The following is a 247500-nucleotide window of genomic DNA, read 5'->3' as shown; positions in this document are numbered from 1 at the left end:
TTTCTATTCTGTGGTTTTGATTCCTTTATTTTCTCTCTCCTGCTCTTACTCCACCTCCATCCTCTCTCTTCTCACAGAAACTACACAAGTATGGAGAGACACAAAAAGAACATGTTTTCTCCCACTTCTCTCCACCAGTGAACCTGTGATGTGACGATGGAGATGATTCTGACCGACGGGTTCTGAGCAACACGCTGAACTCCACACGCCTCCAAACCTCCAAACCTTTCTGATGAGCAGGTTGGTGCCTTGCTTCTGCACTCTGTGTGTGTGTGTGTGTGTGTGTGTGTGTGTGTGTGTGTGTGTGTGTGTGTGTGTGTGTGTGTGTGTGTGTGAATGTAACACACGTTGTAAAGCACGTTGAGGTGATAAATAAATGAACCATTTACAGCGCTTTCACACACAGTTCTGTTCATTGTGTGTCTGCAGACGCACGAGCACATTCAAGAGCAACAGGCTGTACAATACCAGTGGCGTGCACAGACATTTTGAGGGGCAGGTGCTCAAGTAAATTATACTTATTTTTGTTGACTTGGTCTGCTCTTTTTTCCCTCTACACCTATACCTCTTTGCCAAAAATAGCCGATCTACAAGCCCACAACGCCTCGCAGCGCGAGGCGTTGTGAGCTTGTAGACAGACAAGCTTAGACAGACAAACGGCAAATAAAAGTTAAAGGACGACTTCACCCATACTGTCATATAATTGGTCACTAATGCTCATTATTTGGCACCATTTCTGTCTACTCACTCAGTGTCTCAGAGGAGGGCTGTGGACAGTTCAGATACCCTTCTACCAGTGACATCATAGCTGGGGAATCCAAGCCAATAGAAATTGCTGGAGTTGTAATTCCTGGGAAGTTAGCATAGTATAACGAAAGCTATATTGTTCTCACGTAAAAAATAAAAAAACAGGGAAAAAACATGCCTAACGATGATGTCACTGGTAGAAGGAGAAAATGGTACCATGTTATAATGAACATTAGTGAGGAACAAATGAAGATATGTTGAAAATGGGTGAAGTCGTCCTTTAAGGCCATTTAGCCGCCAGCGGGCCTGACGAGGCCGTGCTGATGACATCACAACGAGCAGTGAGGTCACACAGTGAGGTCACACAGTGAGGTCACTTCCTAATGGACTCACAGACACACATTTACACCGAGCAGCACTTTAACTGTTAATGCTGATGATAAGAACTCACATGTACACACTGCTGACTACACACTAACCAAGCAACGTGTGTGTGTGTGTGTGTGTGTGTGTGTGTGTGTGTGTGTGTGTGTGTGTGTGTGTGTGTGTGTGTGTGTGTGTGTGTGTGTGTGTGTGTGTGTGTGTGTGTGTGTGTGTGTGTGTGTGCGTGTAACTCTAAGTGGGTCACATCATATAGTGTAGTTTGCAGTAAAGGTCACATACAGGCCAGTGCTGTGTGTGCATCTTTGTTTAACGTGAAACACACACACCTGACCTCCAGTGTGTGTGTGTGTGTGTGTGTGTGTGTGTGTGATGTTCTATGTAGATGCTAATGGGGACCGCCCGCTACACAAGTGCTGCGGGACGCTAACGTACACACACACACACACACACACACACACACACACACACACACACACACACACACACACACACACACACACACACACACACACACACACACACACTCTTTTTTTATATAAGTAAAAATATCAAGGTCACAATGTAGAAATACTCAGTTACAAGTAAAAGGTATGTTTTGCATTAAATCTACAAAGTACAAAATAAATAAATCCATACTGTCTCTGAGATGTAGTGGAGTAGAACTATAACACATTGAAACATGGACACTCAAATACCTGAAACTCAAACTGTAGTACCGTACTTGAGAACATGGTAGCCTGGGTTGCCAGATCTGCTTACCATAATTTCCCCGCAAGATTTTATTTGAAAATAGCAGATCTACAAGCCCACAACGCGTCGCACGCGACGCGTTGTGGGCTTGTAGATCTGCTATTTTCAAATAGCTGATTGTACATGTTAAAGTGCTCATGTGGCTCGCATAGTCGCTTCTTTTGGGCTGGTTTTCCTAGACCTGGTTGCTTGTTTCTCTCACAGAATCTGGCAACACTGATGGATGCAGAATATATTCTGATGCAGCTTTTATCTGAAGTGCTTCTCTGGTCTACACTGTGTTAGGGTGAGGGGGGGTAATAGGGTTCTCATGTTGCATTGTGGGAGATTGATTGATTCTGTAGTCGGATTGAACGCAGTGTCTTGCCTGGTGGGGGGGCGGGGGGGGGGGCAGACAGACATTGGTTGATTGAATACTTAATTAACATGATTGTTAAAGGACGACTTCACCCATGTTCAACCTATCTTCATATAATAGGTCCTCACTAATACTCATGATAAAATGATTTGAAATAAAACTCTACTTTGGTCTGTGTCTCATAGGAGGGCTGTGGACAGTCCAGAAACCCGTCTACCAGTGACATCATCGTTAGGCAGGATTTATTTTTTCAAAAAGATTACAATTTTCTTATTCTGATTTTTATTAAGGCAACAATGAACAATGGGATCTATTATTGCATTGCAACTTTCCAGGAATACAAAGCCTGCAGTTTCTATTAGCTTGGTTTCCCCATCGATGATGTCACTGGTAGACGGGTTTCTGAACTGTCTACAGCGCTCCTCTGAGACACAGACTGATTAGAATTTTGTTTTATCATTATATCATGAGCATTAGTGAGGACCTATTATATGAAGATAGGTTGAAATGGGTGAAGTCGTCCTTTAACAGTACAGGTAGTAGATAGACCCTCCAGATAAAATGTGATTATGCGATCGCACAATTCGTCGCATAATCAGCCAAATGGCGCAGATTATGCGGAGCTAATTCTTTATTCAAAAAGGGAGCATAATCGCATATTATGTCCGTGCAAACTTTACGCATATTTCAAAACTTTACGCATATTTTGTGTATTTCTGAACTTCGCATATTTCCGCATATTTGGCAATTTCCTGCATCTTTTGCAATTCCACTGCATAAAATCACATAAAAACCTTGCATATTGTATCGCGAAATCAACGTTTTTAGCCCATAAAATCAAGGATTTTAGCCCGCATTTATCTGGAGGGTGTCAAAGGTTATGCAAAAATTATGGTTTCCATCGTGGTCCATTGTACTTAATTCATCAGCAATGCACATAATACGATACGTAATGGAATAATGTTTTAATATGACAGACAGACAGACAGGATGATGTCATCCGCTGATGACATACGTGTCCCTGTTCTTGGCAGTGGCCGTGGTCTCTGCAGCCCACCAATCACCTAATGAGCATATTGAATAATTAACATGTTCATAATGAATAATTGACATGATGATGGTCTCACGCTAAACCATGCATTAAGGACTGCATGGCTGGACCACACCATGGCTTGTGAATGCTTTGTGTGCGTGTGCACGGCTTTGTGTGTGTGTGTGTGTGTGTGTGTGCATGGCTACTGGCTGTAAAACACAATGATGGTGTTGATTTATTCATGTTGGAACAACTAAAGTGTTTCACCAAGTTGATCTGGAGCTGAAACTGACCTCATTGATGACCGCTGCTATAGTGACTGACCTGAACGGATCCACAGTCAGTGTTGCCAAGTCCACTTATATTATAACTAGTGGTGGAAAGAAAGTACTGACAGTTTTTTACTTAAGTAAAAGTATCAATACTGCAATGTAGATCTGCTATTATCAAAATATTTTATACGCTTGAAAACTCTAAACGGAACATTTTGCATAATGAATACTTTTACTTTTGGTACTTTGAGTGCATTTCCATGCCAGTACTTTTGTTCTTACTGTGATTGGACGGGATATGTTTCTTCTTACTGTGATTGGACGGGACATGTTTCTTCTTACTGTGCTGTGATTGGACGGGACATGTTTCTTCTTACTGTGATTGGACGGGACATGTTTCTTCTTACTGTGATTGGACGGGACATGTTTCTTCTTACTGTGATTGGACGGGACATGTTTCTTCTTACTGTGATTGGACGGGACATGTCTCTTCTTACTGTGATTGGACGGGACATGTTTCTTCTTACTGTGATTGGACGGGATATATCTGGGCTCATCTGGCTGTTTTTGAAAAGCACACATAGATATTGAGCCGTGTGTACATTACACCTGTGTGTGTGTGTGTGTGTGTGTGTGTGTGTGTGTGTGTGTGTGTGTGTGTGTGTGTGTGTGTGTGTGTGTGTGTGTGTGTGTGTGTGTGTGTGTGTGTGTGTGTGTGTGTGTGTGCGTGCGTGCGTGCGTGCGTGCGTGCGTGCGTGCGTGCGTGCGCGCGTTCGTCCCTGCGTGTGTGTGTGTGTGCGCCGCGTGTGCACGTGTCCATTGTATAATGCATTAATGGGCATGTGCCTATTGTATACAAAGTACATTAAAACGCGTGTACACGCAACACAGGCAAGCCATGCAGCGTCCTATACAGTACATGCACACACTTGTCTGCATGTATGTTGGTAAGGACGCAGAGGGCGTTTTAGAGCCGAGGGGAACGCATTACTTTTTGGGTGTTTTTCTTACCTTAATTTGGTTAATTTGTTTAATTTGTTGAATTCGGTACAACAAATGTGCTCCATGAAGTGTAGATGTCTGAGTTTTTTCTTTTTTCTTCATCACATAGATCCCAATGGAACTATGTATGTTCAAACCCCCCCCCCCCACCCTCCTGCGTCCCCTGTATATTGGTGTGTGTGTGTGTGTGTGTGCGCATGTGTGTGTGTGTGTGTGTGTGTGTGTGTGTGTTTTTTTTTTTTAATGTATATTTTGTTTGTGTGTCTCCGTGCCCCCAGGACGGGATGAATGACCTATAAACCCCCCCCCCCCCACACACACACACACACGCACGCACGCACGCACGCACGCACGCACGCACGCACGCACGCACGCACGCACACACACGCACACGCACACACACACACAGAGAGATAGAGAGAACACTAACATTATGTAAAAACAACACAAATATCAGGGGGACAATTCTCTGCAAAATGTGAGATAAATAAATGGCCCTGAATTGTACGTACAGTGTGACAGGAAAGCAGAGAAATGTCTCATACTTCTGCGTCTGGAAGAATGTTGTTTTATTTTACTTATTTAATTTGCACACGTTGTTCCATGTTTTTAGTCGTAATTGTAATTGTGCTTTGGCAACACGTGTCAAATAATTGTCATGGCACCTGTTAGAGTGAGAAAGAGAGAACCAGAACCATTGTCTGGTATGGTCTGTCTGAAGCGATCCCTTAATGCTGATTGGTTAATAGGCTTAATTAATATGGTAATAGTGGGCATTGTAAAACAATGTGTTGTGTGTTTGACGACCCTCACAGTTACACCAGGATAAATGAACACTGTGTTCAATGATCTGTGTGTCTGACCGCTAATAGACACAGTGCTACGCCACGTCAATTGTGTGCGTATAGATATAGAAAATGTGTGCATGCGTGTGTGTGTGTGTGGATAGATATATGTGTGTGTGTGTGTGTGTGTGTGTGTGTGTGTGTGTAGCTGAGGCGATATTGTTTGACTTTAAGGAGAGCTGACATTTCACCTCTTCAACTCATGGCTTAAAAAAAAAAACACTCATCTCGTACGTTACACTAAGGGCCCAATCCTTCAGTGTGTGTGTGTGTGTGTGTGTGTGTGTGTGTGTGTGTGTGTGTGTGTGTGTGTGTGTGTGTGTGTGTGTGTGTGTGTGTGTGTGTGTGTGTGTGTGTGTGTGTGTGTGTGTGTGTGTGTGTGTGTGTGTGTGCCTGTGCCCATGATGTGTCACCATGCGACACATTGTGTATAAATCAGGCTACATGGTCTAATAGTCTCACATACAGTAATACAGTATCTCTCTCTCTCTCTGTGTGTGTGTGTCTCTCTCTCTCTCTCTCTCTCTCTCTCTCTCTCTCTCTCTCTCTCTCTCTCTCTCTCTCTCTGTGTCTCTCTCTGTGTGTGTGTGTGTGTGTGTGTGTGTGTGTGTGTGTGTGTGTGTGTGTGTGTGTGTGTGTGTGTGTGTGTGTGTGTGTGTGTGTGTGTGTCTCTCTCTCTCTCCCTCTAAAAACAAGTGACATGTTTTCATGTTTTTAAAGGTCTTAGGTGTTAATTTTCCATTGGTTCAATATTTATAAAACACACACACACACACACACACACACACACACACACACACACACACACACACACACACACACACACACACACTCAAACACTTTCACTTCAAATTAACGACGCACTGTGTGATCTTGTAGATCTACAGTTTTTGCCACTTTTTGTGTAACACGTACCGACACACAACGTTTCTGCCCGACGATACGTAGCCTCACCACCTCTCTGTCTACCACGTCATGATGTCACACTAAGCTAACAGGAGGCGACAACGTGAGTCACCACGTCATGGTCCTAAAGTTCAACCTCGTAGGGGATGTGTGTGTGTGTGTGTGTGTGTGTGTGTGTGTGTGTGTGTGTGTGTGTGTGTGTGTGCGTGTGTGTGTGTGTGTGTGTGTGTGTGTGTGTGTGTGTGTGTGTGTGTGTGTGTGTGTGTGTGTGTTCTATAGAGGCCGATGGTATAGAATATGAGCTCTATGGTGTGATGGAGAGGACAGCTGCATTAACGCACAGGAAAATGTGTGTGTACTGTATGTGTGTGTGTGTGTGTGTGTTTGTGTACTGTATGTGTGTGTGCACATACACACACACACACACACACACACACACACACACACACACACACACACACACACACACACACACACACACACACACACACACACAGTCAAACAGAGGAACATGTCACTAGTACCATGTCATGCGTAAGAATAGCAGACCCTCAGGCAGCAGCGTCACATCGTTCACATACAGTATGGTGCTGTTTGAACACACTCTGAACTAATGACTGCAGCCCCCTTCCTTTACTGTTTAAAGATACACTTCAGGACTTAATAAACAGCTTTATATTAACCACTCTGTATGGTAGAGTATATATACCACATATAACTAGTATATGTGCAGTGGTTAGAGGTGGTCTATACTCTTCCATTGAGACATTTAGAGCCTGGTGTCTGGTAGTAGTACTGTCTGTAGCTCATAAGGGTTACCCGCCCCCCCGTAAGGCAATGGTCCTCAAACGTTTTCATGGACCCCCAAATTGACACTTATTTAGCCCGTGGACCCCCATTTGAAAAGATATGCCTCAGGGACCCCCATAAGAGAAGATTTCTACGGCTCTAGCAGTGATTCTCAACCATTTAAATTTCAAGGACCCCCCAGTTTAACATGCATTATTAGGCTACGGACCCCCATTTAATGGCATTTCTATCTCTGGTACCCCAATTTATGTTGTAAAATCAATGTTAATGTAACTCTGAGAGTGTACAAATGGAACCAATAAGGGTCCATTTGGATCCATGTGTGCACTCTCAGAGTTACAGACCCGTAAGGGTCGAATAATTGGTTCCTAACTATCCATCATTTAGCTTTAGGGGACCCCCTGGAACTCCCTCAAGGACCCCTGGTTCACTCTGAGAACCAATAGCGTATAAGGAACTGTAAGGATGTGAAACTTACCTTGAGATCGGGTACGTTTCCTGTAAGGTTTGAACCCTCTTTACCTGCTGTCCTGTATGTGTCATGGTCATCATGGCTGAAGGTATAGTCTCTGTGCTGATACAGTGGTACCTGCATCATGCTATACGTAGGTCCATAGGGTCTCATAACGCTGAGCGGGCACATGTTAGGATGTTACGGCACAGATTGTGCCGCCTCAGCTTTACTGCTGGCCTACAACTGTCACCCGGCTGTTCCTTCCTCTACGAGTCTTTCCACCTCTCACTCCATCATCACCTGGCTGATGGGCTGATGCATAGACCCGGGGTGCCATTGACGTCTATGTGACGTCATTTAACCCATTATGACCTGAGGCGATTCTTTAAAAAAAATCTACATTTTTTTAGTTTTTGAAAAAAATATAAAAAAAACATTTTTCACGATTTTTCAAAAATAGCAGATCTACAAGCTCGTAGCGCGGCACTCGGTGCCGCGCTATGAGCTTGAAGATCTGCTATTTTTGAATAGCCAAATAAATCTAAAGTGACACAGATGCGGTCCAGGTCTTAATGGGTACTTAATGGGTAAATACAACGCTTAATTTTATTCATTCATTATTTTATTTTTTTGGGTGAAAAGCTACATTCAAACTGCCAATAACTAAAGAACGGGACATCGCGGTGACACACTTCTCGTCCCCGATTAAAGTAGAGACTCTCGTCTTTCTTTTGAGATATTTGGTGTTTCCGTCGTCATAGAGCAACATATTCTGTGGGTCTTGAAAGATTAGTAGAAACGCTCAAAAACTTTGGCAGTGTGGGCAGACAGTGTGGGCAGAAACTCTGGCACTAAATGAGTCACACTTTTTCATAGGTTTCAAAGATAACTTCTTAGACTAGTGTAAATCTTTTACACGTGATTCTATTAATATGTTGGATTGATGTGTATTTTCCAGACATTTAACCACTTAAATCCTCAATAGGCTACTTTGTAAACTTGACCTTTGGCTCTGTACTTGGTCTGTTCTTTTTTTCCCCCTCTGCACCAAACCTCTTCGCCAAAAATAACTGATCTACAAGCTCACAATGCGTCGCATCGCGACACATTGTGAGCTTGCAGATCTGCTATTTTCCAACGTTTTTTTTATACATTTTGAACTTGTGAAACAGGACATTCTGCCTAACTTTTTTGGTCCATTTTGATACCAATGCTTTTGTACTTTTACTCAAGTAAATGTTTTATTCCGGACTTTTACTTGTTACAGAGTATTTCTACATTGCGGTATTGATACTTTTACTTTCCACCACTGACAGTGACAAATATCACCCTCCTCCTCCCCTCCCCCCCCTGAACACGGCTCACTTGTGTTTGTAAAGACGATTTGGCAAAGCGGGATGCACCACCACGGTTCCCCGGTGGATTCGAACCCACAACCCTCTCCGCGGTGGTGGTGGGGCAGGCACCACCCGAGCGTCAATAAAAGAGGCTCTACTGTATTGTGTTCAACCAGAGGAATGAGACGGAGGCCAGGGCGGGCGGTCAGGCGGCTGGATAATGCGATGTCTCTCAGTCGGCTGGGCAGAGCGTCGTTACAGCGCTCAGTGCACTCACACACACACTGATAGAGATCTGATGAGAACGCTTTTATTTTGTTTTGTATCTCCGCTTTACGTTAGAGCGCAGTGTTGATTTCCTCGACTAAAACTATGACGAAAAAATTTGGTCGACTCCCTTTTTTTCACTGACGAAAACTAAATAAAAACTAAATAAAAACTAAATAAAACTAAATAAAACTAAATAAAAACTAAATAAAACTAAATAAAAACTAAATAAAAACTAAATAAAACTAAATAAAAACTAAGCTACGACGACTAAAACTAAGACTAAATATTTTGACAATGTTAGTTAAAAAACTAAATAAAAACTAAATAAAACTAAATAAAACTAAATAAAAACTAAATAAAACTAAATAAAAACTAAATAAAAACTAAATAAAACTAAATAAAAACTAAGCTACGACGACTAAAACTAAGACTAAATATTTTGACAATGTTAGTTAGTTAGTTTCATTTATTGTCCACGTGTGGAAATGTGTCTTCGGTCTCAACAACAGTAAAAAAAAAAAAACAGTTACAACATCAGCAACAACACATTTTTCTCATGGCAAAAAAAAAAAGTGCAGGACAACAGTGGCAAATACAAAGGAAATAACAACAAATCTAGCGAGACATTGTATCATTTAGTGCCTTAATGGCATTACGGATGAAGGAATTTAAAAAAATGTTACGATTAGTTTTTGGTACTTTGTACCGTCTACCAGAGGGAAGTAGTTCAAACTCCCTGCAGAGTGGATGAGAGGGGTCGTTCGCTATCATGACAGCTTTTTTACGAAGTACCTCCTTATAGGTACAGCTTAAATGTTTCTGTCTCTTCCCAATGATTTGTGAGGCTAAGTTAACTATTCGCTGCAGCTTGCCTCTACCTTTTACATTTGGTCAACAAATAAAAACAAGACTAAAATGTTATTGAGGGACTAGTGGAGAAGAGATCCAGTAGAATTAAAAGACAATTCATTTCATGTTTGGTTGCACTCTGAAAATAGCAGATCTACAAGCTCACAACGCATACTTGTAGATCTGCTATTTTCAGCATGCAACCAAGTGAAAAATCAGCCATTGCGATGCCATCAAGATCCGCCACAATACATTTTAGTCGACTAAATCAACTGTAGATTTAGCAGACTATAATCTTATGATATTTAGTCGACTAAAACTAGACAAAAACTAAAACATTTCAGATGACTGAAATATGACTAAGACTAAATAGAATTTCATTCAAAAGACTATGACTAAAACTAAATGTCAAAATCAACACTGCTTGTGTTTATTTTGGATACATTTCAAAAACAAATATTGTACTTTTGAGACTTCAGTACTATTTCTAGGAAGTACACTGTGAATTGACCACTTACTGTAAGCGCTATTTCAAATAGTGAAAGTAGTAGATCAACAAGTGTGATATTTTTTTTTAAATGTCTGGAAAATCTTTAAATATTTGGGGTAATGTCTGCTATATTTCGATACAGCAAGGCAGTGATATATCAAAGAAAATGTTTTATTATGTTTTTGACACTAATGTACAGTAAACTTATGTTTTCTCATACAAATAACGCTACTTTAAATTGAATTGATATTAAACCGAAAACATACTTTGTAATTTGCACTTTTTGAATACTTCACTATGTTTTAAAAGCATAACAAATTTTGAATGCATACATCATTATTTTAAAGCCAATACTCCAGTACTTTAACCACAAGTACAACATTTGACAGAGCAACTTTCACTTGTTAGCAGAATAAATATTCAACTAGTATGTCGAGTAGAGTACTTTGTATCCACCACTGATACATTTTACTATGCATGCACCGTACATACATAGTAAACTGTACATTGTAGAGGACAGTACTTTGTATCCATGCTGATACATTTTACTATGCATGCACCGTACATACATAGTAAACTGTACATTGTAGAGGACAGTACTTTGTATCCATGCTGATACATTTTACTATGCATGCACGAGCTAACACAACCTGACATCCAGTTGATGTGTTGTGCTGCCCCGCCCGGCTTTAGAAGAGATATGAAGAGAGAGAGAGAAGGGGGGAGGGAGGGAGAGAGAGAGGGGGGTGAGGGCGAGAGAGAGAAAGAGAGAGAGGGGAGAGAGAGAGAGAGAGAGAGAGAGAGAGAGAGAGAGAGAGAGAGAGAGAGAGAGAGAGAGAGAGAGAGAGAGAGAGAGAGAGAGAGAGAGAGAGAGAGAGAGAGAGAGAGAGAGAGAGAGAGAGAGAGAGAGAGAGAGAGAGAGAGAGAGAGAGAGAGAGAGAGAGAGAGAGAGAGAGAGAGAGAGAGAGAGAGAGAGGGAGGGAGGGAGGGAGGGAGGGATAGGGGAGGGAGAGAGAAAGAGGGAGATGGAGCTAGAGAGAGAGAGAGAGAGAGAGAGAGAGAGAGGGAGATGGATAGAGAGAGGGAGATGGATAGGGGGAGGGAGAGAGAGGGAGATGGATAGAGAGCGAGAGAGAGAGAGAGAGAGAGAGAGGTAAGGATCTATTTTAGTATGGTGATGGTGATGTTAATTTGCTCCGTGTTAGCGCTGGGTTCAGGGCTCGGTCAGCCCTCTCTGATATTATGTGCTGTGGTGCTTACAGTAAAGGTTGTGCCGTCACACTGCGTTACGCTCCGCCCGCCACTGAACCGTGAATGAACCGCGCGCTGGGACCTCTGCTAGCCTAGCCGTGCAGCGCTAACCCTACTGTAAATATATATATATATATATAAAAAACCTCCCCGGCTCGTAGAGAACACCGTTTCTTTTACTGGTTACGGCTTCAAAAGAAGGGTTATAGTCGACCTGAATCTCGAAAACCTTGTATGTCCAAATTATGATTTTAAAAACTATTTAAAATAGTGAAAATAGCAGATCTACAAGCTCAAGGTTGTAGATCTGCTGTTTTCAGTATTTTGTGTGACACTCTTGTATGATGCAGTTAAGGTGTTAATTTACGAGAAAAAAAAATCATAACAAAGTAGAAATCTTTAGATACAGGTTTCAAATCATAAGTGTTAATTTAACTCAGAGTGTGAAAAATGGAACCTTACGGGTTGAATAAATACTCAGGATTTATTTTACAGTGTGTGTACAGTATTTTCTACTGAAAAAAAGAAGGCAAAATAAATCGGAAAATGTAATTTCTAATTATCTTTATTATTGTCTCCCTTTATTGCATGCGTATGAAATATGGATATATAAATAATATAATGTAATAATACAAATATATAATAAAAACTAATAACATTAAATTCAAATACAACAATACATTACTTTTGCTATTTCTGAAAATGTTAATTTAGTAAGTTACAATGTAATAATTAAAATATGTAATCATAATTGTATTCATATAACAAAAACAATAACATCACATCAGGAAAAAATAAAATAGTCATATTGTAAGTCCTGGGCCACATTTTACACTGCAAAATAAAGCAGTGTGATTATTATTTAGATCTACTATAATAACCATATTTATGCGATATGAAACAAAACAAAAGAAGAAGTATAAAAGGAAATATCTCACCTGGTTTAAATGCAGTAGTAGTAGTGTCCGGCATGCAGAGTCCAGGAGTTAAATGATGTCCCATAGCAAGCTGACCGCAAGCATGTCTCTCTTATTTCAGCCTCACACTAAAAATCCTCAACGAAAATGTAACTCTGAAGGTGTACAAATGTGACCAAATGGACCCTTACGGGTCCATTTGGTCACATTTGTACACTTTCAGAGTGACAAATGGATAAAAAGCAAAGTGGAGTGGAGTGTCTCTCTCTCTGGCTTTTATTCTCTGTGTTTGCAGACATAATCATGAATAATTTACACAAACCAACTGCCTAATTCAGTCATTCTCAACCTCTTTCTTTCAACCAGGTTGATATGCATTAGGCCCCCACGGACCCCCACCATCTGACACCATTACCCTGTATCTCTGGGACCACCCCCTCCCCCAAAAAACTGCACTGTGTTCATTTAACTCAGAGAGGTTGTACACTCTGCCAGTTACAGAGCCCTGCTTGTGTTTTTTGGGTTTTTTTTTTTGGTGACGCAATCACTGCAAACATCAAAAGTCTTTGAGAAGAAAATCACACATTTTTGGTGTCTATATTCCACAATTTTCCTAAATTCCTAAACGTCCTACATTTTATATAGGCGTATTACAGAACACATATTAAACTAGCATTTGATAGAATATAGATTTTTATTTATTTATTAGACTACAGTTAAAAGTATAATAATAATAGGGGTGCTACAATTCAATAGAATTAATCGATTTATTCGATTATTCTTTTATTTATCTAGATTTTTATTTTTTCTTCCAATTTTTCAATAATAGCAAAGAAAGCCGATCTACAAGCTCACATTGAGACATATTGTGAGCTTGTAGGTCCTATATATATATATATATATATATATATATATATATATATATTTTTTTTTTTTTGTGTTCACGTCGGTTCATTTATACCGTATTTTAAGTGAAAAAACAATTATGCTTCGAGATGATTTGATTAAACAAAACAATTATAACTTATTTAACAATGTATATTTGCAGCCCTAAATGGCAACGTTTATGTTTCATAATCCTGTAATCTTTTGCCTATTGAAACATAATAAACAATAAAGAACAATAGTAAACATGTAGTAAACAGCCTAGAGAGAGGTTTTAATGACACGTCTTCATTCTCTCTTCTTCTCTGCTGCTTTAAAAGAGCCTGCGGTCTCACACACACGCACGCACGCACGCACGCACGCACGCACGCACGCACGCACGCACGCACGCACGCACGCACGCACGCACGCACGCACACACACACACACACACACACACACACACACACACACACACACACACACACACACACACACACAGTAATTAGGTCAGTGTGTGTTTTTCATTTGGACATGCTTCATGTGAATACGACAATATGTAGTATGGATATGACACCATAAGGTAGACATTATGTAGTATGGATATGACACCATAAGGTAGACATTATGTAGTATGGATATGGCACCATAAGGTAGACTTTATGTAGTATGGATATGGCACCATAAGGGAGCCTAAGTTTACTAACTGAAGATGAAAACACATTTTTCTAGACATTTCACAACATTTAATATGCAAGGCAAGCAGACTTAGCTCTGCCTGACTTACTGATTTTGTAAAACTAACACGTCTTCCTCAGCGCTGAACAGTACATTCACAGAGAGTAAAACAACCTGCACATTGACTCTGAAACACCTTGAGATGAAGAGTGAACTACAGAGTGAACAGCAGAGTGAACAGCAGAGTGAACAGCAAAGAGTGAACTTAAAAGAGTGAACTGCAGAGTGAACTGCAGAGTGAGATGCAGAGTGAACTGTAGAGTGAACTACAGAGTGAGATGCAGAGTGAACTACAGAGTGAACTTCAGAGTGAACTGCAGAGTGAACTACAGAGTGGACTACAGAGTGAACTAGAGAGTGAACAGCAGAGTGAACTACAGAGTGAACTAGAGAGTGAACAGCAGAGTGAACATCAGAGTGAACTGCAGAGTGAATTGCAGAGTGAACTGCATAGTGAACCTCAGAGTGAACTGCATAGTGAACTTCAGAGTGAACTGCATAGTGAACTTCAGAGTGAACTGCATAGTGAACTTCAGAGTGAACTGCATAGTGAACTTCAGAGTGAACTGCATAGTGAACTTCAGAGTGAACTGCATAGTGAACTTCAGAGTGAACTGCATAGTGAACTTCAGAGTGAACTGCATAGTGAACTTCAGAGTGAACTGCATAGTGAACTTCAGAGTGAACTGCATAGTGAACTTCAGAGTGAACTGCATAGTGAACTTCAGAGTGAACTGCATAGTGAACTTCAGAGTGAACTGCAGAGTGAACTGTAGAGTGAACCTCAGAGTGAACTGCATAGTGAACTTCAGAGTGAACTGCATAGTGAACTTCAGAGTGAACTGCATAGTGAACTTCAGAGTGAACTGCATAGTGAACTGCATAGTGAACCTCAGAGTGAACTGCAGAGTGAACTGCATAGTGAACCTCAGAGTGAACTGCATAGTGAACTTCAGAGTGAACTGCATAGTGAACATCAGAGTGAACTGCATAGTGAACTTCAGAGTGAACTGCAGAGTGAACTGCATAGTGAACCTCAGAGTGAACTGCAGAGTGAACTGCATAGTGAACCTCAGAGTGAACTGCAGAGTGAACTGCATAGTGAACCTCAGAGTGAACTGCAGAGTGAACTGCATAGTGAACCTCAGAGTGAACTGCATAGTGAACTTCAGAGTGAACTGCATAGTGAACTTCAGAGTGAACTGTAGAGTGAACTGTAGAGTGAATTGCAGAGTGAACTGTAGAGTTAACCTCAGAGTGAACTGCATAGTGAACTTCAGAGTGAACTGTAGAGTGAACATCAGAGTGAACATCAGAGTGAACCTCAGAGTGAACTGCATAGTGAACATCAGAGTGAACTGCAGAGTGAACTGCAGAGTGAACTGTAGTGGTGGAAAAAGTACTCAGATATTTTACTTTAAGTAAAAGCATTGAAAATTGGAAATACTCCAGTAAACACTATTACAGCAGGAAAATAATATATATTTTAACCAGTGTCACTTTCTCGTGTCAAATAGCAGATCTACAAACTCAGAACAGGCTGTGAGCTTGTACTGTTAGATCGTAAATGTTCCACTATGTTTGCGCGACACTATCGTATGATGACGTATAGGGAGATCATTTAGAAAAAAGAATAAAAAGTTTAATTATGGAGATAAGAGCTTTTCTGCCTGACGTCAGCCTATGGGGGGCAGACACAGCTAGTTTCCATGGCAACAGCAGCAGATGTGTTGAACTGTTGACCCCTGGCTCTTATAAAGTGGGCCGTAATGGATCTGCTTTTAAGAAGCATTAGTGTGTGTGTGTGTGTGTGTGTGTGTGTGTGTGTGTGTGTGTGTGTGTGTGTGTGTGTGTGTGTGTGTGTGTGTGTGTGTGTGTGTGTGTGTGTGTGTGTGTGTGTGTGTGTGTGTGTGTGTGTGTGTGTGTGTGTGCGTGCGTGCGTGCGTGCGTGCGTGCGCGGGTGTGTCACTGTGTGTGTGTGTGTGTGTGTGTGTGTGTGTGTGTGTGTGTGTGTGCCTGGCATGCCATATGTCACTGTGTGCATTTTTTATGAGACGTAGACCTACTTCCGTACGGGGGTCAAATGATACCGTATATGAGCTTTATCTACGTGTAACACTGTTACATTATCACTCTTTATTTGAAGGTGCCGTCGTTAGCTTTTGTTAATAAAAGGTTTGAGTAGCTACTGTGATAGTTATCATCAGTGTTTGTTCAGTAACAGTGTTAAATAGCTCTATATTGTGATAGTAATCATTACTATAGAGTGTTTGTTCAGTAACAGTGTTAAATAGCTCTATATTGTGATAGTAATCATTACTATAGAGTGTTTGTTCAGTAACAGTGTTAAATAGCTCTATATTGTGATAGTAATCATTACTATAGAGTGTTTGTTCAGTAACAGTGTTAAATAGCTCTATATTGTGATAGTAATCATTACTATAGAGTGTTTGTTCAGTAACAGGAATTTACCTGTCTCTCCAGCTCTTAAGGAACTGAAAATGCAATTGTATCAAACCTATATGAAATCCTATAGACTCATTTTTTAGTTTGTTTTCCAGTTGAGAATTAAAAAAACTCCAGCAGGGTAAAAACATGGCAGGCTGCATAAGGCTGGCCCTATAGTGATGTTAATGTGCATGGACATAAATACAGAATACCCCCATCATCAATAGATGGCCATATACTACATCATGAGATGATACATACGTATAATATTTATATTTATATACAGGCATATCATCGCTGTCAGGCAGACACCACGTATCTCCATATTTCAACTTGGCCACCTTAGATGAGTTGCCCCGCAACAAACAAACAATGTACCGCGACGGAGAGACGACACACAAAAAATAAATAAATTGAGTTCCCTCGCAACAAACAAACATCGTACCTGGGTTCACAAATTAGTGAGGAAAATGGAAGAAAAAATTAAGGAAAGGTTCAGTTGAACCTAGTTGAACCTTTGAGAACCTTTGAGAACCTTCAAGAAGCAGGTTTTGGGGGATTATTTTTATTTCATATTTTATATGAATTGTAATAGATTTGTTTTAATAATCAACTACATTGATTAAACACTTAAATCAACCTTATGTTATACTTTGTTATACAAAGGTGTTGTGCAAAAGTAGCTTTGTAGTAGTTTTGAACTTGTAGAGCTGAAAATAGATTATCCTATCTCAGTTAATTCGTCCAATTAACTGTTACTTGCACCTGGAAAAAAAGAGGACGCTCTACATTTCGGCTTTTTTTTTTTTCTTCACACCGTTTGGTGCCCCCCCCCCAAAGGTTGGTGCCCTGGCCTGTGCTTCAGCACCTCGAGTTGGATAAGCCACCACTGATTGCCTGTGGGCTCTGCTTATGATTCTCTTATGGGGGTCTATTTCATTCCATTCCCTGTGAAATCTACTTGTCAAATCATTTATTATAATTCATGCTTACATGGAGTAAATTAAATGAGACAGAGCCGTGACGCCAAATAAGCTTAAATATTTTATGCTCGAATATAATTATGCTCGATAAATATTTTAGTCAATCCAAGAGTTTGAAATTATTTAAAACAGTTGCAGGGGGGGTCCTTTGGGGAAGTTACAGCAAAAGTTAGTTAACAACCCATTAAGACCTGGAACGCATCTGTGTCACTTTAGATTTCTTTGGCTATTCAAAAATAGCAGATCTACAAGCTCATAGCGCGGCACCGAGTGCCGCGCTATGAGCTTGTAGATCTGCTATTTTTGAAAAATCTTGAAAAAAAAATGTGTTAGATTTTTTTTCAAAAAACTGTTAGGATTTAGAAAAATGTTTAAGAATGGCCTCAGGTCTTAATGAGTTAACACACCATCACAATCATTTTAAGCACTTTATCCCATATATACGTTGGCCGTTCAAAAATAGCAGATCTACAAGCCATGTACATCTGCAATTTTTGAAATGTTTAGAAAGAAAAATGTGTTTTTTAACATTTTGAATAATCTTCTCTTCTGTTTTCCCCAAAGAGTGGCTGTGTGTGTGTTTAATAGATATAGAACCGCAATGAAACATTTTAACAACAGCCTAACTAACTAAATAATAACTACATCGGATCCATTGGAACCCAGGTTCTATTTTATACATCCTGAAAACAAACAGTTTCCTACATACAAGGTTTCTACCTGACAGTAAGGATAAGTACTGTGTGTGTGTGTGTGTGTGTGTGTGTGTGTGTGTGTGTGTGTGTGTGTGTGTGTGTGTGTGTGTGTGTGTGTGTGTGTGTGTGTGTGTGTGTGTGTGTGTGTGTGTGTGTGTGTGTGTGTGTGTGTGTGTGTGTGTGTGTGCGTGCGTGCGTGTGTGTGTACATGACAGCCTTTCTCCTGGAATCACAAGGTCCTCTGAAGTTCAAAGGCGTGGGCGCTCTGTCAATCTGCTCCCACTGTGGAGATTCATAGGTCTTATATAAGTAGGCTCTATAGTGTGTGTGTGTGTGTGTGTGTGTGTGTGTGTGTGTGCGCGTGTGCAGTGGTGGAAAGTAACGTACAAAGTACTTACTTCTAGTCCACTACAGCTCAGAGACAAATATTATACTTTTACTCCATGACAATTATTTGAAAACTTTAGTTACTTTGTAGATTTGGATTATTATTACAAAACACACAGTAACCACTTCAGCCCTATATGCATTTCGGCCATTTGAAAATAGCAGATCTACAAGCTCACAATGCGTCGCGATGCGACACATTGTGAGCTTGTAGATCTGCTATTTTCAAAAGATTTGAATACATTTTATACAATTGGAAACTTGTGAAATGGCACATTCTGCATAATGAGTTATTTCTACTTTTGGTACTTTAAGTACATTTTGATATCAATACTTTTGTACTTTTACTCAAGTACATTTTGAATTCCAGGCTTTTACTTGAGTATTTCTACATTGCAGTATTGATACTTTTACTTAAGTAAAACATTTACTTAGTACTTTTTCCACCACTTTGTGTGTGTGTGTGTGTGTGTGTGTGTGTGTGTGTGTGTGTGTGTGTGTGTGTGTGTGTGTGTGTGTGTGTGTGTGTGTGTGTGTGTGTGTGTGTGTGTGTGTGTGTGTGTGTGTGTGTGTGCGCGCGTGCGTGCACATGTACATATCTGCTGGTCGTTTCATGTAAAACGGTAATAAATAAAACAAAGTATATAAAAAAGACTGAATGATGCAACATGAGAATGAATTGTCCTCCTTGTTGCCAAATGTTCATTTAATGTACGTTCATGTGTTGTATTCCAGTACAACAGTACTCTGCTGGACAGTAACTAAGTACATTTACTTGAGTACTGTAGGCTACGGAAGTACATTTTTTTTTGTTTTTTGGTGTGTTTAGTTTTTTCCAAGCTCCGTTACATTTCAAACGTAAATATTGTACTTTAGCCTCCACTACATTTAAGGGCAGTGGCGTGCACAGACATTTTGAGGGGCAGGTGCTCAAGTAAATTATACTTTTTTTGTTTACTTGGTCTGCTCTTTTTTCCCTCTACACCTATACCTCTTTGCCAAAAATAGCAGATCTACAAGCCCACAACGCCTCGCAGCTCGAGGCGTTGTGAGCTTGTAGATCTGCTATTTTTGGCTAAAGTTCTCCTCAGAAAAGGGATGCTAGGTTTCGAGTGGTTATGGTAAAAAGAAAAATCATATCACATAAAGTTTTGGCGGACCCCCTGTAGTAACTCTGAGGACCCCCTAGGGGTCCCGGAGCCCTTTTGAAGACCCCTGCTGTAAACTGAAAAAAAAGAAGGAAAAAAAAGGGCACTTCTGGTCAAGAGGGCAAAGGGCAGGTGCTCTAGCGCCACCTAGAGTCTATCTGTGCACGTCCCTGTTTAAGGGACAGCTTGGGACTGAATCTAGACCAACAGTCTGACTGTGTAAGCTAAGCCCTATTTCAAATAGACAGGAAAAAATAGGCGATCTACAAGCTCACTGTGAAGCCTTGTAGAGCGTGTAGATCTGCTGTTTTCCACGTCTGTTTTTATCCCTGGGGATGGCCACTAGGGGGCGGTCATCCTATGTGAACTTTTCACCCCTCTGCTGCAGGGCCTGGATGACGCATAATATACATTATGCTATGTCCTTATACACACACACACACACACACACACACACACACACACACACACACACACACACACACACACACACACACACACACACACACACACACACACACACACACACACACACACACACACAGACGTTACAGAGTTAAACCGCTATAGATGCAAACGCACTTAATCATGTGAACTGAACAAGAATGACATTGAAAGAAATGAGGAGAGAGAGAGAGAGAGAGAGAGAGAGAGGGGGGGGCAGGGGGGGGGTTGACGACAGTGATGGAAAAAGTACTCAAATTCTTTACTTAAGTTAAGTAGAAGTACCAATACTGCAATATAAAAATACTTTGTTACAATTAAAAGTCCAGAATTAAAAAATGACTTGAGTAAAAGTACAAAAGTGTTGGCATCAAAATGTACTTAAAGTATCAAAAGTAAAAGTACTAAATATTTGAAAATAGCAGATCTACAAGCTCACAAGCTTGTGAGCTTGTAGATCTGCTATATTTGGCAAAGAGGTATAGAGGTGTAGAGGGGAAAAAGAGCAGACCACGTAAACAAAAGAAAGTTGAATCTGAAACACAATTTTATACAATACAGAGGAGGGGGTCCCTGCTCCATCTCTCTCTCAGCTAGGGGGTCCTTGGCCTGAAAACGTTGAAGACCCCCGTTTTAGAAAGTATTTAATTCTGAGTTCTGGGTTTACAGGGTTAGGAGGACTACTTATCTCCTGAACAGATCCCACGTTAGGTTCTGGGACCTTTGCCTGAAACAGGTTTGTGCATTTTGTACGTAAACAAACGCAGAACTTTGTTTGACTGACTACTGTATTTACATGTTTATTAACAGTACAGAGAGACCTCTACAGTCCAGCGCCATTGGCCGCCATCGGTTTTCTACGTGTCGAGGGGACCGCACGATGTCTGGACGTTGTGTCGAGGGGACCGCACGATGTCTGGACGTTGTGTCGCGGGGAACGCACGATGTCTGGACGTTGTGTCCAGGGGACCGCACGATGTCTGGTGGTTGTGTCGAGGGGACCGCACGATGTCCGGACGTTTCGGAGAGCGTGTCAGAGATCACACCGAGACATCAGCGACAGATTGACGATAAGTGAATTTCTACTCACGCAAAAAACAGAACTAAAATAAATCTCTGTTCACAACTGTCCTGGATGTATATCTCAGGGTTACCACAAGTTTTTAGAATGATGAAAACAGCACTGAGGCTTACAATAACATGTACCTTCTGTTTTGGTAGACAGCACCAAAGCTTGAGCTTGTAGATCAGTTATTTTCGGCGTAGTCTTTCGAAAAGAGAGCAGACGAAGTATAGCGCCAAAGTTCATGTTTATTATGTATTGAGGGTTTAAGTGGTTGAATGTCTGAAAATACACATTTCCACGAAACCAACGTATTAATAAATCTATGAAAAAGTTGAATCTGCGACACAATTCCATACAATATATAGTGGTGTTTTCTGCTTCATGTCTCTCTCTCTGCTAAGGGGTCCTTGACCTGAAAAACGTTGACGACCACCTGGCTTATAGTGAACGAAGAATTCAAATTTGAACACATTAGATGAAGTCATTTTGGGGGGAGAGTGAATTATTCCTTTAACCCTATAAGACCGGGAACGCATCTGTGTCATTTTTAGATTTGAGCAACCAAAAAAAAGCATTATTTTACACTTTGGCTATTCAAAAATAGCAGATCTACAAGCTCGTAAGTGCCGCGCTACGAGCTTGTAGATCTGCTATTTTTGAAAAATTTAGAGAATCTTTGAAAATCTGTAAGTATATATATATTATTTCAAAGCGGACATTTGTAGCTCAGATCTTTGCTTCTGGGTGTTCCATGGAATCATATATTTTGAGATGGGGGGGGTCCGACAATTATGAAAGAGTTTGAGAAGACATTTGTAGAATCCCCCAGAAGCAAAGATTTAAGTTAAAAAATATGTGCTTTAAAAATATATATATATTCAAAGAATTGCAACACATTTTCATGTTTTTAAAAACGTTTGATCTGCTATTTTTTTTGAATAGCCAAAGTATAAAATAATGGTTATATAGCTAAAAGAAAATCTAAAATGCCACAGTACAGCATGTGTTCCCGGATTGAATGAATTAAAGCATTTAGATCATCCAACGTTGTGTGTGGAAACATGTTCCTTCACTCAGGCACTAAAGCAGCCTGTGGGGGAGGCTGTAACCTATTTAACCCATAAAGACCGGGAACGCATCTGTGTCATTTTTTTTAGATTTCTCTGGCTATTCAAAAAAAAATAGCAGATCTACAACCTCATGCTGCGCTATGAGCTTGTAGATCTGCTATTTTTGGAAAAATCGTGGAACGTCTGTGCAAAAAATAAAAAAAACTTTTTTTTTTAAGCAAACATTTTTAACTCATGTTACAACTTCTGGGGGGTCCCTGGAACAACATATTTTGAGATGGGGGTCCGCGGCCAAAATGCATGTCATTTTTAGGGGTCCTTGACATGAAAAAGTTGGAGAACCACTGACATTATATTGTAGCAACATGACAGAAGCAAAGATTTGAGTTACAAATATTTGCCTTAAAAATATGTATATATATTCAAAGATTTGCACAAAATATCGACAATCTTTTCAAAAAATAGCAGATCTACAAGCTCACAGCGCGGCACGCGCTGTGAGCTTGTAGATCTGCTATTTTTTGAAAAGATAGTGGAAATCTAAAAAATGACACCAATTATTTCCCGGTCTTAATGGGTTAAATATCCCCAAAATTCCACTTGACTGTTGCATCATGTTCTGTCCTGCATGGTTCATACTGTATGTGAGCACATTAGAGGCTTTGATATGCACCGCCTTGTGATAGGCCGGGCTGCTTCTTACTGTACGATGATGATGACGCCGACCACGCAGCGGCCAATCGTCTCGTCCCCCTCCCCTTGCCGGCTGGCTCTCTGTGGCCAATGGGATCAGAGGAATTAAGCCCTCCGGGAGGGGGCGTGTCCTCGTTTTTGGTGGATTCCTGGACCTCAGCCACATGATGAAGAGTCTGGAGACATACGTCGTCATCATCATCATCATCATCATCATCATCATCATCATCATCATCACTCTCTCTCTCTCTCTCTCTCACTAACTTTCTGTCTCTCTCTCACTTTCTCTCTCTCGGTCTCTCAGTATCTAAATTCTCTCTCTCTCTCTCTCTCTCTCTCTCTCTCTCTCACTCTCTTTAACAGGTTTACAGGTGAGTGTGACAATGTATCCTCACACACACATCTATAGGCTACACGGTAGCAACAGCATGCAGTGGCGTGCACAGACATTTTGAGGGGCAGGTGCTCAAGTTAATTATACTTTTTTTGTTTACTTGGTCTGCTCTTTTTTCCCTCTACACCTATACCTCTTTGCTAAAAGAGGTATAGCCAAAAATAGTAGATCTACAAGCCCACAACGCCTCGCAGCGCGAGGCGTTGTGAGCTTGTAGATCTGCTATTTTTGGCTAAAGTTCTCCTCAGAAAAGGGATCCTAGGTTTCGAGTGGTTATGGTAAAAAGAAAAATCATATCACATAAAGATTTGGCGGACCCCCTGTAGTAACTCTGAGGACCCCCTGTTGAAGACCCCTGCTGTAAACTGAAAAAAACCCACTTTTTTTCAAAAGGGCATTTCTGGTCAAGAGGGCAAAGGGCAGGTGCTCTAGCGCCACCTAGAGTCTATCTGTGCACGTCCCTGACAGCATGTTGGCTTCAGTAGGGCTGCTGTCAGTAAGTATCCTATCTACACACAACAATGCAGGGGCGTCAATTGGGTATGGCAGGCTATTGCAGCTGCCATACCCTGGCTCCAGGGAAGAAAAAAAAAAGAAGTACTTTTTTGATAATAAATCGGGAAAATCAGGCAAAAATAAGAATTAAATAACATAACCCTAACCTAACCCGAATCCTAACCCTAAAACTTCGCGCGCGCGCGCGGGGTGACCTCATGCATCGCGTGCGCTTTTGCTGAACTGACGCCACTGCAACAATGCCTCAGCCACCGTCCAAGAAGAGAAAGAGAAAGCCTACTCGTTCAAAGCAATCTTTTAGTTTCAGCTCCTATAATTCATGGCATTCCTTGAATTTGTATTAGTTTAAAAAGACTACATCTTTGCTAAAAAAACATTTCCTATACAAACATGTTTCCTACTTTAAGGTAAGATAAAATGCACGCGATGTGCACGTGCGTGCCGTGCGTGTGTGTGACGTCATTAAAATACCGCTCCGCCAAGAAAATACCCCCCTGACCAACGGCATATCATCCTGGTGTTTAAGATACTACACTTCAATAACAATCATGAACAGCCCAAAGTATCTCTATAATGGAAAAAAGGCATTCAAAAAATGACATAGTTAAAGGGATAGTTCACCCACATGGAGACTTGAATTCATGGATATTATATATTTTTTGTCTCATTCCTAAGACAATAATTTGATGACCGGCAGCGGTTCCGGTAGGAGACACAAAGAGTCTCCTTTGTGTCTCCTACCGGTCCACTGGTCATCAAATAATTGGCTTAGGAATGAGACAAAAACAAACAAAAACAATCCATGAATTCCAGTCTTCATGAGGTGACTAATCCATAGAAAACAAGTATTTTTTGGGGGGGTGAACTATCCCTTTAACATTAAATCCTACAGTCAAATTGACAAAGGACCCATATGTCATAAAAGTTGGTATCCTTTAAAGCCACAGTCCACACAGGGTACAAACCGTCTCATGTTAGTACTAACATCTGTACAGGTACTGAACACATCTGGCCATGACAACAATCCGCTGTAAATATTTTGGGTTCAGATGACAGTATAAAGCATGGGGTCTTAGACCTCATGGGGCGGACATGCAGAGCCGCACAGATGTTCCCCCATTTATGCTCCGCGTTGCACCGTTGTTGTGTGCCCAAAACACATTAAAGCCGCACTATCATGTAACTCTTCCTCTTCTACCCCGGATTTGAACCCGGTTTCCTGCTCAAGCGCCGACATTTTTTTGTTTGTTTACCATTTAACTAATAGAGCCGGAATGATTGTGTAAGTTATATTGTATTAACATACTCTACCATACAGATTGTATAAGTTATATTGTATTAACATACTCTACCATACAGATTGTATAAGTTATATTGTATTAACATACTCTACCATACAGATTGAACACAAAAAATGCATTTCATTCAAAAAGTGACATTGTGCCTAATTGTAAGCTTGTAGATCTGCTATTTTCAGGTTGTGACTCCATTTTGATATTGCTTTGCTTATCTGTTGAATTATAACGGTTGAATTTTGCATTAGTTCCTCTCAAAGTTACCTTTTCCTTTGTAGCATTCTGTTCTATTGTTATAGTCCTTTTCATTTGAGACAGACAGACAGACAGACAGACAGACAGACAGACAGACAGACAGTCAGACAGACAGACAGACAGACAGACAGACAGACAATATTATAAGAGCACTTGAATATTAATGGCAGCTATAAAACATAATCACGTTCATTTCTTTCATGTCTGGGGTCAAGTACCTGCAAGGAAAAAAATTAAACGGCTAATTTGTGGAGAGAGAAAAAAACACCATTATTCAAATGAGAACACACACACACACACACACACACACACACACACACACACACACACACACACACACACACACAGGCCTTAATAGAAATTAGTGCCACCATTAAAGTTCTCTTTTAAAGCTACACTCTGTAATCTTTAGGTCCTATACCCGGGGATTTGAACACGTCTCCTGCACGAGAGAGAGACGAAATTCACGGATCGAAGCTTTATGCAAGGTCGGGGCTTTTTCTTTCCACCATCCCTGGCTGCTGTCATCCGTGTAAATAAGCCCCCCCCCCCTCTCAAGAGGAGTCTAGGGGGACCATTTGGGCCCTAAAATGCCCCCCCCCCCCCCCCAAATACATCTGAATTGGTGTTTACTTTGGTGGCTTAATTTACACTCATTTGCTATAATTCCAGCTATGATGAAATAAAACGTGTCCCAAAGTGGTTCCATGTGTCATTGTCTGTGACATTCACAAGGACAACGTGGGCTACACTGACAAATCTGTGGTTTCATTGTAACTCTGAGAGTGTACAAATGGAACCAAATGGACCCTTTCGGGTCCATTTGGTTCCATTTGTACACTCTCAGAGTTACAGACCCGTAAGGGTCCATTTGGTTCCATTTGTACACTCTCAGAGTTAAACAAGACCAGGAGACCTGGGTCTGCCAGACCCAGGCTAAGCCGGACTTCACATGACGTGTCAGCCTGTGTCTATGCCCATGTATGGACGAAAGGGGGACAGACTTTTCTGGCTGGGGCCTAAGGACAAAGGGGGCATGCCCATGTATGGAGAAAACAGGTACAGAGCCTCATGTAAACCCCTTGGGTCTGGCAAATAGCACTTTAGGGAGCATACGTTCACCTCTGAATTGACAGTTGAGCATGTATTCATGAGAGGAGAAAAATAATATAAAAGACCATTTTGTTTTCACGTTCATCAAATCGGTGGGATTATAGATAGAATAAAACGTTTGAATATGTGTTGGTCGTGTACCGCACATTTATAACATTAATAGTGCTCTGCGTGTTTCTCTCTGAAAGGTTCTAAAATGCATATTTTCCTGACATTTTTAATATTATTTGTGTTTATTATATATAACATTTAATTGTTGTAACACACACCTGACAAGACAAGGCAATTTTATTTGTACAACACATTTCAACAACAAGGGCAATTCAATGTGCTTTACGCAGAACCACTAGCATCAGGGACGTGCACAGATAGACTCTAGGTGGCGCTAGAGCACCTGCCCTTTGCCCTCTTGACCAGAAGTGCCCCTTTGAAAAAGTTTACAGCATTCAACAGGGGGTCCTCAGAGTTACTACAGGGGGTTCTGCCAAATCTTTGTGATATGATTTTTCTTTTTACCATAACCACTCGGAACCTAGCATCCCTTTTCTGAGGAGAACTTTAGCCAAAAATAGCCGATCTACAAGCCCACAACGCCTCGCGCTGCGAGGCGTTGTGGGCTTGTAGATCGGCTATTTTTTGGCAAAGAGGTATAGGTGTAGAGGGAATGAAGAGCAGACCAAGTAAACAAAAAAAAAGTATCATTTACTTGAGCACCTGCCCCTCAAAATGTCTGTGCACGCCACTGACTAGCATAGGAAACGCAATTCTAAGATGACATCAGAATGCATAAAACAAAAGAAGTCAAAATGTACAGTTACAGTGCAGAAGTGAAAAGAGAAAAAGAAAGACAACTCAATCAAAGGCACCAGCAAACAGAAAGGTCTTTAGTTGTGTTTTGAAATGATTAAGAGTAACGCGTGATGTAGTGCGTTGCAGTAAAACGGCAAACTATTCACTGCATTAGATCACAGGCTAAAAGAACTGCTGCTGCAAGTTTAAATAGATTCCTTCTTGTAAAACCCTAATCGTCTGCTTGTCATTCGGCGCCCTCTGTCGCTGAAACAGTGGAAGTGCAACAGGATTCACACAAGTTGACATAATTCAACAACTTTAGAATAAAAACATAAAATGTTTAATGTAATGCCTTGTGATCCTACAGGCACATGAGAATAAAATATAATGTTGTTGGTCTCCTCAGACTTTGCCTCTCAGGATGACATGATGTTAATAATAATATGTAATAAAATAAAATAAAAGATAAGCATGAATTGACCTCAAGTGTGAAATTAATTATTTACACACATACAGACAAATGTCATAAAAAAACAATAATCACATTGTCTGGAGGTCAGGAGGTCACGTGATTAGCGGCTCCCCGTAGCAGCTTGCATCCAGTTTAAAACCCTGGTGCTAGCCTATAGGGCAGTGGCAACAAAAAAAAAAGCCATGGGTTTCCGAGGCTAATAGGGCAGTGAAAGGAACAGCTCCTTCTTAACTCCGGGCTATGGTCGATGCCTACACCCCTGCCCGACCACTTCGGTCTGCCACCTCGGGGCGACTGATTGCCTCGTCACTCAAGGGTCCTTCTGTTTGATCGACACGGTCACAACTTTTCTCTGTTCTGGCCCCACAGTGGTGGAATGAACTCCCCACTGATTTCAGGGCAGCAGAGTCACTGCCTATCTTTCACCGCAGGCTGAAAACCCACCTCTTCAAGAAACACTACCCTTCCTCTTTGCCTGGCCTACTTGTTGTTAACTAGTTGTACAAACTCTTGTTTTATTGTGGTACTATTTTATTGGATCTTTTTTAGTCGATACGCTTTTGCTAATTTGATTTTGCTATTTTGTCTCATCTGTTTAAGAAAGTAGGTAGCTGATATATTGCACTTTTACCTTAGCGCTAGGTATACTCTTGGTTGCTTGTTTTTGCAGGAAATGCACTTAGGACTTCTGGTGATTAGTGGTTTCGTTCCCTACCTATGTTGAATGCACTTATTGTAAGTCGCTTTGGATAAAAGCGTCTGCTAAATGACTGTAATGTAATGTAATGATTAAGAACCAGTGGTGGAAGAAGTACTCACATATTTTACTTAAAGGGATATTTGGCTTTCAAAAAAACGTTTGGTTATTTTATCGTCTACTCAGGCTTTTGTTAGCCCCCCAGACAGTTTTTAAGTTGCTCGATTCAATATTTAGATATTTGATATTAATTTTATCAGACACGGCCCCTTCCTATATAAACCCATTGTAACTCCATTTTAACCATGTTAGATTCATCAAAAACACCCGTCCTTGGTTCTGGTGACTCATACCGCCCCCCTAATACGTGAGGGGGCTGTGTTTTTTCAATTACCTTTTTCATTTTTATTTTTTTTTGGGGGGAAAATGAAATAAATAAAATACAATGAAAAAATAAAATAATGAAAAAAGTGAATCTGAAAAACACGGCCCCCTCACGCATTAGGAGGGCAGAGTGAGTCACCACAACCAAGGACAAGTGCTTTTGATGAATTTAACATGGTTAAAATGGAGTTTGAAGTTACAATGGGTTTGTATAGGAAGGGGGCGTGTCTGATAAAATTAATATCAAATATCTAAATACTAAAGACCACTTTGGTAGAGGTTTGGGTTGTGTAGTTTACATTGCCATGATGTAACTCCAAAGGTGGACAAGAAATCTAAAATGATTGCTCCAGTGATTAGAAATTGATAATTAAAAATATGCTCCTCATTGACTTACATCGTACGGTGAAACAGCTCTCAAAGTCACTCTTTTAGCGCATAAACAAACACAAACAAAGTTGATTCAGACAAAATAGAACATCAACAAACCCAGTACTGTTTGTTTTTTTGATACAAAATTTAACTTCCTGCTGATTTTTCTATTTGAAGATACGGATCCGGATCCAAGGATCCAGTCCGGGTTTTCTTCTTAACCATTAAGACCTGGAACTGTGTCATTTTTAGATTTGAGCTTAAAAGCATTATTTTACACTTTGGGCTATTCAAAAATAGCAGATCTACAAGCTCGTAGCGCGGCACTCGTGAAAATGTGTGCAAATCTTTGAATATATATATTTATAAAGCGAACATTTTTAACTCAAATCTTTGCATCTGGGGGGTCCCTGGAACAAGATATTTTGATACGGGTCCGCGGTCAAATACATACAATTTTAGGGGTCCTTGAAATGAAAAAGATTGAGCACCACTGATATAGAAACATACGTTTTTCAGAATACTGTTGAGATTTAGTAGACATGTAGAATCGGCTTCAGGTCTTTAATAAAAATAAGACAATCAACAGGAAGTTAACATTTTTATTGAAAAAAAGAAAACTACTGGGTTTGGTCACAGTAGTTGTGCAAGGGCCGATGCTTACTACATTGTTGTAGAAAAGAATCAATCTTCTCCCTCTCCTCCTCTTTGGTTTTCATGGCTGCCAGTTCCCATCTGATGTCGTGTGGAAGTTCAGACTGCTCCAGACCGTACTGAATAACTGATAGCTTGCATAACGTCTTGAGACTAATGTCTATATCTAAGATGTGCAACTTATCGGCACATTTAAATCTAACGTCTCCTCCAAAGACGACGATACGGTCTCCCACCACACATTAGCACATCCTAAAACTTGTACACGGGACTTTCCCCCTTGGGCTGGATCCTCTTCCAGGAGAAGGTCACCGGATTACATTTCCAGAGTTCTTTTGTGAGGATAGCATCTCACGGATAACATCTCACCAACATGTACAGCTCTCCGTTGTAGGCAACGACGCATTCATACATGCCTGTGTCTGTAAAAGATGCTGTAAAAGATGTACAAGGCGAGCCCAGCCAGCAGTCGAACACATGTAGGGCCTGGTCATTCCGCACAGCTCTCCGTACCCAACTACAAACATCTTTGTCCCGATGATGTTGGCGATGTTGAAAGGTGTACGCATATTGGCTGCTCTAATTCCCTTGAGAAGCTTCAAAAGAATCACCTTAGTTTTATTCACAAACAACTGCACCTGTCCGGAGGTTTACTAGCCTAGCGGTAGGTTCTTGGTTATTTGTATTGGTTGTACACTGTGTGTATTACTATTTCTTGTTTGATTATTGGCTTTTTTCTATTGTGTAAAGTGTATCACTTGGAGTTATCTTATGTATTTGTGATGTATCTTGGATGACTATTTTGTTGTTTGTTTTTGTATTCGTATGTTAAGCTTAGACTGTGTAAATTTAACGCTGCATCTTGGCCAGTTCCCACTTGAAAAAGAGATTGTGTCTCAACGTGTTTTTACTGGTTAAATAAAGGTTAAATAAATAAAATAAAATATCTATAGGAGGTGGTGGCGAGCCTCTGGTGTTAATTAAAGACCAGACCATTGTAGTGGTGTCCAACCTGTAGATTTCATTAGTTTGTCCACTCAGCCAGGCGTACATGACCTTCCCCAAGACACAGGCGGACGCACGTTTGCATCGTGTCACCTCTGGACCATTCCTTGAAACCTCGGGCTTGAACAATCTGTGGGATTCCACGTTGAACGCATAAAGTGTAAAGTTCTGTCTGTCTGTCTGTCTGTCTGTCTGTCTGTCTGTCTGTCTGTCTGTCTGTCTGTCTGTCTGTCTGTCTGTCTGTCTGTCTGTCTGTCTGTCTGTCTGTCTGTCTGTCTGTCTGTCTGTCTGTCCGTCCGTCCGTCCGTCCGTCCGTCCGTCCGTCCGTCCGTCCGTCCGTCCGTCCGTCCGTCCGTCCGTCCGTCCGTCCGTATAATAATAATATATTGTTGTGTGTTGTTCTTTATCAGAATGCAGTTCCAATCATGAAGGCCAATGCCTGTAGGTCTTTCCTTATATTATAAAACAGATCAGCAGACATTGTAATTCAAGCTGCATAGTATCAGTATTATGCAAGGGATAATCAATGGGAAGCAGGTCATTATCTAGAAATAACTAGAAAAAGTGCTCCTCGGAGCACAGGTCTCCACCAGGTCAGGTAGGTAATTGTTGGCCAGAAATGTTCGGAATTTGCCAATCAGGATGGAATATGAAAAAAACGGAAATATCCGACTTGATCACATGACTATATAGATAATGTGTACCAATTCTGATTTGCCACTGGAGTCCACATTAGTGGTGGGTCTCTGGGGACGTTAAAACCATGAACACTCCAAAACCTGAACAAACTAGCACACTAACATGTTCCATGGAAGCTATACATTTTAAGTGTCATGTTACACAATTGTTTTGCAGTCAAAAAATATAATAAATGAATAAAACATCAGAACCATCACACAGCAGTGACACCACCATGCTGCCCCGAGAGTGCCTGCCCTATAATCCCCCCACTGGTGTGGGTTGTACAGTAGTTAGCAGTCTACGACACCTGGAATGCCAAATAAGACATATATACATCAGCTTAGCTCCAGTCGACTTCCAGTTTCCTCCCTCCAGCCTTTATTCATTTATCCCTCCATCCATTATTTGTATTCATTCATCCCTCCATCCTCCTCTCATTCTTCTCTCACTCCATTCCACCCTCCTTCCGTTTAGCCCTCCTCTCTTCCATCATCCCATCATCCATCCTCTGCTCCATCCATCCTCCCTTCCTTAGATCAGCTAAAACATAAAGTCTGTTTGCCCCTTACATAAAAACCCCCTGGCCATCACTTCAAGTGTCCTATACTCTTCTCCCTCCTTGCCCCCAAGCTGTGGAATGACCTCTCCCCTAAGTCCACCCCTCTCTACATTCATCCTCCCATCTCTCCCACTACTACAGTTTTTTGCAGTTATTGCTAGTGCTACCAGGCCTACTAGTACCACTCCTACTGCTGCTGCTACTGCTACTAATACTACTTTACTGTAAATGATGCCACTAATACTACTGATCTGCTTGGGCTAGGGGCTACAAATGCTACTGCTCCCTGAAACACCTCAACCTCCAGCCCAGTGGTCTCCTCTCTGTGCTTGCACTCCTCGTCGTTGCTTTTACATCTGTCTTAACATGGTTGTTTGCAGGTTTCACTTTGGTTCCTGCCGCTTCATTACTCTGGCCTCCAAGTTGTGGAATGACCTCTGACCTCGCCTCTCAGTCAGGACTACAGACTCACTCCCCATTATCCACAACAGTATGAAAACTCACCTCTTCAGACTTCACCTCACCCCACATCATCCCCTTCTGTGCCCATATATGGAGATCTCTGTATCTGTCTGTCTGTCTGTCTGTGGCCCTTTTATGGCCATATATGGAAATCTCTATGTCTGTCCCATTTCTGCCGATATATGGAGAACCCTGATGTTATCAGTATATGCCCATATATGGGCATGGCCATATATGTGCGTATGTGGGGGGTGTTGACAGTTCTGGTCCTTGTGCAGTGGGTCTGTGGAGAATGTGTGCAAACTGACTGTGGAAAGTGGACTGACTAAGTAATCAAATGGCAGGTTTGTGGAATTTGCCAAATCAATCCAACAGCCTACACCAGTGGTGTTCAACCTTTTTCATGCCAAGGACCCCTAAATTGATATACATTTGGCCACGGACCCCCATTTGAAAATGTTTTGTGCCAGGGAACCCCAGAAGCAAAGATCTCAGTTAAATTCCGCTTAAAAAAATATTAATATTCAAAAATTGCACACTTTTTCAATATTTTTCAAAAATAGTAGATCTACAAGCTCATAGCGCGGCACTCGGTACCGCGCTATGAGCTTGTATATCTGCTATTTTTGAATAGCCAAAACTAAGTGGTTAAAAATGAGTGTGATGCTATGTTAACTCATTTCGCTGGGGACCCCCTGGTACTCCCTCAAGGACCACTGGTGGTCCCCGGACCACCGTTTGAAAACCACTGGCCTACACCATTACTCAGACGGGATGGCCTAGCGAGCCAAAGACAGCGATACCTATCGAAGAAAAGAAAGGACAGTAGTTACATCTCGGTGTGAAGGCTGCATCCTGAGCATCTGTATCGTATGTTGAATTTGGCTTGTGGGCCTTTTGTGTTTCAGTGTTAACGGACGCAACTCGTCCCAAAACATGACACGTGACCTCATGCAACTTTCACGTTTCACGCCCGTATATGGAGACCGCTTGAAACCGGATGTTCAGGCCACGAGGATTTCTGAAATATGTGGATCTGTGATGTCAGTCACCTATGACATCATCGATGTAGTTAAAATCATCAACAGTGGCGGGAAAAGTACTCTAATGTTTTACTTATCATGATACAGGTGATGGCCTTGGGCCAGCCTCCAAGCCCCCTTCCCATGGGTCTGTGAGTTCAACCAGAAGGACTGTCTTGCAAGCCTCCGACCACATGACTAGATCTGGTCGGAGCGATGTTTCCACAATCTCCCTGGGGAACTGGAGCTGTTTCCCCAGGTAGACCCTCATGGTTCACTCGTTGCCCGGTGAGAGGAGTCTTGCCGTATCTTTCTGACGGGAGGGTTTGACTCTCTGTCCAGCCCTGGCAAACTGGATGGGATGTCTGCCTGGAGCGGAAGGTCTGCTGTTTGCCTCCTGTCTGCATGCCTCTGTCACCTCTGCCAGCTTTTTCAGCACCAGGTCGTGTCGCCATCTGTAACGGCCTTGGGACAGCGCTATCCTGCAGCCGGACAGGATGTGCTGGAGGCTCGCATTGACGGCGTTGCAAAGGGGACAGGTCTCTTCGGCACCAAACCATTGATGGAGGTTTCGGGGGCAAGGCAAGGTGTCATACGTTGCTCTGATCAGGAAGCTGAGCCTAGCTTGGGGGATCTTCCACACGTCAGACCATGACATGGATCTGTTTGCGAGACCTTCCCATGATGTCCAACAACCTTGCTGGCCCTGGGACACCGCTTTGATGTTAAGCGTTCCTGCTCAGTTCTTGCCACTTCTTCCACCACCATGGCTCTTTGTTCTTTTTTGGAAGCCTTTGACCAGAACAAGGGGGTTTCACCCCTCCCAAGGCCTGCTCGACCCTCCTGGACTCTGCCGACTACCTCGCGGTGCTTCAGCCTGCCGATTGTCAAGTCGACCTCCTCCTGGGCTTTCCACTTTCTTCCAGTTCTTATCTGGGTGCCCGCTGCTCTCACCAGCTGGTCGGTGGATTCCCTGAGCTCCAGCACTAAACAAGCCTTCTCTTGCTTGTATCCCAAGCTGATGGATCGCAGTGGCAGCTGTAGCGTGTTCCTCCCGAAGAGTCCTACTTCTGATAGAAATCTTGGTAGTCCCAGCCACTTTCTGATGAACGAGTTTGCCAGCCCGTCCATCTTGCTTACCACTGAGGAGGGGATTTCGCTCATCTGCGAGCTGCTTCCTCACCGTCTCCCCCACCTGCCTGTCAGAGAGCTCTGCTGTGTAGGTTCGACCCAGGCTGCGGACAGGTTGGCTTGCCAGCAATGGGATGGCCTCACCACCTGCGACAAAGATGGTCTTGTCGCTTCTGACTCCTTTCCTGATAGACAGACTGCGTGATTTAATAATATAATATAATAATAAGTGATGATGCGAGTTTCACTCCTCCGACCATCTTCCTCGCCCCATGAGGATGATCTTGAAGGCTGCAACAAACAGGATGGGAGAGATTGAACATCCCATGGCAATGCCTCCAGCTGTTGCCAGTTGGTTGTAAAGTCCTGATGGGTGCAGCACATCTGGAGGTCTTCGAAGTACTTCGCTATCAGGGCTTTAATGCAAACTGGAATATAGAAGAAGTCCAAGGCGAACTCGATGAGTTGGTGGGGGACTGACCCGTATGCGTTGGCAAGGTCCAGCCACACTAGCCTGGGTGCCAGCCTGCTTTGCTACGTTCGGCGGATTTTTTTTTCTCTCTGCGCTTCTCAGTCTGGAATGCCTCCTATCTCCAGGAGGCGGGACACAGCAGCCAAGGTTCGAAACCTACCGTGGCTTCTGATTGGTCTGTGGTGCGGGGCGGGACAAAAAAAACGGTGTGATCGTTTTGATTCGTCATTCGTTTGAACAACATCCAATCAGCAACGACGTTGCCTAACGTAACATATGTAGTTCCAGTGTAGTTCTACAAGACGAGTCAATCGGGGGCATTCCAGACTGAGAAGCGCAGAGAGAAAAAAAAATCCGCCGAACGTAGCGAAGCAGGCTGGCACCCAGGCTACAGCCACACAACATGCAGGTCACCTCTCTCTCGTTTCGCTCTTTGGATCTGCTCCCATATCACTGCAGAGTGTTCCACACATCCTGGGAAGCCTGGCACACCAGCCTTCTGGCAGCTGGTATTGATGTAGCCATTACTTGTGAGGTAGCTGGTCAACCTCTTGGCCAGGACGGAGAAAAAGATCTTCCCTTCAACATTCAGGAGAGCGATACTCCTGAACTGGCTGATGGTACTGGAGTCCTGTTCCTTCGGGATGAACACTGTGACAGCTCTTTGCCACTCTGAAGGGATGACTTGGTTCTTCCAAGCCACTCTCAGTATGTTCCACAGGTATCTCAGGACCCCGGGGCAGTACTTGTACAGCTTGTAAGGTATCCCATTAGGGCCTGGGGCTGAGGCTGCTCTTGCCCTTCGGACCACATCGGCTACCTCGCTGAGTTTGGGGAGGGCAGCGTCAAACAGGAAGGCTGGGGGAGCTGGGCGAGGAACATATCCAGGGGATCCCAGTGGAGCTGCCTTCTCTGGGTCACTGTACAGCTCACAAGGCGGCGACGCGTTGTGAGCTTGTAGATCTGCTATTTCATGACAAATGTTTTGTTTCTAACTAGTGTTGCCATGTAAACTAATTATAAACGACCTCGTTTTCTGTAAAGTTGCTTGCAAATATTGCTAGTTGCTTTTTATTTGTTATTATTATTTTGTTGTGAGCTTGTAGATCGGCTATTTCCAAATCGTCTATTTTCAAAAAGCCGATGCATATAGGTTTAAAGTGCTCATATAGCCTAATAGTCACTTACATCTTTGGGCTTGTTTTCATTGACCTGGTTGCTTATTTCTCTCTCAAAAATCTGGCAACCGTGTCATAGTTTATACCACCGAAGAAGAAAATGCGGAAGTGATCCTCTTTACAAGCCCCGTGAAATAGACAGTATTATGTTTGCGAAAATATAAAGCCATTATAGCACCATAACATGGTTAATACATTTTATTTTGGGATGTACAATACATGAAAATTACGGGCATAATAGCGCGACTTGCGTCGAGTAATTAATAGCGGACATTACTGCGTTTGGCTAAAAACAGTGTGTTTAGTAACCTCATACAAGCTAATTATTAGCCAAGTTAGGCTAGCGCTCGGAGGACCCACTGTTATTTTCAATTCCACTTCACATTAACTCATTTATTTCATATTTACACGCCGAGTTAAGCTCTGACATTTAAGTGATATGCAGCCTGATATTACCAGATTGCTATAGTGGGTTTAGAATATTTTAGACGTTTTTTTTTTGTTTGTTTTTTCATTTTCTCTTTCAGCTCTGCTGGAAAATCAGCCTATGCGAGAAGACAGTCCCTGGGTCACTGGGGGACACATATGGAGAACCCTGATGTTATCAGTATATGCCCATATATGGGTATGGCCATATATGTGCGTATGTGGGGGGTGTTGACAGTTCTGGTCCTTGTGCAGTGGGTCTGTGGAGAATGTGTGCAAACTGACTGTGGAAAGTGGACTGACTAAGTAATCAAATGGCAGGTGTGTAGATTTGCCAAATCAATCCATAGCCTTTTCTGGTGGTTCTGGACAACCGCCTACCCGACCGACTCGACGCCGGGCACTGCACTCCCTCGGGTTGTCTGTGACGTGTGCCGTGACGTGGATTTTTTGGGAGACAAGAAAGTTGAAAAATGAACCAATTTTTCATTTAGGTTCTGAAACGAAAATCAATAAAATATACTTTTCAGACGTCAATTCCAATTGAATCTCAGATTATACTAAGATAACCTGACCGTTCGAGCCCAACGTTAATTCAATGTCTAAATAACATCAGAGGTTGACGTTAAACCAACGCTGAGTTATGACGTCAATCAGATGTTCATTTTCAACTAAATCCCAACGTCAGAGGCCACTAGTTGGGTATAGGTGAGCAGAATCTTCATTGAAATGAATGGGTGGAAATTTAGCTCTATGCCTCCCACAACATCTACGTCCAAATATGGACATCTGCATCATGACCGTCATGACATCAGCATCAGCACCCGAACGCACTATAAGAACCTGAAACGCTTGTGCTGTGTCCTATGTGCTGTGTGGTCTAACACCTCAAGTGAATTACTCTGAGTTATTCATCTTTATTTTTGGAGATGCCCCACTGGTTGCTCACAGAGGGATACGTCGATCGGAACGACGACCCAAACCTGGTCTATCAGAGTGCTGTTGTTAAAGTGAGACGTCAAGTCTTCTGCTTTGGAGCAAGGTTTAGAGGAAAAGAAGGTCAAATCTCTGTGCATCTGTACAGGACATCGCCAATGTGCTGGATTCCAATAAGACCTTCGATTGGCCAAGATCTCAATCTTGTTCCCCCGATGTGCCAAGGCCACACAGCTGTGCTGATAGGAGAAGTGGTCTACATCTGGGGTGGGAAGACTCGATCCTATAATGTCTTTATGCGTAACGAGGTATCTGGATACAAACCAGACACTAGAAGTTGGATCTCGGTTACAAGTACCAACCCCCCAGAGGGGAGGAACCTACACTCAGCCTGTGACTTTGGAGAGGTCATGTATATCTATGGAGGTCTTAAAATGTCGACTGGCAATTCAACTAATGAATTACTCCAATTTGACACTGGTAGAGGGGCCTGGACAACTATTACGACCTCACCGACTACTTTAATCCGTCACACCGCCACCGTCATCGGGACCAACATGTACTTATTCGGCGGTACTGGTACTCGAACTTTTGGGCCCCACTTCATAGTGTTTGACTTAGTGGCTCAAGAATGGTCGACACCTAACCTTCCATTGGGTCTCCAACGAGTCTGCAGATCCCATAACGCATTTGTGTACAATAAATCCCTCTATATCATTGGAGGGTATAGGGACGTAGCTGCCCTCAATCCACCGCCCTACGCTGACCTATGGAGGTATCAACCAGACGAGGACGCCTGGACACACGTTCATGTCAAGGGAAATAACCCCTTTATTAGCACAGCAACTTCTGACAGAAATCCCATGTGCTGTTGGATTGGGACAGAAGATTTCCTGAGAGATAAGTTGTTCTTTTTGGAGAACCCAGAGGACTGAATATTCTAGACATGAACTCTCGCCTGCAGACTTTATGCAAGCTAGCAGTTATTCACCACGGTCTGGATATTCGAGTTCTGCCCAGCCATTTGACAGTGGAACTGGGACACATTATTAATGCAAATGTCAGGCTAGTGCCAACTCCAATAACCACGCGGGGCATGAAAAGGAGGTGGCAATAGCTGAGTGGTTAGTGAGCCCACCTAGGGAGCCAGAGGCCCTGGTTGCCCCAGGTTCGATTCCAGGCCGGGCCAGCATGTGTCGATGAAATTAAATTTGTCCCTGAGCAAGACTCTTAACCCCTAATTGCTCACAGGTTCTCATTGGAAACAAGACCGCAAGGACCTTCATCAACGACCTGTTAAAAGCAATTATCCTTATCCTTATGAGGTGTCCAAAAAAAGGTTGATCTGTGATGTTAATCATCTTTGACATCATCAATGTCGTATGACTGCATTTTCAAAGTAAATAGTAAAACAGTTAAATAATCCCTGAAAATGGAATCCAAAATTGGAAAAAAATTGTATGGCCGATTTGAAACTAATATATAAAAATAACTAAAATACAATGAGAACATAAAAAAAGGTCCGCTCAGGTGGGGCAGTGGTAAAGTCACTGTCCACCACCACATTGAGGTGGGGTAAGATGCCTAAATCATAGCCATAGCTCTGATCAACAGTCTGTGGCAGGTCTTGGAGGCATGTGGAGTGATCCTGTGCTTGTGAATCCCGGACGAACTTCGAAGCTTTTGTCAATTATATAGTAGTAAGATAGTAAGATAAGATAAGATACTGTAGTATTAAGATAAGATTATATAGTAGCAGTGTTGGGCAAGTTACTTTACTTTTACTTATATATTACTATTACTTATTACCTTCCTTTTAAAGTAATACATTTCGTTACATATTACTGTCTGAGCAACAGTAATATATTAATATTACATATTACTTTTTAGTTACTTAAAAAAAAAAAGCTAAAATTGAACAATTAAATAATCTAGATTTTGTATTATTATTATTGGCCCACAAATTATTTTTGGAAATTGGGACACAGAGATGGCAGATGGGCAGGCATTTAAATTATAAGATATGATTATAAATGACATTAATGAATCAATTTACTTACTTAAATTAATCAATTCATAAATAGACATATAGCTTCTATAATGTAGCCTATAATGACATGACAAGACAAGCCTCTTTCTATACTTTTTTATTAAAGTCCACAGAACAAGGACAAGGCATGAGCAGCATAGAATGCAAATGAAGTTTAAAGTGCTTTCTTCAATATGCCTTGAAAAAGAGGTACATTTTGGTCATATGCATGGAGTTCGGTCATATGGAAAGTAGAAAGACCTAGACATTTGCTATAGGACATGCTAAATAAGTAATGAACAAACACATCATGCTGTGTGTTCTGTAATAATAATCCAAATCTACAAAGTAACTTGTAAAACTAAAGTTTTCTAATAATTGTAGTGGAGTAAAAGTATAATATTTGCGTCTGAGATGTAGTGGAGTAGAAGTAAAAGTAGGCTACTGACATTTGGAAATACTCCAATAAAGTATTAAACACACCTAAACATTGTACTTAAGTACAGTACTTGAGTAAAAGTACTTAGTTACTTTCCAGTTTCCACCATGATCCACGTCTTGCATGCAAATGAGCCATGTGCTTCTATGAGAACGTATACACGCACCAGGTCGTCTGTTACGACTGTCATGGATGAACTTCAACCTGGTGTTGCACTTGCTCACTTTTTGCTCCATAAATCAACATAAACGTTCAGATTTCAAATATAAAGTTCAGGGAATGAACTCTTTCTCATACTATTCATCTAAAATGTGGAATGCCCTACCAAAAGGAGTAAAGGAGTGTAAAACCCTACTCACTTTCAAAAATGCCCTAAAGATACACCTTCAGGAGGCTGCAATTCAAAAATGGCCCCTGTCCAAGTCCTAACCTACCCCATGTCCTAACCTAACCTACCCCCCCCCCCCCTCTCTCTTTCTTTTTTTGTACATATTTCTCACCCTTCATACCAGTAACCTGTAAACTGATTGTATGACATTCTGTATAGTAGTGTGTATATCTGTCTGTCTCTTATATGTCATCATGATTTGTATGCGTGGGGATCTCATCTTAAACAAGCTAAGTGCTTAACTGAGCTATCCAGTTTAGTAGACCTTGTATTGCGAATTTGTACTTCCATGTACTGTTATGTACTGTCATGTACTGTTCTCATGTCTTACTAAATAAAGTACATCAATCAATCAATCAAACCCCATGGCCACGGATGTTACAATTATGTACGGGCCCTCAGAAGTATCCGTATCTTCCGTATTGTTCAATAAAAAGCATTTTAATCAGATTGGTGGCCATTTTCTCATAGTTATAATGTATCAGAGTGCAATACAGCTCCCAACCGATAGGGTCACGTAGTTGAAAGCATATGGAGAAAATACGGGGGAAATGGCCACCAATCGGATTAAAATGCTGTTTATTTAACAATTCAGAATATTCGGGTACTTCTGAGGGAACGTACATAATTGTAACATCCGTGGCCATGAGGTCAGCACTTTATATGTGAAATATGAATGTTTATGTAGATGTACGGACAAAAAGAGAGAAGGTTTAAATACCAGGTTTAAGTTCATCCATGACGGTCACGATATGACAGTCATGTTTCAGGGCTAGCGACTCCACTGTTGACAGAGGCTTCATGTCCTCCACAACGCAGAAAACGAAACGCCCGGGTCCCCAGACTCCCCATTGGCTCATTTTCCTCAATCTCCTCCTCATTGTCCTCAACCAATATGTCATTCTCAGACTCTGCCATTCTACCTGGTGTCAATGTTGTTGTTGTTTGTTGTGGTGTGCTGGACTGGTGCATCACATTCACAATCGCAAAGCGGAAAGCGCGCCGACAGGAAATAATAATGGATCGAACGGGTCAGTGGGTTTTGTAGTTTTCCGGGAATGTAGGCTGCGGCTTTGTGGGTGGATACAAAAACACCTTCACTGGTGGGTAACGTAGTAACGTAGTGTCATCTTACTACTATATTACAGCTTCTCCTTGTAGATAGTAAGTGTGATATAGTAAGATTATATATCGTTGCTGTCCGGCAGGAACCAGCTAATATATGCTTTTTCATTTTTTTCCCCCATAAATCAGTGAGTGAACACCCTTTACGTCTGTGTGTTGGTAAAAAAAAAAAAATTTAACCAATGAAAAGTATTAAAAAGTGCTTCTGACAAAAGCAGCTAACTCCATTGGATCCTCAAACTTTCTGCTAAACCAGTTAACTCCAGCAAAGGGGGGGGTGGAGTTAACTGGTTTTGCTGACTCCAGGCTCCACCCCTTTTGACCTCCAACCTCATTGTGAGCTTGGAGGTCCATTTAGCTGTTCTTACCCAGGTAAAAAAAATAGCATACTAAAAGTATACTTTTTACGAATATATATTAAAGTATATTTTTAGTATGGATGTACTATTTTGGCCGTCTTAAGTTGAACTTAAGTGTACTCAAGTACTAATAAATGACTACTTAAGGTATGCTTGGAGTATACTAAAAGGGCAAATTGTGTGCTAAATACTTTACAAACTTTAAGTATACTTAGTACAGTAGTGAAAAGTATACCCACGAGCGGTCTAAATGCACTTTTAGTGCAATTATATTATATCATTAGTGTGTTGTAAATCTACTTTAAATGGGATTACAGTACATTATCAGTAGTGTAAAAGTATATTATTAAAACAAAATTGTACTAATAAATTACTACTTAAGGTATGCTTGAGTATACTAAAAGTGCAAATTGTGTGCTAAATTCGTTAGCACAGCAGTGAAAAGTATACCAGCAAGCATTCTAAATACACTGATAGCATAATTTGAGTGTGTTGGAAATGAAGAGCAGCAGTGTATTTGAAGTGAATTTTATTACAACTTAAACGGAAAAGTGAATCTTAAATACAACACAGTTATACTACAAGTACTGTAAGCGCTACATAAAAATACAAATGCACTTTAAACTACATTCTGGTAAAATGTTAGTGCCACGGAACGTCTAAAACGTCCCAAAAAAACCCTCTTCCCCAATCCGTGACAACATTTGGGGCTTCTATCATGAAAGAAAACATGAAATCATGCCATCAAAAGTCAGGGCGACCTATAATCAAAAACCTCTTATTTAGAGTTAGAGTTCCCATGATCAGAACAGCTTCTGTCACAGTCAAACATAAACATACTGTGATCACAGCCGCCGTCCACCACGTGATCAAAACAACTTGTGGGAACACACACACACACACACACACACACACACACACACACACACACACACACAGAGAGCGTGGGGAAACAAATCCTTAGGGCTTCTTTGATGAAGGAATCACGTGAGAAAACAACTTATTGGGGCCTCTGTGATCAAACAACTCAGTTTTGAAAAATGTGGACACGGCTGACAAAAGCGCAATTTTTTTTACATGTTCTCCATCACCGTAAGTTTCATTTTGGAAGGGGAGCCACGTCATCAAGATGGCAGAAGGTGGCCATCTTGGATTTCATAGATGGCCACCATGTAATATCTATAAGTGCCAATATCTCAGCTTCCAAGCCACTTAGAAAGTCAGTCTTGGTGTCAAAATATATGTTTTTGGGGTCAAGGAATTCATTAAAGCTATTGAGAATATCAACAAGTGACTATATCTGCCAAGATGTGAACATTTGGTTCATTCTGGCAATATATCTACACAACTTTGTAACGCCTCGGCTAGATTATGCACAACATATTGGTATGATTTGTACTTAGCTTGACATATCTGACTCTTTGTTATTTCCTATTTATTTTCAAAAGAAAGGAAGCAAGTGTTGAACCGCCTTCAATTGTTGCCTTCACTTTGTTTGCTCCAGCAGTCTGCATGTCACTACTGCAGAACTTTGACAGAGTAGCATACGTGGAAACTGTGATAAGAAAGGCTGCAGCAGAATGGTTATCTGAAGGGTTCTGGAGGTGCAGTGGAGCTCACCAAGAATCCCTCAGCAAGTGGATGATCGAAGGGCCCAAACAAGCACAACTCCTAATACAGTTTGAGCAGGAGTATAGCAAAAGGTTACTTATAAACAACAACACCATGAAGAAGTAATGTTTACACAAAAGACATTCAAAGAGTAAGCACTAGTGTTGGTACACACCATCAGTTGGATGGGCAATCTGTTCCTAGATGATACCCACAAGCATGAAATGTGATTGACAAGTCAGTAGTTAACAAAGTCTGCACTGTGGAATCAGTGGGCAGAGATCTGTACAACAATTACCTTAAGACAGTGATCAGGGACCGCAGACACTCCATTCATGAGCCCATCAAAAAGAACTCACTCACTCTCTTCAGATGCCCAACACCCAAGACCAAGCAGACAGGGCAGATCTCAATGTTGAAGGATGACGTGGTGGCACTCTTCTCCGGATTATATATAGCCATGCAACCCAGAGAGGGGGGCATGAGCACCTTCTTTAATCATGAAAACCATCCATGCCCTCCCTCTCTGTCTGACTGAGGGAAACTACGGCTGGGAAATAAGTCAAAAGCTCTTCAATTTATTCTCGGGGAAGATTGCATTGCAACTGCCTGGCCAGAGGGCAAGCTGGTCTTCATCACATCTGGCATCACAGTGGTCGGCACAGACACCAGCCACTCCATGCTGCCATGTAACCACGAAGAGGCCGACACCAGGATAGTGATTCACCTGCTTGATGCCCTGGAACATGGCTGTTCTATCTGCTTGATACGCACTGTGGATACGGATGTTGTCGTTATCCTCATCGGCAAGTTCCATGCCCTGCTCACCAAGTATCCAGCTAAGGACATCTGGGTTGCTTTTGGTACTGGCAAGGATAAGGATAAGGATAATTCCTTTTAACAGGTCGTTCATGAAAGTCCTTGCGGTCTTGTTTCCAATGAGAACCTGTGAGCAATTAGGGGTTAAGAGTCTTGCTCAGGGACAAATTTCATTTCATCGACACATATGCTGGGATGGCCTGGAATCGAACCTGGGGCAACCAGGGCCTCTGGCTCCCTAGGCGGGCTCACTAACCACTCAGCTATGGCCGCCCCATGGTGCATAGAACTAGGTGCAAAAACTACACCTACAGATGTGCCACTTCAAAACTTCACACGTTACTGTTCTTTCCCTGATAGTGCCCTGAAAATGCATTTTTTTCCCTCCCTTTTCTGCCCTTAAAATGCACTGTTTTGCCCCTGAAAAGAAGTTGTCACTACACACCCCCGTTTTTCCCTTCAACAGACATCCATATACATGAGAACAAAAGAATGTGTGTTAAGCAAGGTGTCAGACTCATTATGAGGCGAAAGGTGATTTGACCAGTTGCTCAAATTAATTAGCATCATAAAAGCAGTGATCATCAAAATAATTCAGGATTTTAAATGCCCTTCTTTGTCCCTCTTATTGCCCTGGGAATCCCCTGAAAATGTACTGTCTTGGCGATGGCAGGACATGTGAAGTTTTGAAGTGGCACATCTGTATGTTCATATAAACACCATCTGCCATGCTCTGGGCAAAGACAAGTCCACAGCACTTCCCATCTTCTCTGACACAACATCAGCATTCTGCGGGAAAGGGAAGAAGTCAGCATGGGTGGCGTGGAAGTCCTACCCTGAGGTCACCCAGGCCTTCAACTTCATGGCAGAAAATTCATACACTTCAGTGACCATAGATGCCCAACACTTTCAGCTTCATCATGTATGATAAGACAAGTGATTTGGAATCTGTCAATGAAGCACGGCGAGAGTTGTTCTGCCAGAAGAACAAAACGATGGAACACATTCCACCAATGCAAGATTCACTGTTGCAACACGTGAAGCGAGTTGCCTACCAGTCTGGGATCTGGGCCACGTCTGAACTGGCCCAGCAGCCGACACCCAGTCTAGAAGGATGGGGATGGACATTGGATGACAACAACCAGGTCTGGCTTCCTGTGTGGAGCATTCTACCGATGGCGTCAAAAGCCTGCAATGAACTGGTCAAGTGCGGTTGTAAACGTGGTTGTGGTGCAAGGTGCTCATGCAAGAAGGCACACTGGAATTGCACAGATTTTTGCAGTTGTCAATGTGACAGATAATTTGAATGTCAATTCAATGTGTCTGACTGCTAACCGAGTTGAAAATTATGTAAATATGTTGCTAGAATGTCCATATTTATTTGATCTTGGCACAAATTCATCTAGTGGTATTCTCAATAGCTTTATTGCATTCCTTGACCCAGATAATGTATATTTTGACACCAAGATTGACCTTCTAAGTGGCTTTGAAGCCGAGATATTGGCACTTGGTGGACATCTTCGCCTTCTGCCATCTTGATGACGTGGCTCCCCTTCCAAAATGAAACTTATGGTGATGGAGAGCATGTAGAAAAAATGTGGCGCTTTTGTCAGCCGTGTCCACATTTTTTTGTTAACAGCCCTAACTACAACTTTCACCACTGATCGGTCCAAACCCACTTATAGGAGCGGCTACACCGCTCAAAAATCACTTCACTCCTACCTAACAGGCAGAAGCTATTTTGTCAATCTACCTGCCTTTGATTCAGACAAACACAACATCTTTTTTTGGTATTCCACAGGGCTCAATTCTTGATCCTTTATTGTTTTCCCTGTATATACTGCCGCTGGGAAAACGTATTACCGATCATGGAGTGAATTTACATTTCTATGCTGATGATACCCAGCTATATCTCTCTGTAGTTCCAGACGACACCTGTGCTCTAGACCCGTTGTTGACCTGTCTGTCCAGTATCAAATGCTGGATGAGTGAGAACTTTCTTAAGTATGAGGATAAACAGAAGTTCTCATATGTCTCTAGTGAGCAGAGAGAATCAATAATAAGTAGACTCGGTAACCTCACTGTAGAAAGTAACACCACAGTAAAGAACCTGGGGGCTATTATTGATTCTGAATTTAATTTTACACACATTTATCATGTTACCAAGATTGCCTTCTTTCATCTTAGAAATATTGCGCAAATTAGAGCCTATCTGTCATTGGACGATGCAAAAACAATGATCCACACTTTTGTTTTCTCTCGGCTTGATTACTGCAATGCACTTTTTTTCTGGCCTGCCAAGGAAAACAACTGACAGATTACAACTTGTTCACAATGCGGCAGCCAGAGTTTTAAATAAAACTAAAATGAGAGAACCTATTACTCCAGTTTTAGCTTCACATTGGCTCCCGTTTGTTTTTAGGATTGATTTTAAAATATTTTTTACTTCCAATCCAATCCAAAGCACAGGATCACTCCACATTCCTCCAAGACCTGCCACAGACTGTTGAGCAGAGCTATGGCTATGATTTAGGCATCTTAGCCCACCTCGATCAGTGATCAGACTCTTGGTTTGAGTGATTCACTAATTTGCCTATCAGACCCTCAGCCTGATCTGGCAGGTTGCCATAGCAACCAGATACAGGAAGTTGGACCTCTTTATCACATGACCGAGGTTGGGAGGTTGGGAGGTTATGAGGTTAGGGCCGCAAAGCAAAGCGGGGAGGGAGGAGAGGAGAGGAGAGGAGCCGAGAGGAGAGGAGACGCCAGAGAGGCCGGTCTTCGCATGACGTGTGTGCAGAGCTATGATTATGGCTTTTGTAAGCCGTGCCAAGACCTGCCACAGACTGTTGATCAGAGCTATGGCGATGATTAAGAACCGCCTACATCAAGCAAAAGGAGACAAACTTATTATGAAAGACACATTGACCTTGATTCAAGATGAGATAAAGACAGTCAATCGTTAAGTCCTTTCAAACCGGTGCTGCAAACCCAATTCGGGAACTCAAAATCGTGTTCAAAGCTAAAAGTTCACAGGGGGCAAAGAAATGTCACCTTAACCCTGATGTCCCTGATGTGGTTATTGTGGCACCAGGAGATCAGATAGAACATAGGGACATTGTACTGTACAGAACAACAATTGATGCACCTAAACACAGAGAGAGTACACAGGTTCATGAACTCCACCATATGTATGACCCAGCTGCCTTTCCCTTGATATTACCACATGGAGATGCTGGCTTCAGCCTTGATAATCCCGTCATGAAGGTTAATGCAAACCCAACCACTGACAAAATTACTCTTCAAGAGTTCTTCAGATTCCATATACACCAGAGAACCAACTCCTTCAACACTGTACTGAAATCGGGAAAGCTTTCACAAGAATACTTCTGTGATCAGTACAGCAAAATAGAAAGTGGCTGGACGAAGTACTACAGAAGTAGGGAATTGCAGGACAAGTACAGGGCCTACCAGTATTCAGGTCTGATTGATGTCCTGGCTACTCAGCTAAATCAGCCAGAACATACTGAGGAAACCAGGATTGGTAAACAGATCTTTCTCTCAAACACTATCTTGATGCGCTTGCCATAGCAACCAGATACAGGAAGTTTGACCTCTTTATCACAATTGCGTGAGGCCCTGACAGGACTCAAACATGCCCACATCCTACTGCTCCTACATGAAATATTGACTGTGGATGACTTTGATCAAATAATTCGAGCAGACATACCTGACCCACAGAAGGAGCCGGAGCTGAATGAGCTGGTTTGTCAATCCATGCTACATGGTGTCACGATCTGGTGTGGTGAGGACCCAAAAGCAGGACAGCCAGGCAGGTAGTAGAATATTTGAACCACATCTCTCCTATTAAGTATTGTGTTTTTGATCACTAATTTTAGTATAAAGTTACCAAGTTTGTTTTGCGAAGACATTCAAGTGCTATGCTCCCATATGTTTCTGTAAATCTGGTGGCCTTTCATTCCTTGCAACCTTAGAAACCTTTTGATCCATTGTTTGGAAGGGCACCCTGGGCCTTCTTCACCTGTTATTCAAAGTTGAGTGTTTACAGTAGAACAGTAAAAATAGGGGGTTGAAAGAACCAGAGTCTACAATCACTAACGTATACAGGTTCTTGGATTCATTCAAAAGCTAACAACATGTTGAGTAAGATGGTTTACAAAGTTTCATGTGGAAATATAGTTTAAAGTAGAATACATGTTTATCCCTGTTAATGTAATTCTCTGTAAATGCAAATTGGTTCAACCACTGACTGGGAGTGCTGAGTTTTGGGTTGTCCAGCCTCCAGCTTGGTTGAATGTGACTGGTCAAATGAGAACTAGGGGAGGAGTTGGAAAGTTAGGGATGATCTCTTGACTGAAGAGTATAAATTGTATTGATTGATGTGATTTTGTGTGCTCTGTGTCATTCGATCCAAGGACAGACACCTCGCTGTAATCACTGTCTTGCAAATAAAGACTTACAAAGTATCTTCAACTCTGACTCAAGACTCTCTTCCAAGGCAGGCCTGCGACCTTATCACTGATAATATACGACATGACAGTAGTGTTCAAAAACCCATGGTGGGGTGTTTTAATAAACAGTAAAGGTGAACAGAACAGAAATCACAAACGAACACAGGACATGATGTGACACCAAACAATGACTCAACATGGACAGACTGGGGAACAAGACTTATATACACATGAGGACTGATTACACATTAGAAACACCTGAGGAAGACATAAACATAGAACCATGAAAACTAGAACAAGAACATAACATAGAAATACAAGATCTAGACAAGACAAGCAAAGTCGGTGACTGTGACACATGGACCCTGTGGGACAGCCAACCGTAACAGCCCCTGCATGGTCCATAACACCTGTTCCAAGAACTTCCCTAAAGACTTCTTTGATAGCACTTGACTGCCTCATGATGGCCATGGCTACTCACAGTACAGGCGGCCCAATGACGGTGCCACCACTGAGAAGAAAGGCTTTCTATTTGACAACAGGTGGGTTTTGCCTTACAACCCATGGATCCTTCTCAAATACAAATGCCATATCAATGTTGAATTTGTTGGCTCCTTCCATACCATCAAGTATCTCTTCAAGTATGTCCACAAGGGAGTAGATGTTGGCACTGTCAGCATTGAAGATAAGGATGAGATCTCCAACTTTCATCAATGCCAGAACAATTGATGCTCAAGATGCACACTGGAGAACATAAGATCCAGGACAGATTCCCTGCTGTCATCAATCTTGCTCTATCATCTTCGAAGGCCATGCAGAGGAGGCCCTGACAGCTGTGTGTGTGTGTGTGTGTGTGTGTGTGTGTGTGTGTGTGTGTGTGTGTGTGTGTGTGTGTGTGTGTGTGTGTGTGTGTGTGTGTGTGTCACACCGTGCAGCAGTGTCACTGTGTGTCTGGGTTACCTGCTCTTCCGTGCTGTGGAACCTTTGAATTACAATGTCTTCTGATCTGTTTTATCCTATTAGGAAGACCTAAAAACATTGACCTTCGTGATTGGCCAACACGACCGATGGGCTTCACGGATTGGCTAAGCTTTGTGTGACAGTCTCGCTGTACCAATGAAAGTGTCAGCATGCACAATGGAACTGCATTCTGACCATACACAACAAAATATTGTTATTACTGAGACAAGCAGACAGACAGACAGACAGACAGACAGACAGACCTATTTTGATCCTGCACGGAACCTTCAGTTGCAGGAGGCAGCACAGCAGTTAGAGTTACAGAGGAACAAAGTAGATACCGAAACGAGTAGCAACAGGAAAACTGAGAATCACAGGTGAAGAAACAATATCAGTATCAACAACAGGACAGCATATAGCTGATCAGGCGCGAATCCGTGACAAAAAGAAAAGTTAACATTTTCAGTGACCTAATAGGGGAACCAAACGAGTTCGGTCGTCACATCTGTACGACAAAATGTACCACTGGACTGTTGCTCTGAATGGAGCGCCGGTAGGAGACCACCGTATTGCTGTGGCAGTGGGACATGAGGTGTACTCCATCGGTTGGTTCATTAAGGTTAACGAAAGTATGACGACCGACATACAGGTCTTCAACATAGTGTCTTTGCGCTGGACGAAGTTGCCTCCAGTGTCGACCGCGAGAGGGGAATGTCCTCTAGACGTTGATCTCAGGTACTTTCACGACACGGCCGTGTTGATCAGCGATCTCGTCTACATTTCAGGTGTTTTTAAAAAAAATGACAAATGTTACTTTACACTTTATGCGTTCAACGTGGAATCCCACAGATTGTTCAGGCCAGAGGTTTCAGGGAATGGTCCAGATGTGACACAATGTAAACGTGCTTCCGCCTGTGTCTTGGGGCAGGTCATGTATGTCTGGCTGAGTGGAGGACACACAAATGAAATCTACAAGCTGGACACAAACACTATGGTCTGGTCTTTAATTAACGCCAGAGGCTCGCCACCACCTATCTATCTGCGTTCACCCGCCAACATCGCCAACGTCATCGGGACAAAGATATATGTAGTTGGGTACGGACAGCTGTGCGGAATGAACAGGCACTACATGAACGTGTTCGACATAGAGACCAACCTCTGGCTGGGCTCGCCTTGTGCATCATCTTTTACAGACACAAGCAAGTATGAATGCATCTTTGCCTACAACGGAGAGCTGTACATGTTGGCGACAAGTCATTTGCATGATATGACAAAATATCTGTGGAAGTTAAATCCGGTGACCTTCTCCTGGAAGAGGATCAACCCCAAGGGGAAAGTCCTGCGTACAAGTATTAGGAACTGCTGCTGTGTGGTGGGAGACCGTATCGTCATCTTTGGAGGATACAGCGAACATTTATTAGCTGAATATTCTGATAATGATAAACTTCACATCTTAGATATAAAACCTAGTCTGAAGATGTTATGTAAACTATCAGTTATTCAGTACGGCCTAGAACAGTATGAACTCCCAAACGACATCAGATGGGAACTGGCAGCCATGAAAGCCAAAAGACAATGTTGTGCCAAGCACCGCCCCTTTCACAAATACTGTGAATACATCAACGGGACCTGAACCATCACAACAGTTTACGACCGCATGATACTGATGTATTTTCTGTTTACAAACAGAAGCCATTCTAGTCTGCACAACCGACACCAGGTTCAACATCCCCCATAACAAGCATCACCTTCTCTGGCTTTCCCCTCCCATCTGTCTGGAACAGCCTGCCGGAGGCCCTGCGGGTCACCGAATCAGTTGACATTTTTAAAATAAATATTAAGACACACCTTTTTAGTATAAATAAACTTTGATTGATTGATTGATTGATTGATTGTCGTCACCAACCTGGGTGTAAGACTGGACCCCCACCTCAGCTATAAGGCCCACATCAAACACCTTTGCAAAACCTCCTTCTCCCGCCTTGGGAATAAAGCCAAACTCCGCCCCAACCTCACTCTGCCTGATGCTGACAAGAGAAAGAGAGAGAGAGAGAGAGAGAGAGAGAGAGAGAGAGAGAGAGAGTGAGAGAGAGAGAGAGAGAGAGTGTGTGTGTGTGTGTGTGTGTGTGTGTGTGTGTGTGTGTGTGTGTGTGTGTGTGTGTGTGTGTGTGTGTGTGTGTGTGTGGGGCGTGGTGTGGTGTGTGTGTGTGTGTGTGTGTGTGTGTGTGTGTGTGTGTGTGTGTGTGTGTGTGTGTGTGTGTGTGTGTGTCTGTCACCATGCAGCAGTGTAAGCCACTGTGTGTCAGGGTCACCTGCTCCTCCGTGCTGTGGAACCTTTGAATTACAATGTCTTCTGATCTGTTTTATCCTATTAGGAGGACCTAAAACACATTGACCTTCGTAATTGGCCAACACGACCGATGGGCTTCATGGATTGGCTGAGCTTTGTGTGACAGTCTCGCTGTACCAATGAAAGTGTCAGCAACTGCATTCTAATAAAAAACAACACACAACAATATATTATTATTACTGAGACAGACAAATGGTTAGATAGACAGACAGACAGACAGACACGACAGACAGATAGACCTACCTACAGACAGACAGACAGAAAGACAGACAGACAGACAGACAGACAGACAGATAGACCTACCTACAGACAGACAGACAGACAGACCTATTTTGATCCTGCACGGAACCTTCAGTTGCAGGAGGCAGCACAGCAGTTGGAGTTAAAGTTACAGAGGAACAAAGTAGAAACCAAAACGAGTAGCAACAGGAGAATCACAGGTGAAGAAACAATATCAATCAGTATCAACAACAGGACAGCATATAGCTGATCAGGCGCAAATCTGTGACTTAAAGGAAAGTTAACATTTTCAGTGACCTAATAGGGGAATCAAACGAGTTCGGTCGTCACATCTGTACGACAAAATGTACCACTGGACTGTTGATCTGAACGGAGCGCCGGTAGGAAACCACCGTATTGCTGTGGCAGTGGGACAGGAGGTCTACTCCATCGGAATGTTCGTTAAGGTTAACGACTTTATGACTACCGACATGCAGGTCTTCAACACAGTGTCTTTGCGCTGGACGAAGTTGCCTCCAGTGTCGACCGTGAGAGGAGAATGTCCACTCGATGTTTATCTCAGGTACTTTAACGACACGGCCGTGTTGATCGACAATCTCGTCTACATCTCGGGTTTTTTTAACATACACGACACATTTCACTTTACACTTTATGCGTTCAACGTGGGATCCCACAGATTGTTCAGGCCAGAGGTTTCAGGTAATGGTCCAGAGGTGACACGATGCAACCGTGCGTCCGCCTGTGTCTTAGGGAAGGTCATGTATGTCTGGATGAGTGGAAAAATTAGTGAAATCTACAGGTTGGACACCACTACAATGGTCTGGTGTTTAATTAATGCCGGAGGCACGCCACCACCTCCTACAAGTATGCGTCATTCAATCCCCAACATCGCCAACATCATCGGGACAAAGATGTTTGTAGTTGGGTACGGAGTGTTGCACGGAATGTCCGGGCCCTTCATGAACGTGTTCGACATAGAGACCAACCTTTGGCTGGGCTCGCCCTTTGCAGCATCTTTTACAGACATAGACCATTATGAATGCGTCTTTGCCTACAACGGAGAGCTGTACATGTTGGCAACAAGTCGTTTGCATTATATGACAAAAGATCTGTGGAAGTTAAATCCGGTGACCTTCTCCTGGAAGAGGATCAATCCCAAGGGGAAAGTCAAGCTTACAAATGTTACGATGTGCTGTGTGGTGGGAGACCGTATCGTCATCTTTGGAGGACACAGCGAAAAGATATTTGCTGAATATGCTGATAATCTGCACATCTTAGATATAAAAACTAGTCTGAAGACCTTATGCAAGCTATCAGCTATTCAGTACGGCCTGGAGCAGTCTGAACTTCCACACAACATCAGATGGGAACTGGCAGCCATGAAAAAAACACCCAGAGAAAGACAATGTTGTGCCAAGCACCGCCCCTTTCACAAATACTGTGAATACATCAACGGGACCTGAACCATCACAACAGTTTACGACCGCATGATACTGATGTATTTTCTGTTTACAAACAGAAGCCATTCTAGTCGGCACAACCCACACCAGGTTCAACATCCCCCATAACAAGCATCACCTTCTCTGGCTTTCTCCTCCCATCTGTCTGGAACAGCCTGCCGGAGGCCCTGCGGGTCACCGAATAAGTTGACATTTTTAAAATAAATATTAAGACACCTTTTTAGTATTGCTTTTACCTAGGTGTCTGCATTAATCCATCTTTTGCTTTGTTTTTATTGTTGTTCTTTATTTTCTTGTTTTTCCTAGTCTTATTCTAAATGTTTTCTTTTCTATTTTGCTGTTATCCTCCGGGGTTTTTTTAATCTTTATTTTAAATCTATTCTGAGAAGCACATTGAACTGCACTTGATGTATGAAACGTGCAATACAAATAAACTTTGATTGATTGATTGATTGTCGTCACCAACCTGGGTGTAAGACTGGACCCCCACCTCAGCTATAAGGCCCACATCAAACACCTTTGCAAAGCCTCCTTCTCCCGCCTTGGGAATAAAGCCAAACTCCGCCCCAACCTCACTCTGCCTGATGCCGAAAAGTGAGGCCACGCCTTCGTCTCCTCCAGGCTGGACTACTGTAACGCACTTCTCATCAGGATCCCTATAAAAAGCCTTCACAAGCTCTGATACATCCAGAACAGCTCTGCTAGGATCCTGATGAGAATGCCTAAATACATGAGCACATCACACCCATCCTCCACTCACTGCACTGCCTTCCCATCTCCTCCCAGACAGAATACTGAATACTGTTAACACAGTGTAACACAGTGTAGGAGAGACAGACAGTAGGACAGCTGAGAGAGAGACAGTGTAGGAGAGACAGACAGTAGGACAGCTGAGAGGGAGACAGTGTAGGAGAGACAGACAGTATGACAGCTGAGAGAGAGAGACAGTGTAGGAGAGACAGACAGTAAGACAGCTGAGAGAGAGACAGTGTAGAGACAGACAGACAATAAGACAGCTTAGAGGGAGACAGTGTAGGAGAGACAGACAGTAAGACAACTGAGAGGAGACAATGTAGGAGAGACAGACAGACAAACAGCCAGTAAGACAGCTGAGAGGGAAACAGTCTAGAGAAAGACGGTAAGATGGACAAACAATGTAGGAGAGACAGTCAGTAGGACAGATGAGAGAGTGAGTGTGTGTGTGTGTGTGTGTGTGTGTGTGTGTGTGTGTGCTGTGGAACCTTTGAATTACAATGTCTTCTGATCTGTTTTATCCTATTAGGAAGACCTAAAAACATTGACCTTCGTGATTGGCTAACACGACCGATGGGCTTCACGGATTGGCTGAGCTTTGTGTGACAGTCTGTACCAATGAAAGTGTCAGAAACTGCATTCTGCTAAAAAACAACACACAACAATATATTATTATTACTGAGATAGATACATGGTCAGACAGACAGACAGACAGACAGATAGACCTACCTACAGACAGACAGACAGACCTATTTTGATCCTGCACGGAACCTTCAGTTGCAGGAGGCAGCACAGCAGTTGGAGTTAAAGTTACAGAGGAACAAAGTAGAAACCAAAACGAGTAGCAACAGGAGAATCACAGGTGAAGAAACAATATCAATCAGTATCAACAGGACAGCATATAGCTGATCAGGCGCAAATCTGTGACTAAAAGGAAAGTTAACATTTTCAGTGACCTAATAGGGGAACCAAACGAGTTCGGTTGTCACATCTGTACGACAAAATGTACCACTGGACTGTTGATCTGAATGGAGCGCCGGTAGGAGACCACCGTATTGCTGTGGCAGTGGGACAGGAGGTCTACTCCATCGGAATGTTCGTTAAGGTTAACGACTGTATGACGACCGACATGCAGGTCTTCAACACAGTGTCTTTGCGCTGGACGAAGTTGCCTCCAGTGTCGACCGCGAGAGGAGAATGTCCTCTCGATGTTTATCGCATGTACTTTAACGACACGGCCGTGTTGATCGACAATCTCGTCTACATCTCGGGTTTTTTTAACATACACGACAAATTTCACTTTACACTTTATGCGTTCAACGTGGGATCCCACAGATTGTTCAGGCCAAAGGTTTCAGGTAATGGTCCAGAGGTGACACGATGCAACCGTGCGTCCGCCTGTGTCTTAGAGAAGGTCATGTATGTCTGGATGAGTGGAAAAACTAGTGAAATCTACAGGTTGGACACCACTACAATGGTCTGGTGTTTAATTAATGCCGGAGGCACGCCACCACCTCCTACAAGTAGTATGCGTCTTTCAATCCCCAACATCGCCAGCATCATCGGGACAAAGATGTTTGTAGTTGGGTACGGAGTGTTGCACGGAATGTCGGGGGACTCCGGGCCCTTCATGAACGTGTTCGACATAGAGACCAACCTCTGGCTGGGCTGGCCTTGTGCAGCACCTTTTACAGACACAGGCAGGTATGAATGCGTCTTTGCCTACAACGGAGAGCTGTACATGTTGGCAACAAGTCCTTTGCATGATATGACAAAAGATCTGTGGAAGTTTAATCCGGTGACCTTCTCCTGGAAGAGGATCAATCCCAAGGGGAAAGTCCAGCGTACAAGTATTAGGATGTGCTGCTGTGTGGTGGGAGACCGTATCGTCATCTTTGGAGGACAAAGCGACAGCGAAGTAAAATTTGCTGAATATGCTGATAATCTGCACATCTTAGATATAAAAACTAGTCTGAAGACCTTATGCAAGCTATCGGCTATTCAGTACGGCCTGGAGCAGTCTGAACTTCCACACAACATCAGATGGGAACTGGCAGCCATGAAAAGAACACCCAAAGAACGACAATGTTGTGCCAAGCACCGCCCCTTTCACAAATACTGTGAATACATCAACGGGACCTGAACCATCACAACAGTTTACGACCGCATGATACTGATGTATTTTCTGTTTACAAACAGAAGCCATTCTAGTCTGCACAACCCACACCAGGTTCAATCATCCCCCATAACAAGCATCACCTTCTCTGGCTTTCTCCTCCCATCTGTCTGGAACAGCCTGCCGGAGGCCCTGCGGGTCACCAAATCAGTTGACATTTTTAAAAGAAATATTAAGACACACCTTTTTAGTATTGCTTTTACCTAGGTGTCTGCATTAATCCAGCTTTTGCTTTGTTTTTATTGTTGTTCTTTATTTTCTTGTTTTTCCTAGTCTTATTCTAAATGTTTTCTTTTCTATTTTGCTGTTATCCTACAGGGTTTTTTTTATCTTTATTTTTAAATCTATTCTGAGAAGCACATTGAACTGCACTTGATGTATGAAACGTGCAATACAAATAAACTTTGATTGATTGATTGATTGTCGTCACCAACCTGGGTGTAAGACTGGACCCCCACCTCAACTATAAGGCCCACATCAAACACCTTTGCAAAACCTCCTTCTCCCGCCTCAGGAATAAAGCCAAACTCCGCCCCAACCTCACTCTGCCTGATGCTGAAAAGTGAGGCCACGCCTTCGTCTCCTCCAGGCTGGACTACTGTAACGCACTTCTCATCAGGATCCCTAGAAAAAGCCTTCACAAGCTCTGATACATCCAGAACAGCTCTGCTAGGATCCTGATGAGAATGCCTAAATACATGAGCACATCACACCCATCCTCCACTCACTGCACTGCCTTCCCATCTCCTCCCAGACAGAATACTGTTAACCCACCAATGCAACCATGGTAATACTCTGAGAGAGAGACAGTGTAGGAGAGACAGACAGTAGGACAGCTGAGAGGGAGACAGTGTAGAGAAAGACGGTAAGATGGCTGAGAGACAAACAGTGTAGGAGAGACAGTCAGTAGGACAGATGAGAGAGAGAGAGAGTGTGTGTGTGTGTGCGTGTGTGTGTGTGTGTGTGTGTGTGTGTGTGTGTGTGTTTGTCTGTCACCATGCAGCAGTGTAAGTCACTGTGTGTCAGGGTCACCTGCTCCTCCGTGCTGTGGAACCTTTGAATTACAATGTCTTCTGATCTGTTTTATCCTATTAGGAAGACCTAAACACATTGACCTTCGTGATTGGCCAACACGACCGATGGGCTTCACGGATTGGCTGAGCGTTGTGTGACAGTCTCGCTGTACCAATGAAAGTGTCAGCAACTGAATTCTGCTAAAAAACAACACACAACAATATATTATTATTACTGAGATAGATAAATGGTTAGACAGACAGACAGACAGACAGACAGATAGACCTACCTACAGACAGACATATTTTGATCCTGCACGGAACCTTCAGTTGCAGGAGGCAGCACAGCAGTTGGAGTTAAAGTTACAGAGGAACAAAGTAGAAACCAAAACGAGTAGCAACAGGAGAATCACAGGTGAAGAAACAATATCAATCAGTATCAACAACAGGACAGCATATAGCTGATCAGGCACAAATCTGTGACTAAAAGAAAAGTTTACATTTTCCTTGACCTAATAGGGGAACCAAACGAGTTCGGTCGTCACATCTGTACGACAAAATGTACCACTGGACTGTTGATCTGAACGGAGCGCCGGTAGGAAACCACCGTATTGCTGTGGCAGTGGGACAGGAGGTCTACTCCATCGGAATGTTCGTTAAGGTTAACGACTTTATGACGACCGACATGCAGGTCTTCAACACAGTGTCTTTGCGCTGGACGAAGTTGCCTCCAGTGTCGACCGTGAGAGGAGAATGTCCACTCGATGTTTATCTCAGGTACTTTAACGACACGGCCGTGTTGATCGACAATCTCGTCTACATCTCGGGTTTTTTTAACATACACAACACATTTCACTTTACACTTTATGCGTTCAACGTGGGATCCCACAGATTGTTCAGGCCAGAGGTTTCAGGTAATGGTCCAGAGGTGACACGATGCAACCGTGCGTCCGCCTGTGTCTTAGGGAAGGTCATGTATGTCTGGATGAGTGGAAAAAATGGTGAAATCTACAGGTTGGACACCACTACAATGGTCTGGTGTTTAATTAATGCCGGAGGCACGCCACCACCTCCTACAAGTATGCGTCATTCAATCCCCAACATCGCCAGCATCATCGGGACAAAGATGTTTGTAGTTGGGTACGGAGTGTTGCACGGAATGTCCGGGCCCTTCATGAACGTGTTCGACATAGAGACCAACCTTTGGCTGGGCTCGCCCTTTGCAGCATCTTTTACAGACATAGACCATTATGAATGCGTTTTTTCCTACACCGGAGAGCTGTACATGTTGGCAACAAGTCGTTTGCATTATATGACAAAAGATCTGTGGAAGTTAAATCCGGTGACCTTCTCCTGGAAGAGGATCAATCCCAAGGGGAAAGTCAAGCTTACAAATGTTACGATGTGCTGTGTGGTGGGAGACCGTATCGTCATCTTTGGAGGATACAGCGAAAAGATATTTGCTGAATATGCTGATAATCTGCACATCTTAGATATAAAAACTAGTCTGAAGACCATATGCAAGCTATCAGCTATTCAGTACGGCCTGGAGCAGTCTGAACTTCCACACAACATCAGATGGGAACTGGCAGCCATGAAAAAAATACCCAGAGAAAGACAATGTTGTGCCAAGCACCGCCCCTTTCACAAATACTGTGAATACATCAACGGGACCTGAACCATCACAACAGTTTACGACCGCATGATACTGATGTATTTTCTGTTTACAAACAGAAGTCATTCTAGTCTGCACAACCCACACCAGGTTCAATCATCCCCCATAACAAGCATCACCTTCTCTGGCTTTCCCCTCCCATCTGTCTGGAACAGCCTGCCGGAGGCCCTGCGGGTCACCGAATCAGTTGACATTTTTAAAATAATATTAAGACACACCTTTTTAGTATTGCTTTTACCTAGGTGTCTGCATTAATCCAGCTTTTGCTTTGTTTTTATTGTTTTCTTTATTTTCTTGTTTTTCCTAGTCTTATTCTAAATGTTTTCTTTTCTATTTTGCTGTTATCCTCCGGGGTTTTTTTTATCTTTATTTTAAATCTATTCTGAGAAGCACATTGAACTGCACTTGATGTATGAAACGTGCAATACAAATAAACTTTCATTGAATGATTGATTGTCGTCACCAACCTGGGTGTAAGACTGGACCCCCACCTCAGCTATAAGGCCCACATCAAACACCTTTGCAAAACCTCCTTCTCCCGCCTCAGGAATGAAGCCAAACTCCGCCCCAACCTCACTCTGCCTGATGCAGAAAAGTGAGGCCACGCCTTCGTCTCCTCCAGAATGGACTACTGTAACACACTTCTCATCAGGATCCCTAGAAAGAGCCTTCACAAGCTCTGATACATCCAGAACAGCTCTGCTAGGATCCTGATGAGAATGCCTAAATACATGAGCACATCACACCCATCCTCCACTCACTGCACTGCCTTCCCATCTCCTCCCAGACAGAATACTGTTAACCCACCAATGCAACCATGGTAATACTCTGAGAGAGAGACAGTGTAGGAGAGACAGACAGTAGGACAGCTGAGAGAGAGACAGTGTAGGAGAGACAGACAGTAGAACAGCTGAGAGAGAGACAGTTTAGGAGACAGACAGACAGTAGGACAGCTGAGAGAGAGACAGTTTAGGAGAGACAGACAGTAGAACAGCTGAGAGAGAGACAGTGTAGGAGAGACAGACAGACAGACAGACAGACAGACAGACAGCTGAGAGGGAGACAGTGTAGAGAAAGACGGTAAGATGGCTGAGAAACAAACAGTGTAGGAGAGACAGCCAGTAGGACAGATGAGAGAGAGAGAGAGAGAGAGAGAGAGAGAGAGAGTGTGTGTGTGTGTGTGTGTGTGTGTGTGTGCAGCAGTGTGTGCAGCAGTGTGTGTCACTGTGTGTAAGTCACTGTGTGTGTGTGTGTGTGTGTGTGTGTGTGTGTGTGTGTGTGTGTGTGTGTGTGTGTGTGCAGCAGTTTGTGTCACTGTGTGTAAGTCACTGTGTGTAAGTCACTGTGTGTTACTTCCTGCTCCTCCGTGCTGTGGAACCTTTGAATTACAATGTCTTCTGATCTGTTTTATCCTATTAGGAAGACCTAAACACATTGACCTTCGTGATTGGCCAACACGACCGATGGGCTTCACGGATTGGCTGAGCTTTGTGTGACAGTCTCGCTGTACCAATGAAAGTGTCAGCAACTGCATTCTGCTAAAAAACAACACACAACAATATATTATTATTACTGAGACAGACAAATGGTTAGACAGACAGACAGACAGACAGACAGACAGATAGACAGATAGACCTACCTACAGACAGACAGACCTATTTTGATCCTGCACGGAACCTTCAGTTGCAGGAGGCAGCACAGCAGTTAGAGTTAAAGTTACAGAGGAACAAAGTAGAAACCAAAACGAGTAGCAACAGGAGAATCACAGGTGAAGAAACAATATCAATCAGTATCAACAACAGGACAGCATATAGCTGATCAGGCGCAAATCTGTGACTAAAAGGAAAGTTTACATTTTCAGTGACCTAATAGGGAAACCAAACGAGTTCGGTCGTCACATCTGTACGACAAAATGTACCACTGGACTGTTGATCTGAATGGAGCGCCGGTAGGAGACCACCGTATTGCTGTGGCAGTGGGAGAGGAGGTCTACTCCATCGGAATGTTCGTTAAGGTTAACGACTGTATGACGACCGACATGCAGGTCTTCAACACAGTGTCTTTGCGCTGGACGAAGTTGCCTCCAGTGTCGACCGCGAGAGGAGAATGTCCTCTCGATGTTTATCGCATGTATTTTAACGACACGGCCGTGTTGATCGACAATCTCGTCTACATCTCGGGTTTTTTTAACATACACGACAAATTTCACTTTACACTTTATGCGTTCAACGTGGGATCCCACAGATTGTTCAGGCCAGAGGTTTCAGGTAATGGTCCAGAGGTGACACGATGCAACCGTGCGTCCGCCTGTGTCTTAGGGAAGGTCATGTATGTCTGGATGAGTGGAAAAACTAGTGAAATCTACAGGTTGGACACCACTACAATGGTCTGGTGTTTAATTAATGCCGGAGGCACGCCACCACCTCCTACAAGTAGTATGCGTCTTTCAATCCCCAACATCGCCAGCATCATCGGGACAAAGATGTTTGTAGTTGGGTACGGAGTGTTGCACGGAATGTCCGGGGACTCCGGGTCCTTCATGAACGTGTTCGACATAGAGACCAACCTCTGGCTGGGCTGGCCTTGTGCAGCACCTTTTACAGACACAGGCAGGCATGAATGCGTCTTTGCCTACAACGGAGAGCTGTACATGTTGGCAACAAGTCCTTTGCATGATATGACAAAAGATCTGTGGAAGTTAAATCCGGTGACCTTCTGCTGGAAGAGGATCAATCCCAAGGGGAAAGTCCAGCGTACAAGTATTAGGATGTGCTGCTGTGTGGTGGGAGACCGTATCGTCATCTTTGGAGGATACAGCAAAATGATATTTGCTGAATATGCTCATAAACTGCACATCTTAGATATACAACCTAGTCTGAAGATGTTATGTAAACTATCAGTTATTCAGTACGGCCTAGAACAGTATGAACTCCCAAACGACATCAGATGGGAACTGGCAGCCATGAAAGCCAAAGAAAGACAATGTTGTGCCAAGCACCGCCCCTTTCACAAATACTGTGAATACATCAACGGGACCTGAACCATCACAACAGTTTACGACCGCATGATACTGATGTATTTTCTGTTTACAAACAGAAGCTATTCTAGTCGGCACACCCCACACCAGGTTCAATCATCCCCCATAACAAGCATCACCTTCTTTGGCTTTCCCCTCCCATCTGTCTGGAACAGCCTGGCGGAGGCCCTGCCGGTCACCGAATCAGTTGACATTATTAAAAGAAATATTAAGACACACCTTTTTAGTATTGCTTTTACCTAGGTGTCTGCATTAATCCAGCTTTTGCTTTGTTTTTATTGTTGTTCTTTATTTTCTTGTTTTTCCTAGTCTTATTCTATTCTACTGTAACACACTTCTCATCAGGATCCCTAGAAAGAGCCTTCAGAAGCTCTGATACATCCAGAACAGCTCTGCTAGGATCCTGATGAGAATGCCTAAATACATGAGCACATCACACCCATCCTCCACTCACTGCACTGCCTTCCCATCTCCTCCCAGACAGAATACTGTTAACCCACCAATGCAACCATGGTAATACTCTGAGAGAGAGACAGTGTAGGAGAGACAGACAGTAGGACAGCTGAGAGAGAGACAGTGTAGGAGAGACAGACAGTATTACAGCTGAGAGAGAGAGAGAGAGAGAGACAGTGTAGGAGAGACAGACAGTAAGACAGCTGAGAGAGAGACAGTGTAGAGACAGACAGTAAGACAGCTGAGACAGAGACAGTGTAGAGACAGACAGACAGACAGTAAGACAGCTGAGAGGGAGACAGTGTAGGAGAGACAGACAGTAGGACAGCTTTGAGGGAGACAGACAGACAGACAGACAGACAGTAAGACAGCTGAGAGGGAGACAGTGTAGAGACAGACAGTAAGACAGCTGAGAGAAAAACAGTGTAGGAGAGACAGACGGTAGGACAGGTGTGTGTGTGTGTGTGTGTGTGTGTGTGTGTGTGTGTGTGTGTGTGTGTGTGTGTGTGTGTGTGTGTGTGTGTGTGTGTGTGTGTGTGTGTGTGTGTGTGTGTGTGTGTGTGTGTGTGTGTGTGTGTCTGAGTGTGTGTGTGAGAGAGAGAGAGAGTCAGTTTAACCACTTCCTCTCTGGTGTGTGAGAGCCGTTGAAACAGGATGCAGCAGTGTAAGCCAGTGGTTCTCAAACTTTTTCATGTCAAGGACCCCCCAAAATCATATGTGTTTGGCCGCGGACCCCCATCTCAAAATATGTTGTTCCAGGGACCCCCCAGAAGAAGCAAAGATTTGAGTTAAACATTTTAAAAATATTTATATTCAAAGATTTTCACAAATTTTCACGATATTAAAAAAAAATAGCCAAAGTATAAATGGTTAAAGTGGTAAAATGTACAGTGATGCTATGTTAACACATTTTGCTGGGGACCCCCTGGTTTGGACCCCCCACAGAACCAACGGTGTGATGTGTGTCAGTGTCACTTGGAACCTGCAGAGACTGATTCTGAACAACAGAGTCATTTTAACTTGGACCAACCCTGCACTCAGAGTCAGGTTTTATTATAAATGACAGAATATTGTCAAGGCAATTTGAAATGTGTAATATTATCCATTTAAGAGAACTCTAAAAGAAATATGTATAGTCGTTATTAGTGTAATTTCTGTCAGATCCCAGTAGACCAGGTTCCCATGACTACTAGTTTGCATCATACGCCTGATTTCATTACACCTTCAGTACAGCCATTGTACCTAGACGTGGGGCTCGCCTTAAAAACATAAGGTTTCAATGATCAAACAACATGAAACAATACCTTCTCTATGCTGCTGTGTTTGTTAACACGTCACCCTGAAGGGGTGGGTCTGGGACAAGCCTATAAGGGAAGGCAAGAGAAAGCCTCGAGTGAGTCAGCTTGTGTGTCCCATGGGTGACGTGTACGTTGGCTCCACTGTATTCATACTTTTAAACTCTCTCATACTTTGGAATCTGAATTCTTGTCTGTCAGAGAGGGAGAAGGGAGGGTTAGTCCCGCACACTGTCTTCACTCAAAAATACATTTATTTAGAATTTCGTCCGCCTGGACCTTCATCAGGCATAATTATAAATGACGGAACCATTGGCGTGCCAAGCCTTTATATGTTATTAGGATTTTAATGGCCTCTGTCCATCACCCCTGTTTGTTCTTCTATTGTTTCTGTATTGTCTGTTTTATTAATGTTGCTATGAACCATGTGTCTTTAATACAGCTTGTAGATCGGCTATTTCCGGCTAAAGTTCCCCTGAACTGGGTGTCCCAGGACCCCACAATGAGAACCTATGTAGCTCAATGCAGTCAGAAGCATTGCGGGCTTAGATGTTTATTGCCAAAATAAAGAGGTGGTTTAAAAGTTCACTGTATTCAAGTGTTTTTTTTTTCTTTACTTTTTTTGTTTTGTTTTACATCTTCATGACACAAAGAGCCGTCTCCTGTCCAGTGTCCACTATTGTCTGAAAATGGCACTTTTCTGACCTCTGACCTCACTGGACGGCTAGCCACACTTTCTTTTACAACTGTCCGTCTTAGCTGAGAGTGTGGTGTAGTAGAGGAGGTCTCCCTGAACGTGTGCATATGTCACAAGTGCTGACACCATGAGCCGTCTCCTGTCCAGCATCCAATTTGTATAGGCTATGGTGCTATGCACTCCAGTGAACAATATTTATCCATTTAGATACATTATTAATGTTATTAAAACCGTTTGTGTTACACAGAAATATAAAGTGTGTTGTATAGCTTCTTTTAAATGCTCAATTCACAGTTTTAATGTGCAAATGGACCGTTTTTCAATGGTTTTCAATGGCTTCCGTTTACTCTAGAATATACTCTTATTCTGAAGAGATCGTCCACCGGAAGTCTTGTTGAGTTATTGTTGCTAGCGGAACACAGCTCGCAGCGAGACCCGACCGTAACGCTCCAGGTGTAAGAGCTGCTCATTGTGCTCAATGCTGGAGGAAGTGGGAGAGAATATCGGCGTGAAGAAGCTCTTGGGAAAGTGGATATATTTTTACTAAACAAGCGTTTTCTGCCATAACTTTCAAATGGATATGAAACTAGATGTCCAGACCTGAGCCCAGTTTACAGTCATTAAGTATTGGGTGAGTACACACTACACACGCTGCGCTACAACTTATAATATCACCGCAATGAAACAATGGGAGATATGGTTGTGTTTATGGAACAATAGCCTACATGTAATGTAACCTGACACTGTAGTCTTTCTGCAGCAGCTGAATCAGACTCGGTGGAAAGAGGAAAAACAGTAACTTTACACATTACATTCACAGACTGTCGCTGGATTATAAAACACTTCTTTATTAAACACTTGGAATAGTATGGAACACAGGCGTCCTGGAGGCACTGATAACCAGTGTTGTAGTGCTAATTTTGGAAGTGAGGGAGCGCACCCCCCCCCCCCCCCCATGATTAAAACATGTAAGAAAAATAAAATTAAAACAGAAGAAAAAAAGAAGTGAGGGAGCGCTGCTCCCCCGCGCCCCCCCTCCACTACACCCCTGCTGATAACACCCGTTTTAATACCCCTTTATATTTTAGTTTTGTACATGTACGGTGAACGGGGGTATTAAACACAGAACTGTGTATCGGACATAGCCTACCCTACACAGTCAGACTAAAGATAAGAGCAGCAGTCTAGTCTTTGCTAAACTGGATTGTTTATAGCTAAACATTATTAAACCGGTGTGAATGCAGCTCAGGTGTCAATCATAACAACAGTAGTGAGCAATTCAAAACGACATAATAAGAGAACCAAACTAAAATAAACAAGAATCAAGATAAATAATACTGAGCAGCTGCTGGTACCAGATGATCTGCTCTGGATCTGAATGACTGAATAGCCTACAGTGGCATTAACAATACATATAAATGCACAGTGAATATTAATTATTAGAATTATTCACTCGTTTGTATAATCATTCATATAATATACTACTACTTAATTAATGAATATAAAAAAGACAAAGTAGTGTTGTTCTCATGGTAGTCCATGAGCTAGACAAGATTTCATTATTGAAAGAGTGGGCAAAACCATACCTATATTAAATTGTTTATAGGGTCAATATAAGTAAATAAATAACCTTTCCACAGGAGCAGCTTTTTCATATTTATCACACATTTTGTTATTTTCCCCATACGTACAGGACAGGTGAAAAAATGACAACATTTAAAAAAGAGTTATCATAATGAAACTTCCCCAGTTGATTACTTACATGAAGACAATGATTTATCGTTTTACAAGTTTTCTGAAATGTTATATGTAAATATGCAAATTAGGCATTTAATCCATGAGCCAGAGCCCCAAAATTGAGCCAGATATTGAATATTCCCTCGTTTTAAAAACCTTTGACTCCAACATCTTAAAGGTTTCATGACGTTCAGTTTTACCACACATTAAAAGTCTTTGTCATGGTCCTTCAAACGTGTATAAAAAGTTAACAAAAAAATCCACTCCATTGATCCATGGCAGGTGTTTTTCTCTCACATTTCTAAAGCCTTTTCAACTGCAATGAAAAAAGAAACCTTTGCCTGCGGGTGTCGCTGTTGAGGGATTTTGCCTGTCAGTCATCGCCTCTGCTCCGCCCCCCCCCCCCCCCCCCCCCCCCCAAAGGAAAGCATAGGGGACGGGAGGTGCGAGGAGGAGAGTGGGCGGGATTAATCGGCTGTGACCTCACTGCCGAAGGGCCAAGCTCAGATTACTTCTCAGCCTCATTATTCAGAAAACCCCAGACCACAGAAAATCCACTGAATGTTCAAAGTTCAGATTTTTTGGGTGTAATTGAGGTCATAAAACCCCCAAAAAAACATCATAGAACCTTTAACAAAATGAACTAAGAATGTTGACTCTGGCTTTGTCCAATGTTCCAATGTTGATTCTGGAAAGTTATGCAAATTCAGGCATATTTTCCTAATGCATAATTTGCATATTTAAATATACAATTTCAGAAAACTTGTAATACGATAAATCATTGTCTTCATGTAAGTAATCAACTGGGGAAGTTTCATTATGATAAACTATTTTTTAAATGTAGTCATTTTTTCCCATGTACGTATGGGGAAGATAACTAAATGTGTGATAAATACTGTATGAAAAAACTGCTCCTGTGGAAAGGTTATCATATATTTATTTACTTATATTGACCCTATGAACAATTTAATATGTATGTTGTATGGTTTTGCCCACTCTTTCGATAATCATTGCTCAATTTTGGGGCTCATGGGCTATGGGGTGAAGCTTGGGTGTGGAGACCGATCATCTGTTTATATTCATAACTTACTTATTGAGTCATAAGGGAAGCGCTAGAAAAGCCTGGACTTGTTTCACTCCATTTATGCATACAGTTCAAACCATCGTCTGTAGGCTATAGAGGCGGGTTTACTATGACACAGATATAAAAGGCAATGAAAGTGCGCACACAGTGAAGGAACCATTTTGAGACTTTGAGACAAACACATTCACCATAATAACTTAACATCTACAACAATATTCAGATGACACAACAAAACAGATGGACCAAAACTTAATTAGTAAGTGTTGTTGTTTGTTTAATAGCCTACACTAGAAGTTCTAGAACTAGATGGTACACACAAACTGTTTAAATGTTTCTTTAATCCAACCCGAGTCTTCCTCGATCTTATGTCTGTCTCTAGTCTATAGCCTCCGTTCTTTTTGTGGTTGTTATATGATGATGTCACCACCAACATGTAGAAGGCAAGGCGGACCAGAACATACATGTTGTTCACATATACGTGAATTATTTAGCGGAGCGTGACGGTTTTTAACGGAGCGGTGAGCGTGTTTATTGAAAGGTAGGAGCAGAAACTCTGAGTTTCAGCCGGAGCCGCGCACCACATCATTTGAGCGGTAACCGGAAGCCTCGCTCCAAAACACACTCGCCCCCATTTTTAGGCATAGTTTTACTGACGTTACGTTTAGGAATACCAGGTGAATACCGTCGGATTTGCCCCGGGGCGACGGGGGCAAATCCGTTTGGGGCGAGCGTTATGGCACTCTCGCTCTCTCTCTCTCTCTCTCTCTCTCTCAGTTTATCACCGTAAATGACCCCCCCCCCCCCAACTGTTTATTGCACATGTTGCATTGTATATTATTGTTTGTCTTTAAATGTTTCTATGAATTGAAAACACATGAACACCAATGGAAACATGCCATAGAGCTTTCTTGGGTTTAATCAGAATAATTGTGACATGTGGCTATACTTATTTTTATGACTGCCCGTCACTCCGCAGGAGTTATTTCGACTCATTTCTTTCCACACGGGCCACAGCAGAGGGGTGTCTGCCAGTGTTGCTAGATTTTGGAAGAGAAACAAGCGGCCAGGTTTTGATTGATTGATTGTTTGTTTGATTGATTGAATACTTTATTAACAGTTTGCAACGTACAGTTCAATACAAGGTCTGTTAAGAGGATTTTAAACCCCAAAAAGAGCGGTTTTGAAGGAGAGTAAGGATTCACTTGTTTTTCTAACTGTAGCATACCATAGCAGTAGAACACATTTAATCCCATGTTAGAGCCAAATCTGGTGTTGTGATTGATTGTGAACGGCGTTGACATTTTAGAAGTAGTTTGACAGGTACATGTGTGTCTTTGTGGTGTATCTTGTAGACCCATTGCAAGTTGCTGTACTCTGTCCTCTACCCTGAGCAGGGGTCATCGCCATGCCAGCTTGTGATGGACATTTTCATCAATATTACATTTTTGCCACAGACATACAAAATAAGTGATTCATATATATTTTTTTACCAGAAATGTGTAATGAGCTCCCAATGTGCCATATTGTCTACGCCAATGTGCTACACATTTTACAAAGTCTGTCTGTCTGTCTGTCTTGTGTCTGGCAGTAATCAAAACCTCAGGAATCTCCTCAAACATAAAGCAGTCTGTGTGCCAAACTTCAAGATGAGAGAAAACTTGACTCACGAGTCAGTCTATAAATGCTTCACTCAACTGTATCCTGTATTTGTTGTGAAAACTGGAAACTTTAGGAGAGAAAACAAAACAACTGCATTGCATAACCAGTCCAAAGTTTTTAGAACAGCCCTTCATTCTTGACAACATGTTGCAAACATGTTGCCTACTTTGTCTGTCTGTCTGCCTGCCTGTCTCTCTCTCTCTCCCTCCCTCTCTCTGTCTGAGGCGTGTGGCGCAGCAACATTACACAGGGTGTGCTGTGGCCTAGGGGAGCGTCATAGGAACGGCAGCAGCATTTAACACTTTGGGTGCACTTGTTTACACATTGGACACACAAGGGTGGAACCCTAATACTGTATGTGCAAAAACAAACTGTGTTGAAACCTGAGTTCTGATGGATCTAATGGTAGTTACTATTTAGTCACAAGCTCTTTTCATTTGTTTCACTTTTGATTGGTTCAATATTTATAAAACTCACAGACACACTTAATCATTTTAACTTTAACTTTCAAAATCTTTCGAAAGTTGCATAATTAGCCGATCTACAAGCTCACAATATGTTGCGATGCGACACGTTGTGAGCTTGTAGATCAGCCATCTTTTTTGCAACACTGTCATATGGCGAAGTAGGACATTAATTTACAACAGAAAAACAGTTATGTGGAGATATGGGGTCAGCAGCCATATGTAGGGTGTTTCAAGTTTGCCTCCCAGTATGGTTGAAAATGCTTTGATCGAGTACTGTGCTCGTCATTTAATATACTCAGAGCAGAGCATGTGAGCGGAGCTGAGCTGTGTGTCTGAAACACTGTCTTTTGGCACAAATGCATCAGTATAGAGAGCCTAGGTGGACAGCAACTATGATGCTGCTTTTTGAAGACGGACAATATTAAATCCTGTGGGTTAATGATTAATCACCAGGTTCCAGAGAGCTAGGGGGGGCTCACAAAGCAGGTGTGGTTCAGCCAAAACCAGTTGCTATATAAACATAACTGACACAAGGAATTTATAAACTGTGTGGATGATGGATACATTTGAATGAAATATTAAGAGATAAGAGACGTGCGCTTCTGTTTCAGTATTGAGGATTTCTTTGTGTCTGACCGTGCGACCGGTCAAGCTCAAACATGTGGTGAGCAGTCCTCGCTCATAGTTCTGCTCCTACCGTTTTATAAACCCGCTCCCCGCTACGTTAAAAATCATACTGATCCGCTCACATGCTCTGACTCAAAGCTAGACAAGGGGCCTGTCGAGCAAATGTGCCAACTTAGCAAAAACAAGCAAAGTAGAAAAGCACCTCTAGGATAGGGTTTAAGAGCTTAAATGTTTACCATCTGTAAATAACCTAACACAACAAGACAAAGTTAGTGAATCGCTTTGTTAGAGCCAATTTAATTGTTTTAATTACATGACTTCAGTTTGTTAATCCGTTGTCCCATACCGTATCAGCCTATAGAGGATATGCGTGTGACATCATCATCAAACCCGGAAGTTATGCAGGAATGCCTACTGAGTGTCAAAAAAATACTTTCTGGCCTTGACAGCCCATGCATCCAAACAGAAAAGTCATATCTGATTGCATTAAACAACATTAAACAATGTTAAACTCACTTTGCATGTTGCTTTGCCACTCGCTTTGCCACTCGATGTGCCATTCACTTTAAGCTTGCGCATACCCTCTATTGGAAGATGCTTGGGGTAGCCTAGGGGGAATGTGCGTGAAAAGTTTCACGGCAATCACACGCTGATTGATGATGATGATGATTTGAGGCATTTTGTTCAAAACGGACCACTCCTGCAAACTTTGGAAGCCAATCCTAGCCAATCAGGATGGAATATGAAATAGAGATAATGTGTACCGATTCGCATGATGTTTGGACAACATTTGTAGGAGTAATATAAAAATTAATGTTTTGCAAAAATCTGCCTCCCGGTGGCGCTATAACAGGCTGATGTGAAACATTTGGGTCAGAGGTTCTGCTCTGGCATCCAGGGAGTGTGTGTGCACAGTTTCACGTTGGTCAGGCCAACGGTGCCAGAGATCAGCTGTTCACAGTATTAGTCAGCTATCTAACACTAGAAGTTGCACATCGTCACTATGTCGGTCAGAAACCTTGTATCTCCTCCTGGGTTCGATTCCCGCCAGGGACGCTGTGGGCGTGTCTTCTCCTCCGCGTCATCAGCGCCCATACCCTAGGTGGGGGTTGGCGAAAGGGCCTACTCTGTGTGGAGTTTGCATGTTCTCCCCGTGTCTCCTAGGGTAGTTAATACCCTCACAAAAACATGTAGTAATCCTGGTCGCTATACCGCCTCCCCCTGGTCAGCCGGGGCGCCTGATGGAGGGGAAGGGAACTGGTTGGAATAACGTGTTCCTTCCACGCGCTACGTCCAACCAGGGAAACTCCCCCCTGTCAGGTGACAAGAAGGTCAGTTGGCTCTCATGCATTGAAGGAGGCATGAGCTCGGCCCTGGCCTCCCTAGACTGGTGGGGGAGTGTAGTGCCTAGGATCACTTAGCAAATTGGCACCGAGTGAAAAAAGGGTTACAAAATCGCGGGACAAAACAAAAAGAAAAAAAAAAAAAAAAGAAACCCTGTATCTCCATAATATATGTTTTTTTCATAATTCAATGCACTATTTTACTCATTGTCGTATGTCAGTGTTGCGACGTGACACATTGTTAGCTTGTGGATCTGCTATTTCGCTATTTTTATTAGTTATTCACAAAATAAATAATAGTTTTAGACATGCAAGGTTTCCATCCGGCAACGACCAGTTTGAGCCTGTCTCGGTCTAGAGTCTGTCTTGTGGTAATTTGACCGCACGTGTGCGCGCGCGCACACACACACACACACACACACACACACACACACACACACACACACACACACACACACACACACACAGTGATAAAGGGTTTCTTTATCCGCTGTACACACAGGGCATGCAGGCTCTGCCATTTACAATAAGTCACATGACTTCAGGGAAAGTTGGAAGTGAAGTTTTCTTTAGCGTGTGGATTCTTTTTAGTCCTTTTTTATTTATGAGCATTGAAGTACATGTAAAACGAGAAAAAGTCTCCGCCAGGTCAGGTAGGTTATTGTCGGCCAGCAATGTTTGGAATTCGCCAATCAGGATGGAATATGAAAAATCGGACCGAACCATATTGATCACTTGACTATAGAGATAATGTGTACCGATTTGCATGATGTTATTTTGCCGAGCGAGACGTTTTTTAACGGAGCGGCGAGCGTGTTTATGGAAAGGTGCGTAGGAGCATAAACTCTGAGACAGCCGGGCCGCGCACCACATCATTTCAGCGGTAACCGGAAGCCTCGCCCCAAAACACACTCTCCCCCACTTTTTTTCGCAGACCAGCTGTTCTTGTATTTGTTTTACTGAGGATAAGGTTACTTAGATTAGAAATAAGGTTAGGATTAGAATATCCATAGTCTTACTGAGGTTTTTAGGCATAGTTTACTGAGTATCAGGACGGAGGAGAGAGAGTTCACTCTAGCGGTATGGAGCGACTCCGTCACTGCCAGGAGGGCAGTCTCGGTCGAGTGACCCACTTTGAACCCAGACTGGTGGGAGTCCAGGAGGTTGTTCTGGTGGAGGTACGAGGACAGTTGTTTAAAGACAGCACGTTCGAGAGTTTTAGATAGGAAAGTTGTCCAATAATTGTAGTGGAGTAAAAGTACTGTATTTGCCTCTGAGATGGAATGGAGCAGAAGTTAAAGTATTAAAAATTGGAAATACTCCAGTAAAGTAAAAATATCTCAACATTTTACCTAAGTACAGTACTTGAGTAGGCCTACATGTACTTAGTTACTTTACACCACTGGCTGTACTTTTAAATTGTCATTAAAATATTCAATCAATAATAGTGAACTAGTTATATAATAATTTAATATAAATGTGTTAGTTCTATTATAAGTACTTATAGTTAAGTAGTTACATTATAACAGTACAAGTCACAATTATAGTTTGGTCTCCCTGCTCTTCTATGGAGACATTGTGTGGTCTGGTAGGACGCCTACTGGTTGAAAGAGGTATTGATTAGGGGTGTCACGATTCACTTACCTCACGATTCGATTCAAAATCGATTCCTAGGGTGCCGATTCGATTAAAATTGCGATTCTGCGATTAATTGATATTCGATTCGATTCTGCGATTTATTGCGATTTTCTAGGGTGCCGATTCGATTAAAATTGCGATTCTGCGATTTATTGCGATTTTCTAGGGTGCCGATTCGATTAAAATTGCGATTCTGCGATTAATTGATATTCGATTCTGCGATTTATTGCGATTTTATTAAAAAAAAAAAAAAATTAAAAAAAAAAAAAAAAAAAAAAATTAAAAAATGTTTTTAAAAAATCGATTTTAATATTTTGAATCGATTTTTAAAATCGTGGCATTAAGAATCGCGATTTATTCATGAATCGATTTTTTTTGACAGCCCTAGTATTGATACATGATACATGATAAAGGTACAGGGGTGTAGCGTCAGGATATTATGTTGGTGATATTGACTCATAGCAGGTTTACAGTTAATTGTATGTAATCACCCTGTGACAATTGTACTATTGATACGTTATTATATATACTGTTAAAGACAGACAACTGTTGTCTGCAACCGTCCATAACATAATTATAGCCTATGTACCTTTTTTGCCACCATATATGTTTGACGTCTGTGTGTGTGTGTGTGTGTGTGTGTGTGTGTGTGTGTGTGTGTGTGTGTGTGTGTGTGTGTGTGTGTGTGTGTGTGTGTGTGTGTGTGTGTGTGTGTGTGTGTGTGTGTGTGTGACCTTGACAGGTTTAATAAAGAGCAAAATGGAGGGAGAGGAGGAGAAACCTGACAAACATCACATCCACAGACCACAGTCTCCAACAGACAGCTATGTGTCTATGGACAGTGACTGTTCTGACTGCAGTGATGAACCTGGACTTCCAGAAACAAAGTGTGTAACTCTTCCTCTACACACAACACTATAACATGACAAAGACAAAGTGATCACAGGCTATATTACTATACATGTGCAATTACTAAAATAAAGTAAACATAGAGTATAATAACAGCGTGTCCTCCCTGTCCAATGTTTCACTATAGATTGTAAGTTACTATGTGTTTAGTTTGTGAATGAAGTTGTACAAATCGTAATCTATCTATCTATGTAACAAACTATTATCTATCTATCTATTAGAGATGCCGCGATCCGATTAACAGATCGGATATCGGCCCGATATCAGCTAAAAAATGGAGATCGAATCGCAGCGAAAATTACCAGTACATTCCAATACTCCACTCCAGCACTTCTAACCAGCATGTTGTGAAACTTTGCTGACTATGATTCTGGAGAGGTTATGTTCTCTGTTTGAGTAATATCACTTGATCAATCCTTTTTTAACATTAAGCTTTAACATAACATCAGTAATAAAAAGTAAAGATAAAAAACATGGAGCGTGGACCACGGCCACATGTTGTACGGGCTGACACATCCGTGCAACTCAAGCAACACAGAAGTGCGCAGCGCGACAGCGTGTCTCCCAAGACTTCATTAAAATTCTCCGTCACCGTCATCCACACAAGTATGTTTATAAATACCTTGTTGTGACTGTTAAGTTATATCACCAGCTGATGAAACAGTACGATTTGAAACGCAAATGACAGATGACAGAATGTTTCTGCATACATAAATCGCACACAGGTGTGACTGCAGGCAGGGCCATGCAGTCATGCCCTTATATGGGGATTGGTGAGGCGGCTCCCTATAGTAATTAGGATGCTAATAATTAGGATAGGTGGGGCTTCCACTTATAATACTTAGGATTAACTGGCGTACCCCTTCAACTCTCTAATCAATGTTGAAGAACTATTGAAGAAATCTTACCAAAGTGTGGATAAGAAATGTTTTATGATTCCAGAAGGGTTTACCAGAGACCAGTCTCTCCAACACCCAGCCTTCTGTCTATGAAGAGTGACAAGTCTAAAGGAAATCCTCCTGTCTTCAGTAATGAACCTGGACCTCCAGACACACAGTATGTGAATCCTCCTACAATATACACAACACTATGACATGACAAAGTGATATCATGTTAAGTTAGATGTTAAACTGAAGACAATAACCTTTTCTTCAATTCTACAATTGTATAGGGATTGTTTGGGATAGTTGATCTCAGGGATTCCGTTAGCCGGTATTTACCGGCCAGGGTCCATTTCAAGATTTTGGTTATCACCTACAGAGCACTACATGGTCAGGCTCCACAATATCTAATCGACCTGGTCCCACGCCATGAGCCACAAAGAGCCCTAAGGTCAGCCGATATTGGGTCTTTTAAAGGTCACCAGAACATTTTTAAAGACCAAAGGTGACAGGGCCTTCCAAACTGTTGCCCCAAATCTTTGGAATGGTCTCCCACAAGCCCTGAGAGATGCTGCATCTGTTGACATTTTTAAAAACAACTTAAAAACGCTTTTATTTGAGCAGGCGTTTATTGATGTTGTATGATCTTGCTTTCTCTTTGTCTGTTATTGTTATTGTTAAGAGACACTTTGTACAGCTTTTAATTACCTTTGTTTGTTGTTTTTATTTTCTGTATGTAAAGCACTTTGTGAGTTTCTCTCTGTGAGAGGTGCTATATAAATAAAATGTACTTACTTACTTACTTACATTGACCGGTAAAATGTTTAATTGGCCGGTAATTATAAACACCACCGGCCACCGTGGCCCGCTGGGAAAATGCTGTTATTAGGCTATTTTATCATTTAAGCCTATTATTAATATTATTATGTGGATAAAGTAGTTGGCTACAACCATTAAAATCATAATCATTTAAAGTTTATATCATGATCTTATTAGTTATAGATTAGCCTATTCGTTGTATGATGGTGTCGCGCATTGAAAATATCAGAGCTACAAGCTCACAGCACGTCGCAACGCGCCGCATTGTGAGCTTGTATGTCTGCTATTTTTCATACGCCACAACACAGCTGTGTCTCCTCCTAATCAGCGCTGAGTGGGGTGGTTCACTCGGTGTTGATAAACATAACCGGGATTTTCCGAGGTGTCACTGATAGAATATGAACCAAGCCGGACCCAATTGTCGATAGAGGGACCCGAACACATGTGGGTCGTGGATAGTATGCAAGCACAGTGACTGTCTGTCTGCAATGGATAAAGTGGTGAAAGTTGGTGAAAGCTGGTGACACTGATTTTTAGCAGGCAAGAGTAATCATCCTCGCGCAAGGCCACATAGTATATCATGACATATATAATTAATTAACGTTAACAAAACAAAACAAAACCTACTTTTGCATATCAAGGTTGAATGAGAATCGATGTAAAGACCAAAATATATATTAATTTGTTTATACTGAGTGTGCGACGCTGTCGCGCAGGGAAAGGCTCTGGCGCAGCTCGCCCCAAAACACCCTCGCCCCCATTTTTCAGGCGGACCAGCGGTTCTTGTATTTTGTATTTGTTTTACTGAGGATAAGGGTAGAAATAGGTTTAGGATTAGGCATAGTTTTACTGAGGTTAAGATTAGGAATAAGGTTAGGTTTAGACATAGTTTACTGAGGTTAAGATTAGGAATAAGGTTAGGTTTAGGCATAGTTTTACTGAGGTTAAGATTAGGAATAAGGTTAGGTTTAGGCATAGTTTTACTGAGGTTAAGATTAGGAATAAGGTTAGGTTTAGGCATAGTTTTACTGAGGTTACATTTAGGAATAAGGTTAGGTTTAGATATAGTTTTACTGAGGTTAAGATTAGGAATAAGGTTAGGTTTAGGCATAGTCTACTGATATGTTTAGGAATACCAGGCGAATACCGCCTTATTTTACCCGGGGCGACTGTGTTTTGGGGCGAGCGGGCGTTTTCATAGTTTTGGTATTCATTGCGCAGCAGCTCACTCATGCGGTCATGCACACTTTATTCATTTCATTTTTGGCAAGCGACATATCTACATGATATAGTAGATCATATAATTTAGTTATCTATAAAAACAGGAACAGATTGCATCTCTGATAAAGTGGGAAGAAGCGCAGCTCTAACGTAACAAGGTGTAATGATCAGTTGGGTGCATGTATGCAGTGCAAACACGCATGTGACGTTGATACAATATAATACGGCCGGTAAATGTATTCTTTGGCCGGTAAAATATAATCCTGCCGGCCATGGTGGCCGGCCCAAAAAATGCCTAGCGGAAACCCTGGTTGATCTATCACAACACATCCAATTACTGCCCGTTTTGAGCTTGTAGATCTGTATTTTTTTAACATTTGGATACATCTTGGAAAATTGTGAAAAATTCACAAATCTTCTCTTATACGAGTAATCTGCAGCCAAAAACATGTTAATTTGGGGTCCTTGATATTGAAAATGTTTGAGAACCACTGCTTTACAGTTTTCAACAGGCCTGAAAATTACAATCCAACCCGAACAGACCTGGTTGAGTTGAAGCTCAAGCCCCTCACCCCATACCCCCCCCATAACCCCCCAGCCGACCCACCCTCAACCACCCCCACCATTTCCCCCAAACTAAGGAATATAACTACATTTTATTACCGTTTGCTATTTTAATGCTAGGTTTTGTAGTTTTTCCTGTTTTACGTTTTACTCTATCATAAAACGTACAACATACCACATACAAACAAATTGAATGTTTCATTCACATGATGATTGTATAAAATGTTTTTATGATTCCAGAAGTGTTCACCACAGACCAGAGTCTCCAACACCCAGCCTTCTGTCTATGAAGAGTGACCGGTCTAAAGGAAATCCTCCTGTCTTCAGTGATCAACCTGGACCTCCAGACACAAAGTATGTGAATCCTCCTACAATATACACAACACTATGACACGACAAAGTGATATCATGCTAAGTTACATAAGCAAATTACTAATTAACACAAGACATGTTTTATAGTATTGTTAGTATTGTTATGTCATGATGAAGCTATACCAGCCCACTTTACATTGTGGCTTATAAGTCTTTCTTGAGCCATCAGTCAACGACTGAACATGTAGACAACCCGGCCTGGTGAAGATATGCGCTCAGTTCTAGTTCTTCTCATGTCATTTTGGAAAGTCATGGTGTCTGATGTAATTTATACTGGTGTTCCCAGTCTGGTTCTGTACAAACATAATGGACACAAGACATTAATGATCAGCATCCTTCATTGTAGACTTTCATCCATTTGCACTGAACCTTTTCATACACACACACACACACACACACACCAAAACAATGTCATCACACACACACACACACACACACACACACACACACACACACACACACACACACACACACACACACACACACACACACACACACACACTAGGGCTGCATGACATGAACAAAATGTCATATCTCTATATTAATGCCAAATATCTCTATCGATACGATATTACTGTTCAAATTTTGATATTTTAAGTGTAGCAACAGTGAAATCTAAGCATTCTTCAATAAATAGCATACAACAAGTCGATATCACTCTCAATGTTATGATTCCAGAAGGAGAAGTGTTCACCACAGACCAGGGTCTCCAACACCCAGCCTTCTGTCTATGAAGAGTGACAAGTCTAAAGGAAATCCTCCTGTCTTCAGTGAACCTGGACCTCCAGACACACAGTATGTGAATCCTCCTACAATATACACAACACTATGACATGACAAAGTGATATCATGTTAAGTTACATGTTAAACTGAAAAAAAAACAAAAAACTTTTCTTCAATTCTACAATTGTATAATATAGGATTTAAAATTATATAATATTTTTATCATAATATATATAGAGCAGTGGTTCTCAAATTGTGGTCTGGGGACCCCCAGGGGTCCTTGAGGGAGCTCCAGGCAGTCCAATGTAAAACAAGGAACAGTTTAACAACTTTAACCCTATTTTATACATTGTTTGGGATAGCTGATCTACAAGATCACAACACATCCAATTACTGCCCGTTTTGAGCTTGTAGATCTGTATTTTTATTTTAACATTTGTGTGAAAAGTGCACAAATCTTTTCTTGTACAAGTCCCTGGCAGATATATTTTCAGACAGGGATCTGCAGCCAAATACATATGAATTTGGGGGTCCTTGATATTGAAAATGTTTGAGAACCACTGCTTTACAGTTTTCAACAGGCCTGAAAATTACAATCCAACCCGAACAGACCTGGTTGAGTTAAAGTTCAAGCCCCTAACCCACCCCATAACCCCCCAGCCCAGCCACCCTCATCCACCCCTCCCCATACCTCCACCCTCACATATCCCGTCAGCCGTCACAACCCCATTTCCCCAAACTAAGGAATATCTACAAACAAACTACTTTTTATTATCGTTTGCTATTTAATTGCTAGGTTTTGTAGTTTTTCCTGTTTTACGTTTTACTCTCTCATAAAACATACTACATACAAACAAAGTGACTGTTTCATTCACAAGATAATTGTATAAAATGTTTTTATGATTCCAGAAGTGTTCACCACAGACCAGAGTCTCCAACACCCAGCCTTCTGTCTATGAAGAGTGACCGGTCTAAAGGAAAACCTCCTGTCTTCAGTGATGAACCTGGACCTCCAGACACACAGTATGTGAATCCTCCTACAATATACACAACACTATGACACGACAAAGTGATATCATGCTAAGTTACATGTGCAAATGATTATAACACAAGACATGTTTTATAGTATTGTTAGAATTGTTATATTTTCATGATGAAGCTATACCAGCCCACTTTACATTATGGCTTATAAGTCTTTCTTGAGCCATCAGTCAAAGACTGAACATGTAGACAACCCGGCCTGGTGAAGATATGCGCTCAGTTCTAGTTCTTCTCATGTCATTTTGGAAAGTCATGGTGTCTGATGTAATTTATACTGGTGTTCCCAGTCTGGTTCTGTACAAACATAATGGACACAAGACATTAATGATCAGCATCCTTCATTGTAGACTTTCATCCATTTGGACTGAACCTTTTCATACACACACACACACACACACACACCAAAACAATGTCATCACACACACACACACACACACACACACACAAACACACACACACACACACACACACACACACACACACACACACACACACACACACACACACACACACACTAGGGCTGCATGACATGAACAAAATGTCATATCTCTATATTAATGCCAAATATCTCTATCGATACGATATTACTGTTCAAATTTTGATATTTTAAGTGTAGCAACAGTGAAATCTAAGCATTCTTCAATAAATAGCATACAACAAGTCGATATCACTCTCAATGTTATGATTCCAGAAGGAGAAGTGTTCACCACAGACCAGGGTCTCCAACACCCAGCCTTCTGTCTATGAAGAGTGACAAGTCTAAAGGAAATCCTCCTGTCTTCAGTGAACCTGGACCTCCAGACACACAGTATGTGAATCCTCCTACAATATACACAACACTATGACATGACAAAGTGATATCATGTTAAGTTACATGTTAAACTGAAAAAAAAACAAAAAACTTTTCTTCAATTCTACAATTGTATAATATAGGATTTAAAATGATATAATATTTTTATCATAATATATATAGAGCAGTGGTTCTCAAATTGTGGTCTGGGGACCCCCAGGGGTCCTTGAGGGAGCTCCAGGCAGTCCAATGTAAAACAAGGAACAGTTTAACAACTTTAACCCTATTTTATACATTGTTTGGGATAGCTGATCTACAAGATCACAACACATCCAATTACTGCCCGTTTTGAGCTTGTAGATCTGTATTTTTATTTTAACATTTGTGTGAAAAGTGCACAAATCTTTTCTTGTACAAGTCCCTGGCAGATATATTTTCAGACAGGGATCTGCAGCCAAATACATATCAATTTGGGGGTCCTTGATATTGAAAATGTTTGAGAACCACTGCTTTACAGTTTTCAACAGGCCTGAAAATTACAATCCAACCCGAACAGACCTGGTTGAGTTAAAGTTCAAGCCCCTAACCCACCCCATAACCCCCCAGCCCAGCCACCCTCATCCACCCCTCCCCATACCTCCACCCTCACATATCCCGTCAGCCGTCACAACCCCATTTCCCCAAACTAAGGAATATCTACAAACAAACTACTTTTTATTATCGTTTGCTATTTAATTGCTAGGTTTTGTAGTTTTTCCTGTTTTACGTTTTACTCTCTCATAAAACATACTACATACAAACAAAGTGACTGTTTCATTCACAAGATAATTGTATAAAATGTTTTTATGATTCCAGAAGTGTTCACCACAGACCAGAGTCTCCAACACCCAGCCTTCTGTCTATGAAGAGTGACCGGTCTAAAGGAAAACCTCCTGTCTTCAGTGATCAACCTGGACCTCCAGACACACAGTATGTGAATCCTCCTACAATATACACAACACTATGACACGACAAAGTGATATCATGCTAAGTTACATGTGCAAATGATTATAACACAAGACATGTTTTATAGTATTGTTAGAATTGTTATATTTTCATGATGAAGCTATACCAGCCCACTTTACATTGTGGCTTATAAGTCTTTCTTGAGCCATCAGTCAAAGACTGAACATGTAGACAACCCGGCCTGGTGAAGATATGCGCTCAGTTCTAGTTCTTCTCATGTCATTTTGGAAAGTCATGGTGTCTGATGTAATTTATACTGGTGTTCCCAGTCTGGTTCTGTACAAACATAATGGACACAAGACATTAATGATCAGCATCCTTCATTGTAGACTTTCATCCCATTTGCACTGAGAAATCTCAATATCCCTCTCAAATTTTTGATTCCAGAAGGAGAAGGGTTCACCACAGACCAGAGTCTCCAACACCCAGCCTTCTGTCTATGAAGAGTGACAAGTCTAAAGGAAATCCTCCTGTCTTCAGTGATGAACCTGGACCTCCAGACACAAAGTATGTGAATCCTCCTACAATATACACAACACTATGACATGACAAAGTGATATCATGTTAAGTTACGGTACATGTTAAACTGAAAAAAATAACCTTTTCTTCAATTCTAAAATTGTATAATATAGTATGTAAAATTATATAATATATTTATCATAATATATGTAGAGCAGTGGTTCTCAAAGTGTGGTCTGGGGACCCCCGGGGGTCCTTGAGGGAGCTCCAGACAGTCCAATGTAAAACAAGGAACAGTTTAACAACTTTAACCCTATTTTATACATTGTTTGGGATATCTGCTCTACAAGATCACAACACATCCAATTACTGCCCGTTTTGAGCTTGTAGATCTGTATTTTTTTAACATTTGGATAAATCTTGGAAAATTGTGAAAAGTGCACAAATCTTCTCTTATACGAGTCCCTGGCAGATATTATTTTCAGACAGGGATCTGCAGCAAACACAAGACTATATAATGTAATAATATAATAATAGTGAATAATGTAACGATAGTTTCATGTTCACTATTCTACTGAATAATGTAATGATAGTTTCATATTCACTATTCTACTGAATAATGTAATGATAGTTTCATATTCACTATTCTACTGAATAATGTAATGATAGTTTCATATTCACTATTCTACTGAGCTTTGCATGGTCAGGCCACAAAATACCTAACCGACCTGGTCCCACGTTATGTACCAGGGAGGGCCCTTTGGTCTGCTGAACAGGGTCTGTTTACTCTGTTAACAGTTCCCAACACAAATTGACAAAAGAGAGACTTTCAGGCTGTAGCTCCCAAGCTTTGGAATGCTCTTCCACATGCCTTGAGAACTGCAGCCGCTGTGGACATTTTTAAGAACAACCTTAAAACGCTATTATTTGAACAAGCTTTTGCAAATGTTACATGATTTTGTCTCCACTTTTGTATCGTTATTTGCTCTACTGCTTGAGATGAATTGTTTACAGTTCTACCTATTTTAATACCTTGTTTTATTTTTAATCTCTATTTATGTGAAGCACTTTTCGAGCCATCTCTGTGAGAAGTGCTATATAAATAAAATGTACTTACTTACTGCTCTCTGGCACTGCCCACCATGGCTGGGGCACCGTCCGTCATTATGGAAGCAAATTTGAACAGGGACAGATCAGTTTTGATGAAAAAGTCCATGAAAACATGTTGCACCTTTGACGATGTACAACTGGACCATGTGTTTGTAGCATGAATATAGAGTGCTGTCATTTCTGTTTGCAGACTGACATTAAGTATGTTTCATGCCTTTGAGTGATATTGATATATATATATATATATATATATATATATATTGATATATATTGATATTATATAAGTATCTTTTTTCTCTTTATTGTCGTAGTAGTAGACTGAAGACTTCCAGTCAAACCACACCTGGACTGAAGACACCCAGTCAAACCAGCAGTGGACAAAGTAAGACTGGACACAATGTACACTAATTAACATTTCATGTTTATTATTGAAATGTTTGAAATGGCAGAAGACATTGTCAGACTAAATGTCCACAATGTGTCATCAGTATCCATGTTTAAATAATGATGCTAAATGTATCAACTGTGTATGAAAACCAATGATCCAGTGTTGTTTCTTTTGCCTGTTTTTCTTAACAAATGTAAGTTTTTGTGGAGGGCTTTAACCACTTAAACCTCATATGTTTAATGGAGTCCCTCAGGGCTCTTATAGTGTATGTTCTGTTTTCACTCTACATTAAATATCTTAGCTGAAAATAGCAGATCTACAAGCTTACAGATCAGCTTGTAAGCTTGTAGATCTTCTATTTTCTGTGAAAGTTTTCCCTAGAATACGGGTGCTGGTTTAAGTGGTTAAATTAATAATGTGCATAGCCATACACAGCTGTAAGGATGTAAAGTTATAAATGAACCTGAATGTTTAAAATGTATTCATTGTCTTCTCATATTAGATGTCAGTCTGCAGGAGGATTTAAAGGATTATAAGATCAGCTTGAACCGCCTCGATCGTGTGACCTACGTCACTGAAGTGCCCTCCCTCAGCAGCATCTACACAGAGCTCTACGTCACAGTGGGAGAGAGTGAAGGGGTTAATAACCAACATGAGGTGTGGCAGCTTGAGAGAGCTTCCAAGAAGAAGACCCTCCATGAAACACCAATCAACTGCTGTGACATCTTTAAACCCCTCCTCCTTGGCAGAGAGAAACCCAACAGAAGAGTTCTGACCAAAGGCATCGCTGGCATTGGAAAAACATTCTCTGTGCATAAGTTCACTCTGGACTGGGCAAAGGGTTTGGAAAATCAAGATGTCATTCTCCTGGTTCCCTTTTCATTCCGGGAGCTGAACTTGGTCAGAGATGAGCAGTACAGTCTTCTCTCACTGATCCATGTTTTCCACCCAACTTTAAAGAAGGTCACAGCAGAGCAGCTCGCTGTCTGGAAAGTTGGCTTCATCTTTGATGGTCTGGATGAAAGCAGGTTTTCAATGAACTTCGACAACAATGACATTGTTTCTGATGTCACAGTGACATCATCAGTGGACATGCTGTTGACAAGCCTTATTGAGGGGAAGCTGCTCCCCTCAGCTCTCCTCTGGATAACCACCAGACCTGCAGCAGCCAATCAGATCCCTCCTGCGTGTGTTGACATGGTGACAGAAGTGCAAGGGTTCACAGACCCCCAGAAGGAGGAGTTCTTCAGGAAGAGATTCAATGATGAGAAGCTGGCCAGCACAATTATCTCACACATAAAGACATCAAAGAGCATCCACATCATGTGTTACATCCCAGTCTTCTGTTGTATCACTGCTACCGTTCTGGAGGACATGTTGAAGACAGACGAGACAGGACAGCTGCCCAAGACCCTGACTAAGATGTACAGCCACTTCCTGTGGGTTCAGACAAAGAGGAAGAAGAAGAAGTATGATGAGACTCATGAGCAGAATCAACAGCAGCTCATGGAGGCTGACAAGGAAGTTCTTATGAAGCTGAGCAGACTGGCATTTGAACATCTGGAGAAACGTGACATCCTGTTCTACCAAGAAGACCTGGAAGACTGTGGTCTGGATGTGAAAGACGCCTCGCTGTACTCTGGACTGTGCACAGAGATCTTCAAGAGAGAGAGTGTGCGCTTCCAGAGAACAGTCTACAGCTTTGTTCATCTGAGCATCCAGGAGTTTCTCGCCGCAGTCTACCTGTTCCACTGTTTCACACAGAAGAACGTGAAGGTACTGAAGACATTCCTGGAAGAAGGAGAAGAAGAAGAAGAAGAAGGAGATGAAGAAGAAGGAGAAGAAGAAGACGACGGAGAAGAAGAAGGGGGAGGAGAAGGAGGAGGAGAAGGGGGAGAAGAAGGAGAAGAAGACGACGACGACGAAGAAGAAGTGACCCTGGATGTCTTCCTGATCAGAGTCATGGAAAAAGCCCTAGACAGTGAGAATGGTCACCTGGACCTCTGTGTCCGCTTCCTTCATGGTCTCTCACTGGAGTCCAATCAAAGTTGGTTAGGAGACCTGCTGGGTCAGACAGAGATCAGTCCAGAGAGCATCCAGAGAGCCATCAAGAACCTGAAGGAGATGACCACTGAAGATTACCCCCCTGAGAGAATTATCAACATCTTCCACTGTTTGATGGAGATGAACGACGACTCAGTACTTCAGGAGATCGACCAGTACCTGAAGTCAGCGGACAGATCAAAGACAAAACTGTCTCAAACCCAGTGTTCAGCTCTGGCCTACATGCTGCAGATGTCAGAGGAGGTTCTGGATGAGTTGGACCTGGACACATACAACACATCAGAGGAGGGGCGATGGAGACTGCTCCCAGCTGTGAGGAACAGCAGAAAGGCTCGGTTAGTAGTCATGTGGATATAAAACTTACTAGAACAGAGTCAATCTACCTTCACACCACTACACTATAACTGTAAATGATGGTTAACGTAAAGCATTGGTTCTCAAAGTGGGGTCCGGGGACCCCCAGGGATCCTCAAGGGGGTTTCATAGGGTCCCCAGCAAAGTAAGGAATTATTTAAACCCTATTTTATAGATCAACTATTCGAAAATAGCCGATTTACAAGCTCATAATGTGTTGTCAGCTTGTAGATTGGTTGTTTTCATTTTTAATAATATTATATTCTCTTATGGGGTCCCTGGCACAAAATCCTTTCAGATGGGGGTAATAATAAAGAACCATCATTTTAAACAAAATGCTATAAAGTGTGTTTTGGCCAAAGGGTGGCGCTAGAGGAAAGGTTGTGAGATAATCAGTAGGATTCATTCTCCAGGGAGCATCAATGTGCTCCATAAGTTTCATGACAATCTTCATTAGATTTTCATTCATGTGCGCAAGTGAACATTTTGGCCTAAAGGTGGCGCTAGAGTAGAGGTCATGGGGTCAATAAAAGCAGTATGTTTAATCCTGTGGGGAGAATGAATGTGATCAACAAGTTTCATGACAATCTGACCAGTACATTTAGAAATGTTGTGTGTGCTGTGTTACAACGTGTTGTGAGCTTGTAGATCTGCTATTTTGGTTGAATGTTCAGTAATTGAATGTTCAGTTACCAGGTAAAGGGGTTATTGAAGCCACTGCCATAATTACTATTTACAATTTAGGCATTTAGTAGATGCTCTTAATCCAGAGTGATTTACAGTAAGCAAGGTAAACACAAGGTAATACATCAAATGCATAGAAATAGTAATCTAGGATCATAGGTAAACCATTAACCTATCATCAGTCTAAACAGTATAATATCCAAAAATAAATAATCTGTACATTGAAACTATGCACGCTATATTTGATTTCCTTGATAGTGAATTGGATTTAAAATATTTGTATTTAATTGTATTTACAGACTTGTTGGCTGTGAGCTGAGGGAGTCAGACGTTGAAGTTGTGGCTTCAGCTCTCAGCTCTAATCCTTCACATTTAAAAGAACTGGACCTGAGTGGCAACAACCTGGGGCTGAAAGATTCACTGGAGCGGCTGTGTACTGGATTGAAGAGTCCACATTGTTGTCTGGAGATTCTCAGGTCAGTTTAATCATTTAACAGAATGTAAATATTATATGAATACAGCAGTGAGACCTTATGTGAAGAGTGTGAATAAGGTTGATAGCGTGGTTACCCACACTGACTAGAATAATGATAAAGTACACTGGTTGAAAAAGGTGGCTTTTGATGACTTGGCACAGACCAAGGTCACCAGACACGTCCAATAGTTACTTGACCATTATACAGTGCTGAACAGAACCGTAGGCCAGAGGTTCCCAACCACCGGACATGTCCACCCAGGAATTCCTAGTTCAGTAGTGTTTTTTGTCCCATATATGTCTTATACGTGTCCATATAAGTGGCATATATGTCCACATATATGGACATATAGTGGAGAGATCTATGAAAGATGTTCTGTTTTTAGTTTGAACTCAAATCCATCCTCAACATGTTTGGTATGGTTGAGTAGCTGTCTAGCACAGGAACAGCCAGGGTGAAAACCAGCTTGGTTGGCAGTTTTGGGTTGTGTACTTATCTTGTCATGATGTAACTAGTCCAATAGCCGACATATATCGCTCCATTGCTCAGTTGATAAGAAAAAAACTCTCAAAGTCACTATTTTAGCATGTAAGTGAATACAAACTAAGCTGATTCTGACAGTACCCTTTATATAACATCAAAAAAACCTCTACGAAGAGTGTTTTATAAATTGTTGATTGTTAATTTTAATATTTGAAGATCTGCATCCACGGATCAAGTCTGCTTTCTTCCCTCTTCCAGAGAAAATGGCAAAATCAACAGGAAGTTTTCCTTTTTCTTTAAGATAAAGTAAAGATTGTTTAGTTCATGTTACCCCTTCCTGTTATAGGGTTCAGCTCTTGTATCTCTACTCCAACCCTGACAGTCAGACCAGGTCCTGGTTAGTTTATCTACCCAGGAATAATGTAATATCTGGTGTTTGATTCTTCATTTAGACTGACCAACTGCTGGTTGACAGACAGATGCTGTGAAGTTCTGGCCTCAGCTCTACGTTCTAATCCCTCCCTCCATCTCAAAGAACTAGACCTGCGTTTCAACGTCCTAAACCATTCAGCACTGCAGCTGTTCTCTGGACTGAAGACTCTCCAGTGAGTAGAATAAACTGTGTCCATGTTTGTTTCAATGGTTGTTTGGCAGGCTGGGGTGAATATGAGCGAAATGAATGTGCAATATATCACCTACATGCAAATGAATCAAACTATTATTATTATTATTACTCTCCGCAGGAGAGTATTGTTTTCACTTTCTAAATATGACACACCGATTGGTCAAGCCTCACGTGACACGTGACAATACGGTGAAATACTGTATAAATACATGGCGTCACTTTGACGGTGTCTCTGACACCGTCAAAGTGAGGTAAGACAGGAACCATCACGAAATGGCTGCATGGCTGATACATGATTGGCAGATAGGACACTTATATAGACAGGAGGGATATGACACTTACACAGACGGATAGGACACTTACAGTACACAGACAGGACGGATAGGACACTTATACAGACAGGACGGATAGGACACTTATACAGACAGGACGGATAAGACACTTATACAGACAGGACGGATAGAACACTTACACAGACAGGACGGATAGGACACTTATACAGACAGGACGGATAGGACACTTATACAGACAGGACGGATAGAACACTTACACAGACAGGACATGATGTACAAGTACACCCCCTGTACATGATGTACAAGTATACCCTGGACATAACGCTAGTATGTCACAGGAACCCCAATGCAACCCTTGATGCTGAGTGCCAAGCTTGGAGGCATTGAGTCTTTGGTGTGACCTGACCGGGGATCGAACCCCCCTGACCTCCCAGTCTCAGGGCGGACACTCTAGGCCACAGAGCTGGTTAAATTATAACTTATTATTATTCTCTTCCTTTGTGGCAACAGAAGGAACAGGAAAATATAGGTCTGAAATGTAATGTAATCTGAGTAACGCCATTGTTTAGGCCCCATTGTTTACCCCCTGCACTGATTACAAGTTATATTAATTTATTACTTAACCCCTGAAAAAAAGTAATGTACATGTTGTTCTTCCTACAGAGTGAAACATGGAGGACATGAACACTGGAATGAACCTCAACTCCTTACAAGATGTGAGTGTCTGTCTGTCTGTCTGTCTGTCTGTCTGTCTGTCTGTCTGTCTGTCTGTCTGTCTGTCTGTCTGAATATCACACATTGACAGTCTATACTGGCCCCTGCCTCCCTGGATGTTGTCCTGAAAACTCTTCAGTAGCTTCCAGTGAATTCAGGTGGTTTCTCTGCTCTTGGATGGCTCATGTGGTTGAAACAATATCTCTCTCTCTCTCTCTCTCTCTCTCTCTCTCTCTCTCTCTCTCTCTCTCTCTCTCTCTCTCTCTCGGCGGTGTGTGGTCATCACAACATGACTCAAAATGACTTTTTTTAAAGTCCATACTGCTATTCATAGGGCTGCACATGTGTCATGTGTTTCGCTAGCCAATCACAGTCCTGAATTTGCAAAGTCAGCCAATCACATTACAGTTAGTGGTGATGACACTAGCTGTAATGTGATTGGCTGATATGAAAAAAGTATCGATTTGCATTAACAATGGAAATTTTTGGTCGGTGTCCAAAACTCACTTATAGGGGGCGGCTACACCGCCCCAAAAATTAGTAAATATAACAGATCTACAAGCTCCCAACGTGTCTCATCACGATGTGTTGTGAGTTTATACATTAGCTTTTTGACATTCTCTTTGACATTGTTTGTTTCTTGTTCGAAGGTGTGAGTGGTGTCTCTCTCTCTCTCTCTCTCTCTCACGCACGCACGCACGCACGCACGCACGCACGCACGCACGCACGCACCCACACACACACACACACACACACACACACACACACAGACACAGACACAGACACAGACACACACACACCCCCCCCCAACAGGTTGTTTATCTTCTGAGGCACTGGCTAAAATGAAGGGATGTTGCTTGGATGTTTACTGTGTTGTTTTTCTCATCAGATTTCCATCCTCTCACACTGGACACAAACACAGCATGCGGACTCCTCGTTCTGTCTGACAACAACAGAAAGGTGACACGTCAGTCAGTGGATCAATCATATCCTCAACATCCTGACAGGTTTGATGAATGGGCTCAGGTTCTGTGTACAGAGGGTCTGACTGGACGCCATTACTGGGAGGTAGAGTGGAGTGGAGTGGTTTCTATAGCAGTGACTTACACAGGAATCAGCAGGAAAGGAGCTGGTGATGACTGTAGCCTTGGTTACAATGACAAGTCCTGGAGTCTGGGCTGTCAAGATGAAAATTATGTCAATAACAGTTACACTGTCGGACACAATAGTAAGGTCACTGACCTCCCTGTCAAACGCACTCGCTCCAACAGAGTAGCAGTGTATCTGGACTACCCTGCTGGGACTCTGTCCTTCTATAAAAGGTCCTCAGACTCACTGACACACCTGTACACCTTCCAGAACACATTCACTGAACCTCTCTATGCTGGGTTTGGGTTTGGGTTCGAGCCCTCCTCCTCCTCCTCCTCCTCAGTGTGTCTGTGTGAGCAGAGATAGAGTCTCTATGTGAGGATGACATCAGGTCACCATGGTTACTCAACATGTTTGAGTGAGTGCAGGTTGTCATGGTTACCACTGTTGCCAGGATACTTTGAGATAGCTGAGTCTGACGTCATATATTTGGGCATGAGTGACTCATCATGACATCACGGTGACATCATCATGATGATGCAATAATCAGCACAGTGACAGTCACACATTAAAGCTCCTGTAGATTCAGTGTTTCTCTAACGTTGTCATGTCAAGGACCCCCAAAACCTTTGACCCCTGACCCCCATAAGACTAGATTTGTGTTGTTAAAAATGATACAAATTATATATAATAAAAAAACATTTTTTTAACTAAAATAGCAGATCTACAAGCTCACAACTTATCACATTACGACACGTTGTGAGCTTGTAGATCTGCTATTTTCCAATACCAAAGTAATACATGGATAAAGTGGTTACACTGAGTTTGATGCTATTAATGTATATTTAATAATTTAGCTTAGAACCCCCTTGAGGACCCCCCTCGACCCCACTTTGAGAACCAGTGGTCTCAAAATCAGTTTAAACACGTTAACTCCTACATACATAGGCTATTTGAAAATAGCTGATTTACAAGCTCACAACACGTTGCATCGTGACGCGTTGTGAGCTTGTAGATCTGCTATTTTTGTTTAAAGGCTAGATTTATTTTTTATATCTTGTTTTAAATTGTAACAACACAAATGTCGTTCGGGGGTCCCTGGCACAAATATGTTCAAATGGGGGTCCCTGGTCAAATCCATATGAATGTCAAACTCTATGGTATAAAATGAGTCATCACCACAGGGAGCTTTAGATCTTAGATTAGATTAGATAGAAGTGAACAAACCTCCACTCCATACATTTATAAATATGTATCATAAATACTGTCCATCAACACTGATGATGATGATGATGATGTAAATATCAGTGTCATATTGTGTCTCTTATGATACAAACTCATATTTTATGTTAGATTTTTATTTGATTATTTTACACACAATACTGTATATTTGATCATGTAATTATCACAGTATCGATATTGTTTCTTGTATATATAAACCTTTATACTTTAACCACTTGAACCCCATATACTTTATTGACTGGGGTCCCCCAGGGTTCTGTAATTGGTTCCCTGATTTTCCCCCCTCTACACCAAATCTCTTGGGTGAAAATCTTGTAGCAGATCTACAAGCTATCTAATAGCTAAGATCTATGTCACAAAGTGACACATTGTGAGCAGCGTTCAGTTTGACAGCAAATTGTAGTCATAATTAGTCATTCTGAAATGTTGACTATGTTTTAGTCGACTAAATATCATACGATTTTAGTCGACTGAATCTGCAGTTGATTTAGTCGACTGAAATGTAATTTGGAGGGCCATGATGGCGTCATAATGCCTACTTTTTTTTTTGCTGTGTGCCGAAAATAGCCGATCTACAAGCTCAGAACGCGGTGACGCGCTGTGAGCTTGTAGATCGGCTATTTTCAGAGTGCATGGACTTGGACAATCACTCTGGATTCAAACATCTACTACATCTCAATCACTCTGATTCATTTCAAACATCTACTAAATGTGTTAATTAACTCAAATCAATTATTGTCTCCGCCAGAGGTGGAGAGTATGTTTTCGTTCTTGTCCTTCCGTGTGTCCGTCCGTCTCAGCCAAGCTAACATTGGTCAAGCTTCACGTGACAACATGTTGTCACCAATGCTTTCGATTGGCTAGCGAGACGCATGACGAAATAAAAACCTATAAATAGGTGTGTCACTTCAAAAAATCATTTATATTTTTTTAAATGAGCTTCCATCAGCCAAGCTAACATTGGTCAAGTGACACGTGACAATATGTAATATAAATAGGTAAGACAGGATTAATCAGGAACAGTACTGGCGGAGACCTGTGCTCCGAGGAGCACATTTTCTAGTTGTTTATTCATTGATTCATTATTACATCATTATTTCCTCACTCAGTCCACTATTACTCATTCCACTCGAGGAGATTGTGAAGTGCCGCACCGGCAAACAACTTTGGGTCAAAATGTCCTCTCAGTACAGGGTTGTGTAGCATGGAATGGCCTTCCTCTACATATAAGGGATTGTTCTACATTTACATCTTTTAAATTCAATGTGAAAAGATGGTTGCTTGAAAACCAAAGCTGCAACCATTTGTGACCATGTTTTAGGTTTATTTCTAGGCTATGTAATGTTATGTAAATGTATTCCACCGTTTGTCTGTTTTTATGGTTTTATGTTTTGTGTGAGGACTGCGGATTAAAATTAGCATATTTGCTAAATCCGGTGTATTTACGTTCATGTGACGTTCATTAATATGCTCTGTCCTGTCTAAATAAACTAATAAAGTAAAGTAAGTAAGTATTTAATTACATTACATTACAGTCATTTAGCAGACGCTTTTATCCAAAGCGACTTACAATAAGTGCATTCAACATAGGTAGGGAAAGAAACTACTAATCACCAGAAGTCTTAAAGGGTAAGACCACTTTGGTAGAGGTTTGGGTTGTGTAGTTACCTTGCCATGATGTAACTCCAAAGGTGGACAAGAAATTAAAAATAATTGCTCCATTGATCAGAAATTGATAATTCAAAATATGCTCCTCATTGACTTACATTGTACTGTAAAACAGCTCTCAAAGTCACTCTTTTAGCACGTAAACAAACGCAAACAAAGTTGATTCAGACAATATAGAACACCACCAAACCCAGTACTGTTTTGTTTTTTTTATATAAAAATGTTAACTTCCTGTTGATTTAGCTAATTTCATTAAGAAGAAAACCTGGACTGGATTCGCGGATCCGGATCCGGATCCGGATCTTCAAGTAGTAAAATCAGCAGGAAGTTAACATTTTTATTAAAAAAACAAACAGTACTGGGTTTGGTGATGCTCTATATTGTCTGAATCAGCTTTGTTCATGTTCGTTTACGTGCTAAAAGAGTGACTTTGAGAGCTGTTTTACAGTACAATGTAAGTCAATGAGGAGCAAATTTTGAATTATCAATTTCTAATCAATGGAGCAATTATTTTTGATTTCTTGTCCACCTTTGGAGTTACATCATGGCAAGGTAACTACACAACCCAAACCTCTACCAAAGTGGTCTTACCCTTTAAGTGCATTTCCTGTAAAAACAAGCAACCAAGAGTATACCTAGCGCTAAGGTAAAAGTGCAATATATCAGCTATCTACTTCCATAAACACATGAGATAAAATAGCCAAATCAAATGAGCACGAGCTAATAGATCCAATACAACAATACAACAATAGTTCCTACAACTAGTTAACAACAAGTAGGCCAGGCAAAGAGGAGTTACATGACTAACAAATTGAACCAAATGGACCCGTCATAGTATAGATGGGGGTGATATTATTCTCGTTCTTCACATGTTGTTGTATGATCATGTGTAGAAGTAATAATAGTTTAATAAATGTATTCTTCACAGTCTGTCGTTGTTCCTGTGTATTGATATACATAGTGTTATCATGACAAAATGGCCACAGCTCATTCGTCATGTATAATAACTATGTTACAGAACCATAGTACTATATAGGCATATAACGTCACTGTCAGGTGGTGGAAACCTTGTATATATCAAAAATTGTGAAAATGGCCGATCTACAAGCTCACAACGCATCGTATCTCAACGCGTTGGCCGTTGGGAGTTTGTAGATCTGCTATTTTTACTCTTATAGTGCAACACTACTTGTATAATGAAGTAGGGCAGTGGTTCTCATACTTTTTAATTTAAAGGACCCCCAGTTTAATAAGCATTAGGCCACAGACCACCATTTGATTCCATTTGCTATCTCTGGGACCCCAATCTCTACTATGACGGGTCCATTTGGTTCTATTTGTTAGTCATGTAACTCCTCAAGGACCCCTGGGGGTCCCCGGACCCCAGTTTGAGAACCACTGAAGTCGGGCATTAATTTATGAAAAAACATAAGAAGTTTAAATATGGAAATACAAGGTTTCTGCCCGACAGTGACGATATACTATATATCATTGCTGTCCGGCAGGAACCAGCTAACTCCATTTTTCCGCGTTTGCATTTTGTTTCATAAATCAGTGCTAATGAACACCCTGTACGTATGTGTGTTGGTAAAATAATATATATTGAACCAATGAAAATTATTAAAAAGTGCTTCTGACAAAACCAGCTAACTTCATTGGATCCTCAAACTGTCTGCTAAACTCCAGCAAAGGGGGGTGGAGTTAGCTGGTTTTGCTGACTCCAGGCTCCGCCCCCTTTTGACCTCCAACCTCATTGTGAGCTTGGAGGTCCATTTAGCTGTTCTTATCAATGTTAAACAAAACCTCCTAAGGGCGCGCTCCCACCACACTTTTATTTTACCTCTGGGGCGGAATCTGACAATGCTTTGTCAATGCAAATGCGTGGATTCATGGTCTTGCAGATTTTTTCCATGAATCCACACATTTGCATTGACAAAGCATTGTCAGATTCTGCCCCAGAGCTAAAATAAAAGCACGCCCTAACTACATTTTTTTTTTCCTGAAAATGAACATTTTGGAACATTTTGTCCTGCCGGACAGCAGAGATATATGATTGATGATTTAATCATTTGCATGTATCCATCAAAACGTAATTTATGTTTGTTTGTATTTATTTCCTTTGTTTAAATGTTACCGTGTGTGTGTGTGTGTGTGTGTGTGTGTGTGTGTGTGTGTGTGTGTGTGTGTGTGTGTGTGTGTGTGTGTGTGTGTGTGGCGTGTGTGGCGTGTGTCACTAACAGAGGTGGACAGTAACAGAGTACATTTACTTGAGTACTGTGTTTAAGTACTCTTTAAATACAGTACTCAAAGTAAGCAAAAGGTTCCAGGTTCAATTCACGGCCCAGAAATGTGTTTATAACAATGTGCTAATACTACTAAACTAAATGTAAATGTTTATATATATATATATATATAACAATGCATAGCGTATTACTTTGTAATGTGTACTTTTGAATGCTTAAAGCAGCACTATGTAACTTTCCTCTTCCAGCCCGGATTTGAACCAGGTTTCCTGCTCAAGGGCTGAAATCTTTAACATACTAATAGAGCCTGCCTGCTTGCTCCACCTGATTTGGATGCTATCAATGCATTGAATGGGACATTATCACCTTTTATCAGACCATTGAATGGGCGAAGTAGGCGACCTACTTACCTACCCGCGATTTATCAGACGATTCATTGGGTGTTATCAAGACATAGGCTACTGACCTACCAACGGATATGACTTAAATAGTTCAGTTTTGGTTTTGGTTGTTTTGGTTTCGGACCATGATGGAGGCGCGCAGTCTCAGGCGAACTGGAGCCCCGCGAAGGACCACGAGGGAGCTAAAGCGACCGAGTTGCCGTCCGGAGCGGTGCGACGCTCGCCTGAGCCTACTCAGCGCCGTTGGAGTTATGTGCCGATAGGCACAGAATGGTAAATATTGTTGTGGGGACTGCTCCGCCTCCAAAGTAGGTCAGTAGCTCTTGATTACGCCCAATGAATGGTCTGACAAATCGCGGGTAGGTCCGTGTATCGCCTACTCGTCGCCTACTCGCCCCATTCAATGGTCTCCAGACACTAGGAAGGTTCACATGAGGAGGATTATGGTTCATTTCTTCTGAATATGATGAAATGCTCTTTGATATAATGTGTTATATTTCATATCAGTAGTTTAGGTTTCATACTCATAATAAAAAAAAGCCCCTTTATTTCCTCTCCTTGAGTCATTTTCAGATTATTCATAACTACTGTATTTCCCATCAGTACAGTTTTGTTTTGACACACTTTCATTTTCTAACTCTCCTTTAGGGGGAGACAGGACCTCAGCAGGTATTTTATGTATTAAAGTATGTTAAGTAATACTGTGATGCACTGGTTCTCAAAGTGGGTCCGGGGACAACTATCTCTCCTCCTTATAATTCAAGCATCAACTAGAATCAATACATTAATATCAGGCAGATTATCCATACAATGATTGCATGTGTCTTTCAGCACCACATGGGGAGATCTCTCTCTCTCTCTCTCTCTCTCTCTCTCTCTCTCTCTCTCTCTCTCTCTCTCTCTCTCTCTCTCTCTCTCTCTCTCTCTCTCTCTCTCTCTCTCTCTCTGCCTCCCTCCCATCAAATTATTGGTTTGGGAATGAGAACAACATTGGGGAACACTGAGGATGTTGTAGTTCCTTCTTACAGTGCTACCATTGTTATGTTGTCAGCTGCAAATTATGAAACGGGTTGTGGACAAAGATACTTGGTTTGGGAAGTTGTGGCTAAACATGGTATTGGTTCACTTTAACTACATTCACGAGTCACACTCCTGACACTTAAATGTTAACCAACCTGGGTTGAGAGATTAAGCAATAACTAATGAAGGGCAGACTGCAAACATGTTTTGTTTTGATCTACAAGCTCACTGAGCTTGTAGATCTGATATTAAAGATTTAAAGTGGTGATACTTTTACTAATTTTGCTGGGGACCTTTTACATCTTTATTGACATTAATAAAGACAAACATACAGTGCAGACTACAACACCAGAGCCAAGACACAAAAGGGAAAACTAAAAACATTGAAAAGTGAACACAGATTATTTTTCCTTTTTTATTTTAGTTATACATTGTTTGCCTCTTGGCTTCATTTTAAATGAAGCCTTAAAATGGCTAAATTTGGATTTAATATATAGGGTGTATGCAGGGCCTGTATGACATTAACTCTGAGTTATAGATCTATAAGACCTCATAACTCTGAGTTCTAGATCTATAATACCTCATAACTCTGAGTTCTACAGATCTATAATACCTCATAACTCTGAGTTCTACAGATCTATAAGACCTCATAACTCTGAGTTATAGATCTATAAGACCTCATAACTCTGAGTTCTACAGATCTATAATACCTCATAACTCTGAGTTCTACAGATCTATAAGACCTCATAACTCTGAGTTATAGATCTATAAGACCTCATAACTCTGAGTTCTACAGATCTATAATACCTCATAACTCTGAGTTCTACAGATCTATAAGACCTCATAACTCTGAGTTCTACAGATCTATAAGACCTCATAACTCTGAGTTCTACAGATCTATAAGACCTCATAACTCTGAGTTCTACAGATCTATAATACCTCATAACTCTGAGTTCTACAGATCTATAAGACCTCATAACTCTGAGTTCTACAGATCTATAAGACCTCATAACTCTTGAGTTCTACAGATCTATGAGGGTCCTATCAATATTTTTCTGGGGACCGCCCTGGAATCCCCTTAATGACCCCTGGGGGTCCCTGGACCCGACTTTGATCACCTTTATTGAGGACAAAGAAACACAAACAAAGAAGTCATTCATAACCTACAGAAAGAGCCAGGGGCGTCCAAAGAAGAAAAATAAGGAAATAGATTGACCTAATGTCAAAAATAAATATAATATAGGGGTGACATAAAATATAAGATTAACCACTTTTCACTTAAGTTGTCCTCAAAGCAAGAACAATGGCAGTACAATCTAAACATCTACCCTTATTTCAGGATGTCTTCAATTGAAATTACGATTAAGGTCTATGACAAAGGGCCATACAAATATGATGTATTAAAAGAAAGTGGTCCTGTGGCTCAAAAAGGTTGGGGGTAAGTTGATTCAAGTCAAGGGGTAAATTGACCCACATGATATTTTAAAATGTCAAGTTTAAACTTGAACAAATAATGTATTAATTAATCAAAAATAATTTAATAGCACATTGCCCTTTTGCAAATAGTCTTATTTATTTTCTTAACGGTTATTTGAACAATATAAAACCAATTAAATAAAGTTTGTTATTCAGAACCTATTAATATTAGCCATTGTTAATACAATATTGCAAGCTTCTCTTAAATTAGTATATTTATCCTAATCAAAGGTCATACAGCATAATGTGTGTAGCAAAGACTGAATACAAAATATGAATTGGCAAATCACCAACATGTATGATTTACATTTTTAGACCTGGGTACATTTGCTTTGATATAACATTCATTCTACCTGAGGTGTAGAAATCTTACTTTGTGTAAAATAATGTTTTCTACTTTCCCCAGGTGCTTCCCAACTTCACAGCCAGGTGTAAATGATGGATGTTTACTATAGATTTAAGTTCACTGACAACAAAGTGTTCTAGTTTTCTAGACAAAGGGGGTGGTTCAACTTACCCACTGACTCCTCTTACCCCGTTCTCCCCTATAAATAGACAGATTGTACTGCTATCGTATTGTGCATGCGTGAATGTGCATGAATGGGCATGCATGCGTGCATAAACGTGTTCCTGGGGCTGAAATAGCAAACAGCAGCTCTCATGTGGAAACTTGAGGTGTGACGTGACATCTTTGCATTGGCTTCACACATATAACAGCATGTAAAGATCTTTGCTTCAGTGGTTCGTGGTTGTTCCATTCATGCTCATTATTTCAATGGATTTTCATATACAGATGCTGTGACCAAACGTGCTGATGGCCAGTGCCACCTATTACCTGGCATTGCATAGCTAGATCACCTGTGAATGAGCACATTATCATCGTTAAAGGTGTGCTTTCCACTGTTTTGTTTGGAAGGAGCAATCCGTACCAATGACGGTGGGTCATTTGCATTTGGAATTTGCAATCTTTCGGGTGCCCACATTTCCCTAGTGCCCACTCTTCCTACTGCCCAGCTTTCCCGGTGCCCAGTCTTCCTGGTGCCCACTGTTCTCTAGTGCCCAGTCTTCCCAGCCCCCCCCCCAAAGTTTCCACTCTTCCAAGGTGCCCAGTTTTCCTTAGTGTGCAGAGTGTTCTGGTGCCCACCTTTCCTGTTACCATTCATTCATACAGTCACTATACTGTATGAATTCATGGTATGTACGAAAGACAATGCAGGCATTTTAACTTGTTCTCATGTGGGATGAAGCTTGGGTGTGGCGCCTGTCATTAAGTCAGCCTGATGATAATCCATTGTTTGTTTACAGTCTTTACATAACTTAGATGGAACGTTGGGACTCGTTTCACTCCCTTCTCTGTCTGTGCTGGTTCCCATACTGACTGTAGCTAAAATACAGAGGCGGGCCAACTGTAAAATCAAAATCATTTTGTACATAGACATTCATTAAATTATTGAGTGTCATTTCATTACAAAACTTTACATGGACATTGTCTTCTGCCTTCTACTGTTTAGCCCCTGCTTAGTAGTTTTTTATTATTGGTAGTACTATGGCCAATAATTAATCACAACTTCTCACAGACAAGGCAATACAGAGTACTGCCACTTTAAAAGCCCAATTTATGCTTCATCATACAATGGTGTCACACACGCCTAAAACAGCCTCGATCTACAAGCTCACAGCTCGTTGCATCGCACCTCGTGGTGAACTTGTAGATCTGCCATTTTCGAAGGCGAGTCCTTCAGTTACCTGACACTTCTTTCAGGGGAAAATGCAAACAATTGTAGGTGTAGAAAAGGTCTCACTCACTCACACTCTCACTCTCTCTCTCTCTCTCTCTCTCTCTCTCTTTCAGAGGGGAGTGGTGTAGGAAAAGTACCCGCAGGCAGTTGGGCGATGAGGGGAGTGGCATAATGACATCACACAGGTGTGTGTGTGTGTGTGTGTGTGTGTGTGTGTGTGTGTGTGTGTGTGTGTGTGTGTGTGTGTGTGTGTGTGTGTGTGTGTGTGTGTGTGTGTGTGTGTGTGTGTGTGTGTGTGAGAGTGGTGCAGGAGGGAGCAGAGTTTGCTCTCAGACTCCATTGTGACGCAACACCACAGTGCATCATAGGTGAGTGACTATGTGTACACTTTGGTTAGGTTTAATATAGTCAAGTCTGGTAATGAATGAGTGGCAGAGCTCTGGCTACATTCGTTATCCCGTGTGTCATTGTGCTTAGCTGGACATTGCTCCATATTAAATTGTAAAAGTAAAAATAAAACTGGTTTCTTTTGTTTGTGTTACTGTGGCTACGTTGCATTGGAGGGAAGCAGATCTACAAGCTGACAACATGACAAGCTGCAACACATTGTGAGCTTGTAGATCAGCTATTGTTGGCGTGCAACAACAGTACGCAGTATATATAAGAGGCATGAATGCTTTTCTTTGTTAGGTTCAAGACCTCAATGAAGTTAGCACCCCATATGATGAAAATATGAATACAAATGCTGTCATTCTTTAGTGTTGGATTTGTGCTGCATTGTGCCGTAAATTTTAGAATTTGTGCTGGTATCATTCTTTAGTGCTCATTGTGCTCTGATTTGTGCCGTTGAAATCAACAATTGTGCTATTTATTTATTTTTTGTATATGGTTTTGAGCTTTGCTGAGCCCAGCACCCAGTGGCGTCCCCAGGAATTACATTTAGGGCAGACGAGGGCTCAGCAAAGCTCAAAACCAGATAAATATTGATATTAAAAAATTATACCAGCACAAATAAAAAAAAATACGGCACAATGCAGCACAAATCCAGCACTAAAGAATGACACAATTTGTATTCATGTTTTCATCGTGTGTGTGTGTGTGTGTGTGTGTGTGTGTGTGTGTGTGTGTGTGTGTGTGTGTGTGTGTGTGTGTGTGTGTGTGTGTGTGTGTGTGTGTGTGTGTGTGTGTGTGTGTGTGTGTTCGTGCGCGCTCCTATCTATGAAGCTCTAGTCTGGTGTGTTAGAAGTTAAAGGAGACCTTAAAGGGGAAATCCACCCATTTTCAATATTTAACTATGTCATTAATATAGCATAAAGGAGTTGTGTGGAAATAAGAAAAAAGTTCCCCCCTTTCTGTGTTGCCTTGAACTGGAGGATTGATTGTGGGTTTAACATTGCAAATTACAACATGATGACTCATCATGTTGAGTGGATTTCCCCTTTAAGCCATTTGTAACCTTATCATCATATAATCACTCTGAGGCTCAGAGGTGGTCTGAGGACATGACTGAACCGAACGCCCGTTACTGACAGCTGTTTACTGTATATACACACACACACACACACACACACACACACACACACACACACACACACACACACACACACACACACACACACACACACACCCACACACACACACACATTTGTGTACATAGGCACTTTATGAGACAATGCCAATGGGTGTCTAGCCTACACACTACACGTGTGTAGTGTAGTTGTGTTATTGTGTAGTTGTGTTTTTGTAGTGCAGTTGTGTTGATATTTTGTAGTTGTGTTTTTGTAGTTGCGTTTAAATTGTGTAGGTGTGTTGGTGCTGTGCAGTTGTTTGTGTAATGTTGATATTGTGTAGGTGTGTTGTTGCTGTGTAGTTTTACTTGTGTTTGCATAGTGTAGTTGTGTTGATATAGTGTAGTTGTGTTGTTGCTGTGTAGATGTGTTGTTGCTGTGTAGATGTTGTGTTTGTGTAGTTGTGATGATATTGTGTAGTTGTGTTGTTGTTGTGTTGATATTCTGTAGTTGGCCCTTTTTGCACAAAATGCCCCTAATCATACCATGAAACGTTGCACACACACTGCCAGTAGGCAAAGGAACAATCACCCCAGATTTTTTCAAATCTGACTCATGTTGTCGCTATAACGGGTGCTATATTCCATTCCAATTGGCTATGACAGCCTTCCAAGTTTTGTGGGCCCTGGTTAAGCAACTCCACAGAGCACACTTTTCTACTTTAGCAGTGTGCTGAGTGTGCAGTTAACAACCTACTTACTTATGCATGCAGGACATGTAATGGCAAATCTTTTTTTTCTTTGTAAAACTGCCGCTGTGCTTTTTTGGTTTTGGTCGTTTAGGCTAACATGGGCTTTTGTTGTTGTAGTTCTTGTGCTGCCATGCAACTCTGCCAGTAACTGCCAGAAGAGAGGCTTACGAAAAGTATATTTAATTGGAATAGAAGATGTAATCATCCATGGATAAGAGAGGTCTCTTCAATATTTTCACTTTCTGATTTAAATGCATTTTTTATGAACAACCTTCATTGTAACATAAATAAGGTCAAACATAAATTGTCAGTGTTACATCAGGAGCAATGGAGGGTGGACATTTGGAAAAAAGCAAAGTTAAAAAATTATGTTCAATATAAAGATAATTATATAACTGAACCTTATGTTGCATTCAATCTTAAGAGAGGACAGAGGTCTCTCTGTGCCCAGTTAAGATCTGGTGTATTACCTCTGGCAGTTGAGGTGGGTAGATATACTGGCATTCCTGAGGAGCAGCGATTGTGTGTTCTTTGTGACCTGGGAGTTGTGGAGGATGAGGTTCATTTTGTTTTTCACTGTCCACTGTACAATGATGTACGAAATTCTTTATTTGAAAAAATGCAGGATAAGAATCCAGATTTGTTTTGGATGTCTGAATGTTATATGTTAAGTTGGCTGTTCAATAAGGAAGTTTTTGTTTTTGTAAAATTCAAAGAGAAAGCATGGCAGTTGAGGTGGAGGACGATGTAACCCACGACTTGGACAATCAAAATGTTTATGTATTCTATTTGTGGTGTATCTTGGTGTAAAGTATGTACATTGTGTGAGTGTCTTATAAGCCCGTACGGGCTGGGCATCATGTGCCACCTCAATGGTATAAATCATTGAGGTGTAGGGTGCACCTACTCTACGACGTACGTGTTAAAAAAAGATGTCATTCTCTAGCTGACAGCCACCTGTGTGTGTGAGTGTGTGTGTGTGTGTGTGCGTTTGTGAATATCAAATCAACCTGAACCTATATCTCCAGACAGTCCAGGTTGTCCATATTGTGTGAGTTATAATGTTAATGAGTATGAAATATGACATGAAGTGTTAGTCATGTTCACTGCAGATGTTTTGAATTATTTCACACAAACGTGCACATGTGGGAGCCAAACCCATACACAAAATGGTCTCCTACATGAGCCTACATGTCTGATGTTAGATCTCAAGACTGTGATTACTGTTGCTATCGTGAGATCTGCATTCTCACGGCACGAGATCAGGGGCCCTAACTCGCGCGGCGCCTCATAGAATAGTGAAAATAGCCGATCTACAAGCTCACAACATGTCAATGTAGATCGGCTATTTTCACTATTTTAAGGCATAAGGTGATAAGGAACCACGCAGATAGGGCCCCTAGTGTGTTGCTGGGGCCCCTGATTTGTTTCTGAAAAATGCCTTGTTGAAAACGGTCTGCGATATTATAAAGGGGATAAATAAGCTGTGTTCAAGCTCACTTCTCTCTCTATAAATGTTGACACTTTGTCTCACAGTGGCTTTACAGAACGCATAGCCATAGTGAGCCGTGGGGGAGATTTTTAGAACCAAATTTCAAGGGTTATGAGAACATGTTGAAATGTCAAAAGAGGTTGATTGTCTGCACACACATGCTTTAAACGTGTGTAGACTAAGGCTGCAACAACTAATCGATTAATCGATTAATAATCGATTACTAAATTAGTTGCCAACTAATTTGATAATCGATTAATCGATAATCGATTAATCGATAATGGAATGTAATTAATTCAATGTAAAATTGGCTATTTTATCCAAAATGTAAAAAAAAAAAAAAGAAATTGGAAAGTGTTAAGTAAATTAAAGTATACATGATTAGAACATGCTTAAACATTCGACAATTAAGGTCTAATATTTCTACAAAACTACAAATTGATTGATATAAATTAATTATTCATCTGTATTGTCTTTATTTTTAGATAGAACATGCCTAAAACTTCAAAATTATAAGGTAATTGCTTAATAAGTGCGATAATCCGATTAATCGATTAATCGTTTAAATAATCGCCCGATTCATCGATTATGGAATTAATCGTTAGTTGCAGCCTTAGTGTAGACATGCTTCTCTTTGTTGACAACAATATCAAGTTGAGGACGCTATCAGAGGGGGAGGTGTCTTTTAACGGGGAGGTGGTAAGGTATTGGCGTCCTTCTGTATGACTGACAGATCAGGCAGATCCCCAGATCAGATGCTCTGGGCACTGTGGGCAGACGCTCAAGTTCACAGCTATTTACTGTGAGTTGCATGTCATGTCAGGTTAGATATGTGTGTGTGTGTGTGTGTGTGTGTGTGTGTGTGTGTGTGTGTGTGTGTGTGTGTGTGTGTGTGTGTGTGTGTGTGTGTGTGTGTGTGTGTGTGTGTGTGTGTGTGTGTGTGTGTGTGTGTGTGTGTGTGTGTGTGTGTGTGTGTGTGTGTGTGTGTCATCTATGAATCTCTAGTCTGGTGTATTAGAAGTTAAAGGAACCCTTAATCATCATATAATCACTCTGAGGCTTAGAGGTGGTCTGTGGACATGACTGTACGGAACCCAACGCCTGTTACTGACATGGTTCAGTATGAATATGTGTACTTTACACCTCTGCTGTTTACTGTATATACCACTGTATATACTATATACCACTCCCTTATAAACCACACGCACGCGCGCGCGCGCGCACACACACACACACACACACACACACACACACACACACACACACACACACACACACACACACACACACACACACACACACACACACACACACACACACACACACACACACACACACACACACCTGTGGCCTGTACATGATATGGCTCAAACAAAATGTCTGTTTCAAATAAACCTCATGTGTTTCCACTCAGCCAGTCAGAGGTAGAATGCAGGAGTCACAACACGTCGGTAGTTCCTCCGGGTGAGGAAAATAAAACAATGAAAAGACTTTAAGTGTTTTCTCTTCACATAATAATACTTTTGAGCCGTGCTCCTAGAAGTGTTTTAATTTGTTCTTGGAGGGTTGCTACTCATGAGCAAGGCACGTAGGCTACAGTACAAGACTCTGCAGAAACACTTTGGCTGTTTGTGTACATAGGCATAGTACTGTATGAGGCAATGGGTGCCTATAGGCGACACTTGGACTTGGTTGATGTGTCAGTGTTGTGAGTCGTGTTTATGTTGTGTAATTGTGTGATGATTAGTGGTGTATAGTTGTGTTTTAGTAGTTGTGTTTTTGTAGTGTAGTTGTGTTGATATTGTGTAGTTGTGTTTTGTAGTGTAGTTGTGTTGACATTGTTTAGTTGTGTAGCTCTTGCTCATTTGATTTTCCTATCTTGTCTCATCTGTTTAACAAAGTAGGTAGCTGATATATTACACTTATATCTCAGTGCTAGGTATACTCTTAGTTGCTTGTTTTAGAAGAGAATGCACTTCAGACTTCTGGTGATTAGTAGTTTTGTTGCCTACCTATGTTGAATGCACTTATTGTAAGTCGCTTTGGATAAGAGCGTCTGCTAAATGACTGTAATGTAATCTGATGACTATCTGACTTTGTCTTTTAGTTGACTGAAAACGATCGCCTGGAAGGTCCCTGATTCTGTCTTCCTCGTGGTCTTCAGTACAGCGCTGACACCCAGGGGGAGAGGATGTACGTGGGACCCTCACTGTAAGTTTATACACACTGCGGTGGTTACCAGTGGTGGAAAAAGTACTCAAATGCTTTACTTATAGCAAAAGTATCAATACTGCAATATAGAAATACTCTGTTATTGTTATATATAAGTAAAAGTCCAGAATTCTACATTTTCTTGACTAAAAGTACAAAAGTATTGGTATCAAAATGTACTTAAGTAAAAGTAAAAGTACTAACATGTTTGAAATTAGCAGATCTACAAGCTGCGACGCGTTGTGAGCTTGTAGATCTGCTATTTTCAAATAGCCTAGGTATAAAATAAGGCTAAAGTGGTTAATGTATGTTTTATAATTTATATCTGAAAAGTCTGAAAAAGTTTTCAAATAATTGTAGTGGAGTAAAAGTAAAATATTTGGATCCGAGATGTAGTGGAGTAGAAGTAAAAGTACTGCAAATTGGAAATACTCCAGTAAATTACAAATCAAAATTGTACAGTACTTAAGTAAATGTATAGTTACTTTCCACCACTGGTGGTTACCTGCTGTCTCCATGGTTTTCAATGTTTACATAGCAGCAGCTGCTGGTACACACACACACACACACACACACACACACACACACACACACACACACACACACACACACACACACACACACACACACACACACACACACACACACACACACACACACACACACACACACACACACACACACACACACACACACAGAGAGAGAGAGAAGATAATAACGGGATATGAATATTTTAATGAATGTAATTTTCTTTTGCTACTTTTTTTCACCCCAAATGATCACACAGGCCAGACTGGACCACTTCGCAAACAGCAAGACAATTCAAAGTCCTTTACACAAAACATTGAGAACCTCAAGACGGCCTGGGGCCTGAATTATTGAACTATGATCTGTGATCTGAACTATGACCACAAGAAAAGTGTTTTGACTCATATCAAATCATGAAAGTACATGTTGTAAAACATACAGCACAGTAAAAATCTTTTTTTAAAATGTAGAAATAAAATTCCAGATACCCCACCCCACCACCATCACTGGTTGACACAGTAAGCCATTTTGAGACTGCACAACTAAGCGGTGAACTGAACAGTCTGAACGCCATTTTACAGATGACAGATGAAATAAAAGGTTAATATACTGTGTTGTATATACAGCATTAATCACTCTAGGCTGGTCTTCTAAATATTAATTTAGGGTAAGTATGTTAATGCTTTATACTAGAACCATTTGGTTTCCTCGATAAAAGTTTGGCTAAATGTAATACAAACAACAAAGGAGCACTTTTTCACTTCTGCTTTCTGCAACGGTTACTGTATTAGCCCTCCCGTGCTTACCCCCCCCCCCCCCCCTCTCTCTCTCTGTGGTGTTCATGATGTAACAACCAACATATTTAGCAAAATATGAATATAAGACCATTCTAAAACAATATGACTTAGTTAATGACAAAAGTGAGGTGGTATATTTTAAAGAATGTCAGTTGTGGTGCCATGTGGTATATGACATTTTAAAGAATGCTAGAATTGCCATGTAATGCTTGAGGTGTTGGCGTGTCTTCTTTTACTTTCCTGAAACAATTATCTGATTATCGCAGTCATTCAAAAACATATAGTTTGTTCATAAGTTCCATTGAACTTCCGGTTCCAGTTTGCCTCCCATCCGCGTCAGTGGTAGCCTGGTAAACCCCCCCCTCCGGAAATCTCATTTGTATTTGATTTTAACTCCTGAAATCAAATACAAATGAGATTTCCGAAGGGGGGGGGAGGGTTACCAGGCTACGTCAGTGGCACATGCCTGGCATTTCCAAGTTCCTTGGTTCATAGAAGGAAGCCAATGAAATCTTAGACCTACGAAAAGTTCAAAAAAGCCGAATTTCCAATTATCTTACATTGTATTATTGTTATTATTATTATTATTATCATTATTATTATTATTATTATTATTATTACCCTTATTAATACCCTTATTATTATTGTCAATTAAATTGTGATACATTTAGTGTCATTGGTTAGGTCATGCATTCACATATCACACATTTTCTGATTACTTGCAGACTATGTTGTGTGTTGGTTTACAGGCTGTCAATGATTGACAGCCTTGCGATAACAGCCCACATTTATTGCACAGTCAGAAACGTACACTGTGCTCTTTTAGATAACCTCAATAAAAGAGGTTGGCGTCTGTTCAATGTTTATTGTGCCTGTGTGCCTCCTTGTGACAGCTGCCTGATACAGGGTAAACAACTGATAAGCAGGAATTGGCCGTTTCAGATTACGTCTAGCTGTCTATCTTCAGTATCTAGGTACTTTACATGTGCAAACATTACAGTACCATGACTTGAGAGGTTGCAGTAGCAACACACCAGGCCCTTTTTGCACAAAATGCCCCTAATCGTGCCATGAAACGTTCCACACACACTGCCAGTAGACCAAGGAACAATCACCCCAGATCTTTCAAAACGGACTCATGGTGGCGCTATAACAGGTGTTATTTCCAGATTCCATTCCAATTGGCTTGACAGCCATCAAAATGTTGTGGACCCTGGTTAGGCAACCCGGCCTGGTGGGGATCTGAGCTCCGCGGAAAACACTGTTCTACTTTAGCAGTGTGCTGAGTTTGCAGTTAACAACCTACTTAAATTACTTATGCATGCAGGACATGTTATAGCGAATCCTGTTGTTCTTTGTAAAACTGTCGCTGAGCTGTTTTGGTTATTCAGGCTAACATGGGGTTGTTGTTGTTCTTGTGCTGCCATGCAACTAGTTTGTTAGTTGTTTAGTGTGTAGTGTAGTTTATTCTGCACCTAGCCCTGAAACATGACAGTCATGGAGCCCAGAGTTCCTGGTTTTCGATTTTTTGACATTGCCAACTCTCACATGTACATAAACGTTCAGGTTTCAAATATAAAGTGCTTAGTTACCCAAGTGCCACGGATGTTACAAGGCGATCCTTACCGCGATAAGTACCCGTATCTCCCGTATTGTTCAATAAAAAGCATTTTAATCCCATCGCCGGCCATTTTTTTTCGTGGTAATGTATCAGAGTGCAATACACCTCCCAACCATTAGTGTCGCATAGTTGAAAGCATCAGAGAACATTTTGAGAAAATGGCCGGCGATCGGATTAAAATGCTTTTTATTGAACAATACGGGAGATACGGGTACTTATCGCGGGTCGGATCAACTTGTAACATCCGTGGCTCATGGGTAAGCACTTTATATTTGAAATCTGAACGTTTATGTACATGTGAGAGTGAGAGTTGGCAATGTAACTCATTTAATGTAAATCGAAAACCAGGAACTCTCGGTTCCATGACGCTTGTGGCAGACGAGCATCATGTGAACCATGGCTATTCTGCACCTGGCTTTTGTTGTGACCAGTATACATCATTGAGGTGTAAGGTGCACCTACTCTATGACGTACGTACTAAAAAAAGCCACAAGTGTGTGCTTACGCACGTGCGTGCGAGTGGAGTGGAAACAGTAGAAGCATTGAAGATTGTTTTTCACACGGCACAGTGAAACAGTGTGCTCCATTATTATGAGACAATTACTGTATTAAGTTTGTCTCCCAGTGGATTTAGAATGCTTAGAAAAAGCCCTCATCCACACAGCTAGCATTAACACAGGAGACACTTATCTTATGAAATGGTAAATCAATCCATTATTCCCTCCACATAGGGTTCTAGAACAGAGATTTGTAGAACCAAATGTCGACTGTTTAAGAGAACATGCTGAAATGTCAAAACAGTTTGTGAATATCAACCTGAGCCTATATGTCCAGACAGTTCAGGTTGTCCATATCATGTGAGTTACCTATAATGTTATTAATGAGTTGAACAGACAGACAGTGAAATAGTTGCCAGTCAAATATGCCATGAATGTGTGTGTTAGTCATGTTCACTGCAGATGTTTTGAATTATGTCACACAAACGTGCACACACATTCTTTAAACGTGCACACACATTCTTTAAACATGTGGGAGCCAAACCATACACAAAATGGTCTCCTAAATGTAAGTCGGCGCTGTCTGATGTTAGATCTCACGACTGTGATTACTGTTGCTATTGTGAGATCTGCATTCTCACGGCACGAGATCAGGGGCCCTATCTTGCGCGGCGCCTCATAAAATAGTGAAAATAGCCGATCTACAAGCCAATGTAGATCGGCTATTTTCACAACGGGTCATAACGGGTCAGAAGCTGTGTTCAAGCTCACTCCTCTCTCGGTGTGTGTGTGTGTGTGTGTGTGAGAGTCAGTCAGTCAGTCAGTCAGTCAGTCAGTCAGTCAGTCAGTCATGGTATTTGACCTCAACACACAGAAGTTTATGGCTAACATTCTTACAATAGTGATCTCTAGGACTGGAATGTGTTCTCCATATTCTATCTTCAGGTTCTGTTCTGGCATCCAGAGAGAGTGCGTGCACAGTTGCACTGCCATCAGCCCAATGGTGCCGGACATTAGCTGGTCACATAGAGACACGCGCCATTTGAAAATAGCAGATCTACAAGCTCACAATGTGTCGAGATGCAACACATTTTGAGCTTGTAGATCTGCTATTTTCAAAAGACACATTTTGAACTTGTGAAATGGGACATTCTGCACAATGAGTACTTTTACTTTTGGTAATTGTCTCAGAGGTGGAGACAATTACCGGACACACGGAGATTACAGAGGTGGAGAGTATGTTTTCGTCTCCGTCCTTCCGTGCGTCCGTCCATCTCAGCCAAGCTAACATTGGTCAAGCTTCACGTGACACGTGACAATATGTTGTCACCAATGCTTTGATTGGCTAGCGAGACGCATGATGACATAAAGTCCTATAAATAGCAAATGTGCTTCAAAAAATCATTTATATTTTTTGAAGTGAGCTTCCATCAGCCAAGCTAACATTGGTCAAGTGACACGTGACAATATGTAATATAAATAGGTAAGACAGGATTAATCAGGAACAGTACTAGCGGAGACCTGTGCTCCGAGGAGCACATTTTCTAGTTTAAATATATTTTGATGCCAAGAGATACTTTTAATAACTCCATATTGAATGATTTGTTTTGTCTTTCAGTTGACTGTTAACATCTCCTGCAAGGTCCCTGATTCTCTGTCCCTCATGGTCTTCAGTTCAGCGCTGACACACAACCTACTGTAAGTGATACCCTCTCTGTAGGTTTATACACATCAATAGGACCTCACAGCATGTTTATACACAGCAGTAGGACCTCACAGTAGGTTTATACACATCAATAGGACCTCACAGTAGGTTTATACACATCAATAGGACCTCTATGTAGGTTTATACACATCAATAGGACCTCTATGTAGGTTTATATGTATACAGCAGTAGGACCTTACAGCAGGTTTATACATAGCAGTAGGACCTTACAGTATATTTATATACAGCAGTAGGACCTCACAGTAGGTTTATATACAGCAGTAGGACCTTACAGTAGGTTTATATACAGCAGTAGGACCTTACAGCAGGTTTATACATAGCAGTAGGACCTTACAGTAGGTTTATACACAGCAGTAGGACCTTACAGCAGGTTTATACATAGCAGTAGGACCTTACAGTAGGTTTATACACAGCAGTAGGACCTTACAGTAGGTTTATATACAGCAGTAGGACCTTACAGTAGGTTTATACACAGCAGTAGGACCTTACAGCAGGTTTATACATAGCAGTAGGACCTTACAGTAGGTTTATACACAGCAGTAGGACCTTACAGTAGGTTTATACACAGCAGTAGGACCTTACAGTAGGTTTATACACAGCAGTAGGACCTTACAGTAGGTTTATACACAGCAGTAGGACCTTACAGTAGGTTTATACATAGCAGTAGGACCTTACAGTAGGTTTATACACAGCAGTAAAATATTGGTTGTTGCGGGTTGTGTTTTTTTGGGCTTATTTGTGTAATTGCTTATTTGGCCTTGGTTCCTAAACCAGTGGTTTAAACAACATGTATTTGTCCGCAGACCCCCCCCCTTCTGAAAATATGTTGTGCCATAGACCCCCATACCAGATTTGTGTGGATTAGGAAAATATTCCACAATTTTCAAGATTTTTCTTCGGAAATAGCTCCGACGAGTTGTGAGCTTGTAGATCGGCTATTTTCAAATATCCATATCTGTATATAGGTTTATAGTGGCCTATAGTTTTGTTGGGCCTGTTTTCATAGACCTGGTTGCTTATTTCTCCCACAAAATCTGGCAACGCTGTTCAGAACTTCAGACACACGCTGCACACACACATACAGACAAACACACAGAGCTCGTCCTCTCTCTCTCATTTTGTTTTATAATGTTTAACTTAATACAGGACTGGACGGTAATATTGCGGTAGGGACTGTTTGTTGTGATCAGGTCCTGCGACCCTCCCCTATAGACAAATCCACAGACGCGCTGCATGTAGCTGCCTGTAGGCGGCCATTGCTGCGGTGTCGTGTCCGCGTAGCGTTGACCCCGCAGCAATGGCTGCGCGCAGGGCAGCGCTCCGTGGATTCGTGTATAGCCACGGTGGCTGTAATGTGCTCTCATTGGCTGTGGTGCTGATCTCCTTGCAGATTGATCGCAACACCGTTCATACTGTATGATACTGTATGATATCCGGTTGGCGACAGAACCAAATACAAACCTGCTAGATATCTAGAAACACTCAGGAACGCATCGCCGAGCACTATTATCGTGGGTAGATCCTCTCGAGCAGAGCAATTCACACACAGCGAGCAATATGTTGCCGATCAAAGCCCGATGATGCATCAGATCGGGAGGTTTTGTCGGCGATCGCCCCGACAGCATAATCGGACCAAATATCCTACAGTGTGTATACCCACCCTAACTCTAGTCTGGTGTATTAGACGTTAAAGGAGAACTTCAGACAGAATGGGAATTTATGCAATGTATGTTGAACTAGGTCGGATATAAGCTTAAAATGATATTATCACTTGATTTGCCTAAAGAAGCAATATAGAAGAACCTACAGTTGGTATTGACTGGTTGAAATGACTGCTGAGTCACTAGAACACTTGCAAGTTGCAAGTGTTCTAGTGACTCAGCACAGCAGTCTTTGCAACAGGAAGAGGCCGTTTGTGGTTTTAATTTTCCTGTATGTGAGCTGCACCCGCACGTGACATACAGTATGTATTTCTGACCGATTATTGATATAACTTATTCAGAAAGTAATCATATTTTGAGAGATTTTACCAAAGGTTACATGCACACATGCAAACATGAATCATCAGATTTGTGGCTGCATGTGGTTGGCTGTTGAAACAGGAAACAGCCACATACAGACACACTCACTTCTCGAACATTCGCCATCTCAAACAGTCACCTACGCACACACATACACGCACTCCTGTCTGGGGAAGTTCCGTAAGACCGTACACGAGCGCATCGGCAGGCTTTTTCTACAGCACCTCGTTCAGATGCCATCTGCATGGCTCCACGTGAAGGAAGGTAAACAAAAAAATAGTACATTTCTCTATTTTGAGAGGAAACATATTTGGTGTCAGATCTACTCTGTGGCTGACGATCGGCTGAGTGAACAGGGGTTGCTTGAAACTCCCTTCAACAGCCGATCTTCACCCTGGGTCAGTTTATTATCTATAATTTTTTTGGAGCTAGCACATTTAGACTGGCCTGTATTTAAGGCTGAATGGAACCTTCTGTTTAAAAAAAAATATATATATAAATTCTAAATTATTTTAGAACAAAAATTAACTAAATTAGGGCATTTGTAAATCTGACCAGACCAGCATGAAACCTTCTTATATAGTATTTTAAATACACAATAAGTAGGCTACACATTGTAATCCCATCTTAAACTGAGCAAAAAAAAATAAACTGCCAAAGGCCACTGCCTGCTAACAAGGTTACTTTGCTCTGAAGTATTGTTCTGAAGTATTGTTTCTCAGTCGCAGTGGGTAGACGCACAGCTTTATAATTGATGCTTCTGTGTAAAGCCCGTTCAAAAAGTCCCCAAAGGTTTCAGGGATCTCCTGCCTGGAAACACACACTGTGTGTGTGTGTGTGTGTGTGTGTGTGTGTGTGTGTGTGTGTGTGTGTGTGTGTGTGTGTGTGTGTGTGTGTGAACACACAGTGTTCACAGCTATGTCTGCCTAGTAACAGGTGATGTTTATTCAAAGAAGACATTTTGATCATCTAACCTTATGTTGTCAGCTGCTTACAAGTTATGAAATGGGTTGAGAACAAAGACACTCAGTTTGTAAAGTTGTGGCTCTTTGTTCATTTTAACTACATTCACGAGTCAAGACACTCCTGAAAGTGTGCGCATGTGTGTGTGAATTTGGCCTTAGCCTGGGACCAGATGAAACTAAATTGCCCACACAGTGGTATAGTCTGGCCACGCAAGGCTAATTTGGCCTCAAGACACAGAAGTTGATGGTTAACATTCTTACATAGTGATCTCTAGGACTGGAATGTGTTTACTCTATATTGAATGATTTGTTTTGTCTTTCAGTTGACTGTTAACATCTTCTGCAAGGTCCCTGATTCTCTGTCCCTCATGGTCTTCAGTTCAGCGCTGACACACTGTGGAAACAACCTGTAAGTGATACCCTCTCTGTAGGTTTATATACAGCAGTAGGACCTCTATGTAGGTTTATATACATCAGTAGGACCTCTCTGTAGGTTATGATCTAACCCTAGGATCTAACCCTAGGTTATGATCTAACCCTAACTCTAACCTACAGCCTACATCATTCTTCCACCTCCGAAACATTTCAAAACTCCGCCCCACACTCACACTAGCTGATTCAGAGAAACTTGTCCACGCCTTCGTCTCCTCCAGGTTGGACTACTGTAACGCACTTCTCATCGGGATCCCTAGCAAGAGCCTCCAAAGGCTCCAGTATACAAAACAGCGCGGCTAGGATCCTGATGAGAGTGCGTAAACATGAACACATCACACCCATCCTCCGTTCACTCCACTGGCTCCCCGTCTCCTTCAGAACCGAAAACAAGGTCTCCCGGCTGACACATCAGTGCATCCACGGCAACGCTCCTTCCTACCTCAAGGAATTAGTCCCTCTAAAACCCTCAACACCCGCTCTGCAAACACATACCTCCTCAAAACCCACAAGGCAAATCTTCGCACCATGGGCGACCGGGCTTTCTGCTCGGCCGCTCCTGAACTGTGGAACGCACTCCCTGTCCACCTGAGAACATCACAGTCAGTTGATTCCTTTAAGAGAGGACTAAAGACTTACCTTTTTAGCAAAGAATTTTCTTAGCTGGTTTTACCTCTAGGCTTTACAGTGGGGCAAAAAAGTATTAAGTCAGCCACCATTGTGCAAGTTCTCCCACTTAAAAAGATGAGAGAGGCCTGTAATTTTCATCATAGTTATACATCAACTATGAGAGACAGAATTAGGAAAAGAAATCCAGAAAATCACATTGTCTGATTTTTACAGAATTTATTTGCAAATTATGAGGAAAATAAGTATTTGGTCAATAACAAAAGTTCATCTCAATACTTTGTTATATACCCTTTGTTGGCAATGGCAGAGGTCAAACGTTTTCTGTAAGTCTTCACAAGGTTACCACACACTGTTGCTGGTATGTTGGCCCATTCCTCCACGCAAGATCTCACCCCGTAGGATCATTTTTTTATTTTTTTTATTTAAGAACGGTGAGCAAAAATCCCAGAACCACACGGGGGGACTTAGTGAATGACCTGCAGAGAGCTGGGACCAAAGTAACAAAGGCTACCATCAGTAACACACTACGCCGCCAGGGACTCAAATCCTGTAGTGCCAGACGTGGCCCCCTGCTTAAGCCAGTAGATGTCCAGGCCCGTCTGAGGTTTGCTAGAGAGCATTTGGATGATCCAGAAGAGGATTGGGAGAATGTCATATGGTCAGATGAAACCAAAATAGAACTTTTTGGTAGAAACTCAACTTCTCGTGTTTGGAGGAGAAAGAATGCTGAGTTGCAACCAAAGAACACCATACCTACTGTGAAGCATGGGGGTGGAAACATAATGCTTTGGGGCTGTTTTTCTGCAAAGGGACCAGGACGACTGATCCGTGTAAAGGGAATAATGAATGGGGCCATGTATCGTGAGATTTTGAGTGAAAACCTCCTTCCATCAGCAAGGGCATTGAAGATGAAACGTGGCTAGGTCTTTCAGCATGACCATGATCCCAAACACACCGCCCGGACAACGAAGGAGTGGCTTCGTAAGAAGCATTTCAAGGTCCTGGAGTGGCCTAGCCAGTCTCCAGATCTCAACCCCATAGAAAATCTTTGGAGGGAGTTGAAAGTCTGTGTTGCCCAGCGGCAGCCCCGAAACATCACTGCTCTAGAGGAGATCTGCATGGAGGAATTGGCCAACATACCAGCAACAGTGTGTGGTAACCTTGTGAAGACTTACAGAAAACGTTTGACCTCTGTCATTGCCAACAAAGGGTATATAACAAAGTATTGAGATGAACTTTTGTTATTGACCAAATACTTATTTTCCTCATAATTTGCAAATAAATTCTTTAAAAATCAGACAATGTGATTTTCTGGATTTCTTTTCCTAATTTTGTCTCTCATAGTTGATGTATAACTATGATGAAAATTAGAGGCCTCTCTCATCTTTTTAAGTGGGAGAACTTGCACAATGGTGGCTGACTAAATACTTTTTTGCCCCACTGTATGCCCCATGTTTTTAATAGTTTTCTTCTAGTTTCCTAATTGTTGTTTTCTTTTATTGGTGTGATGTTTCTGTTTTTATGCAATTGCCTTCTGTAGCACTTTGAGATTTCTTGTAAATGTAAAGTGTGTTATAAATAAAATCCATTATTATTACTATTATTATGTATATAAACCTACATAGAGGTCCTACTGATGTATCTAACCGTTAAATACATCAGTAGGACCTCTATGTAGGTTTATATACATCAGTAGGACCTCTCTCCTACCTCACAGTAGGTTTATACATAGCAGTAGGACCTCACAGTAGGTTTATATTCATCAGTACAGTAGGTGTATATAGCCTACAGCATTATGACCTTGCTGTAGGCTTATAAACATTGTTTTCAATGTTCAAACAACAGTAGCTTTGCTGGGAGAGAGAGATGCTGCCACTCACACAGATATTAACTGGATGTGAATATGTGAATGAATAACATTTTATTTTTCTCCCCAAATGATCCCACAGACCAGATTGGACCACTCTGCGGTTGGTAGCTTGACACCCCTGATGTAAGACAAGGTAAGACAAGTTTATTCAAAGTGCTCTACACAGAACATTAAGAGCTTTAAGACTAAATAAACACAAGTTCTACATGAATGCAATTCAAATATGTATTAAAGAGTTGAGAGAATAGAGAATCACACAGGAATGAGCTCAAATAAAAACTAAAATATGACAATAAAATCCTGTGCACATTTTGGGAGACCTGCTTTTGTCTGGTAGTTTGTTCCAGATATGTGGTGCATTAAAATGCTGCTTTTCCAGTTTAGTTGTGATTTCTGTCCCCAGAAAGTCTTTTATCCAGATGACCTGAAAGGTCTGGATGGTTCATGATATCACACAAGATCAGCAATTTATTCTGGCCCTAAACCATTCAATGCTTTATGAATCAACCATTTTATCATGAGCATTATTGAGGACCAATCATATGAAGATATATAGGTTGAAAATGGGTGAAGTCTCCCTTTAACTTTTGTCTAAATGTTAAACAAGACATGTGACGAAACCGTGTCGATGACATGAGGAACTGCCATTTGTGCCGTCGTCATGGGAACGTGGTGGTGGTGGTGATGGGGTTACTTCAATGTGCTTCCTGTCAATTCATGGAACAGGAAACTGCTAGTCTCACTTCCTCTTCAGTGCTTTATATCAACATTCTTGAGAACCAGTGCTTTAGGCCAGTAGTTCTCAAACCTTTTCATGTCAAGGACCCCCAAATTGATATATATTTGGCCACGGACCCCCATCTGAAGGTGTTTTGTTCCAGGGGCCCCCAGAAGAAAACATTTGTCCTATAAGGAAATGCAAGATTATTCAAAAAGGTTTTTGAATCAAAAATGATTCAAAACATTTTAGATTTTTTTCAGAAATGTTAAAAAATTGCAGATGTACAAGCTCACAGCGCAGCAGGAAGTGATGCACTGTGAGCTTGTAGATCTTCACATTTTTAATACATAAATGATTTCAACACATAAATGAATAAAATGGGTAAAATGATTGTGATGCTGTATTAACTGCTGTATTCAGGAACTAGTTTCCTGAAACCCCCTGAAACCCCCCCAAGGACCCCTGGGGGTTTCAGGGGGTTTCAGGACACTGAGTGGAGCATGCAGGTGGGCTATTGCAGAGAGTGAAAACAGGCGTTGGTGTGAAATAACACAAAATAATCAATGATCTAATCTGGCAGTTACATCTGTTACAGCATAGTGTTTATAAACGGAGGCAATACAGCCCCCCAGGGGCCCCTCAGAGAACTTTGGGGGGCACTGGAATAAATAGTTTTGAAAGGGGGACACTGGAATAAATAGTTTTGAAAGGGGACACTGGAATAAATAGTTTTGAAAGGGGGGCACTGGAATAAATAGTTTTGAAAGGGGGGCACTGGAATAAATAGTTTTGAAAGGGGACACTGGAATAAATAGTTTTGAAAGGGGGGCACTGGAATAAATAGTTTTGAAAGGGGGCACTGGAATAAATAGTTTTGAAAGGGGGCACTGGAATAAATAGTTTTGAAAGGGGGACACTGGAATAAATAGTTTTGAAAGGGGGGCACTGGAATAAATAGTTTTGAAAGGGGGACACTGGAATAAATAGTTTTGAAAGGGGGGCACTGGAATAAATAGTTTTGAAAGGGGGGCACTGGAATAAATAGTTTTGAAAGGGGGGCACTGGAATAAATAGTTTTGAAAGGGGGACACTGGAATAAATAGTTTTGAAAGGGGGCACTGGAATAAATAGTTTTGAAAGGGGGGCACTGGAATAAATAGTTTTGAAAGGGGACACTGGAATAAATAGTTTTGAAAGGGGGGCACTGGAATAAATAGTTTTGAAAGGGGGCACTGGAATAAATAGTTTTGAAAGGGGGGCACTGGAATAAATAGTTTTGAAAGGGGGGCACTGGAATAAATAGTTTTGAAAGGGGGGCACTGGAATAAATAGTTTTGAAAGGGGGGCACTGGAATAAATAGTTTTGAAAGGGGGCACTGGAATAAATAGTTTTGAAAGGGGGGCACTGGAATAAATAGTTTTGAAAGGGGACACTGGAATAAATAGTTTTGAAAGGGGGGCACTGGAATAAATAGTTTTGAAAGGGGGCACTGGAATAAATAGTTTTGAAAGGGGGACACTGGAATAAATAGTTTTGAAAGGGGGGCACTGGAATAAATAGTTTTGAAAGGGGGACACTGGAATAAATAGTTTTGAAAGGGGGGCACTGGAATAAATAGTTTTGAAAGGGGGGCACTGGGGTGCAATTGTTTTTCATCCTAGAGCTTCTTTCATTAACACTGCAGTCAAATGATGCACGGTTTGTGAATTGTGTGTAGTTGAATTGTGTGTAGTTGAATTGTGTGTAGTTGCAAATCTTTTTCAAGTGGCATCAACATTTCAAGAGGCAGTTCTTCCTCGGCCTAGTGAGGGTGTGTGTGTGTGTGTGTGTGTGTGTGTGTGTGTGTGTGTGTGTGTGTGTGTGTGTGTGTGTGTGTGTGTGTGTGTGTGTGTGTGTGTGTGTGTGTGTGTGTGTGTGTGTGTGTGTGCGTGCGTGATATAGATATAATTGTACTTTTCGTCACAGTCTTTCCATCAGTATTGTCTTCTGCTTTCTACTCCTTAGCCCTCCCCCTCCTCTCTTTCTCTGTCTGTCTGTCTGTCTGTCTGTCTGTCTGCAGAGCTGCCAGAACAGCGTGAGAAACACAAATGACAGTCTTCATAAACACTGACACCACACCTCTTATTTCTCACGCTGTCAAATCATCCCAAGGGGAAAACTGTCATCTCATTGAAACGTGCACTTCTGCCAATTTTTCAGTGACACAGTGAATTCAATAATAGTTTCTGAAGTATCGGCTATCCTAACGTTCCATAAAGATGAAAACCAGTAAATGATAGGTGCGTGTGTCTCACTCTCTAATGAGGTTCACTAAAATAACCCATGAATGTGGCCAAAGATTAGGCCAAAATAGCCCATACAATTCATTTTCCCATTCATTTTCATTGCAGCTTCTACCTGTTGACTGAAAGCTTGTTTATGCCTCCAAATAACTTGATTTCATTCTTGAGGGTTATATTTATGGAATCAAATAAAATGACACACACACCGTCCACACTTGCACAATAGGGACAACTTTATTTAAGCAATGTTTCGGTCAATATACCTTCTTCAGGCAGAGATGCCTGGAGAAGGTATATTGATCGAAACGTTGTTTAATTCAAGTTCAAGTGTGTGTGTGTGTGTGTGTGTGTGTGTGTGTGTGTGTGTGTGTGTGTGTGTGTGTGTGTGTGTGTGTGTGTGTGTGTGTGTGTGTGTGTGTGTGTGTGTGTGTGTGTGTGTGTGTGTGTGTGTGTGTGTGTGTGTGTGTGTAAAATACCAGCCATTAGTACAAGCCATTATAGGCTACAAGTGTCAGCTCATTGTTTTTATATTTGGCAGCTTGGGCCATGATGTCCACAGGCTGGTGGTCAGGGGTCAGAGGTCATGATGTCCACAGGCTGGTGGTCAGGGGTCAGAGGTCATGATGTCCACAGGCTGGTGGTCAGGGGCTTGAGGATTATGGGGTTGTCCAAGTGTAATATAAGGCAAAGCAGCTTGCAAAATATTGCTCAATCTCCTCCATTATAGGCAGTCGCTCTATTTGGAGGAGAAGGTGCTTCCTGTACCCATAGTTTTTCTCTGGTGTTGGTAACATGGCAGACTGAAGTGTATGACCGATTGACTGTGAATAAGTTCATGTGCATTTGTTTATATTCTGGTGTTGTTTGTGTTTGGATTCAAGCACTGAGACACATGTTGTTTCCAGTGTGTGGGACTACTGAAAAATATTTGTGCCCTTGTAATGTATTTTATAAATGTGGACTCAAAGAAAGAAATTGAAGTGTGTGCCTGTGCGTGTGCGTGTTCCTCTGGTCTTGAGCTCTAATGTTTAAAGGTGGTGCAAGTGATATTTCTTTGTTAAAATAATTGTTGAACAATATTCCACTTAGTGTGGTAAACAGTGTTGCTATGCTCATTTGGGAAGTGCTTGCACTGTATTTTAATGACGTGATGCGCACGCCGCTTAACACCTACAGTACAGGTCACACAATGGACAATTGATATGCATATAGGCTTATTCCTATGTTAATGTACCTGGCGTGAGTCGGGAGCCTTTGTAAACTTTGTTGAAGTGTGAATTTAAAGTAGTTTTAAATCTATGCGTGTGTGCCGTGCAAGGCCGTCCAGTGAGCATTGCACCCCTGGTGGTAAATACAGCATAGTTTTTGTATCTATATATCATTAGTGCGGTTGCCTCAAAGACCACCACTGTATGGCATTAATTATTATTATTATTGTTATTATTATTATTCGCTTCCAAAGTTATTGGGAGGGGCCTACTTTACAAACAAGTGGTAAAACTTATGAACACTGTCATTTGTGTGTCATGTGTCACCAACCAGCTGATAATGACCAACGTGCACGGTGCAGTGCTGCTGACGTTAGTTGGTAGCATACTGAAGTGTAAATAATACTTTGGTAGCATATTGCAAGTGTAAATAATACGTTGGTAGCATAGCTGTAAGTGTAAATAATATGTTGGTAGAGTAGAATAATACGTGGCACTCCCTTTTGAAGACAAGTCAAAACATACATTATATGCTGGCTCCAGGACAGTGTTGCCATGTCTGCTTTTTATAAGCGCCTTTGCTAGTTTTTTTCTGTAAAGGTGCTTGTAAATATTGCCGGTTGTATTTTTTGGGGCTTTTTTCTAAAGTGTAGTTGCTTATCTGGGCTTGATCCCTAATCTTGTTTAAACCAGTGGTTCTTAGACATTTCCATGGCAAGATCCCCAATATTTATTCAAACGGTTTGTTTAAAGATCTACAAGCTCACAATGAGTCGCATCGCGACATGTCTGTCAGACAGACTGACTGACTGTCTGTCTGTCTGAGCTTGTAGATCGGCTGTTTTTAGCCTTCTTTTGGGCTTTTTTTCATAGACCTGGTTGCATATTTCTCTGTCAGAATCTGGCAACACTGCTCCTAGAACACGTGCTTCTGTTCACACCACATGTCACAAAGTAAACAAGGTTTTTCAAGGACACTGAACCTTGAAAAACTAGTCCAGAGGCCCTGAGGGGATTAGTCATGTAAACTGCAATTATGAATTAATCGTGTAAAACTGTAATTATAAGGCATTATGTCGTTTTAAACAGGAAGCAGCTGCTTCCTCTTGTTTAATGAGAAGTGTAACTGCAGTCTCAACAATAACAGGACATGAGGGAATGAGGTGGAACAGAGTTATTTTAAAGTTGTAGTTCACATGTACTTTTTAAATCCTCAGAGAAATCTACCTCTGATCATTCAGTGATGTTGCTAGGTTTTCAATGTAATGGGTCCTGGGACCCACAGGTGGTCAATGGGTCCCAGAATAATTGTATGGGTCCCCAATAAAATGTTGTTCTTGTCCTAGTTGGTTACTTTTGATGCAGTAATGGTCTTTTTTCTTTTCTTTTTTAAAAGGTGTTAAAAGGGTCTTAAAAGTCCTTAAATTGTGACTTCACTGTCACCCTGGGACCCTCCCAAAATCATGTGGGGACCCCCCTGCGGATCCCTACCCACAGGTTGAGAACCACTGTCCTAATGTACATTCTGTATGCACTACTTCTTGGAAAGTAACAAACTCAGCATACAGGGTACTGATAGAGCTGTTATTTTTCCTTATCAACCATATGTATAGATACTTATGCATGGCAGAAACATCACATCAGTATGTATATAAAGTACCGGTAACTTTCATCAAAGGCGACAAGGAAAAACCAGACTCAGGACACAGGCAGCCATTGGATGTAATGAAAGTCTATTATTCAGAGAGAGAGAGTAATGGAAGGTTACAGTATCAGCAGGTTCACGCATCATCGGTCGTCGCCTCTCTCTGCCGTTAAACAGAGAAAGCACTGGACTTTAACAGCGTCCAGTAACATAAACATATGACATCATTGAAGATACATCAAGCGTCCAGCCGTCAGAGGGGTTATCCTGCTATTGGTGGATAGTGATGATTACGTCGTCGTCAGATGAGGATGATGATGGTAGATGATGAAGATGATGAAGATGGTGTGACAGTTTATCTTTGAACAAACAGCGTCCACATGTCTCGAATAACACGTTGACCTCGGGTCTGACCTGTCACTGGTCAGTGATGACTTCAGTGGCGCTGAAGGAATTGTTAGCAGAGAAGAACATCGAGATACAGTGTTCTCAAAACAACTGATAGCCACAGAACGCCTGTAGCTAGTTTGACCTTGCATAGACAGAGACAGGAGAAATAGGGTACATGACAGAATTAGGCCAATATGAGCAGCATTATATTAATTTGACATTTAAAGCAGGTTAAGGGCACTAGACAAATTATGATCAATCAAAATAACTCCATCAAGCCTACATCTTATCATGATTTGGATAGGGTCAAAGGGCAAGTTGATCAAGTCTTGTACCTTGTGACATTATTCAAACCAAATCAGACACAGACAGGTAAACCTTACAGTGAAGGATACAGAGTTTTAAATGACTTAAGGGCAAAAATAAATGGTTTAGTTATTCAGATAACATACACATTTTTTTACTTCAAAAGGACTGTATAATTTATTCAGATATTAATTCAAATTTTTTACTTCTTCAAAAGGACTGTATACTTTATTCAGATATTAATTCAAAATTGTACTTCAAAAGGACTGTATATAATGGTTATTTTATTCAATTAGGAAGCAAAACATGGTTATATTTCATGACATTTTAAGACACCACACAAGTTTTCCCTTGCAATTTGCAAATAACTTTATTATAATTCAAAAAAAAATCTCAGCTAATGTACTGTCCCAACAAACCTTTTCAAAATATGTTTAGATTTGATCAATTTTAGCACCGTTAATGACCCTTAGCCCGTTTCTGTTGATAGAGTGAGAGAAAACTAACCAGTCTGACAAGTTTTCAAATAATCTGACAAGAGACCTACGTCACTTTGTCAAAGACGATTCTGGACACGTTCAGAAAAAGAAAAAGTTACCCTCCTCGTTGTGAAGCTGCGGTCCAGTGCTTTATTTAACAAGTTGACCTGTAGGTCCAAGTATTTGAAAAATGGAACGGTACACTCCTGATACCTGTATTTATTACATCATTTTACACTTTATTTAGGGAAAAACTCACGTGGAATGGTCTTAAAACTCAAGAAATACTTCCCGATTGCATCATGTAGGCATGGGGGCATCAAACATCTATCCAAGACATTAGTTGAAATCTGTAAGATAGATGGAAATCAAATTTACTGTTTGGCATGAGACCTACAGTTGACTATAGTATGAAACAGAGTTTAAAACAGTTTGGAATAAAATTAAAGTTTTAGCCCTGTATGTCACAATTAGCAGGTATTGTGACATTATTGTTGTCCAGGAATTGGATTAATGGAGTGGCTTACATTCTCGTTCTAAAATGAAACAAAGACAAACAAAGCACATTAAACATTGAAATCAAATCATATTTAAATCAAGTATTCATCAAACTCCCCTCTATTTGACACCCATATATCTGTAATATAGTGTGTGTCAGAGGATGAATTTGTTGATGAGAAAGAAAAGAAAATCAAACTGAAAATCAAGAGAAAAAAAATAAATAAAATTACAAAAAAATTAAAGTTATAATTAAAATATTTAAAATTAAAATATAACAATGAAAAATAAGGAATAAACATCTTTGTTCTGAAGAGTATATTAGAGTTAGGTAAAGTACACCAAAATAAATGGAAATTAAAACTTTTTTCCAAAAAGAGCAGATCTACCAGCTCAAAAAAATCTTAAGTTAAAATGATAAAATATTTTCAAAACTTTTAAAATAATTAAAAATGACTTTATAATAAACTTAATATTATAGTTAATTTTTTCCAATATTGATATTAGAACATATTGAATCGTATTAGGGTTAATTTAACTGAGATGGGTTGAATGAAGTTGAACAATGGAGGCCAGGTCGTTGCCAAGCAACGTGGCAGTTACTAACACTTCCTGCTGAAGGAATTATAGGTAATAGAGTTTTAGAGACCAGAGTGGCAAACTAATTTTAACTGACTGGAGAAGGATTGAAATTTGGACTAAAATTGTTAGAGAACGAGCGAGACAGACACGCATTCAAACATTCATGCCTGCATAGCTGAATCGCTCACACACAGAAAAGAGAGAAAGATAAACAGAGAACTTTCACCTTACGCTCTCTCACTCCCTTGCACTCACACACTGGCGGATCCACACAGAGAGAGAGAGAGATAGAGAGAACAAAAAAACAATCGTTCATTAATACACACAGACATACCGAACATACATATTTCAGCGACAAACTAAATTTGGAATGAGAAATATTTTACTGACTGGGTTCAGTATTAGGCTACTTATTAGTTTAAATTATAAAAAATATTTAAAACTTAGAATTTAAAACTTAGGATTTAAAACTTATTATTAAGGCAAAATATATTCACTGGTTCAAAGGAATATAAAATGTATTATTAAGGCATTTAAAACGTATTGTTTAAAGCTCAATATATTAAATGGATGGATGATTTAACCTACAGTGGTCAAAATAAAACCGGTCAAAGGTAAAAAAAAATCTATATACTCACTCCCGCACCACCATGGCTGTATCTGGCATACTGTATCTGATATACTGTATCTGGCATACTGTATCTGATATACTGTATCTGATATACTGTATCTGGCATACTGTATCTGATATACCGGAGGTGGTGAGAGAAAGAGAGACAGATAAGATATAGTAATCAATACGAAATCCACCAAAACAGAAGGAACTAAATATAACCTAGTAACATAGCAGGTAAGAAATCGCTGAAACGACCTTAATAAATGACCACAGATAAGAGAATTTATGAGACATTAGGAATGTCTTCCCAGGAATATAAGGTGAATTTAAAAACAGGCTGATAATTTATGAGACAAATAGTTCGGTAAAGACATTAAAATAAAAATAAAGAAAAAGGTATACTCATCAGATCAAGGTTCACATGGAGAAGTTACTTGGAGATCCCAATCACTGGATCATGGTAAAATAAAATAAAAATATATACATACCGAATCAATGGTTCAGGGATCCTGACTCCGATGGCTGGACCATGTGGAATTTGAGACATGTCGAGAGTCACAGGGCAAGTCCAAAGGTCCAGCGATCGCGTCCAGGTCCAAAACAAAATAAATAAAATAAAAAATGTGATACTGTTCAAAGATAACCTTCATCTGAATAGAAGTGATACATCGTTACACCCAAGGCTGGTTCGTTTGATACGTATTAAAACATGGTCTGCCAGGGGAAGAGAGTCTGACCGTACAGTTCCGGTCAATAGCTCAGTTCCCCCCGTCCACCCTGTTTTAAACATATCCGGCATCGATTTGGACCAATTGATAGAGCTGTTATTTTTCCTTATCAACCATATGTATAGATACTTATGCATGGCAGAAACATCACATCAGTATGTATATAAGTACCGGTAACTTTCATCAAAGGCGACAAGAAAAAAACAGACTCAGGACACAGGCAGCCATTGGATGTAATGAAAGTCTATTATTCAGAGAGAGAGAGTAATGGAAGGTTACAGTATCAGCAGGTTCACGCATCATCGGTCATATAAGTACCGGTAACTTTCATCAAATAGTCCATGGGCCAGACGAGAAGTCAGGGACACGTAAGGTGGCAAAATCTCTTTGGCACCATTTTGTTTGTAGGGTCCATATAAGTACTTTGAAACATGATAACCTTTTCAAATGAGTAGCTTTAATACTTTTTTAGGACATTCATGTTTTTGCCATTATCTACCCACATTCATTATCTGCACAGTAGTTCTGTACCTGGCCTATAGAACCGTTCGCAATTTGGTGTTAGGAGAATTTCTCACTTGAACTGAGTCAATGGGTACCTAGACATGAAAAATCACAGAGGTGCTCATCCGCCATAGTGCCACAAATGGCGTAATGGCCAAATGGCCGCCATCGGCTATGATGAAAATCCAAGACCTTGGCCATAGCTTGGCCATTGTTAGGACTAAAAACGGGTGTAATAAGACTAATTAAACTAATTCTGGCATTTATAATTCCTTTCTGATATTGTTTTGACCATTAAGGAGCATCTTGTCATTGAAATATGTAAGTCAATGCAATTTTTCAATAACTCAATTACTCAATAATGTTGTTCTTTCATTGTATTTTTTTTTTCAATAATGATTTGTTTTATTTATAACAAAAGACATACACATGAGATATATAACAATTATAAATATTTTATTATTTTAATTAGGTGTTGAAATGAGCAAATAAGAGTGATTTAGACCTACAAAATGATATACAAATAAAATCGTAACTCAAAATCAAATAACAATTCCTCTCAAAGTGCACCATATATGTGCATGCTGGTTAGTGTGATGGACTTTTACAGGATGGATTTTAAAATTTTCCATGGCAGAATATGATGCATGGAACTCCAGCAGCATGGCACCCACATCGGCGAGTGTCACACTTGCCTGAATACTTGCATACTGTGAGCAGACTTGGTGGTAAGGCCTTCAGACACTTAGATGGCAGGAGTGTACCAAAGTGCTCCTCCCATCCATGTTCCATTGGTGCTAGTCTTGCCTGAGGTTCCTTGGCTGTCGCAACAGGTCGCAAGCCCTATGCACCAGAAAGGCACCTTGGATGCGGCCTCTGATCACACTACTTGTGGGAGGGAGAGCATCCATTCCAGCATTGGCACTGGTATAGTTTTCTACCCTGAGGTCATCAAATGTCTTGCTGTTGTACTTGAACTGGCCCCTGCCCAGACACGCACCAAGTACTTCTCTGTCAACGCTGTGTCAGGTCAAGGTGTCTGCCTCTCCAAAGATTGTCAGATATTGCACTGGGTCAGAAGCCATAGCTGCATGTTTGGTCCCCACCTTACTAATGCAGTCATCTCCAGTCAGGATATGTGCCTTGATCACTGTCTTGGCTAGTGGTGCTCCAAGATGAGAGACTGCTTGATGCAGTGGGAGGATGCGCCGCTTTTCACCAGTGCCATACTGCTGCCAGATCTCCTTCATCCTCAGTGCTTGGAAGTATATGGGGTGTAGTATAGCAGTAATGTGAAGGTGTGTGTGTCATTGGAGACAATTACAACTCTTGCACTGTTTCACATGAACAGCCCACTCCACATGCACCACCATGGGGCGGCAGTGGCTCAGGGGTAAAGTGGCTGGGTAGAGTGAACTGGAAACCGCAAGGTTCCTAGTTCGATCCCGGGCTCCCCCAGAGCTCAAGTGTCCTTGAGCAAGACATTGAACCCCTAATTGTTCTGAGCAGGTTGGTGCCTTGCATGGTTTCCTCCGCCATCGATGTGTGAATGTGTGTGTGTGAATGGGTGAATGTAATGTACAATCTATGTAAAGCGCTTTGGATAAAAAACGCTATATAAATGCACCATTTAGTATTTACCACCAGCCTGTCAGCTTCAGCACCAATGGCTGTCCTGGAACTTATGGCCTGCAAGTGTGTACGGACCTGCAAGCTTCCAGACTGTTCCTGCCTTGCCAACAAATTAAAGTGCACAGAAATGTGCAAGCTACAAACCTGCAGCAATCAGAAGGAAGAGGAGGAAGATGAAGTGGAACTGATTGATTATGATGATGATAATGATGACGGTGACGAATACTGAAGAATTGATATTGGTATGACAGTTATGATGATGATGATGATCATCATTGATTAAAGTACCTCTCAAGCCTACTCCATAAACTGACTCTGTCACAGACCCTGTGGTCCACAGACTTGGACCTCCTCTCTGTCCCCAAGGCAAACAAGCGAACCTTGTTCTGAACCATGTTCTGAACCTTGTTCTGAAGGCTCTGTCGGGGACAGAGCCTTCTGTGTGGCAGCCCCCACCCTGTGGAACTCTCTCCCAATAGGGATTGGTCAAGCTCCTGCTCCATGCTCATGCAACACTGGACTCCTAAGGCTGTGTGTCTTGAAAAGACACCTATTCTCTCAGGCTTATGGCATATAGTTGTTTGTTGTTTTGTTTGTTAGTTTGTCTGTTGGTTGTTCATTGTTTTTGAAAGGCGCTATATAAATTCAAGCTACTATTATTATTATTTTTTGTATTATTATTAAAGTGAATGAAAGAGAGAAATGTATTTTCCCCCCCTCTGTATCACGTGTTCTGTTCAAAAAAAGTGCAAAATACAAAACTAGAATTTGCAAATGTTGCACTTGAGTGACCCCGATTAGTGAAAATGCTGTTCACAACGTGAAGTGTTGTGAGTTTGTAGACATGCCATTTGCTGAATGTTTGCCCCAGAATAGGCATGCTAGGGTTCATGTGGTTAAATAAGTGAATGAAAGAGATTGAATAATGTTTTTTTCCCTCTGTATGACATGTTCTATTCAAAAAAGGTTAGGCGATTTTTTCATTCTTTGGATCTATGGTTGGTGTCTTTGAAGGCTGATAACTAGGACTAAGCTACTACTTAGGAAGGGTTATCATGTTGAAATATTATCTAGGGATATAGACCTTTTCAAAATACCAAACTAGAATTTGCCACCTTGAGTGTCCCTGATTAGTGAAAATTCTGACCTGGGCCCATGGACTAAAAGGCGACAAGGAAAAACCAGACTCAGGACACAGGCAGCCATTGGATGTAATGAAAGTCTATTATTCAGAGAGAGAGAGTAATGGAAGGTTACAGTATCAGCAGGTTCACGCATCATCGGTCGTCGCCTCTCTCTGCCGTTAAACAGAGAAAGCACTGGACTTTAACAGCGTCCAGTAACATAAACATATGACATCATTGAAGATACATCAAGCGTCCAGCCGTCAGAGGGGTTATCCTGCTATTGGTGGATAGTGATGATTACGTCGTCGTCAGATGAGGATGATGATGGTAGATGATGAAGATGATGAAGATGGTGTGACAGTTTATCTTTGAACAAACAGCGTCCACATGTCTCGAATAACACGTTGACCTCGGGTCTGACCTGTCACTGGTCAGTGATGACTTCAGTGGCGCTGAAGGAATTGTTAGCAGAGAAGAACATCGAGATACAGTGTTCTCAAAACAACTGATAGCCACAGAACGCCTGTAGCTAGTTTGACCTTGCATAGACAGAGACAGGAGAAATAGGGTACATGACAGAATTAGGCCAATATGAGCAGCATTATATTAATTTGACATTTAAAGCAGGTTAAGGGCACTAGACAAATTATGATCAATCAAAATAACTCCATCAGGTACAAACTAACATACAAAGTTCATAATGATATGAAAAAGATCATTTACACTTTACAGAAGCAGACATATTTAGGAACTAAAGAACAACAGCCCTATGTGGAAGAAAATATAGATGGAGCAGAGATATTTGTTTAAGAAAAGTAGATGTTTGCAAGTATTTATTGCTCAAGTGTTTTCTTTTTACAAAGTGGGAGACAGTGTAGGAGAGACAGACAGTAGGACAGCTGAGAATGAGACAGTGTAGGAGAGACAGACAGTAGGACAGCTGAGAGTGAGACAGTGTAGGAGAGACAGACAGTAGGACAGCTGAGAGTGAGACAGTGTAGGAGAGACAGACAGTAGGACAGCTGAGAGTGAGACAGTGTAGGAGAGACAGACAGTAGGACAGCTGAGAGTGAGACAGTGTAGGAGAGACAGACAGTAGGACAGCTGAGAGTGAGACAGTGTAGGAGAGACAGACAGTAGGACAGTTGAGAGAGAGACAGTGTAGAGACAGACAGTATGACAGTTGAGAGTGAAAAATGCACCCATTTTTTTATTTTTATTTTTATAAAACCAAGAAACTAAGCCATTCACATAAAGTAGTAATAGTTGTAGTAACTGGTGAACTCCACCAGGTCTACAGTACGGTCTACCCAGGGTCTACCCAGGGCTGTGTCAGTTGGGGTGCAGCTGTCCGGACACAAGGAAGCTGTGGGGGGAAATTTGTACGACAGATGATGCAGTTGTTCACTTTTGTGTGTGTGTGTGTGTGTGTGTGTGTGTGTGTGTGTGTGTGTGTGTGTGTGTGTGTGTGTGTGTGTGTGTGTGTGTGTGTGTGTGTGTGTGTGTGTGTGTGTGTGTGTGTGTGTGTGTGTGTGTGTGTGTGTGTGTGTGTGTGTGTGTGTGTATGTACTATGCGTGCGCATGCAGTAGGAAAGCCAAGGGAGAGACAGACAGTAGGAACTCTCTCTCTGAATGAATGCAGAATTATGTGCAGGAGTGGACTTCAATTAACTGACTAAACTTTTTTTATAAAAGGAAAAACCTGTCTCGCACCACAACATAACCCTCCCCTGTGCCAATGTTGGCATCTGTGCCTTAAGTTGCCTACCCCTCCTATATAGAGACATGCGATTGCAATTAGCTTATAATTGGATGCAGAAAACACATTCCTCTCTGATTATTCTAACAGATATTTTGACTATCTACTCATCTAATCCTTTTTTTCCTCCTTTTTGTGGTGGTGAGTCAAACAATGCTTCCAACAAAGATCAGCCTCACCGGAGTTCTCTGGCTGCTTAACAGCTCATTCAGTGCCACAGCCAAAATTCATTGTAAAAAAAAAGTCGTATTTTACGTCCAGTGGCACTAAATGAGTTAACTCATGAGTTAACTCATTTAGTGCCACTGGACGTAAAATACGTCCTATGTAATAAGCCCTGTGCCACAGGACGTAAAAAACGTCAAAAATAAATAAAAAAATCATAATTTTTAATTTATTTTTATTGTTTTGGAAAAAAAAAATCAGAACCCAAGATATGATGATTTGAAAATGTTCTGCTCCATTCACTTCTTGTTTAACTTCTTACTGAAAAAGGCTGTATCTCGGCTCCTAAGCCCTTTTTTTTTTACAATGAATTTTGGCTGTGGCACTGAATGAGCTGTTAAGCAGCCAGAGAACTCCGGTGAGGCTGATCTTTGTTGGAAGCATTGTTTGACTCACCACCACAAAAAGGAGGAAAAAAAGGATTAGATGAGTAGATAGTCAAAATATCTGTTAGAATAATCAGAGAGGAATGTGTTTCCTGCCCCCCCCCCCCCCCCCGACCCCGCTTGTGTGTGTGTGTGTGTGTGTGTGTGTGTGTGTGTGTGTGTGTGTGTGTGTGTGTACATTCTAACTAAACATTCCTGTGGTCTGGCACCTCTAATCAATCGCACATTTTGTGCGACACTGTCATATGGTGAAGCAGGACATTAATTAATTAATAGGAAAAAAAAAGTTGAGTTATGTGGAAATATGACGTTTCCGCCTGACAGTGACCATAAGTATGTAGGATGTTTCCAGTTTGCCGCCCAGTGTGGTTTAGAATACTTATATTGAGTACTGTGCTCCGTCATTTAATATACTCAGAGCAGAGCATGTGAGCGGAGCTGGGTTGAAATGCCGCTCCACGCTCCAGGGGGCTGTTGTCACGTCCTCTCTCCACTCATGTTAATCCCCAAACACCCCTGTGTGTGACATAGAATGGCGAAATACGGCATTCATTTACGGAAAAAGATAAAATACAGTGATGAGAGGTGTCTGCCCTCTGACAGTATATGCAATGTGTCCCTCTGAGTGAGTGTGGAAATATAGTGGGTAGTGGCCCTCTATCATCATCAAAGTTACATCACCCCTGACCTAGAGGTACAGCAACTACGATGCAAAACACGCCATCCAAGTGTCCTTTTTACGTGGGCATTGACTTTTTTAAGACGGACAATATTAAATCCTGTTGCTTAATGATTAATCACCAGGTTCGAGAGAGCTAGGGGGGACTCACAAAGCAGGTGTGGTTCAGCCAAAACCAGTTGCTGTATAAACATAACTGACACAAGGAATTTATAAACTGTACGGATGATGGATACATTTGAATGAAATATTAAGAGATCAGGGACGTGCACTGTGCTCTTCTGTTGCAGCATTTAGGATTTCTTAGTGTCTAACCGTGTGACCAGTCATGCTCAAACATGTGGTGTGCGGCTTGGAGTGGCAGGCGGTCCTCGCTCATAGTTCTGCCCCTACCGTTTTATAAACCTGTTCCCCGCTACGTAAAGAATTGTCCCGATCCACTCCGCTCACATGCTTTGACTCAAAGCTAGACAAGGGGCCTGTCTGGCAAATTTTCCAACTTAGCAAAAACAGGCAAAGTAGAAAAGCACCTGGAGCCCAGACGGGCCCCTTGGGATTTGTTTGCACAGGGTCCAAATATTCTCCAAAATTTCCGCTGCTCACTTGAGGCTAAATATTTAGTTTTGCTGTCCTTTCTGGTTGCCTTTGGCCCCTGCACCTTCTGTATGCTGGTTGTTGATGGCACATGGTCACTACACATGCTTTAAACCCATGTCGTTATATCATTGGTATAATAAAAACCCTTACCTTACATTAGAAGATATAGTCCTTTGCTTTGTAATGTAGTCCAGAATGTTCACTTGTGTGTCAAAATGGTTCCATGTTTTATCAGTATCCTACGTGTTTTCATTTGCCATGACCCACCACTTGAATCCAGTAGTGGGGGAGGGGGAAAATAAGTCCAAGTAATATATTACAGTGGTTCTCAGAGTGGGGTGTTTTAATAAAGCATCACGATTCATCATGGTTTTAAAGTTGTTTTTCCCATGATGATATAGATATATCTAGACAGTGCCGCAATAATATGTTGCTTTTCAGGTTCAGTGTGTGTTCAGGTCCTGTCAAGTGTGCACTTTTTATAGCATTCTGCAGTCCCATGTATACAGCTTACTTGTGGTACACATACAGTACAAGAAAGGTAACATGCAGAGGCTTAAAGTGTCCTACAATGTTGCCCTGAGGATATTACTTAAGGTCCCTAGATGGCACTTGGAATCCACACATGTGAGGCTCTCCTAAGACACTCTATGTATGGATTCATGTCTCGCCTGGATGAGTCCCAGAACATTATTATTGAGGATAGAGTCAATCCTGGGAAGAGCTGTCTCCGGTACTCGTCCAGGCTATGTTTTTTAATGTTTTTTCTTCACCTCATCCCTAAAGTTTTTTGCATTACCTTTTACTTTGTCTTCGTCATTTAGTATTCCATATTCTATGAATGATGTATAAGCTTGATGCTTCAGAACAAAGGGTAATGCAAACCAAACAAACCACGACCAAAACAACAAGGCAATTCCTTAGTGATGCCAACCGGCACGGTGGTGTCAGGTTACGGGGGAGTGCTGATGTTGTTTCTCTCAATGTCCGTGGCATGGCCGTGCATACTTCCTTTTCACTTAATATGCAGCTGACGAATGCATTGATAATATAATATAAGCTGATATTGGCAGACAACTGTCTCTCACGCTGGAATAAAGCCTAGAAATTCCCTAATGCAGTGCAGGGGGTTTTCTATAGGGGGAAATAACGGTTTAATTCAGTGACTTCAGTGGGTCAAAAGGGTCTTATTCATTTAAGAAAAGCTTTTAGTTTCTGTCTGACTTTTGTTGATTTGTAACAAGGCTGGGACTATGAACAAAACTCCTGTGCAAGCTACCAACACATAAGTAATGGTTGTTTTCTATAGAGGAAAATGTAGGAGAGACAGACAGTAGGAAAGCTGAGAGAGAGAGACAGTGTAGGGGAGACAGACAGTAGGAAAGCAGAGAGACAGACAGTGTAGGAGAGACAGGAAAGCTTAGAATGTCTGTCTGTCCTCTGCATGAGACATTTCCTCCTCCTGCTCTTTTCCCTCCTCCTCCTCCTCATTATATGCTCTTTCACAGAAGAACACACATGTCGGGGCACAGACGAGAGGAAAAAAACGTTTTTGTTTGTTTATTTATTTATTTTCCCCTACGTTGGTGAAGCGAGAGAGAGACGGAAAGAAAGAACATAGACAGATGGTGAGCGAGGAAGAGGGAGAGCGAGAGAGAGAGAGAGAGAGAGAGAGAGAGAGACAGAGAAAGAAAGAGAAGACGGACATTTTGTTTTGGACATTTCTGACAAGAGTGAGTAAGAAAATATCTATCAAATCTAAAACTAAGAAACTAAGCCATTCACATAAAGTAGTAATAGTTGTAGTAACTGGAAAAGTGCGCTCCTCAGAGCGCAGAACTCCACCAGGTCTGGTTTTCATGGGATGCAGCTGTCAGGACACGATTAAGCTGCGGGTGGGAGTTTGTACGACAGATGATGTTTACTTTTGTGATGCTTCACTCAACTAGAGTGAACAAAACAACTGCATTGCACATTTGTGGCAAAGCTCTTGCACAGTTCTCTGTGGTTGCAAACATGCCTATACTCTGACTGGGTTGCTGGCTGGCTGGCTGTCTGTCTGCCTGTCTCTCTCTCTCTCTCTCTCTCTCTCTCTCTCTCTCTCTCTCTCTGAGGCGTGTAGCGCAGCAACATTACAAGGGGTGTGCTGTGGCCTAGGGGGGCGTCATATGAACGGCAGCAGCATTTAACACTTTGTGTGCACTTGTTTACAAACTACGCATTGGACAAAAAAAAAACCTGTGTTCCAATGGATCTAATGGTTACTATTTAGTCACAAGCTCTTTTCATTTGTTTCACTTTTCATTGGTTCAATATTTATAAAACTCACAGACACACTTAATCGTTTTAACTTTAACTTTCAGAATCTTTCGAAAGTTGCATAATTAGCCGATCTACAAGCTCACAATATGTTGCGATGCGACCCGTACCAGCTTGTAGATCAGCCACTTTTGTGCGACAGTCATATGGCGAAGTAGGACATTCATTTACAACAGAAAAACAGTTATGTGGAGATATGGGGTTTCCGCCTGTCAGCAGCCATATGTAGGGTGTTTCAAGTTTGCCTCCCAGTGTGGTTTAAAATGCTTTGATGGAGTACTATGCTCTGTCATTTAATATACTCAGAGCAGAGCATGTTAGTGGAGCTGAGCGGCTGGTAAATGCCACGTTCCACGCTACAGTAGGCTGTAGTCGTGTCCGCTATACGACAACAGGTATTGTTGCTGGGTGTCTTTTGGCACAAATGCGTCAGTATAGAGAGCCTAGGTGGACAGCAACTATGATGCTGCTTTTTTAAGACGGACAATATCAAATCCTTTCGGTTAATGATTAATCACCAGGTTCGAGAGAGCTAGGGGGGACTCACAAAGCAGGTGTGGTTCAGCCAAAACCAGTTGCTATAAACATAACTTACGCAAGGAATTTATAAACTGTACGGATGACGGAGAAGTTAAAATATTAAGAGATCAGGGACGTGCGCTGTGCTCTTCTGTTGCAGCATTGAGGATTTATTTGTGTCTAACCGTGTGACCGGTCATGCTCAAACATGTGGTGAGCGGCTTGGAGTGGCAGGCAGTCCTCACTCATAGTTCTGCTCCTACCGTTTTCTAAACCCGCTCCCCGCCACGTTAAAAATCATACTGATCCGCTCACATGCTCTGACTCAAAGCTAGACAAGGGGCCTGTCGGGCCAATGTGCCAACTTAGCAAAAACAAGCAAAGTGTAGAAAAGCACCTGGGATCCCCATGGGATTTGTTTGCACAGGGTCCAAATACTCTCCAGAATTGCCGCTGCTCACTTGAGGCTAAATATTTAGTTTTGCTGTCCTTTCTGGTTGCCTTAGGCCCCTGCACCTTCTGTATGCTGGTTGTTGATGGCACATGGCAGGTCACTACAGTAAGGCCTGATGTATACACATGCTTTAAACCGCCTGTCGTTATATAATTGGTATAATGAAAACTCTTACCTTACATTAGAAGATATAGTCCTTTGCTTTGTAATGATCATATGTAGTCCAGACTGTTCACTGTTCACTTGTGTGTCAAAATGGCTCCCTGTGTTTCAGTATCCACGTGTTTTCATTTTCTACCACCAACCACGTGACTCCATATATGGTAGTGGGGGAGGGGGGGAAAGAAGTCCAAGTAATATAATACAGTGGTTCTCAGAGTGGGGTGTTTTAATAAAGCATCACACTCAGTTTTGTTTCAGTGTGACCACATGAACACAACCGTGATGTTGGAATTGGCTACTGCTGCAAATATTGGCGGGGTGCCAGGACAAAGTTTCCAGTGTCCTATGGGGCATTGAGGGAATTATGGGAACTTCCTGTTGTCAGTCAAAAGTCAGGACAAAGTTGGTCAGGGCCAGTGGTGTAAAGTAAATAAAGTACATTTACTCAAGTACTGTACTTAAGTACAATTTTGAGGTATTTTTTACTTTACTGGAGTATTTCCAATTGTCTTTTACTTCTACTCCACTACATCTCAGAGGCAAATATTGTACTTTTACTCCACTATAATAATTTGAAAATTATTTGCAGATATAAATTATTACATTATAAAACATACATTAACCACTTTAGCCCAATTTTATACATAGGCTATTTGAAAATAGCAGATCTACAAGCTCACAACGTGTCACATCGGGACGTGTTGTGAGCTTGTAGATCTGCTATTTTCAAACATTTTAGTACTTTTACTTTTGGTACTTTAAGTACATGTTGATACCAATACTTTTGTAATTTTACTCAAGTAAATGCTGATTTCCGGACTTTTACCTGTAACAGAGTACTTCTACATTGCAGTATTGATACTTTTACTTAAGTAAAACCTTTGAGTATTCTTTCCACCACTGGTCAGGGCCAGCACTGCACACGTCACCACTGGGTTTTCCCCTGTATACTGACTGCAGCTGACTGTAATCATGTGGGAAGTTGGTAATGTGATACTTTTAGGGTGAAGTCAGTCTTCCTCCATCTGGCTTCCTGACGCTCTGCTGTAAGCACAGTGAACAATATTCAAATATTTACTTTCCCCATATTTGAATCCCATGATCAGCCCTTCTGCAAACACCATGGTTCACTTCCCAGGGGATAATTTCAACTCTAAGTAAAAGAATAAAAAGCTGCCTTATATACAGTACAGACATCACGCACGCACGCACGCACGCACGCACGCACGCACACACGCACACACACACACACACACACACACACTGTGTATATGGTGACAGATGTGCAGTTGAGGTAGTCAGTCATTCATATGGTTGGGTATCGTTTTGGTTTTATCCGATACCATGCAGGGCTAACCCAGTGTTTTTTATTCCCTGCTTCATCTTTCTCTCTGCTAAGGGGTTCTTGACCTGAAAAACGCTGAAGACCCCTGCGACATAGCAATTTGTCTATGAATTGAATAAGGACCTCATTGGAAACAAGACCGCAAGGACTTTTATGAACGGACCTTAGACAAAGTATTTTAAATAAATACTAGCTGTGCAAATAGTAACTGTGCACTTACAGCACCATTTAAAGTTATCATATGGGGTTCAAATTTGGTTGTGGAAACTGACTTTCATTCATTTATTATGTAATTGGTCATGGACCCCCATCTGAAAATATTTTGTGCCAGGGACCCCCATACAAGATTTGTGTTGTTAAAATGTTTCAAAATAATACGAAACCTAAAAAAAATAAAATCAAGATCTTTCACACACAAGAAAATAAAATAATAGTAATACAAAAAGTCTGTAAAAAAAAAAGAAATACACTCTCTGAGTCGGCAATCATTTACCTGGGGCGCCCTGGGAACACCTCAAGGACCACTGGGGGTCCCCGGACCGCACTTTGATACCACTGGAATGGCTGGTCAATGAGAGGATAGATGGAATGGTTATAGCTGTGAGCTGGAAACTAGCCGATCTACAAGCTCACAACATGTTACGTTGTGCCACGTTGTGAGTCATTTAGCTGGGGATCCCCTGGGAATCCCTCAAGGACCCCTGGGGGTCACCGGACTGCACTTTGAGAACAACCAAGTACATTTACTTAAGTACTGTACTTAAGTACAATTTTGAGGTAGCCTACCTTTACTTTACTGGAGTATTTCCAATTGTCTATACTTTTACTTCTACTCCAGTACATCTCAGAGGCAAATATTGTACTTTTACTCCACTACAATTATTTGAAAACTTTAGTTACTAGTTACTTTGCAGATATCAATTATTGTATTATAAAACATACATCAACCACTTAGCCCTATTTTATACCTAGGCTATTTGAAAATAGCAGATCTACAAGCTCACAACACGATGCATCGCGAGCTTGTAGATCGGCTATTTTCAAACATTTTAGTACTTTTACTTTTGGTACTTTAAGTATATTTTGATGCCAATACCTTGGTACTTTTACTCAAGTAACATTTTGAACACAGGCCTTTCACTTGTAAGGGCGCGCTCCCACCGCACTTTTATTTTACCTCAGGGGCAGAATCTGCCAATGCTTTGTCAATGCAAATGCGTGGATTCTTGAAAAAAATCCGCAAGACCAGGAATCCACGCATTTGCATTGACAAAGCATTGGCAGATTCTGCCCCAGAGGTAAAATAAAAGTGCGGTGGGAGCGCGCCCTAACAGAGTATTTTTATATTGTGGTATTGTTACTTTTACTTAAATAAAATATCTGAGTACTTTTTCCACCACTGAGATCGCTAAGTGCCCGAGAACCTTTGCACTTATTTTTTCCCCCTCCCCCACTATATGGACCGTCAAGAGTGAAAGTAGCAGGACACACTGATAACACAGGGAGCCAGTGAACATTCTGGACTACAGTACCTATGAGATCATTACAAAGCAGAGGACTACATTTTCCTGGTTAATGTAAAGTAAGAGTGTCTATTATTATACTGTGTGTGTGTGTGTGTGTGTGTGTGTGTGTGTGTGTGTGTGTGTGTGTGTGTGTGTGTGTGTGTGTGTGTGTGTGTGTGTGTGTGTCTCTCTCTCTCTCTCTCTCTCTCTCTCTCTCTCTCTCTCTCTCTCTCTCTCTCTCTCTCTCTCTCTCTCTCTCTCTCTGTCTCTGTGTCTCTCCCTGTGATCGTGATGATTTCACCACTGAACTATGTACACTAGCGAACCTTATCTCCATTCTGTTCCATGTGTACACTCAGAGTTACAGACCCATATAAGGGTCCATTTGGTTCCATTAGTACACTCTCAGAGTTACAGATCTGTAAGGGTCCATTTGGTTCCATTTGTACACTCAGAGTTACGGACCTGTAAGGGTCCATTTGGTTCCATTTGTACACTCTCAGAGTTACAGACCTGTAAGGGTCCATTTGGTTCCATTTGTACACTCTCAGAGTTAGACCTGTAAGGGTCCATTTGGTTCCATTTGTACACTCTCAGATTTCCTGCTCTGGGTCAGTTTCTCATAGCTTGGTTTGATTGGCTCAGCAGCAGATTTGAACTGGAAGCACAAAACATGTGTGCTTCCGGTTCAAATCTGCAGCTGAGCCAATCAAATCGACCAGAGGTGGGGGTCTCTACTAGCCCTGGTCCAGAGCGTTAGTGAGTTCTCTCTAACGCCCTGCATAAAAATAAACAAAACCACTTTGCTACTCACCGTTTTGTGTTGTTGAGATGAAAATGATTTTATTTACTCCACTGCGCCGTCTACAGATCTGGTCAATATAAATTACCGTTGACCATATCTGTAGGGGGCTGTCAAAGAATTGTTGTAATGAAACTGTCTCTGCCTCATTTGTCTTGTACTTTTGACTCAATCCTGATTCAGATTTCTGGGCACAGGGCGCAGTGGAGTAAATACAATGATATCCGTCTGCCGGACATATTTTATGTTCTGCACAAAAAGTGTATTATACAGAGAAGGTGGGGTGCTGAGAGTCTTCCCACCCTGGAGAATAGACTCTCAACAACACAAAACAGCCTTTGTTTCAGTGAATAGCGAAGTAGGGCAGGGCAGTGGAATTCTTTGTCTATAAGTAAAGCCAAGCACCTGGCAGAGCATTAGAGAGAACTCACTAACGCTCTGGACCAAGGTTAGGTCTCTACTAGGTTGGGGGCTTAGCCCCCCAGGCAAGGGGGGCCAACGCAGAAAAAAAAAGAAAAAAGTTGAATTCATCGCCGTTTATTTTTTTATTTTTTTATGGTCGTTTCACACTTATTGAAACTCACTCAGTCTAATCAGCAGCTTGTTGATGTCACTGTTCAGATTATGATGCATTAGTCATAACTCCACTGAAATATAAATTATAAAAACTGGTTTCTAATGATAAACTATTACAATTCTGTTACATCTGCTCACCAATTCTCCACTCCTGGCTCCTCAGTTTTCTCCTCTCCAATAACCATAAAAAATGTAGACACTCCAGAAATAGTGCATAAACGTTCTTAATAACCAAATCTGTTCTTACTAGGGTGTGCTGAATGATGAATCCCACTTGATCTTAAATTAGACAACAGTTAACGCCCCTAAACACCCCTAAACAACGCCTGTGGATCCAGTCCGGGTCTTCTTCCCAATTAAAATAGTAATATCAACATTTTTAACCTACTGGATTTTGTGATGTTATATTATTGTCATAATCGTCTTGGTTTGCATGCGTCTGTGTGCTAAAGAGACATTGAAAGCTGTTTCACCATGCAATGTAATTCAATGAGGAGACTAAATTGATATTATCACTTTGTGATCAATGTTGAACTATTGAAGAAATATCACCAACATGTGGATAATTTCACCCACTCTACCTGTTATACCGTATGTGATGAAGTTGAGTTTTAAATAGATTTTTGATATTTTTCATAGACAGATATTGACACTAGGGATATGAAACACCCAGCAATGGCAAGGCATTAACATTTGTAATGCTGTGAAACTGAATCATTTGTTAAGCCTAAATTATGCTCCATTGTGCAACTGTGACATGTGGTGAAAGTTGTCGATCTACAAGCTCACAGCACGTTGCATCTGCAACTGAGGGTGTGGATTGGCAATGTTCACTGCTCAACACCATTGTTATGTTTTCTTTTATCTCAGTAAGAGTGCTCTCGTCCACTCTTAAAATGTGTTCTTACATAAGAGAAAAGCAAACATAAGAACACTTTGCTGAATACCAGAACCTAGAAACTAGAAAAAGTGCTCTTCGGAGCACAGGTTTCCGCCAGGTACGCTGTTGTGTGTGCAAAGTTTCATCGGTCCAACTATAGCTAAAAATCACACCCTGTGTGAAGGTAGCGGCGCCTTTGATACATTTTGTCATCGATATGTGTTTATAATGTGTTTATAGCCACGTTAGCCATGTGTCACGTGAAGCTTGACCAATCACTTTGTTGACGGGTCTGACCAATCAGAACGTTGACAGGTCTGACTGATAGAGCTGTTATTTTTCCTTATCAACCATATATATAGATACTTATGCATGGCAGAACATCACATCAGTATGTATATAAGTACCGGTAACGTTCAAAGGCGACAAAGAAAAAAACAGACTCAGGACACAGGCAGCCATTGGATGTAGTGAAATATCTTGTATTCAGACAGAGAGAGAATGGAAGGTTACAGTATCACAGGTGTTCACGCATCATCGGTCGTCGCCTCTCTCTGCCGTTAAACAGAGAAAGCCCTGGACTTTAACAGCGTCCAGTAACATAAACATATGACATCATTGAAGATACATCAAGCGTCCAGCCGTCAGAGGTGTCATCCTGCTATTGGTGGATAGTGATGATTACGTCGTCGTCAGATGAGGATGATGATGGTAGATGATGAAGATGATGATAATGGTGTGACCGTTTATCTTTGGAAAAACAGTGTCCACATGTCTCGAATAACACATTGACCTCGGGTCTGACCGGTCACTGGTCAGTGGTGACTTCAGTGGCGCTGAAGGAATTGCTAGCGCAGAGAACACCGAGATACAGTGTTCTTAAAACAACTGATAGCCACAGAACGCCTGTAGCTAGTTTGACCTTGCATAGACAGAGAAATAGCAGAATAGTACATGACAGAGTTTAGGCCAATATGACAGCATTATATTAATTTGACATTTAAAGCAGGTTTAGGGCACTAGACAAATTATGATCAATCAAAATAACTCCATCACTGACCAATCAGAACGTTGACGGTGAACACGGACAAAGTCCGGTATAGAGCAGGATCCGCTCAGCGCCGCTAAAAATGTGAATCGGCCTGTCATGGCACCACCGTGAGGGCTGATTCGTAAAATGTAGGGAGGCAATTCTTCCTTGGCCTTAGGAGGCAATCGCATGCTGATCGACAATGATGATTTGAGGCATTTTGTTAAATGGACTACTCCTGCAAACTTTGGTATCCAATCTTAGCCAATCAGGATGGAATATGAAAAACCAGACCGATCCGTCTTGATGATGACTATAGAGATAATGTGTACCGATTCGCGTGATGTTTGGACAACATCTGTAGGAGTAATATAAAAATAAATGTTTTGCAAAAATCGGCCTCCCGGTGGCGCTATAACAGGCTGATGTGAAACATTTGGGTCAGAGGTTCTGCTCTGACATCCAGGGAGTTTGTTTGCACAGTTTCACGTTAGTCAGGCCAACGGTGTCAGAGATCAGCTGTTCACAGTATTAGTCAGCTATCTAATACTAGAAGTTGCACATCGTCACTATGTCAGAAACCTTGGAAACCTTGTGGATCTGCTATTTTCGCTATTTTTATCTAATTAAAAAAAGTAGTAATTGTTTTGGACATGCAAGGTTTCCATCCGGCAACGACCAGTTTGAGCCGGTCTCGGTCTAGAGTCTGTATTGTGGTAATTTGACCGCGCGCGCACACACACACACACACACACACACACACACACACACACACACACACACACACACACACACACACACACACAGTGATAAAGGGTTTCTTTATCCGCTGTACACACAGGGCAGGCTCTGCTGTTTCCAGTAAGTCACATGACTTCAGGGAAAGTTGGAAGTGAAGTTTTCTTCTTCTTGGATTCTTTTTAGTCCTTTTTTATTTATGAGCATTGAAGTACGTGTAAAATACGGAGGTTTAAAATAAACAATTTTACAATCAAGATAATATTCATCATACAAAGAGAGAGGGAGACCAAGGAGAAAAACAGAAAAGAGAATTGGTCATGTAAAAAAATATATATATTTATATATATTTAAACTATATATAAACTACTAAGCTAAAACTATATATAAACTATATATATATTGAATATATCTACATACATACACCTAGTATAAAAAGCAGCAGGTATGTACATGATGTTAAACATAAGCAAAGTGTGTAGCAGCACAACAGCAGGTACACACAAGAAGGCATTCCGCATAAGGCAAAAACTTCACAAGTAAAAATCCACATGGTAGATCCACAAGGGAAGTAGACTGCAAAGGGGAACAAAACCACACAATGTTTCCTGCTTAAATAACTGTTGTTGCTCAAAGCGAGTGATGGATTTTCCTGCTTTGACCGAGTGTGATAGCTGTAGCTGTGTTTTGATCATCACTTGTTTTTTAGGTGACTTGACAAAGGTGTATTTGGAACGTGTCGACTCCATCTCTGCGCTGGATGGCCACTTGAAACAAGGTACAGTTGGACACGTCTAAATAACACTGTGTTCTGTCTATCTTTTGTTTAATCGTTGTTCAATATCAAAACAAAAGTAAATGATCAAAAACACTTTTTTTTCCTCAATAGTCCATACAGTGTAAAGTGTGGTGTATATAATCCTACGCAAACTATTGACGTGCGGTTCATGAAAGAGGGTGCAGAGACTTGATTTGTGTGGATCGCGGGTGTATCTCATGATGAATTCCAGCTGTGTGTATATCACAAGCACAGTCCTGTGTAGATCATTTGCATCGATCATTTGCATTGCTCCAGGCCCCTTTAACTCCATTACATAAAAGGCAACCGAAAAATAACCAACGTGGGAAAAAATAGAACAGCCAGAACATTTGTTCTCTTTGGCAGCGAGTCCCACGATCGCACGATGAATCAACTGAACATTAGTTAATAAAGTAATGCTCTCATATGTAATGAGAATAAGACTTGTTGTAAGCTTGCAGATCTGCTATTTTTGGTACGTGTCGCGATTTGTTGTATAAACTTGTAGATCTGCTATTTTTGGTACGTGTCGTGACTTGTTGTAAGCTTGTAGATCTGCTATTTTTGCTGTTTGAATCTCGCCCATGACTACCCCATTACAATAACAAACTAGCACTAAAACTAATAAAAACTAAACTAAAACTAAGCCTTTTCACAAAATAAAAACTGAACTAAACTAGCAACTCCACAAACTAAAAATCAAAAGATTAAGTCAAAATGAAATAAAAATACAAACACATTTATTTATTTTTAACTATAATAACCTTGCTACTGAGTGCCAAACCTCAAATCGAAAAAAAGAAAAAGAAATGACAGTAGCCGGCATTTCAACAGCCCCATGCACACACTTGTTGTGTAATATATTGCACATCTTTTTCCTGTTTGTGCAGGCTTAAAGGTGCGCGCGCAAACAACGTTTTCCTAGGGAGTTGAAGGCAGGGGGGGGGGGGTCGCCTGCTGAGATGATCTCAGCAGGAGAAGCAATGTTCTCACTAAATAAGTGTAGAGGAATATTGTGTGGAGTTTCAGCTACTATGCATCCCAGAAATATATAGTTTATAAGGATTTGTAATTTGTAAGGAAATGTAAATATGGCAACTCATTTAGATGTAGGTCTACGTAGGTTTATGGTTTCCCAAGGACTATAGCCGTTTCACTCATGATACAATGTCTCTTTCATAACAGATACATACATGTGCCAGATAATCCCCACACCAAGAGAGTAAAAAAAGATAAAACGTTTCAGTCATTCAGTTCGACTTCACTGTAGCCTATAGTAGCCTTTTTATAAATGATATTTGTACTGTCGTGAAAGTTTATAATAACGCATTGTGTGCCAAAAACAGTCTGGACCATTTTTGAGAAGCTATGCGTTATGTGCCATAAACGGTCCAGACCGTTTATGGCCCCTTTTTTTAAATATATTTTTCCCACGTGGGGCGCTCTAACGAAACTTTGGGATCATCCAAGGAGTCTCTAAGAAGGAGAGGCCGGATGTGGATCCATGTCAAAAATGCTTCCGTTCGTCCGCTCCAATGTTAACTCCTTGACTAAAAGCTTAATATCTCCATTTCTTTTTAACGTGGTGGAAGTGAGACGTTTTCGATCGGCGATCACTCTGCAATGGAGGATCGCGTTAGAAATATTATTGTTCCAGGCGTTAGTCGGGACCCTCCGCCGTCTCTCACGCACACTTTGTTTACATGTACTTCCGCGTCGGGGCTTCTACAGCACGAAACGTATCAGCGTAAGTGCATGGAAGATATATGTACCCTATTTTAATAAACCTCTGGCACACGATGTGTTAAGAGAAATTTAAAGTGTCAAATACAAAAGTAGTAGTAGTAGTTGTGAATTAGCAAACTGGACATTTAGACTGAATGTTTCCTTTATCCTCATCTTGTGCTAATGCACGCAACTGTTTTGCCAGGTTTTATTGTTGTTGTTTCTCATAAGCGTGCATCAGTTGTCCGTCAACAACACAGTAGTCTGTGCCTTGACTTTTGTGCGCTGACTCTCTCCCCACTCGCCCCCTCCGCCCCCTTGCCTTCAACTCCCTATGGACTCCCATTCGCCACTAGGGATGGAGCTCGTTAATTTTTATTGATAATGAGCACCTTATCAAGCCTCCTTATCGAACCGAGCTTTTATCGAGCCCACTATCAATCTTTTTCTATTATTAAGAAAAAAGACGTGAGGCGAAAAATTCTGAACAGAACCGGTATCTTTTTTTATTGGCCAGTTGTGACAGTGAGTTTGTGGCTGACCACTATCTAAAATTAAATGAAGATGACAAAAGTAAAAAATATTTTTGCCTATCATTAAAACAAGCATTCATATAATGTGCAATAAGTTTTAAATGGCTTTATATTATGAATAGTACTGTAATAATTACTATAAAATCTCCATGTCTCTTCAACTTTTTATAAACAAAAAATGCATAGTTATTTTTTCTATTCTTTTTTCTTTGTTTTAACCAACATATATCACTTGCACTACATTTTACTAGGGCCTTCAAATACAGTACTTTTCTAACAGACAGAAGGCAAGTGACCTTTTTACTTTTGGAAAATAATATTGAAGAAACGGTTAATGTGTGTACTGTCACTTTAAAAGCGCAATGTATACTTCATCGACGGTGTCACGCACCAAACATGGCCGATCTCCAAGCTCACACCGCGTCTGTTCGCACCACGTTGTGAGCTTGTAGATCTGCCATTTTCGGCAACGATAGACTGAGGGACGGACACGCTCCGGGCAGCGCTGTTTGGCACAACTTGCAGCTATCAATACACTTTTAGACCAACATGTTTGTGCCAGCGTGGGTGATTAGATTTATTTCTTGATCGCCTCTTGTTTTGATAGTTTAGACATGACGTCATGGTGGGCCGCTACACTCGATAACAGGCTCGACAAGTCTAAAGCTTATCGAAAACCGGGTCTCGATAAATTCATGCCCAGGTATATAATGGACCCGGTTTTCGAGCTCCATCCCTATTCGCCACACACACACAGTGTTCTATTTGTGTACGCTGGCATCAAACCCACAACCTCTGGATCAAGTTTAATGTGTTCCATGTGTGTTGAGTTTTTTCTCCCACGTGGGAGTGAGGGAGTGTGGGAGAAAAAACTCCTATGGGAGTCCCATAGGAGTGGCAGTTACAGTCCCACTGGCTATGGGATCTCTAACCTCTGCATAGACTTGCCTTTCACACACACACACACACACCCGCACGCACGCACGCACGCACGCACGCACACACACACACACACACACACACACACGCCACACACACACACACACTCTTTGGATCATCTCCATAGCACAAGTAAGACGCGCAAACGCTGGAAGCGAACGCAGCTCGAAAATAACAATAAGAAGAATAGAAAGGAATGAGCAATTACTTGTCATCCAGCCTGAAATATGCACAAATGACATGGAATTCTTAGATATCCCAATAGATGAACTCATGTAGATGCTTGTAGATGTGTTATTTTTGACTGTCGCTGCTATATTTTTCTCAGAGGAGTGTAATGAGTCACCCAGGGGCACAGGCGAATTTCAGCCACACTGTAGTGCATGCAGGCAATGAGAGCGTGACTCACATGGGGGCAGCCAATGAGAGCGTGAGTGACATGGGGGCGCGGCTGCACACATACTGCACACAGACAGACACACAAGCCGAGCCGAGTGTCATAGTATGCTCCACTTGGTCGGAGTCCTTCCGCGTTCGCAACTAGCACATTGACACGTGCAATGTTTGAATCCAGGTTGTGTTATTAGCTGCTTAGCCGGCATTTCAACAGCTCCATGCACACACTTGTTGTGCCATATATATTGCACATCTTTTTTCCTGCTTGTGCAGGCTTAAAGTCACAGACAGACAGACAGACAGACAGACAGAGTGTTCTATTTGTGTACGCTGGCATCAAACCCAGAACCTGAGTTTTTTCTCCCTCACTCCCATAGGAGTGTCAGTTAGAGCCCCACAGGCTATGGGATCTTTAGCCCCTGCCTAGACTTGGCTTTTACACACACACACACACACACACACACACACACACACACACACACACACACACACACACACACACACACACACACACACACACACACACACACACACACACACACACACTGCCAGAAAGTGTAAACTTATAAAGGACTGTTTAATGAGCAGGAGGGCACTTTGGATATCATCTCCATAGCACTAGCACATTGACACGTGCAATGTTTGAATCCAGGTTGTGTTATTTGCTCACACAGCTTAGCTGAAACAGCGTAAACATCAACTTCTCATGGTTGTGAACAATTACAATTCTCTCTCTCACTTTAGACTCAGTCTTACATTTTTAATACAATTATATGTTGTGCAGACCTGCTGTTTACTATAAGTAAACTATGCATTTGCTGTATGTATTTACCTTGCTTACTGTAAGCAGTGGTGTAAAGTAACTAAGTACATTTATTCAAGTACCGTACTTAAGTACAATTGTGAGGTATTTGTACTTGAGTATTTCCAATTTCCAATACTTTTACTTCTACTCCACTACATCTCGGATCCAAATATTGTACTTTTACTCCACTACAATTATTTGAAAACTAAAACTAATTACTGCAGGTTTTGATTATTATTACAAAACATACATTAAACACTTCAGCCCTATATACATTTTGGCTATTTTCAAAAGATGTTTATACATTTGAAAACTTGAAATGGGGCATTCTGCATAATGAGTGCTTATACTTTTGGTACTTTAAGTACATTTTGATGCCAATACTGTGTACTTTTACTCAAATCAATTTTGAATTCCAGACTCTTACTTGTAACAGAGTATTTCTGCAATGTAGTTTTGATACTTTTACTTAAGTAAAACATTTGAGTACTTGTTCTACCACTGACTGTAAGTCGCTCTGATTAATGATTGCCTGCTAAATGCCTAAACTGTAAGTTGTGAGTAGACAACAAGTTAGAACCTGATTTTAATCAAAACCAGCTGTTCTGTGTGCAGGGACCGTCTAAAAAGTACAACACAGATAAGAGATCCAACCAAAATATCCACGGTTCTGTAAAATAAGTAAATATGTATAGTGACGGCCTAAATGTCATTCATGAATTTGAAGCTACTGTTAGTGTCTGTGTCTGTTACAGCAAGGGTTCCCAAACCTTTCATGCCGAGACCCCCACAATAATCAAATTTGAACTGGGGACCCACCAAAATAATCAAATTTGTGTGTGTGTGTGTGTGTGTGTGTGTGTGTGTGTGTGTGTGTGTGTGTGTGTGTGTGTGTGTGTGTGTGTGTGTGTGTGTGTGTGTGTGTGTGTGTGTGTGTGTGTGTGTGTGTGTGTGTGTGTGTGTGTGTGTGTGTGTGTGTGTGTTCTCTCTTGTGGTGGTGATGTCATCATTAAACTATGTAGCAGACAGATCACTATCACGGCAGAAACCTTGTATCTCCATATTTCATCGTTTTTTTCTTTTCGTAAATCAATGCCCTATTTTATACTATTTTATGTCATCTGCCAGTGTCACATTGTGACTTGTAGTGCGCTTTTTAGACACAGTACATGGTTTCACACGGCAAGGGAAGGCTGGCTTACAATGTGAATGAACAAGTGTGGTTTAGAGCCCTCATTCCATATCCCCTTAATTCATACTGTTGACACCAGTCATCTTCTTAAATAGTTTTGTAGCTAGCACATGCATTCCATACATTCCATAGGCGCTGGTGTTCAGACAGTACTCTATGTGATGTGTGGGCACTGGTATCCAGGCGGCACTACTCTATTTGATGTGTGTGTGTGTGTGTGTGTGTGTGTGTGTGTGTGTGTGTGTGTGTGTGTGTGTGTGTGTGTGTGTGTGTGTGTGTGTGTGTGTGTGTGTGTATTGAATAGTGTGTATATTGATTGTGTATATTGAATAGTGTGTATATTGATTGTGTATATTGAATAGTGTGTATATTGAATGGTGCGTATATTGAATAGTGTGTATATTGATTGTGTATATTGAATAGTGTGTATATTGAATGGTGCGTATATTGAATAGTGTGTATATTGATTGTGTATATTGAATAGTGTGTATATTGAATGGTGCGTATATTGAATAGTGTGTATATTGAATGGTGCGTATATTGAATAGTGTGTATATTGTAGGAGGATTCACATACTGTGTGTCTGGTGGTCCAGGTTCATCACTGAAGACAGGAGGATGTTTCTTTAGACCGGTCACTCTGCATAGACAGAAGGCTGGGTGTTGGAGACTCTTGTCTGTAGTGAACCCTTCTGGAATCATAACATTGAGAGTGATATTGACTTGTTATATGTTGTTTTTTGAAGAATGCTTAGACTTCACTGTTGCTACACTTAAATGATCAAAAATGAAATGTTAACGGTAATATCGTATTGATAGAGATATTTGGCATTAATATAGAGATATGACATTTTGTCCATGTCATGCAGCCCTAGTGTGTGTGTGTGTGTGTGTGTGTGTGTGTGTGTGTGTGTGTGTGTGTGTGTGTGTGTGTGTGTGTGTGTGTGTGTGTGTGTGTGTGTGTGTGTGTGTGTGTGTGTGTGTGTGTGTGTGTGTGTGTGTGTGTGTGTGTGTGTGCGTGTCATGTGATAACATTGTTGTGGTGCTGTCCGAGGAAAAACATGGACGTTCTGTTTCTCTGCACGTCACCTTGTTGTCAACTTGTTGAAAGCCAGTTCAACTCTGGGACGGGACGTGTGTGTGTGTGAGTGTGTAACAAGTTACATATCGTCACTGTTTGGCAGAAACCACTTATCTTTATATTTCATCTTTCTTTTTTCATAAATACATTTTACTTACTATACTTATACTTTCTATGCCAGTGTCATGAGCTTGTGAGCCTGTAGATCTGCTATTTTCACTAATTTATTTTATGCTTTTTTTTAAATACATTTTTTAAACATAGAAGGACATACAAGGTTTCACTCCACAAGAGTCACCCCAGTTAACCTTGTGTCACCAGACCAGACTTCCCACATGGCAGAGCAACATGGTGACAGAACCATGACGGTTTAGAACACTCCCTCCTTATCCTGTAATTTATACACACACACACACACACACACACACACACACACACACACACACACACACACACACACACACACACACACACACACACACACACACACACACACACACACACACACAGTGTTGCCGCTCTACAGAGCTGCAGTTGACAGGAAATCACATGACTTCTACTTCAGTGAGCTTGGACGGGGTGAAGTTTTCTTTAGGGTGTGGATCCGTTTTAGTCCTTTTCTATTTGGGAATGTAGGATTTTACATGTTAAAGAGGTTCAAAATAAACACTTTTACAATCAATAATTATATCAGAATATATAATATAAATATAATATAAGTAACAGCGCTGGTTGTTTGGTCTCTCTGTACTTCTATTGAGACAATAGGTCTGTCTCAATTCAGGGGTTGCAGCCTCCAAGTGCACACCCTAGGTAGTGTGGGTAGGGCACTACCCCCTGGAGGGCGCATAGGGCATACACTCTGCCTGTGAAATGGGACAGCACTTCGCCGAGTCTTGTCGAGTGAACCCGGAAAAAGCCGAGCGTCCACTATTGTTGTTTCTCCGACGTTTTTTTTTTACTTCTAAAAAGCTTTAAAACTTCCTTTTTTGTGGTACGGAATTTACTTTTAAGATATTTTAGGATAGCATTAAGTTGTTTAAACTTCATATATGTGGTCAATTAATCATGAAACTATTTAAAATAATAATTTAGAGAACCGTCACGTCGGGTCCTGGGTCGACCAGTGAAACTCATGTAGCCGTTGAAAGCAGCTTGTTTTCGGCCTGACTCTTCCAAATGTCCCGTTGCTCCCACGGTTGTCTGCGGAACGAACTTGATGGGATTGACAGACCCACTTACAACTGTAGCCCATTGGTTCTCAAAGTGGGGTCCGGGGACCCCCAGGGGTCCTTGCGGGGGTTCCAGGGGGTCTTCCACAAAACGATTTAATTAATATAGCGACGTCACAATAATTTTAACCACTTTAACCATATTTTATACTTTGGCTATTCAAAAATAGCAGATATACAAGCTCATAGCTTGAGCTTGCAGATCTGCTATTTGTAGATCTGCTATTGTTTGAATTTGTGCAAATCTTTGAATATATTATTTGTTAAGCAAACATTTGTCACTAAAATCTTTGCTTCTGGGGGTCACTTGAACAACATATTTTGAGATGGGGGTCCGCGGCCAAATACATATCATTTTGGGGGTCCTTGACATGAAAATGTTTGAGAACCACTGCTCTAGTCTATTTGTTCATAGGCCATGTTATTTATCGTGGTTGATTCCACGCTCTTTATTGTTATAATATTCATTCAATTGAATTAATTATGTTCTGGTTTTGTCATAACGGTACGATGTCCGACGTAACCTATACTGTGTGACTTTGATGGGTTAGTTCATTGATGGGTTCAAAAATAGCAGATGTACAAGCTCATAGCTTGAGCTTGTAGATCTAATTTTGAATTTGTGCAAATTTTTGAATATATATTTTGTTAAGCAAACATTTGTCACTAAAATCTTTGCTTCTGGGGGTCACTGGAACAACATATCTGGAGATGGGGGTCCGCGGCCAAATACATATCATTTTGGGGATCCTTGACATGAAAAGGATTGTTTTACATTCTTTTGCCCAACAAAAAAATCAATCAGTCAGTCAATCAATCAAACCACTGCTCTAGCATATTTGTTCATAAGGCCATTCTATTATCGTGGTTGATTCCTCGCTCTTTATTGTTATAATATTCATTAAATTAATTATGTTCTGGTTTTGTCATAACGGTCTGATGTCCGACTAGCTCCAATCGGAACCTCACCCACCCTCCGCTGTATAGCTCCGAGATGAGGTTCCTCGTTTATCTCTGCCGTTTGGTTGGAAAATCTCCGCACATTTCCCACTTTACATGTTTCTTACCTCTTTCTGCACATCGTATCCAAAAAGTAAAGGTTTTCTGAAATGCTCACAGATGTTTGACATTTTAACGTACCATAAAATCTATCCAACGAGTTGAAAAAGGCACTTAATTCGCCTCTCTCCTCCGCCGGTTACATGTTTTTAAGACATTGCGCAAGAGTTGCGCCCATAGAGATAACATTACTGATTCCCCTACTGGTCAAATGTTGAATTGCATCTTCTAATGCATAATATTATTGAACCGGCTGAGGAGAGAAGCGATTTAAACACTTTTTTCAACTCGTTGGATGGATTTTATGGTACGTTAAAATTTCAAACATCTGTGTGAGCATTTCAGAATACCTTTACTTTTTGGATACGATGTGCAGAAAGGGGTAAGAAACATGTAAAGTGGAAAATGTGCGGACATTTTTTCCCAAGCCCAGCCAGCAGCCACTGGGTGCAGCATATCAGATGCGTATCAACGTATTAGATACGCTGTTTTGAACAGTTTTTGAAGGTATACACTACCAATACTGCAATATAAAAATACTCTGTTACAAGTAAAAGTCCAGAATTAAACATTTACTTGAGTAAAAGTACAAAAGTATTGGCATCAAAATGTACTTAAAGTACCAAAAGTAAAAGTACTATTTGAAAATAGCCGATCTACAAGCTTGTGAGCTTGTAGATCAGCTATTTTCAAATAGTCTAAAATAGTGTTAAAGTGGTTAATGTGTGTTTCATTATGTCATAATGTATCTGCAAAGTATACTAGTAACTAAAGTTTTAAAATAAATGTTGATAGAGCTGTTTTTCCTCATCACCCACACAAAGTACCAGACACTTTCATAACGGCAACATAGGAAAGAAGACTCTAATACAGGCAGCCATGAAGATGATGAAGATGAGGATGGTAGATGATGATGGTGTGACAGCTCTGACCGGTCAGTGGTCAGTGGTCACTGCGTGGCACTGAAAAGAATGGTTATCGTAGAGAAGAACACCGAGATGTATTGTTCTGAAAACAGTCCGAGATTAACCTCCTAGTGTTATGGTTAACATACCAGGCTGAACCCATCAGAGCAAAACAAAGTTAGTGGGACTCAAAGGAGAGAGTGTTATCTCAAACAGAGCCAGCTCAGCGGCCTTGCACAGAAGTAGAATAGGAGAAATAGAAGCATATTATATCAGAGATGACATTTTAAGCAGGTTTCTGACACTTGACAAATTATTATCAACAAGATTAACTCTATCAAATGTAGTGGAGTAAAAGTACAATATTTGCCTCCGAGATGTAGTGGAGTAGAAGTGAAAGTATTGGAAATTGGAAATACTCAAGTAAAGTACAAATACCTCAAAATGTTACTTAAGTAAACATGTTAATTATTCCAGCTACATGATATGATCATATTAGTCCAACACAATTCAAACAGTGCAAATTGATTTTATTTCAAATGCAGGGAAACATTACAGTAAAGTGCCTTCTGTGAAACTCTAATTAAAAACACATTTCATATAAACACTATCAATGTTAACATTTTCTAATGATGAGGGTACACAGTCTTTTTCTGGGCTAAACAGGGAGTCCCTGTCAGTGTTGTTAGACCTTCTCAACCAGGAACAGTGAAACGGATGGGGTGCAACATATGAAGACCCTGGTGTTTGTCCTCGAGGTAGCAAGTAGAGCATCATCTGGGGTGGTCCACTGTCCACCGCATCGTTCATCAGGTGGGTTTGCAAGGCTGACCCAATAGACGGCTGCCATGTCACTGTGGATGGTTTTAGAAAGAGGCAAGAATAGCAAACCTATTACAAACGTTTCCTAAGGTAAACATACAAAACATTTTTAAGTAAATGGGAATCAGTAGATATATACATTTGTTCTACTTGCCTGTACTTAATAGTCATGGTCCATGGGCACCTCCTCCAGGCCAGACACCTCCGCAGTCAGCTGCTCCCGCCACAGATCGCCACTGACTGCCTCAGACACCCTCTCCCCCTCATCCTCTCCCTCATCCTCTGGGGTCACAAATTAATATCACCAGCATCCATGCAGATGTTGTGGAGAACTGCACATGCTGTTATGACCTGAAATTATATGAATGGGGGGGGGGGGGGGGGTATATTATTATTATTATGAATTCAGGGGTCGACATTATAAATGGCCCAGTGGCCCGGATGTACTTTTTAAACCGTCAGGGCCAGCAGAATGCAACAAGCACTTGCCCGGTGGGGCCAGTGAAAATAATGCCTTGAAAATAAAATCAAAACATTAACATCTAATAATTTCACAAAATTTCCCTGTACTACTGTCAGTGTGTTCTGTTAACATATCTGTAAACTCGAGCAGGGCAGGCTCACAGAAGAGCCTTTCCCCGTCATCCTTGGACCCCCTCGTTCATTTTCAAAATGTTTTTAAAACCACCAGTATTCGGTCAAACACCAGGTAAAAACAAATACAGAAAGAAAGTTGCCAGAGTGAAAAGCAGAATGAGACGAAAAAGAGGGAGAGAAAGTTTCAACCACAATGGTGAGACTAGAATTGGCTTACATAAGATAAGTTAAAAGCGAGCAATGTAAACAGTGCATCCACTGTGCAGCCAACTGTGTCAGCCTACATGGAGGGGGAGAGAGATCTCCCCCTCTGGATAATAAACCGCCTACTGACAGTAATGACAGTTAACCTAAAAGCTAGCGTTAGCTATTCAAAATCAATCGTCTCCTGTCCTCATCAACATTAATAGGCTAACAACTTTCTGAGGGTGAGAGACCCGACTGCATTCCATAGTAGGTCGTTCTGATGTTTTTGAATGGCTGTGGGTGTTGCTTGAAATCGCAGATCTGAAAGCTCACAACACGTCGCATTTGTGACATACTGTGAGCTTGTAGGTCGTCTGTTTCACAGTTGAACTGCAGCAGATCATTATCATACAGTGTTGCCATGTAAGATTATTATAAGCGACTTTGGGCTTCTTTTTTTGTTTACTGCTTGTAAATATTGGGCCTTCTTGGGCCTGTTTCTAAAGTGTAGTTGTATATTTGGGCTTGCTTCCACATTTTTTTTATTATTATTTAAACCAGCAGTGGTTCTCAAATATTTTCATGTCATGGACCCCTTAGCTCTGGACTGGTCCATACTAGTGTTAGAAGGAGTTCTCCAACTCCTTCTAACGACCAGAGCTAATGGACCCCAAAGATGCATCGGCTATTTTCAAATAGGTATATAGGTTTAAAGTGCTCATGTGGTCTATAGTCGCTTTTCATAGACCCGGTTGCTTATTTCTCTCATAAAAGCTGGCAACACTGATCATACACTTCAGGGTCTAAATCAGTGGTTCTCAACCTGCATGCTTTTTGGGGGGTCCCCAGATGACAGTAAAGTGACAGTTTAAGACTTTTAAGACCTTTAAAAAAAAAGAGGAAAATAAACTATACTATTAAAAAAATAGCTGATCTACAAGCTTGTAGATCTGCTATTTTCACAATATTTATCTGTGGAACCGAGTAAAAAAAATGTTATGCCTCTACTCCTACAATTCCAAGAGCCTGTCAGGGTGGGGGGTCCCCAGTTCAAATGATCATTTAGTACATTTTTAATTCCGGACTTTTACTTGTAACAAAGTACTTCTACGTTGCAGTATTGATACTTTTACTTAAGTAAAACGTTTGAGTACTTTTCCCACGCACACACACACACACACACACACACACACACGGTACTTACATTTGAAATTAAATTCCGGGGCACTGGGGGCTGGGGCCAGTATCAATGGGGTCTTCCTCCACTGTTGAATGCAATAAAAACATTACTCAAAAAGGGCTCTTACGCTACTAACGACCACAGTTAATCCACAGCTGAATTTGACCATTAACAAAATTTAAAACAAATACTAGTCGGACTCGTGACATACAACCCTCTACATTTCATGTTTAAACACAACAATTACACCAGCCGTATAATCTCAGTAATGTTTAACCACTGACTATCTCGGGGGGGGGGGGCATTTGAAAAGGACTACCCCGAAAACAGCTGGCTGTGTTCGGGTAGAAGAAGCACCGCTGGCCGCGGTTTAACGTTAAAGTAGGCTCGTTCACGATACATTTACCACATATATGAAGTTTAAACAACTACATACTATCCTAAAACATCTTAAAAGTACATTCCGTGACACAACAACACTTTTAAAAGGTTTTAAAACTTACAGCTTTGGTCCACCATTAAGGCTGGTTCAGGCTGGCTCCAAGTTCGTTCCACGGACAACCGTGGGAGCAACGGCATGTTTGGAAGAGTCAGGCCGAAAACAGGTTGCATTAGACGGCTACGTGAGTTTCACTGGCCGCCCCAGGACCCGACGGGACGGTTCTCTGAATTCTTATTTTTAAATAGTATCACCACATATATGAAGTTTAAACTACTTAATGCTATCCTAAAACATCTTAAAAGTAAATTCCGTGGCACAAAAAAGAAGTTAGAGAGAGTTTTAGAAGTTTAGATGGACGAGAATTTATAGCGGTGAAAAAGATGGCGGCCGCTCAGAAAATTTTCCAGTCAGCTCAGTTCGCGTTGCATTGTGGGACTCGGCTGTTCACCGAAGTGCTTGAAGCGTACATCGCGTGTACGCTTGGAAAAGGGGGAAAGTAGGGCACATTCGAAGGGTGGATTTGAAGGGGTCTTCGAAATGGGACAGCACTTGGCGCGCCACTGTGACGTCATCGCCCTTAAAATCCGCACTTGGAGGCTGCAACCCCTGAATTGAGACAGACCTATTGTGTGGTCTGTTGGGACACCTACTGGTTGATAGAGGTATTATATCCACATCTTGTGTAGAATCAGGATAAAGTTACTGCCAGGTGTAAACCTCATACTGTATGTCCAAAATGGTTCCTTTGCAGGATATAAATGAAAACATAGTAAAAGTAACACACCTGCAATCTGAAAACGTGTGGCGATGCGTTTTGAGCTTGTAGATCTGCTACTTTTTGTGTGACACTGTAGTGTGATCAAATAGGGCATTAAATATGGAAATAAGAGGTTTCTGACTGACAGTGTCAATACTGTTGGTGATATTGTCTCATGCCAGACAAACATTTAACATAATAAACATATTGCTGTGGACTTACTTGTGGCTATGACATGTACACTCGAGTGGGTAAAATAATGCCACGACAAGGAATATCTAGTTCAGGGTGTTTACTTGGCAGAACGGCAGGTTTACTCTCATCAACCGGTCAGCAGCAGCAGCACTTACAGACACAATGCACTGTAGGCTTGATGATAGCTCACAGACACTGTAACAAGTAACACAGTATTGGCTGTCAGTCCGTTGTCAGCTCACTCACACGTCCATACACCTATTTACAGATCCACTGCGAGATGGTAAAGATAGGTTTAGGAATGATTATGTAGCATTATACGCCTGTTGTAACATCCACTCTGTTTTCACCTGTAACGTTAGCTGTGTGGTTTGTGTTGATGTCATAACTGTAGGCTTACTTATTTCTTATTATTTATGATGATATTGGGCTCCTAGTCCATGCAAGTTGTGACCTTGTCCTCAACCTCAGACCACTGCTTTGAAAACTTTGTTTTGTTTTATCTGTTGGGCAGCTCAAAGGGGAAAAAAGAGGAAAAAGAGTGCATTTGGGAATTTTATGTTCAACACTGAAGCTGTCATAATGTTTGCACTATGAATAAATACAATCAAAACTAGAAAAAGTGCTCCTCGGAGCACAGGTCTCCGCCAGGTCAGGTAGGTTATTGTGGCCTCCTGGTGGCGCTATAATATGCCAATGTGAAAAGGGTGCCATTTCTTCTTAGGCCTTGCACGGCAATCGGACACTGCATTCATGATTTGAGGCATTTTGTTCAAAAAATGTGTTTTGCTAAATTAGACCTGCTGGTGGCGCCATAACAGGCAAATATTAAAAGGGTAGCATTTGTTCCTCAACATAGTGTGAATGTGCGTGCAAAGTCTGACCACAATCGGACGCTGCGTTCATGATTTGCGGCATTTTGTTGAAAACGGGCCACACCTGCAAACTTAAGATGTGAATTTTAGCCAATCGGGATGGAATATGAAAAATTAAACAGATCCGCCTTGATCACATGACTATAGAGATCATGTGTACTGATTTGCGTGAAATTTGGATAAAATCGGAAGAAGTAATGTAAAGAAATATGTTTTACATAAGTCTGCCTCCTGGTGGCGCTATAAAAGGCAGATGTGAAAAATGCAAGTCAAAGGTTTTTCCTTGACCTCTAGGGAGTGCACATACAAAGTTTTACACAGATCGGTGCAGTTATAGGTGAAAACACAAAGCAGCCTGTTGTAGCGCCACCATGAGGCTGATTTCAAAATTCTCAAGTGGCAGTTCTTCCTCGGCCTAGTGAGAATGTGCGTGCAAAATTCCACGGAAATTGCATGCTGTGTTCATGATTTGAGGCATTTTGTTCAAAACGGAGCAGTCCTGCAAACTTTGGAAGCCATTTTTAGCCAATCCAGATGGAATATGAGAAATCTGAAAAAGCTGTTTGGTTTAATGACTATAGAGATACTGTGTACCGATTTGTGTGACGTTTGGACACATTTTGTAGGAGTACTGTCATAAAATGTGTTTTAGCAAAAGCGGCCTCCTGGTGGCGCTATAACAAGCCCATGTGAAAATTTTGGGGCAGAGGGTCTGAATTGGCATCCAGGGAGTGTGTGTGCACAGTTTGGCTGCGATCAAGCCAACGGTGGCAGAGATTAGCTGTCCACAGACGGACGGACAGACAGACGGACAGACGGACGGACGGACGGAGGGTAAAACATACTCTCTCGCCATGCCTTCGGCCTGGCGGAGACAATAATAACTATAGTCTTACCTTGCTAATCTCTCTTGTTCTGCACCAGGCAGGATGATTGTACATAGGGTGTGTACGTTTGAATATGTTTAATATACGTTTGAGCATGTCTTGCTTTTAGACTTTAGATCTATCTGTTGATTGATTGATGTTTACATTTTACAGTTTAGGCATTTAGCAGATGCTCTTAATCCAGAGTGATTTACAGTAAGCAAGGACACAAGATAATACATAATTCATAATACACATACTACATCACATGCATAAAAATAGTAATCTAATAATAAATTAGTACATAGTAAACCAATATTCTAATAATAACTAATACGTAAACCAAGAACCTATCATCAGCCTACATTGAAACTATACACACTATAGGATGCAGAGGTGGGGACTTGGACTCGAGACTTGAGACTCGACTTGACTTGAAGTCCCGATTTTGATGACTTGAGACTTGCTTGACCAAATCAAAAATAGACTTGGACTTGCTTGGGACTTGAATGCCAAAGACTTGAGACTTGACTTGACTTGAACACTAAAGACTTGAGACTTGACTTGACTTGAGCCCTCGTGACTTGAAAATTCAAGTCTTTTCAAGTCACCTTCAAGTCACTTTCAAGTCACTTAAGCAAGCCAAAAATGTTTAAAAAAGTGTGCATCAACTATAATGTTATTAGTCAGAAATCCCGGCCGTCAGTGACACCTAGTGTAGTGTTGCCAAAGCTGCTTATTTACCCTAACCTTTGGACAAAATTTGGTTTGTTTTTGGCTTGTTTTTGGAAGTCGGTTCGCTTGTTTCTCTCCCGATACTTGTCAACACTGGCCCACATGTTGCACGTTACCAAACAAACAACACACCGACTTCACTCCTGCCGTCGCTGCTGGAACTGAAGCCAGGTGGAATAAAATGTCAACTCCAGCAGTTATAGCTTTCGGTTTTAAAGATAGACAAGACGAGAAAAGCAGTATGCAAGGCAAGACCTATACTTCACATTAACATTACTGCGTGCTAAGTGCAAACTATAACCAGTGGTGGAAAGTAACTAAGTACATTTATTCAAGTACTTTACTTAAGTACAATTTTGACTTATTTTTTACTTTACTGAAGTATTTGCAATTTTCAGTACTTTTACTTCTACATTATTTAGCAGACGCTTTTATCCAAAGCGACTTACATTAAGTGCATTCAACATAGGTAGGGAACGAAACTACTAATCACCAGAAGTCTTAAGTGCATTTTCTGCAAAAACAAGCAACCAAGAGTATACCTAGCGCTAAGGTAAAAGTGCAATATATCAGCTACCTACTTCTACTCAACTACATATGAGAGGCAGATATTAGCCTACTTTTACTCCACTACAATTATTTGAAAATTTTAGGTACCAATTACTTTGTAGATTTTGGTTATTAATACAAAACATACATTGACCACTTCAGCGCTATATACATTTCCTCTTCTACCCCGGATTTGAACGCGGTTTCCAGTGCAAGTGCTGAAATTTCACCATCGTGATAATAGAGCCTGCCTGCTTGATCAGAGGATACACTGAATTTGTGTCAGATCCTGTGTCTAGGTGAGACATGGCCTTTGACATTATCTAAATGTCTCAATAGAAGAGCAGGGAGACAAAATACAACCACCCTGATTGTATAAGTTATATTGTAGTAACATACTCTACCATACAGATTGTACAAAATTACATTATATTCATTAAAAAGGGCCCTTTTAAACCCTGTCCTCAAGGAGGATATTAAAAGTACAGTATCTGCGTTCTGTTGGCCTGGAAGAACCCATGTTTTAAAACAAATGCAAATTGTGAAAAATGCTCATGATTTATGTAAATCTTTACATATCTTGAATTAACATTTTGACTTGTTTGGGACTCGAAACAAAAGGTTAGGACTTGTTTGGGACTCGAAACAAAAGGTTAGGACTTGTGTGGGACTCGAACCAAAATGCTAAGGACTTGTGTGGGACTCGAAACAAAAAGCTGAGGACTTGGACTTGACTTGGGACTTGGCTGTGTTGACTTGGACTTGACTCGGGACTTGAGAGCAAAGACTTGAGACTCGACTTGGACTTGCAACATAGGGACTTGGTCCCACCTCTGATAGGATGCCAGGTCAACAATGACCTGGCATCTGTCTACATAACATGCTATCTAAGTTACATTTTAACCGTTGCATAATCCTGCAAGGTCCTCAAGGCTAGGGCAAGTTCTACGGGCTGAGATGGAGTCTGAAGAGTTGAGTCTTCAGATTAAGGCAGAATATTGGGAGTGAGTCTGCAGTTCTAGGGGAGTTCATTCCATAGTTTGTGAGCCAGAAGGGAGAAGAGAGAGCGGAACGGTTTGTAGGGTTGGATCAGGCTTTGAATATATGGGGGTGTCATACCTTTGGTTGCTTTGTAGGCCAACGTCAGTGTTTTGTACTCTTGTGCGGGAAGGCATTGAACTGACGTGGCATCTACTTAGAATTGTCTTCTTCTTTGTGTAAAATCAATGTCTCCTATTTGTCACGGGTATTATAGTTAAAGGTAGGGTAAGTGATTTGCTTTGGTTAAAATAAGTGTTAAATAGCTCTATATTGTGATAGTACTCATTGCTATAGAGTGTTTGTTCAGTAAAAGGAGTCTGCTTGTCTCTCTAGCTCTTTATTAAACAGAAAATGCATTTTCGTTTCAGTTTCAGTTTCATTTCCAATTTTATCCAACCAGGACAGAGAACTCAATCAGGATACAGATTAAACAAGTGAAATTGGAAGTGATGACACTAAGAAATGAGCAGGCAAAATTGGAACTAGAACACTATACAAATTAAGCTTAAAAATTGGTACTTTCTCCTGATTGGCTGAGATTTTGACACCTACCGAAAAATGTATTTTCTGTTTATTAAAGAGCTGGAGAGACAGGGAGACATCTGTTACTGAAAAAACACTCTATAGCAATGATTACTATCAGAATATAGTATTTTAACCTTTTAACAAAATACTTTTTGTTTTAGCCAAAAAATATCACTTACCCTACCTTTAACTAAAACGAGAATAAAACTTTGTAATAAAAAATAAATGAGGCTTTATAAAAAAAAAAAAACTTACTGAAACTGTATTTTCTGTTTACAAAACAAACTAATATAGCGAAAATGTGCTTATTTTAGTCTGTCAGTAACCAATATTGTTCTGAAAAATAGCGAAGATAGCCTATCTACAAGCTCACAATGGGCCGGATTCATAAAGGGATTTGCGACCATGTACCGGCATTTAGGACAAGTCGTACACATACACCTGATTCATAAAGATTTTTTGGTCTGTGTCTTGTGCGTCAGGTGCGCACGTTCTCACGTCACCCCCGAGGCAGTCTTCAGGGCTGAAATGTGCGTATGTCTTTAGAATGCTTTATTCTTCATGTCAAAATCAATTACAACAGTGGCAAACCTCAAATAAAATGTATATGTGCCCAACATTTGTCAACACATATATATAAAAAATAGAAAATAAATGTCAAACGATGTATTGCTTGTAGTGTAGCCTATGCATAATATAGACATGATGTAGATTCCACCGCTTTTTATTTATTTTCTAGGCTATGAGTCGCATTTAGAGCTGAATTATTAGGTCCCTGAGTGTGTTTGCCAGCGGGCCATCTCAGCCAAAGTGTCACGTAATAATGAAAATAGGCTTCATGCCTTACTGAAACTGCGGAGGGACTGACGCACGTCAGTGTCCGTGCCACGGTATTAATTTGTAGGCTAATAGTCTACTGTAGGCTACTCTACTGTATATTGATCACATGAACGCCACACACAACAGCCTAATAAATGTTACCATCTGATGAGGAAACTATAGTGATGAAAGATGTGTCCAGAAGATCCATTCCCCATTCAGACGTAGGACAGTGATATATTAATCCAAAATTAACTAATTTAATCAATAAGTAATCAATAAGCTCTGGTCCATAATCGTTCCACTTGTATGCCCTGGATTTATTCTCAACATCATCTTTTTACCTGGTAAACGTGAGCATGTTATATCCTTTCCAGGTTATTAGTCTATTATTTGCTGGCGGGGTTAAACCTTGTAAACATTACACATTACGTTCAGCTGATCCATCGTGCAATAGTGGGACTCGCTTCCAGACAGATCAGAATGATGTTCAAGTTCTCTGTCAGTGTCAAGGCATCGCGGCCGACAGCTGTAAGTTTGGACAAGAATTTAAACTCCGGTGTTGCCAGATTTTGTGAGAGAAATAAGCAACCAGGTCTATGAAAATAAGCCCAAAAGAAGCAACTGGCACTTAGGCCATTATAAGCACTTTAATTAAACCGTTGTGAGGTTGTAGATCTGCTATATTTAAAAAAAAATCTTGTAATAAAATGTGGAATATTTGGAAGATTTTTTAAACATTCTAACAACACAAATCTGCCTCCAGCTGGCACAAAACATTTTCAGATGGGGCTTATAGGAATGAATTAGCCTACATATTAACTTGGGGGTCCATGACATAAAATATTTGAGAACCACCGGTTAAAACAATTGAACAATTGTGAAGCAAGCCCAAATAACCAACTATACTTTAGAAACAAGCCCAAAAAAACGCACCCCACTTCTACCAATATTTACAAGCAACTTTACAGAAAAATAAGCGCAAATTCGCTTATAATAAGCGGACATGGCAACACTGTTCAGTAAAGTGACAGATTTGATCAGAGAGAAACTGCTGAGTCACGGTTCACGCCTTTTATGGTGCAAAATGGGGCGTGGAGCAATGTAAATGAACCTCTCGGGATCATCACGCCCAGCTGGCTGTCATTATAATATAGAACTGGTCATACGCGCGTCTCTGTCATATACGATCCCCTTTTTGAATTGCACGTCCGTTAGTGAGTACCAGAAATACGACCTCCTTTACGAACTTCATTTACACCATATTTACGACCCTCGTTATGAATCCGGCCCAATTGTGATGCGTTGTGAGCTTGTAGATCTGCTATTTTCGTTGTTGACTGACAGAGCAGGCATCCAATCAGGTTCTCTGACGCCTGATTGTTCCTGATGAGCTGGGGCCTGTTTCACAAATGAAATCATCCTGTATGTAATTAGATGATTTGGACCAGAACTTTGAATCATTCATTAGACATTACTGGATGGACTGGCTGGGTGTGTCTCTGTCTGAGGGTTTAGGAACAGCACAAGTGTGTGTGTGTGTGTGTGTGTGTGTGTGTGTGTGTGTGTGTGTGTGCGTGTGCGTGTGCGTGTGCGTGTGCGTGTGCGTGTGCGTGTGCGTGTGTGTGTGTGTGTGTGTGTGTGTTGGCCCGAATACCGCCCAACTCACTCCAAATCCAACTCACTCCATGAAGACTTAAGAAATATTTGCCCAACTCACTCCAGGGCTCGCCCAACTCACTCCAGGGCTGGGACAACTCCCTCCAGGACCAAAGACCAACTCCCTCCAGGACCATAGCCAACTCACTCCAGGACCAAACCCAACTCACTCCATGCAATGTCACCAGTGTAATATTGGTTCAATGTGTCAGTGGTGTAAAGTAACTAAGTACATTAACTTAAGTACTGTACTTATGTACAATGTTGGGTATTTGTGCGTTATTTGAGTATTCCCAACTTCCAATGGTTTTACCTCTACTCCACTACATATTGGATCCACATATTGTTTTTTTACTCCACTAAATGTATTTGTTTTACTAGTTACTTTGCAGCTATAAATTATAATATTATAGTGTGTGTGTGTGTGTGTGTGTGTGTGTGTGTGTGTGTGTGTGTGTGTGTGTGTGTGTGTGTGTGTGTGTGTGTGTGTGTGTGTGTGTGTGTGTGTGTGCGTGTGTGTGGGTTGAATCGGTGGAGACTCTTACATTCTAACCCTAACCCTAACCCTAAACCCTAACCCTAACCTGGGTGGAGGGTGATTATGCGGGTGAACTCAGTGGAGGAGGGCCAAAACCTTAACGAGGAATATAACAACACCTCTTGATTTGACCAACAATAGAACCCCCCAGAACCATTAAGTTGTTTTGTAGAGACAGTATTTAAAACTTTAACCAAGCCTAAAACAGAATAGAGTTAAAAGTAACAAATTCCTCAATATTGTACTTAATTCCTCAATATTGTACTCAATAATATTTTTTGGAGTGAGTTGGGCAAGTGTGTGGAGTGAGTTGGGCAAGTGTGTGGAGTGAGTTGGGCAAGTGTGTGGAGTGAGTTGGGCAGGTGTGTGGAGTGAGATGTCTGGAGTGAGTTGGGCGCGATTTGGAGTGAGTTGGATTTGGAGTGAGTTGGGCGGTTACCGTTGGCCCAACTCCGCTCCCTTACTGACTCACTGACTTAAGGCCCGTTCATAGTCCCTAGATGTGTCTTAAACGTGCGTCATGAGGTGAGGGATTCCGTCCGTTCTTTACGGACACATACATGGTTCGCTCACGTTATTTAGGAGAGAGAGATTGCACGTACCCAATGTTGCCATGTCTGCTTATTATAAGCGACTTTGGGCTTATTCTTCTGTATAGTTGCTTGTAAACAAACAAGCATTTTTTTATTGGTGGTTGCGGTTTTATTTGGTCTTGTTTCTAAAGTGTAGTTGCTTATTTGGGCCAATTATTATTTAAACCAGTGATTCTCAAATATATATTGTAGATCTGCTATATGCAGTGGTGTAAAGTAACTAAGTACATTTACTTAAGTACTGTACTTAAGTAAAAAAAAAAAAATCCAATACTTTTACTTTTACTCCACTACATCTCAGAGGCAAATATTGTACTTTTACTCCACTACAATTATTTGAAAACTTTAGTTACTAGTTACTTTTCAGATATAAATGATAATATTATGAAACATACATTAACCACTTTAGCCCAATTTTATACATAGGCTATGCGACGCGTTGTGAGCTTGTAGATCGGCTATTTTCAAACATTGTTGTACTTTTACTTTTGGTACTTTAAGTACATTCTGATACCAATACTTTTGTACTTTTATTCAAGTACATTTTTAATTCCAAACTTTTACTTGTAACAGAGTACTTCTGCATTGGAGTAGTGATACTTTTACTTAAGTAAAACATTTGAGTACTTTTTCCACCACTGTTCATATGTGGCCTAGTCGATTCTTTTGGGCTTGTTTTCATAGACCTGGTTACTTATTTCTCTCACAAAATCTGGCAACCGGTTGTGTCACGCTACAATGCTATGAAACTAGCATTGTAGCCCAGTGGTACTACAGGCAAAACGTAGTAAACGTCCGTCGGGCTGACGGTGAATGTCGACTGAACGGACGGAACAACTGGAGCCGTAAGTGACGGAGGGGGAGTAAAAAACGACAACGCAAGGAGCGCCGGCGCTCGTTACGTATTCTTACGTCCGACTATGAATGATACTTTAGGCATGCGTTCACGTGAAGTCTGTCTGTCTGCCCCTCCCATGTGAAATGTTTTAGTCAGTGAGGACTCAGAGCCTTTATTCATCCTTTCTGTAAGTCAGCATCTATGCTGGGAATTACCCACAGTTCATAGCGTTACCAGGGGAATGAGGGGAATCAAACGTCAATCATTTAAATATGAAAATTAATGTCGCATCACGGTTAGAATGTCAACTAACAATAGCCTAGTGCTTTCTCTCTCACCGTTCTCAAAGGGAGACGGAAAGGAAGATATATATTTAGTAAAAATGAGGAACACAAGTTAAGAGATTTGTAAAGTAAATACATAATATGGAAATACAATTTAATTATATTACAACCTCTAATCTAAAATCAGATTAAATTAAAACTAACAGAATAACGTACATATAATAATCAACAATCATAGCCTTTAAAGCAATGACTGTAAATAATAAAAGAATGAATGATCATCTTCATTCATTTTAGACCATTTAGAGCTTCAAGTTCTTATCAGCTGACGTCACTTAAATCAGGCTCGAGTGACTTAAAAGGACAGCAGGGGTTCAGGAGGTAGAGCGGCCATCTTGGAACCACAGGGTTCATGGTTCGATTCCCGGCTCCTCCTGGCTGCGTGTCGAAGTGCCCTTGAGCAAGAGACTGAACTCCCAACTGCTGCTGATGAGCAGGTTGTGTTGATGTTGTGTAGTTGTGTTGATGTTTTGTTGGTGTTGTTTAGTAACAGATCTACAAGCTCACAGTGAGCATGTAGATCTGTTATATTCTATGCTCAACACTGTTGTATGAAGGAGCATAAATGACTGTCTGTCTGCCTGGTTTTAAACCAAATCACGAGATGAATACATATATAATACACAGAGATGAAAACATATAGAACCACAATAGAAACAAGTCCTTTAAGCCTTAACTCTTTGCCTGCCAATGACAAGATTTCTCCTCATATTTTGCTAAGGCGCGAATGACGAGATTTCAGTGTTTTCAATGATTTCAGTGTTTTCAATGATTTCAGTGTTTTCAATGATTTCAGTGTTTTCAGTGGTGTTCCACTAGATGGCGCTTTTCACTTGCCTCTGGGTCAATGTTTGGCTCTCTGTGAAGTAGAGGAGCAGCGGGTCACGTGATCAAAATGTGTACAGCTTATATTTGAGCCCAGGCATGATCTTACGCCCAGTACATGTGACATTTATAAAGTGATCCTATATAGCCAATCATAGCGTACATTTGGTCTGTCATTTTCCTCCTCATGGTATGAGCTTGTATATCTGCTATTCTCACATTATTATTAGAGAATATGGACTCTAGGGTTCAGGTGGTTAAAGCTGCAAACTAGAACTGATGTGAATGAATAAAACATTATTTTAATTATTATTATTATTTTGTATGTTAAACCCACATCATTGACTGGAGTTCCTCAGGGCTCTGTTTTCCCTCTACACCAAATATCTTCCCTGAAAAAAGTGAGATCTACAAGCTTATAACGTGTTGCAACGCGATGCACTCTGAGAGCTCATAGATCTGCTCTTTTCTGTTCTGTTCACCACATAAAAGGGAAGTGTGTGTCTGTCAGGTCTAAAACCTCACAACATGTCACTCTGCAACGTGTTGTGAGCCTGTAGATCGGCTATTTTCAGTGTGCAACACCCGGTACGCAGCCAAGTATGAATCACCCTTCAGACGAGACGAGGAGATGCAAATGATGAATACAAAGTGCGTGTAAACATGAATATTTGAATATATATATTTTTTCATTAGAATCTCATGACATTGAATGAAGCTTTGAAGTCACAGCCAGAACCCTAGAAATGTCAACTGTTAAGATGTTTAACACTTCGCATGACGGCAGTAAGGCCACTCTCTCCCCTCGGAGCTCCAGACGTTCTGACACCTTCTCCCCCGCTGGCCATATGTTGGCCATAGTGCTACGTTTCATTTGATGTACAGGCAGAAACATAATAATATAGGCTATAACTGAGAACGTGAATGGGAATGGGGGAATTGTAACTTAGAATCCGATATGTCAAATCTTTATGACAAAAATATATAAAACAGCACGATTGCTGTAGCGCTTGAATTAGGCACACAAACTAGGAAATGGTTGCAGTACATTTACACTCTTGAGTGAGAAATGGATAGCCTAAAAATGATTCACTGGTAGCGACAGAGCAACCAATATTTACGTAAGTTACACAGATTAACTTTACAAAGTTAATTGTATGCCTGCTGTCTGAAGCCGGAGACAGACTCAGACGCATCTCATTGAAGGGCCTGTATGACACAAAACAGCTGATCGCTGTACTGACTTTCACCTCCATTACGATTAATAAACAATAAAAAAGTGAAAATAGCCGATCTACAAGCTCACAACATGTTATGATGTGACGCGTTGTGAGCTTCTAGTTCGGCTAAATAAAAAAAATCCCACCCAGTGTGAAGTGGGCGGTGTGGTCACAGTGGTCATCACAGTGATGGAAGTGATTCACTTAAAAAAAACATAAAAGTGTTTTTTTTAAGTCCATACTGCTATTCATAGGGCTGCACATGTGTCATGTGTTTCGCTAGCCAATCACAGTCCTGAATTTGCAAAGTTACGATTAATAAACGATAAAAAAGTGAAAATAGCCGATCTACAAGCTCACAACATGTTATGATGTGACAAATCGATACTTTTGCAAAGTCAGCCAATCACATTACAGCTAGTGTCATCACCACTAACTGTAATGTGATTGGCTGACTTTGCAAATTCAGGACTGTGATTGGCTAGCGCAACACATGACACATGTGCAGCCCTATGAATAGCAGTAAGGAATTTATCCTTTTTTTTTAAAGTGAGTCATGTTGTGATGACCACACACCGCCCACTTCACACTGGGTGGGATTATTTTTTATGTTTTTTGGGGGGTTTTATGACCTCAATTACACCCAAAAAATCTGAACTTTGAACATTGAGTGGATTTTCTGTGGTCTGGGGTTTTCTGAATAATTAGGCTGAAAAGTAATCTGAGCTTGGCCCTTCAACAGTGAGGTCACTGTTGATTAATCCCGCCCACTCTCCTCCTCGCCCCTCCCCTCCCCTATCCTTTCCTTTGGGGGGGCGGAGCAGAGGTGATGATTGACAGGCAAAATCCCTCACCAGCGACACCCACAGGCAAAGATTTATTTTTTTATTGCAGTTGAAAAGGCTTTAGAAATGTGAGAGAAAAACACCTGCCATGGATCAATGGAGTGGATTTTTTTGTTAAAACTTTCTATACACATTTGAAGGACCATGACAAAGACTTTTAATGTGTGGTAAAACTGAACGTCATAAAACCTTTAAGACTTAGACAGGGGCCATTTGCGAATTGCAGCCTCCTGAAAGTGTATCTTTAGGGCAGTTTTGAAAGTGAGTAGGGTTTTACACTCCTTTACTCCTTTTGGTAGGGCATTCCACTTTTTTGTTGAATAGCATGAGAACGAGTTCATTCCCTTTGTTGTGCCAAATCTGGGTTGAACATGATTCGTGGAGCTGCATCTGGTGTTATGATCGTGGACTTCATTAACGTTTTGGAAGTATTTTGACAAATACAGGGGGATACCAATGTTGTGGTGTATCTTGAAGACCAGGCCCATTGTAAGTTGCTGCACTCTGTCCTCAACCCTAAGCCATCCAATCCTAGCAAAATGAGCAGGGGTTAGATGGGGTTATATAAACGGGACAGAAAAAGGTGACGCTAGAGTGCATTCAGAACTCCTGAATTGCTGCTTTCCACATCCTCCTCTAGCAACAGGGTCTGGAGCTCTGCAGCGTGTCTATGTAGGTGGTGCACCTCCTACTGCCTCTGCTGTCACACTGCAGTGTGTCTACGTAAGTGGTGCTCTTCCTACTGGCTCCACTGTCACACTGCAGTGTGTCTACGTAGGTGGTGCTCCTCCTACTGGCTCTGCTGTCACACCACAGTGTGTCTACGTAGGTAGTGCATATTCCATCTTGATTGGCTAAGATTGACTTCCAAAGTTTGCAGGAGTGGCCCGTTTTGTACAAAATGAAATGCCTGGAATCATAAACTCAATCCGTCCGATTGCTGTGAAACTTTGCACACACATCCCCACTAGGCCAAAAAAGAATTGTTAGAAAAAATGTGTGTGCCCACCTGCTCCCGTCTAGGCCCAGCCTATACTAGCGTTCTGGCTGCGCGAGTGTAATTTCTTCCATGGCTTGTGGGGATGCGTGTGCAAAGTTTCACGGCAATCGGTCGCTGCGTTCATGATTTGATTGATTTGCCTACAACTACTATCAGCAGTATTCTTTCATAATATTGTCTTTCTAAAGATAATCCTTTGTCACTGCCAAAATAAAGCAGAAAATACCAAAGACTGTGACAGAGAGGATGCCCTGCAGCAAGGAGCCTGGGGTGGGATTTGAACCACGGCCGGCTGTGGTACAGTACGTTCTCTACCAGGTGAGCTACCGGGGGCCGGCACAACCTCGTCTTCTAATGATGTAGTGACATGTAGACATGATATAATGATGTAGTGACATGTAGACATGATCAATGATCTAATGATGTAGAGACATGTAGACATGATCAATGATCTAATGATGTAGAGACATGTAGACATGATCAATGATCTAATGATGTAGAGACATGTAGACATGATATAATCATGATCTAATGATGTAGTGACATGTAGACATGATCAATGATGATCTAATGATGTAGAGACATGTAGACATGATCAATGATGATATAATGATGTAGTGACATGTAGACATGATCAATGATCTAATGATGTAGAGACATGTAGACATGATCAATGATGATATAATGATGTAGTGACATGTAGACATGATCAATGATGATCTAATGATGTAGTGACATGTAGACATGATCAATGATGATATAATGATGTAGTGACATGTAGACATGATCAATGATGTAGTGACATGTAGACATGATCAATGATCTAATGATGTAGAGACATGTAGACATGATCAATGATCTAATGATGTAGAGACATGTAGACATGATCAATGATCTAATGATGTGGAGACATGTAGACATGATCAATGATCTAATGATGTAGAGACATGTAGACATGATCAATGATCTAATGATGTAGAGACATGTAGACATGATCAATGATCTAATGATGTGGAGACATGTAGACATGATATAATGATGATCTAATGATGTAGAGACATGTAGACATGATATAATGATGATCTAATGATGTAGTGACATGTAGACATGATCTAATGATGTAGAGACATGTAGACATGATCAATGATGATATAATGATGTAGTGACATGTAGACATGATCAATGATGTAGTGACTTGTAGACATGATCAATGATCTAATGATGTAGAGACATGTAGACATGATCAATGATGATCTAATGATGTAGTGACATGTAGACATGATCAATGATCTAATGATGTAGAGACATGTAGACATGATCAATGATGATCTAATGATGTAGTGACATGTAGACATGATCAATGATGATCTAATGATGTAGTGACATGTAGACATGATCAATGATCTAAGGATGTAGTGACATGTAGACATGATCAATGATCTAAGGATGTAGTGACATGTAGACATGATCAATGATCTAAGGATGTAGTGACATGTAGACATGATCAATGATGATCTGATGATGTAGATCAGTTGTTCATTCAGTTTGACAATGTCTCTGTCTCCCCCAGCTCATCTGACCAGCCAATAGAAACAATGACTTAAATTCAACAATCAAAGTTCCATGTCCACCGACCAGGACCACTGACAGACATCCGGCGCCAACATGGGCGGTCGCAAGATTCTCCCACATTTTCTTCTCGTCCTCCTGTGGATTACGGATTCCTACCTTAATTCACCACGGAATTTACACCAGATGGAGATGGAGAAAAATGTACTTGAAAAGCAAGAATCCCATAACAATTTCTACCTGCACACCGGTACGGAGCGGAAACATCTTGGTTTTGGTGCTGCAGCGATATACTCCACGTTGACCTCAAACCCGGATCGTAAGAATAAAGCCCCGAGTGGTCGGATGGATCGAAGGTGTATGATCTTCCTGTATCTACTACTTTCGGGAGACATTGAGCTCAACCCTGGTCCTGTCCTCAAATCCTTCGGTAGGTTTTCTGATCTGCACGGCCTCTATCAGTTAATTATCCAACCCACAAGGGTGTGTGATTTTACTGAAACCACCATAGGTCTCATTCTAACATCGGACAGGTCCAACATTTCCAAGAGTGGGGTTATTGTTTGCGGACTAAGTGATCATTATATGATCTTTTGTACACGTAAAAAGATAAACCTAAGGCCGGCTGTCAAAAAACAGTCGTATCTAGATCCATTAAAACCTACTCTAGTGAGTCCTTTAATCACGGACTGGAGAGACTGGACTGGTCCGATGAACTCAGCAGTACACAGGTAGATGAATCATGGCAATGCAATGGGCCTGGTCTACAAGATACTCTACACCACAAAGACACCCATGTACCTGTCAAACTACTTCACAAACGTCAATGAAGTCCACAATCACAACACCAGAGGGAGCTCCACTAATCATGTTCAACCTAGATTTTTCTCAAACAACTCGTTCTCCTGCTATGCCACAACAATGTGGAATACCTACCAACAGTCGTGAAGGAGTGTGAATCCCTACTCTCCTTCAAAACTGCCCTAAAAGAGTACCTACAGGTGGCTGAAATTCAGAACTGGTCCCTGTAAAAGTCAAAGCCACCCCCCCCCCCCCCCCCCAATGTTTACTGTACATATTTGTGTTTTCTTTTTCTAACTGTTTATATGATGTTTTGCATAGTAGTGTATATTTGTCTGTCATTAAATGTTTTGATGAATTGAGTGAAAAGGACCCAATGGAAACAAGCCATAGGCTTTCTTGGGTTTTAAAAAATAACTTTGTGATATTGATTAGTAATCCTCCCCAGAAAGTCTATATGCATGTTTGATGGGTGTTTTAGGGAAGGGAGAAGAGTCTGGGACGTTTTGGAGTGTTGTCCAGGGTGTTTTGGAGTGTTGTCCAGGGTGTTTTGGGAAAGGGGGAAGAGTCTAGGACGTATGGAGCGTTGTCCAGGATGTTTTAGGGAAGGGAGAAGAGTCTAGGATGTGTGGAGTGTTGTCCAGGGTGGTTTAGAGAGGGGAGAAGAGTTTAAGACATATGGAGCATTGTCCAGGGTGTTTCAGAGAAGGGAGAATAGTCTAGGATGTGTGGAGTTGTGTCCAGAGTGCTTTAGAGAGGGGAGAAGAGTTTAAGACATATGGAGCGTTGTCCAGGGTATTTCAGAGAAGGGAGAAGAGTCTAGGACGTGTGGAGTGTTTTCCAGGGTGTTTTGGGAAAGGGGAAAGAGTCTAGGAAGTGTGGAGCGTGTGGAGCGTTGTCCAGTGTGTTTCAGGGAAGGGAGAAGAGTCTAGGATGTTTGTTGTCCACAATGTTCGGACAACATCAGTTGTTTGTAATGAGGGTAGGCAGCAACCAAAAGTCAATGATTAAATGCTTTCTACCATGTTATGTTTCTTGTTATGAAGCATTATAGCATATTATTATACAATGTTACAAGCTGATCGTAAAAAAACACTATGTTTCACCAAACAACTACATTTTCATTCCTCTTAGCTTCAGAAAAACGGTTTGTCGACCAACACCAGCCTGATCTGATTCAGAGAGTGAAGCTGGTGGATCCCATCCTAGATCTGCTCCTTGCTGAGGGTGTCATCACCCAAGAGGGCTACAGAAATGTGAGGTCTAAGTCCACCACTCAGGAGAAGATGAGGGAACTTTATCCACTCCTGAACTCCAGCAAAGCCAAAGACATGTTCTACAAAGGTCTCGAGGAACATGAGAAGTTACTTCTCAATGAGCTGTAAGTCATTTTCATTTACATTCAGTCCAAACATTGCATTCGTAGAAGAGATTAGGTACCTTTTTCAGGCCTTGATGCTTTCAGTGTTAAAGGAGACACATCATGAATTTAAAAAAAAATTTTGATATTTAATATCATATGGTGTATGTCCCTCAAACCATTTTCAAAAGGTCTGAGCCTAAATCAACACTCAGATATACTCATCCCAAGTCAATTCTCTCAGGCTTATAAAGCACTTTCAGCTGCAATACCAAAACGTCCTGTTGGGCAGAGGGGTGCTACTGAGCAATTCTAAATACTCAGAATACATGGGCAGAAAATTTGGTGATGTAAGCAAACTTGCCATTCTGAGATGGCCTGTTCAGACACGCCCATTTTGAAAATCTCTGAAATGAGAATGAATGACTGAATGTTAAAAAAAAAGACACTGGGGAGCCCAAAAAATACCAAAAAAATAAAAAAAAAGTGAAATTCATGGTGTGTCTCCAATAATATGAATCATTATCATGTATCCTCTTCATTTCCAAGAGATGAAGTTGCTTGTATGTTTTTCTTGTTGTGGTGCAAACATAACATGAGCTCTAAGTCAGATGATCTTCAAGAGGCAAAAAAAATAGGTGGGGTCGGCGAAAGGGCCTTTCTGTGTGGAGTTCGCATGTTCTCCCTGTGTCCCCTAGGGTAGTTAATACCCTCACAAAAACATGTAGTAATCCTGGTCTCTATACCGCCTCCCCCATGACAGCCGGGTCGCCTGATGCAGGGGAAAGGAACTGGTTGGAATAACGTGTTCCTTCCACACGCTACGTCCCCCCGGTCAGGTGACAAGAAGGTCAGTTGGCTCTCATGCATTGAAGGGGAGGCATGAGCTCGGCCCTGGGCTCCCTAGGCTGGTGGGGGGACTGTAGTGCCCAGGATCACTTAGAAAATTGGCACCGGGTGAAAAAGGTTTACAAAATCGTGGGATAAAAAACATTTACAATCTGGACCTCCACAATCGGCATGGCGAGAGAGTATGTTTTGCACCCAGTCCTTCCGTCCGTGTGTGTGCGTGTGTGTGTGTGTGTCATTCTGTCTGTGGACAACTAATCTCCGGCACCATTGGCTTGATCATAGCGAAACTGTGCAAAACTGTGCGCACACTCACTCCCTGGATAATAATTTAGAACCTCTACCAGGAGGCCTTTTTTTTTTTTTAAACAGTACTCCTACAGATTTTGTCCAAACATCACGCAAATTGGTACACAGTGTCTCTATAGTAATTAAACGAAGATTTCAAATTTTTCATATTCCATCCTGATTGGCTAAAGATGGCTTCCAAAGTTTGCAGGCGTGCTCCGTTTTGAACAAAATGCCTCAAATCATGATCACAGCATACAAATTCTGTGAAATTGTGTACGCACATTCCCACTAGGCAGAGAACGAAATGCCTGTATATAATTATAACACCTGTGGCCATGAAATAAGCACAGAAGCACAGAAATCTGAACGTTTATATAGATGTACGTGTTGTAAATAGAGAAATGCAAACACCAGGTGTAAGTTCAACCATGACGCTTGACTTCGAGCTAACAATGCACTCCACTCTTCAATCCAATCTTCAGAGAAATTCTTCCATACAAACGAACGTCGAGCGACCTGTTGTTTAGCTGGGGCCACCCTCACCTATAGCTGCTGTGTTTGCAACATGTGAGCAACATAATTTCTTTGGTTTGGGGTGTTTTTGTAACATTGAAAATGAATGAATAATCCTTTCTGCTGAGCAGATCAGCGCGACTTTCGCTGTGCGCAGCAAGTTTAGCAACGCCACGGTTTCAGTTGCCAGTTCTGTGAGAGAAATAAGCAGCCAGGTCTAGGAAAACGAGCCCAAAAGAAGCGACAATGGGCCACATGAGCACTTTAAACCTACTGTATACATCGGCTATTTGAAAATAGCAGATCTACAAGCTCACAACGCGTCACATCGCGAGCGACGCGTTGTGAGCTTGTACATCTGCTATTTTAAAATACAAATCTTGGGGGCTAACTTATAATAAAAAACCTGGCAACACTGGCTCATCGTGGGAAGATAGGCGGTGCTCAGAGTGAAACCGGAGAACAATGCTAGCCATGACCAATCGAAACCACTATGCAAATCTCGGCCAAATGTCTCTCCACCCCCCAAAATAACACACAGACTCGCAAATTAAGCAGCCTACTTTGCCATATAAATGTAACCATTTAATGATTCTAAAACGACTATCTTTTGCAATACAGACCTTCTTTAACATTCGAACTGTGTTAATATGAAAAAATACGAAGAACACAAAAAAAAAATCGTATTTAATTTGCTGTTTTCTACCCTTTCTCAACTGGCGAGTTGATGCCCAAATCACCAGCCCTGCTCACATATAGCCCATATTAGACCCAGACATGGGTGACCAGTTCTAAAACATGCCCACTTAGCCCATTCATAGCCCATTTGAGACCCAGACATGGGTGACCAGTTCTAACCCAATGCCACTTAGCCCATAGATACCCAGACATAGATGACCAATTCTAGCCCATGCCCACTTAGCCCATACATAGCCCATATGGGACCCAGACATGGGTGACCAATTCTAACCCATGCCCACTTTGCCCAGATATAACCAATATGGAACCCACTTTTGTGTTGCCAGTTCTAACCCATGCCTACTTTTTCCCACATATAGCCCATATGGGACCCAGACATGGGTGACCAGATCTGACTCTTGCCCACGTAACCCATATTTAGCCCATATGAGACCCAGACATGGGTGACCAGTTCTAACCCGTGCCCACTTAGCCCATACATAGCCCATAAGAGACCCAGACATGGGTGACCAGTTCTAACCCATGCCCACTTAGCCCATATATAACCCATATGAGACCCAGCCATGGGTGACCAGTTCTAACCCACGCCCATTCAGCCACACATAACCCTTACGGGACCCAGACATGGGTGACCAGTTCTAACCCATGCCCACTTAGCCCATACATAACCCTTATGGGACCTAGACATTGGTGACCAGTTCTAACCCATGCCCACTTGGCCCATATAGAACCCATATAGAACCCACCAAATTTGTCCAGTTCAAGCCAAAGCCCACTTAGTCCATATTTAACCTACATGGAACCTACTAAAATTGCCCAGTTCAAGCCCATGCCCACTTAGTACCCAAGTAACCCACATGTACCCCATATGGTGCCCACGTGGACATGTTGGATGGGCATATTTATTTGTATGTTTTCATCATAAATCAATGCTCTATTTTACACTTTGTCATCTGACAGTGTGGCGTCGTGACTTTTTTGGAAATACATGGTTTCACACGGCAAGGGAAGTCTGGTTTACATTGTGAATGAACAAGTGTGATCCGGTTTCCTTCCATATGTGCACCGCACGCACGCACGCACGCACGCACGCACGCATGGTTAACCAAGAACCTTTCAAAACCTGAATCTTTAAAGAACAAGAGAATAGTGATTTATTTACATTATAATCAGAACCATCCCTGAACGCAGAGGTACATCTTGAAAAAAAAAAGAAAAAAGAGCTTGTAGATCGGCTGTTTTAGAGAACAATATCTAAATGCAATTTCTGAGTTGAGGGTTCCCAGAGGTCAGGGTTAGTAGCACCTCCTGTGCAGAACCTAAATGAGGTTGTGAAAACTTTATCTGAACCTGAGGCGTAGTTTATGGAAATACATGTCATGACAACATGGTTCACTTAATTCTTAGTTGATTATAGCCAATAGAGTCTAATAACAGTGTGTCCAATCTTTAGCTATAGATTATAAGTTACTGTGAATGAAGTCGTACAAATCACAACGTGGTGAAGCTTTACTACACATCTATCCTTCCATCCATCCATCCATCCATCCATCCATCCATCCATCCAGCCAACGCTATCTAGATTGTTTGTTCATGAAAACTGGAGCTGATGTGGTGCGCATTATTTATTTTGGGTGCGCATGCGCACCTGCGCACCAGTTATGTGCACCCCTGACTATGGTTCAGATCTCAGGGTTAGTAGCACCTCCTGAGCAGAACCTAAATGAGGTTGTGATAACTTTATCTGAACCTGAGGCGTAGTTTATTGAAACACATCCACAACCTGGGAAATACATGTCATGACAACATGGTTCACTTAATTCTTAGTTGATTATAGTCAATAGAGTCTAATAACAGTGTGTCCAATCTTTAGCTATAGATTATAAGTTACTGTGAATGAAGTCGTACAAATCACAATGTGGTGAAGCTTTAGACACATCTATCCATCCAGCCAACGCTATATTGATAGTTTGTTCTTGAAAACTGGAAATTATGAGCCTGTACTTTTTTTTTTTACACATGTAAACCTGTGACAATAAAGTTGAATGTGATGTCCATATGCAACAATATAGGAGAGAAATCCCAAGATGTTTGACTATGTTATTCTTCTGTAATGGGACGTAGCCGAACCGTAACCTAACGATGAATAATCTTGAACAAAGTGACTTATTCAGTTCACATAATCGTATAAACATTGTTTTATTTCAGAAGTGTTCACCACAGACCAGAGTCTCCAACACCCAGTTGTATGTCTATGAAGAGTGACTGGTCTAAAGGAAGACCTCCTGACTTCAGCAATGAATCTGGACCGCCACACATACAGTATGTGAATCCTCCTATACAATATACACAACTCTATACAATATACACACTATAACACTATACAATATACACAACACTATGATCTCATGATAAGCTTCATGTGTACATTTTGTATTTATTGATGTATGGATTCATTCATTTATTTGCCCATGATAATCAGAACTACCCCTGAAGGGAGAGGTACATCTTATAAAACATAATAAATAAAGAAATACATCACATGGATGCAACTGGGACGCATCATCAGTGTTGTAGCCTGGGGTCATAGGGTGTTTCGGGTCTCGCAACATACAACATACACCCTCGCCCAGGTGACCCAGCCAGGGTTGATCAAGCCCCGACTTACGTCCCAGTAGCACCCACGGTCAGTCCTATAGGGAAAGACAGGGCCAATCAGCCCGCTTCTCCAGAACTACTCTGCCGGAACTCGGGGGAGGCTCTGGCATGTGGAGGGACTAGGCTCTGTGGTTGGCCTCCTGGCCGGGCTCCTCCTTCGTCTCACCAGGTCCAGGACCTGAGCGCTGTACCAGATCCTCCGTACATCCCGATCCAAACATTTCCTTCTGGCGTGATGGTTCCTTGGGCCGATACCACTAGATTGGGCCGTCTAATGGTATTAGCTCCGCTTGCGGTACGCTGGAATGGAATGGCCCTCCTAAAGGCCTCACCGCGGGTTTGTTGGGCTTCTTCCTCACGGAAGACGCAGCATGGGGCGCTAACCCATACTGCTCCCGGGATACCGTCTACATTCCGGCTGTCAACAGTCTCTCCTGTGGTCACCAAACTATTCCTGGTTGTCACGTAGTCTATAAATTCCTATGAGCCACTATAAATAGAATAACTAATAAAGAAATACATATAATACTAAACTCAATAAAATAATTAAAATAGCTGGTCTACAAGCTCAAAATATGTTGCAAAGTGACACTTTAAGAGCTTGTAGATCGGCTAATTTAGAAAACAATGTTTAAGTAAACATTTTGAGTTGAGGGTTCCCAACTCTCAGGGTTAGTAGCACCTCCTTAGCAGAACCTAAATGAGGTTGTGAAAACTTTATCTGAACCTGAACCATAGTTTATGGAAACACATCCACTACTTTATCTGAACCTGAACCATAGTTTATGGAAACACATTCACTACTTTATCTGAACCTGAACCATAGTTTATGGAAACACATTCACTACTTTATCTGAACCTGAACCATAGTTTATGGAAACACATTCACTACTTTATCTGAACCATAGTTTATGGAAACACATTCACTACTTCATCTGAACCTGAACCATAGTTTATGGAAACACATCCACTACTTTATCTGAACCTGAACCATAGTTTATGGAAACACATTCAGTACTTTATCTGAACCTGAACCATAGTTTATGGAAACACATCCACTACTTTATCTGAACCTGAACCATAGTGTATGGAAACACATTCACTACTTTATCTGAACCTGAACCATAGTTTATGGAAACACATCCACTACTTTATCTGAACCTGAACCGTAGTTTATGGAAACAGATACACTACTTTATCTGAACCTGAGGTGTAGTTTATAGAAACACATTCACTACTTCTCTATCTATCGACTATCGTAAAAACTAAAAACTAAAAGCCTGGAGATCGAGGCTAATGGAAACACATCTACAACCTGGGAAATACATGTCATGACAACATGGTTCACTTAATTCTTAGTTGATAAGAGCCAATAAAGTCTAATAACAGTGTGTCCAATCTTTAGCTATAGATTATAAGTTACTGTGAATGAAGTTGTACAAATCACAATGTGGGGAAACTGAAATATCTACCTATCCATCCATCCATCCATCCATCCATCCATCTATCCATCTACCTATCTCTTGATAGTTTGTTAATCACATCACTGGAAATGATGTGAGCCTGTACTTTATTACATCTGTAAACCTGTGACAATAAATAATAATGGGATAATAACACTAAAGTGACTTATTCAGTTCACATAATCGTATAAACATTGGTATGATTTCAGAAGTGTTCACCACAGACCAAAGTCTCCAACACCCAGCTGTGTGTCTATGAAGAGTGACCGGTCTAAAGGAAGAGGTCCTGACTTCAGTAATGAACCTGGACCTCCACACACACAGTATGTGAATCCTCCTATACAATATACACAACTCTATATATGACACTATACAATATACACACTATAACACTATACACAACACTATAACACAACACAACAATGTGATCTCATGATAAGTTACATGTGTACATTTTTTTTTTATTAATTTATTGATGTATGGATTCATTAATTTATTTAACCAGTATAGTCAGAACTACCCCTGAAGGGGGGTACCTCTAAAGAAATACATAAAATAATTAAAATAGCTGATCTACAAGCTCACAATGTGTTCCCAGATCTCAGGGTTAGTAGCACCTCCTGAGCAGAAGGTTCTGAAAACTTTATCTGAACCTGTGCTGTAGTTTATAGAAACACATCCACAACTGAATCAAAACCTGAGCCGTAGATTATGGAAACACATCCACAACTTTATCTTAACCTGAGATGTAGATTTTAGAAACACATCTACATCTTTATCTGAACCTGAGGTGTAGTTTTCAGAAACACATCTACAACCTGGGAAATACATGTCATGACAACATGGTTCACTTAATTCTTAGTTGGTAAGAGCCAATAGAGTCTAATAATTGTGTCCAATCGTTAGCTATAGATTATTAGTTACTGTGAATGAAGTTGTACAAATTGAACAAAGTGACTTATTCAGTTGACATCATCGTATAAACATTGTTCTAATTTCAGAAGTGTTTACCACAGACCAGAGTCTCCAACACCCAGCTGTGTGTCTATGAAGAGTGACTGGTCTAAAGGAAGACCTCCTGACTTCAGTAATGAACCTGGACCTCCACACACACAGTATGTGAACTACAAGCTCACATACTAGTCTGAAAAGTTGAAGACCCCTGGTCTAGTCTAACATTGTCACTGTCGTCCATATTACAAGTGTAAATGTCTATCTACTTTGTTCATTCAATCCTGACCTAACATGAGAGTGTACAAATGGAACCAAATGGACCCTTACAGGTCTGTAACTCTAAGTGTACACATGGAACCAAATGGACCCTTGCAGGTCTGTAACTCTGAGAGTGTACAGATCTGTAATCTACAGAGTGTAACTCTGTAGCACAGCCATGCCACAGAGCTCATTTGTGATTTAGGCCTAACACAGAAATCCTGATTTCCTTCACTTTGTCCATTAATGACCACAATATGAAGCTGATTGACCACATATTGGTGCTACAGAATATTGTGCTCACTGCTATTATGTTTTTGTTGTTTTTCCATTTGCTGCAATGTTGAGTACCCAAAACGTTTTATTCTCTAATACTTGTATAATGGTTATTAAGTTAACTTTTCGGTAACACTTGCTATGCATACCATGTCTACAATGCATTATACACTTACGTATAATGCATTATAATGTGCTTATAACACTGTATAATTATAGTTATAATAACTCAATAATGCTCATAATGATTTATAACAATTATCATAACACATTATAAAGCATTCTAACTTGACTTAAGGTCAACTATTACAAGTAAGACGCGCGAACGCCGGAAGCGAACTGTCCTCAAACTAAGGCGTTTTCAACTTGCCTTCCGGCCTGAAATATGCACAAATGACATGGAATTCTTAGATATCCCAATAGATGAACTCGTCTAGATGCTTTTAGATGTGTTATTTTTGACTGTAGCTGCTATATTTCTCTCAGAGGAGTGTAATTAGTCAACCAGGGGCAGGCGGATTTCAGCCACACTGCAGAAGAAATCTGAAACTGTCCTCAAACGAAGGCGTTTTCAACTTGCCATCCGGCCTGAAATATGCACAAATGACATGGAATTCTTAGATATCCCAATAGATGAACTTGTGTAGATGCTTTTAGATGTGTTCTTTTTGACTGTAGCTGCTATATTTCTCTCAGAGGAGTGTAATTAGTCACCCAGGGGCAGGCGGATTTCAGCCACACTGTAGTGCACAGTCACACAACCCGAGTCACACAGACACACAACCCGAGCAGGGTTTCATAGTAAGCTCCACTTGCCGGGAGGGGCCGAAAGCGCGCCTCCTTCCGCTGCGTTCGCAATAATTCTCTCTATAATCTTTTAAAGAAACAAATAACCACTTATATTGACTTATAATGACAGTATAATGCAATTTACCTTTAACAGGTAACAATGCATTGTAGGGGTGATAAAGCATTATAACATGATTATAATGTCAATACATTATAAACCACATTCACATGCTAATTGTATATATATTTGTTGTGATTCCAGAAGTGTTTACCACAGACCAGAGTCTCCAACACCCAGCCATCTGTCTATGAAGAGTGACTGGTCTAAATTTGAACCTCCTAACTTCAGTAATGAACCTGGACCTTCCGACACAAAGTATGTGAATCCTCCTATACAATATACACAACACTATAACAAAGTGATCTCTTGCTATGTTACAAGTGAAAACTATGTCAAAACAAGACAAAGATTTGAATAACGGTGTGTCCTCCCTGTCCAATAGATTGTAAGTTACTATGTGTGCAGTTTGTGAATGAAGTTGTACAAATCACAATGTGGTGTTCAGTTGTGAAGCTGTACTATACAGACTGACTGACAGTCTGCATGTTTTTGTTGTTGCTAGTGCAACATCCAGGAGTCGTAATCCAAGATGTACTCTATTATACCTGTATAATGGGACATAACAATAAATAATCTTGAACAAATTGACTGTTTCATTCACATACTACTTGTATATAAATGTGTTATGATTCCAGAAGTGTTTACCACAGACCAGAGTCTCCAACACCCAGCCTTCTGTCTATGAAGAGTGACTGGTCTAAATTTGAACCTCCTAACTTCAGTAATGAACCTGGACCTTCAGACGCAAAGTACGTGAATCCCCTCATACAATATGCACAATACTAACAAAGTCAAACCACACGAAAAACAAGACATAGTGTCAACAGTGTCACCTCCTTGCTCAACTAATGATTTTAAGGTATGTGTGAATGAATGTTGCACTATACCAGCTGGCTGTCCTATCTATACAACAATCTATCGAGTCATATTAGTCTATGGTATACTTATAGTAAATGTTCTTCATGTCCACAGAGAGAGGAAGAGGAGCAGTTGTGTTGTGACAGAGCAGGCGTCCAGGTGTTCAGTGTGTGAGGAGGTTCTGACAGATCCAGTCCCTACCAGCTGTGGACGCTGGTTCTGCAGACAGTGCATCACCTCATACTGGGACCAGTCTGCTCCAACAGGACAACGTGACTGTCCCGAGTGTGGAAAGAGATTCAGAACCAGACTGAAGACACCCAGTCAAACCAGCAGTGGACAACGTAAGATTGGACACAATGTACACTAATTAACATTTCTTCGGGGAGGTGACACGGTGGCGTAGTTGGTAGCGCTGTCGCCTCACAGCTAGAAGGTCCTGGGTTTGATTCCCACCTGGGACGCTGTGGGCGTGTCCACTCCTCCGCGTCATCAGTGCCCATACCCTAGGTGGGGTTGGCAAAAGGGCCTACTCTGTAGGCTACCCCCCTTAGGGTAGTTACCCTCACAAAAATATGCAGTAATGCTGGTCTCTATACTGCCTTCCCCTGGTCGGCCGGGGCGCCTGATGGAGGGGAAAGGAACTGGTTGGAATAGCGTGTTCCTTCCACGCGCTTCCTACCGGGTAAAATCCCCCCTGTCGGGTGATAAGAAGCGGCTTGTTAGCTCTCATGCATTGAAGGCATGAGCATGAGCTCGGCTCTGGGATCTCCCTAGGCTGGCAGAGGCAGTGTACTGCCCAGGATTACTTATACAATTGGCACTGGGAGAAAAAAATGGGGTTGCAAAATCGTGGGATTAAAAAAACGTAACATTTCATGTTAATAATTGACTAAATGTCCACAATATGTCATCAGTATCCATGTTTAAATAATGATGCTAAAGTATCAACTCTGTACGAAAACCAGTGATCCATTGTTGTTTCTTTTTCCTGTTTTTCTTCACAAATGTAAGTTTGTGTGGAGGGCTTTAACCACTTAAACCCCATATGTGGTTAGTGGAGACCCTCAGGGCTCTAAAACAGAAAAGACACTAATAATGACTATATTAGTGTCTTTTCTGTTTTCACTCTACATTAAATATCTTTGCTGAAAAAGGCTGATCTACAAGCTTACAGATCAGCTTGTAGATCTGATATTTTCTGTGAATACGAATGTTGGGGTTTACATGATTAAATGAATAATGTGCAATTGTGCATACACAGCTGTAAGTATGTAAAGTTATAAATGAAGCTGAATGTTTAAAATGTCTTCATTCTCTTCTCATAGCAGTGCAGCAGGATTTAAACGTTTATAAGATTGGTTTGAACCGTCTTGATCGTGTGACAGAACACATCACTGAAGAGACAGGAACATCCCTTACTGACATCTTCACAGAGCTCTACGTCACAGTGGGAGAGCGTGAAGGGGTTAATAACCAACATGAGGTTTGGCAGCTTGAGACCGTTTCCAAGAAGAAGACCCTCCATGACACACCAATCAACTGCTGTGACATCTTTACCCCCCTGCTCCCTGGCAGACAGACACCCATCAGAAGAGTTCTGACCAAGGGCGTCGCTGGCATTGGAAAAACATTCTCTGTGCGTAAGTTCACTCTGGACTGGGCAAAGGGTTTGCAAAATCAAGACGTCATTCTCCTGGTTCCCTTTTCATTCCGGGAGCTGAACTTGGTCAGAGATGAGCAGCACAGTCTTCTCAACCTGATCCATGTTTTCCACCCAACATTAAAGAATGTCACAGCAGAGCAGCTCACTGTCTGGAAAGTTGGTTTCATCTTTGATGGTCTGGATGAAAGCAGGTTTTCAATTAACTTCCACAACAATGCTATTGTTTGTGATGTCACAGTGACATCATCAGTGGATGTGCTGTTGACAAACCTCATCGAGGGGAATCTGCTCCCCTCAGCTCTCCTCTGGATAACTACCAGACCTGCAGCAGCCAATCAGATCCCTCCTGCATGTGTTGACATGGTGACAGAAGTACGAGGGTTCACGGACCCCCAGAAGGAGGAGTTCTTCAGGAAGAGATTCAGCGATGAAAAGCTGGCCAGCACAATCATCTCACACATGAAGACATCAAGGAGTATCCACATCATGTGTCACATCCCACTCTTCTGTTGGATCACTGCTACCGTTCTGGAGGACATGTTGAAGACAGACGAGACAGGACAGCTGCCCAAGACCATGACTAAGATGTACAGCCACTTCATGTTGGTCCAGACAAAGAGGAAGAAGCAGAAGTATGATGAGACACATGGTGAGGTGAAGAGAAAAGAAAATACAAAGAAAAGAAACAAAAAAGAGAGAATCAGAGAAAAAAGAGAAACAGTGAATCAACAGCAGTTCATGAAGACTGACAGGGAGGTTCTTCTGAAGCTGGGCAGGCTGGCGTTTGAGCATCTGGAGAAAGGCAGCATCATGTTCTACCAAGAAGACCTGGAAGAGTGTGGTCTTGATGTGAAAGACGCCTCGCTGTACTCAGGAGTGTGCACAGAGATCTTCAAAAGAGAAAGTGTGTGCTTCCAGAGAATGGTCTACAGCTTTATTCATCTGAGCATCCAGGAGTTTCTGGCTGCCGTCTACCTGTTCCACTGTTTCACAGAGAGGAACATGGAGGTTCTGGAGTCATTCCTGGGGGGCCATGTCAGTTCCTTGGAGGCCTTCCTGCAGAGAGCCATGGAAAATGCCCTGAAGAGTAAAAACGGCCACCTGGACCTCTTTGTCCGCTTCCTTCATGGCTTCTCACTGAAGTCCAACCAGAGTCTGTTAGGAGGCCTGCTGGGTCAGACAGAGAACTGTCCAGAGAGCATCCAGCGAGCCATCAACAACTTGAAGGAGATGACCACTAAAGATTACTCTCCTGAGAGAATTATCAACATCTTCCACTGTTTGATGGAGATGCACGACCACTCAGTATTTCAGGAGATCCAACAGTACCTGAAGTCAGGGAATAGATCAAAGACTGAACTGTCTCCAGCCCAGTGCTCAGCTCTGGCCTTCATGTTGCAGATGTCAGAGGAGGTTCTTGATGAGTTTGACACGGACACATACAACACATCAACGGAGGGGCGGATGAGACTGATCCCAGCTGTAAGGAACTGCAGAAAGGCTCGGTTAGTAGTCATGTGAATAGAACACTTATTAGAACAGAGTCAACCTTCACACCTACAGTAACACTATAACTAGAAATGATGGTTAATATAAAAGCTCCAATAATACTGTTTAGGTTTCAAATAGTGACTGGAGGCATTGTGTTTATTTGCACATAAAGACCAGTCCTCAATAAAGCTGGGTAAAACAACTTAGAATCTAAACACCTGTAGTAACTGGACTGAACTGGTTTGAACTGATTGTCAATCTCAACCTTAGAGCCCAGCGCTCTCTAAAGAGGGTAAACATAAATCTTACTTTTAGAATTCGTAATGCATCTTATGTTTATCCATTCGCCTCCTCACGGCACACTAGTACTGGAATTGTCTCCAAACTTTGCACACATATAACTGATGGGTTGGGACATTGAATAGGCTGGCTTTCATGCTTTCAAGTGATGGATTTGGGGGGGGTTAATATAAATATATATAAATATAAATGTATTTACACAAACGGTTATACTGTTGCGGATTACAGGGACATTTTAATCACAATCAAATGTGCGCTCCGCCTGCCAAGGCACACTCGTGTGTACAACCAAACCCTTGCACTTTGCAGATAAGACTAGCTCCAAGGGTTGTCGTAAGTGCAAGTGCTAAATCTGTGGGGAAGATAGCTTAGCGCTCTGATAGCTGGACACCGCAAGTTACTTTAAGATTAACCACACCTCAACGCATAAAGTTGGCGCACGCCACTGTGGTATCTTTACAATCTTAACACATTGGCTGCGTTCTATTGAATCCTTAGAACGCAGGCTTCCAAAGACGCAGATCTGTGTTTTATTTAAAAAAATAAAAAGAAATTGACCCAAAGACCAAGGAGATATGATTTTTCGAAGATTTAGACTCCCATCCACTTCCTTGTTAACACATTGAATGCCTAAAACGAATTAACTCGTTTTTAGCTTTTCATCACTTGAGTGCCAAGATCTGCTAAAAACGAGTTAACTCGTTTTTAGTAAAAAAATAATTTTTCAAAAATTTTCAAATTTTTTTTTTTTTTTTTTTTACTTTTTTTTTTTTTAATTTGACCCAAAGACCAAGGAGATATGAATTTTCGAAGATCTTTACTCTCATCCACTTCCTTGTTAACTTAAAACTTTAAAATTTTGTATCTCGGCTCCTGGGTACTTTTTTTTTTTCCATTGAAAAATCTCTGGCATGAATAACAATAGGCAGTGAAAATAATTCAGGCAGTCAATGTGTTAACTTAAAACTTAAAAATTCTGTATCTCGGCTCCTGAGTACTTTTGTTTTTTCATTGAAAAAGTCTGGCAGTCTACTGTAGAAAATAAATAAATATTTCTGGCAGCCAATGTGTTAAGTGCAAAGCAATTGCGGGTTGGGAAGATGGACGGCACAAGCCGCTATAATAAGTTTTAGCGAATAGTGCTGGTCATGGAACATTGGGCCCGAAATAGCAATAAATTCTGTGTTTTGGTACAGTATTGACTACGTGGTTCCTTATACAGAAGAACTCACTACTACTTAATAAATATATGTAGTTCCAGTGGTGCATTTGGCTACATGGTGGCTCTGTACTTTACGTGCAACATCTCTAACTAACAAGAAGTAAGATCTCCTAGCTAACTTACTTTATAGTGAGCGTGGTCTAATCTCTCTCTGATTTTACATTTTATCTTTACAGACTTGTTTGCTGTAACCTCCAACAGACACACTTTGAAGTTGTGGCTTCAGCTCTCAGCTGTAATCCTTCCCATCTAAGAGAATTGGATTTGAGTGTGAACAAACTCGAGGATTCATTCATGGAGCCACTCTCTGCGGCACTGAAGAGTCCACATTGCACACTTGAGACTCTAAGGTAATTCAGAATCAGCTTTATTGTTACATCACAGGTTTACAGAAGTAAAACAGTGTGTGAAATTAGTTTTTGTGCATAGATCCCATCGTATCGTTATTTCCAAGAAAATTAAGGGAAGAAGCAGAAGAAGGGGGGCAAGGGGGGCAAGGGGGGAAGGAGTTCAAACAAGAGAACAAAAAACAAACAAGTTAGCTACATATTTACATATGTTACCTGAGATAAGATATAAAGTTGAGTGAGCATAGCAGCAGATGTATACTGTGCATGATATACTTATGGACGTTAGTTAAGGTGCTAGAAAAACACAATAAAGGAGACAAAAGTCAGTGCGTTGTACATGGGATTAAGGTGCAAAAATGTCAGTGCGTGTCGACCGCATAATCCACATAAGGTAGACTGACACTGGTATAATCCACAGGTAGGTCCGAGACCAGCCTGAAAGCACCGCCTGTCATCAGGCAGTCTTGACGGCAGCCAGGTGAAACTGTTCAAGAACCTGTTGGTGCTGTTCTTGATACTGCGGCAGGCCCACTTGCCGCGGTCGCTTGACCTTGATGATGCGCTGGGCTTTGACTACACACCACTTTTTGTACAGATCCTGGAGCGTGGGGAGCTTGCCTCCCATTATGCGCTCTGCTGATCGTACTACTTGTGTAGACTTACTTTTCTCGGGCTGTACAGTTTCCACACCAGGCCGTAACACAGCCTGATGAACGCCTTCAACTGAGCTGTTGTAGTATAGCCTGAGGATGCGGTGTCCTACTCCGAACTTCTTCAGGCGGCGGAGCCAGTACAGTCGCTGCTGAGCCTTTTTCCTCACGTCTGGTGTGCGTTGAGCTTCTCCTTGAGGTGTACTCCGAGGAACCTAAACTCGCTGACCCTTTCCACTGCAGCGCCATCGATGAGGATGGGCACATGATCTCTCCGCGGCCTCCTGAAGTCCACGATTAGCTCCTTGGTCTTGCCGACTTAAAGACGCACTGCAGTGACATTTTTGGTCATTTTATTTTGAAGGTTCAGCCTGAAACGCCGGCTCAACCGACAGAAGGTCCCATCTCTTCAGGCTATGGGACGTTGGATCTCAATGACTTCAGCCGTGTGCAACACGGCTAGTGTTTGTTTACAAGTGAGAGAGACGGCCAGTGAAGCACGTTTGCTACTACCTGGCTTATTTCTAACCTATAATGTTTTAAGATACATATTTTAGTGTGCAGATGAAGTTTAAAATGAGTAATACACTCATCTTCAATGAGATTCAAAACGGAGTATCCCTGTAATTAAAATCAGCTGTGTTTGAAGAACGTGCAGCTATGGGAATCAAACAGGTGCATGTAATCAAGATTCATTTATATTCATGAAGGCTGCGTTATGTCATCACGCAGCACGTTTTCGTTCACAGGAAGTAATTAAGATTGGCTTTATAGGGACTTTAGATATAAAAATACACAAAAATGGGTTTCTTTCATTTTTTTTGCCATCTATTGTTAGGTATGCCCATATGATGACCACGGATATGCTCTAAAAGTGTGAAAAACATATTTTTCATTTCACTACACCTTTAAAGGACAAGATTGTTCTCCCGGCACCAGAGTGCCAGTGAGTTGATCTCATCTCTATAGTCATACTCGTCATTGTTGACGATTCGCCCCATCACTGTCATGTCGTCCACATACTTTATGATGGTGTTGGAGTCATGTGTGGCTTTGCAGTCATACGTGTATACAGGGAGTAGAGGAGAGGGCTCAGCACGCATCCCTGGGGTGCTCCAGTGTTGAGGGTCAGGGGGTCAGATGTGATGCTGCCCATTCTCACCACCTGATGTCGGTTGGACAGGAAATCTTGAATCCAGTTGCACATGCTTGGGTGTAGCCCTAGGTCTTCTTCAAGTTTTGCTGGGACAATGGTGTTGAATGCTGAGCTGTAGTCCACGAACAGCATACGTACATATTTGTCCTTCAGCAGCTTGTTGTCCACGTGCGAGAGGACGGTGTGGAGAGCCATGGCAATAGCGTCATTGGTGGATCTGTTTTTGCGGTATGCAAACTGCCACGGGTCCAGCGAGGCAGGTTAGCGTGGAGTAGATGTATTCCCTCACCAGCTTTTCAAAGCATTTGCTGACTATCGGGGTGAGAGCGACGTTTCCACGTTTCCGGATTTGAAACCAGTTCATGTAGTTGTACTCCACTGTCGATCCACGGTTTCTGACTGGGATAGATCCAAACTGTCTTTTTTTTTAATTATGTTGTCTATGCACTTGCTGATAGAACCAGTGACTGAGTCTGAGAGTTCATTGACATGACTCCCAGCGGCGTCCTTAAACATCCCCCAGTCAGTCTGGTAAAAACAGGATTGCATAGCGTCCGTGTCCTCAGACCAGGTTCGGACCTCCTTCTCAACGACCAGTTCCCTTTGGATGGCGGAGAGTATCCATCTTTTGGGGTGTGTAGCAGTGGTCAAGAATATTGTCACCACGGGTGCTGCAGGTGACATGCTGGTGGAATTTAATTCAATCTAACCTCGGCCTGCTCGGGAGTCACACACTCACACACGCGGACACATAGGGTTCCAGTGAAAACACCAGACTTTATTCAAGCCATGTGTTTGCGCTGTGCTCTGAACCACTGTAGCTAGCCGTACTTGTGTGGTCTGAGTGGGACTCTCGCTTCCCCGTAGTTTGTAGATAAGCTATTTTCGAGAAAATAATGATTCCTCCATACTAGGGTGCCAGGACTCCCAGGGGCCTTGTTGGGGCTGAGTTCCCACCTAGTTGGCACCAGGTGTGTCTGTTCCGGGGGTCCGCGGAGACCACTGATCAAATGACACTCGTAGCCCACCTCTTGCAAGGCCCCTGCTGGCAGGGCCCGAACAAGGTTTATGTGCGGAGAGGGCCAGGGGCCCTGTCTTCGCACTCCTCCGTGGCTGACCCCTGGCCGAGACTCTGCAATTTTTGCTTAAATTCTCGATAGCTCCTGGGTGAGACAGGGTCGAGCCTTATACCGCCGGATTTGTCTCTCCAAGGCCGATAAAATGTCTTAAGGATAAGGATAAGGATAATTCCTTTTAACAGGTCGTTCATGAAAGTCCTTGCGGTCTTGTTTCCAATGAGAACCTGTGAGCAATTAGGGGTTAAGAGTCTTGCTCAGAGACAAATTTCATTTCATCGACACATATGCTGGCCTGGAATCGAACCTGGGGCAACCAGGCCCTCTGGCTCCCTAGACGGGCTCACTAAACCACTCAGCTATGGCCTTTTCAGGCCGTGTCAGCTATGGCCAGGTCAGTACTCCCCAGACAGGCTGGCGGTCTCCATGAGCTAAAAAAAACTTTGTAGATCTGCCTTTTTTGGCTAAAATGTGATAGCTTTGATTGATTTTTGATTTAATACTTTATTTAGAAAGACATGGTAACAGTACATGGAAGTATAAATCACAATACAAGGTCCTCTAAACTGGATCGCTCATAAAAGCACTTAGCTTATTTAATTGAGATCCCTGTGCACTCAAATCATGATGACATTTAAGAAGACATACAAATATACACTGCTATGCAGAGCGTCATACAATCAGCCTACAGGTTACTGGTATGAAAAACAAGAAATATGTACAATAGACAGTTTTAGGAGGCGGGGAGGGGGGGGGGGGGGGGGGGTAGGGTAAGACTTTGACAGGGGCCAGTTTGGAATTGCAGCCTCCTGAAGGTGATTCTTTAGGGCAGTTTTGAAAGTGAGTAGGGTTTTACACTCCTTTACTCCTTTGGGTAGGGCATTCCACATTTTTGTTGTATAGCATGAGAAAGAGTTCATTCCCTTGTTTGTGCCAAATCTGGGTTGAACATGATCAGTGGAGCTGCCTCTGGTGTTATGATCGTGGACTTCATTTACGTTTTGGAAGTATTTTGACAAATACAGGGGGATCCCAATGTTGTGGTGTATCTTGTAGACCAGGTCCATAGCAAGTTGCCAAGTTGACGTTACATCTTTCTGAACTCAGTAGCTCGGAATTCCTGTTTTCTGTCTGTACGTAAAGATTATTTAGTTAGTTCTGCCTTCCTGCTCAGACCAGGTCCGTTAATAGTTGGTTGTAATAACATTCTCTATCCAGGAGTAATGTATTTTATAGCAGATAACCAGATGTCTAGTGTTTATACTTCTTTTAGACTGACTAACTGCTGGTTGTCAGAGAGATGCTGTGAAGTTTTGGCCTCAGCTATCAGCTCTAATCCCTCCCATCTAAGAGTCCTGGATCTGAATTTCAACATCCTCGAGGAGTCCAAACTGAAACAGCTCACTGGATTGGAGACTCTCAAGTGAGTAGCCTTGTTGATCCATAACATATATATTTTTTCTGCTGTTTTTTTATGTACAGTTTTTTTTCCCGTCTATTTCACGTGAAAGCAGAGGATCAGAGCTATAAAATGAAAAATAACTTTCATAGATTGACGCAACAGTTTTGGCAAAGCCTATTGGTAGCACTTTACAATAATGACCCGTTATAAACATTTATAAGCAGTTTCTAGACTACTAACAAATCATTAACAACCTGTTTGTTGACTAAATGATTACTATAACCTTTATAACTATGGTTACAAATCATTTATAAGGTATTAGTAAGTAGTAAACTATTCATTAATAAGCCATTTAAATACATCTGTAAATGATTATTAAATCATTTGTAATTACCCATTATAAAGCATTTATAAACATTTATAAGTAGTTTGTAGACTATTAACAAATCATTAACAACCTGTTTGTTGACATTTGTAAATGATTACTAAAACCTGAATAACTACGGTTACAAATAATTTATAAGGTATTAGTAAATAGTAAACTATTCATTAATAAGCCATTTAAATACATCTGTAAATGATTATTAAATAATTTATAATGACCCATTATAAAGCATTTATAAACATTTATAAGTAGTTTGTAGACTATTAACAAATCATTAACAACCTGTTTGTTGACATTTGTAAATAATTACTAAAACCAGTATAACTACGGTTACAAATCATTTATAATGTATTAGTAAGTAGTAAAAAATATTCATGAATAAGCCATGTATAATACATCTGTAAATGATTATTAATTCATTTGTAACTGATGTTATATAATATATACAAGCTATTTGTAGATAAAGAACTAATCATAGACAAACTATTTATATACATTGGTTAATGATTATTAAATAATTTATAATAATATTTAAGAATCATTTAATCATTATTTAAAACACATTAAAGCATTCTTTTTACTTGAGTTTGTTCATCATTAAATAATGTAATTTAAATTGTAGGAAATCATTTGTAAATGATTTATAAAGTGGTATAAATTGAGTTTTTTCGTGGTTATAGGACATCTAAACATGAAAAAAAAAAAAAACGACATTTATACCACTATATGAATCATTTCCAAATGATTTCCTACACATTAAATTACATTATTTAATGATGAACAAAATTGAGTATAAATAATGTTTTAATGTGTTTTAAATAATGTTTAAATGATTCTTAAATGTTCTACAATATTATTATTAACCAATGTATATAAATAGTTTGTCTATGATTAGTTCTTTAATAGCTTGTATATATTATATAACATAACAAATTATTTAATAATCATTTACAGATGTATATAAATGGCTTATTCATGAATAGTTCACTACTTACTAATACCTTATAAATGTCTTGTAACCGTAGTTATAAAGGTTTTAGTAATCATTTACAAATGTCAACAAACAGGTTGTTAATGATTTGTTAATTGCCTACAAACTGCTTATAAACGTTTATAAATGCTTTTTAACGGGTCATTATTGTATTTCTCAGAATGCATCATTGGAAATATAATTCATTCATATATGTCACATGTGAGCTCTCATTTGGAGGTCCATTTTAATTAAAAAATGTAGATGTTGTACCATTTCTTTCCTTCACTAGTCTGATAGTACATGAACAGCTGCTCTCCCTTTTTGTTTTACATCAAAAGTAATTGTGGGCTCGCTGCGGGCAGCGAGCACACTGATGCATTCTCTCCCGAAAGTATGGCACCTAACTACTCCTACATACTTTCACTTATAAACCCCATTCAATTTGGGATGAGTGCAAACTTCCATTAATATAGAGTGGTCTGAGAATGAAATGAGTGTGATTGGATGAGTGGACGTGAACGTGGAGCTGAGGTGGACCAATGGTCGGCTTCCAACAACTGCACCGAATTCACTGACAGAACTTGCTCTGCGTATGTCTGTGCCAAGCGCGACGCTCATTCTTTACATAGGGCTTCGCACTGGTGCAGTGCTCGGGCCCTAATAATAATAGTGTCAGGTAGTGGATATGTTTTGTTAGACGTAGATATTCATGCATTGTTGTTCTACTTCCTACAGAGTGAATCATGGAGGAGAACACTGGATTAAACCTCAGCTCCTTACAACATGTGAGTGTCCGTCTGTCTGTCTGTCTCGAAAGGTCACTACTGTAAATAAGGATTTGTTCTTAATTAACTCACTTGGTGAATTGATGATGAAAATAAGTGTGTGTGTGTGTGTGTGTGTGTGTGTGTGTGTGTGTGTGTGTGTGTGTGTGTGTGTGTGTGTGTGTGTGTGTGTGTGTGTGTGTGTGTGTGTGTGTGTGTGTCACTCAGTGAATGAATGATTTTAATGTTTACCGTCTTGTTTTCTCATCAGATTTCAGTCGTCTCACACTAGACTCAAACACAGCAAACAAAAAACTATCTCTGTCTGAGAACAACAGAAAGGTGACACAGGTGGAAACGGATCAGTCATATCCTGATCATCCTGATAGGTTTGATGAAGAGCAACAGGTTCTGTGTATAGAGGGTTTGACTAGACGCTGTTACTGGGAGGTAGAGTGGAATGGAAAGGTTTATATAGCAGTGACATACAGAGGAATCAACAGGAGTGGACAGGGTGATGACTGTAGGTTTGGACAAAATGACAAGTCCTGGTATCTGAAATGTTTAGATGGTCTCCATGGTAACAAATATGCTGTCAAACATAATGGGAAGTTCACTGTCCTACCTGTCTATCCCTCTGGCTCCAACAGAGTAGCTGTGTATGTGGACTGGCCTGCTAAGACCCTGTCCTTCTACAAAGTGTCTTCTGACGGACTGACACACTTGTACACCTTCCAGTCCCAATTCACCGAACCACTTTATGCTGCGTTTAGACTACGCTATAAATCATCAGTGTGTCTCTGTGTGGAGTGACAGTGTCTCAACAAGTTTTGAATGGTTTGTCGTACAGACTTGTGAGTCGTGTCATTTTAACACCTATCCCATCATGCATTGCTGAAAGGTGGGGGTCTGAGGGGGTCCAGGTAAACACCTCCGATGCTATCCCAGAGAGCATTGTTCTCAAATGGGGGAACATTAAAGTTCTTATTCATATTAAAAAGGAAATGATAAAAATGCTCTTATTAATTCACATTTAGCCTTTATAAAAGTGAAGCTCACAATGTGGCCTCTATTTTCACTATCTGAAACAAGACGAAGTTGTTAATACATATATGCACGGTTATTTTTGAAACAGGACAGTAATGTTACATTCTGCAGAAATCCAAAATAGCCGATCTACAAGCTCACATCACGTTGCAGTGTGACACGTTGTGAGCTTGTAGATCTGCTATTTTGGTTGTTTGTGTATGTCGGACTTTGGCATTGATTGTACTGTCAGTTTTGATGCTATGCTATGCTATGCTTTGCATCATTTGAATCACAAGGCCTGTACCTTTAAAATGGTATATAGCTTGACTAGGTAGGTGACACACACACACACACACACTAGTGTACACGTGTTTGTTTGTGTGAAATTTTTCAAAAAAGCGACCATGTTTTTCTGTTAAGTTGCTTGTAAATATTGGTAGTTGTGGGTTGCTTTTTATTTGTTGTGAGCTTGTAGATTGGCTATTTTCAAATAGCCGATGCATATAGGTTTAAAGTGGTCATGTGGCCATTAACTCTTTGACTGTCATGGACGCGTCAACGCGTCAAATTCTGCCAGGGTTGGACGAGTTTTTCGTTTTTTAATTGTTTTTAAAAGATTGCGCTGTTCTCTATCACCCGAGTTATCAGTTTCACTTTCCACTCACCCGGATCCGGAAATAACAACACACCAATAAGGCACACCTCCAGCCGCAAACAAGATAGTCGGCATACATTTCAACGGGTTGTAGCGCTGCCACATATGTGTAAAAGAGGATTTAGTTTTATAATGGCATTTAAAATAGTCCTTAAAAGAACGCCAACCTTTAAGGGTAAGGTCCTATATTTTGTGATGTTTATGGTTTCATTTTGTTATTGTTTGGGGGGTTTAAATGTTTATGCTTTCACTTTGATGTATTGTGATTGATTGATTGACATTGATTGACGGGTCGGTGAATGACTGACGCACCATATAGTGTGCGGAAGTTGCCGGCCCTCAGGGGGGAAAAAACGACAGAGACAAACCGGCAGGGAGACCTGGTCCAGTTTGAATATTTAGTTTTCTATTCCTCTAAGCTATAGGTGGAAAATAGCGAAGGCCACATTAACTGTCAATACTCACCGTTTACAGGGAAGAGCCCCGGAACATTCTTCTGACTGGTGAGACCGTTTATATGTTCTTTATACCCAGCGTGGATATTCGTTTGTTCTCTCCGTGGAGATCTGCATATTTTCTCGGGATTATTCAGCTTCTGGAGAGGATTAAGCTTTCTTTTGGATTTCTATTGGATTTACTTTTTTCGTGCTGTTTTGGGGAGCGTTTGGGAGACGCTACACGGATCGATATTGGAACAATAGGAGCGTGCGTGCGTGCGTGCGGACGTGCGCAAGACGCAGACTTTACCTTCGGCCGCTTCACGATCTGCTACATTTGTACAATGCATGTATTATTTCCCTGTCATTGATTTAAGACAAGTAGATAAAGGGTTAAACTTAGCCACAACTTTTGTGCTTTATTTCTGGCTGTGTTTATTTGCTGTGTATTTATTGAAGTGCACTGCTTTCAGCCTAATCAATTGTATCTGTAGAGATCATTCACAACCCGTGATTTAAAAAATCACACCCTGTGTGAAGGTAGCGGCGCCTTTGATACATTTTGTCATCGATATGTGTTTATAATGTGTTTGTAGCCACGTGACACGTGAAGCTTGACCAATCACTTTGTTGACGTACGCACCTGACCAATCACAACATTGACGTACGCACACGGACAAAGTCAGGTATAAGAGCGCTAGCGCCGCTAAAAATAGTAATAGTCAAATATATAATATCTGACCGTTACATATGGTGGCCCGTACGGGGAATGATTTCAATTGATTTTGTTTTGTTTGTTTTGTATTGAACAATATGGCAGAACACCCAGTAGATACAGCCGAAGTTATCTCTACTCCATCTACTCCAGTGAATGAAAATATGCCTGTATTTGGTGACCCAGATTTCACTGCAGGACTTTTCGTCACAAGGAGAAATCCAACTGATGAAATATCCTCTTTATTGAGTGATTTGTACATAGAAAATGATGGTCAAAAAGTTAAAGCACCTGTTGAAAATGACGATGATAGTGACGACGACGACGACGACGACGATGATGATGATGATGATGACGACGGGGATGATGATGGTAATGGGGTTGAGGCTGAATCAAATGTTACTGGTGACAGTATACAGTATGTTACACAGGCTGATTTTGGGCAGCTTAATCACCTATTCCTTCAGAGAATTCACCTCACCTTTAAGTTCCCCATAATCAGCCTTCATAGCATTCACTCACTAGGTCTTTAAAACCTAACCCTTGTGTGTTGAATAAAGCTCAGCTTATAGCGCAGGCATATATAGCGCGGCACGAACGATAGGGACATAAATATCTACTTTGTAAATGGTATTCACAACTACTGTTTATTTTGTAATGTGCCATAATGTATCGGACATTTGTCTTATGTTATGCAAATGGTAATTACAATTCTGTATGGTAAAATTATAGTTGCTATTGTCTATTATCCTGATGGATTCTCTTTTTATCAGCACCTGACCTGATTATGTAAATTCACACCGGATGGTAATTAAGCAGCAAGTGAATCTGATGAACATTTAATTCACTGGCAATAGTTTAAAATACATTAGAGTTTGACCCCACTGAATTTGTTTTTGCATTATTATTATTATTATTATTATTATTATTACTTTTTAATTCAATTTAAATCCTTCTTTAATCATATATATATACTACTGTGTATACTTTATTTTTTTGTATTTTTTGTATTTATTTATTTTTTGACTTGTTTGTATTGTCCTTTGTGTTAAAGGGTCTACACCATGAATTTAAAAAATAATAATAATATTTAATATCATATTGTTTATGTCCCTCAAACGTTTTTCAAAAGGTTTGAGCCTAAATCAAGCCTCAGATATACTCATTCCAACTAACTTCTCTCTGGCTTATAAAGCACTTTCACCTGCAATACCACATTGTCCTGTTTGGCACGGGGCGCTATTGAGCCAGTTTGTATGCATGTTATCTCCTGGTTCTGTGTGGAAAAAGCAAAAAAAAAATATATGAAAAAAATAAGAAAAAAAAGTTTTTTTTAAAAAAGTTTTTTTTTTTTTTTTTTTGGTTGGAACTGAAAAACGGGAGGAATTGTTCCCTGACGTGACGTAGGCAGGGGGAACAAATCTGACGGACTGTTTTCAGACCAATTTACATAAAAAACACAGATAGCCTATGAAAGCCTGCATGCTCGAAGTCGGGTATTTTTTGGAACAGAAGAGAGGTGGGGGAGACCAAAAACACACAAAAATTAAGAAAAAGTTAAAATTCATGGTGTAGACCCTTTAATGGTACAATAAGATACCAGGGTTGTGGCTCTTTCGGAACGGGAACTTTGGGCGGGTGGGAGGGGTAACATACATTCACTGTTTTTGTATGCCTTTATTATTGACCTGTAAAAAAACCTTGAACAAAACAAAAAAAATACATTAGAGTTGAAGCTACTGTGTTCTTATTTATTTTCTGGGTTTATATATCAGAAGATAATAATAAAAAATGACGGGTATATGTTGTAAGTAGAGACTCCGCCTTAAATCATCCTTCTGCACTGTATTCTTATTTTAGTTTTAGTCATTTAATCCTACATTTGTATTGCATTAAAATCCAGGTTGTTTTGCCAGGTTATTGAAATGTGTTATACAAATAAAAGTTTTGTTTGATATGCTGAATGCTTAATTGATCTGCTCTCTTCATACAGCATTAGACTACTTTTCACAAGCTCACAATTTCATTCAAGGACCAGTTAACTCAATTACAATAGTCCTACTCACACACCACACTCACACACTACACTCTGAAGAAAGTTGATAACATGTTTATCTTTCAGAAAATACACAAATGTTCTTGACTGAAAGCTACTTCTTGTCTTTTCTTGCAGCAAGTCATATTTATAAATATATGTATTAAATAAATGTGACAAGGGATCATAGAGGATGATATTTATCTTAGATATATAGATATTTATCTATCTAAATAACGATGGTCTGAGTGGATTTGTGTGCATGCGCGCTTTGTGCATTTATAGGCCTCTTAATTTGTGGGCACACCCACACCCAGGTGCAGGTCTTTAATAGCTTAATACTTTAATTACCAAGCTTGGGTGGTGCCAGTTAGTGGAAAGAAAAGGTTATACAAATCATGCAATTTGACAACAATACAAAATCAAAGCAAAATCAGTAAAGAAAACATTAATTTCAAACTAAACATGCAAAAATAGTACAAAACATAACAAAAACACACATCACAAAATACACCAAAAGCAAACCAAAATACAAATCAAAATCCACTCTTTCCATCGGCTCACACAAACGTACCCTCTGTTTTACAAGAAACCAATACCAAACGGATGAAGGGAGGGGGAGGGTTGAATTGTTGAGGTATGATCTGTGGCATAATTAGAGGTATAGGTTTTGACTCATAATATAAAATGACCATGTAACCATATGAATTTAACAGTACAGTAAAATTCATTAAATAGGTAAATAAATAAATATCCAGATACTACCTCCCCACCCCCCACCGTCTGAATGGGAGTGACATCACTGGTTGACACAGTGAGCCATTTTGAGACGGCACAACAAAGTGGTGGTCTGAACCGTCTGAACGCCACTTTACGACAGACAGCTGTCTACGGTCGGGTGACTAACCCAGTCATTCCTTATTAGGTAACACTTTAGAATAACTATCCGTTATAAGTAGTTAATAGATCATTCATAAACTGTTATTAATGAATTGTTAAGCATTTGTTAATAGTTAGTTAAGGATTAATAACAATGCATTATAACTACTTAATAGATCATTTAAAAAACATTGGTTAATGAGTTACTAATGTCTTGTTAAATGTTTTTTAACGGCTAGTTAAAGGAGAATTCCGGACATTTTAAGTGGTATCTTTGATGTGTCGCAAATCACTCACCACGATCGAAAAGCCCCCTGGATAGAAAACCCCCCTCCCTGGCAACACCGAGTTGCCAGGTTGGGAGAGAAACAAGCAACTAGCTTTAGCTCGTTCTGCATTAGCGTTAGCTAAGACTCCACAATGAGTACTAGGAGAAAAAAAACAGACTTTGCGTTTGTTAAAATAGGCGATTTTCAGACATCCACGCTCTCCCATTATGCCAACGGAGGGGGTCGCCAGAACGGCCAAGAGGGGATTCTCTGGAATAACTCATTGGGCTTTTCTATCGTGGTGAGTGATTTGCGACACATCAAAGATAACACTTAAAACGTCCGGAATTCTCCTTTAAGGAGTTGTAACAATACCTTATAGATAGTTAATAGACTACTCACAAACTATTACTTAATGAGTAATCAATGACTTGTTAAATATGTTTTAATAGTACGTTAAGGATTTATAATTATGCCTTATAGATAGCTAATAGGTCACTCACAAATGATTAGTTAACTGACCTATTAACTCAGGGGTGGGCAACTTTGTTGATGGAGAGGGCCACTATTTTTCCACACTCACTCCAGAGGGCCACATTGCATATACTGTCGGACAGACACCTCTTATCTCTGTATTTTAACTTTTTTGTTGCCAGACCCAAGGGGTTGGGCTTACAGGAGGCTTTGTATCTGTTTTCTCCATACATGGGCATGGTCACTTTGTCCCCCGGCCCCAGCCAAAAAAGTCTGTCCCCCTTTCGTCATAGAAGGGACATAGAAGGGACATACGTCATGCGAAGCCCGGTCATTCAGATTTCAACCACTAGGGGTCTGGCAGTACCAGGGGTCTATTCCACGAAAGCGGAATTAAATTATCCTGGTTTAAAAGGAAAATCCAGGTTTGACAAGCCTACGCTGTTCAGCCTGGTTTATTCAGTTCCACGAACGCCAAGCCTGGCTGAGAAGGAGTGACTTTGTCAAGCCAGGATCGTTAAACCAGGCTGAATGTGAGTTCACCTATTCCTATAAAAGACCATGAAAGTCGATAGCAGAGTCCTTGAACTTGACCAATCATGGAGCCCAAAACCAGAGTGGCGTTCTTCTCTGTGGCTGAACAGCAGCACTGCAGCAGCTCATGGAATCATACAAGGAATTAAAATGTATAATAAGCAAGAAAAGAAACACGGCCGCAATAAATATAGATCCAGAGAAAGCGAATTAGCAAATTAAATGCAAAAGTTGTCCAAAAATATGCAACTAATTTATATACAAGTCAATAAATATATAATTCAGTTAGGCTTAAACATGAGGAGTTTATGTGAATATTGGAATTATAATTATAAACACTGAAATCGAAGATCTACAAATGAAAAGCTTCCCATTTGGCGGCCGGGGGTCCCCGGTCAACGGGGGTCAACGGGGGTCCAGGGGTACACGGGGCCGGGGGTCAACGGGGGTTCGGGTGTACCCGGCCCCCCGTGTACTCCCGGACCCCCGTGTACTCCCGGACCCCCGTTGACCTCCGACGGGGGGCCGGGGGTACACGGGGGTCCGGGGGTACAGGGGGGGCCCCCATGGACCCCCGGCCACCATGGGGACCCCCGTGGACCCCCGGCCGCCACGGGGACCCCCGTGGACCCCCGGCCACCATGTGGACCCCCGGCCGCCATAAGACAATTTTTTTCCGAGCTTGTAGATCTTCGATTTTCGCATAAGAATTGAATAAGTGTGGAAAAACTCATTGGTTTACGATTGGAGTCATTGGACTAACAGCTATTTCACAAAAAAACTGAAGAACAAGGCACTGGATTAATAAAGCTTGGCTGTTAGCCTGGTCCGGACCAGGCTAACTTCACAGCTAAATTGCCATGCATGGTAACTAAGGCAGGATTGCTTCAATTTTCTTTCGTGAAACTGGATCATGGATAAACATATCCAGGTTTACTGGCTAAGTTAATCTGCCAAGCTAACTCAGCTTTCGTGAAACCGCTTCCTGGATAATTTAAGCCAGGATAGCCGATTAAACCCGGGTTAAACCCGGCTTATCCCTAATCCAGGTTTCGTGGAACGGGCCCCTGGTCTCCTGGTTCCCTTGTTTGTAAATGAATGCCATACTTCGCCATTCTATGTCACACAAAAGTAGCAAAAATAGCGGATCTACAAAAATGCGTCGCACCGCAGCGTGTTTTGAGCTTGTAGATATTTTGCTATTTTTTTGGTTGGAATACAGATTTTCTTTGTGCTATTTTTTCCTGAAAATCCTGAAAAGTAACATTTTTATTTAATTTCAAATGTATTTAGTTATACTTATGTTAACTTTATGAACTTAAATACAAATACATTGGACATAAAATAGACAATAGCATTTTAATACTAGTCAATAAGCTACTAATATACTGTAGACGGAAGTAATTAAAGCGGGTCATGTTTGCATGTGTGGAATCATAACAGCTGAAATCAATAATATATCAGTATTCTGATATTAACCTGCGGGCCGCTTTAAGTGAAGGTGGGGGCCGCATGTGGCCCCCGGGCCGCCAGTTGCCCATGTATGTATTAACTGTATGCTAATGATTTATAAATATCGCTTATGAATGCCTTATAACTAGTTAATTGAAACCACACCTGAAGACCCTCAGTGATAAGCAACCATCAATCATACTGGAGGGGATCAATCATACTGGAGATAAATAGTCTCTGACTACTTGAAAAGGTAAGATAATTGCAAAATCCTGGCAGAGGGACCAACAAGCTTGAAATAAGTCTGGCAGTGAATGACTTAATGACTTGTTAAATGTTTTAGTAGTTGGTTAAAGATGTATAAATAAGCCTGGTAGATAGCAGTGGACCACTCACAAACTATTAGTTAACTGACTTACTACCTGTATGCTAATGATTTATAACTAACCTTTTATATGTTCAAAGGATTATGAACAAGCTATTAGCTATTAAGTGATCACTTATCACTTACCAATGGCTAGTTAAGTATTTGTTAATGGTTAATGTTAATGGGAAGTTATTCTAAAGTTACAACTACTCATTTACTAACATGAGTTAAGTATTTGTTAATGGTTAATATATGTTAATTGTTGTTATTCTAAAGTTGCAACTACTCCTCATTTACTAACATGAGTTAAGTATTTATTAATGGTTAATATATGTTATTAGGTAGTTATTCTAAAGTTACAACTACTCCTCATTTACTAATTATTAACACATTCTTAACTTACCTTTTACAGATCAATTGTTAATGATTTGATTCCCATCAACAAATACGAGACAATTTGCACAACAGCAAATGGGTGATACAGAAATTTGATGTGATACTTTGGACATATTTCACATTTTTGTACCTCAACCTTGTTCAATATTTCACAAAAGAAATACCACAGATGAAAAAGTGAACAATTTATTTTTGATGAATAAATAAAACAGTACAACAATAAAAAATGCATCCATCTATCTAAGATAACAATAGCAAATAAATAAATAGTCATATCAACAGTAATACAGTAAGTAGAAATATAAGTGATTTCAAGCTCACAACAAGTCACTATGCAACACAATTTTGGCCCTGATTCATAAAGGGATTTGCGACCATATTTTGTACGTACCGGCATTTAGGACAAGTCGTACATATCCACCTGATGCATAAAGATATTTTGGTCTGTGTTTTGTGCGTCAGGTGCGCACGTTCTCAGGTCAGCCCCGAGGCTGGCGTACCAGGGCTGAAATGTGCGTATGTCTTTAGAATGCTTTATTCTTCATGTCAAAATCAATTACAACAGTGGCAAACCTCAAATAAAATATGTATGTGCCCAACATTTGTCAACACATGTATATAAAAAAATAAAAAATAAATGTCAAACGATGTATTGCTTAGACATGATGTAGATTCCACCGCTTTTTATTTATTTTCTAGTCTATGAGTCGCATTTAGAGCTGAAAAGGTCCCTCAGTGTCACGTAATAATGAAAATAGGCTATCATGCCTTAATGAGACTGCGGAGGGACTGACGCACGTCAGTGTCCGTGCCGCGCTATTAATTTGTAGGCTAATAGTCTACTGTAGGCTACTCTACTGTATATTGATCACATGAACGCCACACACAACAGCCTAATAAATATTACCATCTGATGAGGAAACTAATAGTGGATGAAAGCTGTGTCCAGAAGATATATTCCCCATTCCGACGTAGGACAGTGATATATTAATCAAAACATAACTAATTTAATCAATAAGTAATCAATAAGCTCTGGTCCATAATCGGATAGCAGCGTTCCACTTGGATGCTGGATTTCATAATATTTTTACCTTGGTAAAGGTGCGCAATGTTCATTAGAAAAGGCTTATATAATATCCTTTCCACGTTTTATTAGCCTTTTATTTTGTAATGGGGTTAAACCTTGTAAACTTCTTTATTCTCATTACACATGAGAGCATTTATTACGTGATCCGCTTCCAGACAGAACAGTAAGTTGGCAAGGCGATGCGACACCGCACCTGTTATCTTTATTCTTTAGACGGCGGAGTTGAACTTGCATCAGCGTTGCCAGATGTTGTGAGAGAAATAAGCAACCAGGTCTATGAAAATAAGCCCAAAAGAAGCAACTGACAGCCCATTATAAGCACTTTAATTAAACCGTAGTGAGCTTGTAGATCTGCTATATATATTTTTAAATCTTGTAATAAAATGTGGAATATTTGGAAGATTTTTTAAACATTTTAACAACACAAATCTGCCTCCAGCGGGCACAAAACATGTTCAGATGGGGCTTATAGGGATAAATTAGCCTACATATTAACTTGGGGGTCCATGACATAAAAATATTTGACAACCACCGGTTAAAATAATTGAACAATTGTTAAGCAAGCCCAAATAATGAACTACACTTTAGAAACAAGCCCAAAAAAACGCACCCCACAGCTACCAATATTTACAAGCAACTTTACAGAAAAATAAGCTCAGATTCGCTTATAATAAGCGGACATGGCAACACTGTTCAGTAAAGTGACAGATTTGATCAGAGCGAAACTGCTGAGTCACGGTTCACGCCTTTTATGGTGCAAAATGGGGCGTGGAGCAATGTAAATGAACCTCTCGGGATCATCACGCCCAGCTGGCTGTCATTATAATATAGAACTGGTCATACGCACGTCTCTGTCATATACGACACCCCTTTTGAATCGCACGTCCGTTAGTGAGTACCAGAAATACGACCTCCTTTACGAACTTCATTTACACCATATTTACGACCCTCGTTATGAATCGGGGCCAATTGTGAGCTTGTAGATTGGTATTGCTGCTATTTTGTAATATAGCTGATCTACAAGCTCACAAATGTCACTGTCACAATATGACATATTGTGAGCTTGTACCGTGTATTTCCAAATAGTAGCCCTATCGTAAATCGCCGCCGGCTACCTAATATCCGCCGGGGAACTGACACTATTTTGAGTATTAAACGCCTCGTTCAAATAAACACCATGGTTTGTGTAAACGCCAGGGTGATTATTTGCAGTTTATTCAGCCTAATTAATATTTCGTTGCATGATGGTGTTGTGCGCCAAAATATTATATTTTGAACAACATCAATAGCCACTCTACAAGCTCACAATGTTGTATAATTTTGATTATCAGCACCGTGTACTGGAACAGCCCTTCGGGCGTGGAGAAGGCTGTCTTTGCCTTGGCCCGGTCCGTCAGCGGTACCTGCCAGTAGCCACCTGATTCGGATGCTATCAATGCATAGAATGGGAGATTATCACGTTCTATCAGACCATTGAATGGGCGAAGTAGGCGACCTACTAGCTACCCCGCGATTTATCAGACCATTCATTGGGCGTAATCAGGAGCTACTGACCTACCGACGGAGATGACTTAAATAATTCAGTTTCGGTTTTGGTTTTGGTTGTTTTGGTTTCGGACCATGACGGAGGCGCGCAGTCTCAGGCGAGCTGGAGCCCCGCGACGGGCCACCGAGGGAGCTAAGGCGACCGAGTTGCCGTCCGGAGCGGTGCGACGCTCGCCTGTGCCTACTCAGCGCCGTTCGAGTTATGTACCGATACGCACAGAATCGTAAATATTGTTGTGGGGACTGCTCCGCCTCCGTCGGTAGGTCAGTAGCTCCTGATTACGCCCAATGAATGGTCTGACAAATCGCGGGGTAGACAGTAGCTCGCCTACTTCGCCCATTCAATGGTCTGATAAAACGTGATAATCTCCAATTCAATGCATTGATAGCATTCGAAGCCGGTGGTAGCCCTTGGTCAGGTCGAGGGTGCTGACGAACCGGGCCGGGCCCTGTCGTTCAGATGGTCACTGTCTCATGGTGATTGTTTGCAGTGGTGTAAATACTGCATTTTTTTAAAAATTTAAGTACAAGTATCAATACCATCATGTAGAAATACTATGTTACAAGTAAAATTCTGGAATAAAAAAATGACTTGAGTAAAAGTACAAAAGTATTGGCATCGAAATGTACTTAAATTACCAATAAAAGTACTCATTATGCAGAATGTCCCACTTTTCAAAATGTATAGAAATCTTTTGAGAATAGCAGATCTACAAGCTCACAATGCGTCACTTGTAAATCTGCTATTTTGCGATAATCTGTTCTGCTAGATTGTAGATCTGCCACCCTTACAGGGTCTGTAACAGGGTCTGTAACAGACCCTGTTACAGACCCTGTTACAGACCCTTACAGGTCTGTAACAGGGTCCGTTACAGACCCTTACAGAAACTCCTTTCAGTTCCCCCAACAAACCTCATTACTAAAGGTGTGCGGGCTTTCTCCATGGCCATAAGGGTCCCTTTGGACCAGACGTTGAGAAACAGCGCCTTGGCCAATAACGACACAATGTCGAAATGAACCATGACGTAACGTCTCCGCCGACATAAAAGCAGCCACCGACGGAGCAGCCGAATATTCATTACTTTTTTGCAAACCGTCGTCTCTCAAGGTAAAATAAAGAGATAGAAACACCCACATGAGCTGTTATGAGTCCAGCACAGCGGGGGGGCTGGACGTCCGCACCAACCTGATCATCAACTACCTGCCTCAGAGCACCACCGAAGAGGAGCTGAGGACCCTCTTCAGCAGCGTGGGGGTGGTGGCGTCCGCCAAGGTCATCATGGACAAGGTCAAGGGCCACAGCCTGCAGTACGGCTTCGTCAACTACATCAACCCGGCCGACGCGGCCAAGGCCATCGAGGGGCTGAACTGCCTCAAGCTGCAGAGCAAGACCATCAAGGTGTCGTACGCGCGGCCCAGCTCGGACGCCATCAAGGACGCCAACATCTACATCAGCGACCTGCCCAAGTCCATGACCCTGGAGGAGGTGGAGCAGATGTTCTCGCCGTACGGCCGCATCATACACTCCCGCATGCTCCTGGACGAGGCGGGCAAGTCGCGCGGCGCCGCCTTCATCCGCTTCGACAAGCGCGCCCAGGCCGAGGAGGCCACCAAGCAGCTGAACGGCCACAAGCCCGCCGGCGCTCAGAAGAAGATCCGCATCTCGAAGCCCATCCTGTGCCCGGGACCCGGGATCAAGGCCATGGTCGCCGCTCAGCGGGAAGCCGCTCAGCAGCGCGGGGAAGACAGCCAGCGCTTGTCCTGCGACATCAAAGCCGGCGGGTTCACCGTCCACCACAACAAGCACCACCACCACCAGGGCGCCGCCGGCGGCATGGACCGGGCGAGCGTGCCGCGCATCTTCATCTACAACCTGGAGCAGGACGCCGACGAGGAGCTCATCCGGCAGATGTTCGGCTCGTTCGGCGGCGTCACCGACGTCAAGGTGATCCGGGACTTCCGCACCAACAAGTGCCGCGGCCTGGCCTTCGTCACCATGGCCAACTACGAGGAGGCCATCGACGCCATCACCAAGCTCAACGGCCACCGCGTCGGAGACAAGGTGCTGCAGGTCTCCTTCAAGGTCGAGGACTTCGACGGGAGCCTGGGTCACATGGGCATTTGAGATAGATAGGTCGACGCGAGAGCCTCTTTTTCTGGTGATTCGCCCCCTAAGGTTGGGTGTGGTTTAGGTTTAGGCATAGTTTTTGTGAGGTTAAGTTTAGGGATAGGCATGTAACCCTGCCCACCTGGGCGAGACACTAAAGAAAGAGGCTCTTCCATAGATTAACGTTATTGGTGTTTTGCACGTTTTTTGACTCCTAGTTAACCTGATCCAAGTAGGCTCAGTTGAATGCATACAGTACAATGGATCAAGGAAGGCATACGTACATTATTAGGCATATTTCATATTATATATTTTCCACAGTGCAAGTAATCTAATAGTATACTCAGCACGCTAGAAACCTTTGTGTATAGGCAAATAGATAGATGTTTATATAGATGTAAACATATTGTGTATTGCATAGTAAACATGCACATAGAACCGTCACAGAGACACACTTGCATGTCAGCTCACAGACAGCAGTGATTCTCAACCTTTTTAATTTCAAGTACCTCCACTTTGATATATATATATATTAGTCCACGGACTCCATTTGATACCGTTTTTCATCTCTGGGACCCCAATCGACTCAGTGTTAATTTGACCTCTGAGAGTGTACAAAGGGAACCAAATGGACCCCCGTAAGGGTCCATTTGGTTCCATTTGTACAATCTCAGAGTTATAGACCCGTCATGGTCCATTTGGACCGCTGGCGGTTCCCGAGCCCGATGTTGAGAACCAGTGCCATTACTGTACCTAGAACAACCAAACTAATTCAGAGCTCCCTCTGCTGGTCTCAACAGGCATTGAACGATAGCACAGCAATCAGGAATGGTTGCTGTTCATTCAAGTTCCTTGCCGTTTTTGTTTATTTGTATTTTTAGTTTATTGTAGTCTTAATTATTAATTATTTTTTACAGTTAGCCACATATGATAGGAAAACACTCAGACAAATGGATTAGCTATTAGCTCGCAGTATTCTAGGTTTATTTTCACATTCATCACAACCGGCAAACCTTCATGTTAAAGTGAAGCCACGGAAGAGGAAAGCGAGAGATGGAGTTCTGGTTCGATCGAGACGTCGGGCCAGCGAATCTCCTCTTGCCTTCCATTCTACTGGCTAAATTAAGTCCCTGAGCACCAGTTATCTACACTTCAGGTGCGTATACAATTCCACCGTGAAACTGACTACCTAGTGATCAGCAGGAACTCTTACTGCTATGTAAGAACAGTACGGGTTAAGCCAACATGGTCCTATAGCATTAAGGGAACTGTATTGGGTGATCAGTGAACAGGAAGCTGCGTGCGTTGATGCTGCGTTTATTGTGGAGGGAGACTTTTAACAGGGGTAACCTGAAGAAAGTGCTCCCGAAATACTATTCTATCAACACATTTACAACCACACACCTGGTTAAAAAAAGGCTCAACATCTGTATAACCTTAGCTGAAGACATTCAGCATGAACACCTGCATCCTCATGATGTTCTACAACAGAACCGTGGAGAAAGAGCATCCTGAATCAGCCGAATCACCTCCTGGTATTGAAACTGCACCGCCCTCGACCGCAAAGCAATTTGTGGGTATGGAATTTCACCCACTCTTTTACACCTTTAAAGTTGTGATGTTGAGAATGTACCTAACATGCAGCGAATTGGTGCTTTGTAAACCAACACACAGACGTCCCACACGTGGACGTGTTCAAGAAAGATGCAGGATGCAGAAGTACCGACGAGCTGGCCAGATGAATGGAGAACCGGGATGACTGGGGGGTGACGATGGAGGGCTCGTCTGAGGACGACCTAGAGAGAGAGAGACCCTCACAAACACAGGGAGAGCTCCACACAGTTCTAGTTGTGAGGCAACAGTGTTAAATATAGTTTGGTGGCCACTGTGCCACCCTTTTTTGTATTTAATTACATTTTTTATTTGTTTTTATTTACTTTTTATTTTGTCACCAGAGCTCTATTAGTCAGCATTATTTGTGCCCACCACTCATAACAAGGATCGAGGGTTCAACTTTGAGAGCCAAAAATATTTTTGTTTTATTTTTATTTCGTAATATTTTTTATTTATTTTAGGGATTTTCCCCTTATTTTTATTTCTTATTTATTTATTACATTTTATTTTATTTTTTTCACTTTTTTGTAAGTGCTTGAAGTTGAGTTTTTGTTATATTTGACGCTCCAGTCTTTTTTAATTTGATTTCATTTAGAATTTTTTTTGCATGCACATCCGTCCACACATACCTATTCAACCGTCAGTCAGTGTGTCCATCTCAACCTTTTAAAGGTCAACATCTCAGAGACTCCTTGAGGGAATTTCATGACATTTGGCACAAACGTCCAAAATACGGGACATATATTTTAAACTGCAGTTGGTGGAGGCATGCAACTGCAATATGTTATCTCTAGTTAGTTAGTTAGTTAGTTAGTTAGTTAGTTAGTTAGTTAATTCGTTAGGTAGGTAGTTAGTTAGTCCGTTTGTGTGTTCATTTATAATAAATGATCGAAACTTAAATGTGTTTCTCAATTGTGCATTTTCCCCATGTGCACTGCAATCCCTGCATTTGACAACGCCAAATGTCGGTCTAGGGGGGGTCTACACCAATGGTACTTTTTAGACCCAGCATGGTACCCCCATATATAACGTTTTCACCCATGGCACCCCTAAATGGCATTGTTACTTTTCACTTTAGCACCCTACTGTATATTAATGAAATGTTTTACTACTTTGACATTTAGCATCGATATTGGGCTACTGAGATGATGCTGACCACTATATTAGTTGAAAGAATGTGTTCACTCTCTCTTGGAAGCTTAGTTTCAATAAGTGTAGCATTATCTGTTCTCTTAAACCTTATCCATGTTTTACTCTCATCTAGCCTCCGACATCAGCTGACAGGTAATGTCTGGAAGAGGGCAGGGGTATGTAAATGCATAGTCTTTCACGTCACAGCACCCTATGGTATCAGAATCAACTTGGTGATATTGTCACATCACAGGTTCACAGGTGTAAAGAAGTGGGTGAATGTTATGTGCAGGCTCCATCGTTTTTGCTGTTTTCAGAAAAAAAGAAAGGAGAAAAAATCTAACCGTGAAGAAAACATGGTCAAAATCTAAGATATCTACATACATACATACATACATACACACACATAGCGTAAACCAGCAGGTACAGTATGTACATGTATGTGCAGGTGCTCATGCTAAATGTCTTCAGCTGCCTGAGATTATACTGATGATGTTGAGCCTTTATTTTTTTAACCGTGTGTGGTTGTAAATGTGTTTGATAGTTTATAGTATTTTAGGAACACTTTCTTCAGGTTACCTCTGTAGGTCCACATTATCAGCATGTGAAGAATATACATTAAGGTGCAGAAGAGAACCCCAATAGAGAGAGAGAGAGTCGGGTTCACATAGAAAGGTCCAGTGGGGCACCACCAGGAATGAGAGTGTACAAATGTACCTGTTAGGGTCCATTTGGTTCCATTTGTACACTCTCAGAGTTACAGACATATAAGGGTCAATTTGGTTGCTAACTATTACTTTGGCTGGGGACCCCCTGGAACCACCCCTCAAGGACCACTGGTGGTCCCCGGACCACTGGTTGAAAACCCCTGACATAGACTACTATGCACCACCTGCCTATCCTCTGACACCGACTCACTCAACAATTCTCATCCATCTTGACCTCTGCCTTTGACACATAAAACATTCTGCACTCATCGTCTCACGCCTTGAATGCACCCTACTGGGCGTCACTGGCACTGCACTCCAATAGCTCAAACACCTCATCGTTTAATTTCCTTAAATAATGACATTTGGTCCACAGCCCCTGTCACCCGCCATGGGGTCACCCAGGGCTCAGTGCTTGGCCCCCTCTCCTCTTTGTACTTCGTACAAATTGACCCTTACGAGTCTAGAATGGAACCCATTTGTACACTCTCAGAGTTAAATAAGCTCTGAGCATTTTACAGTGTAGATTGGGGGTTCCAGTATATTTTAGATCAGTGATCAGTGACCTTTGTAATTTAAAAAGACCCCAGTTTGATATGCATTAGAGATTAGACCACAGACTGTCGGGTGGACACCTTGTAAGTCCAAAGCCGCTCCGTTTTTTATACTATTTTTAAAACGCTTTAAAATAGTGAAAATAGCCGTATGATGAAGTAGGGCGTTTAATTTATGACAAAACTTAAAGATACAAGGTTTTTGCCCAACAGCAACGATATGAAACTGTTTTTGTATCTCTGGGATGCCAATCCTCAGTGTTAATGTAACTCTGAGAGTGTACACATGGAACCAAAATGTAGATCTGTTATTTTTGATGAACCCCCAAATAGGAATATAAATTATATAATATAATAAAAGTAATAGTTTATGCACATCAAACAATAATGCAAAAATGATGTATGGTACTTTTAATAAGAGATTTCAGTTCCTCCTTTCTTATTCTCAGTTCATTGTCTGCTGGAAAGGGCAAAAGGCTGGACAAACGATATGTGGTTTGTCTGAAGGTGTCTTTCCTATAGTTCCCTTTCTTTGCCATCATCTGTGCAGTTATTATTGCTGATGAGACAAATTATAATGATGACAGAACGTGATGCAGTTATATGGCTGAGATTTCAGTTCCTCCTTTCTTTTTCTGATCTGGAAAAGTCTAAAATCATGCTGCCAGGGTCATTCCTGTGGAAATATACTGTAGAGAGGCTTTTATCCTAAGAATATGCTATTAATTATATTGTGAACAAAGTTGGCATTATGGCCTAATAGTGCTAGAGAAAATGTATTGTATTTGTATTCATTGTATTTGAATGTTTTATAATGCGTTGTCTTGATATATTTCCTGCACGATACGTTCCTCTTAACCCATTTTCCTGTGCAAATGTTGACCTTTTTCCCATTGAGCTACAGTAATAGAGCCTGCCTGCTTGCTCAGGGGATAAATGTTATCTTAACCATCAGTTCAGATTGTGTCAGATCCTGCGTCTAGGTGAGACATGACCTTTGACAAGATCTAAATGTCTCAATAGAAGAGCAGGGAGACAATTACATGGTTGCCATGACGATGTTGTGATGGCGTCATGACGTCATGACGTTACTCAAACTGACTGGCCATCTCGGCAAAACATATCTTAAAAAATCACACCCAGTGTGAAGTGGGTGGTGTGTGGTCATCACAACATGACTCACTTTAAAAAAAGGTCCCCAGTACAAATATGATTCTTTTGGGGAGGTCGCGGCACTGAAAAGGTTGAGAACGACTGTCTCAGACCTCCCCTGGTCTGAAGCTCAGAACCTGAGGTGGGCTTTGTGTTTGGCCATGTGCCGGTCCAGAGTCTCCCAGAAGCGCAGGAAGACGATGCGGTCCAGGTGGCGCCGGTGGCGGCTCACCTCCAACACCGCCACGTCCCACCTCTGCACGTTGGCGTCCGTCTTGACCTCGTCGTACTTCAGGTGAAAGGCCGGGATCTTGGCGAAAATGTCCACGGGCGACCCGTCGGGCAGCAGCCGCGGCCAGCCCTTGAACTGCCAGAAGGGACCCTGCACGAACACGGCCACCACGCGGTCCCAGTCCTGCGGGGACAGCTTGAGCGGCTGGTCGGTGACGCGGTACGGCACGGTGACATGGTGGTGGTGGAGCGTGGTTGTCGCTCCGTCGCCGGGCTGCGTTTGGGGCTCTTTTCGGCGCTGGAGCAGCACCTCCTTTTCCCGCGGGACGCCCTGCTTCCTCTTCTCCTCCGACGAGACGAACGTGAACTCCTGCAGGAGGTCCCTGGCGTTGGCCATGGTGATGAGGGAGGTGGCGCCGGCGGGCACGATGACGATTGGCGTCCGGGACGTTCTTTTGTGCTGGTTTTTCGGCGGGTGCGGTCTGGCCTGTGAAACGGGATGGTGGACTGGCTGAGGAGAAGCTGGGGAATAAGTCAAGGTCGTGTCGCAGTAGGACGACCCTGTGGTGTCGACGTTTAAGCCCTCCGTTTCTGCTTTTCCCGCCAACTTCTCCCGGTCGTATCTGGAGTAGTCGGCAGGGTCGGGCTGTTTCTTCCTGGTGAAGGAGTCGGCTCGGGCGGTGTTCTGTCCTGGTGGTCTCTGTTCCTCCTTCTCCTCCTCCCTGGCTTTCACAGACTGAGCGATGGCTAATATGCTTTTGGAGAAGTCATTTTTACTGGTGCTCTGGAGGACGGTGGTCCTGGAGCTCCAGACCCTCTCTATGCTCATGATGCCCCCGGTGGCGTCCACGTACTCCGCATCCACGGAGCTACTCTTCTCCTTCAGGGTGACAACGTTATCAAAAGTGTTCTGCACAAGTGTACCGCCATCCGCAAGTTTTCGGCCATCGAATCGGACCTGGACGACAATGCCGTCCATGGGCGAACACTCGTTCTCCACTGACGTTACCTCAGGCAGGGACACAAATCGGTCAAAGCCTTCTTTGTGATCCTCAAGATGGACAGCCAGACGCTCCTGGTCCAGTCGTGTGCGTTCCTCGTCCTCGAACCTCGTTTTCTTAGCCCCAGACGATGTCTCCTCATCGGCCGCATGTTTGCGCTTGATCGTCGGCCTTGGCAGACCTATCTCTGGGAGGGCACTTCCGTCGATGCTCGTCGAAGTCGAACTTTCGCCGTTGAGGTACGACATCATGGCCTTCCGATCGGGTTTTCTAACGACGGGAATGCTTTCGGCCGCGGCCCGTTTCATGTACGACTGGTGGGCGAGACGCACGTTGCCGAGGAAGAACAGAACGGAGTCCAGACTGTAGTAGTCCTTGGGCCGCCCCTTCCTTCCGGTTCCCGAAACGATGAAGTTGGTCTTGGCGTTCTTCGGCCAGGAGAACTCCCCGAATATGACTGTGTCTCCTTCAGTGACGATCTCCTTCTTCTGGATGTTGTACTGGCGGAGAACACTCAAGACGTCCTCCATCCTCACTCGTCGTGATGAAGACTTAAATAGTCTTATACTTTATTCATTCAGAACCTGTAAATGAATGAGCCGCCCGGAACAACTGTTCTCACAGTAGACGAATGATGAATGAACAGTGCCAGTATCAGAGTACTATAATAGGAGACCAGTCTATGACGTCAGACATTTATGACGTCAGACATTTATGATGTCAGTCATCTCCATATTTGGGCGTAGAGAGGAAGACAAGAATCAAGAATCATCATGACATCACCAGAACCAAAGACGTATTTCCGGGTAGATTAACGCCGGCAGCGTGGCATTGGAACGGTATTATTTATTAACCTTATTTCTGGAAGAACAGGACACTTATGATATTGTTATTGACTATGAAACATATATAATTTTGTTATAAATATCCATATGTTGACAAAATAGGGATAACTAATGTTCTGGTGACTTTATTTTATATTGTGAAAACGTCCATAGCCCCACCCCTTTGCCAGAGTACCTATTGTGCCCTTCTGCCTGTCTGTGTCTTTTTTAATGGCCACATATGGAGATCACTGTATTCGTCTGTCTGTCTGTCTGTCTGTCTGTCTGTCTGTCTGTCTGTCTGTCTGTCTGTCTGTCTGCCTGTGTTCCTTTTATGCCCATATATGGAGATCCCTGATGTCATCAGTATATGCCCATATATGGGTTTATTGGATGAATCGGTGGTTCTGGACAGCTGGATGTCCTTATATGCCTATATATGGGCATATTGGTTGGATCGGCGCTTCTGGACAACCACCTATCCGGACGACTCGACGCCAAACATTGCTCCCTTTTGTCCTCGCCAATGCACGCGTTGAGTTTGAAGTTGGCCGGTCCCATCTATGCGCATGACCATATATGGTCATCCGAACAACTTGACGCCATGCACTCAACTCCCTCGGGTCGTCTGCGACGCACGTGCCATGTTTTAATTTGGTTGGTTGGTTTGTACACTCTCGGAGTTACAGTCTATTTGGTTCCATGTGTACACTCTCAGAGTTACAGACCCTGTAAGGGTCCATTTGGTTCCATTTGAACACTCTCAGAGTTACAGACCTGTAAGGGTCCATTTGGTGTCACTATCTAATAGGTCATGATTGAATGAAAAACGTTGACTTTTACACTTGTAATATTCACATTGTACACACGAGGGCGACAAAGACAGTGACAATGTTAGACTAGACCAGGGGTCTTCAACGTTTTTCAGCCCAAGGACCCCATAGCTGACAGAGAGATGAAGCAGGAACTGAACTGATTGACTAGAATGAAAACCAAAGCAATCTTTATCAATGCTACAAATAAACATTATATAAAGTGGTATAAAATGTCCCCTATGGACAGAATATTTCTTTAATATGTTAATAATAAAAGATGAAAAGCCCTTCCCTTAAAAACAGACACAATTGGATTTGAGGACTTGTCTCTTTGTCTTGTTTTTCTTTAGTTAAAAAAAGGAAATAGCAGATCTACAAACTAACCATTTGTGACGGTGTTGGGGTTATGGTGTTTCATGTTGTTGGGGAGCACATATGTATGGGGCACACAATTGGCCGGTGCTTTGCGATTGGTGTTGGGGTAATTATCACACCTGTGTGGGTTGTGTGTCCCATACCCTGAGTGCTCACTGGAGGAAGTGGAGAGAATGTCAATGTGGTTCCTGTAGGCTATAAGCTTGTGGGAAAGTGGTGATATCATATTTTACAAAAATACACATTTTCTGCCAGAACTTTTGAATGGATATGAGAGATGACAACTGGCTGACCCAAAGTCACAGCAACACATGATTGGGTGAGTATGGCCTATACACGCAGTGCTACAACTTTTAATGATGAGTTGAGTACTTTTACCACCACTGATGCTCTCTGGAATCTAGAGTTGTAATACCAACCCTTGACAGCCCAAACATCCAAACAGAAAAGTCTGATCTGATTGTATTAAACAACGTTAAACTCACCAACATGGCAGCTGTACGGAAACCTTGGTGATCCTCTTTGTATCTGCATAGTTTTTATTTCATAAATATCTACCGTAGATAATTGTTATGAGCTATTTTCTGTCACTAAATTCCATCCAGGTGATTATTTTCTAAGTGTTGGAGTTAGCACAGGAAGTGTTGTGAGCTTGGAGATCAGCTATTTTTGGCTAATGTTCCCCCCCAGAATATGGATGCTAGGGTTCAAGTGGTTACTTTAAGATACATAAACTGTACATAGTATACAGAGAGATTTTATCTTTTTTCCGGGAGTACCTTATCTTTCTTAGAAATAAGGTACAACCGGCCGGGTGTCCTTCATTGGAATTTCAGGTTGGCAACCCGACATAAAAGGTTTGTAATATCACAGCCATTCTAGGGCTGTGTACTGTACATGAAATATGACATGTATGCAGTGCCGGCTTCATTCAAGGGCTTTAATTAAGTGCTGCAGCACAGGGCACCAACCTTGGGGGGTATCGCCGAAGGAGCGTCTAAATGTTGAAGCATGGCTGCTGAAGGAGCGCTAAAACTGTGAAACTTGTCTGTAAAACTTTTCTGTGAAGCGTACATTTTCGGCGCCCACATCAGGAGAAAGTACCCATTTTTAAGCTTCATTTGTATAGTGTTCCAGTTCCAATTTTGCCTGCTCATTTCTTAGTGTCATCACTTCCAATTTCACTTGTTTAATCTATTATCCTGATTGAGTTCTCTGTCCTGGTTGTATAAAATTGAAAATGAAACTGAAACTGAAATGAAAATGCATTTTCTGTTTAATAAAGAGGTGGAGAGACAAGGAGACTCCTAATACTGAACAAACACTCTATAGCAATGAGTACTATCAGAATATAGAGCTATTTAACACTTATTTTAACCAAAGAAAATCACTTACCCTACCTTTAGGCAAAACTTTTGGCTCTTCCTCTGAGAGCGTTTTAGATTTGAATGTTCTTTACAAACGTAAGTTGACCTCTTCCTGTAGAAGTAGTTTTTAGTTCTTGTCTTGATTGACCCTTGTATATATTTGTCCTTTTTTTTGTTTCTTTGTCATTCATTTGAGAGCATCTTTTGTTTATTGTTCGTTTGTTTATTGAGCGTATTAACTATTATTATTTAATGTAATATTGCTTATCATTTCCTATTTTCCCCTGGGCTTTTTAACATAGTAGATATTCAAATCCAGTGCTATATTGCCTCTGATCAGAGCAATGGTTACAGAGTTATGACCATCTGGATTGATAAACAATGCTGTAACACTGCTGTGGTGCCCCTTATAGCCAGGGTCTTCAACAGGGGGTCCGGGACCCCTAGGGGGTCCTCAGAGTTACTACAGGGGGTCCGCCAAATTTTTGTGTGATATATTTTTCCGAATTAACCACTTGAACCCTAGCATCCCTTTTCTGAGGAGAACTTTAACCAAAAATAGCAGATCTACAAGCTCACTGCGAGGCGTTGTGAGCTTGTAGATCTGCTATTTTTGGCAAAGAGGTATAGGTGTAGAGGGGAAAAAGAGCAGACCAAGTAAAAAAAAGAAGGTTAATCTGAAACACAGTTTTATACAATATAGAGGGGCGTCCCTGCTTCATCTCTCTCTCAGCTAAGGGGTCCTTGGCCTGAAAAGGTTGAAGACCCCTGCCTTATAGTATATGTGCATTTGTTTATTTACTTTTTGTGTGACTATTGTCATTTTGTCATACCAGACCCCTGAACAGTGTTTGTGCCATGTTTGGTGAGGATCGGAGCACCGGTGCACCTGTGGCCCCCGGGGTTCCCCTGACGTGGCCCCTGGTGTGCCTATTGTCATGGCTGACCCCTGAACTATGTGTTTGTCCATTATAAAGCATGTGTGTGTGTGTGTGTGTGTGTGTGTGTGTGTGTGTGTGTGTGTGTGTGTGTGTGTGTGTGTGTGTGTGTGTGTGTGTGTGTGTGTGTGTGTGTGTGTGTGTGTGTCCTTGACCCTTGATATGTCAAGGAGGGCTTTCATACCAAGTGTGAGCTGAGCCGTTAACAATTAACTGTGTCTCCTTGAGGTGATGGAGAGCATGATGATGATGATGATGAAGAAGACAGATGTATGTACACAGGACTGGGCAGTCAACGGAAAAAGTATATCCTTTTTTCTTTCTTTTTTATTACATTTATTTATGTTAATGGTTTCTCAAATGGTTTTCAAAGTGCGGTCCGGGGACCCAGGGGTCCTTGAGGGGGTTCCAGGGGGTCCCCAGATTTTTTTTTTACATTGGCTCATTGGAATAGCAGATCTGTGCTATTGCGACACGTTGTGAGCTTGTAGATCTGCTGTTTTCACTACTTCCTTTTTTTCTCTTTCCTTTTACACATGGAATTTCTCAGACTTATTTTCCTTATTTATAGAATTCTATTGAACTTTTTGTTTTCATTCTTATTTTTTTTTCTTCTTTTGAATACATTGTTTGTGTAGTGAAAAAGAAAAAGGGGGGGGGGGGGTATTTACCCATGACCCATACCAACGGGTCCACGACCCACACTTGGGTCCCGACCCATAGTTTGTGAACCAGAGTATTACATCACAGACAGAGGGTCCTCAATGGAATTTTCCTCAACGCTCCCCCTCCCCTCTCTGTTCCACCAGGGGTGGGGGGGGGGGATTCTGATTGGTGGGCCGCTGCCAAATGAGAGGGGGGGAGGGGTGTGTGTGTGTGTGTGTGTGTGTGTGTGTGTGTGTGTGTGTGTGTGTGTGTGTGTGTGTGTGTGTGTGTGTGTGTGTGTGTGTGTGTGTGTGTGTGTGTGTGTGTGTGTGTGTATGCACGTGCATGTGTGCACGTGGGACTAGGGGCACGGTGTGTGTGTGTGTGTGTGTGTGTGTGTGTGTGTGTGTGTGTGTGTGTGTGTGTGTGTGTAGGATTGTGCAGGATTCTCTCAGGCATTGACATGCCAGGCTGCCATCTTCCCTGCCAGCCCTGAGAATCTGTGCCAAGGATGAAGGGATGAATGGAGGGGTGGATGGAGGGATGGGGGGATGAGAGGATTGGAGTGGTGGAAGAAGTATAGTCCTACTTTATGTTTTACTTTAGTTAAAGTAACAATAGTAGGTCATTGTTGACCTGGCATCCTATAGTGTGTATAGTTTCAATGTACAGGCTGATGATTGGTTCTTGGTTTACATATGTTTTAGTTATTAATAGATTATTGGTTTACTTATGTATTACTTTATTATTAGATGACTATTTCTATGCATTTGATGTATTATCTTGTGTTGTCCTTGCTTACTGTAAATCACTCTGGATTAAGAGCGTCTGATAAATGCCTAAATTGTAAATCGTACCACAACATAAAAGTACTCTGTTATAGCCAGGCTATACAAGTAAAAGGCTTGTATTCAACATTTCACTTGAGCAGTACAACAGTTTAGGTATCAAAATATACTTACTGGTACCAAAATCAAAGTACTCATATGTGTCTTTATTCTCCCCAAAACCTTTTTGGAAAATCGTGACATGTCATGAGCTTATCAGTTATTTTCGAATAGACGATGTATAAAATATAGGGCTTAAGTGGTTAAATGTATCTTTTGTGATAATAATCAAAATCTGTAACGTGTAACTAAAGCTGTCAAAAAAATTGGAGCGTACTAAAAAATAAGAAAAGAAAGATACCTAAAAACTTAAGTACAGTACTTGAGTAAATGTACAATAGTTACATTACACCACTGCAGAGGACGCAGGAGGGGGCGTGGCGTTTGGAAGGACAGAGGAGGGGGGAGCAGGGGGGTGGGGGGGAGGGGGGCGAGGGGGAGGGGGAGGGGGTCTATAGGACACACACTTATGTAACACACATCCCCCCACTCTACCACACCCATGCCCCTCCCCCATCCATACCACGCACTCATGCACGCACGCAAGACAGACATATACTGTGACGAAAGCCGCATTTTAGGAGGAAGATTTTATTAATTCCATTATTAATTAAGAATTGGCCATTTTTAACCTTTAAAGCTGAAAATAGCCGATCTATAAGCTCACAACTGCGCCAGAACTGTAACCCCAACTCCTAAACCTAACCTCTAAATGTCTAAAATCTTAATCCCAGCGTTTCCTAATTGTAAACCAAAGTGTAAATGTATTTGTTAAAGATAGGGTATAAGTGATATATTTTGGTTAAAACAAAAAACTAAAACAAAAAAAATATCAAAAGGTTAAAGCTTTATACTGTGATAGTAATCATTGCTATAGAGCAGGGGTCTTCAACGTTTTCAGACCAGGTACCCCTTGGCTTAGAGAGAGAAGAAGCAGTACTACATATTGTATAAAATTGTGTTTTCATAGATTTCTTAGACAGCTTCATAGACTTTGACAGCACTATCATCAGTGTATGTTCGATTAATGTGTATTTTCAGACATTTAACCACTTGAACCGTCAATATTTAGTCTTTTTTCCCTCTACACCAAACCTCTTTGCCAAAAATAGCAGCTCTACAAGCTCACAACGCCTTGCACTGCGAGGCTGCTATTTTTTGGCTAATGTTCCACTGAGAATAGGGATGCTGGGGTTCAAGTGGTCCTGGACCCCCCTGTTGAAGACCCTTGCTATATAGTGTTTGTTCAGTAACAGTGTTAAATAGCTCTATATTGATACATGTACTGTAATTTTGTCAAATTTATCTAGTGAAATTTGTGAATGTATTTGTATCTTCCCGGGGACCACTCACTTTGCAAAACACACTTTTGCATGAGTGCTTATATTAATGGACAATAACATTTATTTGAGTCTTAATTGATTTTCCTTTTCTTTTCTTTTTTAACATTAAATATAAATTAATCCAGCAGTCTTCTATAAACACAAACCTGGCTGTCTGGAGTGTGTGGTGGTGGCTCAAACATTAAATCAAGTTAAAAGAGGAAAAATTGTTTGTTCTGTTAAAGGAGCACTTCACCCATTTTCAACCTATATCTTCATATACGTAATTGGTCCTCATAAGATGGCACATCATGGCAGCATGTCTGTTCTACTCACTCTGTGTGTCATTGGTGGGTTGTGGACAGTTCAGAAACCTGCCTACCAGTGACATCATCGGGTGGTCATTTCAAGCAAGATTTCAAACTTATTTTTTTCATTTATTATTTTTTATTAATGCAAGAACAATGGCTTAGAATCCCCATCGTTCTCTGAGAGGTCAGAATCAAAGGTTGACCCTCAACCATGACAAAATGCAAGGGGACATGTGTGTGTGGGGGTTATGGACCCTGTAAGGAAAGTGGTGGTTAGATGAGGCTTGGAAAGTAACACTTTAATGGTCATTTTGTAGCTGGTTTGTGTCTTCATCTTCCATATAACATGGAGGACAACTAGAAGATCCAAAGTTCTGCTTTGGACCACATAAGTGTGGTCCACAGATGAATCTTGAACCAGCGGTTAGAGTGTCTGCCCTTAGACTTGAAGGTCGGTGTTCAATTCCGAGACTATAAAACACTATAAATATTGTGCCCAATGCCTCCCTGTTTGGCACTCGGCATCAAGGGGGTTGGATTGGTGGTAAGCCCCTGCGTCATACTAGCGTCATGTCCAGGGGGTGTAGTTATACATCAAGCTGCCTCACGCTAAGGACACGGGAGATATGGGTCACATGACTCGGCAAGGCTTACTTACACTGTAGAATCTTAACTCTGAGAGTGTGGGGGAAATGGATCCATCTTGACCACCATTTTGTTGAAACCCTGAGGAAATTTGACTGCCCTGAAAAACATCCAGTATTACACTTTATAGTTCTATCTATCTACTATCTATCCAGCTATCGATCCATCTATCTATTCAGCCAATCATGGAGTGTGTGGGAAAAAAAGAGATGGCATTTCTCATTATTATTATTTATTATCCTCAGCTGTGTGACTCAAACCCATCGATTGTTTTTGTGCTGCAATAGAACCTTGATGAAAAGCTTCAGTCTGTGGTTTCCGGTGGTTTCAGAACACTTGCAACCTTGTTAACAATGCTGCCCTTGCATTCCTGTTGCATTCAGATGGATTCTGACAAAAGAAATGGTAACTAACTAAAGTCGTGGAACATTCTAGATGATTTATGAAAATATTCACGTATAATGACATGTCCAAATAGGGACGTCAGGATGAAAGGGATTATTGGCCATTCGCTTTAATGTCAAATAAGTGGGGAAAAAAATCTGAATTCCAGAAAAAACTAAATAGAAAAAAGAAAATGAAGACGTGATCTCCCACACTCTGATGAAGACTTACGCCAGAACGTGATTTGGTCTTATGAGGCCAAAATTGTAATATGTCACCATTCTTGCTTAGGAAACCCAACAACCAAGGTAATGGTGAAGTATACCTGTAGAGTGAATGTTATCATCATCTGTTTTCCAAGTAACAGACAACCCAGAGTCATTGTGTGGTTCTGTAGTCACTGCCACCGAAATGTGGAATGACCTACCAAAAGCCATTAAAGATCTTGACTCCCTGCCCAAACTCAAAACTAACCTAAAAGCATGGATGACCACATTGGGCTTAGTAGAACACCTTTTGAACACCTTGGTGGTAGAATCCTCTGCCAACCGCCGCCACCACCCCTCTTTTTTCCTGTAAATATACCTTTTCCTGCCACTGAGCTTTTACCGATATGTATTGTATTGTATGTAGTGTATGTCTTACTGATGAATTGAGTACAATGGACCACAATGGAAACAAGCCCCCTGGGACTATTTGTGTTACCCTTCTAGCATAACCTTTCACTGTACTTGTACCGTTAACTAGCTTGTTGATAATGTGTTGAATGAATCAATCAAACTTCTCTTATGATTCCAAATGAATCTGCTTTTCAAAATGACTCAAAGTTCTCCAGCTGTTTATATGTGATGAAGTCGTACCATTATGAACCAAGCCCTTCACAATTTACCCTCATTGTGACGTCAAACAGGGAGGTAGACTGCATTTCCGGTTCACTAGCCAGAAGTGTACTGTTGTTGGCTGTCTAGACTAGACAGCCAACTCCTAAAGATGGAGTTACCCGTAGTGGGAGAAATTCATTCAGTTCAAGATAACCTCCAAACATAATGTTGCATTAAGGCCCTGACGCACCAAGCACACATCGGCCTAAAAGCTGCATAAACTACCAGTGTGCGCAGAATCAGCGACGGAGGTCGCCAGAGAGGAGAGAGCCCTGTGATTGGCTGTTGAGCCTGAGCCAATCAGAGCACGAGAATAGAAACGGAAGTGAGTAGCAAGTCAACGGCAAATAATAAAAGAGGACACATACGCAATGTTGACATCAACTAAAAGACTACCTGGAATGATATGACTTATTCTCAATTCATATCCTGAGCATAACGACACCGTTTGTTTTTGTCTTTGCAATTGTCTTCCCATGACGCACGCTCTTCCGATGTTCTTGTTGTATTATAAACACAGACTACTGCCACCTCCTGGTATGGAGTTATTTCCTCTACGTAAAACAACTCTACGTTTCTCCATGAATTGATTACGTGAGGATCCCATTTGAAACAAGCCATGCGGCTTTCCTGGGCAATCCATTTTAGTTGACCTTGTATTGTAAACTGTACTTCCATGTGCTTTTCCTCTGCAAACTTCTGAATATATTATTCAATCAATCAATCAATCAACATACTATATAGTCGACCATCAGCTGACCGTCAGCTGTAGCCTTTGCGGTGTGTTACACCGTGATTTTTTACCGAAGACGCAGTGCAAAGCGTTCTGATCAGTTGCCGTTAGTTCTTACGAGCCGGCTTAGTGTGTCAGGGCCTACAGAGGTAGGTGTAGGCTTGGTGTGTCAGGGCCTACAGAGGTAGGTGTAGGCTTGGTGCGTCAGGGCCTACAGAGGTATGTGTAGAAACTGGAAACCCAACAACCTTTGTTGAAAAGAATTCCACTGATATGTTCATTATGTTGATATACCAATTTGTCAAAGGATGCAAGTTAGGGCTGAGCGATTTGACCTCAGATCAATATCATGATTATTTCAAACTTTTTCTTTGATTACGATTAATAAACAATTATTTAGAAAACCTTTGAAAATAGCAGAGCTACAAGCTGTAGTTCAGCTATGTTTGTACACCACCATTGTACAACTAATTGTATTATATTATATTAAATGTGTTTAATCAGGCTAATAGATTTAGTTGATTATAAAAAATCTGTTAGAATGTTTCCGAGTTGATTCGTTGATATAAAATAAATAAAACAAAGTTATTACAAAAAAATGTGCTTGTTGGTTATTCGATTAACCTATGTATTAAGTAGTTTTTTTTGGCTCTAAATTAAAGTTTCTATATATTTTTGGTTAATGGCCCAGCCCTATTTAAGAGTTATGTGTGGAATACTGGAAACCCAAACAACTTTGGTGAAAACCAACCAGCTTTGGTGAAAGCGGGAGGCATGCGTTAATCCGACACACCTTTTCTCCGACTATGTGGCATCCGCGTGCGGTTAGGGTTAGGGTTCGGGTTTACTGTTTAATGTCGGAGCACTGCGCTGTCGGAGGAATGCGCTGTCGGACTAACGTATTGCACCCGGTGAAAACCAACCAACCAGCTTTGGTGGAAACCAACCAGCTTTGGTGAAACCCAACAAGCTTTGGTGAAACCCAACCAGCTTTGGTGAAGAAATGCCATTGATGTGTTGATTCTCAATTTGTCAAAGGATGCAAATATTACAAGAGGATAATTACTATAGACACAATAAAAACACGAGACACGTCCTAATGCCAGATCTAAACCAGATAGATAAGCCTATAAGATTTGTAGTTACTACAAACTAATGCACATCTGCACTTATGATACTGCAAAGCAAAGCCAAATGTAATACGGCTTTCCTACCTAAGGTATGTTTCACAGCGACTACTGAGTAATAATGTGAGGATATGTGTTGGTGTGTTTGCTAGTCTTACTGTTGTTTGTCTTGTTTGGTTTGGTCCTGTGTAAATCAAACACATGTCACCCAACCCCACCTTTATTTTCTTGTTCTTTTTGTCTTTTTTTTTCTCCCGGTATGACTTATTTTCTCTTTGAGACACAAAGCTATCTGTTCGACTACAGAGTCTAACAACCAGGCATGCATTTCTCATTGATCTTTTCTCAAGTTTCTCTTTTTTTAAACGACACCTAACAAAGCAAATCATTCAAAACAGAAAAAAGTATTAGGAAACAAAGTGGTGAAAAAAACAAAACAAATGTCAACAACAGAGTTTCTGACAACCAGGCCGTCAAATAGTCGCAAATGTCTGCGTCAACAATCTAACAATTTGCGTCTTGTGCAATATTAGTTCTCTCAACCAAACTCTCCATTAACAACTAAATAAAAAAGCTACAACATAAATAAAAGAAAAAACTGCACAACAGTAGCTGAAAATGATCTAAAAGCTACGCTTTTCATAATCACAGAGTTAAGAGAGAACTACGTCACAGATATTTAGCAATTTACACACAAAGTACTGGGTTTCCATTGGTGTTTTTCCCGTTTCTGACAATTTCACAAATATAGATACCGTTGCATAATACATTTAGTATGGTTAATATATCGGTAAATGTTAAAAGGTCCTTGTCTTATTCGAGATAGCTACAATACTAAACCAGACTACAAAGGAAAAGGTATATAGATATAGGGAGGAATGGTATTATGTTGAAAATGCACACATGTACAAGTCACTATTACAACGATGTTATATATATATAAACGCAAGCACAAAACCTAAAGAGTTAAAAATTGTATACAATACTAACCTTTGTCGCCAAAATTACACAGCTTTTAGAATAAGGTATTTCCATGTCAGGTCTTTGTGGCTAGGTTTACTCCGAGCATCATATGCAGTACTTTTTTATCGACTACAACAAACTTTCAAAATTCTGAGTGTCGATTTAAATTAGCCAGTGGTGGACAGTAGCTTAAGTACATTTACATTACATTTTCACATTTGTTTTGTTTTTATCTGCAAGCTCATGACTTCCACTCTGCTACATTCCAAATAGAAATGTTGTACTTTTGACTAAACTTAGAAAAATATATTATGAATTGTTTACTTGAGTATATAGTTTGTCCACCATTGAAATGAACACTCAGCATTCTGCTATAACTCCTCCCCGCCCTTGAAGCTCCTATTATGTCATACATCATTATATAACTCCATGTCTTTTCACGTCCATACAAACGCATGTCTAATGAGTCATTAATGACTCATTACCGCCAGTCGTTATGTAAGAAACTGTCGAGTGGCTTTTAGCAGTTAGCGGTTAGCGGTACGCTCTCCCACTGCCTCCCACTAAGACAATCAGTTTATGGACTTTTACAGCGGAGCATCCCCATTGGAAAAAAAGAAAAGATTTTTTTTTGATACGTTAAGAGCATACATGTAAAAAGAAAATATTTTATTTTCAGGAATAACTTTAATTACTCAAATAAATAGTAAGACTTAATTGTGTATGTGTGTGTGTGTGTGTGTGTGTGTGTGTGTGTGTGTGTGTGTGTGTGTGTGTGTGTGTGTGTGTGTGTGTGTGTGAGAGAGAGTGAGAGTGTGAATGTGCATGCTTAGAGATAGTTGCCTGCAGTGTATAACTTTGATTAATTATGTATTAATCAATTTATTAAAAAGCTCTTACAGTTTTTTAGAACTGTAAAAAATAAAAGAAATCTGTTGTATCAAAAGGAGAGATTCTTTACTGTATCAGTGTCACATCACTGTCTTAGCAAAAATCACAGTTCAGAATGCCCTCTTAGTTGTTACTAAAACTGTATGTTATAAATCAGTAAATCATAGCTGTATGCCGGTACCAAAATTGGCCTATTTGGGTATGTACTGTATGTCATCCCAAATACACCTCAGTACTGAGAGTACTTTTGTCCGTTAGGTATTCAGTGGAACAAAAATTATCTTAACACCGAGGTGTTTTTGAGAAATTTCGTCTTTTTAAAAATAAATCTAGAGACCTCCGCTGTAAATCGCTGTGTCATCTACGTAGAATCTGAGCGAGTCATGTCAGTTGTCGAAGTAAACCTAGCCACACCGAATATCAGAGGCCCGGAGACCACCCTCTCCAAATGCAACCCCCACCCCCACAACCCCCCCACACCCCCCCCTCACAAACAGTCACACAAGTTTTGCATCCGGATGAAGAAACAAATGAACAGAACACAACCATTAGATCTCTCAACAGATTGGTACGCTTTTCATTGTTTGTTTTAAAAAGTTATTATTTGTATTTAAAATAGTTTTGCATCTCTTCTCAAAAACAATTAGCATCTGTGTTCTCTCTTCTGGAATAATAATAATAATAATAATAATAAAAATGAATCAATAATAAATAAAAAAATAACAAAATATTACTATTTTCTCTTTTTTTCACACCATTCCTCAAATCATCCGCTTTAGAATAAGCGGGAAAGTTGGGTTTATAAAAAGAAACTGTTAAAAATTATAAAGAGAAAAATGACAATTTCAGTTAAAACCCCAAATGCATCTGAATGGCATCATATATTATCATTTAACCCCTCAACAGACAGCAGCCGTGCCCATACAGTACAGAGCCTCACAAATTAAAGAACTGAATGTTTATCCTGCCGATGGACACCGTGACATCAGCAATGACATCACAATGAACACAATGACATCAGCAGTGGTCCAGCTGGTGAATAGCTCATGAGGTAATTTTAACCTTGCATTCAATGTAACCGACAAAGATCTCCAACCGCCGCAGGCTTTCTCTCAAACAGACAAACCCGGGTTTTTTCCCCCTCTGCAGCAGCAAATCCTGGTGTTAATTGGAATCATTGATTTTACGGCGCACGGTATAATAAACGTACAGTGTGCGCAGGCGTAAGCGTGAGGCTCTAGACTGAAGCGGTATAACAGCTGCGGTCGAAGTCAAGGACCGAAGGGCCACGTTAAAAACACCACCGCTCACCCTTATAAGGCTCGTTTCTGACCTCGTCCGCCGAGCGCGTCGGCGGGTAGAAGTGACCCGAGGAGGACACTTCTGTTGGTCAACGCGCTCGACGGACACTTAAGTACGAGTACAAAAGAGCCTTTAACACGTGTGGAAAGGGGGGTTGAGGTGTGGTTACTGGAGCGTTGTGACCCTGAGGCAAAATCATAACAATGTACAGTACACTGATTTACAAACGGCACAATTTAATCTTCAGTGTTATTTTAACTCAGAGAGTGTACACATTCGTACAATATCAGAGGTAAATCAACACTCTGGATTTTACAGTGTGGTCATTGAGTTGGACCCGTTAGTAGTGTTGAAAGTTTTTCGGCAACCTGGTGTTTTTGGGCAGTTCGCCTCCTTTGCGAAATCATATAATATGCAGCAAATGACCTATGATGACCAATATACATTTTAACGATTTAAAAAGGCAAATGAAAAATCTCTTTAGATCACTGCTGTAACGGCGGATCTTTCAATCACCGCCCCCTGTGATCAGGCACATCAGTTATTGCCATCATTCAGTTTAATTGTATATTTCGTATATTTTCAATTTGGGGGCTCGTCCCTTTTGGAATCGTAAGGTCTTTCAGTTGAGCTCAGCGTGATTTAGGGATGTAATATATTTAGTTGGATGTGATACCTGACAACTAGATAGGTCTTTGGTATGACGGGAAAACAGACATGTTTTTGGGCCTACCATGTCAGTGGTGGAAAGTACATTTACTCAAGTACGGTGTGCTTCAGTACAATGTTGATGTAGTTTTCTTTGAGCATTTACATTTTTCAGTACGTCTAGTCGACTACATCACATAGGCAAATATTGTTCTTCTGTACTCTACTGCAGTTGTTTGACAGCTTTAGTTACAGTTAATTTGCAGATTTAGATGATTGATACAAAAAATACTGTACATTTAGTGATTAATAATGATGCATTGTGTTAGACTAACCAGCAGTACACAAAGTTATTAAAATCATTGTGAATAATAAGTGAATAACACATTAATGCATTACTAATTACAATCCAACAACTGAATTGTGAAATTGGCCATTCTGCACAATGAATAATTTTCATGTTTGGTACTGTAAGCATATTTTGATGCCAATGCTTTTACCACATTGTGGTATTGATACTTTTAATTAACTACAAAGATCGGAGTACTTCTTCCACCACTGATCATGCAACCTTATCAATAGCCATATTGTAACTTTTCACAGCCCAGCAATGTCTGTAAATAAGATGCCTTGAAAAAGACAACTAAATGACCATGTCTGGGTGTTACACATAATTCTGTCCCCACACGTCAGTCAACTGAATGACCATGGCTGGGTGTTACACATAATGCTGCCCCCATACAGCAGATGGCTGAACAGTAAAATTCATTCCATAATAATAACGGCATGTATTCAATACTGCTGTGGGTCAAAGAGGCATGTATTAAATACTACTGTGGGTCAAAGAGGCAGCACAACTGGAAACTGAAGTGTGTTTTGCTGTATTGTAATATCTGACATATAAAAGCTATGGCCTTCCGCTTAGCATAAAGCTGATGCATTTTTCAAATGCAGTGGTTCCCAAACCTTTTTCATGTCAAGGACCCCCACATTAATATGCGTTTGGCCACGGACCCCCATCTGAAAAGATTTTGTGCCAGGGACCCCCACCCCCTCAATACAAGATTTGTGTTTTTAAAATGTTTCAAAAATATTACAATTTCAAGTATATATGTTTAAAGTGGTTAAACTTATTTTGATGCTATATTAAGTCATTTAGCTGAGGACCCCCTCAAGGACCCCATGGGGGTCCCTGGACCCCACCTTGAGAACCACTGGTCTGATGTTTAATGTACACTTAGTTGCGTGACACGGGCGCACAACTTAAGCATAACTTGGGGCATAAGATACTGAGCAGGTGGTACAAAGGTAACTGTGAACCAAATCTCACACATTATGGCCGACTGTGCTGTCGCAGAGGCTAAGGAACTAGAGGTCACGTGACTACGGTCACGTGACCGTCGTGCACACTAGAGCCCAGTTGTGCTTTACATAGAAACATCATGAGAATGACGACAGAAACAACAATAACATTTACACGTGTTGTTCACACTCCATTGAGGTATTGACATGTTTGTTTTTTTCTCGTATGGTCCTTGTACATTTAGTCTTGTTTATCTCACCAGCGTTCAACAGAATACATTGGGAGATTCAGAAAGGGAGTTGAGAGGAAAGGCTGTTTTTTAAAGCTTTGAAAACTTATTTCAGTCATTAAAAGGTTATTTTAACCAATTTGTAGAGTAAAGCAATGGTCTCAAACTTTAAAAACTCAAGGATCCACCAAGTTACAGACCTGTGAGGGTCCATTTAGAACCACTGGCGTAGAGTATAATTCATACAATATAACCGGCACATCAACAGTGATTCCTTTCAAACCCTGGCGTCGGGTAGGACACCTTGTGGTTGACAAGCAGTACTGCCTGAAGCTCATGGGAGCAACATCTCTGCTATATTTAGATCTCTGTCATCTCGGATGAGCTCTAGAAATGTGGTGTTTTGATGCGTTTTAATCATCAATGTTAAGGATCATTGCACTTCGAAGCGCCGCACGTTGAATGATGTGGGAATATGCATATTGTTTATACAATGAATGTATTTCATACGTCTCAATCAATTCGCTTTTCTTTCCAACTTCCTTCCTTTTAAGTTCAGACCATTGATTTATAAAATAAAACAAAATAAAATAAAACACATTCTCGGGTCAAAAACTGGGTAATGACAGAGGAAGAGAAAAAGAAGGATGAATGAAAAAGAAAGAAGGATGAATGAATGAATGTTTTCACATTCATTGAAGAAAAGTAGTGTTAGGGTGTGTGTGTGTGTGTGTGTGTGTGTGTGTGTGTGTGTGTGTGTGTGTGTGTGTGTGTGTGTGTGTGTGCGTGTGCGTGTACGTGTGTGTGTCTCTAAGCTATTTATCCTCTAATTAGATTCTGCACTAGTTACGTAACCATCACAAACTGCCAACACATTCCTTTTATCTACGTTGCTCCTCTCTTTCACGTATAAAGCCTGAAAATAGACAACAAGACAGCGCTGTACCTGTACAGTAATGTTAATTTAACCCTTTTAGACCTGAGGCCCATTCTATAAATGTCTTCTAAATCCAGTTTTCTGAAAACTGCGGACCCCCATCTCGAGATATTTTGTTCCAACCAGGGACCCCCCCGGAAGCAACGATTTGAGTTAAAAACGTTCGCTTTAAAAAATATATATATATTCAAAGATTTGCGCACGTTTTCACAATTTTTCAAAAATAGCAGATCTACAAGCTCATGAGCTTGTAGATCTGCTATTGTTGAATAGCCAAAGTATTAAATTATGCTTTTTTTTTGCCCAAACAGATGCTTTCCCGGTTTAAATGGATTCATTTAACTCTGAGTCTCCAGCCTCGTTGACAGATCAGCTGAGACACTGTATCTGTTGTCGGAAGTTTGAACAGAGACACTATTTTGGCTTCTTTTGCGGCTTAAATAGAACTCTGTATTTCTGTGCAACCGAGACCCTTCGACACACACATACACACACACACACACACACACACACACACACACACACACACACACACACACACACACACACACACACACACACACTGCGCCCCACTTGGACAGATGGCCACAGACCGGAGGCTCTCCTTTCACACTGAGACAAAAGGAGGTGGATTTATGGGACGAACAACAAGGAGTCCGTTTGAATGTTTGAGTCGCTGTGTGTAGTCAGGGCCTGTGTGCACGAGCGTGTGCGTGTGTGTGTGTGTGTGTGTGCATACATGCCTGTGTGTGTGCGTGTGTCTGCGAGCGCATACATGCGTGTGTGTGTGTGTGTGTGTGTGTGTGTGTGTGTCTTCTTTTGGTAAATGTCTTTAGTTTTTCAATTATCAAATTGTTGTCGGGCATAAACCTGTGTGCATGTGTGTGTGTGTGTGTGTGTGTGCGCGTGGATGGTGCTTGGGGTGGGGGCGTGTCTTCTCATCTATCTTGTGATGCTGTCATTATCAGAGTGGCTACAGTGTAACCAGAGGAGAACGGGTATCCTGTTACAGTAAAGGAGGTACAGTAACAACAGATCCTACTGTACCCCCCCCCCCCCCCCTCTTACAGCATGTCTTTGTGTTCAGAAGGTGAGAAGCTTTTTAGCTAAATGAATGAAGGGGCTCGTTTTACACCTCACTGCTCTGTTGGTTCCATGACTACTGTGTGCCTTCAGGGACAATACACGGTACAGTGATGCAACGATGAAACCAACCACCTTAAAACACCTAAGATCCCCATGAAACCAACACTATAAAATCTAACCTCATGATGGAACCAACACCTTAACATCTAGGATCCTGGTTCAACCAACATCCTAACATCTATCCTCTGAGTGGCAGAGTGATGGTCGTTGTGCAGATCAACGTGATGTTGTGTTTTCAGAGAGAAAAGTGATGAGTGGCTGAAGGACAGGGAAGGTGGAAAATAGATAAGATAGAAAATACCCGACAGAAATAAATAATAACAAGCATACAATGATGTTAAAATACAATGTTCCTCCAAAGCAACACGGCTCTCACAACCACAATCTGGTTCTGCAACGTCTGAAAATCAATTCACCCCCACTTAGTTAGGATCGCTGTTATGATATAGAACAAATATACAGCAGCTTGTCCCCTTTTAGATCATGACACATTATTGACACTTTTTTAATAGGAAACTATTGACTTTTTTTAGGTGGGGGTTGGGTTGGGGGGGTGGTTGTTGATCTGTGCAGAGTTGCGTAACCATGGCGATGACAGGGTGGTAAATAACATGACATAATACTGGCAGAATCGATTGTTTTCTATAGTGCGTTTCTCTGTTGGAGGCTTGTGACTAATATGGCTAAACTGACATGACCAGAGACACAACGCTGTTTTCCAGCTTTACATCTGCTGTTTGTTTTTTCTATCTGTTGGGGAAAGAATATATATTGCAATAGTGAAACATTTATATTACAATAAAACTGTGTGGATGTGACAAAATCCCCCAATCCTTCAACTTCGGGGTCTGGGGTCAGGTCTGTAACTCTGAGAGTGTACACATGATGGAACCAATTTGGTTTGATTTGTACTCTACTCTCTCAGTGTTACATTAACACAAAGGATTTTACAGTACAGCTTGGGGCCCCAGAGAAGAGATAAATACTGTGTGAAATGGGGGTCCATTGGTCTAGTGAATATCAACGTGGGGGGGGGGGGTCTTTGAAAAGGAAAAGTTAGAGAATCACTGGACTTGGATACAATGTGGGGTCACAAGTGAAACCAACAGAGAAGGGCATCGGTTGTACATCGTCACACACACGTGACGATGCGTCTTCCCCAAAAAACAAAACACTGATGTTGTGTTTTCACTCTTTCACAATGAATGAAAACGTCGGTACCACGCTACAGCTAATCCATATGACCACTCCGTTAAAAGTCTGGTCAATACTGTGAGGTCGGCGTTAGACGGGAAACCGTTTCCACGCAACTTTAACTTCACGCCACTCAATTACATCGAAGCGGTGCTGTGTGTATCGCCCCACCCTGGCGATCTGTTCCATTACGTTCAAATGGTTTGAGTTTTTTTTCTTCTTTTTTTGCATCGATGTTCATGCAACAGCCAATCAAAATGCTGATATCCAGCCACATGACTTTCAGTTTGGAATGTTCCGTCTTAATGTTAAAGTTCCGTGTTTTAGTTGCACCGTGTCGCACCGACCTGAAGGGCGCAGCACATTAAGTATTAACGTCATCGTTATTCACTTGCATAAAAGATGGTTCGACACGCATAGACACTGATGTTAACACATTCTTTCTTCATCGTATTTGTGTGCTTGGAAGTGTCAAGGAGCAAGGAGATTTTATATCAAAGCAGAGGGAAGGTGTAAGAACGGTTCTGTGATTGTTTGAAGGTAATTAAATGTGTGATGCTTAGGTCTCCAGCCCCAAGGCCATACCACTGACAATATAAAACATTACATACTGAGGTTTTCACTTTTTGCCAATGGATAGAAGCAGTGTTGTTATCTGTAACGATACACGGGTCTCCCGATTAGAAAGCCAACATCTTAACCGCTAGCCTAAAGGGGAATTGCCCCTTGGCTGGGGAGAGATATTACGCTTTTTAGGTCATCAGGCAGAGGCTCTGAGCCTCTCTGATACATTATTATGCAACAACCTTTTCTCCACGATTGGAAGACCTTCCATCTCCTTCAAGCTTCCCTCAAACACATGAAAAACATGTCGGAAATGCATGGAAACAAACATTAACCGTCTCTATAACCATCGCTGTCTCCCAGACAAACCACATAATAATAATACTTGGGTCATACATTTATATCGTCAGACATTTAGTGCACACATTTCACACAGGGCACCACCCGTAAAACCCCAAACCAAGTCCCAATGCCAAGGTCCCAATGTTCTGATGAAGTAGGAGGAGTTTGTGAGACCAAAATGTCCCTCTGTTTGTAAGATAGATTATATCTAACATCAAACCTTATAATGAGCAATCAAAAGGCAATGGTTTTACCCAAAATGTGGGACATTTTTAAAGATGTGAGTTGTCGGGCTGTGTTGGTCATTGTGTTTGTGGACATTTCCAGCATCACGGTTCGGTACACCCTCATTAGACAACGCAATGTGCGGACCCATGCCGGCCATGTGGTCTTAGACACAGGCTATATATGCTTGACATACTTGTGTTCAGACACAGATATGGGGACAGACTACGTTCAAATGATGACTAAAACGTATCATTCAGTCGTTCGTTGGAAAGACTATAACCTGTGAATGTGAACTTGAGCTTCAGCAACATTGTGTTGAGGCGATCTTTATTCTTTGTTTTGGCGTCAGTAATGACGATCTAAAACGTTGACACGGACAGCATGGGGCACCACCGCACCGGGACGCAGACATGCTAAAGCTAGCATGTTAAGCTAGCACACATGACACACTTTATAGGTTTGATGGAGCAGTTTCTCAACCAGTGGATAGAGACCCAAAAACACACACTTTGCCACAGTAAATGTGGACAACCACCTTTAACAGAGGGATACTTGTGTAGACCCTAATGCAGCGGTTCCCAACCTGTGGGCCGTGAGTGGGCCCCCAAATAATTGGCAAAACAGGATTATAATGATAAATGTAAAGAAAATCAACATGGTATTTTTTTTTTCTTTAAAAACCTTGAACATTTTATTGTTTATTCATTCCGATACCAGTAAATAGGAACTTATTGATCCAAGCCAGAACACAATCGATTGATTGATCTGAATTATTATGCTCTGAAAATACACGTAGCCCACCCATTTGACACCCATTTGACACCCATCTGGCCACTTCATTTGACTGCCGTGGCCGTAAAATGCTTTTGAATCGTTCACGTGGGCTCTGATCCGGGTAAAGGTTGGGAACCGTGTGGGCCTTAGACCCAAATGTGTTGGGCCTCCACTTTGAGATTAAAAACAAAAAAAACAAACATTCAGACGTTAAACAGCAGTTGAGAAGCTCTGTTTAGCATGTAGCTCTAGTGAGGGTGTACCTGCTTGTGAGACATTTAAAGGATTTAGAGGATTGCTCATTGATGGCTGTGGTGGGTGTGTGAGTGGAATGTGTTGTAGCATGGAGGTGGAGGTAGGGGGCGCTGTTGTTGGCATACTTTCTTCTGTCAAGGGGATTTTCAGGCTGCTTGCATCTTCCTCAACGCCGTCGTCTTCATCGTCAGCCCTCGGTCGCAGCAAAAATAAAACAGGCTTTCTTCTGTTCAAAACAGGAAGTGAAAAATATTTCTCCATGTTGGCCCGAACGGGAACAGTAAAAACAACAAAACGGGGGGAAAAAAGCTGTAGAATAGGTGGGTTGGTATAGGGAAACAGCTGGTCTTGCGGCTGTTTTTTTCAAAAATATTGTTTTCCAAAAGATGTGATCTTCAAATGGCGTGCGGGAAAAAGTGAACGTGATTTTGTTTTTGTTGATATTCTGTTAAATCCGTCTCTTTGAAGTGGTATCCTTCATTTGTTCTTATCAAAGTCAGGGACTGTTAACATAACAGGTCCGAGGAACGGACCCACCCCGACACGGGTCAGATCAACCAAAAATAAAAGCGGTTTTCTTTACATATTTGGGTCCGTAGTTTTCGCGCTGGAGTTAATTTGAAACAAAGGTTGCGTCATCTTAAGAACATGGTGGTTTAAAGAGACACTTCCACTTCCTTGCAGTACGCATGAGGCTAAACAGGACACGCTATGAAGGCTCTTAGACTATGAAGGCTCTTATGAAGGGTCTTGAGTCGGCTATGAAGCTTCCAAGAGAGAGTATTCCCGTATATATTGTCCCGGATTCGACTGAAATAACGTGACTGAACTGTATCTGATGGCGACTGGTGTTCGAACGCTATCGCAAACTGTTTCTTAAAAAGCTTCTCTTTTGTTTTTCTCCCCCGGCAAAGATTTCAGATGACAAAGACTTACAATGACATAACTATCAATACCGTTGTAATGTTCTAATCTATATTCATTAAGCCACTGGTTAGACTGCACAGCTGTCTTGCAAACGTTTGAAATGCAATTGGTAAAAAGCGATTTAAGCTCCTGTTACCCTAGCGATCTGTAACAGTAAGTCTGATTGCATAATAATAATAAAAACAAGAGTTTCCTAAAGCTTTAGGTGTTAATAAATGACCTCTTAAAATGTCATGCTGCATTTGAGTTAAAATAGCAATAAATTAGTGGCATGATTGAAGTGAATTAACATAGACACCTTAATAAAATGTTAAGAGAACAAAAAATAACTACGGTATAAGGTTTAAAAAAAAACAACTAAAATAACATTTCCCAAAGTTCAGTTAAGACTATTTGCTCGACAGTCAAAAGTCTTGACTTGGAGTCAACATTTTGCTTGACTGTTGGTTTTGTCTCTTTTTGGAGAGATTCGTCAGGTTCTCAAAGACGTTTACATGACAATGTTGGGATTTGTTACTCACTCCTACTTGAGTTTATATCAACCCCTTTCCCTTCAACTTAACCATTTAACCACTTAACCGCAAAAAAAACGAATTCTCAATCATGTTCAGAAAAACGTTTTTTTTGCGGTTAAGGTGCTAAGCGTTTAAACAAAACATGACATTATGGGGTTTTCATAAAGTGCCTAAAGAGATGTGCAGACGTATTCATCCAACTCCAAAAGTATATATATATTTATTTATGTATTTATATAATTAATATTTACAAAAAAAGGAGAGGCTTTTAAGGACATGTGCCGAGCTAAGAACCTGTTTGTGTGTTTTTTTTTCCTTTCTCCAAAGAATAACGTGAGCTTCGCCTTTTCCTGATGCTACCGTAGGATAATATACGTAGGCTGGTGGGAGCAAGGTTAACTGAATGGAAAACTTGTGAGAAAGCATTTCCTGAAGCTAACTCTTCGTTTAAGACCTCTTTCCCCCCCTTTTTAAAGAGTTATTTGTCGTTATCGGAAAAGTATGTTAGAATAATCTAATGCAGCCTTAAGTGGGCGTCTTGTCTTGACAGGGTTTCTTTGTTTTTCGCCAGGTCTCCAGGATAGTTTGTCTCGTTTCCAGTAGAACACAGTCGAGTCGGGTGTCCGTTGAAAAAGCTAAAATTCTTCAATCCTTCATCTTCATTCTTCATCCTCTGTTTATGTCTTCCGGGTTGTTGTTGTTGTTGTTGTTGTTGTTTGTTGTTTTTCCTCCTCGCGTCTCGATCCGATCGGGAAGCTTTTCTCTTTGTGTTTTTGGTCTTACAGGTCGGACTCCACCACGCACTGCTCCGTGTACTCCTTCACCAGCTCCACCCCCAGCGCTCGGCGACAGAACTCCACCATGGGCTTCCACAGGGGCGGGTCCAGGAACATCTGGCACATCACGTGACCTTTCAGGGCGGGGCAACAGATTAATGTTTAATGCTGTGCTATTCAAACAATGTGCATGGGGGGAAAAACTGTAATTTAAAACATTGTGGGAGACAACAGTCTGGCTCGTGAGACTAGATATGCACTAATATGTAAATATCAAACGTTTGTCCCTTATCTTTCATACCTTTCAGGGTGGCGGTGTGGCGACGCAGGTGGCACAGGAACTGCCGGCGAACCAGGGCCAGGTCCTTACCAAACATGTCAATGTTGAGGTAGTACCTGAGAGGGTTAAAGGAGGCAGTGAACTGATTAACTAAATGCATCTCATCTCATTTCATTGAAGAATGATGGACCAGTACACAGACACAGACACAGTAGTCTTTTGGGCTTTTTTGAAATTTGGACATACAGTACAAGATTTCTGCCTGACAGCAACGATATGTAAATATCTCTTTTGCAAGCCGTCGAATTACAAAGAAAACAAGTAAAGGAAAATAATTAGAATAAGAATTGAAAAAAGATGTATTTATCAACAATATTGGCCGGGTTTCCCAAAGAGCTCGTGCGTAGAGCATCGTCGCAGGTCCGACGACGGGTCTAACGTGTGACGTCACATGCTTCGCAGTACCATAGCAGGCACGTAGATTTCAGGTCATGCGTGGCCGTACGCAGCTTGCGCAAGCGTCTCCTACACAGCTGGGACTCGGCCAAACCTACGCTCTACCCTCATTAGTAGCAGGTGGTTGTGCCCCTGCGTGCCATCTAAACTGGCTGCGATTGTGGTAAAAGTACATTCGTGAGACAGAATGCGCGCAGCATACTCCCCGCCCACAGTAGGAGGGGAGTACTGTCCTACGAAGCATTTTGTAACGAGCGCCCTGGGCCGCGTGTAACACCCATCGTTCAATGAAATCTATGAAAAGACCGACACACACACACACACACACACACACACACACACACACACACACACGTGTGTATGTGTATGTATATATATATATATTACGGCCGGGCCGGGCCGGTGCGTAAAAGGGCGAGCGGCTGCAGTGCTTCGTCCTCTATGCATGAACCCGAAGTTTACAAATCGTACTCTCACGGATGATCCGATCATCTAATAAAAATATTAAGCACATGCCAAGTTAACTAAAGGTATATAAATGATGCTGAGCTAAATATGTTTCCTTGATTTCGAAGTTTTATAGTTAAACGTTATGATGAAAGTGCAGTTCCTCTCACAAAGTGACAGCGAGCGCAACAGCGAGCGCAACAGCGCATCTACAAGCTTGTGACACGTTGTGAGCTTGTAGATCTGCTATTTTCAAAAGATGTTTTAACCATTCATAAACATGGCGAGCTGTTGCGCTCGCCGAGCGCAACAGCTGTCACTTTGTGAGAGGAACTGCACTTTCATCATAACGTTTAACTATAAAACTTCGAAATTAAGGAAACATATTTAGCTCAGCATCATTTATATACCTTTAGTTAACTTGGCATGTGCTTAATATTTTTATTAGATGATCGGATTATCCGTGAGAGTACGATTTGTAAACTTCGGGTTCATGCATAGAGGACGAAGCACTGCAGCCGCTCGCCCTACCCAAAATAACAGATCTGTAAGCTATCAACACGGCATGTCGCAGTGTGTTTGTTGTATATATGTCTGTTTTTTGGGGGAGGCGTCGCCCGTTACGCGTTAAGCTGTCAATCATGCAGGGGGACGCCCCCTCTATCCTCTGAATTTTTTGGAACGGCGAACAATGGCCGCAGTGTTTATTTAAGATCATTGAAATGTCACCTTAAAAAAATGCATTTTAATACATTACAGAATGTACCTATAAAAATGTAAGTGTCCAATTCATATAAAGGTAAGTTAGATAAAGGTGCGACTTTATCTTAGTATTTTTGCAAAATCCTGTATATATAGATATATGTATGCAAAGGGTGTTTAAACTATAGTAGGATAGCACTACGTAGTTGACGTAGGCTTTACGTTGGCTACGTCCAGGATCTCTTCACGCACATGCTGTCTCACGAATGTAGTTTTAGCACAGACGAAACGGAACCTACGAAGATGGTGTCTACTGAAGCCAATTTAGATGAGACGTTGGGCACACACAGCTGCTACTAACGAAGATAGTGCGCAGCGGGGTTGCTACTGCGCAGATGCGTGGAGGCACCTACGCAGCTTCTAGGCTACGCAGGAGCTCAAATTCGTTTGGGAAACGCGGCCATTATTGGAAAGGGAGAGAGATGTTTTTATTTCAGAGAACAGTGTGACAGTAGCTGTGTTTTTAGTAAACAAACAGACCAGTGTTGATTTTGTTGACTTTAACTATTGACGGAAACTAAATAAAAACTAAGCTACGATGACTAAAACTAAATATATTGACAATTTCGTCAACAAATAAAAACCAGACTAAAATGTGAGGGACGAGCGGAGAAGAGATCCAATAGAACTAAAAGACAAGTCATTTTATGTTTGGTTGCGCTCGAGTGTCTCTCTCTGAAAATCAGATCTACAAGTTCACAATCGGCTATTTTCAGATGACTAAAATATGACTATAACTAAAGTGGTCCAGTGGTCTCCGATGGGGACCCTGAAGGGGAAGTTCATGTTTATTAGTAAACAAACAGACAGTAGGTTACCAGTGGTCTCCGATGGGGACCCTGAAGGGGAAGTTCATGTTTATTAGTAAACAAACAGACAGTGGGTTACCAGTGGTCTCCGATGGGGACCCTGAAGGGGAAGGTACACAGGCTGGCCACGCTGGGCTTGGACACATCGTCCACCAGCCAGTCGATGTCCTTCTTCAGCAGGATGTCCATGTTGCTGGACAGAGGCTTGAAGGGCTGCCAGTCCTGGACGATGGTGCCGTTGGGCAGGACGCCATCCATCAGGTCACTGGAGGAGGTTCAGAGGTTAAAAAACATGCTTTTTAAAAAATGATTCCACATTTGTGACTGTGGCTAGAGAAAAGGGCATCAAGTCGGCCGTCGTGAAACAGTAGAAAGGAGCAAAACAAGTTTTATTTTTGTTTTGGCTCATTTTGGTTAAAATTGTATGGTAAAGTAGGCTGCTTTTGTGCAAGTTTATGTGTGTTTTGGGGGGTGGAGAGTTGCTTGCCCGAGATTTGCATAGTGGTTTCGATTGGTCATAGCTAGGCATTGTACTGCGGTTTCACTCTCTGAGTACCGCCCTTAAGTACAACGTGTTTCTGTTTGTAAACAGCATTCTTGAAATGGCAAGTAACTCGTCAGGACGCTTGGTTAACGCTTTGAATGGTGAAACAGAGGACATCATTCTGCATGGATTTATTTGGATTTATTTGGATTTCATACACAGTGGTTTATTTCGCAAAATTTCAAAACACAAATAGCAGACTGTACTGACCTGGCGAGATAGAGGCGCTGTATGGCCGTGTCGTCCAGCCGCACCGGGGCCAGGTGGAGGCTGGAGGATGGAGGTCCAGATGGAGAGGACAGCAGCTCTCCATCTGGACCCAGATCTGCCAGGCAGGCCTTCAGGTCTTCAGCTCTGAAGCGAACCAGCAGGATGCCCTGAAGAGGAAGGTCAAAGGTTGTTCACTTTAATGCAGTGCAGTGCAGTTCTTATAGAGCCAAATCACAACAAATTGTTTCAAGACACTTTACAGACAGTGGTGGACAGTAATGAAATTACATTTATTTGAGTGTTGGATTTTTATTGATTGATTGATTGATACTGGAAAATCTGTGGTTGTTTTGGGGGTGACATGTCTACTTTTTAATACAACAATGCAAAGAGGAAGGCCAGAATGAGGCCGTTGATCACTCCAGTTCTTAGATCTATACACTGGCTCCCTCTATGTCAAATAATTGATTTCAAAATACTACTGTTGGTCTATAAAGCTTTGAATGGTTTAGGGCCAAAATAGACCCCTCAGGTCATCCGGGAAAGTTCTGCTTTCTGTCCCTAGAATCAGAACTATATGGAGAAGCAGCATTTATTACACACCTGTAAATGTCCATTTGGTTTCCTAACTATCAATCGTTTCTCTGGGGGACCCCTAAAATCCCCTCAAAGACCCCTGGGGGTCCCGGACCCCACTTACAGAAACACTGGGTCTAAGAGTACCTGTTTAGTGATGTACTTCTAGACACTAGTATCGTACCTGTTTAATGATTCTTCTAGACACTAGTATAGTACCTGTTTAGTGATGAGGCGGTACTTCTGGAAGTCCTTGGGTCCCAGCTGGTCGTCCCGGGTCAGGCGGGTGACCTTGACCTCTGGATACTTGGACTTGACCAGCTGGGAGCAGAAGCGCAGCAGGACCCCCGCCACGCCCTTCCCCCGCTCCTGGGGGGCCACGCGCAGACCCTCCACCAGCACCGTCTCCCCGTCGTCGACGATACACACCGACTCCAGAGCGATCTGTGAACGGGGACGGAACAGCATGTTATGAACGTTTCAAACGGGGAGAGAGTGATGCGCATTAGGAATTCATTTTCAATGAGAGACGGACGATTATTTGGGACGGGTGGAGAAGTTTAGGGGCGGAGAGGTAAGCGGGCGAGGGGCCGGTGAAATTCTCACACTCGTGCTCGTTTCGTGCACACGCCCGCGAGCGGCAACAGCTGGATTGTGGTCAATCAAAACCTGGGGCAACTGGGGACTCCTGCTCCCCAGGTTGGCTCTCTAACCATTCAGCTATGATGCCCTTCAATTATAAAGGTTCTGCTTAAAACTGATGGAAAAGCAAGCCGGTTCGCGGCCGGTTCCGTGAAAGCACCACGGTTCCAAGGATCCAGAGCGGAACCAGTTTTACAACCAAAGTTCTTTTGGTGGAAAAAGGGCCTCAGAGTTACAGACCCTGAAGGATCCATTTTGGACCCCCTGGGCGGTCCCTGTATGCTACGTTGAGAACCAGTGGTGTTTAACTCACCACTTTGCCCTGCTTGCGGGCCAGGATGACGGTGCGGTTGTGGTCCTGCAGCCAGCTGGTGTATCTGGTGGGGATGTAGTCCAGGCCGCCGTAGATGTGCTGACTCATCGCCATGATGTCGTCAAAGTCCTCCTCCGTCGCCACGGTGAACTGGAGGCCCATGTGGGGCGGGGCCTCGGGCAGCTGGGGGAGGGGCAAGCTGTTCTCGATCTTCATCCTGGCGGAGCTGTCGGGGAACACAACGGGGTTTACTTTTAGGGGGGCGTGTCACAGTTTAGCAAAGTAATCGAGATTATTCCATT

At 41.4% G+C, this 247500-nt stretch overlaps 9 protein-coding genes and 1 long non-coding RNA gene across 25 annotated transcripts in view; 7 read left to right on the top strand and 3 right to left on the bottom strand.

Annotated features, from left to right (window-relative positions):
- Positions 1-17918, top strand: part of LOC311034942 (protein TEX261) — a 53048-nt gene extending 35130 nt beyond the window's left edge. The window contains exon 7 of the transcript XR_014599654.1: positions 17882-17918. The gene's annotated coding sequence lies outside the window, so the exon portion shown is untranslated. The remainder of the gene's footprint in view (positions 1-17881) is intronic.
- Positions 17919-53163: 35245 nt separating this feature from the next.
- Positions 53164-54464, top strand: LOC311035166 (kelch domain-containing protein 3-like; the record flags this gene model as incomplete). The annotated part of the gene is made up of 2 exons (XM_084043245.1): positions 53164-54158; positions 54434-54464. 2 exons carry the CDS (start codon positions 53164-53166, stop codon positions 54462-54464), a joined length of 1026 nt encoding a protein of 341 aa, XP_083899371.1.
- A 1571-nt stretch (positions 54465-56035) lies between these two features.
- On the top strand, positions 56036-58369 carry LOC311035165 (kelch domain-containing protein 3-like; the record flags this gene model as incomplete). The annotated part of the gene is made up of 2 exons (XM_084043244.1): positions 56036-56950; positions 58304-58369. 2 exons carry the CDS (start codon positions 56036-56038, stop codon positions 58367-58369), a joined length of 981 nt encoding a protein of 326 aa, XP_083899370.1.
- A 411-nt stretch (positions 58370-58780) lies between these two features.
- Positions 58781-60495, top strand: LOC311035164 (kelch domain-containing protein 3-like; the record flags this gene model as incomplete). Its single annotated transcript, XM_084043243.1, has 2 exons — positions 58781-59775; positions 60444-60495. The coding sequence occupies 2 exons, from the start codon at positions 58781-58783 to the stop codon at positions 60493-60495; spliced, it is 1047 nt and encodes a 348-aa protein (XP_083899369.1).
- Positions 60496-61808: 1313 nt separating this feature from the next.
- Positions 61809-62936, top strand: LOC311035163 (kelch domain-containing protein 3-like; the record flags this gene model as incomplete). The annotated part of the gene is made up of 1 exon (XM_084043242.1): positions 61809-62936. The coding sequence occupies one exon, from the start codon at positions 61809-61811 to the stop codon at positions 62934-62936; it is 1128 nt and encodes a 375-aa protein (XP_083899368.1).
- A 2934-nt stretch (positions 62937-65870) lies between these two features.
- Positions 65871-202340, top strand: LOC311034799 (NACHT, LRR and PYD domains-containing protein 12-like). Of its 16 annotated transcripts, none has more exons than XM_084042798.1 (20): positions 65871-66009; positions 74676-74820; positions 75785-75898; positions 78568-78681; positions 79378-79494; positions 80332-80445; positions 81155-81271; positions 82109-82222; positions 82646-82765; positions 180937-181050; positions 183059-183172; positions 183851-183964; positions 185389-185502; positions 185883-185996; positions 186220-186449; positions 187434-189276; positions 190961-191134; positions 195290-195439; positions 197512-197561; positions 197812-202340. In XM_084042798.1, exons 2-20 carry the CDS (start codon positions 74693-74695, stop codon positions 198351-198353), a joined length of 4497 nt encoding a protein of 1498 aa, XP_083898924.1. In that variant the 5' UTR covers positions 65871-66009; positions 74676-74692; the 3' UTR covers positions 198354-202340. The 16 variants fall into 16 exon arrangements, with proteins under 16 accessions (XP_083898924.1, XP_083898923.1, XP_083898922.1 ...); XM_084042797.1 differs by lacking the exon at positions 65871-66009 and adding an exon at positions 68349-68455 and having other exon boundaries at positions 78571-78681; XM_084042796.1 differs by lacking the exon at positions 65871-66009 and adding an exon at positions 68349-68455 and having other exon boundaries at positions 183062-183172.
- LOC311034848 lies at positions 155715-158798 on the bottom strand. The gene is made up of 4 exons (XR_014599637.1): positions 158484-158798; positions 158005-158065; positions 156172-156368; positions 155715-156049 (listed from the first exon to the last, which is right to left on the bottom strand). It is a non-coding gene; the product is annotated as an uncharacterized lncRNA (long non-coding RNA).
- An 8209-nt stretch (positions 202341-210549) lies between the features above and the next one.
- LOC311035161 (ELAV-like protein 1) lies at positions 210550-211539 on the top strand (the record flags this gene model as incomplete). Its single annotated transcript, XM_084043240.1, has 1 exon — positions 210550-211539. The coding sequence occupies one exon, from the start codon at positions 210550-210552 to the stop codon at positions 211537-211539; it is 990 nt and encodes a 329-aa protein (XP_083899366.1).
- A 5270-nt stretch (positions 211540-216809) lies between these two features.
- On the bottom strand, positions 216810-218441 carry LOC311035160 (parafibromin-like; the record flags this gene model as incomplete). Its single annotated transcript, XM_084043239.1, has 1 exon — positions 216810-218441. One exon carries the CDS (start codon positions 218439-218441, stop codon positions 216810-216812), a length of 1632 nt encoding a protein of 543 aa, XP_083899365.1.
- A 23721-nt stretch (positions 218442-242162) lies between these two features.
- On the bottom strand, positions 242163-247414 carry nat16 (N-acetyltransferase 16; the record flags this gene model as incomplete). The annotated part of the gene is made up of 6 exons (XM_084042859.1): positions 242163-242293; positions 242461-242555; positions 244993-245178; positions 245668-245834; positions 246463-246687; positions 247199-247414. The coding sequence occupies 6 exons, from the start codon at positions 247412-247414 to the stop codon at positions 242163-242165; spliced, it is 1020 nt and encodes a 339-aa protein (XP_083898985.1).
- Between the last annotated feature and the right edge of the window lie 86 nt (positions 247415-247500).

This window comes from Gymnoscopelus microlampas (assembly GCF_963454915.1).
Source record: "Gymnoscopelus microlampas genome assembly, chromosome: 19".
NCBI classification, from domain to species: domain Eukaryota; kingdom Metazoa; phylum Chordata; class Actinopteri; order Myctophiformes; family Myctophidae; genus Gymnoscopelus; species Gymnoscopelus microlampas.
This window is presented reverse-complemented; position numbering and strand designations above follow the sequence as displayed.

What these genes read in the sequence shown, in the direction of transcription:
- LOC311034799 (XM_084042787.1), top strand. An exon ending in CCTGGACCTCCACACACACA is followed by an intron (nt 183,173 to 183,850) that starts GTATGTGAATCC and finishes TTCTAATTTCAG; the next exon opens with AAGTGTTTACCACAGACCAG. An exon ending in TCAAACCAGCAGTGGACAAC is followed by an intron (nt 186,450 to 187,433) that starts GTAAGATTGGAC and finishes CTCTTCTCATAG; the next exon opens with CAGTGCAGCAGGATTTAAAC.